Source organism: Coffea arabica, chromosome 1c (assembly GCF_036785885.1).
Source record: "Coffea arabica cultivar ET-39 chromosome 1c, Coffea Arabica ET-39 HiFi, whole genome shotgun sequence".
NCBI classification, from domain to species: Eukaryota; Viridiplantae; Streptophyta; class Magnoliopsida; order Gentianales; family Rubiaceae; genus Coffea; species Coffea arabica.
In genome coordinates, this window is record NC_092310.1 from 55,937,303 (window position 1) to 56,214,066 (window position 276,764).

Sequence of the window (276,764 nt, forward strand, 5' to 3'; positions counted from 1 at the left end):
TCAGTCTCTTCGGTCTGAACCGGTGGATCGTGGTGATTGTTCGGTCTATTCCAACTTTCCATTTATTTCTTTAGGTTCCCTTTCTGCATTTTTTTTTTGTCAGCAAAAATACATTTGCATAACCTACTCTATCCTAATCTAGGGGGAGGGGGAGCCTAAGGAGGCTGTTATAGGGACTAGTGGGTATACAGATTCAACTAGACCAAGGGAGTGCTATGGCACAACCATTAAATTTTTTTCGCTGCTGGTGAGGTTCCCTCCCTGGTGGCCACTGAGCCATTGGGCCAGTGGTTAGGTCCCTTTCTGCATGCTACGCAGGTTAGGTATTTAGGTGCCGAAATACCTAAATTTTAGGATTTGCCATGTACCAGAAACGTATAATTCGAATGGTCTTGTTTGGCATGAGAAAGTACTATTTAGGTACTTAATAAACACGTAATATATCATATATCCAACCCAACCTTTTTTATTTTCTCTTTTTTTTATTTTCCTTTTTTTTTTTTGGCACTTAGAGAGTTTAATCAAAATTAAATAACCATGACTTTGGTATCGTGTCATGTGCGATAGGACGATAAAGGCAACCAGAATGTGGAGATTATTACATGTGAATCGGGATAACTTGTCGCCAGTGCCACTCCCAACCGAAGAAAAGAGCTTTGTCTTTTCTTTATCTGACTTAACAATTTAATCAGAATATTCGAGTATAGGACCTAATAAAAATAAAATAAAATAGAGTGCGTTCTAGTATTGTTTTGTTGGGGAAAAGTTTTGGATGAACAAATTAAGAAAGTTATATGTGGAGGCCAGCTGGTTGATGGCAGAATTGAAGCTGATGGAATTTTAAATTAGTTAATCAGAGTGTCTAAGAATTCGATTAGAGGTGTTTTGTCCCTTTATTATTTGTGGCCAACTAACTACTCCTGTAGTTTATGTTATGTTTTCTGCAATTTTAGTACTAGGACTTTTTTCTCTCCCTCTTTTTTTATTTTTTTTGGGTATTGGGGGGGGGGAGGGGAGGGGAGGAGGAGGTAGGAGGGCAAGTTTGATTTGGACTCGGGGCACGGACGGTTGCAGGTGCAACCGTTCCTGTCAATTTTAGTCATTATCAATTGCGCGTAACTTTCTTTGTACATCGTGTAACTTTTTTTTCACAGGATGTATTTTCACAACAGATAGTGGTGGGCCCCACACTTGGCGCGAAAATCGAGTTACATGGTGTTATCTCAGCCGCACAAAATTTTGAGGGCAAATCTTGGCCCTTAACCGTGCATGATGACCGTCCCTGCCCCAAATCCGTTTGATTTCTTCTCCCCTTTGCAAGGGTCAATGATTGGAGACAGGCGAAACGGGAGAAAATTGAAGACCCCCAAAAAAACCGAGTAAAAAAAAAGACCCGAACCGACTAGCCAAATTAGAAGAAAAGAAAGGAAACCCCCCGGCATAATCGGGAGGGTTGCATGTCTGCGGCGTCAAAACAAGAGTCATTTCTGTTAGATAAAGCCACTTCTCTTTTCTTTGTGAAAATGTTGCAAAATGCGATGTATCCCTTGAACTGAATTGGTAGAGAGAGAAATGAGGTCAGCTGGTTGCGCTGCTTTTACGCTTTAGCTTACGTATTACGCTTTTAATACGTTAGGGACAAGGATCAGATAGCATGCGTGCATCGCACCCTTATCTTATGGAATAATTTCACAAACTTCCCTAAGGTTTAAAACACAAGCATTGACACTTGGTGGGGTTTTAAAAATTTCACTGACCTCCCTGACAGATATTTGGAGCGCTTTGCTTACGCCATGATGGCTGAAATTAACACTTCGTCCTGTGAAGGCGGGGCTCGTTACTAACCTAAATTTAGGGAACAAACGGATCTGAATTAGTTAGTTACATTTAGCTAGAATAACAAAATTGATGAAGAAATTTGGCACCATTTTTTCTGACAGCTATAATTTGATAAGGATGATTGAACACGTTTCTATAAGAGAAGGAAAAAGAAGAAGTGAATGGAGACAAAGTGCAGATTTGTTCTTGTGTTGGGAGTGAAGGTGATTTTGAACCAGAAATCAAGGTACGAGTTCCCCATGTGGTGCTTGAAAGTTTCTGAATTGCATTTCCCCCCCTTCAACTTTACTAATTATTTCGACCTTTTAAGGACTTGCAATCTTCTCTCATCTCACTCTTGGCAATAATATATTAATCTTATTTGGACTGAATTGTTACCAAAATCTCAAAAGCAAAGATGGTCGGTGAAATTTTTAAAAACTCAGAGGGTGATAGGGCAAGTGTTAGAAACCTCAGGGGAGGTTTGTGAAATTATCCCTGCCTTTATTATTACTGTGGCATGAGATATCGATCAAGTTTTGCACCCTTTCTCCTTTCTCCCGCTCGGTTTTATTGAGTATGGAACAAAAAATTAATAGGCTAGCAATTAAATAGAGGGAGGAATGTATTTGATGGTACGAGCGGAGAGAGCGTTATTTAATAAAAAAAAATTAGTAATTAACTTGAGGAGAGTCGGACTGAGTGGTAAGGTGATAAAGATTGTAATTAGAAGATTTTGAATTAAAATCTCCCATTTATTTATTTTTTTTAAAAATGGTTGGCAAGTAACAAAATTTATTCCCCTTTCGGCGTCCTATTCAATCACGGGCATCTTGGTGGAAAGGACCATTCTAATTTCGTTACAAGGGATTTCAACTTAAAAGGTTTTTGATTTTTTTTGGGGGGGGGGGGGGTGGGGGGGAAACAATCGGGTCCACAGCACAGGATAAGGCTCTCCGGGCACCTTGACCCCGTCATTTGGCAAAGGAAAAGTCATGGATTTGAGGGTCAGATTCTGCAAGTACTAAAGAGACAAGACTCCTTTGCTTCACATGGAATAAAGATTTATCCATTCGCCTCAAAAATATATACTACTGCTACTTCGTATTTCGTAGTAGTAGCTCTCCATAAGGATCTCCCACCTCCGAAAGTTTATACTTCATCCGTCCCACTTTGATAGTTCCATTTCTTTTTTCACACAATTTAAGAAAAAGTAATTAACTTTGTTGGAAAAGTAAATTTAGATTGCTATTTTTCTAAAATACCCTCACATTAAATATGGTACAACTTTATGGGAACTTGAATTCATAGTAAAAAAAGAATCAATTCTCATTAAATGGAGTAGGCTTATAGTAACAACAACTTACATTGAATAAGGGTATTTTAGAAAAATTAAAATACAACTATATTTTTCAATTAGAAAGTGGACTAGAATTTGAGACAGACCAAAAAGAAAAACGGAACTGTCAAAGTGAAACGGAGGGAATATTATACACAGAAGAAGATGAGGAGCTGCCCTTTATTGCACGCTCGACAGTCCTTTTCTTTTTATTTAAAATTAATAGTATGACAAATAAGTCTTCGGACCGGTTCTTTTCAAACACACCGAGAGAATTAAATGTGATGAACCAGTTAACGAAAAATATGGGTTTCGCAAACGAATTTGCTGGAATGTGACGTATTGATTAACAGCATGTCATGTCTTCCACAAGTTGCAAAAAAGTAGGGCAACACAGATTTTATAGACTTGAATTATTGTGATAATTATTGAGTCCCACGTATTAATGGAAATTTGTGTTGTCCTTTATCCCCCGAAAGAAATGAATAAAAACTAGGAAAGCAAGAGAGAACGAAAAGACCTTTAGAAAAAGGTGGAACATCATAATTGCTTGAAAGGATCCACCATAAATGCTCAATTTTAGTGGCATGCAAGACCAGCATAATTCTGCAGTCGGTTTGTTCCAGAATTGACAAAGTGGAAACACGGCATGCTCTAACCCCATAAATGGTACGTTATTCATCGTGTTCAAGATAGAATGCTGCTTTGACTCTCTTGCAAAACCCAATATCTCCGATATGCTCGACTCTTTTTATGAAATTAATCTAGCAGTATCAATTTACTTCCTCCGTTCTATTTTGATAGTCCCGTTTCTTTTTTCACACAGTTTAAGAAAAAGTAATTAATTTTGTTAGAAAAGTAAATTTAGATTGTTATTTTTCTAAAATACCCTCACATTAAATATGGTACAACTTTACGAGAACTTGAATTGATGGTAAAAAAAGAATCAACTCTCATTGGAGTAGGTTTATAGTAACAACTACTTACATTGAATAAGGGTATTTTATAAAATTTAAAATACAACTACATTTTTTAATTGGAAAATGAACTACAATTTGGGACAGATGAAAAAGGAATACATGGACGGAGGGAGTATAATGGTTCTCTTGCGTAAATTTGACCGTTAAGAGGCTAAAGCCAGCATTTTGACTTCATCGCATGATCAAACTTGCTGCATCAACATTTATGTTGAAGGTGTTTAAGAATCCTGGATTCTGTCGTAAAGTCTTGCAAACTTTCTGCAAAAGCCTCGACTCTTTCTTTTCGACAGATTTTTAGTTGATACTCCCTCCGTCCAATTTTGATAGTCCTGTATTTCTTTTTCATCTGTTCCAAATTGTAGTTCACTTTTCAATTGAATAATGTAGTTGTATTTTAATTTTTCCACAATACCCTTATTCAATGTAAGTAGTTGCTACTATAAATCTATCCCATTTAATGAGAGTTGATTCTTTTTTTACCATCAATTCAAGTTCCCATAAAGTTGTACCATATTTAATATGAGGATATTATAAAAAAATAGCAATCTAAATTTATTTTTCCAACAAAGTTAACTATTTTTTCTTAAACTGTGTAAAAAAAGAAACAAGACTATCAAACGGATGGAGTAAGATTTATTGACAAGATGCCTGATGATTAACGAGACGGTCGGGAGGCAATCAAGGGAAGCTGCTATCTTTGAGGTGGATTTGCCCAAATCTTAATTTAAAACGAAAGACAGGAAAAGTCAACAGCAACCAGGCTATTCAAGTCTTCAACCACAACCAATGCACCGCCTCATCGTCCTCTCTCTCAAATTTGTCTTCTTCCTCGGAAGTCCACATACTCGTATTAAACAAAAACAACGTGGGTTGCTCCAAGACTTAAAAAAAGAAAAAAAAAAAGAAAAAAAAAGAGAGAGACTGGAACATCTCTTCAGCTGCTATACTATACTTGTTATAAACCAAGGCAGCCAGATTTTATTTTTTACCCAAAAATTAGTGAATTGATGCCCTTTTCTTGGATAAAAGAAAGGTGCTCGTGGCCATTAAATAAATTGTGCTAGTCAGTGAAATCCTGATCAAAAGGAAAATGGAAGTTCCAAATTCATCTCCAAAGAAAAAGGCTGGTTCGGGGGAAGTCGGGTTGGGCACAGTACAAGGAAATAGCGTGCATGTGTCGCTATTGCCTTGGTGGCCCCGGAACTTGGTGCCTGGAGGGGATTGCAGAAACGAACTTCTTTTTTTGACTAAGCTAATCGTCTTCTTCGAGTCTTGATGACGATCATAATGAATGGAACTCTTGCTGGTCGATGTCACTTTCTTTGTTAAGACGTATTCGACCACATTTAGTCAGGGCAGAAAGGTAATTAAATCACAACTTGATACTTGAATCAAGGTCGTCCCGGGTAGAGTTTGCTTGATTTTAATTTGTCAATTAAAGTCAAATCTAACACGAATAGTATTTTGTGTTGGGCAAAATTTCGAACTTTGGCTCAAACTCAGCTTGATCACTGCAATATTTATAGTTTACATGTAAAATATTCAAACTGTTCGAGCTAAATTTGAGTTAAGACTCCATAAAAGTTTGATATAATTTGGCTCAATTGATAAATTCAAACTTATTAAATTAAATAAATAAATTTAAAAACTAGAATATTCGACTCGTTCATACCCTCAGATTTAGCAGGCATGGCGCGTGATAAGAGGAGGACCCTTAAGCCAGGCCAGGGGCATCTCCTGGGGAGCTACTTGATGAGAAAGTGATGTAAAGCCATGAAAATGCTCTCCGTTATTGCCCATCGGTTATACTTTTACCTGAACTAAAAAGTCTTGGCCACTTGTTCAAAGGAACTTCCTGTCCTAGAAGCTGTCAGACTCACAGACCAACATGCATGACAAATGATTTAATATAATGCCATTAAAACTCAAAAAAGGAAGTAATGGTCGCGTTGAACGTATTGAGAAGCCGGTGCAGTTTTAGAATTAAAACCGGCAGGGAAATATCTCCCCAGATGACATGTCAAGCTTACAACAATGAGGGGTTACAAACTTGGATTCACCACTTTTTGCTTTTGGCAAAGAGATGAGCTTCAACTACATATTTGGAATCAAGGCAATTGCTTTCACACGTTCGTTTGATTCATTATTTATGTACATTCCATTGTGCGTGTTGAAGCAGTGAAACTTCATTCTAATTACAACCTCAGACAAAAAGGGAAACTAAGCTCTTGTTGTCTGCCCCTGCCTTCTAACATCACCGGTGACTCTCACAGAACTTGCACCATTTACCGTCCCTGAGGCCTTTTTGGAAACTCGACAGGGATCTTGAAACCCTATGTGTTCCACTGCACCAACAGTCTTTGACAAACGTCTCTTACTGACCTCCTCAACTAAGGACCGATGCAGCAACTGGCTGCGCATATCCACCAGGGATCTGTTCCTTGTCAATTTGCGCAAGTCCACGGTGCATTTACCGCTAGCTGTGGAAGTTACTTGTGAAACTAGCATACCCTTGGACAATGAAGGGCAAATTCTAGCAAGGGATTGCGCCATGCTACAATTCCCTCCAGGACAGAACCTTGAAGAACTGTGGGTACTCGAAGCGGCAGGCAATTTTTGCTGCCTTGGGCTTCTCAGGGAATCATATTCATCAGAGCAGTAGTTCAAGTTGGAATGCTTTTCGGAGTGCAAAGAGCTCTGAGAGCTACCATCATCAAATGTCTCATCTACGAAAAGAGATGCTGTCAACTTCTATCATATCTGTTTCTACTTGAGCATTATTTCTCATCTTATAGAAATCAGAATAAGAAGTAACTGTAAAAGTTGTGATTTGCCCCCGATTTCACATTGGATATTATTTGTTAATCCATTTTATTGTTGTCAAGTCTCAAGCTATATGCCTGGCATTGAATAGCGTGGAACACATGCCAAATCATGAGTATTTTCATTCATGCCTTGAAATAGTGAACATACCTAAGATTGAGACCTGGGATGATGAACAAGATGAGAAATCAACGAAAGGGTGGTTGTGATCCTCATCTTCCTCATAATGAAGTATATGGTAGCGTGGTGGCTGAGATTGCTCCCATTTCTTTGAATATGGTAGCAGACCAGATATCTCTGCATCTATCATATCTGCAATTTCAGATGGAGTCCAGTCTGTAATGTCTAATTCCCTCACCATTTCACGGGCAACACCTATGGGAGTATCACTTGCCATATCAAATGGAAAGAATACATTCCTTGTAGCACCTGTATACAACACCAAATAATCAGTTGATTGAGCTCTGATGGAATAACTGTTGGTTTTTACGTCAGCAAAGCATACAGCCACAAAACAGGTTTCACATAAAAAGAACGAATTTAAGGTTATAGAAATAAAACTCTAGAAACTCCAAACGGATATCTCTAGGACCAAAATCTTGTATTTGGTCTTTTTACTCTCATAATGGAATAGACAGTAATATGCCTTCACTCAATCTACAGGAAAGCACCTATAATCATCAAAGAATAAAAGATCTTTCCTGAACCAACAAGGTTCCCAGCTACCTTCTTTATCAGTAATCTGAACTTTGAGAAAGATGGTGTCATCCTCCGGGTTCAACTTCCCTGTTATGGTCATGTTGGTCTCTGGTATATCCTCATTCAACTGCAGGTCCTCAATTCCAATGTTATCATTGAGAAAAGCTTTTTGACTTCCTATCCTTTTCAAAGGCCCATCTTGAAAATCATCCACCATTAGAAATGGATCAAGCATCAGTTCTTTCGCTGATAACCTCTTTGATGCGGTCTCCAAGCATTTCCCAATGAACCGCTGAGCTTCCAAGTCTTGAACTTTGTAAAAAGCCCTAGGCTTCTTTCCCTGAATAAGGAAATCAAATGTTGATTAGAAGATTATTTATTTTCATTGAAAATGATCCTCCAATTGACCTCGTTTTACCAATGTCACTTTCTTGTAAATTTGAGCTGGATTGTTGCATTCGCTATATGGATACTCAGAAGTAAGCATCTCTAAGATACACATGCCAAAAGAGTAAACATCAACCAGCTCGTTATAGTTTTCCTCATATAGCTCAGGCGCCATAAACTCGGGAGTACCTACCAGCACCGTAAAAGACAACACTATCAGTTATTTAGCATGCACAATATGATACTTCCACAATCAGTTAAAGAGTCCAAGTTTGCAAAGGCAACATTAATGCACACCTTGTCTATTAAAATGTGTTGCTACCTGAATTTTGCCAAAGGTGAACAAATTTATGTACTGGTTATCCTCAAAAGCCACTCTCATAGGTTACAGAGAGTTTCATAACTTGGATATAAAACTAAATGTATGATCCACTATTGATTTTAGGTGACCTACAAGGTGTAACGGACAAACATCTGCCTTTGTTAACATATTACATGCTTCATTAACAGCTAGTAACTCTTGTACTCAAGTCCAATAGGCACGTAATCAGTATACTTTTGAAGCAGACTAACCTATAACGCTGTGTGCTCGTTGAGAACTACGAAGAATTGCTGCCAGCCCTAGGTCACCAATCTTCACTTGTCCAAGATGGCCGTTGACAAATATATTATCACACTTCAGGTCTCTGTGGATAACTGGAGGATCATGGCCATGCAAATAAACAAGGCCTTCAAGAATTTGGCGAGCCCAATTCTTTACTGCTCGAATGTCCACTCTTTTATACTTCTTTTTGTACCTGCAATTTTACCCGATCATGATGACACTTGTTATCATGAAATATAGAAACTCAATAATAACGAAGAAAACACAGTTAATGTGTTATTTGACACTACCCATTTAAGAACCAACTAAACAATAATGAGAAAATAACCTTGCATGAGGAAGACCAAATCGCAGTCTAAGCAAGCCCACAAAAGAAAACAGAGGCCTCTATACAGTAGAAAATTAAGGAATAAAATCAAGTCAATTTGGAAAAATTCTAGCATTAGGTTGGTTAATCTAGACATTTCATGACTCCCGTTCTTAACAATTCAAACAAACTGCAAAATTAACCGGACCTAACATGACCCAATGGATGAAATCGTAGTATTGTAAAGACAGAGACAAAATTCTGCCACCCGCTCAATTAAGGGGCCAATCAGTCAAACAAGTTCATTTCGTCATTCCTCATGTTCTCAACACAAATGTGGAAATTGCAGACAAAGTATGAAGCTAAGATAAACATATTCTTATGCCAAAGAGTTTCAAAACATCTGAAGAAGATCAATTTTTAAACCTTCGTTGTACAGGTGAAACCATAAGTTTATTCAATGAAATAGGGTTGGGGAAAAAGAATTACTGTCGAAGAGTTCCGGAAGTGAACATTTCAGTGATGAAATTGAATGTTCTTCGCTCAACATCAATCCAAGACGTGTAAAACTTCATGATTGACGGGTGATGAAGTGCGCTGAGCAGGTGCACTTCAGAGTAAAGTCGCTCCAAGTCCTCTGCTGATCGGAGCAAGTCAGAGAGTTTAACTTGGCACCAAGCTACTTCCATTCCAAGGACTTCATCAATCGCCTTGTACACTGTTTTCATCGCCCCTTTACCAAGAATTTCATCAAACTGTCAACGCATGCAAAGGGACATGTCAGGATTCTTACCCGCAGAATAATAGATTTGAAACAATTTATAAATCAATCATGAGACCGAAGCTAAAATTCCAGATGGACTAGATGGGTCAACTAACTTTATGGTGGAAATGGACTCGATAAATCATCGCATTTAGTAGAGAAGCATCGAAAGAACCATAGGCCTTAATTTCTACTTTCAGTAAACTAGCTCCTATTAGCCCTCCTCATTATAAAGTAATCCAAGGATCCAGAACTCCATGCTAGTCTCAGGCTGTCGGCAGAGGACCAAACTGCTCACGAAATGGTTATCGGAACTCTAACTTGGGAGTCAGAACCATCACTTCTTGACTCACCAGTGACACAGAAAAAATTATGACAAACAAGTAAATTTCATACACGAAAAGCTAAGCAAATTTTGGAGCACTACAGCGGTATTACTATTAACTAACAAGTGTTCTTCTTTGTTTAAAGGCACTGACGAGTTTTGTAAAGTTACTTATAATTATTGTTTTGACTTTAAAAAGAGTTCTTTCTTTAGATGCTACCCCATTCTAGCATTGCGAAAGCACATGCATGATGCTCCTTTTCAGTTTTTACCAGGCAAACTAATTGATTTTATTATTCGATCAAATCAAGTCAAGGCCAGCAACTGCTTCCCTTAACTCCAATCTGAGATTGTTGGTGTTTGTAACTTTGCATGCGTGTCAGAAGAACAAGAACGGGGAGCAAGAAAACTGAAAACTGGAGGAAAAGAAGAGAAGAAATGAAGAAGAAGCCGAACTTACTCGACCATAACGCCCTGTTGGATCAGTTTCAGCATATCCATGATCGTCCTCTGATTCGTCGGTACTGCCCGTACGGTCTGACAACCTTCCGGCTCTGTACATGTTTTCTAATTTCTACCTGAGTACAGTAGTACTACAAAGTACGATGTCTTAGCTTTTCAAGTATGTTTTAGCTAATGAATAAATTCGAAAAGTTTTGAGGAACTGGAATTTTTCTTTCTTTTTTCAAGTCGAAAAGAGAGTTAGAAAGAGAAGAAGCCTGCCACTAAATTCGAGGCTTTCCTTCATGGTTTTCGTAAGAGAAGACGCCAAAGAGGAGCCAAAAGAGTCTGGAGTAGTCAATGCTAAGCATTATCCAGGCCATCTTCACAACCGCGCGAGAAAAGTCTTCCTTGTTGTGGTAGTAATTCCTAGTAAGCATTTGGTTGATTGAGGAAAAGAAAAAACGTGATGGATTTGACAAGCACAAATCAGAACAAACAAAAGTGGCCTTGGGATGTTACTAATGCCAATCAGCGTGATCGGTACAGGGAAAAAAAAAAAATACTGGGCTTCTTGGAAAATATCAGAAAAGTTTGGCTATGTAATACAATTACTAGTAGGATGATTGGAGTACCACGTTTTGGTTTGAGGTAGATAGTGGCAGAGGAGACCTGAACTTGAAGAATCTGTGGCTGCGCTTAGCCGCTTCCATTTCTGTGGCTGTAACTCTTAAGCCAAAACCAACACGATTAATTCGTTGGGTTTTGAAAGAGAAGGAGAAAAGTAAAACGCCAATAAAGGGAATCTAACACAAAGATCAGAATTTCACAGCGACAGACAAACGTAAGAGCGACTAGATTGAGAAGTGAAGAGAATCGAAAGGAAATTTGTCTTGGAAAAATGGTGGACCACGGGAGCTGGAGGATATGGGCTGGAATATGAAAGACTTCCTGTGGAGGTAGCGGGTGGTGGGGCCTACTTTGGCTGCCCACTTGGCAGGCTCCGTGGGTTGTTGGCAATAATTATAATAATAATCTATACAATATCTAAAGACAGCGGAGGGAGGTTCCGTGGCAACATCCGGCCACTTTTTCAACTTTCATTTTCACCTTATTTGCTTTAACTATCTAAAGCATATTTATAGTTAGTTATCTTGAAAACATGTTTTATTTTAGAGTTAATCTTATATATACTGACAGTGCTATTACGATTGGATGCATGGCACAAATAAAAATTTTAAATTTAAATTATGTATTATACATTTAACGATGAAAATATATATAATGTTAGCGTATAAAAGATTAATCATTTATTCTAATTATGTACTTTTTGACATGATAAACCCTAAGTATTATAACTACCAATACAACCATTATTATTATTATGTGGAAGAAACTTAAGAGATTAAAATTTACCTTAGTAATAAAAATTCATACAAAATTTATTCATTATAAATATTATACATTTTTTTCTATTACACGCACATCGGGCATGTAATAAAGAGCACTAGCAGCAATAATGCCCACTCCAGCCCTATCGCAATGTATGTGTGGTGTCATGTCATTTGAGGTTATGTTTGTTAACGGCGTTAACAGGAGAGGGGAGACCAAGTCTGAATTCTCCTTCCACATTAATATATTAATTTCTTCAAGCTTATAATCGAACGTATTAGAGATAATTTTATAAACCTCCCATGAAATTTCTGACAATTTTACTGAGTTTCTTTGAAATTTTAAAATTTATGCTTATCTTTTTAAATTTGACACTTTTACCAATCAAACCTTAAAATTGGCCAATAATTTAAATGAATATCCTAAAATATCCTCAATTTATAAAGTTTAATTACTTTTCAAAGCAATTGTCAGTACAAATATAAGGAAACTGCGTCAAATTTTTAATACCATATTAATTGTTTGATAAGTAATTACGACAATAGTCGCATATTATACGAGCATGCTAATGAAATTTTACGGGAGGATACATATTCTTTCTAAATTGGGGAAGAAAGTATACATGTCCCAACAAATTATATATGTCCTATCTTAATCTGTTTAGGATGCCTGTTGCCTTGGTAGGTGTTTTGTTGTGTACCCGAGATAAGAAGTTATTTCCTCGAGGGACGCAAACTCAAGACCTTTTTCTTTCATTAAAAAAAATACTACTATTTTTTATGAAGAAAGATTTGATTAACGGAGAGAACAACTTTTGGAGTTTTGTCTATTCAATTGTTTTTTTTTTTAAATTAATCCGGAACATGCCCGAATCCTTAGGACCCGAGCTAACACATCAAATCAGAGAAGTGAGCCATGATCCTGTGCAGCAACTTCGGATGAGTCACGGGAGTTTAACTTCAGGGTAAGATTCGAACCCAAGATCACAAGGGTCCTTAAGAGTCTGTTTACCTGATTCAATTGTTGGTTAAGCGTGAAAATGGCCATAGTTTTTTGTGCAATCTTTTAGTCATTTGACCCATGTAAGATTTACAGACCGGAGCAATATAGACATATATAATTGAATTTGTGCAATTTAATTTAATCTCTCTTAACCAAAGCCCAAAGACTTTTCGGCAATTTAATTTAATCTCACCAACTGACAGTTTTATCAATTTTCTGCAGCAATAATGTGCCTCTTACAATCAGGGAATAAGAAAGAATCAACATCATAACTAGTTGACTCGATAATAATGCTGTTTTTGTGTGTGTGGGTGTGTTTCTTTTTCATGGCTGCATAGACCAATCATCCGCGGTCAATATCTTACTTCACCAATTGGATAAATGTGATACCTGGCCCTTTTATCACGTACAAAATTAGAGAAGCCAAAAAAATAGACCAAATTGAGCTTAACCTTGATCGTGGTGCAATACATGATTAACACATGGACTTAAGAGACCGCCCATGGCCGGCCCCGTCTCTTTGCTCACAAATTTCCCTTATGGTCCACCCCAAAGTTATATATATATATATATATATTCTTCAATCTACAGATATTTGTTCCTGGGTTGGTTAGCCGCACCATAAATGATACTGGTAGTGTTAATCCAATGCATTCCCGCGGAAGGTAAAGTTCAACGACAGAAATGAGAAGACCAGTCTTCAAATTGGGCAGCACCCACATGGAGTAATTGGAACTGATATGGTCTAAAAACGAATTGTCAATGTTCCGCTAACAAAGAAGTGCCTTGTAGCAGTTAGCTAATAGTTGGTGGTTTTGTGGGATTATTTATTTTCCTTCCATCCCTATTCAAATTGTGAGTTACTTGTACTAAAGAATCTGGTGTACCTTGTTTGATCGGCTTTTTATGGAGACTTTTTTCCGGGGATTGTTCCATGGTTTGACATGGGATTCGTGTAAATTAAAGTGCAAACACGGCATCTAAAGAAGACATGCGTCTGGTGTCAGAAAGGATGCATGGATAAATGCATCTTCTACAAAACCATTTTCATTTCTGTTACAGGTATCATTTCCTTTCATGGGTGATGCTCCGCAAATAGAAACAAGTCTTCCCTCTTGTTATTATTCTTCATCCGCAATCCATAGCCCAGAATCCACCTCCTTTATTTCATCAGCTTCCTTCTTCATATGGCATGTATGAAGCGGAGTCAATGGGGATAACGGGACTCTCACTCTCTCCAACGAGATTTCCGACCGGTGATGTTATTGCTACACTTCTTTGGTCTTGATTTGCTGTTTTCAATTTGGAGTTGACCCCTGAGATATAATTCATTATCCTTCTCTACGCGTTTACTTTGCTTTATACCCATAGTTTTATATTCAGGGGAAATCTATCAAGACGTGTTTCACACTTCACTAAATCAATTTTTTCGTCCGGTAAAATAATAAGTTCACATCTCTTGTGAAATCAAGTCTGTAAAACTTAGTCTGAATCTAAGTTTTTGACCACTTTTTACTCTAAATCTATCATGTTTGTAACCCACGCATGATCATTTTTTCAGAACAAAAGTTAATTTTCATTTATAATTAAATAAATAACTTGATCCATAATCATCTTACCCCTAAAAAAATAGAATTTAATCTGAATCATATTCATTTTTTCCTCAAAAAGTAGGATCTGATCCAATTCATATTCATTTTTGTCCCAAAAAAGTAGAATAATTACATGTGGATTACATGATAATTTCAAACTGAAAAATAGTCGGAGGTTGTAGTTTTTCAAAGAAAAATTTTAACCTATTTCCTAATCACATTTTTCAATTACTTTTTAACTTCATTTATATCAAATTGTTACAGTATATTTTTCTATAAAAACTCCAAAAAATGGCAATCCAAATGCAACCTAACTGAATTAAAAAGACGTAATCAAGTATATATTTGTATATTTGAAGCCCTAGTGATACTCTTATAAATTACTACTCCGTGTACTTTTCAATAGTTATAATCAAGTGGAGGCCCTAGAGCGACAGGTTCATTGACGTCCCTAAATCGTGCGACTTGAATGTTTCTCCAGGCAAATTACATCTGTGTTTGCTTGGTGGTGCGGGAAATTTTAATAACACAAAGGCAAAAACAAAAGCAGAACATAATACTGCATAACAAAGAATAATAATATATGACGTCAATATCAAAAGGTAACCTACAACTCGTCTCAAGGTGGAGACACGTTGGCCCAAAACTACTTCACCTTTCACCTAGGCTATAATCCTCGAATCCACCTATAAAAAGCAATTTAAAATATAAAATTTCTAAAATCAAGAAAGTGGACATAATTGTCTTGAGTTAGATAGAAGGAATTGTTCTCTTGAGTTAGATAATGTTAGAGCATAATTATATCTTTTTTTTTCCAAGGACAACAATTTTCATAAGAGAGTCTTACTCAACCTAAGGCGGACCCACAAAACTTACCCATCCAGGCAATTGCTGATTGGAAGGCAAGTCCTGAGGACCTTAAATCTTGCTACTCACTCATGCTAAGCTTCGATGTGGGACTAAACTCACAGGGAGAACTATCCTTTTTTTCATTGAGCATGCTCAAACTAGCCTCGCAATAATGTCTTAATTTTTTCCAACAAACGACAGTACAAGAGGATAATTTAACTATAACTCAATGCACACCAAAAAGAGTCTCACTCAACCTAAAGGGAGACCCACAAGACTTACCCATCCAGGCAATTACTGACTCATCCAGGCAATTACTGACCGGAAGGCAAGCCTGAGGACCTTACTGGAGTTAGGAAATGTTAGGCCATAATTATGTTTTTCTTAAGGACCATGATTTTACCCCAAGCATTCTGAGAGTCAAATACTCTTCACTCCATTACCCAAAAATTTGAAAATAATTATCAGCCATCGAAGATTATTAACCATCACCTAACCCCCAAAGTTTATAAAGAAAAGGAAATTCTTGATTAGAATTTTGGGGCAATAGATCCTGATGCACATAATAATTCTGCTCGGAATATTATTCCATATTCATATAAAAATTTTCATCAAATATAGTACTAGATTCAAACCTTTGCACTTTGTATCCGCATGCAGGATAAGCATTCATCATAATCATCATAATAATTTTGTATAGAGAAACATCAAGAGGTCAAAGTAAGGAGCACATTAAAACAGTAGTAACTACATTTGCTTTTGAAGAACGTTACATATCATCTGCATCTCATATTTGAGTTTCCCGACCTGCCTATGCGGGAGCAGAAAGAGATGCATTTGCGGACATTATCAGATACTATTTTACAACACTGCTTAGACACAACACGGCATGCTGGAAGGTCATTCATGGGATCATCACCATGAAAACCACCACCAAAAGATCTACAAAACACGGATTATTATTTTGTACACTGTACCATCAACAGCAAAACGATTATTTAGCTGGGCTTTAAAAGTCAAAAACATTATTTATATATAAAAAAAAAGGTCTAACTGAGGTCCTGTAGGTTGTTAGCACCTAAGAATTTACCACTCTGTATCTCTGTATACAAGTTTACCTGCCTACGAAAAACCATTCACAGGGACAAAGGAGGAAACTCATCTTCATTCTCAAGGCCAAATAGCTGATCAGCAACCCTGCAAACCCAAAATCACAGGCACAGATTTAGATCAAATGCCAAAAAAAACAAAAACAAAAACTCCCATCAATCTTACTAATGTCCACTACATGAAAATAGCAAAAATCTCAGTATATTCTCCTACCTTGCTTCTTCTTTAGTTAAATCAGGCGTAGCATTCTTCTGGTTATTCGAACTTAAGAGACAAGCATTACAAGGGGCTAATATCACATCATCAGCCAGGTTCCCAAGGGATCCGAATTCAATTCGGCGCATTGAATTGGAGAATCCATTGGCACAAGTATCACCTGCCTTGGAATGGAGAGACTGGCAGGATACACCAGACTTTGTGCGAGGCTGAACAGGACACCAAGCATGCAAGAGCTCACGGCCACCTTTCGGCAAAGAGTTTGTCTCCATGAAAGCAGGAACAAAGCCATTGTCCTGAGTGTGTCTCTCCGACTGAAAAGGAGTCCCTGTTGCCTTAAACCTAGGCCGACCTTGTGAGGGTCTATCCCTGGAAGAACAATTCTGCAAGATTGAAAAAGTAGGATAGATAGGGTACTCAGTAACTTGGATAACTGGATGGCATGCTGAGTAAATCCAGTAATGGGAATGAAATGTAGCAATACCTTAATGGGCAAGTAAGTGCCTGTCCCTCGAGCTTTGTGTTTCTCTTCAGAAGGAAAAGCAGAAACAGGTGGTGCATGACTGCTAGCAGGTGATCCCACAATAGTAGTGCTTGAGTTCATTTGAGAAAATGAGCCCTGCTTAAGAGGCATAGAATGACGGACAGTATCCCAAGGCTTCTTGTTCCCAAAACGGGACCGCAAAACAGAAGGATTGGAAAGCCCGGGTGCTGAAAGAGCAAACCCATTGCAACACTGTCCATATAACAAGCTCCTTATATGACTATCATAGTCCCCACTGAGGTTTGCCAAAGGGTTTAAAGGTTCTGCATCCACTACACTGCCTGAGTCCCTTTCTCTAATATCAGGTAATAAATTCTCTAGAATATTGGTCCTTGGACTTGAGACAGCTGAACTACAAGAACAAAAGCCATCTAAGCTATCTGCACATGACTGAGAGGTGTCGACCAAGTCCAAGTGATTCACTTTCTGTTCCAGCCATTGATCAAGGCCCAGCTCATCTTCTTCACCATCAGATGAGTAAGTCTGGCTGCAGTGGCCATTTTCTGCATATGACTTGGGTAAGTACAATTGTGATAGGTGATGATATTGGCCAAAACCTGAACCGCTATAATTAATATATGGTGAATAATCAGATGTGACATTTGAAGTCCTGAAGTCTAAAGAATTATGCTTTGCAAGGTCACAAGAATCCCCATTGCATAGATATCTTGAAACAGGAGTCCCATCCAGAGAGTAGCCGGGCTCTGACATCGTCTGTAAGGAATCTAAATCACTGGAACATCTATACAGCTGTACAGAATTGTAGTGCCCTTCCATCAAAAGACCATCACTCTCCAAATCGCTAGTTGATGATCTCAGAAGCATGTCATCCTCACTCAAAACTGCAGCAGGAGAAGATGAATACAGTGTACTGGACCCTTCACCAAATAGCAAAGCATAATCTTGAGTATCAGACCCACAATTGCGTCCATGCATCTGCAGAGTGTTACCAAAAAATTTCTGGATCTCATCTGCAATTTCATCTTTGGGTAATGAAAGAATTTGCTCAAGCCTGCGAGCCCCATATTTGAAAGCGCTACGTATTCGGTAAAAGTTACCTGGAGGAAGTAACAAACAGAAAATGAACATACAAAATGAATTTTGATTCCAATATTCTTCAAAGAACAACAAGCTTGCTAATGCAACATGTAAACTCTGTTCGAGAAAGATTGATACTCTTATACAGATTAATTACATTAGCATAGGATATGAAGCGTGAAGGTAGTTTATGGTTTTCTGCATCTTAAGACTAGTTACTCTACAACGGCTGCAAGAAATGCCCAACAGCTTGCTAGATAGCATAAGTTTCCATTTTGGAAAAGGCATTTCTTCTTTGAAAAAAAGAAAAAATGTTTCTAGTATTATACATTTGACTTTTGCAAAGGTATTTTCTTCTTGCTTTTTGAAAATGCTAAGTGTGTCATATTCTTCCAACAGAGAACAACGTCTTCCCAAACTTAGAAATTGACTGGCCAATAAAATATCCAAATATGGGCTCTTAAGAAAGTCATATTACCTCAACAAGCAAGCTTGTTTCTCATTAAGGAGGTTGAGAAGTGAAAGCCTCTACCATGACAGATATCCTCAATAAAAGCCTAAAATTACTATTCAAAACAAGTCCCAGAGAGCAAGAGCGTAGAGCAAGGGAAAGAGGCCTGGGAGGGAGAGGGGAGAGACAGAAAAGAATTAAGTGTCATATTACTTACTTTCTGCATACTGTCCAAAAACCAAACTATGGTTGAAACAGAATATTTTCCTTTGAGGCCATTGATTATTGATCCTCTAGGCTAATCATACGCAATTATTGATCCTCTAGGCTAATCATATGCAAGTTTTGATTACCTCTGTGGACACTACGGCCAAGGTTGTTGTATTCTTTCAGGGGGTCAATTATGTTGAGGTGCTTCGGCAAAAACAGTCGAGAGTTTGTTTCCAGGTCTCTGGATCGAACTGAGAACATTTCCATACAGTTTCTTAAGAATTCATCACTAAGCAACAACTCAGTTCCTTCATTATGTGGTGTCTGAGCTGCAAAGGAGTGAAATAAATAGTTAAAAGAAAATACAGTTTCTTTCCCCTCAAACCTCTAATGGGTACAATACAAAAAAAGAGTTCCTGAACACATATGGAAGATAAGAGCAGGGTATGACAGAGGCAGAAAGCCAAAACATGCTACTTACCTACTATTTCAGGAAGGGATGATTTGCAAACTGGACCATTCAAGCTAATACAATAGTTCTCCCAGTCAAATTTGCTGAAGTAATCCAAAAATCTGTATAGAACCTATATACATGCAATCGAGCATGTTAAGTCAAAGCCCAGGTACATTTCACATCTATGTATGATGTCAGCTTGGAAGAAATTACCGCAAAAGGGCCATGTAAAGAGGAATGGAACAGATGGAATATGTAAAGAACCAGTGTTTCCAAAGCATATGTAGAAATGAGACCATGATGTGCACCAAGGATACGGCTCTCATAGTAGCACCAAGCTTTGATCAGAATAATGCTGCGTTTGAAGAGATGGTCTTTTCCAACAAGCCGATCAACCTGTTGAAATTAAAAAAGAGTACATGAAACAAGAAAAACCAGGGAAAATTTGGGGAGCAACATCAGCATAATGCAAGCCAACACACGTATTCAGAAACTAGAAAAGAAAGTTTAAAAAGAAAATAATCAAACTTTACCTGCTCAAGAAAACAAAGCGTACAAAGACCTCCCAACTGATTGAATGAAATATCTATAACAATGTTCTGAGCGAGGCACTTCACGAGTTTAACCTGCCAGGCATAAACACAAAATTACCATAACAAACTAGAGAGCTGTGTGCATATATACATTCACGCATGAATCCATACAAATATGTTCAATGAGCAAATAATTACGATATGGCATTAGTGATCAATGCACCCCCAAAAGGTACTTGATTGTAGATTACTATATGAATTTTCAATCTACAAGCACAAGATATGAAAGTAAAGGCTTGATACTGAAATTCTATGAATATAATATTTTAGAATTCCACGATGCCCATTGTTCTTCATCAAGCTCTGCAATAAGTAGCATAGATCGGAGTGTTTATAATTGTCTACAGAGAGAAAGTTACCAATAGGTAGCTGCAAATCTGAACATGAGACAGTAGCAGATGACAGAAGCACCTAAGAGAGCTAAAAAACCTGGAAGCACTCAGACTAGGTAGAAAACTTTATGCAACATAACTGAAAACACTATGAAGTACAAAATCTATGACTAGAAAAGCTTCTAAAATTGGCAAACCCTGCTAAAACCTGATAATCTTGAAGGTCTACTGCACATGGATTGTTGTGTGCACAGCCATGGGTATGTGCATCGTAGAATGACTACAAATTTCAATCAGGAAAGCTTCTGACTCAAAACCTTGAAGATTAAAAGTGTCCATGCCATTATCTAACATTGAAGGAGGGATATATGAAAGATGCTTGTCTAGGGAAGTGGAAAATCAGCAGTAAAATTTCAATAAGTTGTAAACGAAATATGCTAAGGTATTGCCAAATGGAAACATTAAGGAATCATCAAAAAGTACCAAAAGATATTCTTGAAAAGGATAGCAAATCAACTGCAATGTCATTCAGCCCTTTAAATAGAATCAACAAATTTATGCAGTTGAGTAAAGCATCAAACATCAAGTTACCTCAGCATCAATGAATTGTGTGTCCTTCACTTCATACTCAGCATTTTCATTCTGCTCTTCTCTTTGCAAAATAGATAGGACATCGCTGGCCCAAAATTCCTCTACATAAGGACTACTGAAGATGGTCAAGTCAATATCTCCATCGGGAAGGTAAGTCTTCAGAGGCACTGAACCATATGGGAAAACCTATTCAATGAGTCGACTGTTAGCAAAACTCTGAATGCACATAAAAAAAAGTGTAAAAGGTTGCAGCATCCAGAAATCATCTAAAGCACAAAAAGTTGCTTATACCGCAACTTCAGAACACAAGAATGCCATTCCAGTAAAGAGACAAGTATTTGCATGTATTGAATGTAGTAAACAGTAAGGTATTTGGCGGGATATATTAAAGAAATCAAACTTTGAGATACATCTCCACATCAACATGAAAGAGAGAGATAAGATGCAGAGCTGCATACGTGCACAACTGGAAAGAGATTCAACTACTGGTAGAAGATGCCAACAGCAATGCAAGTTGCTATTGTTGCTTGACATCAATGAAAATCATGCAAAAAACTGCACTCAGAAGATCCAATCCAATTATTAAATTGGCTAATCCCAGCTTAAACCCCCTCTAAAATTAAAGTCACAGTTCCGATGCATTTCCACAGTAGACTATGAAACACGCGCAACAAATTCCACCAGGCAGGCAGGCTTGGCTAGTTGCAGGGAATAAAAACTCGTAACATCCAACCAATGCCATCCTAATTATCGAAATTTACAGACGCGTAACTTCTCGTCTTACAGTAAACCAACCTTCACAAAAATAATTTATTCGTAATTAAAACAAAACAGCATGCATAACAGAATGGGAAATGAAAGATGAGATTGAACAACACCCCATTCTGAAGTACAATCCATTTAAAGAGCCACATGAAAAAAACATGCACGAGTTTTGAAAAGGGCCCACACAACTCCAGTAACCAAAACAAGAAAAATCTTAAAAAAAAAGGACAAAAAAATCAGACATGCAGGGATTAAAGAGGAGAAAAATGAGACCTCAAATCCAAGAGAATTGCGGATGATTCTCTGGACATAATCGATGACGTCTTTGCGCTTCTCTTCGGAGTCCATGGTAGGATGAATTGCATCAAGTACTTCCAGGGCGGTTTCCTCAGCTACACCCAAATTCTCCTGCTTAATTGAGGAGGGATCAGGATCAGGACCAGGGTGCCGTTGGTGGTGGCTGGTGTTATCATACGTCGAACTTGGACGCTCGTCCCCCATCACCGCCACGCCGTTAGCGTCCCCACCCCGTCCTACGTCACCCATCTAGCTCTAATTCAGTAATCTACCCGGAAAAAAAAAAGAAATAACAAAAATCATCAAAAGAACAGAGGCCACCATGGTTCAATAATGAAACAGAAATAGGTGCGCGGGCGCGGGCGCTGGCGCTGGTGCTGGCATTAATGATTAACCCCAGAGGGGGAAAATTCCAGAGGCGAAATCAGAAGGGGGTTTAGAGAGAAGAATAAGAACAAGTAGAGAATGAGGCATTGGTGTGTGAAATGGGTTCGGGTTTATCTGTGTGTATCACAAATTTGTATGTATCTCTGCGTTTATCTGTGTGTGAAAAAGGCGACGTAAAACTCGGGAGCGAGAATTTAAGAACTGGGGTTGGGGTGGAGGCTACTTTATCTTTCGTCTGGGTATCTGTTGAGTGATGATGGGGAGGACTGGAAGAGGAGGAGGAGAGGATGACTTGTTGTTTTCTTTCTTTCTGTTTCGATCTGAGTTTGTTTCGTTGTGCTCTGTTTCTTGCAGCAGCAGTCACACACAAAAACAAACAAACGGACCTCTTTAAAGCCCCCCTTTCCCTCCTCCTCCTCCTTTTCTTTTTTTTTTAATTATTATTTCTATACGATTTTTATACCCCTGCAGTGCCGAGACAAAATCTATCGGAATTTTGGGTTTTTTTTTTTTTAAAGGGCTGAATAAAGCCAAAAAATAAGAGAAAGTATACGGGGGAAAAGCAAAATCCGTTATGTTTTCGGTCTGCCGTCGTCCTCCGCCGCAGGAAGCAAAATGCGACGCGACGAAAGAAAAGTAAAAAGACGATGAGAAGCGGAGAATGAGATGAGGAAGGCCCCAAAACTGAGTAGCGTGTCAGTAAAGGCCTAATCGGTGCCCGGTGGCCTATTCTATTCTTCTTTATCCATATATTGTCATATACTGTGTACTACACCTTCTTGTTACCTCCAGTCTTACTAGTACTATATATATTAGTGGTACCAAATCCAGCTGGGACTGGGTGACGTCGTTTCGGTTCTGCAAGGGGCCCACTGTACAGTCTGCCGTTACTCCGGGTTAAAATTGTAAACCAGATATTTTTGGCCTTCTGGGACAAATGTACCTCGGTTTTCTGATCAATTAATTAAATGAATACATCTGTTCTATATTAATATTCAGAATATGGTTAGTATTACTTATTACTCCTTGATATGGTATTTATTTGCTATAATTACTTGATTAGATGCAAATAAACATATCAAACTGAATTCACCGCGCAAATCTTATTCCTGTGTAGCTCACATGACATGTCAGTCGTCACCCGCCAAACCAACCATCCCCAGTCTCTTCTGTGGGTCCCTCCTTGCTCGCATTTTTTTCTTCAGAATAATTTCAGAAACTTCTCTTGAGATTTTTGACAATTTCACTTGAATAAAGTATTATTTGAAATAATTATTGCAGCAATTTTTTTTTATAAGATGTATGTAAGATAACAAGACGGATTGAAAAATATGGTTATGATGCAGACAAAATATTATTTGAAAGAAATGAAATATCCAAACAAACCCAATATTACAATTACCTCCCTTGATTCTATAAAATGACCATAATAATCTTCAAATATTAATATTTTTCTTACAATTCAATAATTCGCTCCTAAGCTTTTGTGCATATGAATGCATCACACAATTAAGCCTTTAGTGGAAACAAAAATAATATTCACTTATGGAATAACCAATTATGTTCTAAACAAAATTTAAATATATTCCAAATTAATTTTAGCTTTGCTTGGAGGATTTAAAGATGAATAGAAAGTGATGTAAGATGAAGGTTTAAACAGGATGAGACTGGTGGTAAAACTTCAACATTTAAGGGATATGATGTTACATTCATGCAGTTAGTGAAATTTTTTGAGTTTAGTAGTGCTGATTTTTTTCCCTTTTTAAACTTGGATTGAGATTTTAGAATTTAGAAACTAATGGTGGTAATGACCATGGTGATTATGTTACTATTTTGAGACATGGATATATAAAAGATTTAAAATAGTAGATATGATAATTGAGAATGTATTTAAGATTTTGTGCATGTTTCAATTTTTTTTTAGTATTTTATAAGAAAGGTAAAATGAAATTCATAATCTAATAAGGGCATTTTGCGTTATTCATTCAAAATCTTGACCATTAAATAGTTTTTATTACCAAAACAATAAACTCAAGGAAGGTATGTGTAATTTTGAAACCTCAACAAAACTAGATAAAATTGTTAAAAATCTCAAGAAAAGGTCTTTCAAAATATCCCCTTTTTTGTGCTTTTTTTTTTAAAAAAAAAAGAGGGACTCCCATCCAAAGCAAAAGATAGAATTTTGAGGATTGAATTAAAATTTAACAATCGCTTAATTACTACTGTTTCTACTAATACGAGAAAAAAAATGAATTTTGTGATTTTAGATATACCACTAGTACAATGTGAATTTTGGTTGGGTTGAGCTGGATTGCAAACTGCAAGGTATGGTAATTACTAGGAGGGGAATGTCCGCGCATCGCGTGGATGTTTGATGCCTGTGGTTAAAAAAAGATTTTATGGTAGTTCAAGTGAGTATCAAAAAATTCACGCACATTGAATAACACAATGAAGTAATAAAATATCTAATGTATACTGGGAGATGGAGAAAGAAATCACTCATGCTATCTTGCTCAGTTCATATATTTTGAAACAAACACTTGTATATGAGTTTTTCATTAACAAGACTAAACGAACTTTAAACAGCTACCCAGACGATTCAGATAATAGTAATAAACAAAGTGATTATCCACGTAAAGATGCATCTACACAACATTCTTATTGATGAAAGTAGCCAACTATGATGGAGGTTTTTTTATCATAGTAGCCAACATTCTTTTTGATCAAAGTAGCCAACATTCTTTTTGATCGAAACCTTCCAACAAAACCACACCATTTTAATTATATAGAACAACTAACCTTGTAGGGAAACAATAATATCAACATTAAACTGTGCTAACAGAGTATCCAATTTCGAAATGAAAGCATTTAGCTAACAATAGAAATTGCGATTTTACAAAGCAAATCATACTATTAAAAAAAAGAATGAAACCTCACCTCAAGCTCGACAACCAAGAATAACTTCACCAGAGAACCATATCGAAATTCAGAGTACAACGGCAATACAAATAAGTATTTACCGGAAGACGAAAGGGACATAAAGAAGAATGTGAATGGGCAGACATTTGAAGAATTGAAGTTAAAACTAATGTTCAATTATAAATTCCTTAATAAACTACATTGTCCTTACTTTAATTGAGATGAAAATGACGTTTGAAGTTATAATAGTAAAGTAATAGTAATAATTGATACAAACCAAAATGAATGTCTCTACAAGGACACTTAAGTAATTACACCAATAAAGAAGCTATTATGGGTTGTATCCATTATAGAAAAGATGATCAAATAATCTCACATTCTCAAACTAGCCAAACATTTGAATAAATTATCACTGCATTTTTTACAATACAAGGACATTTCAGTAAACACAATAATACACATGCTATCTAAAGTAATACCCAATATTATAACTACACTCAAAATAACCTCACAATCCCAAAATATCCCTACTCTTGCGGTTAAAATTTAAAATCATTCTTTGACCCAAACATATTTTTATATAGTATAAGGATATTAACGTGGCTATTTTTGTGACATATCACAACACAAGTAGTTAGTAAGAAATAAATAGTTTGTTTCGTTCATGAAAATACACGGTACAGAATAATCGATGGCTCTTTTTTGTGTGGCAGCAAAATATCCTACCTTCGCTTTTGTCCTCTTGTTACAAATACAATCCTTTTGTTTATTTTTCTTTGCTTGTGGGTCAATCACTCCTTAAATTCGATGAGAAATCAAGAGTCCTACGTTGGATGAACATGTCCACATTTGTTTTTCCTATATAAAGAGCAGGTCATCATCGCGGGACTGCTACTACTAGACAGTAGACACTAGCCCCCCCCCCCCCCCTCTCTCTCTCTCTCGCTCTCTCTCTCTCTCTCTCTATATATATATATATATATTCTGATGTGAATGGATGTCATCCGTTCTTTTCCCTTAACTCCTTACGGCTTTTGTTTAAGCATGTCAAAACGACGTAGTGCTAGTAATACTTTCCGGTTGTAATTTTTGGAAAAATTTTCTGCAAAATTTCCAACGAGGTCATGACTCATGATTTATTTGTCTTTCTTACACTAACGAAGTCAATAATATTTCTTAATCACATCCGTTTGAACTTTGAACAAAAGCATCCATCCAATGGTAGATTGCATTTTGTTAAACTTTCACCTTCAACTAAAGAAAAGAAAATCGTTTGGATACTAGTTTGGTTTATTATTGTGCGATGGATTTCGCAGCCGATTAATTATTCAAATCAATACATTAACACACTTGATACTCCACCAAAAATACATCGACACATCCTCCCTCGCTTGGAACTGTACAAAAGTAAATAAAAAATCTACACTCTTTTTTTTTTTTTTATTTATCTATCTTTGTTTTTTGTCATAATAGATATAGACATAAATTCGTTGGACCAATAATTAATTGTTACCATATTTGCTCATTCCACCGTCCTCCTTTCATTCAATTGAAATCCTACCGTTTGAAATTCAGTTTACCATTTTTTTTCTATCCGATCATGACAATTTTATTATATATTTTATATTTATAAATATTAAATTAATATTTATCGTTTCCAACCAGTAATTTACTAGTTGAACTAATGACCCAATCCCTCTGTCAGATTTCTTACCGGACCTGATTTAATAATTATGAAAAAAAAACTATGAAAGAGAGACCATCATCACGAAAGATATGTTGACAACAAAATAGAGGCTTAAAAAAGTTAAGGGGGAAAAAAAGAAAAGAACAAGAAATAGCAAGTATGCAAAGAAATTGATATGAGAATCACACGACAATTCAATTGCAAAGTATTTCATGTATGGAGTATGAACTTTGCACCGTCCGTTTTGTCGTGTTACATGTTTTATCATGTAACACGAACGGAAAAATCGCAACCCGCAATTAATTATTTAGACATAATAGTAATTAATTACTTAGATTTTAGACATATCCTATGGATATTACATAATAGTAATAAATTATTTAGGCACTGACCATGACAAATCTTATGATATACATAGTGGGGAGGGGGGGGATAGATATTTTTGCATATGCATTTTCAGTCCAATGCACAATTAATTACGCCTTCAATTTTTTACACTCCAAAACCCATCAAATTCAGCCACCGGTTCTGCATTCTTTGGCAACCGGAATGGCACTTTAGCCTCGTGACGATAATGATTGAAAGAACCATATAACAAATGAAATAACCCCGGATCAATGCTGATTGAATTGACCAATTTATTAGTTGGATACTCGGACGGATTATTATAATTATGTCGCTGGCTTCAAAATAGCATTTCTTGAAGGCACCGGAGGTCAGGTAACCGGTGAGTCTCTTGGATTTCAGCAGTAAGATGATTTTGCATTTTGGTAATGAATTGGTGGCTGATCGCCTGATTCTGGCAAACAATTCCTACCAAGAATTGTTGAAGGAATTATTTTTTTGATCAAAAGGTGGCTACACAATTACACAGTGTGGGATGGGGATCACGGTGCCCCGTCACTATCAAGAAGAGTGAGTCAGGTCAAAAGATCAGGCTATCCAGTACAACAAGCAATCAATTCGTGAATAACTGTGCTGCGTCGCATTTTCAGTGGAAATTGCCCGCTTTTGCACGCGATAAGTGGCTATAAATGCGTACGGAGAATGCTGAAGTTGGTTTGGTGGTCTGGATAAACATTCGGGGAATTACCCTTTTGAGGATTGCACTTGGTGAAATAGGCGAGTGTGTCCTCGACCCATGAGTCCATGACACGATACTCTGTTGAAATAATTGCACAAGAATGTGACCAACAACCCCACCGCGGCCCGCAGACCAACTTACCCTGCTCGTATTGGTACATTTGTATTGTATGCTGCATTAGTTTGTCAGCGACATGGACGATGATAGGAAATAAATACACCAACTTACACAAAATAAAAAGAAAAAGAAATTCCACCAACTCATTAGCATGTTTGTTTGGTTGCCAGGAAGAGGAAACTTATCGACAAGCACCTAAACTATTAGGATTAATTACGGCCCTGTTTGGAAGCTTGGTTTTTTATCAAGTTTGTATAAAACTAGTTTTTTAACAACTTTTGCTACAGGAACCCCAAAAAACTTATCAAAGTTTTTAACCTACACACTTAAAATATCCAAAACACAAAAAAAAAAAAAATTCCTTCCCCTTTTCTTCTTCTTCCTCCCCCATCACCACCTTCATTGCCGGCTCCGTCACCAATTTCCGGTGCCGGTGTCGGTCTTTTTTTTCCCCTTTTTTTCCCTCTCCCCCTCTTCCTCCCCTACCATCATCCTCTCTTGTCTTTTTTTTTCTCTTTACGTCCGGCGCAGAGGGGGGTGGCACAGAGGAGGGCGGCGAGGGGGGCAGAGGGGGGAAGGGGCGGCGGGGGGAAGGGGGAAGAGGCAGAGGGGGGCGGCGCAGAGGGGGACGGTGGGGAGAGAGGGAAGGCGGGGGGAGGGGGAAGGGGCAGAGGGGGGAGAGGGAGAAGGCGGGGCAGAGGGGGGTGGCGGGAGGTGGAGTTGCTGCTGGGGGTGGTGGAGGTAACGGGGAAGAAGATGAAGAAGAAAAAGAAAAAGAAAAAGAGAGGAAAGAAAAGAAAAAGGAAAGAAAGAAAAAGAAAAAGAAAGGGAAAGGAAAAGAGAAAAAAAAAAGAAAAAAAAGAAAAGAAAAAAAGGAAAAAAAAAAGAAAAAAAAAGTTTTTCACCTTACAAAAACTTCTACAAAATTTTTTCAAAAACTTCTACAGTACACTACAGTAAAGTTTTAGACAAACTCCCAAAAAACTCAGGTTCCAAACAGGCCCTACATTTACCTACCCTGAGGTTTGATCATATTACCAATCAATTCCTGTAATTTATCTAAATAACGATCTCACCCTTTGAATGATCAAACATTTAACAAAAACTCCCTTAATGCCGAAAATGCCTTTTTTGAGGCCATGTTGCATTAAAAAAAGAACATATTTTTATTTTTTTTAATCCTGAAGCAATCCAAAAAAATAGAAAAAAGTTTTTGCTTATTATTTTATAAAAACCATATCTTTGCTTCCATAAATAGTTTTGAATCAATAATTATTTTAAATCTTAAAAATTAGATAAATTGAAAGAAAAATAAAAAAAAAGAAATTATTTTAATTCATGAAGTATGGTTCAAATTGAGGAAAATATGCCTTGTGCTCTCCGCAACATGCCTTGAACCACAAATTCGAACTATACTTGAGGATTTAAAATAATTGATTCTTTTTTATTTTTCTTTCAATTTATCTAATTTTGAATATTCATTTTTAAGATTTAAAATAATTATTGATTCAACGGAAAGTCTAGTTTGCTTAATGACTTATTTGTGACAATTTATAGTTGAAAGGCAATAATAGTTTAGATGCTGTTCGGAAAGTCTCCTCTACATGAAATTAGTGGAATGCAAATATCATTACCCATTAAAAGTTCCTCATCCTGTGATATGTTTAAAGAAGGAAAACGAAATTAGTACACCTAAAAAAATCTATAGCACTCCATCATCCTTCTATTACGCACGAGTGCCGATAACATCTTAAAAAACTTCTCAATTTCAAAAGCTACTTTTTAGGCCTTTTAATCGTGTGATATGTTCGCAGAACTATTTCAAGCCCAAAGCCTACTTAAAAGCAAAGGCTACTTTTGATACATTTGATTCAAAGTCTCATCAAGTTTGAGTCTATTCCAAACTTTATGTTAGTTTGTATCTGCATGTTACTTGTTATTAAATTAGTTTAATACTTGTATTGGTTTCACTAGGGGTGGCAATTCCTGACACGACCCGAAAACACGACACGAAGCTAACACGAAATTAATGGATTTGGGTTGAGGTTTCGGGAGTTCGGGTCAGAATCGGGGTCGAACCCGATGAACCCGAAAAGAAAACGGGTCAATTTCGGGTCTACCCGTAGTGACCTGATATGACCCGTTTACGAATTAAAACTAATTTAATAAACATAAAAATTATTTTATCTAACTGAACTAAATGATTCTTTTTTTTCAAAGGCATTAATTACTTAATCCTAAATGAATTTATTTAACTTGTGTGAAGTTAAAATTATTATATTTGGACAAATAATATATTATGTTATTTTTTACTTTTATGCTGTTTTAATTTATTTTATATTTGGTTTGTGATAAAACACTTTTATGGTGTTTAATTTATTTTAGATTTGGTTTGAAATTATTTATTTAAATTTTTATTATTTGATGATGTAATTAATTTTGTGAAAAATTGATTTTATTAGAAATTATAGTGATAAATTAATAAATTAAAATTAAGTTTCGAGTCATTTCGGGTCGACCCGCCAGCCCGAAATTTTCGAGTTCGTGTCAGGTACCCTGACCCGTTTCCGGTTGGCGGGTCGGGTTCGGGTCAGCAGATTCTTTGTTATACTTAAGACTCAACCCGGCCCGTAAAACCGAACCCGACCCGCCAAACCGAACCCGACCCGCCAAACCGAATCTGACCCGATTGCCACCCCTAGGTTTCACAATAGTGGGTTATATGTAATTTTATTCCAAAAAAAAAAAAAGAAAGAAAGTAATATTAGATTACATTTACCTGGAGACTGCCACATCCATCCGAAACTGATTATCTAAGACTCTGATCAGATTTTGCAAATACTGCACGAAGTTGGCTTGAACTTGGGATTAATTCCTTTTTCCCAAGGAAAAAAAAAATCCACATTAAAAAGCTCGGAAGAAGAGAATAAGACTATAATATATCTTTCAGAATAGCAACCTATACGGAAGGCCTGCACGAAACATGTGCCAATATGATTCAATCCGATCCGGCATATACTTTCAGATATTTTGTATAAAATAAAATAATACAGTGGTTAAATGTTAACTTCGTTTATGAAGATCTTACCAATTTGTCTTACTTACTTGGCAATTAGGTGATTAAGTTTGTATGTGAAAGGATGGTTTAAAAAAAAAAAGGGGTTCTTTAAATCAAATGGTTAAAGAACAGGACATTCCTAGCACGCTACATATTAAAGGGAATTATTAAATTTCATTCAGTGGTTTTAGAGCTTTACGCATCTAAGTTAAAAAAAAATAAAATCTTGAAATGGATTGTCAAAGATTTGGCGTTTTATGTAGCTAACCAAGCCTTTCGTTGTTTGTTTTAAGGACCACTCTACTGAGGAATAAAGTGGTCCAGATAGACAGACCATGTTTTGCTAATGTGGCGGTGTTTGTGAGACGTTTAGAATCGTTTTTCAAACCGACACACATCCCGCAAAATTGACTATGTATGGGAAAAGGAAATTCAGGTGGCGCTGCGTGTGAACCTAACATACAGAAAAATAGGTTCTCATGGAAATTTTTAAAAAAAGTTCAAAAAAATAAAAATAAAAAAGTTCAGTTGATTCTAAGCTGGACCATTGCCTTTTCCTTCCATGCACAATGCAAGCTAACTTGAAAGCCTGCCTTAAGTCGCAGTATCTGCTCCAAAATCCGAAACTTAGTTCCAACGTCGTTTGCACCGGTCCAACCAGCGCTATCGATATTTAATTCCAGCTATGATGCATCAGCAGATTTTCTCCGTGCAGGAGGACACATCAGATGATAAGGAAGAACAGGTATTTACGAGGATTCCATTTCTCTCGCTCGGTTGCAAAAACATCACTTGAACTTCTTTTTCTGGTGCCGGACATTAATTGGAGCCTACTTTTGCTCAAAGCCACAACTAGACTTTTTCCAGTTGCATTTGAATGTAAGACACTGAGAATCCCTCCTCTCTAAGCAACTGAAGAATTCACTGGGCTCCAATACCAATCACCACCCCATATAGGGAAACCCAAGTTGGCACCCAACGCAAGAAAACAAAACTTCAACGGAAGAGGGGCAGAAACGGGTGTCTCACAATTCACGGTCAAGATTTGACAAAAAAAAGTTATGCGATCCAGATTTTATTTTATATTTCAACTTTAACAACATATATGAAACTCACAAAATTTTATTCTACAATTACACGGTATTAAAAATAAATTACGACATGTGCAAACAAAGTTCCACCATGTACAACCGCCCCTGCCCCTCTTCCATTGAAGTTTTGTTTTCTTCCGTTGGGTGCCAACTTGGGCTTCCCTGGTCCAAACTTCAACAGCTTTTCAGCTGGCTAATTGATGCCACAAACCCCGAAAAACCCTCTAGACCACAGTAAGCCCAAACACACCACTTGCATATGTTATATCCAAGAAACAAAACTGACGGATCTAACTGAAATGAAGGTCGGTTACAAATTGGGACGCAAACAAGAAGAAAAGAGCTTTTAATTCAGAATAAATTTTTGTCGATAATGATGAAATTAAACCACACTTGAAATCTCCATTCAGAACTAAGAACCTTTTTGTTTGGATAACAAAATTCGATATGCTAAAATTGAACTCGGATTTAATTCAGCAAACTTAAAAGAGTAACATGAAAGTATCCAGATGGCACAAAGAACGATCCCAAAAAACTACAATTCAGAGCCTAATGATAGAGTATTTTATGAACTAAAGTTTTCATGCACGAGGAGCATTAGGAGCACCACCAGCGCGAGGGGCTTGACCAGGCTTTGGCAAATCATCCTGCATTAGTCATTGAGCATAAGAAAAATGATTCCATAAACCAAAAAATGGAAATGCTGACCCAAAACATATCAAGTTCTGACAAAAAATACTGCAGATTTAATTGTTACAAACAAGCAGCGGGTAGATGGGGGACAAAATGTACATGGCAAACTTGTTACACTAGCACACAACTGCTTATTTAGATAAAAACCAGAAGGCTACAAAACCTTAAGCACACGGGCAATTCTAAAGATTAACTGGTCCTAAATAATCCAAGTGCAGAAATACATGCAAGCCAAACTGAATTAAACCCCCTTGAATGTGTTACTAGTATCAGGACCCACGAGGGCTGAAACAGTCAAGAACTTAAGAAGGTAGTTGTCATTAACAAAAGCAAGTAAAAGACCCACAAATTAACAAGTCCAGACCATTAAAAAAGGTTAGAGAAAGATACCCTTGGGCGTCTGAAGCGCTGTGGAGGCTCACGAATCCTCCTATCAGTACGAGAACGGACCCTCACAACCTTGGAGTGAATTGCACATGAAACGCAATACTGCATCTTCACATAGAGCTTGGGAAGGGTGTACACTTAAGGAGCAAACAAAATGTTAAAAGCTTATATCCACTTGGACATTGAGTCAAGTTAAAGGAAAAAATGCATCTGATTGCAAATATCAATATCAAATGCTTACTTTCAAATGCACAAGCTTCCTGAACATCTCTAACTGCAGCCTGTTCAACAATATTCCTCACAAGAAACCTCTTGATAGCTTTGTCCTAATATAAGTACCCAAAAAAGACATACTATTACCAATTGATCGACATATCACCAAATTAAAGCAACTAACACTTTTACATATTATTCAAATTAAGGCATCATTTAAATCATCATCAACTAAGTCCAATTTACTCCCATTTCATTAACGGGCAGAGAGACCACAGTAATGGACAGAAATTGAGAAACGAGCAGAAACAAACAATTGAAGATTAAATGATTTAGTTATCCAGACATCAAACTAAAGGCAGAAATTCACACTACAAAACTTAAACTGACCAATGTAGTACAATCGCGATTAAATGATAGACTCAAGACAGAATATCTGGATCATGATACAGGACCTAGTAGCACATCCGCATCTATTTCAATTTGAATAAGATTAGCGAGTGAACAAATTGGAATTACGTACATAACGAAGCTACCAGTATCGCTGAAGAAAAGCACTACAACAATATCCACCATAATGAATTACAGAAAATCAACAAAGTACCACCAAAAATCAGATTCTATGCAAAAATCGAGTAAATGAAAATAAGCGTTGCTGGATTCAAGCACGTATACGAGGACTACAACGGGTAAATAAACATTTTGCAAAATTTTTTTTAAAAAAAACAGACGATAAAATACATAGATATATACATATAGCTGAAAAATCTTAAGTAAAAATTCCACATCGAAAGGAGGAAGAGAAGACACTTGACCTTGGGGCAGCATTTCCCACAGTTGGAGCAGCGGATGAATTTGACGTGGCCACGGCCGTGTTTGTTGCGGCCACCGTTCCTTCGCTTGAAAGTCTGCAACCAAATAAAATTTTGTAACAAAAAACTTATATTAGTGAAATTATTGCAGAAATATATGGAAATTGTCAGATAGATCGAGATTTAGGTTACTAGACAGTGATCGTTTTACCATTCGGCTGACTGATGTGGAAGAGGAAAGGGTCTCTACTCCGGAGCTGAACGGCTCTGCTGAGAAAGCTAGGGTTTAGTTTAGTATCCGAAGGTGCGAGAGGCTTATCACCTTGTCACCTTGAGAAGTGTTATATAGTGCGGGAGTTCTGAAGCCCTACAAGCCAAATGATGGATTTGGATTTGGACCATCAGCAAGTAGCTATACATGGGTTTATACTTGAAAAAACATAACGGGCCCGAAGGTGAAACAGGTCTGCATCATATGAGCCAAGGGAGGCCCATTTTGTTTTACCCTTTCTAACCTCCATTCGAGCGTAATCTTGTATGACTTTTGAACCTAAAACAACTTTATATATATATATATATGGTTTTAACACAAATAATAATAAAATGCTTCTATATGCTAGAAGGAGTTGTACAAAAGCAAAGCTAGCTTGTATATAAGGGGGGTTAAAAAACAGAGAAATATATTGTTGGGTGATTTGCAGATAACAATTACAACTAGAGAAATTTGGGGATTATGGTTGATTTGCTTGCGAAACTAATACACAAGGAACGAGGCTATGCAAATAAAATTTCAAAGAAAAAAAAAGCCTTGGTTCAGCAACTTAATTATCGCGCTTGTGGCCTTGCTGTTCAAAACGTCTATTCTCACTATGGCCGTCCAATCAACAAGCACCAGTGGTCTAGTGGTAGAATAGTACCCTGCCACGGTACAGACCCGGGTTCGATTCCCGGCTGGTGCATTTGAGAGCCGTGAAGAAACCATGCGCTGCTCTGGAAGCTAAGGGTCTTTCCACTCGTCTGACCATCGGACGGACGACATTGAGCGCTTCCGAGCTCTCAACATTTCTTTTGGCATTTTTCCTTTTAGCCCCACGTCAAAAGTAAACGCAATTCCACATGATATAAACTACCTCAAAGGTCATTAATGCTCATTTCTCACACAAAAATAACCCTTCCAGAGCAGACTCAACGTGGCATTACAATATATCGATAGTAAAATGTATGGAACTCAGGGCCTGCTCGGACAACCAGCTACCTGACTCAACGTGGTTTCAACTAGAACCCTGTTAAATTCTCTATCAAGTGCAAGCCACTGCAAATGAACGAGACGTTAAAAAAGATGTTTTAGGACTCCTTCATTAGCAGTAGTGCTACTTCAACAAATTGATGAAAAAGACGGTGTAGTTGCATTGGGAAAAAGAAGAATATCGACCGCTAGAAAATGGTACTTCAAGAAAGGACTTGCAACCCATCCAGATCCCTGCGGAGCTGCACCTTCTTCGTTCATATTGTCTATCAGTTGATCCAATGAACCAAAATTGCCTGGCTCAATGAACCCTCAGGAGGCACCCCACCTCCTTCCTGATGACGAAGCAATCAACACCCTACAGCACGAGATCAAAGTTTTTTTTTTTTTCCTTTTATTATTATTTTTTTTGGCTTTTGAACAGAGAGGTTTGTCAAACTTAATTGAAGTTGATTAGAACTTGTATGTATATATGATCACAACTCATTCAAAATGTACACATCCCGGGTAAAACACAGCGAATTACTTCCAATAATTTGTTGAAAATTCTAATTTTACTTTCCTCAATGATATTGGTAGGGTTGTGCGTAAAATTAAATGTGTCATTTTCATAACACCTCATGTAGTCGCTTGGTTTGGCTTGGAAATCTTACTTTCTAGCCAAACGTCTTCCAGTAGGATCGAATAAATAGCTAGCAACTTTCAGTTTTCTCTTTTCAACCCAATCCTAGAAACTAGTATCGCTGTAAGGTCTGCCTTTTTTTTTTTTTTTTTATAATTGTTCATCTTTAGCCATTTTCGAAAAAAAATAATGAGAAATTAAAAAAAGTAATAGAAGGTTATGTATTGGATCAATATAAATAAAAATATAACAAGAAGCACTTTTGGTGTTTGGGGAGAACCATCATAGACCATCCAAAATTGATCCCGCTCAAATAAGCCCCCACGTAAATCAGGGAAAGATTGGGCGGGAGCCCATGTTAGTCATTCTATTTTGTGCCCAACCCGCCCATATTGCCACCATCACCATCTAAATCGTCTCCGCAGAGGCAGAGACAGCGAGGGTGGTGGGGATTAATCCAGGCCCAAGGGAATAGCCTTGATGATGGGTTCATAGACTTGTGGACAATTTGATCACAAAAAATACTAAAAATGGCGAGCGGAGAGGCTCGACGCGGCGGCCATACCAGTACCAGGACCCATAATCAAGCAACACGAAAGGAAAGGATTTTTGAACTTGGAGATTTCAAGTAAGAGCCAAAAGTAACATTGATGTATAACTGGAGATGCAAATGATGATGTTATCGAAGTAGGATTAGCTAAAAATAATATGCAAGTTCCGACGGTAGAATGCTTATGATACCCACCACACCTTGGTGTGCTTCACGACAATAAAGCGATTGCAGAATTGGGGAAAAACCACTGAAGACTCTTTCCTCGACGGAACGGGACCAAGGATACCCCCTAAACTGGCAAAGTTATACTCGACAGGCCACACCTGAATAACAAAACTGCTTATATCTTTTAGCTCAGAGCTACCAGACAGAAGACGCACACCGGTCTATTAAAATGCGCCTAAGCTCATGATATATTCTACAATGTGTAGAATCTTTTGCAGCGACATCTTCATCGCTATAACGGTTATACCCAATACTTTGGAACTGTGGAGGCACGAGTTGATTACCAGGGATGAGTTACTATGCTTGCAGGTCCTTGTTTGAATTCCATCCTGGGGCTTTTGCAGCACCATCAGTTAAGATGCTTGCTCCATTTTCTACACTTATTAGTGGATCAGATTCACTTTCCTTCGCCTTTAAACAAAGAGCAAGAATAAAACAAGGGACAAATTAGTTTCTTTACAAATCGATTGCACCAAAAATTTTGGAAAGCGCATGCAGATTGCCTTCTATTCCAATCTCTTTGAGAGAAAAAACATCCACCACACAAAACTAAACAGCAAATGAACAACCAAATACCTGAGCCAACTGTGCTGCTGCTTCAGAGGCCTTTTGCTGGCTCTCAGTCGTGCAATAATAAGAATACACTACCATCCCAACTACGGCAATCAAGATCCCTAGAATATTTCGCCAGCTGAATGGATCGCGCAGGAGGACATAGCCAAATGCCAAAACAAGACAAGTTTTCAGATGTCCAAGAACCTGATACGTGACAGGGGATGTCTTCCCGATCACCAGAAAGGTACTAAAGTTCACGGAAACTGAAATTAAGCAGGATAGAACAATAAAAGCCTGCAGTTAAAAGGAAAAAGTTAATGTTCCGTGAGTATTCAGCTATTGCAGGCAATAATGCTTTTGAAGCTTACCAGCACTTGAGGGGTATATTTGAAGGCGAACACATTCTGATTTGTCAACAGTCCATCAACAAAAGGTCCTGTAACAAACAGTGTGATTGCCTGATAGGGACAAGATTGATATAAAAGTTGGGTTGAAGACACCTTGAACTTCTTTTGAATCGTGTTTGTCATCTGACAGAAATTAGTTAAGATTTTCATTCAGTAGAATTTTTGTCTATGCAAAAGAAACTTCCAGTTTCTGCAACATTTAGTTTTCTAGCTTGATTTGCTTAAATATATGGAAATGGAGAATGGCAGGAAATCCTTCTTTCCTTCTCTTCGATAAATTAAAGGAGGAGGAAGAAACATAAAAAGTAAATAAAAGCAAGTTCAATGGAGGATACAATTTGAGCGATGCAAGTTGTAACAACTGCAAGCAGTGACAAGACAGAACCAACAAGATTGAGCTGCAGATCAGTCACGGTTGCAATTCCGACACCCAATAGAAGAATGCCCAGTGAGACCTGGATATGCCTACTGCAAATTGTGGTAATGTATATTAATATGCAAACTTGCAAGGAAATGAACATTTTCTACTGAAGAATGTTATATCCCTCAATCAAACCTAACTGGACAGGGTATTAAGTACAAAAGCTTTAGACAAGAGAGCACATGTTTGCAGAGGCAACTGCAAGTGCATGCATTAATAATGGCGAGAACTAAACTGAGCAGTATTAATTGATCAGTTGATAACAGGGCATATAATTTTGCCTCCTCAGACATGCAAAAAAGTAATGAATACTTCACATTATAGAATGACTCTGAGCTATTATTTGCTTTTAAATGCTGATCTTTGTTTTTCAGGGGTAGGTTCTCAATCCATTTACCATAACTTCTTTCAACCACTAAGCCAAGTGCAACAGCAATTGCAATCTCAGCATGAAGAACAATATACTCAAGAAAAGGAACTTTGTGTATGACTAGTCATCAAGAAACGCATGAAACTAGACTTCTAATGCTTTGTAGATTAACTCTCATGTTGCATCTATGATCTAGTTTAAAACAGGAAACATCACAAACAACTTACGATCACTTTGAACAAGTCCAACAATTGACCAGATTAACTAAGTTGGACAAAATTAGACTTTGCACATCATGCAGACCATCTAAAGACTGTCATCAAAGACGTCACAGACATTTCAATTATTAATAATACTTGAACAGCCATTACTTAACCAGAAAAAAATCGGTGCATATCACAAGCTAATTAGTGTGCTAAAACAGGAAGAATTTCAAATAAATAGAACTAGCTTCAGTTGAGAATTTATCATTAATGATCAGCTGAAGTATCATACCAAGAAAGAAACACATTCCGGAAGTCATTGAGGCAGATATTAAAACTTCACCTGAACTTCTTCCGGAAAAACAGCGTCTCCAAAAGAACTGTACAGGGAATGATTGCCAGTTTTGTCATCTACAATGCAATAAAGATGGGGAAACATTTTCAGAAATGACCCAAATACATTGAATCATGTATACAGATGGTACATAAATGAACTTGAGATGGACAAAATTCAGTAAACCAACTCAATTGATTTATGTCAACTTCTAGAATGCTGGAAGGGACATCAGGTGCATTACAGATTAACAAACTAAGTTGATATTCCAATAATGTTCAACAAGAGTATTTCGATACCATCAACCTCTATTAGCAAGGGAGTAATCCTCAGCAACATTCAACAATAAAAGACAACAAAACTAAGTAAACAACATCAGATGAAACTGCTTATTACTACGCTTTTTCTTTCTAACAGGACATAAACATATACCACCGATTATGCCTAGTAATCGAGTACCTCAGTCCTTTGGAAACATGGATCATGAAGGGAAATAGAATCAAGTTGCACAATGTAAATGCATGCAATTAGTGAACAGGAAAAAGAAGAAACAAGAAAACCCTGAAACCAAAAGTTCAGAGCATATTGGAAGAAAAGAACTTAACCTGATAAAAACCAACTGAATTGAAACCCAGGCTAAGATTTAACAATCCAATGGATGATCCATTCAGTATCCCAAAACCCATCACAGCTCTGGGATCAAAAGGCTTGTGCTCAAACAGCTTCAACCATAATGCCACATGAAGAGAACAAAAGGTGACTAGGAGATGCCAACTTGTCAAAGTTGTAGCTGAAAAGCAAGATAAGATTAAATTAGAAAAAATCAATATTTGTAAGAAAATTACAAATTGTGATACTTTCCCATAAGATAATGACAAATGAGGTATTTTGTTTGAAAAAATCATCCAAATCCTTATTATTTCTTTCAAATAAAGAACTACATCTACATGTCCATCTTAGGTAGATAATCAGAAGAAAAGGTGACAAAGAACATAAAAGAGTTCATGATATCTACCACACATTTTTCGTTTCATCAAAAAGTTCCCTATTTAAGGATAGAAATGCAGGGGGTCTAAGATGGTGCACGTCCACCTTCTGACAACTTATTAGGTATCCAAACATACTCATAGTCATTGCTTCAGGACATTAACAGTAAATAACTTTAACATGAATAAATTTTCATCTAGTGGTGAAGTTGAACAGGTCTGAAATGCAAGACTGGATGTCAATATTCCTTTAACTTCATGAAAGACCTTGAAAAGCAAAAGATTTTCAAGTCTAATGAATCCTTTGGACTACTGAATCAAATGCATTTCTTACTAGATTTAAGATAGGCACTGGAAGCTTGCTCAGATATTTGATGCTCATTAAAAAACACCAGTAACTAGGTTTATCATTGAAACTACCAGACAATTCCAAAAGAAGCTGGCTACTGGACGCGACATATAGGCTGCCAGTCACCATGAATTTAACATATGAGCAAGCGAAACATCTTTTCTTGCTTGTCAATCAATGTCAAAATATCGTAAGCAATGTATATCCTTCATAATTGTTATCCCTTAAATGAAAAATCAGAGAGGAGCTTAGACAATCTAATAATTTTTTACTTGCTCAACATCAGTATTAGAGGAAATCAATCAAAATAAGGAAACAGATGCTGCCAGCTAATATCTTGGATATGAAAAGGGCTAATGGGGCATGTTATATTCGATTCTACATCTGCGGCAAAGATTGATTATTAGTCCTTCTCATTCGTGGTTATGACCAAAAAACGGTCACTCAGAATATCAAGTTCTTTTAGCTTCTTGACGTATGCAGTCTTATAAACCAGCTCCTACAATCTGCTTCGTATCCAATAGAATGATCAACTCGGCAGCATAGGCAAGTCTAAAACGAAATCCAGTACAGCATTTGTGAATATTTCAAGGATGTGCAGAAGGTACATCACTACTCCTTACGTTAGCACATAGTAATGAAGAAAATAATCGAACAATTCTTCCAATACAGCAGTAACTAGTTCGCAGCATTCTCATTTGATCGCCTAACAACATAACTCAATAAGATCCGCTTTCTGCAGATTCAAGTTTTCCGGTCCAAAATGCTTGATGTCACTCCACATGAGTAGATTTTACATTCACAAACCGAAACCGTGAATCAAATAAATAACAAACATCACCAGAAGAAAAAAAGGGTAATAAATTTTGAAACTGACCAAAAGTAAAACCAAGCGTGCTGATCAAAGCCTTGTTGCAAATGACAATCGAAACGGATGAAACCACAGATAAACTCAGAGCTCCGATAGTCCCCAGCTGAAACCTCTGGCCCTCGCTCATCTTCCACTCCCCTTCCTTCAATTCTTTTTAACTCGCAATCACCAATCACCAATCACCAATCCCCAAATCCCAATCGCAATATCTGCTCATCACAAAATCACACCTCCATCAAACACTCAACGAAATTCCAGCAATAAACTCAAGTTTTATGGAAACAAAAAAGGAGAAAATACCTCAACTCATAAACTGTCTCCGGAATTTCGGAAAACGAATAAAACAAATCCAGCTCAAACTGCAAAACCACAACAATAAAGAAAGATTCAACAAATATATCACAAACTGAGGGAGGCATAAAAATTCAGCATTGTCGTTGAATATTAAAATCAGCATTGCGTAAAACCCTAGATCTGCTGCCTTTTAATCCATAAACCCTTAGTAAAATTAGAATTGTAATTCAATTCTCCAATTAGCGTGTGTAAATACATATATATATATATATATATATATATAGAGAGAGAGAGAGAGAGAGATAGAGAGAGAGAGGAGGAAGAGCAACCTAAGGAACAACAAGCAAATCAGATCACTGAAATTGATGATGAAGTTTTACACTACGCCAGTACTGTATTATGATTATCATTCCAAATTTTAGGTAGTCAGCAAATTTGGTAAACACAAAAATCCAATTTAACTCTCTACTTTGAACTACTATAATGTGTCTATCAATAATATATTTCTGTATCGGAAATAGTAATGGGGTTTTAACTTTTCACTACTGGGATTATTTAAAGAAAGAAATTTCCCCGGGGAGAGATTTTGAGGAGGGAAAGGGAGAGGGGGGAGGTGGTTAAATTAAATAAAGACCAGGAAAAAGTGCTGAGGAAATTTGACTTTTTTAAGAGTTTCCGGCTGCATCGAGTGACAAGCTGAGGCTCTCTCTCTTTTTTCTTTTTTCTTTTTTCTTTTTTTTTTGGGTGGGGAGTAATAGCCCATACGGGGAGGGGGTTTCATGCAAAAATTATCCGATGAATCTAAAGTGGACGTCACATTCACCCGGGGTCCATTTGCTTCTTGATATTTCATATATATTTGTTTATACTGCTCCTCCTTGCTAATGTTGGTTGCAAAATCACTATTCTAACTTGGCCACTAAGTCAAACTTTTAAATTTTAATACCTGTATCCCCCTTTTCAAAAAAAAAAAAAAAAATACCTGTATCCCCAAAAAAAAAAAATAAAATAAAAAGACCAGAGAGAGAGAGGGAAATCTTTTGCTATTACCAAAAAGTGGGCCTATTCTGAGGAATGGTCTTCTGGGGATAGAAATGAAGACGACAGAGAATTTGTAGCTACGGAAATACAGGCATGGTAAAGTGGTCATTGCCCTTGATTTTGGGCGGTAGGTTGAAACAATTAGGGACCGTTCATGTTGGCTCGAGATTTTGGCCTTGTTTAGCGTATAAGGTTTGTATCAAGTTTGCCTGTTATAAGTTTTTTAAAAATTTTAACTACAATAATCTTTAAAAAAATCTCAAAAAATTTAAATTACACATTTCAAAATATTAAAAAAAATAATTCAAAAAAATTTTAAAAAACTTCTATAATAAGTTACAATAAAATTTTAGACAACATATTTTACGCACTTTGCATAGAATTTGCAGCTTTTGTGTGAGTCTCTATTCTACAACATATTTTAACCCAAAAAAAAAATTAAAAAGATATTTTTCATTGGTGGTTCTTAAGGTAAAAAATGATGGCTTTGTGTTTCATGGGTATGGGTTTTTTTTTTTTTTCTGTTTTGGGTGGGGGGGGGGGAGGTGGAATCCTATTTCAATGTAAGGAGATTATGTGATTTATAATCTTTGCAAATTTAAAATCACCTCACTTCATCCTAAATTTACACTTTATACAGATGCTTTGATAAAGAACATTAATTCTTTACAATGCATCATGATATCTTAGTTTATTTGTAAGCTCAATTAATGTTTGAATGTAATTTTTCATAATAATTAATTTTTCTTGTATTTAAAATATTTTTTCTTTTATACTAGGAAACAAATGTTTTAAGATATTTTATTTTTTGACTTTTGAACAATTTGTGCCATAATTTTTTTTTTGAATCTTATCAAAATTGAAAATAGATTAAAAATAATTTATAATTGTTTGATTTCATGTAATTTATATTTTACATTGGTATTCAAGCATTACAATTCAAGAATGTTGACATCAATCTTCCTTTTTTTGAAGTAAATATATTAAAATTTAATGTAATATAGGGGAATACTATAATAGAACAAATTTAAAAAGTACTAAGAAAAATTACATCCTATAGACTAATTCAAGGCAATTAAGTCTAATTCGTATTTAGTATATTTCATTTAAGTCAAATTTGTATTTGGTATATTCCATTTTGATATCTAAACACTGATTATGTCAAACATTGAAAATCATGCAAACATTCCATTCAGACTTATTTATTAAACCCTAGAATAATAATTTTTTTTTGTTTCTGACCATTCTAGGTGAAAATGTATTTTGGGCAGGTGGTATCAAATGGGGAAGTACAGTATTCTAATGTCCAAGATGGTTAAATTTATTTTAAAATGAACGTGAAAAAGAAAGAAAAAAAAAAGTACTAGTATACGATTGCCATACTCTTCAAGTTCAAGCAATGCAGAATTCATTTAATCGATATAAAACAATTAATTTTCTTCCACGTTCTTAAGTCATATTATAGCAATTTCTCCGGTCTTCTTTTAATCTATATATTATTCGAAGTGGTGGAATTACACAAATTATTGATTTTTTTTTTCTCGTCAAAGGTCAACTTCTCGCAAATTATTGATTATGAGTAATCGAGTATCCAACCAACGCCGTAGTGACATTCTAGATCTGAACTTTTGTACATATTAGTCTCACAAAAACCACCTTTTTAAGGTGTTTGATTAATGATGAACCTTTTACAGCCAACGAAGGATTACGGCTAATCTTAAAAACTGTTCGTTTCTGTATCCCGTTTTGAGTAATTGAGGAGCTTTAACTACCTTACAAACATGCTGTCTCAAGTCTTTAACACCACCGAATCCTTTCAATTCACTTACGGCGAAAATGAAAAATCCTACACGCGTTTATACCATTTTGTTACGAGTAAATTTTATATACACTGATACTGACTGACAGTATATACACTATCATGATTAGATATATAACATATGAGTAAATTTTAAATTTAAATTCAAATGAATTGTCATGTATTCAATAGTAATATTAGCTACGTCTTTTAGAATTTTTAGAAGATTTTACATAAATTTAAAAAAAAAAAAAAACCAATTAGACCTTTTCATCATTCATCTTTTAATTTTGTTATCCGTCTTATTAGTAATATTGTTAGGACTTGCCTTTTCGATCAGTCAACATCCAATGAATTATACATACAGTCTACAGAAGTCGAGGCTTTCGCATCAGAGTGGGTGCTTGGCCAGTTTCTGGTGGTTGTTGAACTAGTGCTGCTACTATAAGGCATAAGCTCGTACTAATAATACTAGCAAGCATGTCACGGTTTCGTTTAAGAGTTGTCTGGCCTGATTCTTTGTTGGGTCGTACATTCTCATACGACAAACCAAGGGGGGGGGGGTCCTGTTAAGAAAAAGACAAAAGGAATAAAATTGAGAGCATAAATAAATGACATGAAGAATCTCCGTAACTAAATTTATATAGTTTATTTATATAGATGTTAACTAGTTGAGAGTAAGGCCGATGCCACTCTTGAGATCCTAAGTTTTTTTTTTTAAGTATAGTCAGAGGTTTCGAATCCAGTACTTTTTACTTACATTTTCTCTTCTGAACATGTTTGGATCATGAGTTTAAATCTCTCTTCTTTTTTTATTTTTAAAATCTCATATTTTCACTACTCAAAAATAGTAATACTAATAATAAACAATTCTGTATTTTGACATATCTAGAATTTTTTTCTGGACAAGAGTAAATTTAGAAATTAGGAGTGACTATCTGTTTGGCAATTCGTTAACCACAGTGAAGTTAGCAAGTGGTAACTGCGTTTGGGTGCATAAGTTGAAGTAAGCCGATATTACCAATTGGTGGAAGGGCACACTGGATTTGGACGATTAATAGCCTGGGAGTTCAACGGCCCAGCACGACGGCACAAGCGAATCCATCAATTTGGATGGAGGCTGAGCCTGGCCCAAAGTATAAAACGATGCCTACCCAATAAAAATTCAGAGTCCATGGGCTCTGCACTATAGATATACCTGGGTCTTTGCTCTTTTGACCCAATCGATTGAGTAACATCACTAATCAAATGCAATTAAAAAAAAAAAAGTAAATCTTATATACACTGACGAGACGACAGTATATACAATATCATCATTGAATTCATTAAAAAATAATATCAAATTAGAACAGTGGAACTCCATTCCTAACCACACTAACGGTATTATTGTAGTCCCCACTCTAGATTGGAAGCAAATAGGTGCATCATTCTTTTAACTATCAGAAGCTGAATTGTCATTTTTTTAATTTTTTAAAATAATTTTTATGAATATTTTCTCATTTATCTTTTTTACCTTACATGTATTAAATCGTTACAATATATCTATATTTGTTTATACAAAAAATTGTATCTGATTTTGGGTCAATGATGTGTTACGATTTGTGGACATGCTCATGAAACGAACAATACCTAGTTTCCCTTTACCAAAAAAAAAAAAAAAAGAAAAAGTTTAGCTATTCACGGTAAAGACATTTGCAAAGCTAGTAGCATTAGAACAATAAAGGCTTGATTACCCGTTTACATAATAGAGACCATAGTGCGGCCCGTTAACATAATTGTAATTCTTCTCAGAATGACAATGCACATACTACGTGGTAAGTAATACAAATAAGGCCAATTGACTCGCGGATTTTGGCCTCATTGTGGACTGTAGAGCGAATTCTCTCACTCACAAAAAAAAAGGAAAAAAAAAACTAAAAAAAAAAGGAAGAGGAAAAGAAGAAACCCCAAGCGGGTGCTGAATAGCAACCTCAGCTTTTACTACCACCGACCATCCATTGCTCCAACCTTGCCCTGGGACTTGTCCCAAAAAATCCATTGCTATTGTGTACCATAGTTTTTTTCTGCTTTACTACTACTAATAAATAATGCGGTGCAGCAACTCCGCGTATGTTAATATTATTAATTATTAAAGGGTGAAATTCTAGAATTGACCGCCTTCAAAGGTCTGACCAAACTGCCAATTAGCAGGGGCCACGTTGTAGCTGGTGACAGTTCTACCGTCACTGGCGGTGACCATAATTGATAGGCTCTGGCCATTGAGGTGAGAGTTGCTCTGCCAATTTTGACCCCAATTTCTGGACATGGTTTGCCACCCGGTTCTCGACCCTTTGATCGAAACCGCATGGATATCTCCTGCACCCGCGACGTTGGTGACCAAAACCAAGTTGAAGAAGGAGTGGCCGTTGACGGTAAACCTGATACCTCCCTTCTTAGCACAGGGCACCCTGTCCGCCAAACCAACACCAGAAGACTGACTGAGTCAAAAAGACAGAACATACCATACTGAATTGAACATTTTTTCTGTAAAAAAGACTGGTAGATGCCAAATGCAAACAGGCCCCCCGCAGGAAAAAAGTTTTGTTGGTACCTTCGGTAAGCGACGGGCACGATCCCGGCACGATATTGAGCAATTTGCAAGAAAGCTGGCTCGGCGAGGTCGAAGTGCTGGCGGGGAGGATTGCACCACCCGCCATTGTCATTGGGCAATGCGAAGTTTGGCGGGCAAAAGTTTGTGGCGGTGACTGTGATGGTGCCACCCAGACACCATTTCGGGTCACCGTCGCATCTCATCTCATAGCAGGCCCCGCAGGTTAAGCCATTGTTGAACAATGCCGTGCTAAGAGCTGCAGTGTTCGTTCCGTACCCTTGACTGTACAGGTTTCCATATCCACATGCACCCCCTGCATTAGTGACCGACCAACATTTATGTTGATTAGTCATCAACTTTTTTGCACATTAATTTTCAGTAAGAGCGGCTACCGGCTAATTTTAAAAGATATTGTACATACCCATAGTCCCGGAAGCGTCGCCACCACCATAGAAGGTGGCATGGGCACCTTGCCAACCTCCATAATCAGCTTTGATCAAACTGAACCGTAGGACGAAGGCAATGATGATACAAAAAAACGCGAGCAAAGAGGAAATTTTGTTTGCCATGATAATTGAGAGAGTGTGATGGTAAACCGTAAACGTGGGGGAGGTGCAATACGCTCGAGTACTACTAGCTAGTGTGTGACTGTGTGTGGTTTGTTTGTTGATTTGTAGTAGTAGTAAACAAGAGAGTAATCAATTAGGAAGCAATTGATGAGGTGTGGAAGTGAAGGGAGCAGCGTATTTTATAAAGAGAACTGGGAAGCGACCAACACAAAAGGGGAGACAATGGATAGGACGACAGCCGGCCAATCTCCAGGACGTGAGGGGAGATTGAATTAACCTTCAGCCTAGCTAGCTAAAACAACAATTATCAAGGGGGCTGGCTACAATTTCAAATCATACTCAGCTAAATTCATCAAAGAAAAATCAACAGCACATGCAGATGTTCTGGTTGGGCTGCCATCATTATCAGGCACCGACCGGCAACTGCTAATATTTGTGGGTCCTGAATCCGACCCAGCCACATGCCGGCTTTTTTCCTTTATTATTATGCTATGCAGCTCCAAGCGTTCTGTTTTCTTTTTCAATTTTCTTTATGAACTACTAATAAATTAACCTGGGCAAATTAAAAAAGCAGATGAAATAGTTGGTAGTTTAGTTAGTGCTACCACTCATTATTATTCTCGTGGAAGGTTCTTTCCTTTTCTTCTCGATCAACATAGCTGCGCGGTTGCAAAGGGAACAGGATAAAAGCGCGCAGCAATTCTGGGTTTATCATAATCCATAGCATGTATCGATCTATCTGTACTAGGAATCTTCCTTCGTTTAAGATGCCAGATTTACCTTTCTTCGAGCTTTTAGTCACAACAGATCATGCTTGCAAATTGCACGAGATTCCATCGTGGCTTTAAGGTCGGTCGGCTATAAAAAAAAGAAAAGAAAAATAGCAATAATAATTTAGTAGCAAGTAATTAATTACGATTATAAAGAGAATCTGGACTAATTAATGGCGTCAGCTTTGAATAAATATAGTAGTATTGCAGTAGTTCTTCATCCGTGCATGATATTCTTGGCGTTAGTAATGGACCATTGTTGAGAGTGACTGTGGAGCGGAGAGTTGCGTTGACTGAAACCTTCTTGTTCAATGTTCATACGTACCATGATTTACTTTTTTCTCGAATGCCGAACCAAAATTATTTCACTCCGGGCGCTTAAATTCGGCGATTATTTTGGTTTCGGAACTGCATGCATGTCTTTTTGTGTTGAACTAAACATTAATTATTGCAGCTTGGAAAATGGCCTTTAATTTGTTTTTTATATTTGAAAGCAGAGAGGCAGGATTTGTCCAGGGTCGGAGCTGCCTTCAATGTCGCATTTACCAAACCACATGTTAACTGTTGAGGAGGAAGTATATGAATGGATGCTGCAGCAAAGCCGAAATATTAGTTTTTTTTTTTTTTTTTTTTGATAAGAAGCCGGAATATTAGTTAAGCCAAGAGCATGCATCATTGGAATAATTACAAGGTTCCAAAATTCTGCACCTACCGGACCATGCACGTAAAAAAAATATATATATATAGGTACGTAAGAGTCATGGACATGAAGGCTGATATGTCAGGTTCTTGTTGGAGGTTTGGGTCACAGTGATAGGCCGGTTTAGATATATTCAATTATAAGCACTAAGCTGGCGGGAGTAATTGTTGAGACTCTTTACAAAATTTGATTCACAAAATTCACGTACTAATTTTCTTTTGGGCAGCTGCTGCTATGAGTTCACAGAATAGAAACCATGCAGTTTGCTTGCGCATATTTATAGCGTCCAACTGCAAAATGGCCTTGCCATACGTACAACGTTGATGGGCAAAACTTGTAACACATGGAGCAATCAGATGGAAAAGGAAAGACACGAAAACGACCAAAAATCCGACCTTTGTATGATTTTGTAAACATTTGGCTACTATCCCAACACCACTTTACCACCTTCAAGAAACAGTTTTCGAATCATGATGACAAAAGAGTCTTGAAATCCTCGAGAGTAGTAATCGATGTGGCAGAAGCATTTTTCCGTTTTCCTTGAGGGAGGAATTTGAGCGGATACGAATCCGATTCGGCATCGCCAACCAATCTAACCAACTGAATCAAACAGTCGGAAATAGACACCCCTTATCTCTACTTGGGCCAGGAGGAGACCCAGCAGCTATGCAACTGTTGTGTGTACAGACAATTACGAATTTATGGCACAAATCAATTAATACCTTAACTCATGGACCACCACCACGTTAGCGGCACATGCCTCGTTCTTCTTGGCCTCAACTTCGAAACAAAATGCATCTATTCTTTTTTTGATACTTCGTATCCTCGGCATGAATGTGACCCTCACGTGGGACAAAATTTAGCAGGCAGGCAGGCATCTCCTGGTCTCCATTCTTTGTTCTGTGTCTACAGTCACCAGCGATGTGATACGTCCTCAAGACATTAGTCTCAGGCAACAAAGACCTCAACAGTGATGGTTTTGTATTAAAGGTGAGGATGACTAGAAGCGAAATGCAAACTGCAAAGGCCAGATACATCATATTCAGTCCGCAAGCAGATCCATATTCATTTCAGCCATTTTGGAAACATCACTTTCGAGTGGTTTCCTGGCTCTCTTCTTGCATCATAAATGTCACATGGTAAACAATCTTGTGAAATTCCGATCTAAACATACGCTTGTCCAAGATAATGCAATTCATGATCTCTATCCATAACAAAAAAATAATGAAATGGTGTTCTTTTGATATTCATCATGGAAAACTCGTATGATACTATATAGCGGGCAGCACCTTCTCAAGATTGTCAGAGTTTCAATTTTTCATGCTGTGAAAAAATGCAAAATTTGACTTTAACCTACAACCATTGCAGCAGTCAAAATGATGGCCTCAGACACCACAACATTATGCATCTGCTGCAGTTTAACACACCAATAAAAATGAAACAGATTAAATCACTATTTATAACACAATAGCACAAGAGAAATTATCAACAACTACAATGTGTTATTACCATGTAGTAGATGATACTCAAGTTTATGTAGGAGATACATCACGCACCTGCAAGGTAAGTCCGAAATCATTTTTGTCCGATTTGCCTCTTACTTTCATATGCAGAGAAAAAAAAAAAATCAAAAAGAGACGACAATCGTACAACCGACTAATTATTTAGTGCTACATTAGATCATTAGTCAAGCTCCAAAATACAATTTAACAACGAATGCTTTGGCACTATGGAGTCAAACAGGAAGAAAATTAGAATAATCTGGCATACAAAAAGAAAGACTAATAAGTTTATTGTAACTGTATTTCAACCATGAACAGTTTACTTTTGAAAAAGTACAAAATGATAAATTAGTATCCATTGTGAATATTAACTAAATAGAACTAACTATTTGTGTTCAAAACTAAAACAAAATGAATCAAAGGAAACAGCTCTGGCCTACTCTAAACACAGTAAGAGGTCCATTTGCTTGCCTCTTTTCTTAAGTTCCAGGCAAAACAAGAAGTTCAGCACATGCTTGGATAGTAAGCAGATAACTTCTTGAAAGTTGCCAGGTCTTCAATGAGCTGCGCAGCTGATAGTTGTGTATTGACATCATTCCAATCAGTGTAGCAGCCCCAAACCCGAACTGCAAGCCTCCGACACTTCGGAGAAGGGTGCCTTAAGTAAGTACGGTACCACTCAATAACATCACCCTTCTGAATGCTTCCAAGTTCCATTGCTTCCTTCTCGGATAAGTCAAACATATACCTGTGGATCAATGGTCCTTGCTGTTAAACTCAATGCAACTCAGAATAGCATCTTCGGCTACTGTATTCTTAACTGCTATTTGGCTCCCTTAAGTAATCTTAATGCCTTTTGGTGATATAGCCCTCCCAATGGTACAAATATAAACAACCTTTTACTCGTGACGAGGTGGTTTCTATGACGTCTCTACATGTGACCATCAGAAATTTTTAGAAAGGTAACAACGCCTTATTTCTGTACGTTTGAAAAAGAAGATTCTGTACTTCAAGACCTACAGGAAACACAACCGACATTGTACCCCCGGCAAAAATGCCAGGCTAAAATAACACAAAGACCACAACAAGATCACCCATTTTACCCCACCCTTAATCCCCTATTGTAAAAAGATAAAAGAGAGGGAAAAAGAAAAAATGGATAGACCGTTAGCTAAAGATGACAATGCATAAAAATATGTTTGTGCATTTGCCTAAAGAGAAAGAGGCCATTTTACATGCATCTAGGTAATTAAATGGAATCCAAAATGTGTAATGTTAAAATTGCACATGCAAAGTTTCTTACGAAACCAATTAAATCACTTTCCCTAAAAAAAGAAAAGATTCTTTACAGCTCCAGGAGACATGTATGAAGCTAGCATACCTTTTATCAACTATTTGACCCCAAAAACGATTTGTTTCATACAAAAGAGATGGATCTTTCTCCAAAAGCTTTCCCATCAGACCACTCTTGTAATTTTCAAAAGATTCATTGTCAAGTCCCTCCTGAAATGCAAAAGAATTTCCAACATACAAATGCTTGTGTCAAAAACCAACAACCAAATGCAGTATTAAAAGAAAAACTTAGACATCTTACAAATCATGCCAAACTGAGCACAGAAGAAAGAATATATCAACAATATTGAAATCATCAGTTAAGATAATGTCCTAATCAAGAAAAACATAGGCAGTGAGGACAAGAATCTGACCATTCTATAATCTAACACCTCATATTTATCCCTTCTTTTTCTTGCTATCCTCATCTTACCTCTTAAATTTTATGATGGAAAAAATCCCACCAACTTACTCACAAGATGTATACAAATCATCAAAGGTGATTAATTCTATCCATTACACCCTACGTAGTTTCATATGTCAAATGCATGCCAGATAAAGAACCATTCCCCAGAAGGGGTCACCAACACAAATCACTCGAGCATGAAAAAATTAAATCTTACCAACATCTCTTCTATGCCATTTATGAAGTTATCGATCCTCCCTTGCAAGTGCACAGGATTATACTCAGAAGATTGAACACGAAAACAAAACCCCATTATGCGGTATGTCACACGTGGGCTACAGTCGACGACATAACCAAGCTGCTCCTTTGTCCTAAGTTGAACACAATTGGAGAAGTAAATTAAGAGAAACAGACAATTAACCTATGGATGAAATTCCTTTGACAAACAAAGAGAAATATGCAAACGTTTTCTTTTTGTTTTTGTTTTTTTTTTGTTTTTTGGGGGTTGGATTGTGCAGGAAGGGAGATAATGACTAAAAGAACATTGCCCTACCACTTCTTCTCATTTATATTCATGTCAAACAGAACCTAAACGCTCCAAAACTACCACCAAGGTATAAATTTCATATACCTAAGCTGATTGAAAAGTGGTTCTTCCACAATTTCATCAAACAGATCTACTAGTGCTTTCAGTTTGGTCAACCCAGACTCCAGTTCCGGTTCAATCTGGTAATATAGCTGAAAGCAAAAGCAAAACCACCACACAACAATAAAATATACGAATTTCAATGCATTGGATCCAATAGAAAATTACCCACAAATAGGTTCATTATGTTATTACCTCAACCACAGAGTTCTTTTCCAGTTTATTTTTCACTCTGATGTCTCTAACCAGATCAGCACCAGAAGGGAGACACATTACACACTCCTTGTGCCTCATCTCAACAGGGAGTGCTGGTACAGAGAAGTTACTTTTGAAAATGTTAGATATTACAACTGCTTCTTCTTCCAATATATTGCCATGGCAAAGGCCCTCAATATAGAGCTGCAAGAAGACAGGTGGCAATCAACACAAAGCCTAGAAAAGCCATGCTAAACTTCAAAAGAGCTGCTTCCTAGCAATGATATAATGCAAACCGCAAAACATCCAGTATAATGGGTCATAACATATCCTTGTTCACTTTCTACAGCACTAGTAATGATGTACTCCCTAACTCCCATAAGAGTTGGGAATAACAAGACGCAAACCAGAATATACACCTCCTTTGATGCCAGAAGTCCGGTAGAACAACAAAGAGGGCTTCATACTTGAAAGAGCAGAACGCCCATAACCAGAAAGTTTTCTGGACCAAAATCTTCTCCGTTCAACTGGTGAAGTCAAGAATTGATATTTGACTCTCCTATGGTTGAGAAGTGGACTGCATTGTCTGTCCCATCAACCTCAAAGCTTATCTTGTTCTCAAATGTAGGAGATGCAATCCCAGACTCTTAATATCCTTACTACAGAGGGATTATAGTACTAAGACATACCCATTTGAAGGTAATAGACACATTATACTCCAAGCTATAGATGTAGTTTAGTAGTTTATTTTCCTATAAAGGGACATCATCAACTTTTTTAACTGACTAAAGAATATCAGCACCATTAAAACCCAAAGGCTGTATCAATCCAAGAATTTCTGTTAACAACTAACGGAAGCCAGGTTTTTTTAGGGCTGGAAGCAAAGGCTGAACAACGATATCTCATTTACATCCACTATGCTGCATACCTTCATTTTTTTAAAATAAGAAAGGGTATGAACTTTGGCTGAACAAACTTCATTCATTTCACATATTTCAAAGTTTCACTAACACATTCAACTTGGGAAAGCATTTTCCAGTCCGTTAAAAGCAACAAATCTTACCAAAACAATTATGGTATAAAGGAAATCAAAGATCATATAGCTATGGAATGTCCGAAGTCATTGAAATACTTCATGGAAACGAAGAATTTTCATATTTAAATACCAGACCTGGGAAAGAAGATCTGGAATGAAAGCCCTTAAGTCAGAAAGGGACAAATCATTCAACAAGCTCAACTTTTCTTCTACATCCCAAAAACTCTGACACAATACTTGCAATCTTAAGTAAGATGAATGGCTCAGAGGCTTCATGTTTGTGTTCTTTAAAGTCCTCTCAATATCTTCTTTAATAACCTGCAGCACAGTCCAAAGCACAATTCAGGAAAGGTTATACAACAAAGTACGCTGTACAAAATGCCACAATAAATTTGAGGTCCAAACCAACAAGAAAATGCCCGATAAGCAGAGCATAAGCTACAAAATTCCAATAAAATGATGAAAGATAAGGTTTATGCTATAATCAGTTCAAGAGTTCCGGTATCAGGTGCCACTCTTACTTCTTTCTGACTCTCTCAAGTGGTTCTGTACCTCTTTGTAATTCAAAAAAGGTCCCACTATTTTTACCAGATTTTCTTCCTCAGAAAAGACCAAAAGAAGAGCTAGTGAAGAACAGAAAAGCAGCACTTTCTTGGGAAAAAAATCCTGCTAGAACTTGCACCATATAGTTACGATATCCAAGAATCCATAGTTTTTGCACTATAACAAGCATAATGCAATGTAATAACACACAAAAAAAAAAAGAAAAGAAAAGAAAGACCCATACATAGAGATATATAATTTTCTGTTTGCATACACAGTAGCACATAATATAGTACGTATGTGAGGAAACCCATCAGTGAATCGTTGGTTGGGGCAGAAAAGTAGGAAGGGTATGACCAAGGATATAACCTTTCTCTGACCTGGGATTGTTTAGAAGAATAATGTAATGAAGATTTTTTCATGCAAGCTGTTATTGTTGTTAGTATGAGATAATGGATCAGTCTGTTGTAGGCTTTTTGACATGAAGTCAGAAAGTTCATTGTCTAAATTCACCTTTGATTTAAATGAAGCAAAGAATTTCAGGATTTTTTTTATGCAACGAAGAATAAATCAATAAGACAGTGGAGAAGGCCATTTGCTAATTACCTTCTTTTGCATGGATGTATAGATATAATTTTCCATGTATCATCTATGGTCTCTACATACAAAATGACACCAGTTTACTTTTTTTGCCTTTTTTTTACACTACCCAGCACCCACAGAGATTGTTCACTCTGATAAATGTTCCCAATAAGGGCAAAGTCAATGATGACTCAATATCTCATTCTCTGATATCAAAGAATCCTACTCAAGATATATGTGTTTGCTCTCCCATACATGATCCTATAAAGTATCAAGATAAACAATTAGTTGAAGAAATGAAGCCCACATTATCTCCTTAAGACATACCATAAAACGATCATCCTTTGGTGAAAATGATTTCGTCATTGTCAAAACCTTGAACAAAAGAACTGGAAGCTTATCATTGAATCCATAGACCTTTAGCTCCAGTTTGTCCCCATACAACGACACAGAAGTTTCTAATTTTGCAACACTTGCCTGCATTAAAAACATCAAAAACAACCAATTACACTACCCAATACACTTATCATGCTCAAAAGTTTGAAAAAATCCAAAAACAAATCTTTTTGCAACTAAAAATTAAGAAAACAACCTGATACACAATCTCATTCAGCTCATCTTTTAGAAGAAGCACAAATAATTCAGTCAACAGAGCATTCTTCAGATTACCGCAACCCCCATTTAATGTGACACGGAAATATGTATTTGCACGAGGAAGCTTAAAAGTCTTATCAAGCTTGTACCAAAACTTGATCAGTGGCTCATCCAGAATACATTTCGGGGTAGACACACCTGCAAGCTCACCAGATGCACTCTCTGCTCGAATGGAAAAATCAACTGGAATAAACTCATTCTTCACAGGAAGATGCAAAGCCATGTCATTTTCTGGAGGGTCCAGCCATAATTCCATCAAAGAAGATGGAATATCTTCCTCAGCATACTTTGAACCGAACCATGGCTCATTTTGGACATCTGTCATCAGAGGAGAGACATTTAATCCAGAACTGAAGCATCCTTTTTCTAATATCTTCCTTTTGATAGAAGATGGCCATTTCAAACTGCTTTTTTCTTCAGAAGGATTTATCTTTTTTTTTTTTTTAATGAATTCTTGTACACTATGAATAAACTTCTTTCACTATGAAGCAACAATTTTCTGGCACTATCCTGACAAGTTCCCCTTCCCCTCGTTCATAACTAGCCTCACATTTTGACAATCCTTTACATCATCAAAGAATCAAGTTTTGCAAATGAAAAATATTTGAAGCATGAAACAAATTTTTCCATAGCACTCTATTTGAAACATGAAAGAAAAACTCACCATGTGATTTGTTAAATGACTTAGTCACTATGTCAACTCTCATATTTTCAGGCCTGAAGAAATCCAACACATGCTTTATCATCTCCTCATCCCATAGTTTGTAAGCATAGTCACCATAAATAACATGATCTGGAGGATAAACAAGCAGATTCTCTGCAGCAACAAATTTTCAAACATGAGACAGGTAATATATAGCTTTTGCAAATAAAGAGATGCAGCAAAATTACATTTGCACTGTTGAACAGTACACACAAAACAAATTGGCAGATAGTAGGGTGAACAGGAAACGCCTTTGAGAACAGCATTTTCCGTGATGTAAAGTAATTCTCTATATTCATACAGATAAAAGTTGAACTTCTGTCCATCTCTCATTTAGTAGACCTTTGAGTGGCTAAAAAGGTCTAACTTTTTGGGAGAGCAAGTCCATCTAGGTCAATAAATGGTTAAGCTATAGAATGGGCAGCCACCACTGGCCTGGTACGCAAGGGAACAGTCCGCAAACAATTCTATTCATTCAAAAATCTACAGATTCTACCTGTAGCTTTTCCATCCAAGATTTGGGTAATATAGGCTAAGAGGATATCTTTGTGAATTAGAAATATATCAGAAGGAGAGATTCTTAATAGCTTTTCCTAAGTTCTAACAATCATCTGATCAAGATTTAACTTTTAACATCTAACCATAACATCAAATTCCAATGAGCTTCTGAACAGTCAACTAATGACTAAAAAGTTAAAGAAATTATTGGGCTTGTCAGCTAATTTTACCATTGACATATTTTCGGTAAGACATAGTAATATCAGGATGTTACTTTCATGCATGTTAGTTTAGTAAAAGCTCAGGAATAAAAGCTCAATAGATGTGAACCGAGTAATGCAGGAAGATCCAAAAGCAAATCTAACTTTGACATCCATCATTACAAAAGAGACAGTAGACTAAGAGGTAAACCAAGTACGTCTATAAAACTAAAACTAAAAAGAACGTTAAAACCAAAAAGTTGACCTGCAAGCTCTGCAGCATACTCATCCTGAGGTTGCTCCTCGGCAAATTGGAAATCCATACTTCCAATGTCTTGGAGTTCCCTAAAAATCCATTCTTGGGGCGAAACTTGACGCAATAACTTGATATATTGATAAATAAAGCCAATAACCTCAAAGATCTGTACCATCAGCATCAAAAACTTAATATCATGAATACTTCACAAAAGAATAAGTATGCACCTCAAACTTGTGGTCCATGGCATAGAATGAAATTAAAACCAGCTTTGCTCTCTTAAGAGAGCCAAATTGACAACAGTATTTCAGCATGGAAAGCTAGCAACTTGGTAGCAGATTTTCAGCAGGGAAAGATGTAAGATGTTGAGCAGAATGTCTCCAGATCATCAGTTTTGCGGTTGGTAAAGGCAAGAGATTACATTTTGGTATATCTGGGGCAGAAAATCAGCTTGCTTAGAAAGTTTACCATCTCTTAATTATTACAGGGAATCGGCATGCTCTGACATCAGAATTCTTAGAAATACAAGCAACAGAGCTTCCTTGGTTCATTTCAGACTAGACATTCAGGATTGCGAAGCGGTGCTTATTAAACAAAGACGTAGAAGGCAAAGGATGAGGGAAATACAGAGATTTATATACACCAATAGTTTTTTGCTAAAAACCTTGACACAAAGGCTAATAGAAGGAGAATTCCCCCGTACAGCAGTGTAGCCCACAGGGACCCCAAGAAGATGACAATTTTGTGTAGACAGCTGTATGTGATTCAATACTGACTATAGATAATTTAGGAAGAGCATACATCCAAATTGGTGCTACAAGAACAAAAGTTAGCATGATCTTGCCAAATAGACTGACTGTTTTTACATCATAAGATGGCTGACAAACTTTTGCAAGGCCCTTTCAACTGAAGTGGTACATAGAGATGATGCTATATATGTCTTTTTGCTTAGTTGAAGGCTATCAGGAAGGTCCCAAGGGAATTAACAATTCTTGGAATACTAAACCCCAGTTTTTGCTGTCAGCCATGTGGGAGGAACCCAACAGAGTGCATTTTGACATAATCAAAACCGTTCTTAGAGAAGCAATAAAACTCTGATGCTCTTAGACATTTTTTAGATTCAAACCCCTACCCTTCCTGTATAAAAATACATGGATGGGTTTGTTTCCTGCAAATTTGCACACTCATCCAATTTTTCAAATGAAATAAAACTACAAATGATTTAGAAGGGAAAAGCATAACGAAATAGTGAAGAGAAACCAAGGAAACCCATGCGTGCACCAATTGTAAAATAGCTAAAATAACATGTATCTAGCTCCTTTACAATTTTCAGACAATGTTTGGGAAAATTGGAGAAGAAGTTCCTCGATTGCATCAAACTACAATAGTACAGGACAAAATACCACTTCATTTTTATAATTTCTAAAGAAAAGAACCCATGCAATAATTGTAAAAACAACTTGGACGGACTTTCTAAGGCAGCTTGGACTCCACTTTTGTATACAAATGCTGTGCTTTGTTTGCAATAAAATGCCTAATCAGAGACCATGCATTAGTTGTAACAAATAACACAAACCAAAATCACCAGCTGCCCATCAACAAGTTCTAGAATTGCAACTAAAAAAATCTGCATGAGCATGATAGGGCATTCCCTGGTAACATAAATTTCTATAGTCCAATATAATTACATGGACCTCTGTCCAGTTAAAAAGAATCATTGTGCATTTTCATAAGCAACCCACCTAACAAGGTCAAGGAGAGACAATCAACTGAAACTTGCATTAAGAATTTTTTTTAAAAAAAAAAGATTTTATATGGAGCAAGCCACATCTTTCCACAAGAAATATCAAAAAGGGGAGAACCTACCTTTTCCAAGCCAGAGTCAGTGAGGTGTATGGACATGCCAAAAATGTAGACCATTGTGTTACGCTGCATTCCTTCATCCCCAACACCAGCAGAAATAGATGTTGCCCAGCCTTTAGCTTTAAGAGAAAAAAGCAAACTACCCCTGCCCTCTGAGCATCACAAGCAACCAGTTAAAAGTGATGTGAAGTAAAGCAAATATACACGTAAACATGACATCTAAGACAAGCAACACTTTGGAAACTTCGAAGATATGTTTGATGAACTCTAAAAGTAAATAACTTTCTAGTAAAATACACGGGTCTATCTGTTCCACCAATAGGCATGCAGTACATAATCACTTCAATCCAGAAACCAAATTCACAATGTGATGTATGATACTTCGTAAGAGGTTAAACAAAGCAGGAGGGAACAAAAGATAGCCTCTTGATTAGCTTCAATCATTAGGCCAAGAAGCCACAATTATCTCCCCTCAATGCTTGGTGTCAAACACTTGTCTGGAGATCAAATTCAATGGCAGACTAGAAAAAGAATGAAATTATGAAGATGAAGTTAATTGCATACAGAATGATTATCTACAAATTTTCCTACGTCAGTACATCTAGCAAGTGTTTCCCTCTCTAATTGAAAAGGCACACAACCGTATATTCTCGAACAAAAAGAGTAGGTGGGTCACAGATGAAGAGCATAAGATGTATACTTAATTTTCCTAACAAAAAAAATGGAAAAAGGTGGAATGGACAATGACTCAGTATCTCATTGTTTCTAATTGAGAAGATCAATAGCTTATGTGCAGACTCCTTACCATGCCCAAGGAGATGAGCCAGGTAATCTTCAGCTTTCTTCAAATACTCATGTCTGAGAGAAGGCAATGTCCATGACAAATCAAGGATATGAACATCTTTAACAGCTTCTAACCAGTAAAGTTTACCAGCTTTCCAGATAGGAAGTTCTGGCACAGACACTTCCTTTGTACGAATACCTTTCTTGATACTGCTAAATAATTCAAGCACCCAACTTTCAAGTACATCAAGACTCTCTGCAGCAAAGAAAATAATATCAGAAAATATTATTTGGAGAATTCAATTTCTACCCTTATAACCCCACGTATCACATACAAGTCTAAAGTACTCATTGCTGAAAAAAATAAAGCAGTTGAGTATTAACAAGAGATTGTAGTAGACTATAAAGTAGTACAAAAATGAGCTGTGAAGACACTCAAACTCACCAAAAACTGGATCGAGTGAAACAGTTTTAAAAATGAAGGAAAAAGAAAACAAAAAAAAATACTGTAAATAAATAAATAGCAGGCAATGTTCATCTAAGTGCCAGATCAATAGCTGCAGTTCAAGGCATCAAAACAGAAAACATTTTTCTTTTCTTTTGACAAAACTAAAAGTCCATCGCAAAAGTTCTCAAACCCTACCGCACTAATTTTTGCAACTGAGTAGTTATTCATGACATTTATTCTACAAAAATTAGAGTCATGTCGAAAATTCACTAGTGCATTCACATTATTTAACAAAACATCACATTAAAATCGGCTTAATATGCAAAATTAAAACCTCATTCAACACAGTATGTATTATGTAACTCAGATAACTTACCTCCCCCTATTACAACTAGTTTCATTGCTCCTGCATAATAATTTTCATTGTATAAATTCAAAATCCGTTCCCGCAAATTGATTCCTTTCTCCATTGCATCAACCAGGCTCTTTTTATTCCCTTCACATTATTACAAACAAAGGTTATAAAGAAGAGAAGTCCACATAAAGTTTGATCAACAAAATTTGGGTAAGAAGATCAAAAGCTTACCCCAAAAAAATCGATTAAATGGATGACCAGGAGTAGATGTATGGCATTGTAGTTGTTGCAAGCGGCAGGAATCACTTTGCAATACCTGATTGAATTCTACATCCAGATCACATGATGCAATAACACTCAGCCTCAGGCCAAAAAGCCAGCAAGAAATTCATTAAGAGAAAGAGAGCTTATGAATTGACAAATTTATATAAGATTAAAATACCTGAATCGACCGCTAGCACCTCCCTCTCCATTGCTTCAGCTTTCACTAAAGGTGAAATGAAAAACTGAGAGAATCTGAAAACAAAGCAACAAAATTGGTAAACTTCCCAATCCATAAAAAGAATATTGCCTTCACGATTTAAAACTTAGTTAAAGGAGAAGTTGATATTATGTTACCTACAATCATCTATGAAAAGAAAAGTGAAGTAAAGGAAAATGGAAATTACTTCTACATTATTCTAACAAGGAAAAAACTTGAAAATGGGCAATGATTGGTGATTTTTGACATATTCTATAACTCACTCATTTCCTACAAAAGTTGGATTCGCAAGACATATAATGCAAAAAGATGCAGAAACATTCTGGAGTGGGAAGTTTCTCCTACAAACTACAAACACACAAAGCTAAATTATCTTTCCCTCCTTTTCGTGAGTCACCTGTGAAGCTAACAGTAAATTTTCTAATTTCCACCAGAGACTGATGCACTTGTAATAATAGTATTTTTCTTAGTTCCAAAGCTTAGGTTGTGTAAACTCTTGCTTTTTTAGCATCATTTGGTAGAAGCACATAATTAGGAACTAAAGTTTGTAGATTATGCCTAGTAAATATTGCTCTATGGACTATAGAGTATAAGAAATCGTCGTTTACCTTCTCAAGGCACCCTTGAGAAACTCTCTATTAACTTCAAAATGGTAGCAGGTATGCTCTGTTTCTGTATATGCATTTGATGATCCCCCGTGCTTTGACAGATAACTATCATACTAACAAAGAGAAAAGTCAAGCTGCAAAGCCAAAGAATTTTCCTAATTCATAGTAAATGAAAATTCAACTCTCGTACAACATGAGGTTAGATCTCTCTCTATTGCAACCAGAACCCTTTATGCCAAGAAAAAGACCAATTCAAATTAATGAACAAACCTCATTTTCATCTGGAAAATCAGTACTTCCCATGAAAAGCATGTGTTCTGCAAGAAACTCACAAAAATAAGTACTGTATACGAACTCCAGCCCGAACCCAAACCTTCCCCTCAAACCCAACAAGAGAATGCCAGAAAAGGCCCTCTCTTCTTCTTAAGTGCCCAAGTTGTATTGATGAACAAGAACGAGTACACAAGATTGGGGAATCCCCAAGCATTTACAGCCTTTTTACTTCTTTAAGAACTAGGCTGGCTATCAAATAACCAGGCACCAACATATGCAGTTTGTTGTGTGGGATAAGATGAATACTAGAGTAAAAATTAGCACTCTTTGGACCAAGCAGCAAAGCTTACTTGGGAAAAATATCATATTTTATGGTTGGTACATAAACCCCCAAAAAAAAAAATTGAAGAGCTACCTGAATAACGTGACCTCTGTTCATGATTAAGAAGCTTTGACGATTAATCTTACACAATAACCTTTTGAGTAACTTCGAAACCAGTATTGTTAATCACATTAGATCTCAAGCTAAAAAAAAAAAAAAAGGAAAGATAGGGGGAAAAAAGAAAAGAGTAATCTTGATAGCCACGTTTGTGCTATTAGACAATCATTTAATGCTAACCCAGCTGAATAACGCATGGCAATATTTAAACTTTGACAAATTGTTGACAGTTAACACAAACCTAGGAAATGTGCTAGACCCTGCGCCTCACAAGGATCCGCAAAACTGCCCATACCAACACACATTGCAGCCGCTGCCTGAATTACCCAAAAAAAAAATCATAATTATGGACTACCGATAACCAATCTCACCAGAGAACATCACAATAACCTATAAATAAATTGGTTAACGTAGCACTGAAACCAAATAAAGCTTACTTTTTTCTGAGAAACACCTTTCTTTTCTTTATCTTGAACAATCTCGTCTTCTTCTTCGTCTTCGTCGTCGTCGTCAACTTCTTCATCATCTTCGTAGTCTTCACTGTCTTCGGCTTCGTCGTCGTCTTCGTCGGCGTCGGATATATGACGGCCTTTGGCACCATCCGGCGCTCCGTCGCCCTCGGAGTAAATCTCAGGATCGTGAACTAGAAGAGCACAGAGGCCATTGGAGAGTTGAATATATCTGTATAATCGCCTATCGTTCGGCGACTTTATCACGATGTGGTCCGATGAGAAAGTACAACTGGCGATTGCCATTCTTTTACTTTATTCGAACTGGGAGAGAGAGCGGCAGGAAAGAAACTTTCAGATGCCTGAATACGATGTCGTGTTGCTGTCTCTTCCTTTCTTTGTAATGGTAAATAGGTAATTAGGTTGAGCTTGAAAAACTGCCGTCCAACGACCTCGGCCGTAGTCCGGTCTGATTTGCTTACTACGCAACTGTAGATGTTTAAGTGACCAATTGGCGTTGCCTCTTAGAGGCGGCGAGCAAATATACACAAGGACTCCCAAGGCCATGAGGGCTCTCTCTTTTTTTTTTTTTTTTTTTTTTTTTTTGTTTAATGTCTTTTTCCATTCATGTCCCCTTTGAAGTTACGATGCCTTTGATAAAAAAATACTTTTAAATATTAAAAATATTTTTAAGGCATTTGATAAATATCATTTGATAAAATTAGGAGTAGAACTTTTACTATTGAAAACACTTTTTGCAAAAACTCAAATTTGATTCTTTTAAAATAACTTTTGTAATTTAAAAAATAAAACATTAATTTTAATCATTTTATCATATATTAGCCACTAAATATAAAAAAATATATTTAAACTTTTTTAAATTATATATTATTCAATAAAATAAATACTTATTGAATTATATTTTCAAATAATATACTTAAAAAGTATTTAAACACATAATAAGTATTTTTATTAAAAATTTTATTTAAAAAATATTTTTTTAATAAGTTACTACGATCCAAATGGGCCTCAGTATTTATGAGTTTATCTAATTTTTGACCTAAATTAGAGCTGGCAATTTGTCCCAAGTCCCAATGGGCTACCCATGCCCAAAGGAACTTTGGGCGGGATGGGTATTATAATTTGGTATTGGGTTTAAGTTGGGACACATCCCAACTATACCCATTAATGAATGGGAAAGGATGGGAAATACTTGGGTACCCATTGGGCTCAAATGGCAAGGGCTCCGTTTGGATTAGCTATTTTTGGTAGGTGTTTTTGAAATATTTTATTGTAGCCGTGTATATGAAAAATTTTTACTATAAAATTTTTTTGAAATATTTGATATACTAATATGGATGGGATGTTTCTTGAGTTATTGTATATTACTGTAACATTGTATTTGAAAAACTTATTTTTTGAAAAAATAGTCAATCCAAACGGAGTCTTAGATTCAAAAATTATCTTTAACAATTTTTATAGTCATACCAGCGAATATAATCTAGTAGTCTTCCTAGTCATTATCCACAAGAATTTCCAGCATTTCAGTTAGTTTAGACCTGTCATCCTTGGACAATGATGAGGATAAATATTCAACATCCTAAGGACCTTGGCCATCTTGATATATGTTGGAATATGGCTGTATATCTATCTTTTCCTTTATTTGTTAATCCAATTTTTGGTGGGAATCTTGAGTATAAAGCACTTGCATGTTTATTTAATAAAACTAAAAGAAATTTAATAAATCAAAAATATTAAAATTATATAAAAAATAAAAAATGAATTAAAGGAAAAAAATATGTAGAAAATGAATTTGGGTATTGGGCGGGATGAATCTAAACCCATCCCAAAATGATCCCGCCCAAGTTAGTCCCAAAACACATATGGGTAAGATTGGACCCAAACCCATATGACTCGGTTCCATCTCAAACCCAAGCAAATCCCGCCCATCCCGCCCATTTTGCCACCTCTAACCTAAATGAACTAAAATCAGGCTTTTGCAATTTTGGCACACGTGCTGTGTTTGTTCTGAAAACAGTACTCAATCCATCTTTTCCCAAAACTGCCAATTTCACCACATACGACATTGCTCATTTACCTTTTTTGTGGTAGGTGTTTTTTTTTTTTATATAGAAATAAAATAATTTTATCAATGAGATTGTTGGTTTTTCTCTAGTACCATTTGCTTGACAGAGTTTCAAGCAAATTTCCGACTAGATTGAAAGTTTTCACAAATTAAGCTAAATTATGTGCAATCTTTCTCTAAAAGTCCAATTTACTTGACAATATGGTTGGTCTGATAAAATAAGACTAACAATAAATGCATGCGCCGCAAGTGTATTAGTATTCAACCATTGGGAGATCTAGGGGATGAATGCATAGTTTTTGGAGAATTTGTGAATGAAATATGGATTACTTAAATTAAAATAATTTATAAATGAATTCTAAGTGATCAAAGCATTCTCATAATAATGTGAATTTTTGTTAAATAAAAAATGCACTTCAAAACATAAAAACGTATATTTAAGTAAGTGTAGCTACATATGTACACATTTAATTTGATATACAGTGCACTTATGCATGCTTAAACATGTACACGCGAGTACTAATTCTTCATAATGGATAATTTTACTTGCAACACAAATTTCTTTTACAAATTTATGATCAGTAACTTATGTCTCATTTATGATTTTTTCAAAATTTATACCATGGATTGTAATTCTTGAATTTTTCATTTTCCCTTTTACAAACACATTTTCAAATACGAGAATCATCTTATGTTTGAGCTTCGTTTTATTTTACAAAGGAATTTTTTTTTTTTAAGTTTGAAGCATAGCTCAAATTTACAACAAAAAAAAAAAAAGAACGAAAAGCTATGTCAAGTTGAACTGCGTGTTGACTCATCTGAGTGAGAATTGATGAAAATTTCTACAAATCACAAAGTAATCATCGTATAAATGATAAAATGGTGAATGGAGTTATTCAAACTTTTACTTTTTTTTCAAATTAGTACAAGTGATGCATAAAGTATCATGATAAAACTAGAAAAATGTAAGAGAGTGATGGATTGAGTAGTATGAAAGAATGGAGTGTAAGTGGAAGGTTACAGGTTTGAAACATCTCACTTAAACTAAAAAAATATTAAACAAATAATTTTTTTTTAAACTAGGGAAATTTTATTTACATAAGGATGCAAATAACATTTTCTCTAAAAATAAAGAAACATTTTTGTTATTAATAGGTAATAAATGCATAGAAAACTTAACGATTCTAAATTTGCAAATTTGGACTTGAAAAAAATCTAGATTGGAGTTTCAAGTATACCCAAATTAATTTAGGGATAAATTGAGGTTTATAAAATTTAGGGATAAAATTTGACAATTTCACTGATCTTCCCTAAAGTTTATAAAATTACACTTACCTCCCTTGGTAGAATTGTGAGCCTAATTACTTACATGGAAAATTACTCATATACCATAAGACAAGACATTATGTCTTATGGAAACTAATATCTAATGATTGAATAATTAGAGCATCGATCAATTATTAATAACTGTTGAGAATTTCTTTAATAGTGAACAGTGACTTGCAATTATAAAACAAGGCCAATTGATTTACTAAATGGCGCTATTTTGTGATTGATATAACTTGAAAATTATTAGAAACCAATTGTACATAGTGTGATAAGAAGGGTTTTGGTATTAAAAAAAAAAACATAGGACAAAAGAAGATTGTTCATGAGAAATTTTTTTTTTGAAACTCTTAAAACTGTAACTGTTGTAAAGTAATTTTGTTGAAGTAAAGGAGAAAAAAGAGAAAATATAATTTAAAAATTCTTTTTTTTTCCAAAATCACAAAATCAAAGTAATGTTAAGAGCGATGACCGGTCTATTTTACCGAATATTGTGATCGTTAGTATAGTTTTATTGCTTATTTGTGTTGTCTAATGTATTGAATGTGAATCTTTTAATTAGTGAAATGCATGTATTAATTGTTTATGATTTTTAATTATTTTTATTTTTTTACTAATACAACTTATATATATGTACAAGGGATAATTATGGGATAAAAGTTTCATTTCTCTCTTTAAAATACTATTTTTAACGTTCTTTTTTTTTTTATTTGGACTAATTTTGTTTCTAAAATGTTAATCTTAGAGGAGGTTTGTGTAATTTTACAAACCTCAAGGGTGTCTAGTGAAATTGTCAGCGAGGTTTCTGAAATTATCCGTTTTAATCATTTCCGTAGTTGTGTCTTCATCCCCTTGTGGAGGTTTGATATCCCACATCGGGGGTTGGGGTTGGGGTTTGTTGGGTTATAAGTCCCTGGGACATGCTCAAGAGTTGCCGGCTTTTGAGTACTGTTCTGGGATTAGGTTTATAATTTCGGTAAAAGTCAATTCAGACTGTCGAAAAAAAAGACATCGGCTTCTGTGGGGGAGTGAGGGTTCGAATAAGTTCGGCTGAAAGAGTCCGTGTCAGCGGGTTCAAAAGAGTCCGAGGGCAGGCTCCCTTGTGGAGGTTTGATATCCCACATCGGGGGTTGGGGTTGGGGTTTGTTGGGTTATAAGTCCCTGGGACATGCTCAAGAGTTGCCGGCTTTTGAGTACTGTTCTGGGATTAGGTTTATAATTTCGGTAAAAGTCAATTCAGACTGTCGAAAAAAAAAAAAAAAAAAAAAAAGTAGTTGTGTCTTCATCCGTTTCGAACAGTGGCTCGAAGGCGAACCAACTATCCTGGCGAACTGGTTATTTCGAACCCATTTGGGCCGGAGGTTGAAGGAGACGTTCCAATCCAGTCAGCTCTGCTAACTTGGTGACATCAACTTCTCTCTCTATCTTTCAAATGTTCAATATATTTTAGGGTTTCAATTTCATACATTCTCGATGGATGTTGACATCGACGTCGACATAGCCCGGTGGATTCTCGAATTCCTCGTCCGGCAACCCCTAGACGACCGCATTGTTAGCTCCCTGATTAGCATTCTTCCTCCCACAAACGAAAATTCAGGTCTCAAAAAGTCCCTCCTTTTACGACGAATCGAATCCGAAATATCTGCCGGTTCGGTCTCCGAGAAGATCCTTGATATCCTCGAGCAAATTGAGGAATTAGACTTCCAGGACAAGATTAAGCAACACTCTGACCTAATCAAGGCCGCCTATTGCTCGGTGGCTGTGGCTTGTACTGCAAAGTTTCTGAATGATAAGGACGTTGATAGTAAATTTAGGTATTTCGATGCGGTCAGGAGGATTTGGAGAGGGAGAGTGTGTAAAATGGAGAACGCGGAGAAGGTGGGTTTGATTTCGGAGGAACTGAAGAGTTGGAAAGATGAGCTCGAGGCTGCCGTGTGGGATGAGAGTATTTGGGATAGTGTGTTGCAGAAGAGTAAAGGCCTTGATGCGGTTGGGGCGGTTAGGCTTTATGTTCGAGAGGAAAAAGATGATATCGGGCCTTCTTTTCTGGAATTAGTAGCTGAGGCATTGAGGGCTGATGATAAATTAAAGGGGATTCTCGGATTCAAAGGGACCCATGGCGGGGCAATTCAAAGTTCGGGTCCTAGAGATGCTAATACAGGTGAGTTTCGTTGCATCTGGTTCATATGTTTAGCTGGGATTAGCAAAAAGTTCAGAAGATGATGATTTTTATGAATGCTGTAGCTTTATTTGTCATTGAACATGCATGATTTATTTTTTCCCTTCGGTTGGGACTGTATTGATTTTATTAGCATGTTTAGGTGGTTGTTTCTCAATTCATGTAGAAGTGCAGAGAGCAAATGTTGTTTCCGGGCGGAAGCATGTTGCTTCTAAACGAATCCGAGGTGCTCCATCTGGGATGTCTAGAGGTGCTAAGATCATAGATGGTGACACTTCTGGAGCTGACATTTCTGGCAAAACGTTTGATCTGCCATCTACTCCTGAAGTGCATGAAGTGCAGGAAGCTCTTAAGTCAAGTTCGTTGGACCTAAAAGCTGTGGTAAAGGATCCCCTTCCTGATGCTTTAAACATTGCTGATACCGTGGTTTCTAGCATTGAAAGAAAAGATGCAGGTAAGCAGCCTGTGGAAGAAAATCATGTTGGAGCAAACCCTTCCATTGCTGAGAGCTCTGGAGCTGTTCAAGCTAATGAAGGGACTCTGGGTAATCATTGCTCTGAGCATCAGAAAGATGCACCAAGACAGAGTTTAATGGCACGAAGCAGCACTGCTCGTACTTTTGAGGTAATGTGTTATTTACAATTCTGAATTACTGTTGGATCTCCTTTATCTAGCGAAGTAGATGGCTATCAAGTTTTTGCCTTCTGAAAAAGGATACACTCCAAAATTTCGTTATCTAGTGGTTTAGATTTTTTTGGGTTCTAGTCTGATATATTTTAGGTTCCAAGTTGTATCTTTCTGGCTATACATTTTGACTTTGTTTCGAGGTTTGTGCAATTTTGTCATAGTTATGACGTATGAGCTTGGTTCTTACTCTTCTAAAGTAATTAGGGGTTTAATAACCTCATGAGACATAATCTAAAGGGATGAAAGATTGGCATTCTGCATTCATTACATGCCTATCAATTTTATAATGATCGTTATAAAACTTAGTTATTTGGGATGCCACTGAACTTGGCATCTTCTTTATGTACTGATAAAACTTAAAATTCCCTTATACGAGAAGTACTACTTGCCTGCATGATCTGTGATTATGCTTCTGGTTTGAAACACCTTACCATTGTTGCTATTTGATTCATTGATATGATTGCAGTTGCTGGCTATATGATTCACTCGCTATAGAATTCTCTGTTGTCCTAGTTCCGTGAATATTTATTACTATTTTATTTCATTTAGTGTGAGACCAAGATCTATTTCATACCTTACGGGATGGATGGAGTCTGCTAATTCTCCTATTCCTATACTAAGGGCTGCACTTGTATGTTCAATAACAATGGAGCTCGGGAATGTTGCCTTTGGAGAAAAATATGGGCATTGCAATCTTTTCTAATGGTAGTTGTGGGAAGCAATGAAAGGCTCTGTTTGAGACGATTAAAGATTGGCTTGGGTTCCTTGAACACTGTAATAGACTGATAGTTAATCAAGGATTGTATTAGTTGTTTTCTTCTCTCCCATGTTAGTTCTTGTCCGTCTACTTTTGCCAATCCAAATGTTTTCTTCCTTTACTTGTTTTATCTCAATCACCTAGTTTGACTGATAGAATCAGTGAGATTAGATATGTATGGGCTTAACATGTTCTAGTTCACATCTGTAATGCATAGATTCATCATTTATGAGCTATGGCGTCGTTTGTTCTTTCTCGATGGATTGAACTAGGAGCGTATATGATAACATGAGCATAGTTTCTGATCAGTCAGCTATTGGATTTAGTAAGATACCTGGTTGACTTAATCACTGCTTTTCACTTATACTGTTCTCCAAGACTCCAACTAGGAAATTTGACAGGTTTCTTTTTTTTTTTTGAGAGTTATGTAACTTACCTTGATTATGCTGCATATTCCAAAAACTTGTTTTTTCCTTTCCCTATTTTTCTGCTAAATGTTGTTGATCTTGGATGTACACAATATTGGTTCCAGGTATGGAACTTTCCTTTGGATGTGGAATTTTATTCTTGTTAAAAAATCTAAATTGTTTTTCAGTGGGACGATTCAGTTGATGCATTGGCTGGAGATTCACCAAATCCTGGAAATGGAGTTCAGTTACCTAGCCCAAAGAGAAGGGTAGTTTCTCCTTTGAAGAAATATGAAATCAATAATATGAAGAAAAGGAGAAAATTTAAGAGATGGAGTACATCAGAAGAAGAGACGTTGAGGATTGGTGTAGAGAAGTACGTAAATTATTGCATTCAGACAAAGCATTACAGTTGATTTCCATAGTCTTACATGGCTTACCATTTTGCTGTGAACATGATTTGTTATTTGGGTACTCAGTGGCGGCGCTTTTCTTCCAATCTTGTTCAATCACATCCTACTTGCGCTAGAGTGATATAGGACACATGGTTATGTCTGACTTGCTCAAGTTCTAAAACAATATATTTGTACTGACCTTGTTGCAGGTATGGAAGAGGAAACTGGAAAGTTATTTTGAATGCATATCGTGATGTATTTGACGAGAGAACTGAGGTAAATGTTCTGCAAAATTAATCTTCTTGGCACTTGGCTTTTAATGTATATTAATTACCACTGATTGTTGTCTCTAGGTTGATTTGAAGGACAAGTGGCGAAACCTAACACGCTAATGCTAGCTTTTGAAGGAACTGATTTGCTGTTTGTTTTAGCCACAGATATGTGCTTTGTATAGCTTTTGTCTTTTCATATCCCTGTTTTCTCCATCTGCTGTTTTGAGACATGGCAAACCAGTTCACTGGCTTCTAGCTCAGCGTAGTACTATTTTGGAGGAGGAGCAATGGATTTTTGTATGCTTTTGTCTTGTAATCAAGTGGGTAGTCTTGTAGTCAGGATTAGGATAGCATAATGATGTAACCAACAATATTACTCGTTCATTTTGAAAAAATGAACATCTAAGTAATGTCTATCAAAATTTTTTACTTCTCTATCTTTTTCCCTTGATTTTTGTGTGATTGTTTGTTATTTAAGCGCCTTTAGCCTTTTCTGCTACTCTTGCCTCAAACCACATGTTTCTTATTGCTCGTCTACACAACTGGACGCTGATATGTTCTCTTTAAACGCATGCTTCTGACCGAGGAGGGATTATTAACTTCCTACTTGCCTGCCTGTCCAACTTTCTGTCTAATAGGAAATGCTGTCGCCTTTAGTTCTTTAGTTCAAAATTACGATGTGGCATTTTTACTGGCGCCTGAATTTTTGCTTGGGATTAAGGGCCTGTTTGGAAGTCAGGTTTTTAAGCAAGTTTTTTACCTACTAATTTTTTAATAACTTTTGCTACAGGGATCCCAAAAAACTTTTCTAAATATTTTACTTACACACTTCAAAATACACAAAACACACAAAAAAAAATGTTCTTCCCTTTTTTTTCTTCTTCCTCCCCCATCCCAACTCACCACCACCTCTGTTGCCGACCACTACCTCCGGCGCCGTTTCCTTTTTTTTTTTTTGCCTTACTACCTCTCCCTGACATCTTCCCCTGCCATCCTTTCCCTTTATTCAGTTTGTATGACCCCTTTTTTTAAAAAAAAATTTACCTTCCCCAGTCCTCCCCCATCACCCTTCCCTTTCCCCTTTGGCCGATCTGGCAGCGAGAGTAGATCGCATCGGGGAGGGGGATTTTTCCACGCACCAAATTGCGAGGAAGGGGAGGAGAGGGGAAGGCTGAAAATTGCAAAAAAAAAAAAAAAAAATTTTGACTGGCTCGTGGATGAGGTGCACGTTGACTGCTGGGCGAGGGAAGAGAAGAGGGATGGGGAAAGGCAGAGGGGAGGAGAAGGGGAAAGGGAGGTGAGGGGTGGCGGGAGGTGGCATTGGAGGAGGTGCTGGTGATGGAGCCGATGATGGTGCTGGAGTTGGAGGAGGTGCAAGTAGTGGTGGTGGTGCTGGTGGTGGCGTTGGAGGAGATGCTAGTGGAGGAGTAGGTGGAGGTGCTGCTGGAGGAGCTGGTGGTGGTGCTGGTGGTGGCGTTGGAGGAGATGCTAGTGGAGGAGTAGGTGGAGGTGCTGCTGGAGGAGCAGGTGGTGGTGCAGGAGGTGGGACTGGTGGTGGAGTTGGGGGTGGAGCAGGCAGGAGAGTAGCAGGAGGGGTTGGTGGAGGCATGGTAGTGGTGTCGGAGGTGGAGCAGGTGGAGGCGTGGGAGGAGGGGCTGGAGGAGGCCTTGGCGGAGGTGCTGGAGGTGGGGCCGGTGACGGAGTAGGGGTGGAGCAGGCTGCGTTGCTGCTGGGAGGCAGAGGTAATGGGGAAGGGAGAGGGGGAAGGAAGAAGAATAAGAAAAAGAGAGGAAAGAAAAGAAAAAGGAAGAAAGAAAAAGAAAGAGAAAGAGAAAAAAAAAGTTTTTCATCTTGCAAAAACTTCTACAAAAAAATTTTTCACCTTACAAAAAATTTCTACAAAATTTTTTCAAAAACTTCTACAGTGCACTACAGTAAAGTTTTAGATAAACTCCCAAAAAACTCAGGTTCCAAACAGACCCTAATTTACTCTGTGCTACTCTAACCACGTATCTTCCTCTGTCCATTCTCGTTATTCACCAGTATATCTCTGCTACTTTCTATCTCCATCGTATCACAACCCCTTTTTCCCACTTTTTAGCATTTTCAGTTTCACCCACGACACAAGGCTTCAAATGCCCATCGCCCTCATCCCCCGGACGGAATCATCTGTCCATTATATATGTCTATTTTTCCAGTCCACTTCCATTATATCTGTCTATTTTTCATGTCTAACGCAAAATTATGTAGTTCTACTAAAAAATGGATAGATATAATGGATAGAGGATCCTGTCTGTTCATCCCCTGCTCGTTAGACAGATATTGAGAAATTTCCTTTTTTCACTTTCAAAGTGAAACTATGTAATTTTATAGAGTTTTATGCCAAAATAACACTTTTTCTAAAAAAATATTCCCAATGTGATTTATTTTCAAATTGTATTCCCAAATCAATATTATTGTTGCCACCTAATATTCCTGATTGCCATGTAGGATAACAATAAAGGAAAGCTTTAATCTAGTTTATAGTTTTCAATAAAAACTAAAAATTTAAACTGTTTTATTATAGAGGCACAAGAAAATTACATAACTTTGATAATTTCGTTATAATTATTTAAAATAAATTTTACCATTATTAACCTTGCTATTATTGCTCTTTGCAATTTTTGTAAATGTATCAAGTTTATTGCATATATTTTTTCAAAAATAAATTTGCAAAATACAAAAATTGCAATGAACATTATAAGCAATAACAAGAAAAAGTTACAAAAACTTCAAGACTATTATATTTGTTTATGTTATGCTTCCTACTACTTGAAAAGAACTTTTACAAAAAGTAATCAAACTATTGCAATTAAGATAATGCTAAAGTTTCTCAAAAGTAACACAAGCCATTAATTGATATTGAGTAAATGTGCAAAAATACTTCAAGTATACGAAATTATTTGATTATGTGATAGAGAGACACTACAAATGAACATACTTATATTGAGCATGAATTTATGTTGTTACGTAGTTTTCCTCTTAGACATTTTATTAAACACACGGTGTGAGAAATCATTTGTTAAAACAATTAGTATTCAAAATTTTTTGAAGGGCGTAGGAATGTTCCAAAAACTGCACAATAGAAAAGACAAGAGAATAATCTTCATTTACTTTGAAATAATCAATTCGAGGAGAATATTTTCATCTACAGATACAATATCAGGAATGATAATGAAGTTTTAGATGTTGTTAATATTAATATTGGCTTTTAACAATTACACTTGACAAGGAAAAATAATGAAAGGATACAAAATAATAAAGGAAAAAAAAGTGGGAAGGTTGAGAGAGAGAATCAGGGAATATATTAATTGGGAAAAAGAGATAGAATGTGCCTCTATCTTTATCCTACCACATATGTAACCTATATGAAAAAAAAAGAATTATAAAAGTAATAAATTTTAAAATTAGGTTACTTTGGGTATATGTTTCAAAAGAAGAGTTATTTTGACAATAAAATCTAATTTTACATTAGACAAGAAAAATAAACAGATATAATGGACAGAGAATTCCGTCTGCTCATCCTTTGCTCACTATACAGGTGTTGAGAAATTTCCTTTTTCCACTTTCAGTTTCATGCATGACACAAGGCTTCAAACACCTACCTCTCTCATCCCCTTCTTATCGGATAGATGTTGAGAAATTAGGCCCTGTAATTCTTCCTTTATAGTCTTCTCCTACAAAAGCCTATTTTAATTACTATTGTTCTGATGAAAAAATTGCTATCAAAGGGGAGATGAAGAAAGCCAATTTTAATTTCAAGTACTATTGCAGTAAAAAGGTGTTCGGCCTTAAAAAGTGGGACGCGGGACTGGAGCGGTTATCAGAACAACCGCTCCGAAAGGTGTAACACCATTTGTACATGATGTAACATCATCTGTACAAAGTGTAACAATAGAACAACAGCGAGTAATACTAGAACAATATTTTTGTGAGTCCCACATGACGTGAAAATCGAATTACAAGACGTGATCTGAGCCGAATAAATTTTTGAGACCTTGTCCAAGCCATGAAATGCCTGGGACGGTTGTCAGAGACGACCGTCCAGGCCCTCGTCCTAAACAATGTGGGTGATCTTCCGTACTCTCTGTTCTGACAAGCCAATACTAGCTTTTGGCTCAAGATTGATTCCTTTCGGAAATCAAGTGATTACTGGAGGCCGTGGAGGGTAAATCGTTTAAAAAAAAAAAAAAAGAGTCGTCTTACGCAAATACATGAAGAGTGAATTAAGTTTGCATGTCAACGGTGAGAGAGTTATCTGAAACTGTTTAGCAGCCTTTGTTTATAAAGTTTAAACAAGACCAGTTACAGAGCCACTCGTTGCGAGGTTTCAACCTCTGAGGCAGCCTAATCGTCGTCCTATTATTCCACTAAGCATGGACCTCCTAGCGTTGCTATGGCCAAAAAAGAAAAAAGAAAAAGAAGCTCCACCACCGTCCTGAACACAGAACGGGCAACGACCTTAAAGCCCACAAAGCTAGCTATCACTGTGCTCAAAGGATGAGCAGGGCTTGACCGTTTGCTGATAATGTCAGCATCATCAAATCTAACACTAACGGCCGAGCACTTCTTGCATGGCTCAAAAGGTAATTGTGTGGATGAGAGATTTGTACAGTGGCTGTAGTTCGCCAGCGGGGGCATCTCTCTGTAATTGCTAGAACAGAGGCTGTGGACTTGCCACGTGCAAATAGGGAGATAACGTGCTGGGCTGGCAATTGTGAAGCAGCGGCTTTTGGTGGGTTGACATTGAAGTAGGAAACTGCAGAGACTCGGATTGGCACACGTGGCAGGGGTCGTCCAATTCCCCTGTGACAGCTTTCAGCCATTGGATTTCCAGCTTGAGTGCTGCATTTTGAGCTGGAGACAACAAATACAGAAGTGTCTTAAGGATCGATATATCACGCATTACTGTAGCAAAGAGAAGCCCTCGAACCGAAAATCACTTGACTAGTCATCGTCCCAGTGAAGCATAAACACAAACTAGATATAATCCAAATTGGTGGGCATGAAGTTGGAGAAACACTCGCGGAAGTTCTTGAGCACGAAATTAAACCATGATCATTTTCTGATGGGAGACAGAAAAAGAAGAAAAGACACCGAGGGCAGTAGTTAAATAGGCAGGTGCATACCATCGATCTGCTCGGTTTGACTCTCCAGGGTCTGCAACTGACATCTTAGTTCTGACTTTTCAGCTACAAGCTCCGTTGTCTCCCTCTGAGAGAGTTGAGATTTTCAAAAGTCAAATGGTTGCACAAAACAAAAGGAGATGCCACTTAATTAGTACATTACATTTCAGCATGGGGAGAAAGTGAGCGTCGTTTAGGTTGATTGCGTGACATGCCCTGCAAAAACATATGAAATGAATCGAAACAAAGTACATGCCTGGGTTGTGGTGAGTCGAGTATTGAGCAAAGCCACCTGCGAATTAAGCGTCTTCACCTTTTCCTCGAGATTTACTATGTATTGAGCCTTCCTCTCTTTCGACCGGGCTGCCGAATGTCGATTTGCCACAATCCTGGAGTCAACCGCTACGTTTTATTAACAACAGACTCAGGTCACTTGCTCTATTTGTGGGCACAGATAGAAACCTAGCTGCTAACTGTTCAGACAAACAAGTTTTTCAATCCCGTAGTTTGATTTGGAGCTCATTTCTCCCGGATTTTCAAAACTTATGTTGGTATATTCAAGACAAAAGGCGAGCTTGGTAATTTTATCTTTTTATCATGTTCACAGGTTGCCAATTGGAACCTAATTCACCTCCCATTACCCTGTAAAAGGAATAGCAAGTTTCTGACTTGCGATCAATTGACACACAACAAAAAGGCTTCATTCCCAGCTAGCTAAACCCTCCAAAATACTCCATGTTCCTATGCCCAGTCATCAATCATAGAAAGTACTGCTAAATTTGACTAAGAAGACCCTAAGCAGAGGAGAAAATAAGAGCAAGAGCATTGAATCCTTGTCTTCAATTTGGATTTTAGATTTAACTGACTTTGGTGATCATTAATTAGTTAACATTTTTTTTTTTGAAAAAAAAAAACTGACGTTGTATGGTAAATGTGTGACGTTGTACGGTTGAACCATGCAACAACGTTAAAATAAAAGGATATGAACCTCTTGGCCCGCTTAGGATCGATTGCCCAAAGCTCCGCCAACTCTTCCGGCGCCATTGCTTTTCTCGGCTCCACAAACCTTTTCTCATCCACCAAACAACCCTTCAGCCCACGCCGTTGCCGTTGTTTCCTCGGCTGAGTTGTGATGATAGCAGTCTTGCTCTTATCCTTCCTCTTTCGCCTCCCTCGACAACGGCCGCCGCCACAGCTCCCGGCAACAAACCCGCCTCCGTTCTGGAGAACGTCGTGATTGTCGAGGCCGACGTTGACGTCGTTCTCCTTCTCTTCCAGCTTTTTTACGTCCATGTAAACTGAGAAAAGATCATCGTCAAAGTCAATGTCGAAATCAACAATGACATTATCATCGTCATTGTCGAATGTTTTTACAGTTAACTCCGGCGTCCATGCACAGTCCAGGGAACCTTTGAAAGGAGAGCTGATCATGTCGGCGTTGGGTGTTTCCAAGAACAGAAGAAATGGCGGAGTATTAGTTGCGGGGTTTGGCTCGTCTGGATTAGTTGAATTCATCAAAGATATTTAAACAAAAATTGAAAATTCTGAAAAAAATAATAATAATAGAATATTCTGATGGAGTAGTTTTGGAAGATTCAACAATAAATTAAATATGGGATTTATTTTGAACAATAAATTAAAAATGATGGGGTTTAGTATTGGAAGATTCAACAATAAATTAAATATGGGGTTTTGTCCCGGTAAAATTAGTGCTCCCTGGGCCTTTATATATACTGAGGAAGAAGAAAAAGATTAAATTTGCATTTCTTGGCCTGAAATTAAATGTGACGACTTAAAGATGGCCACTTGTCGTGGTGAAGTATGGTTTCTAAATTCATGGCTGCTAAAATATAGCTCACCACCCTATATTCCTGTTTAGGTGGAGGTTTTCCTTCGATCAAGGGGCATATTCTTCTTCAAGCTTTTATCTTCTTCCCATCTGGCGTCAAGAATTTCTCTATTTTCCTCGTTATCTGCCACGCCATGCATGTACTTATCCACGAACTTTATTATCAACTCAATCGATCAGGGGATCCAGGCAAGCCATGAACCCGTTTGTCAATTCGCTCCGAATGCCAATAACCATCCATGAGAAGTGAGTGGAATTACAAAGAACACAAGGCATTTGCCTTGCTATAATATAGGAAGACACCCCTATAATAATAATAAAAAAATCTAGGAAAATGTGAAAGGTGTATTTAGCAAGTTTGTATCATACACCAAAAAATAATCAGCCATTTCCATTATATATCCATAACAAACTAATGTAGTTCCACAATAATGTGAAAAATCTAGGAAGCTGCAATTTTTTAACTCCTCGTAGGGCACCAAACGAATCGAGTGGCCCGCGAGCGGCTCGAGTCGAGTTCGATCAATATCGAGCTCGAACTCGAGTTCAAAATATTATGCTCGTTAGCTCGCGAGTCGGGTATATATATAATATTTTTTATTTTTTTATTTTAAGTATATATATTTTTTATTTTCTTATGTTAATAATAAAATTACATATATATCCTTAATATTTTATTATTTATTAAGAAAAAAATATTATTTTATTTATTTTTTAAAAAATAAAATATTTATTTATTTTTTTTCGAGTTTGAGCTCGAATCAAATTGATTCGAGTCGAGGTCGAGCTTTAAATTGCCGGTTCATCAAGCTCAACCTCGAGTTCGAGTTTGGTAAAATTTAGTCGAGACTCGACTCGATTTAATTAACTCAAAATTCGACTTGACTCGACTCATTTGCAGTACTACTTCGTCGCACCTTTTCTTGTTACAGTCGTTTGCTCTCAAGTTCACGTCCCTGTATAAAATGGTCCAATACCGGGACTGAAGAGTGGAGCGAATAATTTGAATATAAACAATCCAAAGGTGAAAGAGAAGGCACGAAGCCTCACTGACTCAAAAGTGTACAACAGCAAAATGTGTTAGCCCAGTAGGCTGCATGGAGAATACACAAACTCCACCAAATTTACTACGATCAATAATACTCTCAGTTATTTCAAAATTGGAACTAACCCGCAACCCAATTTTTTCTTTATTTAAAAAAAAGAAAATAAAAATCAAGTCCATGGTTATCTAACGGTCAGCATTTGGAGAAAGAAAAAGAATTTTTGAGGGACAAGGGAATGATGCAAAGCCGCACTAGCAAGTCAAGATTTGGACCATTTGATCTTGGTGGATGTAATGGTGAATCGCCAACCTCAACTGTTTTTATTTTAAGTAATTATCTTCAAGATATGACAAATTAGTTGGCAGACTAAAATCACATCAACTTTAAATTAAATAAGGGAAGAAAAACTTCACTATTACCTGTCTTGCCAGAAAATATCTACTTTGTCGTGTTGCTTGCATTCTTAGCCAATGACACCATCGGAGAAACTAGATATTTCCCCCCCCCCCCCCCCCCCCGCTTCTCATGCCGCAAAACCGTGCATGACTGATATTGACAATTCTATAGTCCAAGGATTATTAGGAAAACAACATCCACCATTCCATCAAATTGCGTCATGATGTATGCTAATACAGGAAGTAAGATGTAGTTGATCTGTTGTCACAATTAATAATGTTCTTCAGTGGATGATTCCTCAGATACTTCTGTGCAAATTTGCAGTGCTACAAAGTAGTGGTTTTAGTATAAACTCCTCCAAGTTATTGTTGAGTTTAAGGTAAAGAAGCAGTGGTTCCTTTCTCTCCCTACCGAGTATCTAATTCCTAGTCCCAAAATTCAATTCGACCATAGCTATGCTGGACCAATATTGATCGAGTCCCCTGGTCCCGATTTTCAATCACAGCAGCAAGAACCCTTTCACTTTCAGTAATTGATTCTCTCCTTTCCTTTGCTTCCTTATCCATTTGATCCACTGGATGCTTTTCCAAAGCTTCTATCTTGTTGGAATCCTTCCAACACTTCCTCGTTTTCGCCTAAGCACGCCGTCTCTTCCTTGGCAATGCGTCTAATCATGCATCCCGGTCACTTGAACCCCAGCTGGCTACTCGCTACTTTGCTTCCTATCAGCTCACCACCACATCTTCTTCTTCATCTAATTTCCCCCTCATCCGTCGGATCTACACATTCCGACTTTTGTATGTAAAATACCTTCACCCAGCCAGCTTCACGGTTTTCTTGCATTTCAAAAAAAGCAAAAAAAAAAAATTCACCCTTTCGGATTCAATTCATCTAGTCACTAGCTATATCAGGCATTTTTGCCAGCATTGAACTAGCAACGACCCATATTTATTAGTTACGCCAATTAATGGGAAATCAACAGAATCGATATCACCTGCCTCGGCACCTCCTCAACGGATCCGATGTTGCAACAATGGCTTTAATCAACGAGACAAGAAGCAACCCGACTAGTAACGACGCGAATTTCGACAGCAACATGGTGATAATATTGGCAGCTTTGCTATGTGCATTAATATGTGCGCTTGGCCTAAATTCAATTGTGCGCTGTGCATTAAGGTGCAGCCGGAGATTTGCCTTGGAAACTCCCGAGGGTGTAGCCTCACGTTTGGCCTCATCGGGTCTAACCAAGGACGCGTTACGTAAAATCCCGGTGGCTGTTTACAAGTCGGGAATCAATATCGCAGCCACGGATTGTCCCATATGCCTGGGAGAATTTAGTGAAGGAGAGAAAGTACGGATTTTGCCCAGATGCAATCATGGTTTCCATGTCAAGTGCGTGGATACGTGGCTACTGTCGCATTCATCCTGTCCAACTTGTCGGCAGCTGTTGTTTGGACATCCTACTCCGGCGAATACTTGATTAATGCAAGGTAATTAATGACTGCTGATGAGGTTTTGTGGTTTGTAGATTTTGCTGCAGAGTAATTGTTGTTATCTGGCAATAGATGAGGAGGGTACGTAATCCGTAACTGTTGTTATGCTCGTAACTATAGCAGGTTAATTGGTCTCTGTCATGAGTAGCAGCGGGAGGTAATGTCGTTGTTTTGAGAATCCAAGAGTATGTCAGTTTACTCTTTAGTTTCGAGTGGCTATGTATTAAGTTCACATGTATGTATGCATGCGCAGAAATTTACCAACAACAACTGTAAAAAAAAAAAAGAAAAGAATAGATGAAGAGACTAACTGGAGCAGTTAGTTATCTGGTGTTGCTACGTTCTTGCAATTATAGACTGCTTAATTTGTCTAGTCCGCAAATGCCACACTTCCCTCCGAAAAAAACTCAGAGAAATACCATTCCACGTAAGAGGTGAGGTACCTGCAATTATGTATGCGGTGCATCACCAATATGGTAATAGGACCGCAAAAATACGAGAAGAATCTTGGAAGAGTCTCTCAATCTGAGGGGAGTAGGGGACCAAATGAATGAATGAACAGTGAAGGTCGGATATCAAAAGACCAAATGGCAGCCTGCAGTTATGAGTTATGGGGCAGGGAATTGGCTGGGGAAAAAAATGCACGTCAAATAAACTGCTACTGCTACAAAAGACTGGAAAATAGAGTACTAGTACTAGAATTGACTGAAAAACATGAGGGCTTCCTTTAGTTAGTTGTCCGGTTGGCTTCGAGTGGCGGTGAACTAATGTAACTGCTCTTTCACAGGCTTCACATAAATATTCCAGTTAGGTGAGCCATAGACTTTTGCCGCCGGGGAGGGGTGGGGGGTGGGGATCTTGGAAGATATTTAATGTTTTTTATTTTTGGATTTTCCTTCACTCTTCTTCGATTTCTGGTGTGAAATGATTGATGATTAAGACGAGAGTTGTTAGGACCACAACTGCTCCAATTAAACAGGCAGAGAGAGAGAGAGAGAGAGAGAGGTAAATAAAACATCTTACCATTCTGGTGATTGGAAATTTGATGCAATATCCATTAGTACCATGAATCGCACCACATTCTGGTGATTGGAAATTTGAAGTCACTTGGAGCAAATTGATGCGTCATCCATGTTAGTTGAACTGCTAGGAGTAGTATAAAGACACAAGAGGTGCCACTGCTCCTTAATTTGTTCTACGTACGTAGGTGAGTACTTTAGTTATTGCATGTGTGGGCGTACGTGGGACCATGAGTATGTATATGGACAGTAGTAAACTCTATTACCGCCAGATTAATGAGGGCTTTTTAACTAATGTCACTGATACTGATACGAGTGGATCATAGTCATTCATGCATCAATTTTTCTAGTGCATGACGCTGTCAATTCATTTGTTCGTAATGAACAAGCACTTAACTCTTTAGTACTATAAATTAAGTTTCACGTTACTCGTATCGTATCTAAATGTTTGTTCATCTATATATGTGTGTCTTTTCCTTTCCCTAGGAAAGGGATCTAGAAACGAGAAGTTGTTGCGCTCTTAAATACAAAAGAAAGTGATGATGTATTTGGCAAAATGAAAATCAAAGAACAAAACAATAATATAAGTGGTAGTTAATTGAGTTGGCACATGGACAAAGCAAAGCAAACAACAACGGCGGATGCAGGCTAAAACTTGTTGAGTTTTGCCTTGATACTAATTGATATGGTGGCGTCTAGAAAGGCAATGGGTGGTTAGTAGGTGAATAATAAGGCGAATAAGGGGAGCCCATCACAAATGAAGACTGGGCATTGCCGACGAAAGAGGCGGGATTATTATTATTGCTGCCGGCATGATGGTTATTACGGCCTCGATTGGGAGTTCTTGGAGCTGGACTTCTTGGTGTAGACACCATCCCACTCCGACTATATCGATTCTCTCCGCTTCCCCTCGGCCCTTTCTCCGCCCACTTTAGCTCTTGTTGTTTAACCAGGCTTGGATATCCCATGCAACATCCCATTTGTCCTGCTCTCTCAATGTACCTGTGTCGATATAATTGATAAACAAAGACGAAATATTATTCTGCTCTTCTCTGAGTACTGAAAAATTTTGTAATCTTGAGCTAGTTTTGACGTTCTCAGGGCATTTGGGGCTCTTTTTTTGTCGACCGGCTGATTAATTACTGTATCAGGCGGCAAAGGATAAATTAATAAGTAGGGACAATTGAGCATTGCCTTCATACTGTTTATTATAAAGCAAATCAAACGGTTCCTTCTACAAATTATCAAGGAAAAAAGCAAAACATTATCTGTCGTTTAACTAGTACATGCTACATTATTTTATGTAACTTCGTGTTCTGTTGAAGCTTCCAACAAACCTCATCCATTAATCTTATTATATTCATATGAATTAACTGCGACTTAGTCCACATTCCTAATCATCATGCATAAAAATATCTTAGATTTTTTATTTTATGTTTTGTTTCCACTATCACGACTGAGTCAAAAGTATGGAGCTTGAGGCATGCAGTTAGGGATAATTTGATCATACACTGCCGCCTCACTTTAGTGCAGCATTTTCTGAGTCCCATTGATTCTGCAGGGGTCATCTCAAGCAAATTCTATGTATAGTACCGACGTTATAGCTCGTGAGTAAGAGTTGCTGTTGAGAGAGTGATACCTACAAATTCGATTTGAATTATAGTAGTTTAGGTCTGTACTGTCAGGAAATTACTACCCTTTAACCTAAGGTTTAGGTCTACACTGTGCTACCATCTTTTCTTTCTTGTTATTTTCTCAAAAAGACCTGGTTGGTCAGTATTCGATGTCAGTTATAGTCGACCCATCGATCCATATAAGTAGAAAATTTTGAAGTGTGTACCGGTGACCGAATCTTCGTCCCAAGCACTCGATGCACTTTCGGCCTTCTGTCATTTCTCCCATGCCAATAACCACGCACTGCCGGCAATAGACTCTCCCGCATACCTGAGTGGAGAATTTTACAATAACTCATGCATGTCCACGAAAAAATTGGGAGTAGAAACAGAAGCATCTAAAAAGACCAAAGATTGAAATAACGCGACGTAATGCATGTGCAGGCTGATTAGCTTTAATTCCTCCATTAAAACAAAGATATCAGGAAACTTGAACCTTATGAATATGCCATGTGATCAAAAAATCATGTTCATTCATCTATTATTTCTCTCACTTCAAACCTAAGCTTTTATCTTTGTCACTTTGACTCAATTTCGATGGACCAAAGCAAATATTCACCAAGTTTGGATAAAGAAATTACATCAAGGAATTAATAACATTCCTAGGCGACAAAGTTAATAAACATAACCTAAAGGCGACCGATCTATCTGGCCAAGTATTTACATGCTTATTCAAATTTAGAGCAGCCGATAATGTACCATACGTGTATTCTAAGTTTTGACGAACGTTGTCAGAATGTGTAAATCTGTGCATGACAAATTGATGATATTTATGTTCAAAACAAATTGATAATTGTGCCTAATGCTCTGAAATAATAGTATAACAGTGATAGAGCAAAAAAGCAATATGTCAGAGGGACAAAAAAAAAAAAAAAAAAGGAGGCTAGAGTAAAAGATGGTTGATTTACCAGGCAACGATGACGGAAAACATAGATGTAGGTAGTGCAAACGGTGCAGATATTGGAGTGAGGGATTCCAGGTCTCCGCCTTCCTCCTATCTCCGGGTATCCACTCATTGAAGCCATGCTGATGCCACTCATCTGGCTCATGTCATCATACCCCATGTTGTTGTGCATCCCGCGTGTACTATGACTATAAGGGCGGGCATGATGATAATGATGAGGAGGAGGTGTAGTCTGTCCATGAACATAATGGTGGCTTCGATGACCATTTGCACCCTGATGATCACCAACCCCAGAATTGTGCAAATGATTAGTAGTCATTGGTGAATTGTATGTGTCTCGACTCTTTGAAAGATGATGGATATGGGGAAGGTGGTGGGATTGATAATGAATTTGATGATCGCAGCTGGCGGAAGCCTCTAGGCCTCGGCTAAAATCCAAACTCGGTATTTTTTTGAGAGGGGCTACTTCTTCTTTTCTTGGGCTGGCTTCAATGATGGAATCCAAAGTGGGTGGTGCGTTATTCTTGTCTATTGAAGGGAGACCATTTTGTTGCCTCACTTCAGCTAGGTCTTGAAAGGTGAGGTTAACTGAATCATCAGGGATCCCTGAATATAACTCCTCCAGCTCTCTTTTTGCTTTTGCGAGCTTTGTCAAGTCTCCCATTGTTTTCTTTTTGGAGAGGAAAAGAGTGTAGGGTTAGGAGGTATGCGTTTTAGGTGTAGGGATTTTTCCAATGCAGGGGAAACGGTACTTATATGTATAATGCAAGTGCAGACGGCAGGAAAAAGCCAGGATACCTGGCCGGTCGAGAATTGCACTACCGGACAAGGGATGACGAAGAGATTTTTGAGAGTACAGGAAAGATATATATATATGCATTTTTTTTTTCCTTCTATCAGTCATGTGCTGTTCTTTTTAGTTGGACTAATTGCCTCATTTGGGCTTTCGTCTTAAAAATCAATTGACGGTAAGTATAGATCTTGATTAATTCTTTTTTAGTTGGTTTTGGCTTAACTGATGTGAGATAGATTAGGTTGTTTAACAATGATAAAGCATCATAAAAGAAACGTTGAATTCCAGAGTAAAGGGGATTTTTGAGAGTAGAGGGACTATATAGTGCGTGCATTGTTATCATTTTACACTAGCTAGTACTGTATAAGGATTGCTTAAACATCGATGATCGTTGCTATTAGCAACCATAAAAATGTTTCGCAACCCTCTTTCCTCCATCCCAATGCATCCTTCTGTCGGTAATTAACCATTTTAGACGATACTCGGTTGGGAATCAGGTGGGAGCCACTTGACTGGTTAAGTAGTAAATCTGCTTAATTACATAATAGTAATAATAAGGGATAGTCATTTAGCGAGTTAATGGTTCGGGATAACATATGGCCGTCCCTTAGGATCCTTACAGGATGATGATGGTGATGATGAATATTTTCAATCTAGGCCGACTCTGACAGTTTTTTTTTTTTTTTGGTGATTATTTTAAGGTATTAACAGAGAAAACTAGAAAAGCTGTGTGTTAGCCGAGCGTGCGCAGAGTTGAACTTCTCAACTCAACAATGATAGAAATAATGAAATCATCATGTTAAGATTGGATGACCGGCAGGAAAAGACAAAGGGCTGGCCGGACTATGAGAGGGCAACAAATTCTTGCTGTCTTTGATTGGGAGAAGAGAAGGTATGGGTGGTTTATGGAAATGGCATAAACGCGTTCGTTCAACCTAATAAGGTATAGTGATCAACGATGTAGGGCAACAACTAATAATATATAGTTTTAAGCATATGAGCTCATGCTTGCAATCCTCAGGACGTCAATTCAACATTTCACTTCTCCTGAGTCTATTGGTCGGATTCTTTCCATTCAGCCTTTTGGCAAATCCTACCAAGATTAGCTTGTGCAATGTATCTTATTAGTACCAAATAATCCGGAATGAAATATCTTTGCGCGTCTGCCTTCTTTTTTCTTTTTTTTTTTTGAGCCTTCCTTCCCCAGAGTCACAATTAACCCGAGTTTTGGACTTCAGATTCTGTTTTATTGTCAATTGGCATCTGACTTCGGGTAGCATTCCTTTTGTTTCTTCCCCAGGGAAACGAAACTTCTACCCAGCTAATTCTCATTCGTTGTTTGTCAGCAGATTAGCAATCGCCAGCAAATTGTTCGACTCACGTGAACATTTTTTTATTAAAAACAAAAAAAAAAAAAAAAAAAAAGGGGAGAAGAAGAAACGGGAAGGTCCAAAAAACTCACTACTGTATTCTTTGACGGTAATGCTGTGTATATAAAACCTAACAAAAGGGTTATGAGATGTGCTACTGGCTACTGCTATATCATTACAACCAAAATCCAAAACTTATAAATATCAAGATATATAGCTCAGATCTTTCAAAAAAAAAGAAGAAGAAGATATATAGCTCAGCAATTACTCATCTTTTACCCTTTTTCTATCAGAAACTACTCCTCTTTGCCCTTTTTCTCGGGCCCCATATTGGCTGATGCGCTGCACCCTTCTTCAGGTAAGGACCCTTCACCGTCACCGGGAGCATGCGATGGTAGCAAGTGATGGCTCAAGCTTGCAACCCCATCCTGCCTCATATACACGTCCAAGGGAATGCTCGCTGCGTCTATGAGGGTGGCCAAGTTGATTCCAGCTGCTGCCTCAGCTAGCATGTCTTCTTCCCTACTGGGGTGGCAGTTTAGGTCTAATTGTCCCTTATTGCTCTCTCCTGCCTCCATCAAGCTCCCATTCTGGCTTCTTTCAGCATCTGAATGATTTGTCAGCAGCAATGCCTGCTCAGCTGCCCCTTCCATTTCTGACATATCTAGAGGAGGAGTTTCTTGATCCTTTCCCTGGAGAAGTTCAGCTTCTCGGTCTGACTGGCGCTTTTTCTTTCGCATCATGAGTGTTTTGAAGCGCCTTTTCACAGTCAGGCAAACATTACACTTGCACGAAGGTGGGTGTTTGCCCTTTCCACTTGGGGGCTGAATGCAGACAATGCAACTGCATCCAGGACGATGGCGAGGATGTTTGGTAGTGGCTCCAACTGACATCTCAGTCAAATCCCCCATGTTGTCCCCTAAAACAGCAGCAGTAGCCAATGCATCTAAGCCAGAAGGCTCATAGTCTTCAGCTACCTTGGCTTCTACTATTCTTCTCCTCTTAAAATCTGTCAGCAAACATGAAAGACAGAAAAATTCCCAGAAGTTAACTCTGATTTATGGGGATAGACATTTAGCATTTGATATCATTATTCAGAAACAAATTCTATCATCCAAAGAAAAACGCAGAATAAGAGCAAAGCGACTACAACAGAAGGGAAATTTTCAATTCTTTCATTCACACTGTTAATGGACGTGGAAATTTCTGTAAATCCTGGTCAAATGATAATATGTTCTTTTTCCATGGACGAATATCAGAATATAGAGGAAGGTTGATGAAGTAGTTAAGTGCCACCTTGTTTCTACTCCAGAACATTCCCCGATTTCTATGAGCACAAGTACCCGATGTGAAGCAGCAGATGGAGCAGAAAATCAGGGTGAAAAATGTGCACGGATCTACTGTTTAGTATGACTCACAAAATGTAAGAGGAGTGTATATAAACCCACCACTCATGTGTCAAACTCTTGAGATCATTCAAAGCACCATCTAAGATGGAATTCCTATCTAGATATTCAATCCGTTTTATCAAACCAAGACACGTACTATGCAGAAGAAAATTGAAATTCCTACTCTAATTGAACCAGATATATCCAAAAAAGTACGCAACTTATACACATTTTAGACTGCTGGCATACATTAATATAAGGAATACTACTAGGAACCAAATAAATGTAGTAGATTACCATCTCTGCGGCGGTATGTTAGTGGTGGTGGTGGTGGTTGTAGAGAGAGAATTATTGAGAGCAAAGATGACGAGGAGAAGTAGAGGTAGGAGTTTGAGGGGAAAAATAAAATAGTTGCACAAGAACTTAAGAGGCAGAAGGAAACAGAGAAAGAAGTTTATAGAATGCATACATTCATACTGTGTTTCTAGTAATAAGTTCAATTGTTTTATACTACAGCCATGAGAGGATATTGAATATTGTAAGTAAAAACTCAATTTGGTATACCAAAAGAGTATCTCACTAGCATACAAATCTCATAAAAGTTTTCATAAACCTAGAAGTATATTACATTATGATTGATTTTCACAACTTATTAAAAAAAAAAGGAAAATTTGTAATGGATTCATACCCTTGCTGGCTATATTGAGAGCTTCCAGTTCCCTTGGATTGATATCATCAGGAGCAGAACATGTGCTTCAGGAAGAAATTCAAAGACATGCAGGTTAGAACTTTTATCATTCCCTTCAAATAGAAACAAAGGAACTTAATGCCTAAACTCCCCAGAATAGTAGCATTATTGGGGCTGTGGAAGTGGGTATGTGTGAGGTGATCGGGTAGTAAATCTCTACTTACCGAGTAAAAAGTAAATGGATTAACCTTAGCAGCAACAGTTGCAGATATTTTGCTTTGTGTGGAAGAATGAACTCTTTAGCAAAATATTTATAGTGTTTTTATCAAAAAACAAACCACAAACTTACCTGTTTAAGACCCAAGCATTGTCTGGACATGTCCATCTTGCAGGAACAAGAACATGCATGGGCAGCCTGCGCCATTTTGAGCAATTGTCACATTGAGCCCACTGTTCCTGCTGCCTGAATAATCATTTTCCGCATTTCAGGAATAGATGCATTGCAATATAAATAAAATAATAACGCCATACAGAAAATCAGAACGATATTGGATTCTGTGATGCTTAGTGAAAACAGTCTCAGTGCTGTGATCAGAGGAAAAACTGAAAAAAGCTCGTTGAATTACCAGCTTCAGTAGAGGCTTTAACTTTTAGAAATCAAAGTAACTAATTTAATGTGGTCAACATGCTTTTTGACATCTTGAAAAGACATTTTTGCTGTCCAAATTCCTTGTATATTGGCCAAGAACTTAAAAGTATACAAGAATGATGGAGCCGATATGTGCTTAACAAATTGCCTTACCCTAGCAAAGATTAAAAATACCACCTTTTCAGAAGTTTGCATGGAAGAGAGAAGAGTAATAATTAGGAACTCAATCCAATAAATTGTAAGCGATTCCAAATATAGAGCTAGGTAGAGAAGGCATCCAACAAGTCTTGAATACATCTAGATCATAATTTCTATCAGACTTCTAGAATCAGAGAAGCTTTCTTGGCTAAGAGTTTCTATCAAGAGAAATACATCTAAAATTTGTAAAACCATTAAGCAGTGCATGTCATAACCCAAAAAGCAACACTATAGTGCAAAATATAGCTGTATACCAAAACATTTTGTACAGATAAAAAGACATCCTTACCCAGATGGTTGAACAGTAAATATAGTCCTCTTCCCAAATATCGGTGGTTCCTGCTAAAGTGAAAACATTGGAAGTATGTTGATGAAATGCAGGAGGATTGAAGTTTAAATGCCTTGATACGTCCAAGGCAGTTAAGAAAGAGAAGCACAATGAATAATATTACAGAATAGAGAATTTTAAAAGTGAACTTAAATCATCTGGCCTAAATAAATAAGTACATGAATGAAGAATACTCACATCATATTCCTCAAATTCACAGTCCTCAATCTTGATAATTGTTGGGCTGTTTGTAGGTGGCCGTAGAAGCTCTTGCGCTTCTTCCCACGTAACTCTAAGTTCCATGGCATCGTCACTGTGCATGAGAAGCCTCTTGTTCTTTAACCCAATATTTCGTGCCTTCTTTTTTTCTGGGATCAAGATATTCCGTTGTGAGGAATCTTCATGTATCTGACCTCCATTGTTGCCATTTTCAGAAATCTAAAATAGCCATGTTAATAAAATAACTGATATGGTCAGAAATCACAAGAAAGTGAGCAAGCAGAATTCTGAACTAATGCAAACAAGAAAAGGGTAAGGACTTACAGCAAGCATGTTATCACTAGCACCTAAATACGAAGTTTCACCAGGAGAACCGCCATTAGGAAGGCCAGATGGCTGTGGATCCTGTGTCTACAGAAGTACATGTTACTTGTAAAACTGAAAAGCAAAATTTAAAAGAGGTTTCAAACAGAGAAGAGCCTATAAAGCTTGACCTGCGTCTCAACATTGGTTGTTGACTTCCGGAAACCCATGACAAGTTGTCCACCAGGGTCTATACGGCTAAATGTCACTATGAGTAAAACCAAAAGGGAATAGTCATGACCTTACATGAACTAACAAAGTTAGTACATAGTTGGCAGTTGACATAATAATTAATTGAGCATTTATTTCATTCCTTGTCATCAAATGCATATTGGCTGACAATGACATGAATACACACCCTTCGACTGGGAAAATGGTCAAATAGTAATACTAAGTTGATTCATTACCATATTATCAATGTTTTAAGTCCTGAAAGACTAAATATTCCAGAGACCATTTCCAGCCCAGAGATAAGAACTCATATAGTGGACTCGCACAAGATTCTAGAAATTGGAATGCAAAAAGTGGTTGCCCACATGCATTGAGATATTAAACTAGCTTCAAAGGACAAGAGGACTAGCTTCAAAGGACAAGAGGACCCAAATTTAGATTTAATAAATAGTAAGCCCTCAAATAAATGAAAAAGAAAATATATAAAATTCCAAATCTGAAGCATATACTAGTCTTGTGAATACCAGTATCGCCAGCTTGCAGTTGCATGTTCTGTATGCAAGGAGTAACCCCCTCCAAGACATACATTCTGCTGTTATTATTGGGCCAAAATCTGAACTGGAATGTCCACTCTTTACCCTTCACATCCTGTATCCTTATCGGCAGACCTTCTGATTGATTAATAGGAGGGAAGTATGCCTGATTTCAATATGCAATAGCTTCATGACTAAAGGGCCAGAGAAGAAAATTGGATAAATGGAAGTCATAAGGTAAAACGCTCTATGCTTAAAGGTCTCAACTGAATCAACAGCTCACCTCAGCACATGCCTTGGGAAGAACCAGACGACCAATCCGGCCAGCATCACTAGCACTGAGAACTTTCTCAAACAACGGTACAACAGTGGATTTCAAACTTCAACAGAAGAGTTAAAGTAAAACTACATGTCGCATGCATAATAGCAAGATAATAAGGAAGCTATCATCATTTTTACTTTCACTTCATAGAGGTGCTAATCGATTTCGGAGAGGAAAAACAGTGCATTAAATTAAAAGAAAAAGGATACTCCCCAGATATCTGCTGCAATTCTTGGTCTGTGATCCTGGGCCAATAGCGAGGAAGCAACTGACTGCGACCTCGCCCTTCAGCAGGAGGCCTGGCAATGCGTGTTTGAGAACCCATTCCTTTAGTGTTCTCAGAGCCTACACTGGAGCCAGGTTTGGGGGGTTTGGGCAGAATCTGGCGTGCCCTTTGTCCTTGCTGGGCAGTAGAAACTCTGTTCTGTTCGCTTCCTTCCACAATCCCTTCAGAAATGGGCAGGGCTGAGCCTGAAGCACTTAGAGCGTTGCTCAATGAGAAATTTACAGATGGCTGAGCTAGAGATTCAGCCATGTCTTTAAACCCTTGATTTTGTCTACTGATCTCTGGTTTGACAAACATGGATGATCCAACAGATTGGGGGGTGAAATTGGGGGAGCTTGTGTTGACTTGCTCAAAAGGAAGCGCGGTTCCTTCACCTTTCTTCTGCCCAAGAGATGCATTAGTTCCAACTTTATGAGGCTTAAACATTTTTTTGGAACCATTTACATCCACATTATTGCAGAGTTGGAGCAGACTGTCAAAACTTCTATGACCTATTGTACCATTGGGAATTTCATCTCCGAGGATCTATAAAACAAACAGTAGAAGCATCCACAAGTCAAAACATAAATAAGAAAAACTTTCGCCTGCTTTCTCACTAAACTTTCTCATAGAAAGACTTTAAATGTATAGACAATAAAAGCTCACAGAGAGTATCCAAGCATCCAATGTCAGAAAAATTTATGCAAAAGAACAAAATTAAAATGAGACAAATCCACCTGAGGGAGAGAAAGATCAGCAATCTTTTTTAAGAGATTAAAAACATTGGGTCTACCTTGTCCTCACATATAATCATGCATGTTCAAATAAAATAAAAATCGCAACTCACCTATCATGATGGTTCAAAAAATGCCATTTTTGTAAGTCAAAATGGAGAAGCTTGTTCGAAAAATGCATGTTCAAACAAAATCACGCATGTTGATGCATGGAGAAGCTTAACTAACTGATACTTCTGATAACTTAGTACAACTGTTTTAGTCTCCTATGTTTTAGTGACCACAACTAGATAAGGATGAATTAAAAGACGTTTTTTGCATCTTGTCATGGTTGCTACGTAGAAATGCTAAATACATTGCAAATCATTGGAAGGATGATAACTATCCAATTGTCATCAGGTTTTGCAAGTGAGTGAAAGAGTGAAAACTTGAAGATGGCTTGTATTAAGCTTGCCTTTATCATGAAGGCATTCCAGAATAACTCAAAGTACAACAGAAGCAATTACTCTACCCAGGTTGTTTTCAGCAGATTCATCAGATGATGAATTACCTTAACCGTTCTCAATGAAGGAGTATCCATTTGCTTGACACACGTTATACAACCCACACCTCCGAAATCCAAGAACTCATGCAACATTTTTGAAGCGACACACCCACAATGGATTCGCTGCACATTACTGTCTTCTTAGCTAACAGTACTCAAGAAAAAGCGAAGAAGAAGACGAAATAAGGGCAATAGACAGTTGTATCACCTTTCTGCATATTTTGCATTCCCTCCAACCATCCTCATCCAGGTGGAATTTCTCACAGAAAACTAGATTTTCATAAGCAGTTCTGCAGAGCGTGTGTCAGGCAAGCCACCACCACAACAACAACGACAACAACAACGTCGTTATTAGTCCTCAATCAATAATATAAGACAACACATAACAATCTAGATGGATCAAACAAGTCGTGGACAAAATACCAAAGAAACTGAAAATTCTAATTTTTACTTAAGATTGGAAGTATACGAGTTTTAGCAAAGACACCACAGAGCCAAGAAGCAATCCCTTTTGCTCTCATTTCTTCTGCGTAAGATTGTATACTTTTTATTTCATGAAAGACAAAATTAATGCCGAATTAATAACCAAGATAATGGACAGTCATCGCATTAATCTCATTCGGACTTTGTATTCTTTGACCAATGCCAACTGAAAAAACCTAGTACCAGCTAGTGTAATTCGGCCCTCAGAACAAAAAACACGGGTGATTTAATTGGAGAAAAAAAGGCTTATTGGACGCCCAACTTTTACGTGTATGCATGCAAGAACTCTATGCCAATTATTAACCCCTGTACGGAAAAATCGTTTTTTTGACATGAGCACGGCTGCATGAATGCCAATCTCACCAACACTCTTTATACAAATGGCAGTTGTAATTTTTGCATAATAAACCTCCCAAGCCACATTGACAACATTTTGAAAAATAAAATTTAAAAAGAAGTAATTAATGAGAATTTCGGATGTGTATCCCGGAAAAAATTGGAATGCGGAAAAATTGGCGTATAATAGGAAATCGAAGATATAGGGGAAAACATATCTAAAATGCCATCAAAACAGAGAATTAAGCGGCGGGGAGTTATTTTAGGGATCCCATAATCAGCATCCCCAAACTGCCCCTAAGAGAACAATATGAAATCAAAAAAATTTTGAGAGATACAGGCGAAAATTGAAATCAAGAATTTACCAAGAAAAGGGATAGAATTGGGAATCAAGAAAAGTTTTTTTTTTTTTTACCCGCAGCTGGAGCAGAGCGTGGCGAATCCACCCGATTTCAATCCCCAACCTTGCTTCCACTCAGGCGACGTCGTTAAACGGCACACCTCGTTCATGCAAATCTTGGACCCCATCTTTTTCTCTCCGCCCAAATGCTACGAATCAAAAATCCTACATCCCATGTACGAGGAACCAAAATCCTCGTCAAAAACAGAATTCAGACAGTCCAACAAAACCTAAAAAACACATGAGGAAAACATTTTGACCCAGATCAAACGCACGCAAAAGAAATCAACGACCAAAACAACCAAAACCAATACACCTCACCTAGTTTAAATAAATAAAATGCCACGTCCACATGTGACACTCGAAATTGAGCAGCTGAAAAACAACCCCAAGCAATTCGACCCAAAAAATCATGAACTAAATCTGAAATAAGAAAAGAAGGAAACTGGGTTGCGAGTCAAACAGGGGTGGGATGAAAGAGGTGGAATGAGATGGGCAACGGCGGATGCAGCGGTGGAGATGGATTGTTTGGATGAGGTAGCTAAGGGGGAATTCTACGAAATCAACAATAATATTATGTATGTTGGCATAGCAGCAGAGATACACATGAGAGAGAGAGAGAGAGCGAGAGGGACAGAGAAGGGGGTGGGCGGGGTAGAGAGAAGAGAGAGAAAGCGTGTATGCATGCAAATGCAAAGGAAAACAGATGCACAAAATGCATGCACGACACTTGAAGCCACCGCGACCTCCTCTCTCTCTCTCTCTATCTCTAGTCTCTTTCTTGTATGTATCTATAACACCTTAGCCAAATAGCACCTCACAGCCCCCAACCATTTTTTCTTAAATTTTGGCCCTAACTAAAGTTTGGACTTTGGGACTAGTAGTAGAACGTGTCTTTGCTAGTCATGGGTATCTTCCCTTTTTTTTTTTTTTTTTTAAAAATTTAATCCTTTTTCTATCTTGCTTGCGGGTTTAGTTTGTTTATTAGGACAGTAAAACAATCTGACCTTTTTAAGTCAGCGGAGGCTGGAAACGAAGAAATGAATGAGAAAACTACCAGTAGTACAGTAAAAAAGCAGCAGCAGCAGTAGTTTTTTGGCGTAGGTTTTATTTAGCTACTAGCTAGAAATAGGAATCCCATGAGGAGGATGAGGGGAATTTGGAGTTTGAGGAATTTAAAGTTAAAAACTCCGTCGTCGTGGGTCATGTGAGAGAGGAGATGTCAAATTAGCGCCACCCCAGGTACGTGCTACAAATACCACAACTAGTAGTTGTTGTAGTACTAAATAAATAGTCGTCCAAACAAAGCACAAGAATTGTAGTGGAAGCGGTTAGCGTTGTTAGAGCAGTCCTAGATTTCATTTCACAGTTCACGGCTGCTGCACTTGTTTACTGTACACTTACACAAGTCAAAGCTTTTATCCACTGCTGTTACTATTATGGTGCTCTTCTCAGAACAGTTCTTTAGCTTATCACACGTTACATTTTTCTTAAACAACATGCATGCGTACAAATTTACGTCTTAGAGTATGGCATAAAGGATATCAAAATTTACGTCTAAAGCAGCGGCAGCGCATGTCGTATATCAATGGTGATATATATATATATATACACACACACACACAGTGCCATATATATGCTCCTCACCGCAAAGTTGCCAAATTTATTGTGCCTTTAACTGACTGACTCCCAAAAAATTAATGGAAAATATTTGTCTCCAAGTCCTGTCCAGGGAGGATCCTAACCAGCTACCCAGTCAATGCATTAAATACAAAAAAGATGGTCATAGCTAGCAATCCTACATATGCCACGTACTTTATCTTTATGAAAATTATTGCACCAAACGTGACATCATATCATGCATTTCCTCCCTACCAAAAACAAAAAAAAAAAAAGGACCTCATCTGCATCTTCATACTCGCTTACCGACAACCGTATAATTTCAGAATTGTATAATTTCTTATTATTACATAAAAATTAGGTCATAGAATATACTTTTAAACGTCGAAAAAAGCAGAAGAGGAACAACGTCAACATGGACTTATAACCCGTTTTAATAAATTCAAAATCCGGGCATCATTAATTAGTTCGTGTTGCTATTTGTTAAGTCAACCTTATTGACTCGAAAATAAACGATCAAAAAAGTATATATAATTTTCTGGGTCTTTTTTCCCTTGTTTTCTTTTCTGGTGAGATGCTGAAATTAATATGAGTGTGTGCTGCCCGAAATCAAGCTTACACCCTTCCCATGTGGACAGGTGGATCGATGTGTGTGTGTGTGTGTATGTATACATCCACCTGTTCACACGCATATATATATATATATATATATATATATATATATATATATATAATTTTGCAATAATTTTGAACTTTTGGGACAAAGACGATAAAGTAAATAAGCCTACAACTGTTGTAGCGGGTTGCTTGCAGTTGTCACTTGGGATCCTCGGTGACATGTTTTCTATGCCAATCCAATGCCACCTATAGAATTGCGCCAAGTGTCCTATTATTATTTACACTTGTGTTAAACCAAACTAAGTTGAATTATTAAAAAATTAAAGTGTAAATAATAACAGGACACTTGGTGCAATACTATAGGTGGCATTGGGTTGGCATAGAAAACATGTCACCGAGGATCTCAAGTGTGCAGTTGCAGGCATATTTTAGTTTTTACGTTAAATTAACCAGCAGTGATAATTTAGAAGCCTGCGTTTTGCACGAACGACGCCTTTCAACCGAATCTTAGCCGGCCCCAAGCCCCGAGGATTTGGCTTCAAAATACGTACGAATAAAAAGGGAAGCATACAACAGTCAATACTGGACTCTAATGGACGAAACCCGTGGTCCTCCATTTCTGGGCCTTCATCGACTTGAGCATATATCTGTAGAAGAAACCATATCAACGGGGGCAACTCGTATTTGGGAAGAACGTCGCGGATTGATAACCATAGAGAAATTAAAGCTCCATGCATATAATAGGTCATCTTGAGTGAGTAGATAATTAGTCAGATTGTGCTGCTTTTCCCGTGTATGCCTCTAATGATGTGACAGATAAAATTTATTAGTGCTTGGCAAATATGTGTCAATGCAACATATCATATGACCGCTCTGGCTCGCCGCTGCTTATAAGCTTGAACATGGCTGATGAGCCTCCAGATTCTGCGACGTTCATTTGGTTTCTCTTTCATTACTAATGGATATGACCAGGAGGACTAGCTAGCGTGTAAAATATAAGCAACAAACTATCCCTGTCTGCGTATCTCTTTCAACTCCTAATATGTTGTTAATTACCTCAATACAAACCAAAGGCAGAAGACCACCTTATTAGAAAGACTGTTTGTCCTGGAAGAAGAGACTACTATTTTCATTAGATCTAACCCTGTTCACAAACCAAATGAGCAATTATAAAATGCTAAGTTTTTTTTTTTTTTTCAGACAAAACGAGTCAGATTCCCACATCCAGCAAAAAAAAAAAGGTAATTGCGTGACAAGTCAGAATAGCAATATTTATGAATTAAGCATAACTTTGGAGTAAAATTAGGGTATACGTGTATTAGCTTTTTAGTTCACATTGTGATGTGTAAAAATCGAACACAAAAAGGTTCTCGATGAACTGTCGTCCCCAATCAAGCGAATACAAACTGACTGACAAGATGTAATAAATAATCAACGTCTTCTGAGGTGTGCGTGCCTGTTTCAAGAACTGTATTATGTACATAGTCTCCTACATAAAGCGTAAACAATTAAATATAAGGTTTACAAGTCATATATACTTTCATTATGAGCACTGAGATCTGTATTAAAATCTTTCGGGTACCTTCTCCTCAAGATATACATGCATGCGTTTAAATCTTCTTTTTTCAATTCTATTTTTTAAATTTCATTCCTCTCATGCTAAAAAAAAAGATACATGCATGCCAATTTTTTTATACATAAACACATCTGATCAAAGCATGTATCCCAAAATTTCATTTTCTAAAGTTTTGCGATATAACTAAGGTGGCAGAATTTAAGTAACTCTTTGATCAAGTTAATTGAATTGGCTGGACAACATACTAATAGTATAATCCCTTTTTTTTTTAAATATTGTAAGCTAATTATTATATACTTCAAATCATATTTATTAAACCCGGCTCGGAGGGGAACCCGGCGAAAGAGGTGGGTGAACGGATTACTGGTTCAACCAATGGATGAGTGGTTCAACCGGTAGGTCATTAAATATATTTAAATGTTATGTTTCATAATTGTTGATATAGTTAAAACTATAATAAATTATGTTATAGTAAATGCTCAATTAGTCTAATTTATTATAGAATCATTAATTATTATAAGAATTAACAAAACCTAAATTCAATTAGTAATCCATCAAATTTCAAGTATACAATTTTATCTAAGTATAATTATCTAGTTTATTTATGAATTTTAAATGCCAAAGATTATTAGGAACGATATTTGCCTTTAGAAAGAATTGTGTGATATATTATTTTTTAAATTCATTTCATAATTTATAGAGTTTGGGGAGTAATAAAATTTATTAAAAGATTTCAAATAAATTTTGTTTTTAAAAAATATAATAAGAATAAAAGTCTAATATATAAATAAAAAAAGACTCAATAATCAACAAATGAGTTGTTAGTGTAGCAGTTGTTGCGTTTCGAAGTGTTCGAAGTGTCTTCGGACCGGTTCATCGGATTGACCTGTCGAATATACAAGAGGTCGCGGGTTCGAAGTGTCTTCGGACCGGTTCATTGGATTGACCTGTCGAATCGCCGGATCGGACTGAGTTTAATAACTATGCTTCAGATACAAAATTTAAAGTTATATATATATATATTAAATGTGCACCTAGATTTCCCTTTTCTTTTTTTTTTTTCCAATTTCTCTTCGGTTAAACATGTAGATCGGGGCCGGGCTGCGGAATGGAATGATAGACCAAGATTTGATGGAGGCTTTTGCGGAAAGATAATGCATCAAAAGATTCTGGGCTCTGACTGGCGATACGTTTTCTAATTTCCTATGGACCAGCAAATTAGACAGGGAACGCCAAGTTCGCCAGCCTCTATATGCCCCCCATCCCTTCTTTATCGACTGCCCTTCTTTCAGCAGCCGCCCTTATGATTATGGGGCAGGCATCTTGCTCGGTGACTTACAGGTCAACGATTAGATAGACGAGTGCCTGCCTGCCTGGTTAATTGTTTAAGCGTTTTGCAATTGTTAAATATTTTCTGCAGAAAGTTAAAAAGGATTCCTTTTTCCTTCAATTCTTTATCGAATGAATGTCTTCTAAGGTTCATTCAGATTATTGTTGCCCAATTTGTGAAACTTCTTTGAAGTCCGGCAAAGAAATTTTAAGTCCCAATTTGTAAAACCTGACAAGTACCAATTCAATGCACTTGAGATTGGGGGCATTTGCTTTTCCGGCGTGGTGAAGATAGGGGCGCCTGCAATTTTAAAACAAATAGGGTTAACAACAAATTGTCCACTAGAAAATTACTACATGTTCTTACTTTGCTCTCTTCTTGTCGAATTAAATCAATTTGCTCTATGAAAATTTGAGTTCCTTTTTTTCCTTCGATTCTATTAAATCAAGAGGATTTCGTAATGTAATATGTTTATGTTGTAGGAAAAGGACAAATATTCGATTAATTAATCAATGAGACTAGTTGCTCGTGTGGACAAATACACCTTAAACTTCACGTGTGTGTTTGTGTGCATATATATATAATTATATATGTTTTTGTCCTAGTTCACAATTTGTTGTGAGTGTATTTGGTCTTTCTAGCCCCGCGTGAATGGTCCAGCAGCAGCGCCTCTCACCAGTGAATCTTGAGATCATAAATTCGAGTCTCCGCTCCGCTGGATTCCTCCGCGCACTTAACGTGTTCGGGTCGGGTTGGGACGCCGGACCCGGGCCGCAGGAGATTAGTCGGGCCCCGTAAGGATTGACCCGGATACTCCTGTGTCGACAAAAAAAAAAAAAAGTATTTGGTCTTTCTACATGTGCGAAAAACACTTGTTTGCCCAATTGATTGAGCTCGTTGAAATTCCAAAGTGCACTTGACTTTTGTTCGTAACATATCATGCATCACGAGACACAATGATGCTATATTAGATTTGATGTTGCATTTGTGGATTTCTTCCCATTTAACAATGAGGTAAGGATGTTAGATGTTGTTTGAGAGTACATTTTCAAATTAACCATACAATTACCCTCAGCATGTCAAGTCGCACGCAATTTTGAATCGACGAAAATTTTGGTTGGTTTCATAGACACGATGACATGAAAAAAAAAAAAAAACAGCGAAAGAGCATCAATTTTGCAAGCAAAGATAAAATTCAGCAGTAAAACAGCTAGATTTCTGAATAGATAATTGCCTCAGTAAACCAGGTGTTGCTGCATTTTATTGATTGCAGCAAGAACATATCACATACTATTGAGTTTGTGAACTAAAGAGTAAAAGCTCTCTTTACTCTTTAGCACAATTTCCATGTCAACCGTCCTAAAGAACTTCACAAGTTGTAGTATCATCTGTTGGAAATAAAAGGCGTTACATTCTGGAAATGTTCGCTTCCACTAAAATAGCAGGGCTTGTTAAACGCTGATATGGATGGATGCACATTAAAGATTACCCACCGAAGAAAAACATGCACATGATATTGGTAGTATAATATATCAACATTTTGCGAATGCGAGTTATATGCAACCCTTGAAATGTCAATTTCTTGTTCATTTAGAGGCTAAGCCGCTTCATGCAGATTGAAGATATAGTAATAAATATATGCAGGGTTTCTAACAATCCAAAAACCGCTGATATAATATTATTGTTGGTTTTCTGCTAGTATTACTTTTTTTTTTTTTTTTGGCCAGCAAAAATACATTGTATAACCTACTCTATCCTAATCTAGGAGGAGAGGAAGGCTAAGGAGACTTGTGTTAGGAGTTAGTAGATGTACGGATCCAACTAAATCAAGAGAATGCTATGACACTATTATCCTTAGATTTTTTTTTTTACTGTAGGTAAGATTTGAACCAACACCTACCGCGCTTTCCTGGTGAAGACTGAGCTAAGCTCGGTGGTTTTTCTGCTAGTATTACGGTTTATTGAATTTTGTTTTTCTTTTGGAACTCTGGGCTGACGTACACTATGGATTAAGCAGTTGTTCGAATGTTGACTTGCCACTGTACAAATTTTAGTAGTGCATGTTTCCTTGTTTACAGCTAGCATCTGATGCATTATCCATCATTCAATAATGTGAAGTGTGAAAAGTCAGACTACCATTTACAGTTTTTAGTCACCTTCTTTACTCGTTCTGTACATATAGATGCGCACGCTAATTGTTGTATTCGCAGTATCAATAAGGCTGTGACGCAGGTATTAGTTTGCACCCATAATCTCACGTGCCACAATTCCGTCTCCTCTGTTATCATCGATTGCAAGAGCGATTTCAATATACAAATTTTAATGAAAAAAATACACGAAGAATTATTACATACAATCGGATATATATACATACATATATATATATATATAAATATGTGTGTGTGTAAAACGAAGATCCATGTATCACAATGGATTGACAGACTCAAATTATTTTTTTTTATTTTAAAATTTTACAAATAACAACTCCTATACTATACTTTTAAGGGACAGCTGAGTTATGTTATGATGGGAATTGGAAAAAAAGGCTTTGATTGACCCAAAAAGTTGGTTAGTGACCCAAAAAATCATACATGCATACCATCTTGTTTCATATCTACTCAAAATCAACGCGAAAAATTCACATCTCGTTTCAGACTTTTCCTTGCTGCAGGGCTGGTCAGATTCGTACAATCAAACAAAATTTGCACAAGCAGATTCTCTAATTGCTCTTTCTAACATAAGCATTAGGAAACTTCTAACTTTCTCCCCCTATTCTGAAAATTACGATGCCGTATTAGGCACATATTCCGACCTGAATTGATGGTTCAGATCTCTTCCATAGTCAACTTGGATTCCTCATTCTCCCATATCTCTGTATCGTTCTCATTCTCCCACATGGTGACATCTTTTTTCTGCCAAATCAATGATATTCAAGCAAGGAAAGTAGAATTATCATCTACCGCGTTTGTTCTGAAGGTCAAGAAGATGAATTCGACGGGATGCGAATTTAATCCCTTTTTTGGGTTCTTTTTGCTTAACAAAAGTTAATAAAAGAAAGAAACCAACAAATTCTGTTGATTTTGTTTGTTCACGTAATAGTCAGGAAGATAAGCAGTGGTACTAAAGTTGACGGGCTTTTTAACGCTGGCTTAGAGGGTAATAAAAGAATGGAAGAATAGAATACAGTAACAGAATCAAGCCACGCATGGGCCATGGGGCATGGCATGATGGAGTAGCCTTTTGCCAAACTGAGACAAATTCGTCCTTAATCCTCCACTCCCGCGTGAAATGTGAATGGAAGGGTGTGCAGTGCATCTCGAGAACAAAATAGGCAGGAATCAGTACTGAGCTGGAAGGATCTCTGTCTAAAGATGAAGAGGATATAATGGAAGAGGAAGATATATTACTGCTACCACGTAGGATAGGAATTAGGGAGGGAGGAAATACTCTCTCTACTAAAAAGACTTGAAAGAGGGAACCGAAAAAGGAAGACTGATGCATTTTCTCTTTGTTTTTCCTCTCTCTCTCTCCTCTGTTGCCATGTCTGCAACCTTGTCCCAGAAACCCAAAAAGATCACGTAATATCTGTGACTTGATTTTATCACGATTCCACAAGTTTTTCCCCTCTCCCTACAGATGCATTTGCGTATCGAAAGTAGATTTAGTACCCACATTATTGTCTTAATAATAAGGGGATCCTCTCCTTTCCAGTTTCCCCTATAAGTATTAGTGGCAATTGCCATTCCCCTTCCCAAGCACCCCCCCCCCCCACCGTAAGTTAAAATCCTCTGCTCGTCAGTTGGTCGTTTAGCGTTCAGAAGAAGACATTATAATTAATGAGTGTCTTGGTCCTCTCACGAGAGCCTTTGTCGGTTGCTTTTTGTTGGGTTCTATAGCTAGCAGCTATGGCATCTTCTTCAAGAGGTCGAGAATCGGATGAGAGACCCCATGTTTTAGCAGTGGACGATAGTTTAGTAGATCGCAGACTCATTGAGAAGCTCTTCACCAGCTCTGCATGCAAAGGTAATGAACCATTCATTGTTCATTCCTTCCCTTTTTTTTTTTTTCACAGGTTCTCAGGCTTCTTCTTGCTCTCTCTCTCTGTACAATTCACTCGCTCAAGCAGTCAAGCCACTACTCTTTTGAAAAAAAAAAAAAAAAGAAGATGTTTGGCAAGTGGCAACGAAGCCTAAAAATCTCTTCAAACCTCACAAGTCAAGTCAGTATAGAAACGAGGATGGACAATGGATCGTGGGCGACGCTGTCAGAGTAGTGTTTGTGGTTATCCTTTACTCACCACCCGACCGCGACCCCGACCCCAACCCCAACCCCAACCCCATCCCCAACCCCACCAGTTACGCCGCTTAAATGATGCCATAGCTTCGGGAAGATTAGTCCGGGTGGCAGTAGTACGGCATATCTATCGCTTTTAATAACATCACGCCTTGTGCATGTTTCTAATCTGGCAGAAAATTGTGGGCTTGATTGAGGTGACGGCTTGCGTTTCTTTAACCAACCATTTTTGACAAATTGACATCAGTCCTTCCTAATACTCTGCTTTGTTATTTACTGCTTGACGTGTCACATGTAGTAGTAGTAATTCATTGTTGGCTCATTTTACTGTAATAGTAGATAGTAGTAGTGTATGTCGAATGTGACGGGGTGTGATGCTTCCCAACCCCAGTTTCTGGAAAGAACAATGTAATGGGTTTTGTTTTGGTTCACTGAAAAATCCTCCTCAACAAGATCTTCAAGATTCATGCCAACTAATCCTGAAAATCACAACTGATGCAGTTTTATCACATCATCGCCTTCAAATTTGCTGCTGCTACCACTTTTTTTTCAAGGGCTGAAAGTGGTTTATTGTTGGACATCAAATGAGGAGGGCAAGAAGCGAGCTTAAAAAATTTCTTGTAGACAAAAAAAATATACACTTCTATTTCAAATGCCAATTTCGCACCATGTAGATCCTTTATTATCGTACAATAATTCTGCGCTGAATTGGTCCCCGGTATTTTGTGTGGTAGTTACGACTGCAGAGAACGGGCAAAGGGCTCTCGAGGTCTTAGGCTTGGGAGATGGACAACACGCCAGCAACTGTGTAAGTAGAAAACTCCTATAACCTTGCTTTTAAGTTGATAAATAGGTGAATGAAATCTGCAGCTCTTAATAGGCAAGTTATGCGCTTCAATCTTTTCGTCAATGCTACAATTTTTTTTTTTGGTTGATATAGACTATTACTTTATATTTTTCTGGCTCATTTTTTTCTGATGATGACTGCAGTTGATTGATACATTTTGCAGGTGTCAGAGATAAACTTGATAATTACCGATTACTGCATGCCAGGGATGACAGGGTATGAGCTATTGAAGAAGGTCAAGGTGAGCCATATTTCACTTTATGCATTTTCAAAGCAAGCAACCAGATAATTGGTTGCTCTCGTTTTTATAGATTGAAAATTCATGGCGAATGTCTTAACATGTTTCGTTACTGAACAGGAATCATCCAGACTGAGAGAGATACCAGTTGTCATAGTATCGTCTGAGAACGTCCCAACCCGGATTAAGGAGTAATAATCAGGCTGCAAATTCTACTAATTTTAATCTAAGTGGCACATGAGGCAAATTTAATAGCGTTAAAAGTTTATGCTTAGAAAGAAACCCAGAAATATACGTGAAATCAACTCTGACATGCCTCAATTCTTGTTAACTCAAACTAGGTGCTTGGAAGAAGGAGCTCAAGAATTCATGCTAAAGCCTCTCAATCAATCAGATGTAATGAAATTGAGATGTTATATGATGAAATTAAGCCACCCATCCAAAGGACAGCTCTGCATTGGGAGATAAAAGTTAGCAACTCTGAAATGATGGATTTGATAGAAAGAAAGGTATTAGGTAGGCAGAGATTTGTATCAACATCAAACTTGTTATCAGTTGAACAATCCTCTTTTGTATGTTCATATTTTGTTCCATTAATATCTAAAGAAATTTTAATTTAAGAAAATGTTCCAAAGCAATCTCATGAGGCCCCCCAAAAAAAAAGGAAAAAGAAATAAATTCTGCTTGCGGGCCCATTCCTTTTCCATTCACTTCACACTAATCAAAGAACTGCCAGTCAAGCAAGAGAGTATTGTGGACAAAGCAAAGTCATGCCAAATAATCTGAGGTCTAATTGCTCGTAAATATCCCTTGACAAACTTTTCGCAGAAGAAAAAGTTGTAGGGGCAATGTAGGACAAGCCAAGGAATTCAATATGCTCAAAGCTTCAAGCCTTCTTCCCCGCTACCTTAGCAGATGCTTCCTTCAGTACCTGAATGCAAAGAAGTTGCAGGACACAGCTATCAAGCGTCATCACCTGGCATGTTGACTCAATCCCACTTTTCTCCTCACTTCCTGTCCTTTCTTCATGCCCAAATCCTTCTTCCAGATTTGCTAGTTGGGAAGAACAAAAGACAGCTGATTAGCAGTCTTTGCAGATTCGACTCTTACCAATAACACAACATACAATAAAAAGTCAGTTCAAAGATAAAAAAAAAAAAAAAGTAGTAGATTTTACTTACCTCCGGATCCAGTTTGATGCAAAAAAGAGCTCTGAGCATTAAGCTGACATCTAACCACAATGAAGAATTAATTAGGCTAATTTAACGTTCTCTTTTTCCTGCGAAAGAACAAGATTCTGAAGGTACAAAACAGATTTTATGCTATTCACGTACTTAGCATCTACATGGGACGAATTGCCATCAATACTTGAAGTAGCCCCAGATGGTGATGCATCTTCATCTTGGAGACAATCCGTTTCTTTCACATTCTCTCCGGCTTTTGAAGTCCCATTAGTGAATTCCTTGCAATTATTAGACTTGTCTTCCTCATCAGGCGTACAAGTACACTTCCGACATCCTGAGGATAATTTTGAAGCCTCAGTAGTGGATTCCTTGCAGTCACTAGACTTGTCTTCCACATCAGCTACATAGATAAACTTCCCACATCCTGAGAATAAGCTTTTTCTGCAGCGGGAACGCTCTCTCCAATGCTCCAGTTTTCCATGTTCAGATACAGGGAGATCAGTATGTTCATCTTCCTCCCTGGTAATGCTTTGCAGTTCTGATTCTGGAAAACTGTGACCATGCATTGACTTCTGAGGTTTATACCCCCTATTGCAGTGCTCAGAAAAATTTAGCATGCTTGACACTGGCGTAACTTTTTCCAACTTACGTTGGTGGGAATCATGTTCTTCTGATGTCAGGTTGCAACAAGGTGAGCAATCAGCATGCACATTGGTACCTCCGGATGTGCCAAAGAGATCTTCAATCCAAAGTCTGGAGCTTGGATTTGTATCATATGTCCTGGGATAAGGATTATGACGTGAAATTGTCTTGCCAGGATCATATGCTCCCTCAAACAATCGGCCATTCTCTGATTTCAACCTCTTCTCAGAAGTCATTTTTGAGTTATCAGCTGGTTGCGATCTTGATGAATTTGAAATCCTTGTAAGCTTTCCTTGCTCATTTGTGTTGTCCCCTTGCTGGTTAATCTCCAACTTATTGCAGGTTTTTACTCTGCCATACATAATGTTTTCACCACAGATGTTCTCTGAGCAACCAAAATCAGCACTTTTCGGTGTCTGTTTCTCAGTTGAGTTCAATGTGCCTTTCTTCGATACACCCCCCACTGAAAAGAGAATCAAAAGGTATGTATTGTGTATTTTGTAGGGTGATAATTAAGCCAAATATCTACTGCACCACTAAATATGACCTGCGCTTGACGAGCATGACTCCTCACTGTCAAGAAATTAATCGAGATGTAATTAGTTTATAGAGAAACAGAGGCATATATGACATTTCCAGACAAGAACAGCCAGGTATAATGACCTCAGCAAACTCAAATTGTCTCTTGTATCTTCAGTTTTGAAGCATGACCATGTGGGTTGGTAATCAATATCACCAACATCATGGTCTCTGTGAACTGGAGATCTCCTGCCAATATAAAAGTTATGGAGTTTAGTAGAAACGAGCATGCTGGTGGAGATGGGCTATGTTATTGAACTTTCTTACCATGTCATCTCCGGAATTGTGGAATCATGAAAGTTCTCTGAGTTCTGGCGCTTCACATATAGCTCAGGTGAATCTGAAAAAGAATAAATAAATAAAGAGAGTAATAAAGAAAAGAATAAAAAAGGACATCAAACATGGAGCGGCGATCACTAACTGATAAACATGCAAGTTTCCGGTATGATCTAAACAGTAGAGGAAATGAAGACAACAGAACAACAGACTCCAAAATCACTGAAGGAAGACTGAGAACAAAAATTAGACAAACTTGAGAATGAACTCCATAGCTGAGAATAATAAAGCACCTAATAAAGAAAAGCAGCCAGCAGCTGAGGAAGTGCAGAATAGCTAAATCAGAATTAACAAATACAATAAAGGCAACCAAAGAATGGGACTGAAAAGCACCTCTATGTCCGAGTCTCTTTGATTTTCTCATTGTAGTCCTACACAAACGCAGTAAGATGATTAATCTATATCAGATGGTACTATATGCTTTAGTCAAATATAGGTCAATTCCTGTATGTAAAACCTGCTCTTCTGTCGATAAGAGCCTTGGAAAGTAAATTCTTCACTCCTGGAGTCCATGGTATAATAATCATCAGAAGCATCTTCTTGATCCATCCAAATGTTGCAAGATGAACCAAAAGCACTCTCGTCAAGAATTTTGCCAGTTACAGGCCTACAGGTTGCTGGATGACATTAAATAAATAGTAAATTAAAATTTATTACATTAGAAGAGCCTGAACATGAAGCAAATGGGGATGCCAAACAAACAATGAAGCGCATGGTACAGCATGTTCAATAAATATTTAGACCACAAACCCAATTTTTTTACTTCTGTATATAGGTGTTTCAAAACTCTAATCAAGACTAGCTAATACATCTCCCATCTCCCCCAAAAAAACAGTTTGCATTAAGAATGACAATGCTTCTTCAAACTGATGTTAATAGCTCCCAAACTAAAGATTGACCTTAAAGTCCTTCCAAAAAAAGATGCAGAAAAATGCATTACCATCCCAACTGTGCCTATTTCTCTCTGTTTTGTGGAAGAATGGTTCATCATTCTGAAAAAGATCAGTAAAACCATTATCATTGTCATCAAATATTGAGAATTCTCTGGTGTCCAACAAATCTTGCTTTTGCTTGCTGAAAGAACCCAATATGTCCTTTGAACAGAAAGAGTACTCCACAGAACTTTTACATAAGGGCACATCAACTTCCTGCATCATAGCATCCTGCATTACATCAATCAAAATACTTACTCCATGATATCAATAATTACAAAGAATGCTGGAGTCAATAACAAACGAAACATCAAGAGCCATACATGTGGAGGCAGAATGCTGAAAAAAGTGTAACTCCTTTTAGCAACAATTTTCAGAGCTACCATAATGTCATATCAAGGCACATATATATAGCTCTTTGTTTTAAAATCAACAGGTATTAAATCACAAAGACCAACACAGATAGAAGTCAGCAACAAAGATCAAATGCAATAAAAGATGTTTATAAGTTTTTCTCTATTGTGATACTAGGCACAGATAGCACCCGTTAGTTTCACAGATAAGCAAGAGTACAACATCATAAGATGCTCCTTTTAGTTTCCTTACTGTAAAAGCATGATCATATGTAAAATTGAATAAAAGAAATCCCGTCCAGGCACTCTAATTGAGAATTGGTAAGAAAAGCTCCAGTAAAGAAATTTAAAACTGTTGATAAGATTTAGATTATATATTCACAGATAAATTTAAATTTCAGACGAACATCACTGCTAAATTTAAGTTTCAGATGAACATCAAGAAAGAATAGAACATTAGAAACCTTTGCGAGGGATTAATGACTAGAACTTGACACTTCAAGAGGGAATTTGACATGAAAATGAAGCATTGACTCTTTTGACAACGAGATACCGAGTTACTGAATATAGATTTCAATACATAGTTGACGAAGCAACCTTTTGACAGTAGAAATTAGGCATCAGCATTTGCCTTACCAATTCAAATTCAAGGTTAACCAGCTCGCTGTTAAGGTTGAATGAGTCAGCAGGCCTCATAGCTTTTGATGGTGGAGAGCAACCATGCAAGAAGTTTCTGCAGTCAAACAGCACAAACTCACTCTTCACACAATGCTTCAACTGTGGCTCTTGAGAGATTAACTATAAAAATGAGAATAAGCCTATAACTCAATGATGCTTATGAAGAGGAAGTTCTGAATGCAGAGGCGGAAACTGAAGTATTTATGACAGCAAATGGTGAAACAGGAAGGGTTTTTCTAATGATGGATTTTGATAAGCAAGAATATATTTGATGGCATGACAATGGCATCCTCTACTAAAGAAACTATTAAGAATGCAATTCCATTAACCATCGATAAGGGCTTGTGGATGCCTAAGCAAAGAGAAAGCATACAAAAGATAAACATCAAAGCAATACATTGATTTAAAATATCAAAGCATACATTAGTTGAAATCCTTAAGCAATGCTAGTTATATGAAAGCTACAGGAGTTAAGTTCTGCCCCCTTTCTTTTCTTCTCTCTCCTCATTCACCACACTTTTTCAGAGTCTTCCCATCCCCTCCTCCAGTGCACCTCCCCCCTCTCCTATCCATCTTTCCTCTATTTGCTGCTATCATGTTTGACGGTCACTGATCAAGATGACCTCTGCATTGATGGGTTATTTGCCAGTGTTTACTGGGACTTGGCAGACAAGATAATGAAAAAGAAAATGAAGTATCGGAAGGAAAAGGTGGTCACATTGATGTGTTGTGTTAGCGTATATTCTACCAAGACTCTATATCATTTTTCTGATGATGAAATATTATCCTTAAAAATGAAGTAGATAAAAATAAGATTCTCCAAAAGCAAGATTATAGGAAGATGCTGTAAACCATTGCATCACTTAACATAATTTGACCACATGACAAAACGAGGAATTTTAATACCTCAGGTATGTACTAGGGCCACATAAATACATTGGCTTAGTATTAAGAGTTGACTCAGAAGTTCTCCACTTTAAGCTAAAGTATTTGATCTAATGATTGAGCTCCAACAAGCCACTAAGTTAGTACAATATCCAGGTTGTCAGAATTTGGCATAATATGTGGGAAGATATTCAACTGAATTAATGCCAAAAGTTTGTCAGACTTTGTTTGCATGGGATTTAGATCTAACACCACCACTACAACTCAGATTAGTTTGTCACTGGGCCCAAATTTAGTCTGCACCAATTTTAGTCACTTCTCAAAAGATTGTTCTCTGTATCACACTAAAGATATCTTACCTGCCATGCACCTCTGGTGCACGAACTGGCGTATGAACTGGAGTCTCCATTTCCACTCTACCAACACCTGATAACCAAGTGCACATTCAGTTACATTGGTGCATCATGCATCATGTATGTTCATAGGGATCATAAATGCTCAATATGTGGATAAATCTATTGAACTAAGTAACGAGAGTGACACTGATCTCAAGTGACAGTGGGTAGTAAAAGATTAAAGCAAGCATTAATCCTTTCCAATTCTGAACTATCATTAATTTTAGCCAAAACACGCCTGTTTGCTGAGAAAATTTTCTTTTACTTCTAATCACATGCTTCTGCAAATACTCAACTAAGCCAGACACGTATAGAACTCAAAAGAAAATTTGACAAGCAGCACAAACTGGAAGCTTACAATCTTGGTACTGAAAAATGTAGTTTCTGTTTCCTTGTTGAACAATTAAACTTATTAGGGAATTGCATTTTCACAAATAAGGATAAGAGAAAAGTAGAATTATCTGATCAGCCTGGTACATTGTACCTTCAATTGAAAATGCAGCATGAGCTTCACGTTCTAAACTTGAACCAGTATGGAGATTTGGTTCATCATCTCCAAGTATGTCCATCATACCTAGTTCTGTAAACAGTTCAGGAAAGGAAATTACATAATTAATGCAAAGATACGAGATCCATATAGCTCTTTACTTGAATACAAGGATTGGATGGTTTTGACTCCAAATTTTGCTTCTGGCATCCCTTCTTTCTTTTTTGACATTCAGTATACCAGTGCAGATTGTAAATGCAACTTCATAAAATGATATATATTCAACCAAACTTTTGTTACCTTGATACTCTGGGACCATTTTTATCTGATTCATCTTGTCATCATCTGAGTTGAAAGTTCTTGCATCTTTACCAGAAGTGCTAACCAACATCCTGATAGCATTGCAGGTGTTAATTATGCTCAAGACTTTCCAAAAAAAAAATCAGCAAGCATGAAGATCAATTCTGCTTAAACTTGGCAGTCCAGAGTGGAGAACAAGTTTATCAATGACTACTCAATAGCCAGCCAAGATTATTTTGTGATGCTGAATAATCACTTCAGAATACTACCAGTTGAAAGAATACTTGTGAATGTGAATTTTAAGATATAATTGACTATTTGTAGTTTTAATTACTAATCATTATTTTGTGAATATACTTACGTCTTTGCATATGAACTGCCTGGTTGATAGCTTGATGAAAGTCCTATAACAACACAAATTTGGGTACTATTATCTCCAGCCCTCAGATTAGCAGACAAGCAGAGAAACTTGATCAAAAGAAAAAAAATTCAATTAATTTGAGCAGCATACTTGCTTCCTCAGCTTCAGAGGGGCCGGAAGGTGTGAATTTGTTAGCTTGAAAGCATTGTATTGATTGTGGACACTTGAGTGCTTGATAGTTCAGAGCATGCTGCTCTGTTTCATTGTTTCCTTGCATGGTCAAGAAAGGACTCAGGAAGCATACACAGACATGTCAATTTCATCAAGGCATTAGGCAACTTAAGCATGAGACGTCCAGATCAGACACATAGGATGGCCACAGCACCCAACAAGCAATAATGAAGTAGAGCACTCCTGAGGTTTTCAAGTCTAACAACTTTATATTCAATGATAGTAATTAACAGGTTCTAGATATAATGATGCAAATGATTTGCTGCTCTAGTAGATTCACTACCAACTGATGGACTTCAGTCATGCTATGTCTCATCAGCAGAATTAAGTACAGGTTTAAGCACCCAAAGGGATAGAAGTCATTAGCTATACTCATTTAAAGTCACTAACCCAACTACTTCTCACAGTAGCACAAAAATTGTAGTTTACTAGCAGAAAGTATTTTATATTTAAGGAGGAAAAGTAAAAAAATAAAAAGATCTGTTGAAGTTTAACCGAATCTGACAGTTGACCAGGATCTCCAATCCCGGGAAATGGAACTGTTAGGTAAAAGAAATAAAAATGCAAGCATGCCCCATCATTGTTTCCCATAAAGTAGCTCGAAGGGAGAAAAAAAAAGGCAGCCCGTAACCCTTTAAGAGTTGGACTAGGAAAAAAAACAAACAAACCTAAAGGGTAATTTGACTTATTCTGTTGCACAACAGTTGATAAGTTCTGAAAACTTAGAATATCCAGAGATCTACTATTTTCAGCATGCTGCCCATGGATATTGTGCTCCTCAGAATCTTTCCTCCCTCCGGTCGCTTGCTGTTGCCGCCTTTTCTGCTCAAAGTAGTGTTTTTGCCTGTAATATTAAAGAATATGTAGCCTATATTACTAATCACCCAATAAAATCCTTCAAAGTTCTTGACAAGCCATGACATGAGCAGAATGTACATTTGACAAGGGCTTAAAACTGTTTAAAAACAGTAAGAACCATAATTTCTACTTACCTTTTCTGCGTTGACATTCTTGTCTGAAATTTCAGCACGCCCCGGAATCAGAAAGTTTTATTCACCCATATATGAAATGGAGAGGAGGGAAAAAAGATTAACATGTTGAACTGCACATAAAAAAGCTCAAAGATGTTCCACCTTGTCAATCTATATAAGTGATGTTATAGTACAATCATATAGGACTTTCAATATCTTAGATGCAAGCAATTGTTTCAAAAACTTTTCATCTTTTTAAATTTTTTGTTATTAAAAGTGCAAAGTTGTGGAATGGTTAACAAATTTTAAACGCAATCTGACTTGTTGAATGCAACTTCACTCGAAAGTGCAATATTTTTCAAGCAATACAGCTTCATGATCTTGTTTTACATGTTTGTGCTCATGCATGTCTCACCCTTTTTACTTTCTAGAAACAAAACTGAAATGATTTCCTAATCGAGAATTTTTAACAGGAAACAGTGGCAGAAATTTTGACCGTTTTTCAAGATTAATCTAACGTTTACAATTCGAAAAAATAAAGAAAAGAAATTTTCACTAAGAATTAACAAAATAAAATCTAATACGACATCAGACTTACGGAAGTCACTTTCCGCCGAGATCCGCCCATCCATTGCAACATTTTTGAATATTCAAATATCTTTCTAAAGCCACAACCTATACAAACACCCAAAAGCTGGAAAAAATAAGTAAACCAAGAAATAACTTAATACCAGCAACTCTGGCAATAGCACCATATATAATTAAGTTCTGAGTTCAAATTCAAACACAAAACTTGCCAAAATGTGAAATTAGTAATTAAAAAAATTAGTCAGCTACACTAGCTTATGAACGAAAATAACAGATAGGCATCATTTCTACTTCTTGTGTTCACGAATCGAAATTCTGTATCAATGCAAGCAGTTGAAATCAAACGGGAACTAGTATACAGTAAATTTACTTGGGTCCTTGATTGTCACAATAACAAACTTGGTGATGTAAAATCAGGATATTCTCTAAAACCTAACGAGACACTGGTTAGCTATTTCGCTTTTAGGAACTTAATTACTTCAATTCCATAGGTATCGATCACAGTCCGGAAGCAATCACGTAGACGCGAGTATGTAGCGGGGAAGGTCTCGGTAGTAGTTAAACAGAATTTGAGGGAGGTTTCCGGAGTCGTAAATTACCTAGGCGGTGATTTCACCGCCAAATAGAAACCGAAATGCAGGACAGCAGGAGATCGACCGGAGAGATTATGCCGCTTTCTATCAAAATGCCGGCGGAGAGAAGCATCAGTTTGTACTCCTTGTTTAAGTGAGAGGGGACGCGGGAGTTATTTCGTGCCGAACGTTTCCAATTACTATGACACGTATAGAAGTGTTTTATTCCTTTAAGTAGCTACCGCTCGACGTATTGTTTGCAACAAAAATAATAAAGCTTCTAACAATTTCATTGATTAAAAAAAAAACTTTTTCCCCTTAATTTGTACATCCATAGGGTGTGCTTTTTCCATTAATATAAATTAAAGTTTGTTAACTAATCACTTTACTTTAGCACAACTAAGTTATGATTATATTTTGTTTGATTTGTTAGTGAATTTTAAGGAGACAACCTTGGCTTAAGTATTGAGTAACTTGGCATATATTTCAATTCCGTAGGTCAAGGATAAACAAGTCTTACAAATTCTATGATGTTTTTTGTTTTTTGGAGAATAATTCTATGAAGTTCATTGTGTATGTCGATAGAGTTTCCATGAACCTTTTTTTGCCACATTTACCCATAAAATGGTCAAGCTATTCACGAACAATGTAACATTTTGTGACCAAATTGTAATTCATTATTAACTACTTGTATAGTTCCGTAACAATAATTGAGTATCATTTATGGTATTCACATGAACAGTAATCGAATTCACACTACTATTGTGAAGTTGTGCAAATAAATAATAATGAATAATGAACTATAACTTGATTCATAAATAGTTGTATTCTGCCATTTTTTCCAATTATACATGTTATGAGATTATTTTTCTTGGTAACAATTAGGATTGTTAATGAGGTCGGGTTGGCTTATACTAGTTTGTTTTTTCACCACAAAATCCAATAAAGAGTTAAGCACGGGCCTTAAAATGTTCAAATTCAAATGGATCAAACCCGATAGTGCTATTTCTTTTTTGTTTTTTTTTTTTTTTGGTTTTGGGGGGGGGGGGGGGGGGGTTGTTGCGGGTGGAGGTAGTGCTATTCAATTTTGGATACATATTCGTCTTTATTATTCTAAAGGGGGGGGGGGGTGGCGAAAATTATTTTGGATACATATTTGCTTTATCCTAGTTGAGAAAATTATGCTGGGGAAAGATAAAAGCACTAAATTTTGTCAGCCTACCGCTGTGACTTTTATAAATCTTTTGTTGGGGAAAACGAACTTGTACAAGTCGACAATGATATTTCGGCACCACTGATTGAATATGGACAAGGGCTTTGCTGTGTGGAAATTGACGTGGTTCATCAAAATCTTCACCGCACAATGAGAAGAATTTTCGTCCCCGAATGCATGATCTTGAAAGTATCCTTCGTTGCCATCAACGAGTTTGACACAAATTTCCAAAAGTAAAGGAACGAGTTTCGCATTTTGTATATGGCGATTGCCGGATTGGACTTTTGTTTGTGGGGCGGGTGACCGATGCAGCATGGCCCATATACGATGTGCACTCCGCAAAAGTTCTTCGAGGTCATTAAACTCTCACCCACGATCATAAATAACACACACATACACTAGTCTTGAGAAACTCACAATCCAACTCAAAAAAACATGCTGACTTTCAAGCTACACTGAAAACCTTAAATAGTACTCCCTCCCTTTTTTTATAACTGACGTTTAAGGTTTTGCACGCCAATTAAAAAAAGTTTTTCATTGTTTAAATTTATACACTACTTTCCTTTTGTACCCTCATTAATTGTCCAATTCACTCATATTTTCTCTCACTAGAGTATTAAATGGTGCTGTTTTACTAGGCCAAAAGCAATGAGAGAAGTAATAATTACTAGGAGTAGTAATTAAGAGCCCTGTATTGGTAAAGAGAGATAAAAAGGTAAAATTGTGAAAAAATAATTAATGCTGCATGAGAATAATACAACGACAGATAAAAGTACTTAAGAGCAAATTTCTTAAACGTCAGTTATAAAAAAAGGGAGGGAGTACACACACACCACTCACATCGAGGGAAAGGGGGAGGGGGAAGGTCATTAAGCTCTCAATGTAGTCAAAGTTAATAAATTCGACTCAGATCAATAGGTCACTCATTAGATCAGTGAATCACTGATTGAACCGGCGGTGAGTGAGTAGTAGTTTAATATTTGTAAATATAAAATAATAATTTTAATATATATAAAAATATTTAATGAAATGCTTTTAAATACTAATTATTGTACTTAAAAAGATATATAATGAACATATAAATATTAATAGAAAAATTTATTTCATTTCATCATACTTTTACATAAATAAATAATATAGTCAAATATAAAACAAAATTGTGTCACTTGTTCCCAAAGATATAGCATCATTTTTTATTATTTTATTTTTATTTAAAATAAAATAAATTTTCACTACTCAAATATTGTCAGTTTTAAAGTTAAAATGATTAATTATATAATAAAAAAGTAAACAGTTTTATTTAAAAAAATGTTATTATCAAATAAAAATTAAGCAAGTGGTAAAATCTTATGCATATTTAGATGAAGATACAATATACAAATACTATCAAAAGCGTATATATATATATATATATATAATATTTCAAAAACAAAGACCAAAAATTTTTTTTTAAGAAAACACCGAGTAAACTAGAAAATTGGCCGAATTTCTGATTGAACCCATTATCCGATCAACCTAGAGATTGGGCCCGACTTGAGATCCGGACCACCTGGCCAATCGGTTCCATTGTCGTACCGGGCTGGTCAATATACGATGTATGCGCCGATTTGCACTTGCCGTATTGAACCGTAATACCCACATTCGATGCATCTGGTCCCGGCAGCAGGGTCCTATATAACTCGCAGATTGCACAAATATACTAATATAGCATTATAGCCAGTGAAATTTGGCAAAATGGAAGAGAGTAGTGTGATTCTGCTAGATTTATGGGTTAGCATTTACGCGACGAGGGCAAGAATTGCATTGGCCGAGAAGGGGATCAAGTACCAAGCTCAGGAAGAAGACTTCGTTTATAAGCAGAAAAGTAGCCTGCTTCTAGAGATGAATCCGCTTCACAAAACCGTCCCGGTTCTGATTCACAACGGCAAGCCCATTTGTGAATCCCTGAACATTGTTGAGTACATTGATGAAGTGTGGAATCACAAATCTCCATTGCTCCCCGCCGATCCTTACCAAAGATCCCAAGCCAGATTCTGGGCTGATTACATTGATAAGAAGGTTACTATTACATCCTCTCAACTTTTTGTTCTTTTTAATTGCTGTTCCCTTGTTCTAGTCAGGTTATATCCCAATCTATATTATGCTAGTCTCAGGCTCTTAGCTGCCTATATGGGTTCTCCGGTGGCCTCCTGTTTACATATCCCTGTGTTTGGACGGCTCAAAAAATCTAGGAATGAACAAGCACTGTTAATTGCTCTTAGCTTTTCTCCTAAGTAATTTCGTAATATAATTTTCGAGAATCGCCTGAACTCCTGGTAAACTTTAGAACAAATATATTGACTATAATTCTGGGGCGTGGAATGCAGGTATCTTCAAGGAATATATGGGGGAACAAGGGGGAGGAGCGGGAGAAAGCGAAGAAGGAATTTATAGAAGCTTTGAAGATTTTGCAGGGAGTGCTGGGAGACAAGACTTACTTCGGTGGTGATTCATTCGGCTTTGTGGATATAGCTCTTTTACCCTTTTCTATCTGGTTTTATACCTTGGAGAATGTTGCCAACTTCAGCGTGGAGGCTGAGACTCCACAGCTTGTCGAATGGGTCAAGAGATGCAGGGAAAGGGAAAGTGTCTCCAGCTCTCTCCCTGACCCTAAAAAGGTCTATGACTTCATCTTGCCAATGATGCACAAAATGGGTCTAGCATAGCCGGATTGGATGGATACTTTACGAGGATTGAGGAATAAAAGGGAGGCTAATGCAGCTGATGCAATTTCCATTTCAAATGCAATGTAACTTTTTTTCTTTTTTCTTTTTTCTTTTTTGGGGGTTACTGTTGAAGGATGTAATATGGTGGCAATAAAAATATGATTTGGCCTTGGAGATTGCTTTAAGCCGTGATTAATATAAATTGAACGTGCTTTTTAGTTTAGAAGACTCACCTCAGCAGAGGATATGATTACTCTTTTTATCTTCCTTATCATTTGATTATGGGTTGGATGGATTAGAAATGCAGCATTACTCTAAAATAGGCTGGATTTATGGATGAAGAAGAGCACGAAAAGTACTTGGCTCTCTGCCTTCCCCTGTTAGAGAAACTTTTTGGATCAACGATCCATCACTCGAATTTGGGGCAGGAACTGTTGCAACAGCAATGATTCTTGAAAAATTTACTACCTTGATTGGCCTATATATATATATATAGCTCAAATTATGAGATGCGCTTCAATTTTAACATGCATGGGACTAACCCAAAAACAAAACCAAGTTTGCGTTATATTAAAACTGATTTACCTCTTGGACAAAATGAATGATTACATTTTATTGAAATGCACAAAATCATTTTACTCTGCCCCGCTCTCCACTGCTAATAATTTTGATGCTCTTCTAGCTTCATGGGCTTCGTCAGTCTATATTGGACTTCAACTTAGAACTTGGACCCGCTCTGAAGTTATAGCTTCGACATTGGTCGCAATTTTTTTTTAAGGCGCATGGGTCCATTTGGTAGAATAGAAACCAGGATGATTGTGTTATTCTTGGTACTAAATAGGGGCGGTTTGGTAAATAAGCGTAACCCTAGCATTCTGCTCCAAATCTTGGCTATAAATAATTCGGGCTGGAGGTAAAAGACGGGTGGTGGGCAGCTGCGAATTTCTTCAAGTGGTCTTCCACTGTTGTTAGCTTCAATCTTTTCAAGTGGCGCTTCAATTTCTTGTTCTGCTGAAATTTTTCTGGACAACGGGAACTACAGTTTCCTTTAATTTTCTATTCTTTTTTTTTTTTTTGAATTATTGGTTGGAAATCTTTGTGCTTGTACTATGAACGTGAATTTTGACCATTTTCTAAAAAAGATTTAGAACTGATTAGACGGGATCCGATCTGTGTACAATAAGCCGATGCTCTGGATAAAATAGAATGAAGGAAGCATGGTAGTGTGCACAGAGAATGAAAGGGTCGTCATGTCTGCTCTCTCTGATGCTTAAATGATTTGGGGGCCTGGATTAGACCCACATCTTCAATTCTGTGACTTTGTTCAGTTCCCATCTTATGTTGATGTTTTTGAAGAGGAAAAGAAAATTGAATCAAGTTCTACACCTGTGCTCTTTTTTTTTTTGTTTTAAAATTTTTTTGGGTTTGTACATTTTGTAAAATGAGCAGCTTTTTATCTTGTTACAGAATTCTTTACCAACTACAACTACCTTTGGAGTAGTTGGGGGAACGCCTTTCAAGGAAGGCCCTCTGGTGGTGGTGCAGATTAAGGGATCGAATCACTTGATTTGTATTTCACTAGCACCCATTTGATCCACCAGTAGATTGTCCCTTCGGTTTTCTCTTGGTTCACTCTCTTTCTTTTTAGTATAGAAGAATAGGAGTGGATATAAAATAGAAATTATTGTGTCCCAGAAAAAGAAGATTAACGGGGTTTTAAATGCATCATTAGTCAGGTTTTGGGGCATATCAGTTGATATTGATCTAATAACGATGCACTCTTTCCAATTTGGAATGTTAGATTATTGATGATCCATCAGCTCAACTGATAAATCGTATGAATGATAAATCATTACCATATAATACTCGGAATTGAACAAGTTGTTTGCACCGTACCCGGAATGATTAAAGCTTGCTGAACATGTTGTGCGCGTGCGGGATGAGGACTGGCGGGTGGTTTGATCAAAATTGGACACTTGAATACTGAGTCCAAGTCGCAGAAAAAGACTGGGCAGCTCTAAAGCTGTTGGTATTGCTTGCACGGTGAAGTCGAGCAAATCTGAGATTCGAAGTGTTGATTGAGCCAGTGGGTAGCGGATGACTACACAACTACCACATTGGTAGATGGCAGATGGTGACAATAATAGCCCTTTTTACTGCCGAAGGAGAAAGTGTGGCAGGAGAGAACTCGTTGATAGATCATGTGATTCCCTTACAAACTTGGAAGAGATCCCTAGTTGGTGTCATGAGTCGAGAGTTTGGTACTGAGAATGATTTAGTACCGTCCCACAAGGACACAATTATGTTCAATGATATTGACGCGTGAAATGATATGTCGGACCCAAAGGACGAAGGAGAAAAGAAAGAAAAAAAAAAAAAACCCCATAGAACGACCAATACTTAAATCCTAGACATGATCTCGCTGCATCTTCATCTTCTTCCTTTTTAAATTTTTATTTTCATTTTTTTTTTGGGGTGACAGTTGGGCTGGGGGCTGGGTGGTGGACAGCAAATCTTTAGTCATTTGGTGGATGCAGTACACGAAAGGGTAAAAAGTTCAGAAAGTTAAACCGTAATGGGCTGTAGGCATGCCGTTCTTTGACTTCGGTAATGCTTATATCAGATCCTGATTGAACGACAGATTTATGGTAAAAACGTCTTTGCGAATACATAGATTGTGAACGAATGTCTACACATTAAAAGAGTTTCAAAATCACACACTGACAATTTTAATGCAATTTGCAATATACCGATTTCATCACACAATTACAATCACGTCTAGAGGGATCTTGGCTTCAAGACAATGGTGGAATGCTTCAAAATGTGCAGACTGAATTGTCCACCTTTTTCTGCGGTATCAATCTTGGATTGCCCTGGAGGAGGCAACAGCTCAAAATTCTGCACCAAGCGTCCCAAAGTGATACCAAGAATTGGCAATGCAAGGATGATTCCAGGGCAGCTTCTCCTACCAACACCGAATGGAAGATACCGGAAGTCGTTGCCATTGGCATCAACCTTAGACTCCTCTTCCAAAAACCTCTCTGGTCTGAACTCCTCTGGCTTCCTCCAGTTCTCTGGGTTGTTTGCGAGCCACCAAGCGTTGACCAAAATCTTGCTCTCGGCAGGAATATCATACCCGCCCAGCTTGGCTTCATTGAGGTTCATGTGAGGCACCAAAAGAGGAATTGCCATTCGAAGTCGGAGGGTCTCCTTGACCACAGCCTGAAGGTATGGTAGTTTGAGGGTGTCGGGTTCAGTGACTTGCACACCAGGTCCAAGCACGGTATCAATCTCTTGTCGTAGTTTCCTCTGGACTTGTGGGTGGTTTACCAATTCCGCAATGCCCCATTCAATTGACCACAACGTTGTCTCAATAGCTGTTCATGAAAATTTATTTAGTACTTTTTAAAGTCGTTGCAGAGTTTCAAGTTTGGGAAAGTAAAAATCTCAAGAGTGTCGTCTGGTCTTTTTTCAATCATGCTTAGATGTTCTACTGCTTTCATCAAATTTCATTTCAGGCAAAAGGAAATCATATTGTGGGCATAAAGATGAGCAGAATTCTTTATAGATTGTAAAGCACTCCCAGTAAAGTAGTGATTCCAGTCCAAGGTTGCACCATTCAAGGCATGAATCAAAGTAATTATTGAAGAAGGTAGGTTACACTAACTAATAACAAAGTACATTAAATAAAGGTATTTAGAGAAGTTAAAAATTAAATATATTCTTCAATTAAAAAGTGTACTATAATTTAAAATGAATAAAAAAAATAAAACAAGACTATAAGAGTGAGAAACAGACAGAGAAGTATAATTCTACAGCTTCTCTAGTGTTGATGATGCACAACAAACTTGGCCAGACAATTTTAATTGATGAGGGAATCGATGAAAACAGAGGCCGAATCACAGCATCAGAAATGAATATTGCAGTAGATGAGAAGTATCTGCAAATGACATCCAGATCTTCCAAATTTAAGAAACTTTTACTTCCGAGTAAAAGGTGCATGTTAGCCTTCTACTTCTGAGTAAGAAACTCTTTTTTTTTTGCTTTTTTTTCAGAAAAGGTAAATGTTGGCATAAAAATGTGGCAGGATTGCTTCATGTACATGATGATCTTTATTTCAGTTTCATTTGACAATCATATAGTAATCCACTACTACATTCTTTTACAGGCGGAAACACAGAAAAGGTATACCAAACCTTAGTTACTTATCCAGCAATTCGTCAACTCCAGCCGAAAAGGTTTAAATGAAAGGTGGTTCATAATCATTGGATTTCATTTACTTGCACGTTTGGTGGTTGGTGGCTGAGTTGGATGCTTCTATTAGTGCGCTACTGCTAATAAACTAATGGCCATCTAATCTAAGATGAAAGGGCTCTTATCCAAAGGAAACAGTTCATAAAAAGATCCAAAGTGGGGCTGGGTAACATCGATGAAAAAGTTAATGAAGTGAGAAGTTAACCTACCGGCAACATTGATGTTTTCCACAATGTAAAGGACATTGTCCTCGTTAATCTCTCCCTTCTGCTGTGCTTCAAGAATATGATCAATGGCACATTTTAGGCTGTGGCTATCCATGCTTGTTGTGCTTGCAAGCTTCCTGCAACCCAAAAATACAAAGTAAGAAGCCAAGCTATTAAGACTGTGACTATTCATTTGATTCCAGTTTGTGCTGCAAAACAAGCAAGGCTGAAAGAAAAAAAAATGGAAAACTAATAATCATGCTTCATTTCTGTTTGTTGAAAAAAATAATAATACAAATCATTTCCAAGTCCTAGGAAAACATTCCCACAAGCTATCCATGCTTCATATTACAGCAAGAAGTACCGATTTTGTTTTTCTAGTTAAATAAACAAGCAACGCTTATCTTTTCTTTGTTCGTGAGAGGTTGTCACGGTCAAACGCATAAACGAAATATCGCTAGAAAGTTCGAACAGGAATCAGCCGACCCGACGTCAAAAGGACAACAAATGCATAAGACAAAAAGATTCACCGAGCCAAAAAAAAAAAAAAAAAATTTTTTCTTGGATCAAACTAGACATCCCAACTCCTAAGATGCTTTTACAGGTCAGAATCCAGAAACTCCTAAACTTTTCTTTATTAGCACATCTCCAGAAAAGGGTTTTCCCTAAATACTCTATCAATCATAATATATACTCTATCCAAATAATACTCTACAGTAATTATTCCAAATAATAATAATATATCCTTAGTTAATCTAGGAGACTTTTTAAAAAAGAAAAAGAAAAAAAAAGTGCTACTTATGTTAATCGAACTACATTAGATCAATGGAGTTCCAGATAAGTAATGTATGAAGAGAAAAGTTCAGAAACTAAAACTTACTTCCTTTCGTCAACGAAGTGATCCTTGAACAGCTGCAGCCTCCTCTCCTTAACCTCCTTACAGATCTTCAAGTAACCCCTCAAGAAAGGCCTCAAGATGGGAATGAAATCACCGTAATTATATTCGAAGCTCTGAGCCAGCCTACTCCTCTCTCCGTTCAAAGCCTTAAGCTTGTTAAACAGAGGATCATCCTCGCTCTCAAATCGGTAATCAAACATGATTCGGTACATATTATTGTACATCATGAGCTGCAACCTCCTCCTCAAGACAATCCCATTGGTGGAGGATTCAGGGTTCTTCTTAACATCCTCCACGACACGGGCAACCTCTGCCTCCCAACCGTGCCTGTACTGCTGAACAACTTTGTTAGTGAAAAAGGGGACAGTCATAATCCTTCTCATCTTCCTCCAATGCTCGCCGTAGACGGTGAAGACCATATCCTGGCCTTTGCCGGTGAATATATCAAACACCACATTTCTGGTGCGGGAGCCGAACTCCACCCCCTGGGTGTGCAAGACGTCTTTGGCAAGTTCAGGGGACGATACCACCACAAGATTGCGCTGGCCCATTCTCAGAAGGAAGATTTCTCCAAATTTCTTGGCGTAGTCAGTGAGGTTGCGGTGGTTCAAATCATCACCAACTTGTAACCAGTTTCCGAAAATGGGAACTGGGATTGGGCCTGGAGGCAGCTTGAATTTCTTGCCCCGTAATTTAGAAACAACGATGGCAACTATGATGGCTGCAAACAGTCCCAAGAGGGTCTTCTCTAGCAGGAGAAGATCCATGACGGTGTGGAGGAGTGGGAGGTTTGGTTTGGTTGAGTGGTTTGGGTGATGGAGTGGGATTGGTGCCGGAGTGACTATAATTTATAGCAGGGGGGGGGCAGCTGTCTAGTTGTCTTTTTTTTTTTTTTTTTTGTGGTTTCTGTTTTTCATTGGAGGGGGTAGGTGGCCGATGGAGTGGTAGTAGTAAGTAGGAAGTGGGGTCGGTGAAGGTGGGTGGCCCTTTGACGGCGTCAGAATTTTTTGACGTCGAGAAAGGAAGATAGAGGCGAGGGGCGAGAATGGTGGGGGGATCGATAAGGGAGTTGAAACTTGCAAAGGGGAGTAGGTGGGCGGGTTTGGTGAGCGGGAAATTTGCCAATATATAAGTTGAAATTGATTAACTTATTTTGTCACCATGGTTTGTGCGAGGTGTGGGGAACGATGATGTCAAATTATTAGGTGCTGCAATCAAAAGTTGCCGTACTTTTGATTCTAATCCTCATGGCTCATCAGCAGGCACGACACTTTTTTTGTTTAGATTGTAAATTTTTAACCAAAAAAATGTTTACATTTTTCATAGGTACATTTTTATCAAACATATATTAAATTATTACATTACATGTTTTTTTTATAAAATTTTCAAAAAATGACGACCCAAACACAAGATCTAAAACTTTAGAGCGGAAAATTTATTTATTTGGATTAGAGTAGTGTTACTTCTCGTATATTGATTATTATACAAGCCGAATGAACTCTACTCATTTTTTAGTGCTCGGTGACAAATGTTTCAGTTTTTTAAGCTAAAAATGCTGGAACGTGGCAGAATCAACGACAAGTGTTGTTACAATTAGTTTGCCAAATTAATTGCGCAAGTGTCGTGGCACAAATGCGGAAACGCGGCAAAATCAGACGGAAGTGACGAGGGCTTACAAGCCTTTAGCAGGGAAGGAAAAAGGAACATTGGCGTCGAGACAAGGACCCACCGCTTCGTTGTAAAGTAAAGGGTTGTGCATTCAAATCTTGTGGCTGGTACGGGCATTTTATTCATATAAACGAACTCTAAAAACTCTTATAAGTGACTTTAATTTGAAAGGCATGATTTGACACGTAATAATAATAGGAGTCGGACTCGCTTGAATTTTTTCCCTACCAAATGATGCACCATCTAATTGTCTACGAAAAGCTTTTTCAACAACAAATAAATGAAGCAAAGTAATGCACTTTTTTTTTTCGGCAACTTCACCATTTTGTGTGAATGATAAGGAAGCACTTAAAATCAAATTTTGAGTTATTGTATCGTTTGACATAATTCTAGGACATAACTTTTATCTAACTACGTACACATCACATCATGGTGGGCAAATTTATTTCATCATCATATGTAACACATCCTAAATAAGTACTGCCCTGCTATTTGTATAAGAGGTTTCTGTTAAACCAAAACAGGTTAATCCTACGTTTCTACTCATCAGGAATCGAATATCCGTAACTTTTAATTCACAATCTACCGGTAGATTTCCTGCTATTTTACCGCAGGCACGTGTCAGACATATCTTGATAGCATAAAAAGGACGAGGGGCCTGGACGGTTGTCAGAGACAATCGTTCCAGGCAGTTCACGGTCAGGATGAAGCTTCAAAAATTTGTGCGGTTCAAATCACATCTTGTAACTCGATTTTCACGCCGTGTGGGGCCTACAAAAATGTTGTTCTATTTTACTCGCTGTTGTTCAATTGTTACACCTTGTACAAATGATGTTACACCATGTACAAATGGTGTTACACCTTCCGGAGCGCTCCAGCCCCGCGTCTGCATAAAAAGGATGTGGCAGACATATCTTCTCGTGGAAATAAATTTTGTTGTTTAAATGTTACGTAGATACAAGTGCATCTACACTGATTTACATTCTCTTTAAAGTTTAATACACATATCAAGTCGGCATTTTATTTTCTCTTCTTTTATTATATTTTCATTCACAATAGATTATACTCCATAATGTATAATAGCATGGGTCCACAATTAAATCACATATTTATTTTAATAATGCATAACTCATATTACATAAATTAATAAAGTAATTTTTAAAAATAATTTTGTTATTTTTTAAAAATAAAGTATTAACTTTCATTAGATTTTTAACCTTTTGAATTTTTTATTTTCTAAAAATAATATTATTAATTTTTAAGTTTGAACAATATATCTTTTGCTATCTCTAAAAAATAATATATTGTTATTTTTTGAAAAATAATTATGCAAACAAATTATGATACTTGTTGCAAACTAATTATTATGCAAATTAAAACAAATTATTATATAATTTTTTATTTTCTAAAAATAATTATGCAAATTTAGTGTACCGTTGAAAAAAATTAACGTGGAAACCATCAACGTTTGCTAGACAAAATTTGAAGGAGTCCGATATTTTTTAGTGGGTGGCCCATCCATTACACGTATCATCAAGATGATGCGTGTAATGGGTATTACACACCCATTACACGATTACAATGGATGGGCGTGTAACCAACCCATCATTACACCTCTCGTGCAACTCCGTTGGAGTTGCTCTGAGTCTACGACCGTCTAACAAGTTTGTCGTACACTCTTCGTAATTTAATATAAACTCACCTAAGTTTGGTGTATATGAAGTACGATCATGTAACTTTTGTTGTACGTCATAAAATAATTTATGTGTATACAACAAATTATAGAGCAAAATAAAATAATCATATAAATTGTACCTAAAACCAATTGTATCTGCTCCAAACCTATACATACATACGCACGCGGGCTGCAATCTCCTTATAATCTCAGACCAAAAAAAAAAAGTCACTAAGGACGTGTAATTACGGTGTAAACATGTTTAAAAAATACTAAATTGTCACCACAGAAAGACCAATTCTAATGTTTTGAGTCTTGAAATTCCAGAAGCACAAATGCCATGAATCTCCACGTAAGACGGCAGCATTTGTCTAGATCCAAAAGTTAACTGGCAAGAATATGCCGGCCATAGTCAAAAGCTTTTTCCCGCATCTACACAATGGAAGATTCAAAGGTACTGAAAATATTTTCGTCTGCGGTTTGAAGAAAATGGAATACTCGTCATTCATAGCACGTGAGATAATATATGTTTAACCTACCAATTAAATTTATTTGTGTTTCTCTAATTCTAATTAACAAAAAAAAAAGAAAAAGAAAATTTGTGTTCCCGGCTTATCCTTTAACCAGAATTAGGTTAGAACTTAAAAAAGTATACGCATTGGTATGGCGGAGGGCCATAAATATAATACTAATACGTATTGAAACAGAATTTAAAAGCTAATCAAACGTCTCTCCACTTGCATATAAGTGGATACCGGCCTCCACCACCACAGCAGAGTTGAAAGCTACACGCTCTCCTCCATCACAAAACTCTCTAATTCAGCTGACACATGGCATCAACTGTTATTTTCGTAATTGTCTACGTTTGTTTCAACCAAACACCGGGAGTGTTTGGATACCTCAATTATTTCAAATAATATTTTACTTGCATTACAAACTCATTTTTCAACCTATCTTTTTATATTCCCAATCACCTTTTTATCTCACATACATCATATCACAAAAAGTGTTACAGTAATTATTCCAAATAATATTTCAAATAATACCCTATCCAAACAAACCCGGCCATTTCCCATCCGTCGCGGGAAAAGAGGCAGCATTCTTCCTCGCGTTAAATTACAAAATTGTAAAATTTTTATTTAGCTTGCTTTCACGTCCACAAAAAAAGTCGTGCAGGGTTTCAAATGCCGTGCAAGCGTAGAGCAGGACAGGACTCGTGTTTTCAGCAGCTAGAAAATCATTTCAGAAGGTGACATGAATAATTATATGTATATGTGGAAGCAGCCGAATGATGAAAAGTTGAAAGGGGCCCTGCGGCTATGCTATTTCAAAAGCGGAACTCAAAACCAAATTTGCTAGAGCTGTTCTTTGCTTTAATCTGTCGTCTTTGTTAACATATACAACTGCACTTGAACGCTGTGAAAGAGAGATGTAAGGTCCAACCGAAAGTGGGGGTTTTTTTTGTTTTTTGAAAGTGGAAGTTATCGGAATTGACTCGAAAAAAAAAAAATAAAAATTTCATGCCTTAAGGATTTGTATAGCGTGTATTGTTAAAGTTCTGTAGATGTCAAAAGAGTTTAAAAAATTTTATTGGTTTGTTTTGCAGTCGTTCATATGTGCAGTGCCGTTGGACTCGATCCGTTCATTACATCACCCAGAAAATACGTTCTACCTAATTTTAGCGGTTTAGAGGAAAATTTTAACACAACTTTTCATGAGAGAGTTCAAATTTACATTTAAAATCACTAATGAATATGAACAAAATTTAAATCTTTTCATTTTCAACGTATTGTGAAACATTTATCTTACACTCGGATCAAATATGTCTTCCAATCTATACATACAAAATGACACAATTGGTTGAGAAGGAGAAGAGGGACTAGATCCCTGTCCATGAAAAGAAAAGAAAATGTTCATATAGTATTGAAGAAAAAGCGGAAACGTAGAACATGTTGCATGGAGAAGTGACATAAAAAAGAAAAGAAAACTGTCAAATTTTAATGCCATGTCAAATTTAGTGTTAATTACCAAAATCTCCCTCACAATACAATGATTGGTCCTTTGCCCGAAGCTGACCTTGGAGGGTAATATACGAAAATTGGATGTGGTATTGGGGTATTATTGAGAAGTTCTGATGCGACATTTAGATAGTGAAATCAATTATCCTTTTCAATTCAAAAGAGGTTTCAACTGGCCATTATTTGTAAAAATTAGTATTTATTTGTATCACAAATATATTTTTAAATTTTTTGAACTATAATAAAAAATTTTAAAAATATTTCAAAATATATTCTAAAAACTCTTGTACTCTTAAATATTCCAAAATATTTTCTAAAAATATTCTAAAATATACTCTAAAAACTCTGCTACAACAAAGTTTTTTAAAAACACCCCAAAAAACACGGCTAATCCAAACGGTTATATCATTTTTGAACACACTCGGTCGCCATGACTTAACATTTTATTTTTCTCTTTTTGGTTTCTGAAACTGTGCCCCTTTTTCCTCCAAAAATTGCACTTATTTCTCGGTTAAATTGCAAACTATCTGATTGTCTACCCAAGTTCTTGTCAATCTGTTTGTTCAGTTTTCGTTGAAAATTGGTTAAGACCTTTTGAAAACTCTTTCCCATTTATTCATAAATTAATTAACGACGGCCCTCCCGCCTGAGCAATTAATTAACGACAGAAGAAGGTTAAAAAAAAAAAAAATGAGGCAGCAAAGGAGACAGAGAAAGTCAAACTCCGCAGCCGCCCCAAGAAATGAATAATAGCGACACAGTTGAATTTGGATTTTGGGCATAGCTACTCTCATTCTAAATATTTTTTTGTTTGGAGAATTGTCTTGTACTAGTGCTATTTATTATATTGCCCATGTTTATTTATTTATTAAGTGTATGACTCAATTCTGTTCATTCAAAATCTCGTTGTGAGTGCAATATCATTCTCACATTCAGTTTTTTTTTTTAAAATAAAATATCATAATTTCCCATGCAGCTTTTTAAACTAGTAAATTTTCACATTTTAATCTTGCGAGCTTCTATTCACAATAAGCAATGGTCATTGTAGAATTTTCACGAGCTCATACTGCATTCCTCCACATTTTCCTTCCTGGAAATAGAAATAGAAGAAGACAAATAACAGTAGCAGCAGCATTAGGTCATTAAACAGAAGCTCGCCACTAAATTTCTCCACATTTTTCTTTCTTCCTTCTGGTCAAATACATATGGTTCACGAGTAACTCTGGAAATTACATTCAAGTGTAGAATGCTCAATCATTAGCTGGCGTAACATGTTTCACACGCCTGTTTTCGTACTACAACTTAGTCTGGCTCCTTATCGTATTCAGATCTGAACATTTTAGATACCTTCTTTGATCATCTAATTAGTGAAAAACCGGACGCTTTGGTTCCTATACTTTCAAAATTAATGAAAATCACGGATTCGGATCGTTAAAGAAAAATAAATGTGTCTCTATTGAAGCAGGTAATAACTATACTCACGGCAGAACTCACAGTACCGTATTTCGCCAAAACAAGTACAAGTGTTTGCCCTGTCAATGTTTTGCCTCGACCGCTAAACAAACTCATAAAGTAATTGCATTGCTTATTTTTCCCGTTGTACTTATAAAAAGATTAAAAAAGAACAAAAATAGTTGTTCAATCCAATCTTGTTAATATGGCATTCTTTTGTGATCCAATGGAAAAAAAAAAAAAAAAAAACTAGTAGTTATCCTTCTTTCAAGTAGTAGTATGCCAAGTTATTACATTACCTGATAACGAGGCGTTATATAGTTGTTAAGATATTTCACGTGTAATTGATAGGTTATGTTATGGATTCGAGTATCAATAAATAAGTGGGAAATTACTGTTGATACTTATGAAAAGAAGAGAAATTGTTATTTGCGTGATTTGGATCGATGAGTATATCTTTATAATAATGAATCTTACTTATCCAAAACCTTTATTTCATTGTTCGTTCACAAATTGTAAATTGGGGCCTTGGCGTTTCAAGCTTACGTTCAAGCATCAGCTATGAACGAACTACCGAAGATAGGCATAGAACGTGGATTTGTGGCTAGTTTGGAAGTGTAGGATGGAAAGATGTCTGCTGAGAATTGTTTGTCGTTAAAACTTTGCTATTTGGCTTTCTGGAAGGTCAGTTGTGCACTTTGCTATTTGTGTTATTTCTCTCTGCTTTCAGAAACAGGAAATTTTCTTTTAACTTAAAATCATCCCAAATGATTCGATTTCTCTTTTTTATTTTTGTTGGCTTTCTTCATTAATCTCCAGAGCGTAAGAAATTTCTTATTAGAGAAGTTGATTATCAAGTGAATCTTAAAATTCTAATTGAGTGTTGGTCAAGGGATCAAATCCATCCCTTTACCTACATTTTAAATTCAAAATTTTTTGAAAATAATTTGCCAAATGAATGCGTATGCACCCGTCTGGATCAACGATAATTCAATCCCCCCATTTTTCTCTCGACTTCTTTGGATCGCCCCTCCCCCTAATATGCAGTAGAAGTTTTATAGCTTAAAATTTATTGCGTCTAGCAAAAAAAAAAAAGGGGGGGTAAGTATTTCTACACTCCTTTTTATTTTTTTTTTTCCTCTCTCTCTCCTATGCTTTCAAACGGGCTGCAAGGCTTGTTAATTAAATTGTAAAATAAAAAAGCTTTCAACCGCCGGTACGTCATGAACATGCCAAATGTACCGTCGAACTAATTGTGTACCCCAGTACGTATTGATCCAGACATCCAGCGTCGTCGCTTCCTCGTTGCCGAGATGCTTTGTTCTATTGATATGATATTAACGTTATAGTTTTTGACAGGGTCTTTGACCCCACCCACTCCGCGCCCCAAAAAAAAAAAAGAAAGAGGATATTTTCTTTCTACTAATTCGCCACCAGCAGCACAACTCAAATTGTCATCTCAAAGCGTGAGTTACTTTCACTCAAATTCTCTTGGAGCAGTAATAGCGATTTTTTCTCGTTCAATTATGGCACTTTGACAACATTCAATATTTGATTCTCATGTGCATCTCAATGCACCCAATAAATGGCGTTAAATGATGTCTTTTACTGCATTTTCCATGTAGAATTTATTCATACAACAGTAACGACTAACTCTACACACAAGTTAATTAGTGCCAGGGCTTGCCAAGTTTAAGATTTGAATTCTATTGCTAAGGGTGAGAAGGGTGTGAAGAGTGTTGAGAGAATAGGAAAAAAAAGTGTCAAACTGTCAAGTCTATCGTACATGTGGAAATACTCATATATTGGTAGCGAAATCATTCCAAAAGCGGTAAGGTCGCCGGTTCAAATATAAGTCATAACCAAATACAAAAAGAAAAATTGTTCTCTATTATTTATTTTTATGGCATACGTAATGTTATAGCTATATATTTAAATCAATTATTCCATTTATTCTATTGAAAATATCATATTTTCCTTTTTAATATGTCCAAATATATTTGTCACTTACCTCAAATAAGCTACAAACTTTTATTCCTGTCCTAAACTTACCCTTGCATTAAAAACGTGCATAACAGTCAAACTAGTGGGGCGGCTATGTTGACAATTGTTCACATGCATGTGCCTGAGTTATGCCAAGCTTTGCTACTGGAGCATGCATTTAAGCACCAACAAAAATTCTTTGACAGGAGGTTAATTGAAATATTTATTCGAAATAATTATGGTAGCACTTTTTGTGATATGATAAATGTGAAATAAAAAGATAGTTGAAATTTGTGTCTTTTATATGAGTAGAAGAAAATTTGATTTTTTTTTTTTTGGCAAATCTTGACAACCAAACACACTCGATTGAGTCGTTAATTTTGAAAGTGCGTAAATTCAAGCACTTTGGGCAACCCATTAGGATTGCTATTTTTTGAAATACTTATACAAAAATGTATTATAATAATTTGATATATGTAAGATGAAAAATGATTGATTGAAAATATGTTCATAAAAAATGAAAAAAAAAATTTAGAAAAAAAAATGGCAATTCAAACATTTGTTTTCTAGGCAGGATGGGCAGTTAGTCAGTGACAATCTAGGCAGTTCAAACACTTGATTTGTGTCCAAGACTACTGTTGATAAAAATACGTGGTCAATCACGTCTACCTTTCTTATGCTTTAGCCAAATTGCATGAAGAGCTTTCGAAGTTTGAAAAATAACAGTCACCCTCCTTTAACTTCAAATGGGTATCTTACTATATAATAACACACAAGTAGGGGTTTGGTATTGGTACCAAAAAGTGTTAACATTTACCTTTTCAAAAATACATTTTCAATAGTTACTATTATCTATCCACATCTTATTTGGAAAATGTTTCATTCCTATATAACCATCACTGTATAACTATCACTACACTCCCCTGTTAATTGATTAACTAATTCACTAATAAACATTGCATCACTTCCCAAAAGTCTCTTTAACTAATTTTTTATTCTATATATTTGTTATTATTTGTTTTTTCTAAAATATGTACACATAGTGTGTGCCCCACCTAGTAATAATAAATAACCCCTTCTTGTTAGTTTAAAGGTGATAGAGATGCATCAAGTAGTGCTATGATTGATCTCAAAACTTAAATGGGATAATTGCAGAAACCTTTCTTGAGATTTTTGACATTTGCACTTACCTCCCCTCTAGGTTTAGAAATTGCATTCACCTCCCCTGAACAGTAACAATTCGTTGCAGAAACCTTCTTGACAGCTTTTGTAGAAGTGAGATAAGAATTTTCTTCCATTTTTGCCCTTATTTGCTTGACAATTATTATTTGCTTGACAATTGCTTAACTAATTATCTAATTAGTTAATAGTTAAACTAATTAACTATTAACTAATTATCTAATTAACTATTAACTAATTATCTAATTAACTATTAACTAATTATCTAATTAACTATTAACTAATTATCTAATTAACTAATTATCTAATTAACTAACTAACTAAAGCTGTTGTCTGTCCGAAACTAACAAACTATTTGCATGTTAAACTAATTAACTAATTAATTGCTTAACTAATTAACTAACTAACTAATTAACTAACTATTTGCATGTTAAACTATATGCAGTATGCATTACCTATTTAAAGTATCGACTCTTTATAGGTATTTTACTTTCAAACATTTAATTTATGATAAAAACGTCAATGTTTGTATGTAAAATTCAAAAAGTATTACAGTAAACATTGCATCACTTCCCAAAAGTCTCTTTAACTAATTTTTTATTCTATATATTTTTTATTATTTGTTTTTTCTAAAATATGTACACATAGCGTGTGCCCCACCTAGTAATAATAAATAACCCCTTCTTGTTAGTTTATTAACGCTTGTTTATCCTAATCAAACCAAAACATACGTAAAAGTAAAAAATTATCCCTTCATGTCTTACAAAGAAAGGAAGGAAAAATAAAATTTGATATAGAAAAAGAAAAAGTATAGCGAAGAAAAACAAATGCCTTTACTTCTCTATTCATTGTCGTTCTTGTTCCAGAAACCACCACTAACTCCGCCAGTGCATTCCCAATTTGCTTAATATAAGAAAAAACAAACCCAAATCTTCTTCTCTGGCCACCAACAACCTCCATTAAGCCTAGGTCTTGAGTCCCATGAGCATCCACACTTCCTACACAGATCTAAAATGGGCATCAACAAATGAGGCAATTCCAATATATTGGGGAAAAGAGATTATAAAATGCTCATTTGAGTGGTTAAAGGTGATAGAGATGCATCGATGAGTGCTATGATTGATCTCAAAACTTAAATTGCAGATGAAATGGCATAACAAATAGGTGAGGACTCTAGAGTTCAAGGGCGCAAAAATTGTTACCAAAGTAGAGGGAAGAGGTGAGCATAAGTGGATGAGTTTTTGGGCATGAAAAACAAATATGGATGGTTTCATGGTTCAATAAAAGAATCAATACGGTTTCTAGAAACGTTTTTTTTTTTTTTTTTTCAAACGATAAGAGATTCTAGAAACGTTTTTGTTGATCATTAGTTCCTTTGCTCAGAATGCACTCAGACTTGACTTAAAAAAAAAATTTTCTAGAATCATGTTATCATCTTTACAACAATAATCAATGTTCAACGGCTTGAGTGTCTTTAGTAAAATTTGTTGGAGTCAAGATTTGGGACTTTGGATATTATTGATGGTTTGGACGAGTACCGGGGAAGAGGATGAAAAAAGACGATGACGGTGGATTCGTTTTGGAGGAAGAGTCTTTTTGTTTACACATACTAGTGTGTATTTCAACACCGTTTAGCAAATGTTAGGTCAAAGGGGGTGGCAGTTGTTTTTCAAACTTCAAGAGATTTACTCGTAGTTTGGTTAAAGCACGGGGAGGTAGATATAATTAACCAAAAAATTTTATATTCTTGGAATGTTTGAAATATGTCTAATTGATCTTCAAAAAGAAAAATTGTAGTAGAGCCAAAAATTTTGGCGGAGTCTAAGAAAAGCGAGATAAAAAGGCAATTCAAAAATTTGTTCACACAAAATAAATGGTAAAATTTGTTTCTTATAAAATAGCAAATTACATGGCCGAAATTGTTTTACAGGCTTTTCATCGCATAGAGTAGACGGAAAGATTGGACACGTGGTTCATACTGTGCCACGTGAAATTAAGGCCATTCTTCCGGGAGTCAGTGAAGTTAATCTCCTGCTGCACTCCGCTCCATGGTCCAGATCGTGACTTTGAGGCAGTGATATGATGGGCCTACGTTTTCACGATTGACAGGCAGTAATGGACCATTCCGGACCAGACGCCTCGCCGGTGTAAATAAATTCAACCTCAATGGGTCCTCTTTTCTTATCATTCTTCCAATAACAAAAAAAAAAAAAAAAAAAAAAAAACCGGAGAGTCCACGTCTAGCAATTCAGCTTCAGGACGGAGGAAAATATTTATTTAACTAGGTGTGAACGACGTTTTAAATAATTTTCTTTTTTAAATACCTTACTTACATATATAAGAATTTTAAGCAGGAAAAGCAACAATTTGCCTAGAATATGAAAAGTGACATTTACACTTTTAAATTAGTCTCTTGCATTCTTGGAGGCATATTATGTAGCGAGTATATTGGAATGCAAGAGGTTAAAATGAGAGTGCGAATATCAGTTCCTCAAACTATATGGTAAATGTTTGCTTGCTATTGCTATTCGAACATTTAATTCATGCTTTCTGTCTTTGATTCATAACCTTGTCTGTCTCAAGGATTTGAGAGTTGAACTCCCAACTCCTAGTTTAGTTAGGAAGATGCTTTATCTGTAGTTAGTTAATAGGTCACATATTCGATTCATCACAAGGATAAATAGAAAATCATTTGTTAATCCTGCGTAGAAAAAAACATAAATGTCTATGGAGAAAACATGTACACCTTAAGTAGGTTCTACCCTTGAGGACCAATTCTCATCGCGTATATTCTGCAAGGATTTTTTTTAGGGGCTATACATAATGAATTTGTTTGAAGAATATATATATTTTTTGGAATAACCAAATATTCACAGGGAAGGTCTAACTTTAGAATTTTTTTTTTGGGAAAATCACAATAAAAAAAAATTGTAAACAAGCACATTTGACATTTTTTCAACACTATTTAATTGTTGAAACTTTTACCAATATTTACTTGAATATTAAGTGAAAATCACAATCCCAAAAATGAATTTTTTGAATAATATGATGGCCTTCTTCTAATAAAAAAGGGAATTAGGTGAGTTCAATTTTGATCATCACCATGAGCTAGCACTCCTTGCGCAACAAATCTACTTTAAAGTTGATTTATTGGCTCATCCAGATAGGGGGATGTGTACGGCTCCTTTGTGGAGGTTGATTATCCCACATCGGGGTTGGGTTTGGGTTTGGGTTAGGTTATAAGTCCTTGGGACACCCTCAAGAGTTGCCGGCTTTTGAGCACTGTTCTGGGATTAGATTTATAATTTGACAAAAAAAGATAGGGGATGTGTACGTGACAGCATAAGGGCCCAAATCTCAATGTCATCTTGGTCCAAAACTTCATTTTTGAGATGCAAGGAAAGATTGTCAAGACACGCTGTTCAGGATCATAAATATTTTACAGAGTTCTGTAAATAAAACTCCTCAGCCTCATCCAGGCCTAACAGGTACAAAAGCCCAAATTTCTTTCTCGGTTAAGTGAAAACCCCAAATTTTGTAATGTGCAAAACTCGGAGCGTCCATCAATCCTTTGTCACAACTTCCTTCAAAAAAAAAAAAAAAAAAATTCCTTCGTCACAACTCACCGATAAAAGCGCAATTTTCAAATAAAAAAATTCTGCCCTTCATAACAGCGCCTCCTCAACTCGTCTAATTGTTCCAGAAGCATTTCTGTTCAGCGCATTGTTTTTTTGGCAAGGATCTTATACCCTGGAAGTAAACCATCCGAGCGAACGATGTCGTATGTGCCTCCTCACCTGAGAAACTCAAACACTGATACCGCCGCCACCGCCGCCACCACTGTCACCACTCTAGACACCAATCACTTCCATTCTTACTCCAACCTCAGCTCCGAGACGAACAACAGCAGCAATAACTATCTCAATTCAGCTCGCCGGAGCACCGTCAATTACACCTCTCCGAGGACTGTTTCGGCTCCCGACATTGTCTTCCCCAATTGGAAACCTTCGGAACGCGTTCTCCGTCTTACACCCGAGCAGGTACCTTGCACGGGCGTCAGTTTCTTTGGTAGTTCCTCACTTTCTCTAGATTAGGTTGTTGAATTCTGCAACTTGATTATGCTTTGGCTTATTTTTTAGCTGTTGTAATCTTCCTTAGTTCGTGTCCATTCTTTTTACTACAATTAGTCCCTTCATTTCCGTGTAAGAATTACGGAAGATTTGTGCATTTTTGTTGGTGGTATTCAAGTCAACCCTTGCATATCAAACTGAAAAGCAACCAGGAGATTAAATTATGGCTATCTCTTGTCGCATAATGTTTTCAGGCTAGAGTCAAGGAAGAAATGTCTGCTTGAGTCATGCTTCAAATAAATAAGCTCAAATTTTCTGATAGCTTTAACGTGAGAATGCAGTTAGAACTGTCTTACACTTTACATTGGATTTTTGAGGATTATTTCGTCGCATTTCAACTTTTTCTTAAAACTGACTTTTGACACGGTGCATATTGATCTACAGATAGATGAGGTTCGTTTAAGACTTAATCTTGATGTTATAGTAGCCCCAGACTCGCCTCCTGCGCCAGCGCCTATTGAATCATTTACTGACATGGTAACTCGATCGACCCATGAGAATTGGGTTTATTGTAATGGGATAAAAGTTTTCACTTGGTCTGACTTGGTGTGGAATCTGTTGGTGTGCAGTGTTTGCATTCTAGCATTATGAAGGATATATCTTTTCATGGATACACAACTCCAACACCCATCCAGGCTCAGGCCATGCCAGTTGCTCTCAGTGGAAGGGATCTTTTAGGTTGTGCAGAAACTGGCAGTGGCAAAACTGCTGCATTCTCGATACCTATGATACAGGTTTTACTCTTTTTTGATGTTTATTACTTGGCAATTTGTTGGAACAGATACTAAAATCTATTCAGTTTATGGAATTTGGCGGGGTAGTTTTTATTTTACCCTTGAGAGCGGCGGTTATTATTATTTTTACCTCCCCTTGATTGCAGCATTGCTTGGCTCAGCCTCCAGTCAGACGTGGTGATGGACCTTTGGCGTTGGTACTGGCTCCTACAAGAGAGCTAGCTCAACAAATAGAGAAAGAGGTAGGCAAGTCATTTTCAAGTTCTTCGATTGGCAATGATACTAAGTCATTAAGATGTTGTTATGGTGTCTTTCAACTATAAAAGGATTTTAACTACTCATTTTCTTAAAATCTAAACATAACACCACATGCTTAGTAATATTCCAGGTTAAGGCTTTCAGTAAATCATTGGATTCTTTTAGAACTGCAATTGTGGTGGGCGGAACAAATATTGGTGATCAGGTATGGGATCATTCTCTTGTTTTTGTAATTGATATAGTAGCTTGTGTGTTATCAAAATCCTGTTTTCCCGGCTGTTGAAATTCTTGAATGAATAGGTATTGAACTGAATTGGTGCTCCTGGAGTTTTTTTAAATCAATAATGTGTGTCCTAACCTCCATCTTTGTCCTTTTCCTTTGGAAAAAGTTTCAAAATTGGTTTCATGATTGTTTGTAACTTATGCTACTGGTACTTTGACAGAGATCTGAGCTACGCCTAGGGGTGGATGTAGTGGTTGCAACTCCTGGAAGATTTATTGATCATTTGCAGCAAGGAAATACTTCCCTCTCCAGGATCTCATTTATTGTTCTGGATGAGGCTGATAGAATGCTGGATATGGGATTTGAACCACAGATGAGAGAGGTAAGTTCTTTGTCTATAATGTTGCAATTGTTAGCAGATTCACAATTTCAGAATTTGTTGTTTGCTGCATGGAAGGTTGAGGTCCTTGTCTATCTATGTTCATCCATGCACATGCAAACAATATTTCTCATTTCATTTTATATATGCAAAAAGAACTCCCACTGTATTTTCCATATTTTTGCACAATTTCTGAATTGGTCATTGCCCTGAGATCTCAGTATTCTAGTTCCATAGTTGTATTCCCGACTACTGTGATACCATTAGAAATAGCTGTTTTCTAACTAACTTTTTACTACTTGATAAAAGTTTGCTTTGGTGCTTTTATCATCACCATCGGAGTACCCTATTCCTTCAAACAGTAGCTGTTTCTGTGGGACAAGCCATAGCAACACCCGAAGACTTATTAATAGGCAACAAAAATGCAACTAAAACAGACTGATAATAAGAAGAATTTGCTGTATAAATAATTTTAACCTTGCTGTTTCCATGCTGAGTATGGGAAGAAATTTGCAGTAAAATACTTAGATGCAAAGGGAAGAAATATAACTGAAAGCAAACATTTGCATGTCATTTGCTTTTGTTACAGGTGATGCAGAATCTTCCTCAAAAACATCAAACTTTATTGTTTAGTGCAACCATGCCAGTGGAGATTGAAATGCTAGCACAGGTAAGAATCAGGTTATATTTTCAATTTACCCTGTAGTTTGCTGCTTAACACTTGAATGATGTGCTGTGTCTACTTAAATAACCTTTGTAGGTTTGATGCTTGGGCCTCAAACTGGTTCTGCTCTTTATGCCACTCGATGATTTTGAAATGAGATTAGTATTTCACTGAAGAGTATCTTAAGATGTTAATTCGGATTCATAGTGCATGTACATTGTGTCTGAGCCTTTTTGAGAGTTCTTGCTACTTGTAGAGCCAAAACTGGACTGGCTTTACAGTCCATCACGATATAGTTGCAGAAGCCTTATTCCTTGGCTTGTCCTTTGTGGAGTCCTGGTTCACGCTTGATTGTGTCTTTTTTGCTTCATCTTCTTAGTACTGGTTGAAGTATGCTCAAATTGCTAATTTCTGAGAAGGTTCATGTACCGAAGTTTATCTACTACATCAACTTCTTGCTATCAGAAACCTGATATTTGAGTTGGCTTGTTACATATGCTTTCTATCTTCAACATATTCTTTTTGTCATTGTACTAAGTAATCTAGGTTTGTCAACTAAGTGCTTTTTTTATTTTTTAAAAAAATTATCCATAAATTAATTTTTTTTTTTGTTTTCTGTAGGAGTATTTGACGAATCCAGTGCAAGTAAAGGTAGGCAAAGTGAGTTGCCCAACTGCAAATGTATTGCAGAGTTTGGAAAAGGTGCCTGAAAATGAGAAGGTATACTTTCTCTCTTTTTTTTTTTTTAAAAAAAAAAACTAGATAAACTCTTTGTGAGCTTGATTTTGGCATAAGTAATTCATAGTTTAACAAATACATTATTGGATCATTGCTATGGTGGATGCCCTCTTTATTCTTGATGGAATGCTGGCGTTTTATGAGCTTCCTGTCAATTATCAAGATGCTTAGTTAAGTTGAAAAGAATGCTGGCATTTTATGCTTCCTGTCAATTATCAAGATGCTTAGTTAAGTTGAACTGTATCATTTGCACCTGAAGCAGCTATTATTTAAAAAGTTTGTCCATGGGTATAGCAACAGAATTTAAGACAATCTAATCTTGCACATGCAGTTGCCATAGCATTTGCAAAAGCATGTTTTCATTACTCTTAATGTTTAACCCATGTCACGAGATATTTAGGGTCCTTTCCTTATAGGTATGGATATCTATAATTAATTCTCATCCTATGTGCTCTTAAAAATGCGTGAGTTTTATGTGTTTATAGATAGATCGGCTTTTAGGAATGCTCGTGGAGGAAGCTGCTAGGGCTGAAAGATTTGGCCATCCCTTTCCTTTGACAATTGTCTTTGTGGAACGTAAGGTAGAGCTATTAAACTTGTTTAAGTTCATTTTCTCTCTCTTTTATCCTTCTTTTGTCATTCCATTTCTATAATGCTATCACAGTTTTTTCTTACAGATGTATGATATCAATTGATAAAAGCATCACCTTTGGCATTGGAATAATTGGGATTCTCCTGGGTGTTAAAACTTGGCCATCTCAGTGGATATATTGTTGCTTGAGTTGCCATAAAGCATAATGCTCTTTCAATTGGGAGTTTCCTTGAGAAGATTTTATAATTAATTTTGATGTGCATGGTTTTAGAACTTGCTTAATGGATTATGTGATATGAAAGTGTTGCTCTTCTGATACTCCTAGAAAACAATTTCAGTGCGGGCTTTTGCCGTATGAGAGCTTAACTTGTTTATTCTAATAAATTAAGAAGCCTCTCTCTAAAATCAATTCGATGTGGGGTTTCACTGTTTATGTTTGGAAGTCATGATAATACATTCTAAAGCTGGCTTGGTAATTTGAGGTTGTTGGATCTTGATGTTTCTCTGAAAAATATTCAGTTTTCAGAGTTAATTACAACTTTAAGCTGATTTATAGAGTGTTTTAGTGTAGCTTGTTAAAGGTAAAAGAGAGAGAGAATTTGAACAGTCAATTCTCCCTTTCTGTCACATATATTACCTTAAGGTATTATTTATCATCACATTGGACAGGAAACATGAGAGTTAGAAATCCCCAAACCCATGATTGTTATGACTCAGCAATTGTTTCTTGTCGTGCTTTACAGTTTTGAGAAATGTTGAATATCAGATTTATATATTCATTCTTCTTGTTTTAGATGTCAAGCTTACCCCAGTTGAATAATCAACTCTCAATCTGATCTTTTTGGCAGTTGTATAAGATGCGTCTCTGCATTTGTATACATTGCTTGCAAATTTAGTATATCTTGACACCATTGAAGGGGAAAAGATGGAAGGGCTGGTTTTTGTGGGGTGGGGGGGGGTACTTTATGCTGTTTCCTTTGGTGCCTTATTGATGGCTAGGTGTTTGCTGCTATTGTTATCTTGCACATGTGACACCGTGATATCAGCTCTCAAACTTTTAAGTGCTTTGAATATTCAACTGCATGCAGACTAGGTGTGATGAAGTTGCAGAAGCATTGATAGCTCAAGGTTTAAAAGCGGTTGTTCTACATGGTGGTCGCAGTCAAAGCGAAAGAGAATTGTCCCTTCATGATTTTAGGCACAGTACTACTAATATCTTGGTATGTTAGAGACTAAGGAATTTGTCAGGCTATACTTTACACCAAGCTTCATTGCCATGATATCACATCAAATTTGTTCCTTGTATCTTTTTCTCATTGTAGTTATGCATCATTGTAGCCAAATTCTTGTGTTATATTGAAGTCTTGTAGTATTATCCTACACATAACCCCAACCAAAAGCAAAGAAAGCCATATACTGACACATGGTTGAATGGGAATTATGCTTATGTAATATCCTAATTAGTCACACATTTTTGCTATTGTTGAGTTGGTTGTGAACATATTGGATACTTATTTGGATGTGTTATGAGAGGGAGCAACCTTACATGGTTTGATGTACATGAAGTTGGGTTATTAGCCGTGTATGGTAAGAGACATTTTTCATACTTATGGATCATTTTCTTTTTGTTAATGAAGTACTGGATATTTATCTTTAGATGAGTCGCCTTCTAGCTCGTCCAATGTCTTGATTTGACGTTCGGTATGTCATGTGCAGGTTGCTACTGATGTTGCATCTCGTGGATTAGATGTCAGTGGAGTGGCTCATGTAGTGAATCTAGATCTTCCAAAGGTAATATGGTTTCAGCGGAAGTATTCTCCTCTGTGACAACTGAAATGCAATTGCAGGTTCTAGAAGCTAACATCAGATGCTATTTTTCTAGTAATGTGTCAAGTATTGTTATACCAATTGACACCATACTTTAGACTCTGTATGAATAATAATTACTAAAAATAAATAAACTTATGGTTTGTTTCAGAATAAAGGGATAACTATTTCGTTATATAACCAGCAGTATAATCTTCCATTAATTTACCTGTGATAAAAATGCCTGTATAATTGATCCCTACACTTCTATCTTGCCTACATCTATTGTGAATGTAGTTCTGGAACTTCTGATCTGGTTTTCTGATTTCAGACCATGGAAGATTATGTACACCGAATAGGAAGGACAGGTCGTGCTGGATCATCAGGCAGGGCAACATCATTCTATACTGACCGAGACATGGTGCTCCTTTACTTCTCTATTTACTCGCTTCTATCATGTCATTTTCTTTAGGGGTTAAGAGATTTTTTTTGGTAATGCAAATACATGCTGAGCATAGTTATATGCTGCAGTATCTGGTTGCACAAATAAAGAAAGCAATTGTAGATGTTGAATCTGGCAATACAGTCAGTTATGCTACTGGGAAGGTATGGCTTTCCTCTTGTTGCTTCTTCATTGTAAATATTAACGAGCACATCCTTTTATTTTCCCGCTCTTTTCTGTTCGTTATGAATGCCTGTCTCAGTTGTTCTCTTTTTCCTTTGGGACCTGTTTTATGCTTTTGTGCATGGTCTTTTATCTTTTTTATTTTTCTTTTGGAGTAATTGTTAGAGAAAAATGCATAGATAGTGGTTCACTGGATCTGTCTTTTGCTTGCATTAGCCACTACTAGTTCATTTCTTTCTATTCCCACGTTGCCTATGGTTTATTGTCAGGTTGCTCGGAGGATGGAGAAGGAAGCTGCAGCTGCTCATAAGGAAGCGAGGATTGCACTCTCCAAGGTCTCCTTGCTGGGCACTGCACCTTTGAACGTGGAGGATAAGTACAAGCACATGATCTTCCCTGCAATGGCAAGAAAAGAGGGTGCAGCAGACGATGCTTGGGACGATTAATAGTTCGAAGTTGCGTTTCAATATATGGGGAACCAAATATGTTCACCAATTAATTCATCTTTTATTACTTCAAAAACACAAGAAAAATAAAAAAAAAAGACTAATCATGCTCTTCATTTTCTTTCTGTAGTAGCATACTGGCTCGCGGCCACTAGTCTTGTATCAGCCATCTGTAAATATTTGTCTGATTAATCGTGTACATGTGAAAAGAAGAGGTTTTTTTTTTTTTTTTTTTGGGTTTTGACCGCCCAATCCAAATCCCCCCTATGAAAAGAAGACTTACTGTTCCCTTGATGACATCGCCGGTTATGTGTTAGGATTGGAGCATAAAGATTCGGGTTTGTTTGGACAACTTTGATTTCAAATAAAAAAATTTACTCCACAAATTTTAATCATCTTTTTATCTCACATACATCACATCACAAAAAGTGCTACAGTAATTATTTCAAATAAATCATCCAAATAAACTCTTATCCAAACAAATTCAGAACTGTTTCACAAGTGCAAAGCATTGAGAGAATTTTAGTTTCAACATCTGATACATGAACAGCTTTTGTTGATTCAGCAAATTGACTATACGTGGTTACTCGGATGGATGGTTAAACGTGCTCCAAATTTAAATCTGCCCTGATGCGGCAGATATGCACTCATCCCTCCGTCCCTGCCCCCAACACAACAGTCGTGGCAGCAAGCTCTCAAGCAGCCAACAAATGCAAAAGGAGTACAAAAAACTCGTATCATCAAAAGTACAAATGGTAGGGCACTGAGCGGCAGATAAATTTTACAGCAGCAATGGCATAGAGTCAGAAGAACCAGAAGGACCGGGACATAACCAAGATAATAATCCCAAGTAGCATCACATGCAAAACAAAACAGATCATTGCATTTTACAGGGACAGAGGAAGAGGAGGAATGACGGTGTCCGTTGCTGTCAATTACTTTAGGATGCCATCACTGGAAGCCGCTTGTGCCCTATGACAGCCTGCCGTAGCATATGGTAGCCGTTCCTATAATGCTCAAGTGAGAAGCATAGCTGCCTTATAGCCTCTCTTTTCTCTTCTGCTCCTTCCAAAATTAATTCTCGCTGCCTCCCCACCTCTCTCTCCAGTTCTTTAATTCTTAATTGCAGCTCTTCCGCCTGTTTACGCGCTACATCAGCTCGAGCAATCAACTCAACATGCTGCACATGCAATTGGTGCAAATGCTTGCTCATTTCATCAAAGCGGATGTCTTTGGAACTAATTTCTGCAACATACATAACAATTTTTGCAACAAGTGCATCCTTCTCTGCCCTCAATGTTTCATGGTTCAACTTAAATGTATCAAGACTTCTATTCAGTTCTTCAATGTGACTGCTCTTCTCGAGAATGCCTACCCTCAATTCGTCGATTTCAGCCCCAAGCATAGCTTCCATCTCTGCTTTCCCCACCTTGATCCGTCTGACATCCTCTTCCAAAGATTGGCAGCGTAAATCCATTTCTTTCAGATTATCCTCCAGATACGTCTTTTCCTTCACCATTCGAGTAATTTCAGTTCGAAGCTGAGAGTTCTCCTCTGATAAGCTCTCGTTAGCATTGGAAATTGTTTCCCTTAATCTCCTGATTTCTTGATCACGATCTGATATATTGGATTTATACCTCACAATTCGGTCCTGCAGCTTCAAGACCTCCCTTCTCTCTTTTTCAAGTTTGGTTTTCCAAGTAGAAATATCTTTTTGTGATGATCCTAGCTGATCCTGCAAGCCATGGATAGCTGACCCATTATTCTGAAGTTCCAAGCTCAAGCGTGCAACTTCCTTCTCGGAATCAAGAAGCTTCTCTTTCGTAATTTTTAACTCTTTCTTGAGGTTGTGGATTTTGTCTTCTGAGTGCACTGTTTCCGAATCACCATTGGGTTCTTGAAGGTCTGTCAGCTCTTGTTTGTGCACCTTGGAACCGTCTTCCACAACCACTGCATCTTCTAGCACAGAGACATCCTTACCATGCACACTGTTGGTGAATTCCATCGTCTTGTACTTTTGGAGCTCATCTTTCAACATGTTAATCTGTTCCTCAGATAGTCTAATCTTCTCCCTTGCTTTCCTCAACTCTTCCTCATATCCTGCTAGTCTAGCCAGCAAAATTTCAGAGTTTTCATTTTTGGTTCCTCGGTGGGAGCCTTCAGAAATCTCCTCCTGTAGCATTAAAAACCTTTCTTTTGCATCACGGAGCTCTACCTCCAATTCAATAATCCTCTTACGCAAACCTTGGTCATCATCACTGCTGTGTGTTGCTGTGTAATTGTTTACAGAAGAATCATCTGATTCTGAATCAGAATCCAGGGTTGATGATTCATCTCCTTCTTTGTTGGACATGTCTGTGCCATTTCCACCAGCCCCAAGAAAAAACTCAAATCCAGCAGCACGAGTACCAGATTTTCGTCGGCTGGGCCGTCGATCAGGAGATGGCAAAGTGGAAGGTGGTTCAGAACTTATATCTGAGATGCCGGAGCCCTGCGATTGGAGATCCGAGGGAATGCTTTTCCGAAGCTCTCCAGTAACATGATCATAACGCTCTGCCAATGACCTGTACATTCGGTAGAACTCCTCAACGAGATTAATAAGTTCTGGCCTCTTCTGGTAATACATTTCGGCCTTTTTAGCAAACGAATCCGCATCATGTTCAATGAGTTTCAGCATCCGTTTGATATTCTGATCCATCTCTGACATCAATGATCTTTTTGTCAGTTTTTGGTTCGACATCTTGAATGGCTTAGCTTACCATCACATGCAATCAAATTGAACTGTGGTTGAAGTTACAGACATATGGCGTACATCATCGTCCCAGAGCCCATATGATAGAATGACCGCCACCGACTTTTGACCCTTTTTAAGAAAGCGACTGAATTTTATTAATAAATTAATACAATCTTTGGTGCCTTCTGCGTATCAATCACTCGTATATTCCAGTTAGTGGAATATTTCAGGTAAGATAAAAAAGTTTTAACTTCCTCATTTTATATATTAAAAAAAAAAACTGAAAATATTCTAAAACCAGTGGCCACAGCAAATTTTTAGATTCCGACTTTTGTGGGTTTGGAAGGAGTGCTCGATAACCCCGCTCTCAAAGCCAAGGGAGCTTTTCTTGTATACAGAGAGAAAAAGAAACCATTTTTTCAAGCAATAATCTAATGACTATTTTCCTCTTCAGTATTAAGCATCTACTTAATTCTTTGATGACTAACCAGGAAAAAAAAAAGTTTTGTTTTGTGCTTCTAATTAGACTCAAAAACATTTAGTATGAGAACCCATAAAGAAAATAGTGGATAAGCATGATAAAAATGAACTGCAATAACCATTAGAAATTTAGATGACATTTGATATAAACAAAAAGCTGATTTATATTTCCTTTCGTTTTATTATTTTTCACTTTTTTTATAGGGATATTTTTTTGTGTGTCCCCCCGGGGGGAGAGGGGTGGGGGACAGTTCCCAATAAAGAAAGTAAAGCATATAGCAGTTGAAAAAATGAAAGTAATAAAAGAAAAAGAAAAGAAAAGAAAGGTTCAACCTATACTCTAACCTTCGAGATTTTCTTGAAGCCACCTAGAGTTTTTAGGACTGACGTGGCTATCCCACCACCAGGAATGTGGTTTTTTTGACATAGTCTTCTTCAACTTATTCTGCTTGACCTGAAATAAGGAACAAAATAACAACATGTCATCTTAAGCTCCCACCCGATTTTGGTTTCAAAGCTAAATGCTTTAAATTTCTCAGACCATGCAGGCTGCGCCTAGTGCATACAAAAAATCCTTTGCATGAACAGCCGAGATTGGTGGCCTTATTGACTTTCCTTACTTCCACACCAAAATGCACGAAGAAAGGGGTACCAAACGATCAAACAATCATCTGTATTCTTTATTAACAAGTAGAAGAGGTACACTGCATATGAAGATTAACTACTCACCAACGTGGCTGCCATTGTGCTGATTGAGCAGAACACCTTGGTCTGAACAATGCCTGCAATTTAGCTCAGCATAAATAATGGCTACGAGATACTGCATAAAATTCGTCTTCATCCCTTGTACATGGAATGCGAATTTGCAATATTGATCTCATCACTGAAGGATATAATTTTTAACCTAGACAATCAATACCATCCTTTGGAAATTACGGAGAAACAGTAATCAAGCTTAAACCATCAAGTCCAGCGAAAGCACAATCCAAACATCAGCCCATCTGAGCTTTTATTGCCACCATTCAGTTTCATTTCCAAACCACAACTCTGTGCTTCAGTGGTAACAAGACAAACATTTCAATTTTACTATTTGCTGAGTTCCGATTACTAAATATTTGCACCAAAAGAACTAGGTACAAAATTAGGACGAAGACGAGAGCCCGAAGAATCTGATGCAAGCCGGCCCAAAGCATCATTATGTGAAACGGACCGATCCAACAACAACAAGACAACAGAGGAAAGTGGCTTTGGGCCTAGAAAGAAGCTTCCAACGTTCATATTTCGTCCATGAAACTGAGGTGAGAGTGTGACTAATTGGATATTTTTACTTTTAACATAAACCAATAGGGCCCACAATGATTGGACTAAATTATGGGCGACACATGGCAAGGACCAAGCACGTTCCCGGTTCACATAAGTGCGGCGTGGCACCACGCGCATGTAGAGCGCGGGAACTTCAGAGTAATTGATAAATAGTCCGCATAAATAAACAAAGGCACAAAAAAAAATTCTATATGACGAGGTCGTGGCCTCAGCACTCATGGGGGCTTTGACACAACTGTACAGAACACCATCTCCAGCTATATCCACGCGGTCGTGTTATGTTTGCTGATTCATGAATCCAACCCCCACCCGCCCTTCTCTCATTTTTCCCTTCTCTCCTCCCAAAAAAAAAAAAAAAAAAAAAAAAAACAGCTTAACAGCCCACCCATCATAAAACCAAAAAAAAAAAAAAAAGGAAAAGACTAATAAATGGGAGGAGTTAAGAGTGAAACAAAAAAATGATAAGAGTAGCAATCTCCTCGAGAAATATTTATAGTTTTTTTTTTTATAGATTCTTTTATTTACTGCTATTATTGACAAATGAGTTTTTTTTTTTTTTTTTCCTTCTTGATACTATAACCATGAACCAACAACATATTTTAAAGGGTTCAGAAATTTTAATGACATTTGACAAATGTGGTGTCGAATGTCAAAATAGTCTCTACCGGTGATTTGATTCCAACTCCTATCAAAGTTCTTACCAGCAAAGGGACCAACTTTCAACATACTGGAAGAACTGCCAGCAATTAGGTGAAACGAAAGATTAGCGTACCTTTTGGACAACGTTTTACGAGGAGCAAGAAAAGGAAATGAAGCATTGTCCAGAATTTTAAGTCCAACTTTAAACCCCCAAAATGGTAAAAAAAAAAATTAATTTAAGAAAAAGGGAACCCAACTTTTCAGTGGACCAAACGAATTTTTTATTATTATTAATTTTAACTTGCAGGGTTAGAATAAAAAGATTCATTTTGTATGCATATGAATGCATATTAAACTGAGGAAATTGCAGTGACACAGAAACAGAGAAGTGGATTCATACTTCTTACCTCAGATCAGGGGACGACTAATCAACAGAGATGGATTTCAAGTTTCAAGCTTGTGGGGCACCTCTGGAAGAAGAAAAAGATGAAATTTAATATAAACTTCTCTAAAAACATACGAAAAGGAGATACGGATTGAAAAAGGCAGAGAATGTTAAATAAGAAGTTATGTGCTGAACCAAAAAAAAAAAGTGAAGCCTCGCATTATCAGATGGAGGAAGAAATTGATTGGAAAGACAAGAGGGAAAAACATACTATTATGAGCTAGGGAAGAAGAGGAAATAATAAATATAGGAGATATATATATTCGCTTCTCACCCTTTCTCCTTGAATCTTCCACTTCCAAACAAAGGTAGAGATATAGGGAGTCCAAGAAAACTTAATAATGATTTGACGAAGGGGAAAAATTTTACAAGTCTGAATCTCCTCCGGCAAGAGAGAGAGAGAGAGGGTTGGAGGGGTGCAAGGAAGGAAGAGAGTGAAGTGAGAGAAGTGGAGAGTTTACAATATATATGGTTGGAAGCATTTGATGGTATCAGCTGAAGGAGAAAGGGGACAGCGGCAAAACACTACAGCCTGACTTTTTGGTAATCCCATTCCCACCGGCCACCACCACTTGTTTCTCTATCCTTTTGGAGTGTTTCTCAACATGGGCTGGGGGTGATTGATGGGCCGGGGATTCTTCAACATTTTGGGGGAATTCAGATAAAAGTTTAGGGGTTTAATTTAACTACTGTCTGTTTGATTCGGAGTTGGGACGTGCAATTTTGACCAGGTGAGGTGCGGGTTCATAGTGTATGAAATTGAAAATACTCCACCAAATACTAGTCCAAACGTGAAAATTGTGTGACTTTTTCCTTTATCCCCTTTTGCCTTTCGGCTGGGACTTAGAGAATCCAGAGGGGTATCCATTGTTGTTTATCCAGGCAATGGGATTCTTTTTTGTCTCCTGAGTGACGGAAAAATCTACAGGGGCAAACAAAATTGACTGGAAAATAGTTGATTCTTTCTGGAATTTTGATCTCTGATTGGAGTAACACAATTCCCTATGGATATGGGTAGGTAAAATAATGGGCATTATTTTCCCTATAAGTTGATACATGAATTTTCCCTTTTCTGTTTTTACTGTAATAAGAAGATGCAATACGTTGGTATTTACTACTACCTCTTGGCCTTGGGCATTATTAGTCTTTCAAGATCCCGACCAAAAGGTACTGAGAATGAGAATTCAGACCCACATCACACAATTGTTTAGTTTAAGGTTTAGTAGCATTCTTACAGCAACACCTGTATAGCATTTTTGCTACATAAAAGTGACTTCCAAGTTCCATCCAGCCAGGTTTTTTGACTGCTCGGCTGTTGCAGAATTTTCGGTGAAAAGATTAGTATTAGAGAATGAGCTGATTTGAGTAAAGAATGGTTAGGTGTTGTTGCAACCTTTTCGTAAATATGCGTTTTGGAGCTGGACGGAATCTTCTTATGTAATGGGTCATTTACATCATTTTCAGGGGTCGACAAGATTTCTTAGAAAAGACAATTGCAGAGCTATAAAGATAAAAAAGTTTGGGAAATAGAAACCCTTCAGGATAAAGGGCTGAGGTTTTTTGTGCCCAGCGTTCCTTCCAATCTTAAAGCACCCCATAATAGGGCACATATTCCTTTGACAGTAATCCAATCCAATGAATGAAGTATGTTGTGCACGTTTCATTTCATCAACCATTTTTCTTTCCCAGATGAAATTCTTTATAATGTGTCTGGAAGAACCCTAAATCTGAAACAAAAAAAATCCCCTTAAATTCTTTATGTTCCTTTATTTTTGTTTTTTTTGTGCAATAAGAGGACAACTACTACATCTACGTGTTTAATTCATGGGGAAAAGAAAAGAAAAGAAAAAGATAAGGAGAACGAGTATCGCACGGTTTCATCAAACAATGCAGAAGGATGGGCTTTTCTTTCTTTTTAATGGTCAAATCATCAAATTGAAGAAAAGGATAGAAACCAAAAGTAGAATAAGAGATGGTAGTATCCCACTTAGCAGCAGGTCCCCCCTATAGGTACATTTGTCCCACATCGGGGTTGGGGTTGGGTTTGGGTTGGGATATAAGTCCCTGGGATTGCCTCAAGAGTTGCCGGCTTTTGAGGTTAATTCTGGGATTAGGTTTATAAAACAACAAAAGTCTAATTCAGGCTGTTGAAAAAAGATGGACTCAACACCTTTCGATTGGTGGAGATGAAATCAACAGAGACAGACGTGACATGCTCTTATTTCATGCCACGCCCAAATTTCCCTTCCACCATATTATTAATTAAATTAATTATCTGCCTCTTGCTGAGGTTACACATCTCTTCAGATCTTTGCTGCGTCTTCCATTATTATAGTGTTGTAGCAGTTTCTTTAATCTAAATCGACAGCTTCCCTCTCTCTTTTTTTTTTTTTATCACTTATCATCATCTACATCCACATCTACTCCTAATCCTAATATAGCCTATACTAGGGGAGGGACCCAACAGGGTCACGGGAAATCGATGTGGACTAAACTACCATCGGGCCATACGGGTGCACAGCACCCACATGGATCTTAAGTAAAGCCACATTAAGTAGCAACTTTTGATGGGAGCAAGGGTTGAACCCTTGACCTCCCACCCCACACTAAAGGTGGTGGCCAACTCCACTAAAGGGGGTTGGTTAATCGACAGCTTCCCTCATCACCAGAGATCACGTAGCATCTGGAATCTACCCCAAAAGACAATACAGTCTGATTTGATTTGAAGGAGAATCAGTTCAAATATTAGCCCATTGGCTCCGTTTGAATTAGTTTATTTTGGGGATGTTTTTGAAAAATTTTACTGCAGCAGAGTTTTTAGAGTATATTTTGGGATATTTTTAAAAAATATTTTAGAATATTTAAGAGTAGTAGAGTTTTTAAAATATATTTTGAGATATTTTTTAAACAATAAAAAAATTTGATATTACTTTTTAGAGTGCTTTTTAAAAATTTTTATAGTATTTAAAAAACTAGTTTTTGAAAAACTAATTTATTCAAAAGTTAGGAGTTTTTCCTCATGCTGCGTCACCAATATCTTTCTCATAATTTAGAAGGCCCGATTGGTATTTTTACAAGACGGCCAGCTGAGCAAATTACTGATCACACGCTTTTCCCCCGCTCAAGGGACTCAATAATGTCTAACAGTCCAAATGTCTCTTTCTTTAGTTAAGAACAACCTATCATTTGGGGTTCTTCTTTTTCTTTCTTTTTTTTTGTTTGGGCTTAATTAATTTCAAAAGTTTGACTTTTGTATTAATCAAACTTCGAGAAATCAACTCCCAGTGGAGTTCTTCTTTCTTTAATCCTTTCTTCTGTCGATTATTTGGTTAAACAAATTTTCGAGCGTCTTGAATTCCGCTACATTGCTATCCGACTGTACGTATGTATATATACAAGTGGATTGACAAATAGGAGTGGTAAAAGCCGTTGGTGAGCCTTTGGCAATAGTTTTGGTGGTGTTTTCCCTCCTTCTTTCCCTATATCCCACATCGATTGTGAGAGTGATGTGTGTGCGTACTACTTAAAGTTCTCAGTGTAGTCTGAAAGTCAACATGCCTTATGGATTGGGCTGTGGGTTTCCCTTAAATAGTATGTGTGTGTGTTATTTGCGGTTGTTGGTGGATTGACAAATAGGATTTTTTTTTTTTTTTGAGAATGACAAAGAGAAATTCCTATTCCAGTTTTGCTTTATGGAGAAACTTGTTTTCGAGTTTTGATTGCTTTTTGTGCCCTTTTGGGTCCTAGAGCATCCATTCATGGTGGCGGGCAGACCTTGATGTCAGGCTTTTACGTTCCCAGATCTTTGCATGGGCGGCGGGCAGACCATTTCGCAAGCCCAAACTGAAGAACGAGACGAGGTTGGAGATTAGGGGGCTGGAGGGGTTTCTTCAAAATAAATAAACACTCCTAACTAGATTATATAAGGGGCAAAATTTTCTCATTGTGCTGTGGCTGTAGTTTTGTTGTAGCAAGCAATTTTTTGCATCCTTAAAAGATGGCGTCGCATACAGAATAATCAATATGAGCTGATTTGTCAACATGTCGGGTCTGTTGCCTAGACTTGGCATCCTTCACTTCTTTTTGGGCACCCTTTTAATGTTTTGTTGCAAAAATGCGGCAAGTAACCTCTTTTTTCTTTTGTTTTTTTAATGTCAGGATTATATATCAGCTAGCGCCGCGGAATATAAAAGCAATACGAGGAGCCAACCGCTGCTTTTCGATTTTCATATACAGAAGACTCTTTCATTCTATAATAATCAAGAAAACGAACAAAGCTTAGATGTGGATTATCCTCAACTGACCGATGTTCCTCCCTGATTATTAAGAAGCAAAAGCCCAGCGGCTGTTAGCATGCAGGGAGTGATCTGAACTTTCAACTTAAATGCAGTTTGCATAGCATATTAAAGTCGCACACTGTATATATATATATTTAACAATAACATTTCTTCTCAAAAAGCAAGATTCAAATGTTCGTAACATGAATTTACTCAAACAAGATTACTAGACAGACTTCAAAATTTTCAGAAAAGCCTTCCAGCCGAACATTAACAAGCCAACTCAAGTTCCAGCTTTCCGGCGACCAACACGAGCAACAAATCCTGCTTTAATTGGAGCAACTGACCTTCCAGAACCACACTGCAATGAAAAAACAGACGAGTAATTTCAGAAAGATATTCACAAGGCAATAGTAAAGAAGATAAAACACGAAAATAGGATAAACAAATCCATCCGGAGCTGTTCCTTAATTTTCACGAGTAACCAAAAGTTCATTGGGACTGCAATTCTGCAACCAAAAGTTGTGTCACTAATCTTAGACAAAAGTACTCGCATCTTCCACAAGGCCTCAGAACAGTCATATTCATCTAATCATAAAAAATGTATCAGACAATGTAGGCTCTTCGGAATACATCATTGGCCTTGTGTGACAAAAGCTGTCAGGATGATTTAAGTTTTCCAAAGAGCAGATGAGAACACAGACGATTTAAGAAACTCAAAAATCAATGACGTTCTCGACGCCCTACCACACACAGGCCCTCTTCTCCTCTACAATCACTCTACTCCACCTGCCCCTTGGGTGTTTGTTGGGGGGGGGGGGTTGTGGTGGTTTTGGGGGAGGAGAGAGAAAGTAAAGCTTCCAAAGTTTTGGATAAAAACAAGTTGCAGAGGCCTCAGAGCAAAATGCTCTTCAGGAAACACGATCAGACAATGCAGGCAAACACAAATCGTCACACACCCCAGCCCCAATTGGCAAACAGAAATGATAAGAAGTAACATGAATAATTAATATTCCAACTACAAGGAAAAGGACAAGTTATCAAAAGTAAAAGGTCTTGAAAGAGAAAATGCTTGGAAATTTCACAATTTAGAGTAGAACCCTATACCTACAAAAAGAGAGGGCGGCCAGGGGGAAACAATATCATACCTTTTCACATCTAAGGAAGAAGAGCCTGTTCTCCTTTGAAAGGATTGTATCGGGACTTTTGCACCCATTGCAAATGACATATTCATCTGTATATAAAATATATCGTCAGCAAAATCTCTGCAAATATTACAAAACTTGAACTAATATCCACTTGTTACAGAATATTAGGTGACCTTACAACCAGACCAATGTGACAGATTGCTTTAATTACTTTCCAGGATTGAATATCAGTAGGAGGTATCCACTTCTAAATTACAAATTGAACAATTTAATCTCACAATTGACTAGGCATGCCAGGTGGCAATGACAAGAACTTACTGACATATCGCCGCAAGATGCCCTCAAAATTTTTAGGCGCAAATCTTCCTTTAACAACAAGCCTTTGCTGTCCATCAAGTGACCCACTTGTACCCATTTCAGCCAGCAAGAAAGTCATGACATGCTCTGGTTGCCTATGCATCCTGTTCATAGATATCAACAAAACAAAGGCAACATTACTGACATATTGCACATTGACAGGTTCACTAGATATAAAGAGAGAACAAAAGAGACACCAAAGGAAATTTAAAAAGAAATAACATGGTGTTTCAGCTGATTCATAATAAATCAAACCTTCTACTGAAAAATAAAGCACAAAGCTCACAAATGAGAATTCATTACAAGCTAACTGTAATACATTTTGCAGCAAAAATTACTAGGACTACCATTTTGAGGCTACACAATAGGTTGATTAAGCAACTAATGAGTTCCCATTAAAAAAATGAATAGACAAGTGTGCAAGCGCTGCAGAATGACACAAGCAACTGAAGCACTATAAGGCAAGCATCCCCAATAAAAGAAGGGGGGGGGAGTACACAAGCGTTTTGTATGATGACATGTAATTTGGACAGATATAACGTACGTTTTGCAGAGGTCCATGAAATTCACGAAAACAGTTTTCTTGGTGCCTTCACGAAGAACCTGAGGAGGCCGCATTACTGTCCTCCGCCTGTCTCCAGCAAGCTCAGGATTATTCTCACGAAGAATGTTGAAAACTCTTCCCAGAAGCTGCAAAGTTTTAAATGAAATTACAGTAATGACAAAGAAAAGCATAGGAAAGCACAGTTAGATCTTAACATTAACATGAGCACTTGACCAAGATATTCCTTCAAAAAAAAAAGGGATTAGATCCCTTTTTCTATGTTCGATAATTATAAGAACATGAATGGCTGCAAATTGTGACTTAAAAAAAAAGAATCACCTCTTCATATTCATAATCTCGATCACTTCCCTCCCATGGATAGTGTTGCAGAACAATTCCTTCAGCTTCTTCATCCTCTCCGATTTGATCTACAAAAACACAGAAATGTTAACCGGTGGAACATGTACAAAAACTCGGACGGCTAGGACCCAACAGAATCTGAATTCTCTCCCACGTAGCAGTTTCAGAGAACAAGCATTTACCATCCAACTCATCTCCTGTGTTTTCCTTGTCATCATTCAATAGATCTGTATGTGCCTGCACCAATAATTTAAAGATGTCATGGTAGCTCGAGATACAATGTAATGTATATTAAATTGTTCAGATAAACATGGACAGCAGCATACTTACAGGTTTCTTCTTCTTTTTTTTCAAACCCGCAAATGTAGTTTCAAGGCCATCAGAAACTGCACGCATATGTCAACATTAGGGGAATAACAAAAAAAAAACCAGTGCACGGGTACCCTCCGAATGTGGAATAGTTTACCTGATAGGCTTTCAGTTTTTTCAGCCAACTCACTCACAGGATCATCAGCAGGATCTTGAATTACAACTTTCTTCTTTTTCTTCTTCTTTGTGGGATCAAAGGGGGCAATCTGCAAAAAAAGAGCTCAAGGATTTAATGAATTCACCTAAAAATCAATGGGAATCGAAAAGAGAAGCATCTTCCTTTACAGAGCTACTGATTTCAGCATAGAAACTAAGTACAATATTTCTTTCCGTTCCTCCGCAGCAAATAGTCACATACCAAGACGCGAACGCCAAAACCCTAATTGTCAGAGAGTGAAATCCCAACTTTGAAAATTATCTCACCTTTCAATTCGATAATATAACATAAAAAGAAACAAGCATTCAATTCGCCCGAGACATATATCTAAACAAACCCATGGAGCGAGAAAGACTTACATCCCCAGCCTCATCCTTGACTTCCTCCTGGGCGGTTGCCTCCTCCTGCACCGCCTCCTTATGATTTTCTTCCTCAGCCATATCGATTCTTTTTTTAAAACCTAAACAATCCAAAGAACGCAAAGGGCCGCAAGCGATTGCCCCCCAAAAAAAAATATTCCTTAATATAAAAGGATTCGCAGCGGGCTCAAACATTTCAGCATAAAATGAGCAGAAAAAAGAGCATAATATTCTCTTAATTTGGAATGAAATAGTGATGAAGCGCTGGAAAAGCCGAAGCGACGTTACCTGGCGATGGGGTTGAAGACTGTAGGTGTCGGGGAATGAATGTCCGGTTTGGGAGTCTTTGCGGCTGATTGCTGATTATCTCTTTCCTTTCGCGTTTCGGCTGTCGACTGCCTCCGAAGAACAGGGGGCCTTTTGTGCTTTGTAGGCGATTCTCTTTAGGGCTCCTACTATAGGGCCAACATACATGGGCCGTAAAAGTTGTTTTTCGTGGGCCTTGAAGGCTTGAACCAAAGACTGAAAGTTTTTCTTGGTATTTTCTCCATCGCAATTTCCTTTCATCTATTTGTAAAATTTGGCGTCGAGTATTTTGAGTTCAAATTAGGACTAAACCAAAAGATATCCAAGTCATTTGCGGTTCTTCAATTGCACAGCGATCTACCGCTTTTAAACGTTGAATTATTTTATTTGCCACCCCTGATAGAAGAAAACCAGCAGATCATCTGAACTTCAAATTCCTTTTTAAGTAATACTGTATATTTTACTATATAAAAAAAAAAAAAAAACAAGTACTCCATTATTATTATTTTTTATTTAATTTAAATGATTGGGTGCGGATTGTTTTTCTTTTTCCCCCACAGACCGGCGGACAAGATATTCTTCAGATGTTCGTCGTCACCAATACATCCTCCGGTCCGGACCATAGTGGCTCTCAGGAGTGGAGAGGGCTAACGTGACAGCGAAAGCAACCACATTCTTATCCATTATTAAAAAAAAAATGAAAAACGAAAAAATTAACACACCACTTCTTCCAAATTAGAAGGAAGCAATTAGTAGTGTTTGTTGCCACATTTTTGGAATCAAACAAAGCAATTAGTGTTAATGGGAGACCATTGACCCAAGGAATGCTTCTAAAAAAAAAAAAAAAAAAAATCTCCAAATCTGTCATAATCTACTGTTCATCTTCATCACCATAAATGAAATGGAGGGTGGTGAGTAGTTTATAATTTGATGAAGCAGACATCGCTGTGGGCTCCAAATCCAACATTTCTGCTCCCGAAAATTTAGGATAATCTGGTTTTGTTTTTCTCGTGGAGGATATACAACATGAGCTAAAAATGTTGGAATGGATTTTCATTGTCAAATCAAATCAAACGGTTCACCATTTTCGGGTCACGGACGTTACAGTACTCTAATTCTATATCTAGCGGGGGCGAATTTTGCCAGGAAGGGATACAGGATAACCCCAAGGGGTCACAGGATTGTTCTGCAGTAACTCCGTGAACATGGGACGAAACAAATAATCCTCGTAAATAATCCACCATTTCACAAATATTTTTCGTCTAGTGTTAATTAATGCTCGTAAAAGTAATTCTCACATTTTGCATCCGCCACTAATCACCAATATTTTAAAACAGGAAACAGAAAAGCAGAGCACGTACGTACAAATGAAACCATGAAGAGCAGCTCATAGTAATATTTATTAACTACCATCTTTGTTTGATTCACTCGTTCGTTAGGATCGATCATTTTTACTCATAATAAAATTACATAACGAAAGATATCTACACATATTTACATACGTAAAAAAAAAAAAAAGAGAATAAAACGGACGATGAAATCTATAGATTTTTCACTCGGTGAAGATTCTAACAAAATACAAAGCCTGGGAGGCCTTTTTGTTTTCGAGTGCATAATCTGGAATCGGTAATAACGAGACCCGGATTACATTATTACTCCCTCCCTCTTTTTATGACTGACGTTTAAGAAATTTGCTTTAATGTACTTTTTTCTGTCGTTTTATTATCGCTATACAGTATTAATTATTTTTTCACAATTTTACCCTTTTATCTCTCCTTTCCAATACAGGATTCTTAATTACTACTCCTAGTAATTATTGCTCCTATCTTTGTAACAACCCTAGTAATTAATGAGGGTACAAAAGGAAAGTAGCGTACAGATTTAAGTAATGAAAAACTTTTCTTAATTGATGTGCAAAATCTTAAACGTCAGTTATAAAAAAAAGGGAGGAAGTATTAAAGAAATGAAGAAAAATGAATTGATCTCCTTTATCAATAAAAGCACGAGTTTGATTGGGTGCAATCCTAATCGGCAATTTCGCTTAAACACCTTTATTTCTTTTTTTAAAATTTTTTACCATGATGGATTAATTAAGGTCCCCTCATAGGTCGTATCTCCAAAAAGATTCAACGAACATTATTGATTTTTTTTTTTTTCGGGTGGTTCTTGCAGTGAAAGGCGGCTTGAGAAGAATTCATGATTGGCTTGGCAATAAACGTATCCTCTATTTGTCGGCTTTATAATTACTACTACTAGTTAAAAGTCATTTGTGGCTATGGACCTACGGTGACTGTCGTTTTTTTTGGTTGGTTGACCTACATTAGGTGGTGGGACCCACCAAAAGCCGGAGCACATGTGGCTATTTCTGTCAATTAATATCAACCCGATTACATTCGGAACTGTTTAAAACCATTGATTGGTGACCACAGCCGCCGGTAGCCTGTTGAGTAGCATCAGCAAAGCTTTTGAGCCGGTCCACTGAATTTTGTCTATTTCCGCTGTTTCCCACTCAACTTACGATTTAAGTCTCACATTCCAGCAAACTGAGCTTTCTCCTCAAGTTTTGTTATGGACGTCCTTCTACTGAATTACTACCATATATGTTTTATTCACCTCGCGCAAGTATGACTTTTCCCAGCTTCAATATCAAGAAGAATTTTATTCACCTCACCCCTCTGTTTATGCTCACACCTTTGCAATCTATTTTATGTTTAATCTAGCATTTATCCCCTGCATTAGCCTGGAAAAATATTTATTGTAATTAGTTATAAATTGATGTGAGGCATAAATAATTCATCGACAATACTTATGTATATCATTTATATTTACACCAAAAAATTATTGTATTCCAAACATTTGATTTGCCATATTAGTTTTTAGAAACTGTTAAGTACAATGTAATAATAATCATTAAATAGTATAATTAAAAACATGTATTTTTTGAGATAGCATTTAAATTTTCTCATCAGTGTGATTATACACCTAGTCATATTCATTTTCAATTCAAGGCAACAAACAATAATAATAAAGCAATCTATATTTACATGAATGATTGACAACTTTGCATCAAAGTTAATAAATTTACCATTTTAATAGTTAAATCCACAGTTTAAAAAAAAAGTCACCACATGCATGTGGACAAAAAATAACTCAAGTTAATTAAAAGGGATAGAAGTTGTTATGAGAGAGAAAAATTATGAGTAAAATTGGTTGGAGGAGACTTATATGCAAAAATAAGTAAAACCCAAATATACATTGACTCATTAATGCACTTCAACTAGACATGTTATTTTGGAGAGAAAAATTAATTAATTGAATTCAGAACTTTCATTGGTTAGACGAAGTTGGCAAGCGACGACTTGTAATGTAAAGAAAGTCAAAATTTACTTTCTCTTTCTAGTATTATCTTTGACCAAGGATGGATTCAATTGCATTGATTTTCCTCGTGTTCCCAATGTCTTTGTGGGCATGAATACGAAGATTTACTGTTACTCCCTCCCTCCGTCCCACTTTGATAGTTTTATATTCCTTTTTTATCTATCCCAAATTGTAGTTCACTTTCCAATTGAAGAATGTAGTTATATTTTAATTTTTCTAAAATACCCTTATTCAATGTAAATAGTTGTTATTATAAACCTACCCTATTTAATGAGAGGTGATTCTTTTTTTACCATCAATTCAAGTTCCCATAAACTTGTATCATATTTAATGTGAGGATATTTTAGAAAAATAGCAATCTAAATTTACTTTTCCAACAAAGTTAACTACTTTTTCTTAAACTGTGTGAAAAAAAATAGGATTATCAAAGTGGGACGGAGGGAGTAGTATTAGTTTACGGCTACTTTTAGAATCCAAATTCATAGGAGCAAGGAGATAAATATAGCACATTAATACACACACACACACACATATATATATGGATGGACAATTGTACACAGAAGGATTGTGGGAGAAGAGAAACAAAATCAATGATTTTTATATGTAATTTTAGTTAAAAATGAGTACAACAAGACTCATCAACCCATGATGGTTTGGCACTTCAATAAAACTTTTAGTATGACAAGACTCTTGCAATATATCCCATTTAAATGTGTCAATTCCACTCGATTGCTATTTAAGACAGCTTGCATATCATGGAGTTATACTTCTCCATTTCTTCTGGTTTACCTTAATAGCTAGTTTGGATGTTTAGGTTAGACAAGAAAAGATGGGAAATGTTAAGTTATGAAAGAAAAGAAAAGAATAAAAGAAAGAGGAGATTTCAATGTTATTTGGAAGTTTTAGAAGGAAGTAAAGTGATTTTGGATATATATATATATGTGTGTCAATAAAATTTCATTCAATAAATTTGTGAGAATAAAATGGGTAATTTTTAAAAATTTTGTAAGCTTCCATCAGTTTTCCTTTGCTTTCCGCTCGTGTTTTGTCCAAACAAAAATTTTTTTTGGTGCGGTGCGGTAGCAGCACTTGACATACTTAAAAGTCCCAAACGTAATAAAATCCACCTTTCTCTCATTTCTTTTCAATTCCGTTGAAATCTCGACCCCCAGACCAGGTACAAGAGAATAGGATGAGTGTCCTGAAAGAAGCATGCAACAACACTGCAGCAGCTGTCAACAAGATGAGGCTAATTGCTTAGAATATATGTAAAAAAAATATAAAATCGCACAAATGTATCTCTGACACACACCAATTCTCATTTTATATCTGCCGTGCTGATTAGGCACGGTTGCAGAACTAATTGTCAGAAACTCTGCAAAAATGTCAATAGGTCAGTGGCCCACGATTTTTTTTTTTAATTAGCCTGTCCCCAGCCATACTGACTGGGCACGGCTGGGGACAGGCGGCCAAAAAAAAAAAAAAAAGGGCCAGCAAATGAGATATATTTGGGAACATGAATTTTGTAGCAAAAGTGAAACGAAAGGCCATACAAATTCACTGCACTAGCTGCCCTCTTTCTTACTTTCACTATTTTCTTTGCTATTTATTTCTTGGAAGAGATATCTAAACGATTTTATTGCACTAATCCTAATCAAAGATTTTGGTTTTATAAATTAAAGATTTTGCTGTGGAGTCTTATAACACTTAAGTTAGGAAGATCAAAATTTCAAAGTGGAAATGGAAGATTATTATATTTTTCAAACTGCAAATTAGTATAATTCTATGTACAATGAAAATTCAATGCTTGCTCAAATTTTTTGACGAACAACATGTGTAAGCTAATATATGAATATTTATATGTAAATTAAATGCAGTTTATACGCGACAAAATTCGTGAATAAGAATCCATATATGTAAAATTAATATACATTTTTTAATTTTTGCTAGTAATTAGATACATTTGTGACTAATTGGCATTCAAAGCTAAATTTTAATCACTGATTTTAATTTCTACAAGATGAAGATGGGTTTTAATTTCTTGGCATCCAAGCCACCTATAATTGTATCCATTACCTATTTAATAGGGTCATAAAACACACGAAAATTTTTTTAAAAAAAGTATCTACAGATATCATCAACGTTATTGTCACTTTTAAAGAGATATGGGGCATCAGTGCAGATGATTTACGGGAGTGCAATTAAAAGTCCAGTTCAGTTGCCACTGTCACTCATAACAAGTACTGGTACTCAACCACCTCTGAGCTTTGGTTTAGTACCCACGAAAAAGGACTACTATCCAGGTTCGAGTTTCATCCGTAGTGCAAAAATAAAAAATTTAAAATGGGTATCAGAACATTCCTTTAATTTTAGTTTTTACAGAATTTTTAGGTTCATTCTCCTATAAAATATGATAGATTAAGTTATATAAATATTAACGGTATCAGACAAAAAAAATACTAATACTCTAGACTCCCATTGTCACGAGTAAATATTGAAAAATTTTTTTTTTTTGGGGTGTCAACAAGTCTGAACGAGAATTTCGTCGCAGTTTAGACAGAGTCACACAATCAAGAAAAGCGGATGAAGATTTTCAAACTCTCGACACAAACAATGCAAAGATGGAAATGAGGCGCATTGGCGGGGAAGGATGGGTGCGGAAGTATATTAGTAGTATATTTTGTGTGGCAAAGATGAGCACTAGTCGCAAAAGGGCGGGCGGCAATATGGAAAAGCCGTTGCAGCAGCCTTGGGCGGTGGGTCCCTGACGGAGGATGGCACAACCATTCCTGGAGAATGGAGAAAGTTGGCGTTGGGAGGAAGATGGGCTCCGCTCCAACAGTGGTGGAAGTTTGTGGTCTGTTCTTTTTTGTTTTTTTTTTAGCTGTAAAGTGCGGTGTGTTTTAGTCAATGGGGAAATCACTCATCAGCAAGTAGAGTTCCATTTCGAAATCGTTCAAAAGGGGAGATTTATTTCAGAAAATTCAAAGTATGTAGAAGTTAGTTTTGCTGTCAAATCTGATGGTACTAGTTTTATGTTCTGGAGCAGGTGCAACTCCTAAGCTATTCATTCGGCTTTGAACATATCAGTAGTGTATCATGAAAAAGGAAATAGTAGGTAATTAGCAATGAACAGCAAAAAAATTTTACTCCCATGTAGCCGCCCGTGGAGCCGAATTTGTAACCGAGCATTGTCACGGCACGACCGCTCTCAAACGTGGCATTCTGACGCGTGAGGAGTTCCAGTAAACCCAGCAAGCAAATGCAATATACGGTTTCCTTATTTGTTTGTCAAACACGTGCCGGTGACCAAGTCACCATTCACCAATCAAATCCTACCTTTGCTCCCACAGCCACAACAGTGCCACCACCATCATCACCAACGGCAGTCCTCTCTCCCTCTGTTCCACAGCCAAGGAAGAGGATTCATCCAACAATTGATATAACCACTTTTTTTTTTTTTTTTTTTTAGGGTTTGTTTTTTTACTCCTAATAAGGAGTGTAGTACATGTATGTATTTGAACCCTCTCTTCACCTTCCTCGTAAAACTATAGCAGCACATTTGATTCTTTGATTAAACAAAATACAAAAATACATTTGATTGATTCTGCAAACTTTAGACCAGCCAGCCCGGAATGCCATTTGATTGATTTTCATTCGAGAGATACACATGATGATGATGATGATCTTTTGTCAAAATGAAAACAGCTGTCCCTGTCCCTACTGGCAAAAATTACTCCTGATTAGCTTTGCAACGCTAGGCGTGACATCCAAGAAGTCATCATCCATACTCTTGCAATTCTCAATCCTTTGAGGACAGAAGGATACGGCATACACAACACTTCTTCTTCGATTGATAGATATAGCACCTCTACTTCATCATTCATGTGATCTATCTATTATAAAATATACCAAAATGAGTATCAAAAAAAATATATATATACTAACAAAAAATCACACAGTAAAAGATAAACGACACCACAAACATCTCTGACATGGGACAAAAAACTTATAAATACTTTATAAACACCTCTAACAAAATTGCCGTCCGTCTTTCAAGGCTGGTGGATGACTCTCACACAGACACGTACTACGCTTTCTCACGCGACTATGAAGTATAAACGCTCCGTGTTCCCGCCAATATATATATATATATATATATATATGCCAACTTAACAATGACCCAACGAAAATTTTTTTTTTTTTGAAAAAAAAACCTCTAATTTGCATCTAATTACACAATTAGGCACCACATTCTTTTTTTCTCTTTTACATGACCAAACAGTCCACCAGAGAGCGCACTAAAGTTTGGATAATGAATATCTTATCTGACTTCAACCAGGAAATCATCGAAGTCAAACTCGCCGAATTCCTCGGCGTAATTTTTCCCTGACGGTTCCATCGGCGGCCAACTTAACGGGAAGTCAGCGCCCAAGCCCAGGTCGTCAAACTCCGGGAAGGGGAAATTACCAAACGGCGTCAAGCCGTCGCAGCAACGGAGAACCGAAGTGGCTGATGAAACGGCGTCGCTAGTTCCAATTCCAACCGAAACCTCTGTCTCCGTTTGACTAGTCGCATCATCATAACGGAGCACTGACGTGGGCGACAAAGCGACATATTCTGACGTGGCGCTTTCACTACTTTTGTCGCCCTGACACGTCCCACCGACCGTTTCCTTTATGGATTCTACGGGAAAGTTGGTCACAGCGTCAGGGCCTTTCAGCTTAACGGCGGCTCTATCATAAACGGAAGCCGCTTCTTCTGGAGTATCGTAAGTCCCAAGCCATACCCGTTTCCTCTTCGTCGGATCCCGGATCTCAGCCGCCCAACGACCCCACGGCCTTTGACGCACGCCCCTGAACTTCTTCCGGCTGCTGACGTCAGGTTCCGCCGGCGGAGTCAAACTCTGATGACTTCTCTTCCCATTCCTCGGCTGCTCGATTTTTGTTGTTTTAGGAGGTGGGCCAAAGTTAATTTCCTCCACGTGTCTCTTTACTCTCCGCACGTTCCTAGTTTCCTCTTCGTCATCGGAGGAGTCGGTGGCGTCGGCGTCGGTGTATATGATTCTCACAACTTTTTGCCGGACGACGGTCAAAGACTGGCCGGAGGGGGTGAGTGATCTCCGGTCGTCTATGGGCTTGTTTGTGGTAACAACATGTTCTGAAAACTTGACTCTTTGTCGAGAATACATTGGAGATTGAGGGCTGATGCCTATTTCCATGAACTATGCAGGGAAATCTTCTTCCCGAGCATCAAGAAGAAAAGGGATTGGTTGGTTTTGCTATCAAAAGAATATAAGAAAGCAGGAGAGCAAAACCACTGGGAGGAAAGGAGGGTGGTTTTATAGAGGGGTTTATGAGTGAGTGAGGAGTGAACAGACTTTGGAAAAGGGGCAAAGGAAGTAAATAGGAGTTCTCAGTAAGAGGAGGTGGTGAAAGAAATCGACACAGCGATATTTAGCAAATGGCGGTTTGGTGACAGTAAAGGACAGGGAGAGAAAAAGGGGACCTGAGTGCTGGCTGGCCGCAGCTTAGCAGTTGGCTTATGTTGTTTTTGGAGGGAAACAAAATAAGTAACACAGACAGACACAGAGTATCAGTATTGTACTCTGCGGTTTTACAACTCTTTGCTCAAAGATTCCCATACCCCTTTTTATCTCTCTCTCTCTCTTGTTTGTTTTCCCTTGTTCCTACCCCTTTGATGTCGCAGCTCCGAACGGGATGCATCGGCTCAGTTTTTAAAGGGGCAGGAGAGAGAGAGAGAGAGAGAAGAGCAAGGAAAACCAAGAGCAGTGGACTGCGGCCCAGTGTGTCTGTATATTATAGTCCACGGGTCTCAACTATGGAGACTTGTGTGCAATGAAGTCTTGTGTCCAAAAGGACTTTGTTTGGATTGTGTTTTATTTGGAATATTTTTACTATAACACTTTTTGTGATGTGATGTGTGTGAGATAAAAAGGTAATTGGAAAGATAAAAAAGTGTATTGAAAATTGTAATGATGATGTAAGCAGATAAAATTGGGGAAATAAAACACAATCCAAACAAACCCAATTAATTTATTGAAAATACATAAACTACAATTTAGAAATTCTCTAATCGAGGATTGTTCTCAAATGATTGATTTTTTTAACACTTGTAATGTTTACACTTGTTTTTCAAAACTGAAAAAAAAAACCTTAAAAATCAAAAGTAACAAATTACGTGTTTCTGAATTCTAATTATGGCATTAAATGACCAGAAGCAATAAAAGAGTAAACTTATACTCCCTCCGTTCCACTTTGATAGTCCTAATTTTTTCACACAGTTTTAAAAAAAAAGTTAACTTTGTTGGAATAATCAATTTAGGTAGCTATTTTTCTAAAATATTCTCACATTAATTAGAGTACAACTTTATAAAAATTTGAATTAATAGGAAAAAAAGAATCAACTCTTGGGCTGGTGGCCACCACCAAGCCCTTAAGGCTTTGGTGGGGTGGGAGGTAAGGATTCAAATCCGGTGGTGGTTCTATCCCTCGTAGGTTCAGTTGAACCTCCCCCCGAGTTAGAGTAGGAGCAGGGATGACAATTAACAAAAAAAAAAAAAAAAAATTAGACTACTAACTTTCAGGGTGGATTTCGGTTTAACCCTTCAACGTATATCAAAATATCAATTTAACTTGAATCGTTTTTAGCTCATTCTAATCATATTTGGAAGATTGAAAATAGCAACAACAAAATCCTTTTTTTTTTTCAGATTAGAAGAGCGATACTTTATCCTTTACAGCTCATCTAGGCGAGAAGTTAATTGTTTTAAAGTCTCTGAAAAAATAGACTAGAGGTTTCAATTTATCACTAAAGTTTAGTCAAATATTATTGACCAAATATTAAATGAGAGGAGTTCTTATTCGGAACAAAATTTTCACTTCGAAAAGCTTAATTGATACTTAATCACATTCAAGAGTTGAATGAACCATTCGATCGACTTTGAAAGGACAAATCAAAATTCACCCGAATTTTTATTACACACTCAGATTCTTTCTCTTTCACTAATGGGGAGTCAGCAAAGGAAGTCGACTAATAACGGACTAATCTAATACTAGTGGTTCTAGCCTTCTAGGACAGTGGTAACGTCGGACGTAAGGTGGTGGAATTTCGCGGGAGGAGACTACAGCTGGCATTTTGTTGACGTGTCAAAGGATTCCTCTGATTCAAGGAAAATCTAACCAAATTCCTAGATTTCGCCCTGGCTTTTACCAAAGAAGCAGTAAGGTTTCGTTTGGGTTCTGTTGACTTTAAATAAAAATAATAATTGGAAGGAAATATCCTAGAAGGCGGCTGCCGCTTCCCACTGCCACCACGTCTTTGAAGTTTGAACCGATGGTGTATTATGCCACGGGGTGGGCCCGGCCCCGGTAGGGGGCGCAAATGCGTGGTCTGGCAGTGCACGCTAGATTCCCTCAGCTTCCCGCTAAATATTTATTCATGTTTACTACTACTGGTGCTTTGCTTCAGGCCCTATACTGGATTGTTTCCAGAGTTAGATATCAACCCTTGTCATCTTCCACGGAAGATAACGAAATGTGTGTTTTGACGGCCAGTTCATTTTATAGCTCGTACTAAACCTTGCAATTTAAAAATTTCTGATGCACTAAAAACAAAAATGTGTAAGGGAAAATTTTTTTTTTTTTTAAAAAAAAGGGGGAAATTGGGCCTTGTTTGGAAAGGAATTTTCTACAAAAAAAAAAGAAAAAATCTCTATATTTTTCACAAACATATTTTTCAATTAATTTTTTATCTCATATATATTAAATCGTTATAATAAATTTTTTTTACCAAAAAAAAAAACTCCATAAAATTGGAATTCAAACACGAGTTCTTGCCACAGTCTCGTGGACCACGACTCGTGTCCTTGACCAAATTTGCTTTTGCTTGGCAGACCGGAACGTTAGAAAGGTAAGTACACAGAAGTTTCCATGGGCTGGCGTTTCCCATAATTCAAAGGATATCTCTATTAGACAAGAGGACCAGTTTTTCCTGGACTTCATAAATCCTTCCCCAAAAGTCTTCATTTGTACGCTCACTCCTACCATCATCGGAGTAAACAATAGAAGAGTCTCATCGAAGAATTAGTGCACAATAGAGTCTCATCACTTAATTTGGGACGGTAGGATAGAATTATCTACCCTAGATTTAATTTTATCATCCAAGATTATTTTCTTTATCTAGCTAACTCGCATTCCAAATTATAGGCTGCATGTACACAAATTTTCATCTTTCGTGCACCCATCCTAAAAGAGAAAGCATAATTGCATTATTCGGCTTGGGATGTCGAGCATGCAAGAGGACCTCCTGCAACCGGTGACTTGGGGGAGCTGTTTCAATAAATTTACTTTAAAAAATCAGGAAGGAAAAAAAAACTGTAGAGAAGAATATCACTCACGGGAAGGACTTTAATTGAGCGAAAAGGCCACTCGAGAAGTTGGTCTTTTTCTTCTAGCTTGAAGAATAAGCAAAGGAAGAAGACCCCATTTGGGTACATGGGACGGCACATGATACATTGGCGTTAGCAATTATGCATCATGTTGTAAGTAAGTAAGATATAGACTCATTGCTTGTCAACCAAGCTATAATTATTTTCGGCTGCCGCCTGAGATATTGCTGCCATCTACTACTTAATTCTGCTCTACGGTCTTCTCGGACCAAAAAGTATGAAGGAAAAAGATGAAGTAAACCACACATTCAACTACTCCAGCACAAATTCGAGGCAGGAGCAGGAGGAATCGACACGTGTTTTGGTTGTGGATTCTGTGACAATTTAGGCACCAGAATTCAACTCTTATCACCACCAAATTGCAAGCACCACCATCCGGCAAATGAGGCCCTTCCCTTCCCTTCCTCTAATAATGGATTGCATTTACGGGTCGGGTCACGATCGGCCTTCAAATCACCTAACCCTTGCACAAAACGCTCAGCTCACATGATCGAGCCGTCATCATCAGACGAAATTATCATGCTTGATCAAGAATTGCTGCTGCTTAACGCCAGGCATATGTTCGTTAGTCTAACAAATACACTTACTATGTTTAAGGCACTAATCTTCAAGAGGATTAGTATGAGATTAGTAGTGCCATTTTCCCTAATGTTTAAACGTTACTGTCATTCTAGGGCTACATCCCCATCCCCATCCCCGCCACCAACAAATCCCCCAAATAATGTGATACGTTCAATCTGTTCCTTTCCTTCGATGTAGACGGCACCAAAGATACTACTGTCCCAGATGATTAAAATGAGCTCTCAAGGATGCACAGGCGGAGCCAAAGCTTTAGAGTTGGATGAGCAAGACTATAAAAAGATGTACGTACGCGAGAGGTGATATCTTCTTCATTTTTTTTTTTTTTTATAAAAAAAGAGTAGATAATAAACGAAGTACAACTGAAATTAAAAGGAATAATCAGTCAAGTACAACTAACTCATCAGTTACAAAAGATGAAATCCAGGAGTAGAAGTCAAAATGGGCGATCATAATCAAATAATAGTTATAATTGGGTCAATTCATTTCTGCTGATTTAATAAATTGACCAATTCATAATAGATACGAGCATATCTAATTATCTATGATTTTTTATTTACCGATTACCTATTTAGTAATAACCATTATCATGCGTAGCAGGTCTTACAAGATTTTGTTCTATATTTATAAGTTTAAAATGAGTCACACCCTGAACAAATGATGAGATTACATCCTATGTAAAATCGGCTCATACAATTTTTTGACAACCATTTGGGCCCCTGGTCCAACTGGCCAGAGCCATCAAGTGTTCAACTTCCGCCGATCCCCTCCAAAATATAGGTGGTGGCTGCCAACAAATCAATTTATATGAACTTTGATGGGAGGTTTGACAGACTTTTGGGCCTAGAGAGGAGAATTCGAAAGCAGGACAAAAAGCTGCCAAATGCGGAGAATGAGAGGATTTTTGTCAGGTTCAGAGACGCCGCTTTTACGATGCATTTCCCTTGTCCCAAAGGAAACACAATTCACATGATTGAACTCAGTGGCGAATGCAGTGAGGACAGGACATCACCACTCTCTCTCTCTCTCTCTCTCTCTCTCGTCATTGGCTTGGGATAAACGCTTCCGTTTACACTCACGAGTCAAGTAGAGACAACATGTGCAGCACGTGGTAGGATTATATGTTCGTAGCCTTTAATCCACGTTTACCCACTAAAAGTAAAGGATTTTAGCCTGGCAACAAATTCTCTCTACTCACCACATCCATATCCTGCCTGGCTAATTTGTATCGTTCTTCACATCTCTATCAAAATGATAGACAGCACTTTATGAAGCAAAGGCCAGCAAAACCCAAGTACCACCACCACCATCCCCCCCCCCCCCCCCCCCCCAAAAAAAAGAAAAAAAAGAAGAGCTGTCGTACATTGTATCTTGCAGAATTTTTGTAGTGATCGTCCAACATTAGATTGTACTAGTAATCTACGACTAGGATTGACAAGGGTAATCACTTGACTTGTTTGGTCCTCAGGATGTTTCCCTCTGATTTTTCGCAGACGAGTTTTTTGGTCCTCCGGAAGTATCCCTCTGATTTCGCACGTCCAGTTCGTCTCCTTGGTCATCCCCAAGATTTTTTCGCTCTCTTTATCCTCCTGTCAAAAATTGGGTGCAGAATGAGCCCCAAGTCAAGGCTCAAATCATCTCCTCCACTCAACTAAAAGTCAGTCATGGGGAACAATCCGCCATGATCGCCTAGATAGTGAAGATCCTATACTTCATATGATCGCAGGACGGTTGACCCAACATAATACCTGCAAAAGTTTAGCATCTCAAAGCTTTCATCACAGTGTAAGAATTCATCCTAAAGAAAGCACAATGCAAGATGCCCACATAGCTTATGCAGGCTATCAGGATCTTATAGACCGAACCTGAACCAAACCAAACATGTAACAGCAACTGCCACGAAAGGGAAACGGAACAAATCAGACTGCCATATTATCCACTTGACAACAAGAAGGGAATATCATTACATTACAATTTCTTCCATTTCTAATATAGCCTCCAAATCAATATTCACATTACAGAAAATTACGTTGCTTGCCAACCTCATTTAAGGATGAATTAATTCAGTTTCTTGACATCAATTTTATTTTTCAACCAAGCACAATGAAAAACACTTGAAAGGTTACAAAGTTTTTCAGGCATGCCAGGTCCTGCTTCAACACTATCCCATGGCATACTTCTGAGTCCAGCTGCGAGCAGTGGCCTCGTACTTAGCCCTGTCAGTCTTGTACATGTGAGCAATCTCGGGCACCAAGGGGTCATCAGGGTTTGGATCCGTCAACAAGGAACAGATGGAAAGTAGGACCTGCCACGAAATTTCCAAATAGGTCAAAAAAGATGCAATTTCAGGCTAGTTAAAACCAAATCTACATCTTAAAAGGAAGCCACGCTGTTGCAGATCCTATGATATATGCCAAAGAAACTACTATTTGAGTTTCAAACATGAAGAAACTTGGTATGAATTCATGGCATAACCTTGAAAAGAATTTGCAAAACTACGTTACATGCACAAGAAATCAAGCATGATGTGTTAATAAGTCATTCAGCCAAGAACTAATGCGCTTTTAAAATTTACTGTAAGAACAATATCATTGAGTTGCTGGTGCTTCTACGACAAAGCCTACATATTGGTGGATACCTAAATTAGACTAAATTAAACCTGCTCTGACAACAGCCTCTCATGTTTCTCAGAAGTTCAGCCTCCTGAGTTTGTCAGAAGTTTATCTGAATTGTGATTGACAACAGCCTCTTAGAATCAGATTGACGATAATAGACCAAATTATATAAAAACATCTAATTTCAGATGAAAACAACTCACTTAATTACAGACACCCAAAAAGAGAAAGTTTGAAGTCCAGTATAAGGTGGCTGCATCCTACCTTGTTATATACAAACATATATACTTCAAAAACTTTTCAATTACTTCCAAGCATGTTGCAAGAGTTTATGTAGAGTTAAATGGTAAATGCAAGCTTCCATCCAAAGAAAACCAGATCTTAATTCCCAACTCTTTTAAACTGACGCACTGTTAGCCTTTCTTATTTGTTTCCACTCTCTGTGCTCAGCTAATTTCACAAGGTAAGACATGTTACATGAGAACCGAGGTTCAAAAAAACAGCTGTACACAGTCCATGGATATGCACATAAACCATATAAATTAGTACAGAAACGTGAAATGAAAACAACAGCAGACAAAAAAAGACATAATTCAAACCTTTGATATGGTTAGTGCCGGACTCCACTGCTCTTTAAGAATGTCCAGACATATACTTCCATTGCTGTTAATATTTGGGTGGAAAACCTTAGTCCTAAATGCAACCTGTAGTGCACAAAGTTTGTAAGGTCACACAGCAGTGCAAAAGCATGCAAAGAAATTTGAAACGCAAGAAATTCTTGTAGTTAGAAAAGAATGCACATGCTATTCTACCAATGCACATACGGCACACAACTGCTGTCCGTAACTGTGATCATGGAGTGAAAACTTAACAAACCACCAACCTTGACTAAAAATAAGGCCCATGAACAAGCAATAAACAATTTTCAATCACTGAAAATATCAGCCCACTACAAGGTCGGTCATTGATGAAAGCTAGTGAGACATGTCTCTAAGCACCCTATACATTTCAAGTAGGGGAAGAAAAATAAATTCCCTAAAGTTATGCAGTTATGAAACATCCCCACCTCCCTAATATCTAAAAAGAAAAGAAAGACATTTCGGTATAGGACGGTGACAGTTCCATCTCTCATAAAAGCTTATGATTTGACATCAGTGATGTTTGACAGGCAGTCCTACTTGGCTGTTCCACTCACATCAGACACCGCCAAGATCCCCAAAGTGATGAATTCTGAATCATTATTTTCCCTTTGTTTCTTTTTAATTTGGGCAGGGGACCAATTGTGCATTCAGCAGTGAATACTTCTTCCAAATACACTTAAATCAGTAAGTGCTCTATATCATAAGATATCAGTGGAATATAATAAAGGACCAATCATCATACCTTTGGGGGCTTAAATGGGTAATCCGGGGGAAAGTGAATAGAAACTAGAAAAACACCTCCTGCGTAAGGACTATCAGCAGGTCCCATAATAGTTGCTTGCCAATGGAACATATCTTCAGCCACTGGACCTGCATTAGTGCAGCACCAATAGTGAGATTAATAGTTTGGCTCAATAAAATGAAAAACACACGTCAATAGTGATGACAATTAAAAATATTCCAAATCTTGATAGAAACATTTGTTAACTCTGACCACCCTACCCTATAATTTTGATGACACATGCCAGCAAATGCATCATCCGTAGAAACGATAAGTGATAACATACAAATGATGCATCGGAACAAAATCATAGTGGATCTATAAATCAAAACAAGAAATGTCCAACAAGGGCAAAAGAGGCAAACAAGTACTAATACTTTGGAGCCAGAGTTCAGAGTTCAAAAGAGCCAGAGTTCAGATAATTTCATGAGAAATTATAATTTAACACGAGACAGCTTTGGCCACATAAACATAAATAACAGTCTGAAAAAAGCTTAAAAACCATTCCTTTACAGATGAGAGTATGCCAATGTCAAAAATTCCTCCTCTTTGACATGAAATTTAGTATAAATAAAATCAGAAACATAATTGGAATGGTTTGAATATATTCAACAACTTGTCCAAAAGGAAAGTACATCAAATAGTCACACACGCATCAGGGGCATCATCACACCACTCAAATTCGGGCATGTCATAACTTAAAAGAGTCTATACAATGCACACAAAGACTAAACTTTGCCGGGAGTATTGATTGAATTGATCAGACAGTAAATCAAATTTTGAAGACTATTTTATCTTCCAACAGTCTAATTAGCTATCATTTAGATGATTGCACTCTGTGGTCATTATGTAAGACCCCATCAACTGTAAGACCCCATCAACAAATTTAACCGGCCATACTACTGAAAAAAACCTCAAGGAACGCTCTAATCAGATAAGTACGAAAGAAGCTAGGCAGGATCTGAAGCACACTTTGAAGACCAAGCAGAGCAAAACAAACAAACATCTTTAACCAAGGCAAAGCTCCCAAATCAGCTATATGAGGTAGCATTCAGCTGGTCAGAGCCAAAGCCCCCAAATCAGCCATATGAGGTAGCATTCAGATAGTTTTATTTATTCGAGTGTCGAAACTCGTACATATCAACTGCCAACAAAATTACAAAATCAGAAAAGGTAATAAGTAGATAAAAATAGATACTTGATCCATCTAACAGGTAAACTACTAAGAGAACAAAGAGGAAGAGACAAAAGGATAAAACGTACCAGCACTACACGATGTGGGAGGATCCTTCTGCAAATCCTTGAGCTCCTTCAATATCCGTTTTGATGCCATCACTTAAATCTTAACTTCCAACTTCAGATCAGAACCTATGCCAGCAAAAATAAAAGTTCATTAAGCACAACAAAGACCCAAAATAAATAAATCGATAAATAAAACTCTTTCAAGGCTTAAAAAAAAATATATATATATACACACACACACAAAGGCCATTCAAAACAAAGACCCCATCAGAAAACAGAAAAGGACAGTCAACCCCGGACGACCGTCGAGGCAAATGAATGAACAAATTGCGAGATCTAAACACATCCCTCGCAACATAAAAATCTAAAACATGGGTTCTTAAACAAAAGATTGAAGGAACAAAGGAAACCTGAGGAAGGAGAAGCGTGCGGCGGGGAGGGTGGGGGGAAGAACTTGGACACACGGAGAATGCAGAGACGAATAAAGAAGAAGCAGAGGAAGAGCAGAAGAAAGAGGATATATTGAATGAATTATTGATGATTGAGGGAAAGGGTTAGAATATATTCTCAACGGTGTCGAAAGATATAAAATTTTAGCTAATCACAGTAGCGTCACTCCTAAAAGATAGATAAATATAAAACAAAAAGTAAATAAATAAATGTGGAATTAGCAGTAGAAAAAGGAGGGCAGGGCTGCCCGGAAGGGAAGAGGGGGTCCAATTTGATATTCTAGAATTTTGGAGGTGCAGTCGTAATTGGCGTACAATCAACGGCACCCCTCTCTCTACCTTTATACGTTACCACTAATCCCCGAAAGACAACAACTAACAACTGCTACTAATTGAGACTAGGGGCCGCCCCCCAGTCCCATCCCCTGCAATTGGTTTGTAGAATTCTTTCTTCTCACCGCTTTAGGAGTGCCGGAGACTCGCTGCGGCGACTTTTACCCTTCCGCAGTCGGCTGGTTTCGAGGTTTTACTGCTGCAATAACACATTTTATCATTATTGTCCGGATTCTGGTTCTTCTCCTCTTCTTTTATTAAAACTGTAAGGGTAAAAAACAAAAAAAAACTCGGTGATAAATCTAATACACAGAAAAGTTCCTTACGATTTTAAAATATACAATACGACATCTCATATTTTGAACTAAATTATAAAGGTGACGGAATTCGTTAAGTTTAACGGAAATGACTTATTGAAATCTAAAAAAAAAAAATTTATACCTAATTTTTATCAAATATACCCATTCTACCCCTTAACCCTCAATTCTCTCTATTTAGAGAATAAAACAAATAATTTTTTTGAATTGTCTTTTGCTTAATTATATCAAGACATTTTGGTCATTTCATTCATTTCCATTAAGTTTAACAGGTTCAGTCACATTTACAATTTAGTTCAAAATATGAGGGATCGTGTTGTATATTTTGAAATTACGGAAGACTTCTCTGTGTATTAGGTTTACCACAAGGGTTTTTTTTATTTTTTAGCCAAAATGTAATTGTCCGAGTCAAAATAGTAAAAGGACAAATTGAACCGAGTAACAACTAACAACAGAACAGAGATGTTGCCCATAATGTCTAGCTCCTCGTATTAGGGGATTCTTAACAGAATATTTCTCTATTATTGGATTTCTTAAGCTAGATTCTTGAATATGTGCACAGGCGTATTACCTCAGCTCCTCGTCCCCATTCTCCGATACAAAATAATCCCCTTGTATTTAGTGTACTATTGTTCATTCGTTTGATAAGTAGAGTTCAACGAGTAATTGTTTTATTTGTAATGCGATCCGTACTCGATAATCAGTAGATCAGTATTAAGTACACATACAGGTGTTTGATAAGTTTCACTAGGGCGTAAATTTGAGGGGGGTTTTATTCTTTTTTAATATAGAAAAAGGCAGATTTGATTTTTGCATTGGGGGAAGTTCTGCCAATGATATAGAGGAATAGGGTGCAAACGAATCGACTAGTTCGCGAACATGCTCGGTCAAAACTCGGTTTCGAGCTCGCCTTGACCGAGTTCGAGCAACTCGAGTTACTTAACGAGTGGAGTTCGAACTTAATATGTGAAGTTCGAAAGTTCATTGAACTTAATCGAGCTTCAATAAATATGTTTTTTTTTAAATTTTTTTATTTATTAGTATGATAAATCTATTTTGTCCTTTGTTTAAAATTATATTAAATATAAATTGATACTTCTTAATCTCGATTAGACTCGATTGGACTCAATTGAACTCGATAAACATGAGCTCGAGTTCGAAGTCAAGTAATACAAAATAAAATCGAGCTCGAGCTTAACTTTTAAGAGATCGACGAGTTTGAACTCGAATTTGAGTCTAAGTTTTTAAACTCTAGTCAAGATCAGGATTAGACAGTACAATTGTTAAAATTTTTCCTTTTATCCTTGTAAATTTGACGAGCTCAAATCGATTCGATTACACCCGAGAGAGAGAGGAGACAGAGAGGACCCTAGTCAAAATGAATATAAAGAGTTGAAGATGTTAGTGTAGCGGACAAACTGGGCCGCGACTAATGAATACGCTGGAGCTGATTGGCAAAAGCTGTAACTGATTCAAACTGAGCTGTGATTGAATCTGTCAAAGGTTAACCCCAATTTGGACCGTGATAGAAACGAGAAGAAAATAGCAAAGACAGTTGCAAACAGAATTGTACTATCTGAGAATAACACGGAGAGAAGAATAAATTTGGTAACTTTGTTGTAATCCACGTGTGATGAAATATATGATGAATGGTGTTGATTTTTGAAAACTAGTTTTTAAATTAATTTTATTGGAACGTAACACAGAGGAATTCTTCCAACATAACGGAGCCTAGTTCTTTTGTATTTGGCTATTAACTCCTTTATTGCACGGAGTTTTTTTTTTTTTTTTTTTTTTTTGGGGGGGGGGGGGGTTTCGTATTACAATTTGTTTTAGCCTCATCATGCTACCTAATTGCTAATATAACATTTGATTACCAAAACTAGAGAGAAAGAACAAAATTTGCAGAGCAGAGGAAGAAAAACTAGGAGAATTTTCTTGTTATACATTCGATCTGCCTCCATAAAAAATATCCAAAGAAAAGAAGACTATGCCCGGCGACAGCTCAGAGAGGAAAGAAGGGAGCAGGGCTGCCTACAAGCGTTACTCAAGAAAAGATAATCCAACCCTTCCTGGAATATATTATTAATCATCTAAACAAACATTCAACACAGCCAATGCCTCACCAATTCTTGCATCTTTTGCCTTCGCAAAGGATCAAGTCATCATCATCATCAACTGCGCAAATTGGAGAAAATAAGTCCATGAGCTCCAAAATGGACGAAAAGATACAAGCTCTAATGAGTTACCTGACGGGGGTCATTTTGACCTGACATTTGGGCACTTCTCCACTGTCGAGTAACCCCTGATAGATGTCCTCGCAGAGGACTTTGAAAGGGAAGCCCGGCATCTTATGTCCATTAATGACATAATGTACAACACCTCCAACGATCACGTTCATAAGAATTTGGTGATTTTGGGATTTCTGTTTCAGGTCCTTAGCATCAGCCTCTGTGACGGGTTCCTTTTGAAGCTGAGCATGCAACTTCAACCGTGCGGAATTCTGAGGTTTCTGTTCCATATCTGGAAGATGCACCTTGCCTAAGTCGATGTCCTGAGAGGACAAATCAGCAGTCAACGAGGTATAAAACACCGGCATTATCCCATTCTTGTTGGTGGCGTTCAGGTCTACTTGGATATCCGTGGTTAAGAATGTAGTATCAGAACTTTTGGTCGTGGAAATATCAAGCCTGTTAATCTGGAGCCTCTGGAAATGGAATTCTGGCATGTTGGATTGGAAGAAGGAGAAGAATATGGCTCCAACAATGAGAAACATCACGACCAATATGCCTACGATGAGGGAAGCCCATGCGCAGCAGATGTTGCAGCCGGAGTTGCGGGGTGGCGTATTGTTTCTCTGACCTTCGACGTCGATCACAAAAGATCGAGGGGATTCAGATTGCTTGAGAGTCGACTCGTTAAATGAAACGCGGCGAGACAGGTTCCTTTGAGGGCGTTGGTTGCCCGATGGCTGGGATTGACCACCTCTGGAATTATTAGCAGCCAAACCCGCCATTGCGAAACAAGCTCCAAGACTACTCCCTTCGCGGAGGGAGAAATTCAGCATTCATAGTTTTACCAGAGATATTGGATCGGGATTATGTCTGCAGCAACAGAGTTCCTTTTTCTCTCCTAACGTATAGGAACACCGCACAGCTATTTTAAGTAAATTAAAGGTTTGAGAAGAAGAATAATTGAACAAAAGTAACAAACCAATCTCGGAAGAAAAAGACCACGAATCTGCTTAAAATCATAAATCAGCTTTATGAGTCGGATAAAGAATCCTTACAACAAATCATGAAATGGGAAAAGGTACAATCTTTTAAAAAACTAATAATGGACTACATCCCTAAGTCGAAATGAAGCAATCAGATTAATTCACACTCTAAGGAGCTATACGCGCGGGCAAGGTCACAGTTAGGAATGGAGTACTGAAACAGGCACGCGTGAATTGAATCAAATATTGAATCCCCTTTCAAAATACAAATGGGAAACCGCAAAAAAGATAAACAAGGAGAGCCTCCAAGGAGTCAGGGGGTCTGCACAGTTGAGTCCTTGGATTTGTTCTCCTCTGAAGATGGCCGATTCTCCGAGTCAGATTGCCGGACCTCTTCAATCATCCTAACTACTTCATCCATGTTTGGTCGCATGTCTGGCACCTTGGCAACACATGCCATGGCTATTTGCAGCATCTGCACCATTTCTTCTTCAATATTTTGGAACCTCATCAACTCGACATCAAAAACTTCGGCTGTCCATTCCTCCCTGACAACTGATTGCACCCACCTTGGGAGATCAACCATGTCATCCCGTCCTGGAGACTGAATTGGTTGTTTTCCAGTTAGCATCTCCAGTAGCAAGACGCCGAAGCTGTAAACATCTGATTTATGAGTGTGCTTTCTGGTTTCCATAACCTCTGGTGCACGATATCCTGCCTGCCGAGATCTAGTGGCTGGAAAGTTCATGAGTGGGGCCAAGCCAAGATCAGAGACACAGCCATCAAGATCTTGATTGAGGAGGACATTGGAAGATTTAACATTTCCATGAGTAAATTTTGGGCCTCCCACAGAATGGATATGGGCAATGCCTCTAGCAGCTCCAAGGGATATCTTAACTCTCGTCTCCCAATCTAGTGGTGCTCTCCCAGAGGACCTGTTTCCTGTTATCAGATAAATATTAAGAATCCACCAAGACATATCGGCTAAAGTCAATAGGAGTGCATTATTGCTCTTGATACTTAATCTAGATAAAAAAGGAAGAGAGAGTGCACAACAAGAAAAAAGAGGAAGATGCACTTCAAATCCAGCTCACACCTGAACTATGAGACACTTCTACTGATCCCCAATGTCCAGGTACCTTCAGTTAGAGTTGGCAGTGGTAAAGTTCCACTTTGGAAGGGAATTCCAGATTTTGTTGCATTCAAATACATAATCAACTTAAGCACAGCACAAAAACAAAGGAAACTATATCACCCAGTTATGTGGTCAAGTATTAAGAGGAAGCTTGTTTTCAAGCACCAGGTAAGACCATATGCCTTTTAGCTCTGATCAGTTGTTCTACTTGCCTCAAGCAAATGTTTCATTCCAAGCCAACAGGCAGCCCTGTTTTGTGACTTGGTTGGATGCTATTCTGATTATTATACTTTATGCAAGTAAATTATTTGGTTTAAAACCCAAGTAATTGGGGTCACTAAATGAGCAGCTGAAACAAGAGAGTGGAGCAACAGAGCTACATACCATGTAACAAAGCTGACAAGCTGCTATTTGAGAAGTAATCATAGACCAAAAGCTTTTCATCCTTGGAATAGTAATAAGCACGTAGAGGTACTACATTTGGATGCTGTCCGACTCTCCCAATAATTTCCATCTGCTGTTCGAAGTCCTTTTTCCCCACAATTACTTCTTTCAACCTTTTAACAACCACAGTCGTAGACTCCTCCAAGACAGCTTTATATGCAGTCCCAAAACTACCTTTTCCCAGCACTTCAGCCGAGGCCCTCAATAAATCCTCCAGATCAAAGTTATAAGAGCATCCCTCAAAGAAAACCAGCTTGTTCTTTTCAGGTTCTTGGACTCCACTACCAAACTCCTCTCTAGGTTTCTCACTCCTTCCACCGCTGGAGGATTTTCCTTTTAGTACACTGCCACCATCAGTTTGCCTTTTCTTAAGGCAACACAAAAGGAATATTACCACTATAAGAAAGAGGATTAGAGCACCACCAACTGCAATAGCAATAATAGCTCCTAGAGGGAGTTTCTTTTTGGAGCTTTGTTTTCCTTTTGGGGGAGGTGGAGAAAAATTGGGGGTAGGAGAAGGTGGAGGAACAAGAGGAAGACAGGGACTCAGAGGCGCCCCACATAAGAAAGGGTTCCCTAAAAATGATGAATTGGGGAAAATTTGCAGGGCATGTGGTATGGAACCATTAAGGTGGTTGTAACTAAGATTCAAATGTTTGAGCCTCGGAAGGGTGATATTAGGAATGGTACCAGAAAGCGAGTTATTCTGCAGATTCAATCCAGTGAGTCGAGTCAAATTCTGAAATGTTAGCGGGATTTTCCCAGTAAAGGAATTAAATGATAGATCCAAAACATTGAGTTGCGAAGAGAAAGAAGTTGGAATATCGCCGGAGAGATTATTATGTTGAAGGAAGAGGTGCTGAAGCGAAGGGTGGGAAGAAATATCAGAGGGTAGATTACCACTGAGGAGATTGGATCTGAGGCTGAGAATCCTCAGTGCATCCAATTTTCCCAGTGTGTTGCTAGGGATAGGACCTTTGAGTCCAACCCCAGGAAGCCGAAGAGCAAACACACGATTGCCATCTGGATAACATTTGATTCCAACCCAAGATGTGCAGATAGGCCTATTAAGAGTCCAATTTAGCCTCCGACGGTGGGGAACTCTATCTGCAAAATCCAGCAAGGCTTGTTCATCACCTTTCAAATCACCAAGTGCCAGAGGCAGAAGAATGACATTGACAACGAGCAAAAAATGCAGATAGGTGTTGCAGAGTTTCATCAGGTGATTGCTAGATTTATGGGAGAGAAGATGGCACAGGTATTGCTGGCCTGTCAACATCACAGGAAACATTGAAACATCAGTAACTCTCTGCAAAATATAAGTGGACCAGAAACCAGCACTTAAGACACTTCCAAATGATAATGGCATACTATGAAAACAACCAGAGTACTCATAAGAACATAAAAACGTCCTCCATGCCTCACTGCAGCAAGTCAGCTGGTCAGTGGAAAGCAAGACTACTTTAAATCCAGCAAAAAAAAAAAAATTTTGTTTAAAGGACTTTAAGCTTATGGTATGGTTTAATAGCACATATAACTTACTAGGTAGATGATTTGAAAGGGAAAAGGTAATAGTAGTGTCAACAATAGTTCGAGTTAAAAAATTGCAAGGACCTTTCTTGCTGTGAAAAAAGCCAGTTTTATAAACCTCGGCATATTATATGAAAGAAGTGCACAATGAAGCCAGATGACAAACTAAGCACTTTAAGTTTTTTGACTACCAAATAGAAGTTTTGCCGGATGGAATTTGGGTACCAAATGTTGGAAATGGAACAAACCCTGCATCATTTCCATAGTTTTTGCCAAAACTCCATTCAACAATCTTCATATAGCAGGCAGACAACTATCCACAAGCAAAGAGCACATAATATATCTTCATTATAACCAAAATTACAACCAATCAACATATAGTTGGCATGAAGGACTCGATTGTTAATTTATGAGGATCAATTAGGAAGCCTTCATATTCGGAGATATCACCAGAAGCATAACTTTCATATGAGCTAACCACTAATTATAATGGAGTTCTAGAGTGGCCTTCCTGGGAAGGCAGAAAGGACTGTGAAATAGATAGATAAACTAAAACACAAGCACTTAAAAATTCCACATACAAACACACAAAGTAAATGTTACACCTAGGGTTCTTTAATCCATACATCCAAAAAGAAAAGCATTCCCAAGCATGTAAAAGTAGCAAAAGAATTGAGAAAAGACACATTCAGAAAGCAAGAAGTTAGAAAAAGGCATCCAAGCAAAGGAAAAAGCAGAGCCCGTATGCTTTTTCTTATCATCTATTATGCCACACAAGTGATTTAATAGGCTCAGTTTACAAGGAAGTGGATGTACTGAGATATTGAAAGAGTCACACGAACTTTTTTCATCTTCTTTTTTCGCCAAAAAGTAGCAAATGAATTCCTAAGGAGAAACAAATTCACTCGTTGCATTAGGTCGATCATTCATATAAGAATTTACTAATCTAAACATTTTCACTATTATAGCAAATGAAATTATTACGTCTCATTTAACAAAAAATTAAAGGCTGTATTGAATTGCTAGCACCAACAAAATGCTATAACATTTAACAAATCAACAAAAATTCTAGGAAAACGGCAGAAAGAGAGATTTCAGCAAATTACTACCTACAACAGCAGTTCTCTTTGAGCTGAGGATTAGTTGGGCCTAATAAACAACCCCCCAAGTCACAATTTTGTCAAAAAAAAAAAAGAAGCTCATTTTGTCAAAATTAGTATGACAATCTTAGAAAACTTCACATAGTTGACAAGCATTAATTGTTTAAACCCATAACCACAACCCTTTAGCTTTTCCAATTTAATCACTTGGCAGAATTTGACCCAGTAAACATTGTGAATGAAACATCATAAACGCCAGAAAACTGCCCCTTTTATTCACTTAGATCTGCTTCTCTGTAAATTACACGCACTAACTCAAAAGGTTAAGAAATGACAAAACTCTGGGCTCCGAGCCTCCGCAAAACAAGTTTCACAAGGCAAATAAAAAGGTAAAAAATCTCTTCAAAGAAATTACCTTAAAGGATACCCGGTGAATTTCAAGACTGCTTGGCTTGAAAGTGGAAAGTGCAGCTGCATTGAAACTTCAAAGCCAAAATGCAGAAAAGGATTGTTGTCCGAGGACTCAAACTAGTATGATACAGCAACCACATTGAGGTTAAAAAAAAAAAACAAATGTTGAAGATCCAGAAGCAGAACGGTGAGGACCCTCTGGAGCAGTTGAGCTAAATTGTCAGGTAAAGATGAGGTTTCGAGAGTGAGTAATAGATCTGTAGCATGGTCATACAAGAAAGAGAAAAGAAAGGGGAAGAAGTAGAAGAGGTTTGGTTGAGTGAAGAGGAAAGGAAACTGAACAAAACTGGGAAAGGTGGAATTTTTTTTTGGAGTGAAGAGGATTATGAGAGTGAGGTGTCACCTGTGGACTTTGCTTTCCCTCACTCATTCACTCGCCCTCAACTCAACCACTCCAGTGTGGGCATTCATTAGTGTGTGACTGTGTGTGGGAAGAGAGAGAGGAGAGAGAGGGGCGAGAGCGAGACTGCGAAGGGGCGGATGATGCGGGGGTAGTTCTTGTTCTTTCTCTTGTTGTTTTAGACAGACAGAAGAGCGCTTTTTTTTTTTTTTCTTTTTCTTTTTTTGAGAGAGAGAAAGGAGTGGCGGGGGGTTTTGGCTTGTGTGGAGGGAGGAAGGAGGAATCTTTATACAGATACAGTCATACAGATACAGTAGACTGAATCTCTATCTGCAATTTTTTTTTGCTTGAAAGGAACTCCTTTTGTTTTTCAATAATCGAGAGAAGATTTCTACTACAAGAATTGTGAGAAATGAACCGGCTCTTTAAAAACAATAATATAATTAATATAGCCCATCAATCACTACGATTCTCAACAGAAGCTACCATTGTGGGTGAGGTTTTGAGTTGAATAGAATGTACAATTTTCTCCTTTTTTTTTTTTTCCCTTGCCAAAAACTAATGGGAAAAGGCAGCGCAAAAAAGGTTTTGAAGTTTGAAAGTCCAGTTTTGTGTTTTGAATTTCCCCAAAATGATGAATGGAAATAGGATGCGAAGAAAGGAGAAAGCAAACATGTCATTATTTGACTTAAAGAAAAGTTAAAAAACCATGCGGTACAACTACGAACATGAATGAAACAATTATTATTATCTTCTTTCCTTTGATTTGATTAAAGGGACGATGAACAGGAGGAGTGTCGATGAACTTGACCCAATGACGCCTCCCATCAAATCTTTTTCGGCAATTTGGATCTTTAGAGGTCAAACGGACCCTTATTCTCTTCGTCCATTGTCGTCTCTCGGACGCTTTTCTTCTTCATTATTACTACTACTGACAGACGATAATCGGGACAACCACACATTAATCGTGGAAATAAAATTTGACCAACGCATTAAACTACTTGCTGTAATAATTACTATATAATACTTTTTGTGAAGTTACGGATATCAGATAAAAATATATCTGTCATACAAGCAAATAATAAACGCCTTTCCAAACACAATCTTTATTTAAAATATTATTTTATTTACGTCGTCATAAAGACGGTAAAAAGGTCAAACTCCTAGCAAAAATCTCACCCTGGTCAGATCAATGGCCCGTATGGAACTGAGAATTTTGATAGTATGAAACAATTAAGTTGTTGGGCAAAACAGAGTGCAGGTTAGCAATTGCATTTACTCTTTGCGGAAGTGGTTGGCATTCATTTCTTTCACATGAAGAGGATCAAATACTCCGCTGCTACAACACTTGTACTAGTATTCTTCATCTCGCTATATTCTTCTTGCGTTGTTTATGTGAAAAGACGAGGAAAGTATTGATGACCTCTGAGTTAAATCAACAGTAGTATTGAAGGGTACTACTAGTCAATAAGGTATTTGAGTGGTTTGGTTTCTATACAAGACCAGAGGTACTTGAACTGTGCAAAGTATAGTTTGAGTCCCATGGAAATTTAGTCGAATGCAGATAAGGGGCAGGGACCTGAACAGTCAACGGCCAAATTTTGGTCAAAAAAATGTGCAGTCTAGATTACAAGTTGTACATCAATTTTCACAACGTGTGTGGAGCCCGTAAATTTTTGTACTAAAGTTACACGTTGTGCAAACAAAGTTACGCCGTGTGCAATCAAAGTTACGCGCCGTGTAAAATGATCAAAATGCCCACTGTCCGTCGAATGCATAGCATCAAATTATTTTGACACATGTTGAATGAATAGAAATATATGAGAAAAATTGAGCATTAAAGCAATTAAATTTGACAAATATTATTTGAATTCTCATTTTTGTTAATCATACTTTCGTTATTATTTTTATCGTATAATTTTTGTTTATTGTAGGAACACAATTAACACAATATGGAGTACAAATAAAATTTCTTTCAAAATTTGTTGTGAAAAAAAATTCCATCTATGAAGTCAACCTCTCTATTTATTGTGATTTGAATAAAGATTTTTGAACCACTATGATGATGATACCCAAAAAGGAGAGAAATTTAATACATTATAAGTGCATTGGTGTATTAATAGTAGTATAGTTTTAGTTAAAACTAAATCAAAAGCAGTCGTAATACTTTTAGTACTTTAATAATGAGAAAACGTTTAGAAAACTACTAAAACATAGCACAATCTTCAACATCAATATAACTTACTATAAACTTTCATATTTTTCTTTCTTTTGATAGAAGAATCCAGTTTATCTATTTAAATTCTACTTAAAGGTGATAACATTATCCTGCAGCTCCTGAATATAAATAGCAAAGTTAGATAAAAATATGAATTGCCATGTTTTCTGGTCTACATATACAAATTAGAATTGAACTATTTTTTTATTGCAAAAACATCTTCATAATCAAAATTGAAATTTCTAACAATTTTTTTTCAAGTCACACTCTAAGCTGAAAGCCTCAATTATGACTTCCACCACCGACTGCAATCCTTGTATACCAACCCAATTCATACTACAACACTTGAGTAATTAAAAAACAAACAAAACTTAACTTTAGTTTAAATATATACAAAATCTTATTGGATCCTTCAATTAAATTTAATAGGCCATAAAGTAATTGCAACAAGAAAGAAATGGAGAAAAACGGAGGTACAAGAATGCCTAACTAGATTTTTCTTGGTGAAAACATCACATGATATATTTTTCTTCTAAACAAATACACAAAATTGTAGATAATTACAAAATGTAACCAGAAAATAAAGAAAAGGAAACAAAATGTGAAGTAAGAAATCAAAATGTGAAGTAAGAAATCAAATCATAGGAGAAGAAAATAAAAGAATGAATTTTTGTTCTATTATTCATAGAAAATGATCATTGATATAAAATGAATTCTAAATTTTTTTTTACATATTTTAAAATTTCACCTTTTATCCATGAAGAACTACCAAATAAAACACCATCCTATAAATTTAACAAACAAATGCTAGTTGGCTATAACATTATGATTAAAAAAAATAGAGCAAACATGCGAGATTAGAGATGAAGAAAAAAGGAAGAAAAGAAAATGTAAAATGGGATAAAAAAATAATAAAGAATTCTTTTTGCTAAGTAGTTATCATCTTGACAAAAAAAAAAAAAAAAGAACATGGCAACAATCTTAGTTAGATTAGTTTAAAAAAAATAAAAAATAAAAAAGGTGAGGGATGACAGTAGTTACTGCAAAAAGAAAAAGAAGAGATGGAATTGATTTTTTCTAGGAGAAAAAATATTTTAATCCTTTAGCCCAATTGAATCAAAAAAGGGAAGGAAAAATTCTGGTAAAATAATCAAAGGTCCACTTGTCAAAAATATATACAATACATGTGTAAAAAAAATGGTTAGCTACAGTAACTTGGCTTTCTTTTTATATACTAGGTAGATGTAAAGAGAATCAAACTTAAGAAGGTTGAGATAACTAAAATCAAGTCTCCTGTCAACCTCATATAAGAAGTCAAAATTTTAATAAGAAGTCGGGTCTAATCAAGTATTGTCCCAACTTCTCCAACGGGGATCAATGTTTTAAAAATCGGACCGTTAATCGAACCGGTGAAGTGAAAGGGTCGAGGTTCAATCGGTCGGACCGGTTCAACCTCGGTTCAATAAATTTTTTAAAAAATAATTTATATAAATATATATGTGCACAAAATAAGACATGTAATGGATAATTTAATACTTTATATGATGAAAAGTTTACTATTTTTGAATAACTTGGATTTTTAAAAATAAAATTTTTAAATTATAAGTTAAAACAAATAAATTTTATCTCAATTTCAATTACATCTACCAAAAAAATCTTAAATATAATCCAAAAATATCACAATATTTGAAATTATACAAAATTCACGTCTATGAGAATTTAGACATTGTGAACTTAAATTTTAATTTACATTTTGGAATTTAAATTTACAATTTAAAAAAGGAAGTTTGGAGTTCTAAGAAAATCAAGAGAATTGAAAATAGAAATGCAAATTTGATAAGAAACAAAAAATGAGATAAAAGTGAGTGGTTGTGGTATTAAATAAATTGGGTTAAAGAAAAATAATTCTTTTTTAACTTTTTTAAATTTAATGGACAAAAACAAAATTAAAATATGGAAGAAAACATCAATAAATTAAAAATAAAGAGATTTGATTAAAAATAAGTGGCAAAAGAAAAGATGATAGAGAGAGAGTGTGTGTGTGTGTGTGTGTGTGTTGATGATTAAAAAAAAAGAGTCATGAAAGGATGATATTTTGTAAAAAAAATGGAACAAAAGAAATATGAGTGTTTGTTTTATATAAATAAGTTATCAAAAAAAACTAACAAGATGTGATAGTACAACGGTTACTACATTGGTCTTCTATTACAAAGGTCTTGAGTTCGAATCTTGGTAACTACATTTTGCAAAAAAAAAAAAAAAAAAAAAAGTGGAAAACTCAAAAACCGGAAATAGCCGGTTCAGCGGTTTCGCGGTCCAACCGGTTTTTGACCGGTTTCTTGACAAAGTCAAACCTGGCATTGAACCGGACCGGAGCCATGGCCGGTTCGCGGTCCAACCGGTCGAACCGGCCGGTCCGATCCGGTTTTCAAAACACTGACGGGGATTGAAAGCTTTTTTTTTTTTAATCATTATTTATCTACTTTATATTTACTCCTACTTTCAGTTTACAATCGGATCAAACGAATGCACTACGCACCCGTATAAATTTAGAGAAAGCCATTTAAAATGACAAACCGCGTACAGAGAGATAAGTGATGAAAAGTAAGGTTTGAACCCTTAAAAGATTTTGGTGGTGGGCAACCGCCATTAGGTTCCAACTTTCTCCACTTGATAAGCAAATTCTGGGATCATATGGGACTCCTTTTGTTCATAAATTTCTTTTGAGATTTGTCCCTTCACTTTTTTTTTCCCCAAAATTTTTTAAAAAAAAAGAGTAAAATACATAGAAAGCAAAGCATGTCAACATGGAGTAACATCCCTGAACTTCACATGCATATATGTTGCTTTCTACGTCAGCAAGAACATCACTCTGCTTGCTACCTACTCCTTCGTCACATTTGCAATCCATCAAATGTATAATGTACTATCAAACAGATTTAGGCACGATTCATATTCCACGAACAAGTAGTAACAACTCCCGTCATCACCGAATCTAATCTGAGTTTTTTTTTTTTTGGAGGAAATGGTTTTGGTACCTAATATGCATGCATGCAGGGCTAGTGAAAGTGTGTATGAAAGTGGTAAAAAAAAAATTTGTTTTACAGAAATTCAAAACGGTCGCGCTGTGTATGTGTATGGTATAAAAATCTTTGACAAAGAACAAAAAATAATTAAAGCAAATGGGGCACTTAAAAAAGAGTCGTCGAGGAAAGAAGAATCTGCTGCCTTTAATCTCCCCACTTCCTGCAGGTATCCAAGAAAACAAAAGCAAAAGGTCTCATGTAGAAGATGGGATGTATATATTATGTATGTGGTGAACCGTAACATAATTGACGCTTGTAGCATTTTTAACATTAAATGTTGCAGTGTGGCATGGGATAAATATATATATATGTGTGTGGTGTTAAATGAAATGAAGAAAAGCTGCTCGGGGAAGACTCACTATTATAATAAGCTGCTCTTGCTGCTCTGCCCTTCCGGTTCTAGGCTTCTGGCAGCTTGCTCAAGTCCAAAGCGAGAGTGTCAGTAAGGAGACGGAACAGGATGTGCCCAGACAATAATTGCTGGGGCCATGGGACTCTTTTTATCTTGAGCCATCGCCAAGATTTAGTGCATGAAATATTCCGTATGACACATTAAGGTACGCACATTAGCTAAAAGAGTAGAGCATTAATAAATAATAATAATAAAAAAAAAAAAACAGTTAATGGAATGAGAGAAAAGGGATGAAGAATACTACTATTGAAGAGCGCTAGAAATTGATGCCCATATATATATATATATATAGACCGTGCGTGATCAATCGGGAAGAGGCATAATTTATGTTGTCAACACTTAACAACAACAACCACCACCGACAAAGGTGACCTCCTTTCTCAGGCAATCATTCTTCGGCCACGACTATAATAATTGCTTGTTCTATCCAAATCTTCCACGCCCCAAAGTACTCTTTGTTTAAGGTTCCCGACAGCAACAAGTAACATTAGCAAACCTTGTCCATCGTTGGTGCTTCTTTTTTTTTTTTTTCATTTGAAATCCGAATTGCTTTTGCGGAAACGACTTTAACTTTACTTTACGCTTTTATTATACTGGACCTGGACCCGGTTTCCTACTCCAGCCAGCAGACTAGCGTGTGTTCTGACTTGTGATCTTTGGCTTCTAGTTGCCGGACTGGAATATTATCCTTTTTTCTAAGAAGAATTCTATACCCTCTGCTCTGCGCTGGAGAAAACCTAACTTTTGATGTTTCTAATTATTCTCTATAATCACTTTGCATAATAAATTTTAAAAACTCTAAAGCAAATTAGAACAAGACCTAAGAGGTCATGTGATATCTAATCGTAAGATGAGGAAATAGCTCAAAAGTGAAAAAGATTAACACCTGCAATTTCCTTTCTGTTGGACTTAATCCAATTCTACAATCTTGTATTTTTATCAATTTGTGGGCACCATCCTTGTGCAGGGGCCACGCTAATCTTCGTTTTGTTGGACTAAATCCAATTCGACAATCTTATAATTTCAATTCCATTCCGATTCGACGAAACCGGACGGATAGGTTTAGTCCTCCTCTTCATAATTTACATCACAACCGCTACCCATCCCAGGAAGAGAGCCACACGACCTATAGACACACAACAAGCAAGCTTCATATAATGATGGGAATATGAAACAATAGGAGCGTCCTTGGGGAAAAAAATAAAATTTAGAAGAACTCGTTAAAAGCTTCAATTTTTATCTTCATCATCTAGAAAGTTAAGAACAAAACATCATCCCAACTTTAGATCGCCTTACAGGAGAGCTACACGAAAACAACAATTGAACAGAATATATTCTGAGAACCCTAAGAGACATTTTGCCAATTCTCAACAGGAGGCGGAATTATTTATAAAATTCAAAGTCAGTGTCGGGCTTCTTCACATTGGCTCTATACCCCTTCTCAAAATCCTTGGGAAGTATAACGTATCGGTTCTTGCGAACTGCATGCATTCCTGCTTCTTGGCAAATAGCTGCAATCTGCATAAAAGAAGTGTAGTTGAAACTACTGCAACTTAAATAAACCATTTCCTTGTTTTATTCCATGACTTGCCCATCGCAAGGAGTAAGAGAGAGCCACTTCTTCAGCTCAATGGTGACACAGCAAATTTCCAAAGAATACGGAATGAAATTTACATTTAATCATTAAAAAAAAAAAAAACTAACCTCAGCAGCACTTATTTTATCTGGTCGTGAAACATAATCCTCTAAATCAACCTCATCACTCAAATTCATTTTAGCAGTGCAAACCTGCAGCACACCCCGTAATTGAAACATTAGCATGAGGCAGGCATTTTAAGCATACAAACAAAACCATTCTCCACGTCTTTGCAAGCCACCAACATGCAGGGAGTGTGAGGAAAATTACTAATAGAAACATAAAGAAGAAAAATGCCTCCAATACCCACCTGGAAGACGAGCCTTTTTTGACGTCTATCAGGCAAAGGAAACTCAATCTTCCGGTCAAGCCTTCCAGGACGAAGAAGTGCAGGGTCCAAAGTATCAGCACGATTAGTTGCCATTATAACCTTCACATTCACTGTCTGATCAAACCCATCCATCTGCATAACACGCCAATAATCTCAATATAAATACAATATGGCAAAAATATTCAACCAACAAACCATTCGAATGTCAAAGTCAAAGGTTTTCATAATTAGAAAAGCCTTAACATACTGAATATTTTTTCCTTCACAAAATCAAGGCAGCTTCTGTAACGTTGTTAGATCTATTCAGATGTTTTTAGGTTACTTTGACGAGCAAATGCAGCAGAAGAATTTTCTTACCTGATTAAGCAATTCCATAAGTATGCGCTGAACTTCTCTATCAGCTCCAGTCTGGGCATCAAACCTTGCAGTAGCAATTGCATCCACCTCATCAATAAATATAATGGCCGGAGCATTTTCTTTGGCCAGACGAAATACATCACGAACCATCCGTGGCCCCTGCAAAAATCATAGAAGATGTACATATCAGCAAAACTCAAGCAATAAAAAAGAAGAAAGGATTTAGTTGGCAAAACCAGTTAAAAGAACATCAAAGATGAAAAGCAACCAAGTAAGATCTTCAATTTGGTCATGTTAAGTTAGAGAGGCAACTTGCTGTACAATACAATCCTGATTATAAAATTAAAAAAAAATTCGAGGAGGGGAGATGAAAAGCACGATCTTCAATTTGGTCATGTTAAGTTAGAGTGGCAACTTGCAGTACAACACAAGCCTGACAAGAAAACTTCTAATTCAGGGAGAAGAGTTTAGACTTAAATGGTTCAGGCACCAAAATGAAGTGAAAAAAAAAGAGAGGCAAATGGAGGTCAACCTGCCTAAATCGAAACCTGATTGGTCATGTTCGGATAAAATCTTATCTTTGTCTAGCATAGAATATTAGATATTCTCCAAAACTTGACCTAATTCTAGTCCTATCTATTGTAGTCTGATTTCTTCTCTTAACAAAGAGACCCGTTCAGGAAGAAAGTAACTAGGTGGTGTTTTTGTTAACAGAGAGACAAACTACAGATGACTTCATCTTTATTTCGTTTAACTGCTACCACATTGGAGCGTAATATTCTTCTGGTGAATTGTTGTTAAGAATATAGTAATAAAAGTTTACAATCATTGAAAATCTGAAATGCGAGAGAAGGTACGCTTTGTTTGCATCCAGGGAACTTCTTATACACTACAGGAAAAGACAAAATCTACAAACAGAGGATGGAAGGAAACTAAGCAAAGCTCTTTCTTTTTGCTCGTATAACCGGAATGGCTAAGACTCATCTAGATAATGTGATGTAGCCAACCAGACAGCTCCAGACTTAGATGTCTCTCATCTTAAGTTCATTTATACTTGTAATAATGCAGGCAATCAACTAAAGATATTAGATTTAAGAGCATTTGATCCATACCTCACCCAAGTACTTCTGAACAAATTCCGAGCCAACAACTCTAATGAAGGCTGCAGTCGTGTGATGAGCAACTGCCTTAGCAAGCATTGTTTTCCCAGTTCCCGGAGGGCCATAGAGCAACACACCACGGGGAGGATCTATACCAATCTGCTTGTACAGCTCATGGTGAGTCAAAGGTAACTCAACTGCTTCACGGATTTCCTGCTTCTGGATATCACACCCTCCAATGTCCTGACAAACACCAGCAAATGGATTGAAACAAATTAATTTCTGGAATTGTATTCCAAAAAAGTATAACCAAACAATGCAAAACAAACACCACATGACTTATTATTCCCGGTGACTTATTATTCACACCAGACTGAATGATGAAGGAATCACACAGTGGGATAAAAAAGTTAGAAGAATTATATACCATGAATAGGCATCTCGCTGTCAAGGAAAAAGCTACTTGCACATATTGCACAATAAAAATAGTCAGTTATAGAAAAACCAACCCAGCAGAACAGGGATGATATAAAGTTCTAATCTTTATACATTGGCCCACTAAAATAGCAAGTGAAGAAAAAAGATTGATTGTCACACACCATACCCGGAAGATGGTTAAAGAAAATGTATTAACTCAAATTACGCTATACAGACCTGTAGAGGCAGAGATAGATCTAAAATGCATTTCCACCATCCTACACAGCTATTTCACTACTTTATCAGAGAAAGGACCAGGGAGTGGGTTTTTTTAAGTTTCAATTCAATGTACAATTTTCTTATACAAACATCACTCTTTTAAAAGAAGCTGATGCTGCATTTGTTGCATACAAAGAGGGGCAACATTCAGGTTAATATAGGTAGCTGGATGCTGTTAAGCAACAGGAAGTAACTAACAGAATGAAAACCAAACCTAAGTCTCAGTTAATCTATTTACAGAATATGACTAAGTTTATCAGGTCTCTTATTGCATACATGAAAATACACTAAAGGGCAGAAAAAGCCACATACTCAGCACAGCTTTCAGTCAAGCCCAAATTAGACTTATAACAAATAGATTGTGCTGATCAACATAGATTGTGCTGATCAACAAGGCCGAGCCAGCTATTGAAGTTACTCAATGGCTCTATGCATTACACTATAGCAGCTCCATGCACATATGCTAAATAATTAGTACACAAAGTTTACTTTTGCTATAGACTAATCTCTCAAATCTGGATGTAATTCTATAATTAAGTAAAACTACACAGTAGACAGCATTAAATGCATAAATCTAACACATAAACAAACATCAACTAACACTGCAGTATGATTTTTAATTGAATATAAGACACTACAGAGAAATGCATCTTTCTACATTTTAAATAAACAACTGATGCAGGGACTCAACAACAATTTTTTACAGTGAAATGTTCCCCACATGCCACATGACAGGTCTTTTGGATTAACAATCAAGAGAAACCATCATCATTCATCCTTCTTAACTAGTAAAAAGTAGTTTTCTTCAGCAAAAGAATAGCCCAAGAACTTCATAACTTCAAGTGACCAACCCACTATAACCTCCCTAGTTAATAAGCGCTAAAGCATCACATGTTCTGTCTAAATGCTGAGTACAAAAACGAAATATCTCCACTAATGTGATTGCCTCAAAAACTGCAGCAGTAAATCAGATACTAGTACTCAACAAAAAATTCAATGACTAAAAAAATACTTTTGACGGAGTAAACAAATTGGTCTAAACAATAAATACATGCACTAGAAGCTCAAAACTTTGCCATATACCAGAATACATCCAACTCTGCAGCTCAAAATCAAACTTCAATTCCAAATTTCAGGAGGGAAAAAATAGAGACCGTAGTTTTCAAATTCCCACAACGCACATAACTATAAAACCACTTAATCAAACCAAACATCCATAAAACTCACATTATAAGTGACGTCAGGCTTCTCCGACTGGCTGAGAAGCGATATACTAGAGTCGGCTTCTGGGGGCAATACATCCACTAGGGCATTGGAGTGGCGGTGAAGCGCGACGGAGGCGGAGGGTTTAAGAAGCTCCCGGTTGATAGTACTAAGGATTCTGACATAATAATTAGACCCAGTAGTAGAGCCCACGATACCATTATTCTGATCAATCATCTCCATGAATTGCCCGATAACCAGCGGGACCGATTGGATCCGCTTGACCTCCTCTTGTGCCCGTAAGTGCTCCCGGCGCAGGTTTTTGAGCTCGTCCTTGACATATTCTTCTTGAATTTCGATGAATTCGAGCTGCCGCTGTAGGGATTTGAGGCGAGTGTAGAGGTCTTCCTCGTTATCCGCCGTGGTAGAGGAGGACGGATCTATGGTAGAGGGGTCCGATCGTGTTGCCAGAGAATCTAATGTTAGTTTTGGATCGAGAACCATTGGGGCAGCCATTGGTGGAGATGGTGGAATTTGCCGGAAAGATTTGGGAGATTTTGAGAGAAGAGAAGCCGATTGTGAATGGAGTAGGAAACAAGAAAAGTATTGATGTGTTAAAGGGTTTTATGGGGGATTGTCGTATGGTGGAGGAAACCAATTTAACGACGTCGTTTTGGACTAACCCCCTCAAAATCGTTTTCTTTTTCTTCTCGGATTATGATTAAATAGCAAAAATCCTTAACGGCTGCTAAATTATTGATCAGATTATATTTTGACCATCAAATTATTTTTCATCAATAATTAGTCACTAAATAATTTAATCAATAAATTTGTGATTATTTAGTTAATAATTGTTCTTAATATGAGAAATTAACAGTGCACGTGACAAAAGTGCCGAGTAATTTTTAGTGGATTAGACAGTAAAGCAAGATGATGGGAGGTTTTAAGTGGCCGCCATTTTGATTGCTTTGCTTGGGCTATGATGAGGAAGGACTTCCGCACCAGAAAAATTTTGGAAGATTTGCTGCTGCAACATGTCTGCCGAGCCAAGGATGATATGGCCCCATTTTCAGATTCGGACTTGGCTCAGAAGCTTTACCAGTGCCTGCAGTCGAAGAGATTCTTGATTGTTTTGGATGATGTCTGCTTTACCGATGCTTGGGAGTGCCTCCGCATTGCACTTTTGTCTCGAGAACCAAACGCCAGCAGAGTGCTGCTCACCACTCGGGATGACCGAGTTGCAGACCAGATTGCTTCTTCATCAGCCGACGACAAAGGATTCGTTCACCGGATGAGGTTTCTTAACCCAGACGAAGGCTGGGAGCTTCTCCGCAAGATGGCTTTCAGAGCTCGCTCTTCTTCTGGTAAAGGCAACATTTCTAGAAAAAATCTTACCTCTCCTAGGCAGACCACCTATCTTCTTGCTGGGTTTCAATTTGTCCATGAGGTCTTCATCGTTGCTGTTAATTTGCAGAAGCATCTAGGTTTAGCAGAGCGCCTCGACATTCTTGTCTTCTTCTTCGGCTTCTTGGATTTGTGGCTGAAGATTTGGGGCTCCCAATTCAGCTCCTATTTTTTCCTCATAATTTTTCATTCGGTGATTGTTTGAGAAAAGAAATTAAAAGGAGAATACGTCGCACAGTTGGACAGCTGGTTATTTTTCCAAATATATTTGCTTACATCGTCATTATAATTTTCAATACATCTTTTTATCTTTCCAATTATTTTTTTATCTTACATACGTCACATTACAAAAAGTACTACAGTAAAAATATCTCAAATAACTTACAATCCAAACAAATAATTATCCTTGTATTTTGCCACGTGTACTGTTAATTTTTCAGATTAAGAGCAATTATCAACCAAATTGTTACGAATTTACTAATTAAGTTGTTTAGTGATTAATTATTGATAAAAAATAGTTTGATTGTCAAAACATGATCTGATCAATAATTTAATAGCCGCTGAGATTTTTTATCAATGATTAAATTATCTTGATAAATGGACTACCATAGAAGCCCTTTCTTATCCTGGCTAGGTTGTGCTATCGCTTATCTTTTGAGCCTATTTTGGGTGCTTATTAAAAGTATACAAGAGGATTTTCAAAATACACAGATGAGGTATGGATTAAATAGTTTGATCTTTCTTATGGGTGCCAATTGAACATTCGTCAAAAGTACACAAGCTAATTTTCAAAATAAATCAATGAGGTATGGTTTAAATAATTGGATCTATCTAATGTGTGTCAATTAGATATTCATTAAGATGTACTATCAGATATTAGATTTTAATTAACATGTATTAAGATGTACTTCAAATATTAGATTTTTTGAAAGGTAATATTAATTATAGAATATGTATAAATGTAAGAGCATGTAGTAATTGTTAATATGTATATATACATAATAGATTAAGTAAAATTCAAGTGTATTAACAAGTGTCTAATTAATACCTGCTAGAAAAACTCAAAATAATTAGTACCATCTAATCAAAGCCTCAAAAAAAATTTAATAAGCGGACTTGTTTTTTTTTAAATACGAGGCTCCAAACCTTACAAGGGGCAATGGGGAAAAGGACTCAAAGAAACTTTTTAATTAGTGGACCATTTTTTTTAAGTCCAATAAAAGACTCCAAACCGTACAGCGGACGAAGGAGAAATTATGGTGAAGCCATGTTTAGCTAAAGGGTACAATTGCATTCTCTCAACTTTGTAGGGACTGTAGAATATATATTTTTTAATTACTACTACCCCACTCTTGTCCCCTCGAATTTTGATAGAATTCCCTCTGACCCCACAATTGTCCTTCAAAAGGGTTGAAATTTTTTACAATTACCCTCGCCATTTTCATAAATGAAACCGTGAACAAAAATATACTTTTTTTCCCTTCCTAATAAACTTATTTACTCATATCCAACTTTTCTTTGATCATACGATTTACAATAAATACTTGATAGTGCATAAATTATTCCCCTACTATATATATATATATATATATATATATATATATATATATATATATATATATGAATTTAAATCCTGTATTCATATGCATCATTTTAATTAATACATAATTTTATACCATTAGATATATGACAAATAATAAATCACAAGTTTTATGCAATTTTTGTCAAAACTTTTGTAATATTGATCATTGAATAAATTGGTGTCCTTTTATGACAATTTTTTACATGCCTTCTATAACAAATATTCAGCTGTTTCAAGAATTTATGAACCAACATGTCATACATTTAAGCAAATATTATTGCACCCCATGAATACTTCGCCATTGGTTTGAGAGTCGAATCAAAACCTCATGGTCAACTAATATATTTACCAGTTAAGTTGGCTTTTGAGACAACTAGTCACCATTTTTGTTAATCATAAAACTATTAAATATTAAGTAATTCTGATATTACATTAAAATTTAAAATTTCACACTTATAAGGTCAAGTTGAAGCATTTTAAACGTTTACGAACACAAAAACCTTTTTGCAGTTTGATTTATGAACAAATTATCTTCCAACGAGTTAGAGTGGTTTGAATGTTAAGTGGATTCAATTTGCTGTCCTAATCCTACTTTTGAAGGGACAAAGTAGTTTAAAGCTTAAGCCACAAAGTCTGAAACCCCCTTTTTTTTTTTAAATGGTGGGCCAACAAAAGTCGAAAAAGTTTACTTTGAATATTGATTTAATCCATGTCCTCGAACTTCTTGGATATTCATTGTTGCAATTTTTACCGTAAATGACTTACTCCCTGTTTAATAATCCAATTTATCACTTAAATTTAATGAATTCAGATTTTAACATATTCAAATCATTTAATAACTAAAAAATTGAACATATAAATTAATTAAGTAACCCTAAATTTTCTAGGTAAAATTTACTCCAAAAATTGAGTGATAAACTATTCACTTATCACTGAATGTGATATGCATTCAAATGTATTAGATTTAATATTTAACAATTTAATAATTTAATGGATTCAGAATTTATATTTCGGACTTTAGGTTTCAGATTTCAATTTTATCAAATACACCTATAGAGAGCGTTTGATAAAACTCAAGTCTAAAAATTAAAATTTGAAATATGAAGTATGAACCTATTAAGTTATTGAATTGTTAAAAACTAAATTTGATACATTTGAATGCATGCATATCATATTAAATGATAAGTGAATAACTTATCACTTATTTTTTTAGAACAAATTTTGTCTAAAAAATTTAATGCTATATAATTAATTCATACATTAAATTTTTTATTATCAAACGTGTTTAAACATGATAAAATCTAAATCTATTAAATTTAAGTGTTGAATTGAACTATCAAACATGAACTTAGGTGGCAATTGATGGTTTGAGGAGTCTAGAATTGAATCAGCTGCAACGTTTTCTCAAATTCGTGTTTGTCCCATCATTAATATTGGTTGCTTTTACATTTTATCCACTTAATTGGAAAGAGAAAGCTCAACAGGTGGATTGACTATGTTTTAATTATGTGGAAAGAGAAAGGTCAGCGTTATCCACCATGCTATTATTTTACCTTTCAGAATTATGTGCCTTGTTATAACTAGTGGACTACTAGTTATCTCAATTAAAACTTAGAAATATTAATGCTAAAAATATGTTAGTATAAATTTTATGAATTACTTTTTTCTACACTACTGACAGTGTATAAATTTTACACTATCAGCGCTGTATAAATTTTATGTCCGGTGCGCCCTCCTCCTAAACTAAAGTATAACCAACCTGGCTGAACGTTAGACAAGGAAACAAATTACTCAAGTTCAAAACTAGAGACTCAAATATATAATATCAATCTCCTAAGTTGTTTTAGAACTTCATTTAAAAAAAAAAAAAAAGAAGTTAAAGTGTGCCATATACTCGGTCATGGTCAATGACACACAAATGTTTGGGGACAGAAACAAACTGAAATATTTCACAAACCCAACGACAAGTTCTTCACCCAAAACACCAATCCTAATGCACAAATTCATCACAAGACAGAAACGTAAAAATTTAATCCCTGATCAATGGAGAGAATCGATCTAGGAAATAGAGAACCTTCTCCTCCTAGGCTTGGAAATATCTACCAGAGCATCATCTAGATTAGAAGTATCTTTTGATCCGTGCTTGAACGGGTTCAGTTTCCCCAGTGTCTTGGACATAGAGGAGAAGAATGTTGGCCTTCGGGAACTTGCCGCAGTTGCTTTGGTAGATGGCCCCTGTGTCTTCTGCAAATCTGCTATGTACATTTTCATCTTTAGCAATTCCGTTCGCAATTCTTCGTTTTCTCTAGCCAGTGATGTATCAGCCTGCAATTGGCGTCTCGTAGTAATTGCATTTGGCATCTTTTGATCTTCAGTTCCACTTCTTAATTTCAGCTGATCGTAGTATAGTGCATGAAGAACGATTTGTACTGGCAAGCGCTTGTTCTGTGAAGCATGGACCCTTGCCTCGTAGGATAGCTTGAGTGGATCCATCACACTGCACACTTTCTCCCGCTCGATCTCATCTAGATTCGGATGAGCCTGCCAGAACCAAAAAGAAACGGATTGGGATTATACTCTGTTAATCACTTGCGGTATTAAATCTTAGCCAGTTATGGAAAAAGGAGGCTAGTTTTCCCCTGATGGCTCACCTTTAGGTAGATATCAACAGCCCGGTAAACATCATCATCAACCTTTCTGGCTGCCTTTGGAACCAAAATAGCAATCCCGTTAAACTTAGATATGCTAAGCTCTGAAAAAGTCGCTATTTCACCAAGGTAGGCATCAACAGTTTTGGCAGCCCTGAGCATGGCAGTTGAACTCACTTCCCTGAAATCCCCTGCATTAAAGACTGCAACGCTCTTTTCTTTTTCCATGAAACCGGATATAATCCTCCTCACGCTCTCGAGATCAAAAAGCCTCTCCCCATCGTAAGTAAAAGATACCACCAAAAGATCATCCACTGTCACATGTTCTAGTATTGCTGATATTCTTTTCTCCAACTCAATCTTGCAAGCACTCGCTGCTCCCAAGAAAATAGCTGCTCTGAGGAGACAGCAGAGGAAGTTAATGGGAAAAGAGGACTTCTCTGGCGGTAATAGAGCCACGATGGATTCGAGAAGCTCCCGTTGCCGGGTTCTGAGGTCAGAGTCATCTGAAACAGCTGTCCTGGCACCATTTCCTGAATGGTCGCGTACAAGATCCCGGAGGGACTTCTCAGAATATGTTATTAAAGCACTAGCTATAGTGAAGGCCTTGGCACCCCGCGACTTCATTGAAGTGATCACTTTACCGAAGAATTTTACGTCCAAGATTGACAGCTCTTCCGTCCACCAATTTGGTGGCGAACGGCTTGGAAAATTTGCTTCAACGCAAGCCTATGAATAACAAATCGAAGGAGATCATGCATCCAATATCCAAGAATTATTATTCACAATATTGATCAACGTATGAAAATTCTCACAGTCAGCACAGAGGAGTTAGTTACGTAGCTATTTGCTCTTTTAAATAGATATACATATATATATACACACAGCAAGAAACGACATGCACTACTTCATCATAGCAGCAAATATTCAATCATGGTACCTTGGAGCTAACAACATCAACACATCTTTGAACGATTCTTAGATCTTCAGCCAGAGGGAGAAGATCTTCACATGATTTAAGAACAACCACGGCACCAGAGAGGCTAGGCAGGGCAACTTGAGAAAGGAAATCCTCGGTCCGGCCGGCGAGGTTATTGTCACAATATTTATCAGTCATTTGGAGATACTCAGCAGCACAACGCAGAGCTGCTACGTTGTGGACCGTGATCTCAAAGTTCACTCCATAACAGAACTTAGCTGCCTTTTCGAAGATCTCAGGGCCTCCAGGGATGTCCGAGAGATCTATCCTTGTTAGATCAGCTTCCTTGGATTCAAGAATTAGTTTTCTTATGCAATTGCTCTTTGCTACAAGCATGAACTGCCATAAGCATGAATTAAATAATATCATGAGTTGATGCCAAAACTCGAAGCAAAATTAGAAGGGTTCGTTATGAGAAAACACAACATGGCGATATAATGAATCTGCATACCTTATGAAGAGAAAAGGTTGCCTTCCCTACTTCAACTAGAACATCTGTTGGAATTTCTTGGGAAAAAACCCTGCCAAAATTGAAGAAGAAATTGGTAAGTATAAGAAGCTCGCTTTCATGGACTGTAGAGCAGGAAATCGATGATCTTTTTTTTTTCTATCCTTTCTTTTCATTTTGGTATTTTTGGTGATTACCATTGGCCAGTCCTCTCCATGGCAAGAGAGAGCCTACTACTGTTATTCACAAGGGGACTAGCCATGTTTTGGAAGACGACTTCAGGGAAATGGGATCTTCGCATGAGAAATGGAACGTGTTTAACCCTATATAGAGACTTCAACGTGATCTTGCTGACTCTTTTAAATCTTTTTTAGGGCTTTTTCACTTTTTATCCCAGTTATTATCACTACTACGGACTTGTTCCATCATCAATAATGCATATTTTGGCTTTTAGTTGGACAGCAAGTTGAAATTTGTCTGCCCGTTAAAAGCATCGCATGCATCATGCAGGCCTATTCACCTTTTTCAGTTTTTCCAACTTAGTTTTCACTTTCCATTGTCTATTTTGCCTTACCAACATATTCCTAGTTCCACATTCTCAGCTTTAGTCTTCGAATGCAACATTTTTTCATGAATATAGAATTTTATACAGATGCACACAAATGCGAGCTAACTTAACGAAGAGGTAACGAGCGGTTTGTAAGTCCATTTCTTTTGCCAAAGAGAGTTTCACATCGCAATATTGAATTGACCTCCAAAGTAAATGTTCTAAATTCAGATTAGCTAGGTGGGTTAGAAATTTCAAGTGATATGGCAAGCCAAACAGTTTAAGTACTTTTTTTTTTTTTTTTCCTTTCCTTGCCATCAAATCGTCCTCTTGGACCGTGTAGTAAATTATAAATATTTGTTTTTAGATCACTTTACACTTATAACAAGTGAGATGCTTGCAGGTTATATCATTTCTTTTTCAGGCAACAAAAACCAAATTCGTATAGTAGTAAATAATTTGCTTTTCATGGCATGTTATTGCAGTTAAATATACAACAAGAAGTCTGTTTAAATATGGTATTATTTGAAATAATTACTATAGCAGTTTTTGTGACACTTACTCCGTTCAATTTATTTAGTCATGTTTGGAAAATCTAATTTTTTAAGAATAGTAGTGTGATTATGATGTTTGTGCTTCTCTTTTCAATTTTACTCTCACAAATTTAAAATTTAAATTTGAATGTTAACATGAGTATGATTAGAAAGAAGGGCTATATTGGAAAGAGAGATTAAAAGGTATTTTGACTTTTTTAATAGTATGACGATTGTTTTGGGACATTCTAAAATGGAAAGTATTAGGCCCCGTTTGGACAACCATTTTTCGTCAGAAAATTACGTCGTTTTCCGTGATCACATTTTTCTATTGCCTTTTTTTCCTTACATACATCAAATTGCTAAAGTAATTTTTCAATAAAAAAATTCAAAAAAAAAAGCAACACTTTCAATAAAACGGAGAGAATATAATATATGTGAAATGAAAAAATAATTAAAAAAAATATGTGTATAATGCAAATAAAATATTATTAAAAAAATTTGCCATGCAAATTCAATTTTGTAGCCTGAGAACTCAGAACTAGCTGGGAGAGTCAGAAGCACACTCTTCCCCGAAACTCAACGACATTATCTTGCTCGTTATGAAACGTCGGACGGGACAGCAATTAGGGTTTAAAATGACAGACAACGGCCGTGGGGTGTCTTAAAAGTCCAGACTCATAAAAGTCCCCCAGCTCCATAGATCGGATGTTTCTCCACCACTCGAACAAGTGGCTACCGCGAGCCCATCAACCAAACCCCCAAAATCCTGGTAGCCTGACTGCCACATCATCCAACATCGAATTTTTCCATGTCAGCAGGGGGTCCCCCCTGCTTTCCAGCTTTTGACGCATTCAACCCGGGCCGGGAACATGCAGGATAATCCACATGTGGGCCGTCACGGTATCTAAATCCACCAAATCAAATCCCAACACGTTGCAACGCATTTGATTTCCTCCATTCCCGTGACAGCATCAGATATCCACCCTATTAAATACTTGTACAACTATTTTATGATGTGTTTTCTTTTTTCCTTTTTTATTATTAGTTGTATTTCCTGAGAGCTGATGATACGTAGAGGCAACGGGGATTGGCAATGGAGGTCGTTGCCATGGAGGGGACCGTACGAGCGATTGGCTTATCATAATCTGTAGATTTTAGTATAAGACATTCTCTAATCCCCTCTGTCAAGTTGTTATCTATGGTGCCCACCTGTGAAGACTTGGAAACAAGAACATCTGAATCTTGGCTATAAATGCTGGCACTAGTCGATCTCTTGGATGCAAAATGAGTTCTTGACCACATACATGTATATTCGTCTGCTAAAAAACAAAGGGTTGTTTTTTCGAGCGATGTATTGCAAATAGATTTATAAGGGGTTATATGTTTATTGCTACAAATTATTTTGTACAAATTGTTTAAAATAAATCTTACATATACTGGCAGTATATATATTATCACGGTTAGATGCATGACATATTGCAAAATATGAGTTTCAAATTCAAATTCGAATTATGTGCCAAACATCTAATGATAAAAGTGTATATACTGTCAGTGTATAAAAGATTAATCTGATTTTTTATAGTGAAAATAATTTTTTAGCTCTACAAGTAACATGCAAATTGAAGTAAACTATGTAGAGAGTGTGTCTCTCTTCTGAAAGTTAAATTTTGGGCAAGATTTTAACGTTGGCCACTTATTCCTTGTTCAAACTTTTTCTAAATTCCAAGTTCTTCAAGTTAGCTAACAAGACATGATGACCTTGTTCTCATCTGCTTTAATTTTTACACAATTTGATCATAAAATATTATTGTAGAGAATTAGATTCAACAAATTTTACTTTTTGATGGATCATAATTTTTTTTTTTACTACTTAAAAATCTATAATCTAAATACAAGAGCAAACAAGAACGTCAAAAAAATTAATTATCCAAAATCAAAATTCATAATGAGCTAAAAGAATCAACTGAAAACAAGGCTTAAATTCATCCTGTAAGACCTCCCTTTCTCTCTTTTTACCTTTTGCAGCTCGAGTTCTCTTGTATCAATGAGAGAGGGAGAAGTAAAAAAGAAGATATACTGAAGCCTACGTGGAGAAATCAATGAAAGAAATTGAGACATGCATATGCTTAGATGCACCATATTGTCGGGGAAAAATGTTTGAAGTAGGTTTTAGATGCTAGCCTTTTCCTAGAAAACTTGAGAATAAAAGCCTAGTTCACTCCACACACCCAAAAAAAAAAAAAAAAGGTAATTTACTGTTCATTTTAAAAGACACTTACCAAAGCCGCCCAGGCTTCTCTTGTCCGTCCTTGCAGCCTTGTGTAGTAACTAAGGTCGTTATCTGGGGATTTTCAGATTTAAACTAAATTCCAAATTCTTGCAGCCTAGTTCGCGGTGGCATACGTTGAATTTTGTATTCATTTCCAGGATAAGAAATGGGCCATGTCGTTGTCCCTGCTGGTCTACGATGAGAAGCAAGCAATACTCTCTTCTTGTGGATTACTGAAAGGAACCTAGGAAATAAAAAAAGATTAAACTGGATAGGAATGATAGAGACGGGTGACCTGGATTTTGGTATGTGGGGCGGGTCTTATGATGTGGCTTCGCTGTCACGGGTCCCGTGGTCCTTCTTGGGTTGTGGATGTTATTCGATCCCAATCTTGGAGAGTAACGAACAGAGCCCGGAAATCACGTACGTGGGCTCCATGGACCGTACGCATTAAATAGGGGCAAAGGCCCTACGCTGCCCAACAAAGAGATCAAACCTAATTTGGGCCCCTAATTCAGCAACTTGTGGTCTGGGCTTTTCCAGTGAACAATCAAACCTAATTAGGATGGGACTGTTTGATGACAGATTCATTCCAGTTTTAACATTTCACTCCAATTCAATGGAGCGAGAGACGACAAATTCAATGGTGATTGATCACTAGCCGTTTTCAAATGTTCACGATTGGTTCTCAAGTTGGTCCTAACTTTGGAGGGTAAATTATTTGAAATAAAATTTTTTCTAAAATCACTGCAGTACCTTTTTAATGTGACGTACGTGATATAAAAAAAATGATCGTAAAACATGTTAATGATGTTTTTACAAATAATTCACTGTCCAAACGAATGCGTGCTAGTTCACAAAACGATTCACGGTCTAATTGTCATATACATTGCTCAGAATATAGCATGCGTCCGTCCATTAATTTAAACCCGAGAGCTCACTAGAATAATTGACGTACATTGCAGTTGTGGCACAGGAAATTCTCAGCCTCATTCTACGTCTGGGGAACTAGTGCTTGGATTGTCCCTCTTGTTAGTAAATCCCAATCGGAACTCCAGCCCACCAAGCCCACCAAGCCCGGTGGTGCCAAAGGCCTATCGGCTATAAGCCATTCTGGGTAAAATTTGGTTTGACTCTATTTAAAGACCTTGTGGCGGATTCGATTATGCGCGGAAAACAAAAATGAGAAAAATCACCACCGTGTTTCTTGTTCGTGCCAACTTTGGTTTCCTTCCTTGAAAATTTTTACTTCCGGAGCTGCAGCGATAAAAAGAAGAGAGTAGTATTTGGTGAAAAATGAAAAGTCTGTGGAGAAGAAAAATGAAAAGTCTTTTCTGTCTTACAAACTAACGTTTCACCTAATCTTAAAAAGTCCAAAGAAGAAACCTCAAGCATTAGTGAAACTTATCAAAGCCTGAAGTTTTACTAATTCCATGACACGATCCGACTGACGAATTCGGTGGAAAAGAGAAATCAAGAAACCAGTTGAAAAATATCATCCTATTATATTAGTAGGTGTAAATGCGCAACCACTTTGAAGGAATCCTAGACATGTATGTATCATCCACATCTCGACTCCGATCTTCGCTGTCAAACAAAGACAAAACTAGGAGACTTGCGAGTCTTTGAATATTCCAATGGAGACGATCATCATGGGCGTCGAAATATCTCCAAGTGGGCCAACCCCAGACGATGCGAAAGAGATGCGCAATTAATAAATCCACGAGTCTGGTCAGCTTAGCATTTGAAGGCAATTAATAAATTAACGAGTTTTAATCATTTTTCCTGGGCAATTAATAAATTAACGAGTTTTAATCATTTTTCCCGGGCAAAGTGGGAGTCTGGTCAGCTTAGCATTTGAAGGAGGAGCAGAAAATAGTAAAATAGAATAGATCAACGAAGCGGCAGGAGCGATGGTATATAATTTTAGACCTCAAGTACACGTAACCAAATTAGGCGTCGTGGCTTACTCAAAAGCAGGCGTTAAGTTTCAAGTTCCAAGTACAAATAGCAAGAAGCTTTATCCAACCGGAGCATGCCGATTCAGACTATTAGATTATTTTGTTAGAAGTCAACGCTGTGAAAATTGATAATCTCCTCCTCAATATCTAACCGTAGCGCGCGTTGATTGTTATTTTTTCGAAATTTTTATTAAAAAAAAATAAATACTGTATCTATTTAAAGGTAAAAAATTGATTAAAAAATGAATTCAAAAAAAATATAAGAATTTTTTGATAAAAAATTACAATCCAAACACCACATATTCTAACACAGATAGCTTCAATCTCTCTCTTTTTTTTTTTAAGAGAAAAAATTTTAAGCGACTATGATCATCACTACGAATTGAATAAAGAAAGGTATATATATATATCCTGTAACTACACTTCTCGTATAGAAATACTTACACAAATCACACAATTTTGTTTTGTTTATAAGAAAGTAATCAACCACATACGATATTTAAAGCCTGACAAATCTGTCCCATCCTCCCGCTATCTATTCATAAGAGAAGATAACCTCTCATGGCATATTTTTAATTTCGCTCTTACCCACCTCAATATATCTCGAACAGTAGTATGCTCTTGCCCTTGTAAATGATTTGACAAAACGGCTCCGCACAACTTAATCAATACTGTGGCGGTGATAATGACTGATGGTCTAATTCATTATTATTATCATCAATGCTGTAGCCGATCATGGTTACCCCATTGGATAAGGGAGCCATTTTTTGTCGAAAAATTATATCATTTTTCGTGATTATATTTTTTTATTATTTTTTTCTTCGCATAATTTAGGACAAGTACAACTCGAGAGAAAGGGGAAAAAAATTGTACTCTACATGACCAAATGGATCGGGAAAGAAAAAAAAAAACCATACTTTGACCTGTACTTGTCAATTTCTCGAGAAAGGAAAAAAATATTTATTCTATATAATCAAATGGATCCAAAAAGGAAAAAAAAAAAAAAAACGTAATCCATATGACCAGTCTAGCACCTTTACATTTTTGTAAAACCAACAAAGGATATTCTGCTGTATGTTTTTTGTCTTCCAGTAATGGCTGGCTGGTAATGACCGTCCAATCCAAAAGCACATTGCCTAAAACGCGTTTGTTCATCCACGCTACCATGTGATTGAACCCTTAATCATGATAAACCAAATGGGCTGGGCCATTATGATTAGTTTCTCCATTCTTGTTGGGACAAATTGCATGCTTTAGGCTAATTAGCATTTCCTTTTTTTTTTTTTGTTTTTGGGTCACAAGTAGGGGTGCAAACGAATCGACCCGCTCGCGAGCGGCTCGATTCGAGCTCGAGTCGAGCTCGATCAATATCGAGCTCGAGTCGAGCTCGAGCTGCTCGAGCCAGAGTCGAGCTCGAGCTCGAGCTCAAAACATTAAGCTCGAGTATATATATATTTATTTTTTTATTTTTATTTTTAATAGTAAAATTACATAAATATCCTTAATATTTTATTATTTATTAAGAAAAAATATTATTTTATTAATTTTTTTAAAAATAAAATAATTATTTTTTATTTTTTTCGAGCTCGAACTCGAGCTCGAGCTCGGCTCGAATCGAGTCGAGCTCGAGCTCGAGCTTGAAAATTACCAGCTCGTCGAGCTCGAGCTCGAGTTCGAGTTCGATGAAATTAAGTTAAGTCTCGACTCGATAAGGCTAAAACTCGACTCGGCTCGGCTCGTTTGCACCCCTAGTCACAAGGCATCACATTACATTATTGACGTTGCATCTCAAAATTAACGGTAAATTATCGGTATTGGCATTTTAACTTTTAACCGTAACCACAACAGTCAAAGTTGTGGCGGTAAGGGTCCTTTGTCTTTAGCGGCACGGCATGATTAAGCTACAGCAACTCAGATGGGCGTTCGATTGACTCGGAGGCTCGACGGCAGGAAATGCCACAAGGGTCAAAACCATCATAAGATAAAAATAAAAGCGGCAGTTGATTGTTCAGCTTCAGCAACAACTACCCCCTGCCATAAAAGTCAAAGTGGCGTCGCCATTAACATTAAAATCATAAAACAAAGAAAGAAACAAGGAAGAAAATGGGGTGAACTCAACTAAGTAGTTGTTCTCACTCAAGTACTAGTAGCAATATTATATAATGCAGTTGAAGTTTGACAAAAAAAAAAAAGTACTAGTAGCAATAATTATATATAATACACAAAAAACACCCGAAAGAAAAAGATGGCTGCTGCTCTCATCAGCAACGCATTCATCAATCTACTCACCTCCAATGCCGACCCAGTCAATTCATTTCCATGTTTAATTTTCTCCTCCTCTTCTTCTTCTACGTCTACCATCAGGTGCACCAAAATCCTAACATCATCACAGTCACTCGCGTTCCCAACTTCTTACCATAACTCCTACCTTCCAGCATGTAAGTTTTCCCATTGCTTGACCTCAAAACTATCCCCATATAGGCATCTGAATCAAACATTCTTTTTCGGGTGACCATTTCTTCTTCTCTTTTCTTGCTTGTTTCTTAATTCCTATGTTCTTTTCCTGGCTTTGGGTATTTTCTGTCGATTTTATGGGAATATCTTGCTTCTTCTGAGTCTTTTGTTCTCAGTTATTTGATGGTTCCGGTATTCATATGCACGAACTGGTTATTGTGACTTGAAAAAAGGGAAAAAAAAGTTTGATTTTTTTTTGGGGGTTAGATATATTATAAACTTCTGCTTGAATATGAATTTGGTTTGTTTTCTCTTGGTTGGCATTACCAGGTGGGGAGCTTAATTTGTATCTTTTAAGTGTAAGAGATGTTGGGTAACTGCAGAAAGTTTGGTCTTTTTGGGATGCCACAATCAAGAATTTCGTTGTTTGGACTGAGTTTGATCGTGTGGTTGTGCTGGTCTTTGCTGCTAATTAGCGCGGATAGCCAAATTACCCATCCTGATGAAGGTGAAGATGATCAGTTTTCAGTCTCTGCAATCAGCCTGTATATTCTTTTAAAATTTCTTGATGAAAGTGTGTATGGTTTTCATTCATAATATCGAATGACAGTCTGCAGTTCCACGATGAAGCGTTTGAATTTAGTGTTTTTTTTTTTCTTAAAAACTCCTTTAATAACGAACTCCAGTGCACTGCATTCCCTAGTATCGTAAAGAAGTTCCTCAGTTTTATGGCTTAGAACAGGTCAATTCGGTGTTGTTAATGGCTTCTGAAATGAAAATAGTCAAGAAAATAAAAAAAATGATATGCATGCTCATTTGGCTACATATTGAACCTGCTGTGGACTTTTTGGCTGTCGTCAGCTAGTTACTTTTAGTCCTTGAAATGGGTATGAGCTAGTTATTTTTAGAGTGTATGCAACAGATGTAGATCTGAGCTTTGTTTTGCACCTTTTGCCCGGCGTATCAGGAAGTGTTCTTGCTTAATTCCTTGTGATACTTAGAATCAAGGTAGTTCACTTTACTGTAGTGGACTCTGGATGTGTAGCCACACACACAAGGCAAACTTTATTATGCCATTTTGTGGTGCCGTAACTCCTTGATACACAGTGAAGAAACAAAAGAGAGTAGATTCAAGGATTTTTTATTCAACATGGGAGAGATATCCTTCTATATTTCACTTTTCCCTCCCTAATTTGGAAGTTCAAGATGATCTTAATTATTTTGTGAACTGATATGGACACTCTAGAACATAGGTAAGTAAAAGTTTTAGTTTAGTTACGGGATTGTACAGTGTTACCATCTTTTTGACCTGCAGTTAGAGCATTGCGGTCAATCAGGAAAGAATTGATCGATCCAAATGGAAATCTCAGTAACTGGAGGACCGGTGATCCATGCACTTCAAATTGGACTGGGGTTTTGTGCTTCAATCAAACAATGGACGATGGCCATCTTCATGTCGTAGAATTGTATGATTTAATTCTTCCTGCATTTCTTCATTTTTCTATTATTGCTTAATAATATTTAACTGGCACAAATACTAAAAATTGCTTATGTAAAAGCAAGTTCTTCTCAGCTGACAGAAATTCAAGAAAGCATATTACTTAGGAATGTGTATAACTGCATAGGTGAAGGATCCTGTGACTTTACCTCTATAAGGTTCTTAAAGGACATAGGAGGTGTTGGATCAACTAGAGTAAGGGCCTCATCTAGAGCCTTGCTGACATATCTTTTGGATATCAGTTTTAACACTTGTGTATAGATACTTTGCAAATGCTTGAAGATGATAGTTACGTTGAAGAAAACTACATTGGAACAAACCAAACAATTTCAATTACCTGTGTCGCTGTGCTTGTTTAAGTCCCTACATTATATTGGCGACTTACTGGTTTGTCAACTTTTTAACAGGCAACTACTTGGTATGAAACTCTTCGGAAGATTATCGCCAGAGCTAGGCCGTTTATCTTATATGCAAATCTTGTGAGTGGCATTATCTGTATAGTTGTTTTTTTCATTTATTGGGCATGATCAAAATGATTCTTTTTTTTCAGCATTATACTGGGAGTATATAGCTGTTTTGGACATTGGCTTCTTTTACCTTGTTAATTTTAAAATTGAAAAACACTTTTCATAGGGACTGACTCTTTAAGTGTATTTCTCCTGAAGGGATGTTATGTGGAACAACATCAGTGGGAGTATACCCAAGGAGATAGGCAACCTTACATCTTTACAATTGTTGTAAGTTGCTGGAGATCTTTGCTTAATCTCTCTATTCACACTCCTGCTCTTCCATTACTGTTCCTAATCTCTCTAGTTTTCTCTGGACTGTTTAGGGGTTGACTATATAAAATAATTTGTAAATTTAATGTCATGTCCAAGATCTTTGTTTTCTGGGTAACATTCTTCTGAATTTTCTTGTGGATATGAATTGCCATTTATGCAAATATACCACTTTGATCTCTTTTGTACCAGGTGTACACCCTGTGTCTTGCCCATATGATGTTTGCTTATTTTCTGTTTGTAGGCTTCTCAATGGAAATCAACTGACAGGATCACTACCTGAAGAGCTTGGTAATCTTTATAACTTGGACAGGATACAAATAGACCAGAATCAGATATCTGGACCGATACCTAACTCATTTGCGAACTTGAGCAAAACAAAGCACTTGTAAGAATTGGCTTCCACTTGTAATATAGCACTTCTGTTGCTTCCTCCATTGAGGGTTTATACATACTTCAGTATAAAATGTTAGTATCTATGCATATGCAAATAATAGACATGCTCTCTTGCTGTGATGCCTTGAACTGATTGCTGATTGTGGTTCTTACATTTTCATTTTATGATAGTCACATGAATAACAATTCAATCAGTGGGCAAATCCCTTCTGAGCTGTCTAAGCTTCCAAATCTTGTTCACTTGTAAGTGAAAACCTAATTCATGCTGCTACATTTGCTGCATGTTGAACATCTTTGTTAATGATATTCAGTAATCCAGGTTACTTGATAATAACAACTTATCAGGCTCTCTTCCTCCAGAGCTCTCTGAAATGCCAAGTCTACTTATACTGTAAGTTAACTCATATCCTTGTGTTTTTATCTCTCGTATCTTATTCCTTTATATGATGAAGAGCATGATTTGTTTGAAAATGTAGTTTATAATGGGGACTGCCAAACCTAGTTGCTGAGTTTGTTTTTCTGGTTGCTTGGGTAAATACAAATAGCCTTTCTTTTCTGTATCATGAACATACATGTTTCAGGTGAAATTTGATCCAGCGCAGAGTTATGGAAGTTTAATCTCTTCAAGAGCACAAAAAACAGATAAGAAGATTTTTCGTTAAGTTAAAGAATGATAGTAACAGAAGAAACTCTAGGAAATGATGGAAAGGAATTTTGGGTTGAGGCATCAGAAAAACTGGTTCTTTCCTATACAGATCTACTTAATTAAATCAGCAAAGGAGAAAAGGTCATTGAGAGAGAGGGGTGAATAACGATTCTGCAACATGTGGAAATTTGGACTTTTTATGTCTTTACGTTCTTACAACATCGACATCAGTTCTCTGATGTACTCATTTAACGAAGTGTGCCTACTTGTAACAGGAGATTAGTGTTTCTTCCTTATACGTGCTTTTATTGATATTATTATTTTTTTGATGATGTCTACAAAATATATGCAGGAATTGCAACAATTCCAGCTAGGTTAGAAGGTACTTGTAATGGGCTCAATTAAAATGAACTGTACCAAGGCATACAAATCTTAGCTCTACTGCACTGATAAAGAAGAGCACAACATATTCATGATTTATATTCGAAATTTAACTTTATGAAATGCTTTTTTTTTGAGGTTTTATGTCATTATTAAGAAAAGTAGTTGGAGAGGATAATTTGTACTACTGAAATAGTTCCTTGTGGAAATGTTCTTTCTCATGTCTAAATTATTTCTGGTGGGAGAGCTATCAAATAAGTGTCTTTCAGTTGAAGAACATTGACTGTATCATATACGTTTTTATAGTCTTACTGATATTTTTTCTTTTCTTTGTTGCCTCTGGTCTGCAGCCAATTGGACAACAACAATTTTGGTGGGAGTGTGATTCCTTCTTCCTATGGAAACATGTACCATTTGTTAAAATTGTAAGTGCTGCAATTTCCAGATTCTTACTCTAATATAGGCGTTTTTGTCTGCATGTAGAATCACTGGTCAATTTTTTAAAAACATTATCGTGAAGTTTTTGTGTTCCTGGAAGTTTTTATAATTCTAGACTAGGATGAAGATATGTACCATGGCCTAGAACAGTTTACAGAAATCTTTAAAGTTGCTGACCGTTTAGTTTCATTATCTGTATCAGGAGTCTCAGAAACTGCAGCTTGCAAGGGGGAATCCCAAACTTGAGCAACATGCATAACCTTTCATACGTGTAAGTCACTTGCCTAGATGTTATTTTAGTTTTAATTGCTCTCTGACTACACTTGGTTTTTCATATATCAAGTCACCTATTTTTCTTCAAAAGTCTGGAGTTTCCCCACTGAAAATGACTTTGACCAAGGAAAATTCTACTGGAATTTCTTCTTTTAAGTGACAATACTGTGATGCAGAGACCTGAGCCACAACCAGCTAAGCGGAGCAATACCTTCAAATACGCTCTCTCAGAATATGACTACCTTGTAAGCACTCAAATTTACCTACCTTTTAAGTTAAATTATTAGTGATGATACTTTTTTGATGTCTGCTGACAAGAGTGATATGTGAAAATCTACCAATTTTTAGTACAAATGAACTTTGATTTCTAACGACGAAGTTGTTGACAATGTGCAGTGATCTTTCATATAACAATCTTACTGGAACGGTTCCTACCAACTTTGCTGGCCTCCCTCTTTTGCAGAAATTGTGAGCACTCTTCCTTTATACTTCATCGATATTGTGCTATATATAAATATATTTGTTCTTTAGCAGGTTATCCTTCATTTCACTTCCTTTGTATTCAGATTGATTATGAGTGCCTGGGATTTGCGAAGAAATTAATGATTTTAAAATTTTGTCGCACCTGTTACAGATCACTGGCAAACAATTTGTTGAATGGTTCTATTCCATCCATCATTTGGCAAAATAGGAGTTCAAATGCGACTCAAAGACTCGTACTGTAAGTCCTTTTTTGGGCAATTTGATGTCTGCAAAAGTTTTCTTATTCATCCCAAAGCAAGTTGGGAGTTAGAATTTTGTATTTCCTTGCCAACCTGAATTTTCTTTTCTCACTACTATTACGCAAAAATTAAGCTTAAAAAATTCACTTTTCATACACTTGGTAGTTGATGCTACAGGGATTTGCAGAACAATAAGCTCTCAAACATCTCTGGAAGTTCTTTTCTCCCTGCAAATGTCACCGTTAGGTTTGTCTATTTCCATATTTTCTTCAGCTACAGAAAATGATTTCATTGATATGGAGGAATTCTTCAAACAATTATCTAGATTGTTTGGAGTGGTTATAAAGATTATTTCTGGCTGGCCAGTATGTTATGGTATTCTTGTTCTAATCCTTTGCATAAACAATGATTCAGGCTTCAGGGAAATCCTTTATGCTCAAATTCCAACCTAGTGCAGTTCTGCGGATCTCAGAGTCAAGTTGTTGCTCGTATTTTGATCTCATCAAATGCTACCCAATGTCCCCCTCAAGCATGCCCCAGTGGTTATGAATATGTCCCCCCATCATTTCCAGTACCTTGCTTTTGTGCTGCTCCTCTGCTTGTTGGATATCGGTTAAAGAGCCCTGGGTTCTTTGATTTCAGGCCATATTTTGATCAATTTGTATGGTACCTATCCTCTGGTCTAGGCCTTTATCCTTATCAGCTTGATGCTGATTCATATGCATGGGAACCAGGCCCTCGACTGGGGATGTATTTGAGGATTTTTCCAGTGTACATTGATAATACTTCTTCTCATATGTTCAACAACAGTGAAGTTTTCAGAATTCGCAGCATGTTTACTGGATGGAAGATTGGTGATAGTAGCGTATTTGGACCATATGAACTTCTTAACTTCACACTGCTTGATCCTTACCAACATGGTTTGTCTCATTATCCTTTCTGCTGGTTTCAAGGGAATTGATATGAATAGAAGCAACCAAAGAAACTACTTATTCTTCTCCCAGATGGGACAGCCTATACCCTCTTATGTTGGATAACTAGGTTGATTAATCTTCTTAAAATGATGATCTGAAGTCAATGTAACATTTAGAAAATGATTCTGTAAATGCACCATTAGGCAACCTGCTACTTAAGAACATAGTGAAGCTTGCCTAAGAAGTACTTACGTAATTCATGGGCAATGCATATGGTTGAACATGTAGTAATTCCCTGTGCCATGACAGCCTGCTGTGTGTCCTAAAATGCCACACTCACTGTCATTCACAAGCGGGTCTGTTATTGTAGCTAGCAGAAATGGATATCCCACATCACAAGTATGATTGCACTATTAGACCATTCTTGATATCCTGCTGTCCCAAAAGTGAACAACTTGGGGTCTCACTACACTGCCCCTAACTACATGATGTTGTCATATGAGCTTATCATAGGAACGGTCACACTTAAAGTTAGAGCACATCTGATGCTCCTGTACCATCTTTTCAAGGACCCCTGCCTATTTCTATCACTTGCACCACTGCAACCATAAACCAAACTTGATTTGAGAATCATCCTAATTAAACCAACTTTGATTGTTATAAGTGTTTATATGTGCTTAGGCTGACATCTATAATCCACACCACATGATATTGTTGTTCTGATAGAAGACAATTTCAAATCCTCTATCTCACTTGATAAAATTCATTAAGTGCATTTGTTATTTTTCTTTGGGAATCCATAAATTTAGAGAGTATTATCTAAACAATAGTTTATAAAGCTTTTATCTTGTATTGATTGACAACTCTGTCAAAATGATCTCAATGCTTTGGTTCTGTTGGAACTTGCAGTAGTGTTTCCTTCTTCCTCATCTGGTGTAAGCAAGGGGGCAATAGCTGGCATTGTGCTGGGGGCTACAGCTGGTGCAGTTACACTGTCTGCATTAGTTACTCTCCTTATATTGAGATTGCATATGAAGAAGAAGCAGGCAGTTTCAAGAAGGCGTCATTGTAAGTTTCTCATTATCACTGATACGGGGTAATGGTCAGTTTTTTGTTGTTTGAATAAACTAGAACAAACTTGGTTTCATCACTTCTAATCCTAAAATACGTTCAACTATATGAAATATGTTCTCCAGTCAGATTTGGAAGTTAATTCTTTTTAATTATAATAAACGTCAGATATAGTTCATGGATAAATTTGCTTAAAAAATTGAATTGAATTAAATGAAGCTATATTGGTAAGCTATTATGTCAAAGTTTCAGTCATAAGCTCTTAGACTCTAATGGAAGTTTTTTGTTCTCCTATATCATAGAGAATAACAGAAACAGATGATAGGGAGGCAATGCCCCCACAGAATTAGTCCCTTTAATTGCTTGTGGACCGCTGACCTGTGCTACAGTGTTCTTAGCTATCCTTGTTCTTCAACTAGAAGCAGGACTGATGTAAGGCAACACCATGAGCACAATATCCTTCTCCGCCTCAAAGTTTAGGTTTTCTTGTTCTTCAACCCAAACAGATGGTTAAGAAGAAAGAATAACATTGATTATTACAGATCTTTTATGGTTTTGATGGTTTACTATTTAATGCAGCTTCAAAGACCTCCATCAAAATCGATGGTGTGAAGGAATTCACTTACGAAGAAATGGTATCAGCAACTAAAAATTTTGATAGCTCTTGTGTGGTTGGACAAGGTGGTTATGGAAAAGTTTACAAAGGTATTCTAGCTGATGAGACAGTTGTGGCTATAAAACGTGCTCAGGAGGGATCCCTCCAAGGTGAAAAGGAGTTCCTCACTGAAATAGAACTACTGTCAAGGTTACATCACAGAAATCTGGTTTCTTTGGTTGGGTACTGTGATGAAGAAGGTGAACAGGTATCTTTATGATTCAAATTCTCGACTTGTTTGCAAGTTTCTGCATTCTACTTAATGGTCCATGAGGGAGTTACTATCTGGGATCTCTTCTCCAGTTAAAGAGTTGAATGTATGGCAATTGAATGTGCCCTCTGGGGGTTATTCTTAAGTGCTAATTAGCTTAAATAAATGTTAGAAAAATTCTCACTGAGAAATGGAAGGGAGGCTTCACTGTGTGGAAACCAAATAACTTGGATTTAACATTATGGAAATCATGTTACTACATCATCATAACCTGCGAGATGAAAACTTCAGAAGAAGAAAATTCTGAGAGGAGGCTCTTAAAAATTAAGCGTTGTCTCCCAAAGTTAGTGAGAGTAGGTAAATATGATAGCTTTTTAAATTGCTTTAACTCACGGTGCTCAGACATGGACATGAACTTCCAGGGTATTGAATCATCCTCTGTTTTAATGAGTATATATTTTGTTTTTTGAAAAAGAAGTTCCTCTACACTAGTACTGCTTTGTTTTTTCAAAAAGTTTCTCATGACTAATGGTTCATTTTTATTTTTGATGCAGATGTTGATTTATGAATTCATGTCTAATGGTACCTTGAGAGATAACATATCTGGTATTTCTATTAACTTCCTCTTAAAGTTTATTTCTCTGTTGATTCCAAATATGGGTCTTAGGGCCATTCTATTCTAGATTATTGACTTCACTAATGTTGATGATGAGCTGACTCCCCCCCCCCTTCCCACCCCTGGCCTCTGCAGCACAAAATCACTCATGCATGCACAAAACATTTAGTTAAGATGATCACACAGCCACTCAATTGCAGCAGATAATTAATGCTTGAAGTGTTGCAGGGAAGTCAAAGGAGCCTCGAACATTTGCTATGAGGTTGAGAATTGCTTTGGGATCAGCTAAGGGCATCCTCTACCTACATACGGAAGCTAATCCTCCCATATTCCACCGGGACATTAAGGCAAGCAACATACTGTTGGACTCTAAACTTACTGCAAAGGTTGCAGATTTTGGACTTTCAAGGCTTGCTCCTGTTCCTGATGTTGAAGGAATGCTGCCTGCTCATGTATCTACTGTTGTTAAGGGAACTCCGGTAAGTATGATGCATGTATAAGTTACTGCCATGGTCTTTTGTAATATGTTTGGGATTTCAAATGCAATTTTATAGCTCTTTCTGGATACTTTTCAATCTTTTGAAAGGCTTCATCGGATTTTTAAAATACTGGTGAGAGCCATTAGCACGTTTACCCATCTGGGGCTCAGTGTAGCAGAATCTACTTGAATAAGGCCACTAGCTTAATTATACATACATTTGCTTGTCCGTTCTACTCATGAATACGTGTCCTCTGCAGGGATATCTTGACCCAGAATATTTCCTTACACATAAGCTTACTGACAAGAGTGATGTTTATAGCCTTGGTGTTGTGTTTTTGGAGCTATTGACTGGGATGCACCCAATATCGCATGGCAAAAACATTGTCAGAGAGGTATTTGTCTCACCATTTCTTGTCTTTAAGCTAAAAACAGTATAGTATTCTGGCAAGCGCATGCACATTACTGTGGTGCTTCATAGTTCTGTCAGATTTCACCTTGATTCGTTCACATCTTTCCAGTCAACTCCCAATCCCCAAGCTTGGGTGCTCTTCAAATATGCATGGTTTATGTAGGTTCCACTTTAAACCAAGCCTAGAAGTTTCTATTCATTCATTCATTTATTTATTTAATAGCCTTGTTGGAGTCTTGTTTTCAGTAGTTTTCCTATTCAATAATTTGTTTTTTATGTGATAATTTCTAATAAGTTTGGCAGGTAAGGTTACAAATATGGTATTAATTGAAATATTTTCTAAAGAGAGTTGAGATGGTCCAAAAGAGTCCTAACGTAGACTTTTATTGCGTCTTTCTTCCATCATTTTGAGGTATCAATAGTATTGTGAATGATTCATTTTCTAAATCTTTGTAATTGTTTCATCCCTTCAATCTATAACCCTGCATGCTAGCTTTATTATTAGAACTATTATACAGTTTAGTTAAGATAGTCGTCAATCTGTTTCAGGTAAATATAGCATACCGTTCTGGTATGATATTCTCAGTCATTGATGATAGCATGGGATCGTATCCATCTGAATGCGTGGAAAAGTTCATCAACCTGGCTCTAAAATGTTGCCGAGAGGAGCCTGACGCCCGGCCTTCGATGGCTGAAGTGGTTCGAGAACTTGAGAGTATATGGCTCATGATGCCAGAGTCTGATACTATACTGGTTGACTCGTTGGTTACTGACCCTGGAAAGGTTGAAACCACAACAACTCCATCTTCATCTTCCACGATGAGAAATCCTTTTCTTTCATCAGATGTCTCTGGTAGTGACCTTGTTAGCGGAGTTGTTCCCACCATTACACCTAGATAAAAATAGACCTTTCTTCCTGTAATTATCATTTTGCAGCGGTAGGTGGGAGGAGTCATTTTATGTATAGATTATGTGATTACATCTTATTTGCAACATTCGCAGCTTAATGGTTTAGCTATAGAAAATGCAAAATCCTTACCTTTCTGCTTGATCTTTTGCATTTTGCATGCTTTCTGAAAATTTAATGCGTCAAAACGGTATGCCAAACGCAAATTTAATTCATGTGCCACTAGGGCCTGTCGTATCAGATATCGTGGCTGTACTTTCATCTTTCTTTCCAGTCCTTGATACACTTTCTCATTCCTTGCTATCCATGCCCAATGAACCACTTGTTGAATCAACATTGGCCAGTATACCTCGTTCTGCTTCCCAATCATTCTTTGGTTCACATTCCAGTCCATCCACCATGTTATGCTGCTGGATTTGAACTCTCTCCATTTTGAGCGATGTACCAGCTGCGTCCATATTCTGCCAATCCATTCACAATCCCTTACTGCGTGTATTGCTGCGTCTCTCTTGCTGCCACATAACTGACATTTCCCATCTATATGGAGATGCCTTCTGTGTTTCTCTACATTAGTTAACAGTCGACCGTGTCTTGCTATCCACAGGAGAAATTGCCGTCTACCTGGACCTTTTAGTTTCCATATCTCCTCTCCCAGTTGGGGTCTGCTTCTGGAAGTTCTTCTGACTGCCAATCCAGCTCATATGCTGATGCAGATGAGAAATTTCCACTATACTAGGAAGCAGGCGGTTGATCCCAACGATGAAATTGCGCAAGTGTCATTCTAAGAAACAGCCATTCAGGACAGTATGCCCACACAAATCTTAGAAAGTTATCAGATCAACAGAACATTGCATGATCTGAAGGTAAACCAAGAATGTCCAGTAGTATGGCTATGTTCGTTCATAGGTCCTACATGGAGAATTAGTTACTAGTGTAGTAGTACCGTGTTTGCCTGTTTGGAACGCTGCATGCTTTTTCAGTTAGTGCTCACCGCCATTCCGTAATTCAAAAAAATCTCCAACTCCAAGGGACACAACCGTATGTGGCCGCTTATAGAGAGATTGGTTTTGAACTTAAGTTGTGGTGCAGGTGCAGGCAATCTGGTTAACACTTAGGAATTTAGCAGGTCGTATGATTACGGGTTCTGTAGTTAAGGGTTAATTGCAATTTATCCCCCCAAGGCACATTCTAATTTTTATTTTACCGTCTAACTTTTATTTTGTATCACTTAGCTTTTTAAGATACGAAAATATCTCTCTACTACGTTCAGATTTTATTTTTTTCCAATGAATTTTAACATGGATCAATTTTGACTCTTGTAAATGATAGTGATAAAGTTTCACATGTGAGGAGTAGATATATTAGGAAATGGACTAACATTTGATTTTTTTTTTAAAGGTCAAAAAAGACCCCAATAAGCAAAAGTTTATTAAAGAAAAGAGGACAAAAAAAGGGTCCAAATAACCGACATGTGAATGTGTAATTGTAAAAATCGTTAATTGATTTTGAATCATCTACTTATAATGAAATAGAATACAATTTTTTTTAAAATTTCTTAATTGGATAATAGATAAAATTGATTTTTTAATTAACTAATAGATGGGAAAATATATGGCTTCTTTAATTTTATAATTAGAGAATGGACATCCCAAAATTTTAGTTAAACAAATTTTTTATTTGCTCAAAATAAAATTTTGAAAGAAAACTAATTTGGAATTGGAAAAGATAATAGAGAAGAAAAATTTAAAAAAAAATCAGCATAACAAGAGGGTAGTTTTGTCTTAAAGGGGGTTAAGTGACACAAAAAAAGGGGTAAAGTGAAAATCTAGATTTATGTTAAAGGGATAAATTGTAATTGTGGATAATAAGTGGGTCAAATTGACCATGTAAATAAATGACAAAAAATTGAATTGAATATGCAAATCGGAAGCTCAGCACACCTGGGTACCCAAATCCTTAGCCCAATTCTGGAAGCTTCTCTCACAATCCCAGTCGATGATGCTCAGACAATTGGGCTAAAACTTTTCAGACAAACCCTACCCAGTAGCATTAAGTCGGTCCGTCTAGATTAATAATCGCCCATGACGTAAGCCCACACGTAAGCCCACACGGCCCAAGTCAATATCTTCTTTTACCCTGCGCCTCCTGAATCCATATTTAAGCAGCATTTCAGCCCCAGAGCTAGGGCTTTTTCATAGTAATTGTCTGTCCTTCGAAGCCGCAGCTCTCAACCTCTCAAGAAGACCTGCGCCATGGGGAGAAGTAAGCTCTCTTTGATCCTTCTATAGATGATTGTAGACCTTTTCTGAAACATGATTTCATGTGCTAAAGAACATCGTTTTGGTTTTAATTTCATGTCTAGCTTAGAAGTCGTGGTTATTTGGGAAATCATGATGTTTTGGATCTTCAAATTACGTCTAGGATTTCTGATTTTTTTGCTCCTTTCCTTGTACTTCTGATATTGATTGATGATTATGTGAGTTTTTTTTATGTGTGTTAATTAAAATGATGGAAGGTTAGATCCTTATCTCGTTGAAAGCAATTATGGTTTGGTGGAAATGGGATGTTTTTCTTGGTTTTTTGAGCGATTTATTTGTGATTTTACCGGATGTCCGAAGTTGTACGGTTGCTGATATTCTTATGGTTCTTTTTTGTAATTTATTAAATGTTGAGGCTGTTGTATAGCTTAGATTTTTTCATGTCTTTATTGATTGCTCAATTTATGAATCTGTAGTTGCGTTACCCCTGGTTTCATGATTTATGAACCTGTAATATTTGACGGATTTATTTCAATTTTGTATAAAATATGGAATGTGGTTGATATATCGTCTGTTGCTAATCTTTTGATGCCGTGCTAGTTGTTTTTTTCAATCTGTTCCATTACACATCTTTATTGAATGTTAGTATGGTTAGGTACATTCTAGTGCTATTCATTCCAAATCCATTAGATGTAATATCCCTACCTTGTGGTTGGTTTTCGGTGTGGTGTATTTTGAACTTGTTGTAAAGCTTAGTGTTATTTGGAAATGAATATAGTGATCTATTAATATCACTGTGATGGTTTTAAGATGGTTTTTATTCCAACTGAGCAGGACCTGCGAGGTGTTACCGTCAGATAAAAAACAAACCCTATCCAAAGTCAAGGTACTGCCGTGGTGTTCCAGATCCAAAGATCAGGATCTATGATGTTGGCATGAAGAAGAAGGGAGTTGATGAGTTCCCATTCTGTGTCCATTTGGTTAGTTGGGAAAAGGAGAATGTCTCCAGTGAAGCACTTGAGGCTGCTCGTATTGCTTGCAACAAGTACATGACTAAGTATGCTGGGAAGGACGCATTCCATTTGAGGGTCAGAGTTCATCCTTTCCATGTCCTGCGTATTAACAAGATGTTGTCATGTGCTGGAGCTGATAGGCTTCAAACTGGTATGAGGGGTGCTTTTGGGAAGCCACAAGGAACATGTGCTCGTGTTGCTATTGGTCAGGTACTTCTCTCTGTACGCTGCAAGGATGCTAACAGCCACCATGCTCAAGAGGCTTTGCGCCGTGCCAAGTTCAAGTTTCCTGGTCGCCAAAAGATCATTGTTAGCAGGAAGTGGTATGTTTCACCAACTTTTACTGGCTTTTATTGCTAAAACAGTGCATAGGTATCTTTTACTGGTGGTTCATTGCATATCTTAGCGTGCACACCTAATAGTCTCTGCTTCTTGTCAACATACTCATTAAAAGTGCTTTCCTCTCTGTTTATATTAAAACAGTACTCTAGAATTCCTTCTTAGAGTCCATCTTGTAGGTTTATTTTCCATAATTTGGTTTTGATCTTTTAAGAAATTCATCTATCATACGAACTGCACATTTAGGGAGGAGAAACTTTATGCTCTTTAAGTTATTTCAAAATTCACACATACTTTGTTTAATCATTGTGTACTCCATTGCTCTTTACATGAAGTTTTGTTTGCTTTTGGTCTTCTCACATTTTTTTTGGCCTGAATTTCAGGGGATTCACCAAGTTCAGCCGCACAGACTATGTCAAATGGAAGCAAGAGAATCGTATTGTCCCAGATGGTGTTAATGCCAAGGTTTGTTGCTGCTATCTTTGTTTGATTTGGAGCTGTTTTTGCTTGTATTGCTGTTCTTTGATTGTACTCGACTTTTGGTTGTAAGGCTAGTGCTAACTTGGTTTTGTTCAAATCTTGCAGCTTCTTGGTTGCCATGGACCTTTGGCGAACCGTCAACCTGGAAGAGCGTTTTTAGAAGCAACTTCTTAGTTTACTTCATTAGCATTTTGTCTCTAGTACTGTTGGATGATGTACCCAGATTTTGGGTTTTTTTTTTATAATTTTGTCGCTTTGCTTGAAACTGTTATTTAGAGCGTGTCTTAAAACCCTTGGTTTGAATTTGTCGTACACTTCAATGTCAGCTTTCTTTCTGGTTAAATTTTGAGTTTTAAATCTTATTTATGCTGTCTAATTCAGCATTCCCAAAATCAAGAATTGCTGTGAATGGGTACGAGGTTCTGCTTAATTTCCATTTTGATTTGTTTACTTTCGGTTCTGAAGTATGGCACAAAAGCATGCTGTGGAGGTGGGAGAGTTGCTTACAACTTTAACCTACAAGTTTAATGTGGAAACAACAAACAGATCATCGGATACAAAGTCACGAGGAAATAAATATGGAGTCAAAGTTTCAGATAAATTTGTAGTCCATTCCAGATAGACCATCAAGAAGCTGAGTTATCACGTTCCAAATCGGACCATAAGAGTATACCTGTAGTAGTCAGGCAGAATACATCCCTGTAATACGGCAAGGTGGGAATTTCATGGTGAGTGATGTCTTAATCTGAAACAACAATAATAATTGACTCTAGGAAAAAGTTGCATGATAAGTGCAGCAAACCTTCAAATAAGATAAAGAGATAAAAAAGGATGGGGATATGTGAAAAACGGGAAGTAATTACTGGTTTCGTATACAGGAGAGATGGAAATCTTGGCAGCCAAACCTGTTCTGTGCATACCCTTTGGCTGCCATCATAAAGAGTTAAGGGTTAATGTCAATTTATCCCCTTAAGATATTACCCTAACTATTATTTTTTGTCACTTAGCCCCTTAAGAGAAAAATACCTCTCTGTTATGCTAAGTTTTTATTTTCAAATTTTCTACTTTAATCGTTGAGCTTTAGCTTGTGATTTGATTTTGACCACTCTAAATTGATGGTGGTAAACTTTCGTACGAAATGATTACTAACAATTGATTATTTTTTAAAAAAGGACAAAAACAGATCCTAATAAACAAAAACTCATTATAAGATGAACCACAAAAAAAGTTTAGTGCGGATATGTGAATGATCGTAAGAATGCCTAATTGATTGTGGATAGTGTAATTCTAAGGAAATAGAATAATTTTTTAAATTAGAGAATGGACATCCTAAATTTTTTGTTAGAGAAATTTATTATTTTCTTAGAAATAAAAATTTGGTAAAAGAAAGCTAATTTGGAATAACAAAGAGAAGAGAGGAAAAAAAAATTACATAATAGAGGGGTATTTTTATCTCTTAGGGAGTTAAGTGACATAAAATAAAGGTTAGGGAATAAAGTAAAAATCAGGGTTTACCTTCAGGGGGTAAATTGCAATTAACCCGATAGTTAATCACCAATTCTGCAGAACAGTAAGTCATCGTAGATTTGTGGTTAACAAATGAAGTGACCAAATACACTATTCCCCACTTGATTGCAGCCAAAAAAATGGCGCCGAAGCAAATATCAACAAGAAACCCATCCGTCACTCACAATCCTATACGAGGAATTGGAAATACATAAGTAAGAGTTCACATCGTTTTCGATTTGTACGTCTTACCCTCAACAAAAACAAAGCTTTGCCATACTTGTGAGCTGAAATCACTTTAATTTGCTGCTGCTACTCCATCCTAAAGCCTTCAACAAGGAATACCTTCTTCAGACAAAGAAACTAAGCTTTGACATACTTGAAATCTGAAATCACTTTAGTCTGCTACTCCGCCTCCGACCTGAAGCCTTTGAGGAAGCATCTTCTTCTGGCCGTATTGAATCTTTTGATCGAGTGTTGTCTTTCTTTCTCTGCTTCGTCTTCTCTTTTGGTCTTTCTCCAGCATCACTTCCTCCTTCCTCTTGCGTAGAGCAGCTGACTGCTCTGACTATGTAAACCTGCAGGAAATTGTACCAATGATTCATAATCACTTTCCCAGAAAGAATTGGCATTCCAACTACCATTAGGAACCAAGCAAAAGCACCATATTTGAAGCTACTGCATTCCAGCGAATAGATGATTGTTTGGACTTCAGGGCGTGTGTTTTACTAGAGATAGGAACGAGATGAACTCTTCCCAAATTGGAAGCTTGAACATTCGATTTAAAGAACAACCATGCTAACTTTAAGTTTACTTCCATATTCTTATGATAATAAATTGCAACATATAACAAATGTAGTAATTCCACCAACCTTGAATCTCGTTGGCTCAATCAACTCAAATACTAAAGCATCACCATCATCCAGTTTATGTTCCAGAGCAAATGCTCTCCATCCACCACTAAGCCCACTTCTCTTGCTAATGTAGACAGCCTCAAACTCCAAGCCATCCTCATCCTCTAAAACCATATCTACAGTAGACTTGGGCAAATGGTCCTCACAAAATGAACTTGGAAGCCCCTGATCATTGCATCGAATAGAAGTGTTAAGAGGGATTTGTGCATGTTAACCATGATATTCTGCAACTCTTCTCTTCTCCCCATCCCACGCATGCTGTTTTAACATTGGCAATGTACAGCTACTTACCAACCAGAAACAACTATAAACATGAGACCGAACCATTGACTTGATAAAGGATGGATTCTCTAACTGTAAGTTGCTTTGGAGAATCTCAGCAGACAGCCGTGCGCGAGATCTTTCTTCATATGACGCGGCTCTAACTTCTTCCATTGGTCTAGCCAGATAACTGCCAGTCCAGGATTAGTATTAGCAGAAATTTGACCAAACCACATGGCAATAATAAATAGAGAGAGTATTATATTACCTTGCCCATGAAGAACTCCACTTTGGTCTCTTCCGCATACGTGGAAGGTCTACATCTACCTGTTGTTAAGGAGCAACTTATTAGGTGATTTATCAAAACTAAATGCTGGAGAACAGACCTATGCTTTTGCTTCTAAAAAACTTAGTAAGCATCAATGAACGATTAACAGGAGATAATAGGATGAAATGATCTAAATGAAATAACACTCCGAATATGTTGATCACTGTCTCAGAGTCAGGACATTGGCAGGAAAGAAACAGTCATATAATAATTGACCTTTTGCTTTGCATTTTTAGTTGTGATTTAAAATATGGGGGCCCTCTGAGTTTATCATGAACAGGAATAAGAAACTATGAATTTCTTCAATCATAGATCTATCTGATTGGAAGCATGAAACCAGAACTCAGGCACAGGTGAGCAAATATGTCAGGAGCATGAGTCTTTGTTCTAAACTCGAGGGTGGGAAGATCAAAACTTAGTTACTTACATCATCGCGGTATGAAGTAACCTGAGTGCGCGCACGTGATGACCGTCTTGGCTCCACCATGTAAACATCGTTTGGTTTTGGCCTACTAAGGCTTCGCTGCTTCGCATAATGAGGGCAGAAAAAAGTGATTAGAGAACCTAAAGACTCGTAAAACTGAAAATTTTAGTAAAGGAAAAGGAATAGTTTTACCTTTGACTTCTTCTCAGATTTTGATACGTCAGAAAGGCTCTTGGAGATGCTCAAAATCCCCAGATCCTTTCGCACAGTGGATAAAAAAAAATGAATGAATGATAGAGACAAATTGAACTCTATTTTTTTGTGGCAGTTAATTTGTAGTCCCACAGCAGCAACATACAAATGTGGACTACTGTTATTAATGTGGCAACAGAAGTTCCATGTCCCTGATTTTGTGATAATAAAGAAATGCTTGATTTCATCTCATTTCTTAATTTGAAAACATGTTGACTTCTCTTGAAAAAATATTCTTCGTAGAAAATTGTAAATATATGCATAGGAGGATGGCTCGTTGGAGACAGGGAAAGAAGCGAACTAATGTACCAACACATTGAGGACAGAGTGATAGAAGTAGATAGCTACCTCGAATCTTTTCTTGTTGTCCAAAACCCTTTGCTTACGAGCTTCTTCGTAAGTGTTGGCGTTGTTGTCTTTTGCCATTTGTTGCCAACTATCCTTCAAGAACTTAGATGGCCAATGGGCTAAAACTTGTGATATAGAATCTCCTGAACGATTAACGTCCGCCCAATCGTTGGTTATGCATAGCAAAGTAATTAACAGAGTCCCAGATTGAGTAATCTAAAAAATAATTAATCCTCATTTTTTTCCCCTTTTTCTTTTTTGACATCACAATCATGATCATTCTCCCATTTGCAAAAAATAATAAATAAGTAAAACCCAAACTAATCAATTATTATCTACGGAAACGCCTTGGTTCGTTTTTTTTTACCTTCAAAAAAAAAAAAAAAAAAAAGAGGCGACAAGCATAAACCAGCATCTAAAATTATGAAAATTAAGAAATATAAGACACATGAAGAAAGAATCCGACTGATAGAGATTACCACAACCCCGTTGTAATGCAGCTGTCTTTTCTTACTGAAAATAACAAAGAACAAAAAAGAAGAAAGAAATATAGCTGTAGTACGATCAAAATAAGAAAAGATTGGAACTTACCAAGAAAACATTTTATTAACCCCACAGCTGAATTCTGAGGGAGAAGACGAAAAGGTTAGCAACTGAGTTGAGTTGTGGAATGCATACTGTCAATACTCAACATAGTGAAACAGAGACGAGATGACCGGCGGGCCCGGCAGGCAAAAAGGCAAGAAAATACCGGTACGTTTGATAAGGAAAAAAAAAAAAAGAAAGGCCTTCATTTGAAATTTGAAAAGGCTTGTTTACCCGCGCGATTCACACCTACTCCGGTGTTTTAATTTGGATTATTATCACTTTACCCCTTCAAACTATATCATTATTATCAATTTACTCTATAACGTTATTTTTCGGCTACTTCATCCTCATAGGTAATTCAACTCATGTTAACAAATTTTGAACAAAAATATTTTTTTATTTTATAGCATTACTACATTGTTATTATTGCTTTATCCGTTTAAATTATAGTGTTACAATCGCTTTATCCCATAACATTATTTTTTAGGCATTTTTTTTCCATTGTTTACCTGACCAATGTGTTCGAAAATTTTTTAATGCATTTACCCTTTTTATGTATAATTAAAATAAAAAAAGTAGGAATTTTATTCTTCTCTTTTTTTTTCACTCTAAGAATTCCAAAAACATGACAATAAAAGGATTTTCTTAAATTTCTTTGTTATGCTTATCAATACTAACAAGGAAAAAGAGATAGGAGAGAAGGAGACATAAAATTAGATTTTGCAAAGAAGAAAATAAGAATGAATCTAATATTATCTAATTACTTTAACGTCGTCGAAATTAGGATTAGAATTAGGTGGCCAATAGAAAAGTAAAGTAATTTTCAACTAATAAAAATATTGAATTATTTTTCAAATAATAAAAATAGTAAATTCATTCTTATTTGTATTAAAAAAAAAAGAATTAAGCTCTCTCTTCTACCCTAAATTTCTATTTTTTTCCAATATTAATAAGATTACCAAGAAGCAAGAAATTAATGTTCTGACTTTTTTCTTTATACTAAAATAGAGAAGAGCCACTCTAATTTTTCTGCTATTTTTATTATACAAAAAAAGAGGGTACTTTATTCTAAAGTATGTTAATTTGATAAGTTGATTTAATGGTAGAGTAAATTGTCTAAAAAATAACACTATAAGTAAATAGATGGATAAAGTGATAATAATTTTAAGGGCGAAACATGTCTTTTTGCTTGAATTAACAAATTTCATTAGGTTTGCTGATTAATTTTGAAAGTAAAGTGACTAAAAATTAACGTTAAGAGGGAAATTTGTAATTACACCAAAAGTTAAGGGGGTAAAGTGATAATAACCCTTTTAATTTTAAGTGTAGCTGACGTCGAATAAAGGTCACGATGTCTTCACAACGACAGCGTCTTGCTCTACGTTGGCCTTTGGGCATCGGTTTTGAATTTTTATTTTTATGTTTTTTTCCAAGATCAGATGTTTGCACCGATTTGGTTTAGTAGTTTTCTTTTGATCTCTATCTCTCTTATGCCCCCACTTTCATCGTAATTATGAATTTGATCCCCCAAATGGAACTTTTATTCTAATCTTCCTTTCCTTAATGTTTGTATCCAAGTATTTTGTGACCTCTTACTATCTGGAAAAGGTTCGATATTCCAGTCAAAATTCGTGAAGCATATCAATGAAAGTAATTAATCCTTCCTTGATATATTTAATTATCTTCATGGCACTGCTATGTCTAATTTCTTGCAGACTAATTGCTGTATCTTTTGTTTTAGTTGGTAGCAAGAAGCTATTTAATTAAAGCAACTATTTGATTTATAGAGAAACTGTATGGGCTATTGAATAGATATCCAAAATACGTTTAAGGACTAAATTGTAGAAATAAAAATGTTTGAAATAAGTAGGATTTCTAGTAAAAGAACAAGACTTTGCAGGTAATTCATCCTTATGAATTGTTCAGCAAAATTAAAAGTACTTTATTTAATTCTTTCATTTTTTTAATCATGCGCTGTTGAATATAACTTCAAAATCATAATGAAGTCTGTTATCCCAAATAAAAACTTTAAAAATTTGGATTGAAAATCATTTTTCAAATTTTTTTTAGACTGTATGATGAATATGTTTTTTAATCATCTTTTTATCTTCTCAACTTATATTTTTATATCACATACATCAAATAAAAAATAATTACACTATTATTCTCAAAAAAGAAAAATCCAAATAATCTTCAATCCAACCTGATATACACATAGTTTTCACACATTAAAACTCCTATAATTAAAGGTGAAAGAAGTATGTTTATTAATATTGTTAATTAAGTTTCCTTGAAATTTCATTGCACAAATTTTTCTCAGATATATTTCTTGTTGTCATACTCATTGACAACAAGTCTTTGTTTTCATCTGTATAAGGTATACGAGATACATGACGCTCTATATCGATCTAACGGTTACAATTAATATTCATCACAGTACAATTATTGTAGCCTTTAACGATAATTAGCATATGTATAAAAGAGGGAATGCCATGCCTCAAGAGTGTGTATTATATTGGTGATGTGGCAAAATATGATTGGGTGGATGTTCGTCCAAAATTTTTTAATCCCATGGTTTTGTTTATCATCATCATCATCATCATCATCACGTGTTCTGCAGGTGACTTCTTTTAAACCACAGATTCGATTGATTTGATTGGGCAATTAGGTTACTTGCTCCCGACTTTTTCAGTGAGAGGTTACGTGTTTCCGGCTATTTCAGTGACAATCACAGTGGGAATGGGCTCGAGATACTTGTGACAGACGTCAAAAAATTTTCTCCTCTTTCTGCAACATTTCTTCCAGACTTCTACGCTTCCATCTCCCCGAGTCCTTCTACCTCTCCTTCCCTGCCAGTCTCATCATCTCATTCTCGGGTAAATTGGGTTACCCACTATCATAAAAGGAAAAAAATGAAGATTGCTTCTCCTTTTAAACTCCATGTACACCCCTTCTCAGAAATTCTCGGCATCATCATCATCGGTGAGTTTTTTTTTTTAAATTACTTGATTGTACTTCTCAAAACCCCATCTACTTATATAAACCCTCCTATTCTCTCCGGCCTTTTCTCCTTCATTTCTCTCATCAAAGCTGATATTACCATCTCTCTCCCTATCTCTCTGCCATTTCAAAATTTTTGTGCTTTTTTTTTAATATGTTTCCCAAATTATAACGTTCAAATTGGGCCCAATTTTATTTTTTTTCCAAGATTTTTAGAGTTTTCTTTGAACAAGTTCTTGTTTTCCACAAATTATTTGTGTAGCATTTGTTTCCAGAAGAGGAGATAGGGATTGGGTGTGTGTTTCTGTGTGTGAAAATGGCGGTGAAAGAAAGACGCAAATTCAGGGCTTTGGATTTGTACATATGCCAATTGAAGATTCAGGTAAACTAAAGCTATTCGTTTCACTAATTTTTTGTTTTCCTTATTGAAATTCAATTCATTCTTTCTAATAAATATTTCATCAGAAATACTTGATACATGGTTGTTCTTGAATGTTTTATACAGATTTTTGGGGTTTTTACTGTATTCAGATGGGGGATCAGCTGTGCGTTTCGGCCTCTCAAAAGTGCAGCAAAAGGAAGGCGTAAATTAATGGAAATGTTAGTTGAACATTCAGGTGAATGATATCTACTGATATCTTTAATTCTTTTATTTTTCTTTTCTAAATGGTCTTTGAATTTTATCAATTTATTTTCTCAGTATTGCTAATCTTTTCTGACTAAATGATCTTTTTTCTTGCTTTTTTCCAAAGCTGAAATGGGTAACTTTTTGATTTGTTTTGTTACAGATTTATGGACTTCAGAATTTTGGGAGATGGGAATTTAGTTTATTGGCATAGAATTTTTTTAGAGTAAATTTGAATTTATGAAAATTTGGGTTTAAGATTTCTATATTATAGAAAGTGATTCAGGGTTAAATCTCGATTATGGTGTTCCAGGATCTGTAACTTTGCTTGGCAGATTAGGTTTTTCGGCATAAATCTTGATTAGGTTTCCTAGGATATGTAACTTTACTTGGTGGATCAGGGTTTTAGGATTTTTATGATTTTCAGTAGCTTCAAATCCGAGATTTTTAATGTGCCCCTGATCACTTGATTTGTTTGATAATTTCGAAAACAGATGATATAGAAGGGGAAGTTATGTGCAAAATCTTTTGTTTTTAATTTTTTTATTTTTATGGTTTGTCAGTTTTGGTCATGTACTATTACATTGGAGGAGTTAGTTTTAGATTTTGACACTTTTTAGTAGCTACTGTTGTAGTGATATCTCACTTTTGCATGATTTATTAGTAAAATGAATACTTTAAGTTGCTTGCTGTTTGTGCTCATAGTTTGAGAGTGACTAGACATTAAGCTATGCTATTTAATGACTTTAGTAGATTGTGAATTTGTGATGCTTGTGCTTTTTACATTGGCGCAATAGATCAAGTGAAGAATTTGAGGCTGCTTTTCTTTTGTGGTCATCGTTGGAGAGTGATTTTATCTTTCAAACTTCTGCTATTTAATCATCTGGGATGACTTGTAACTTTGCAGGGGTACTGTCTTTTTACTTGATTGTGATCTCTTAACCATGTTGATTATTGATCAATCACTGTCAAGAATGTTTTAGATTGCTCGCTTGTTGTGGTCATAGATTGGAAGCATCTCTGCTTTGCATCAACGTTTTTCTTGCATCATGTCCTTTTCTATTGCTATATGGCTGTTTTCTTTTCATAGCCCTTATTTAAGTCTGATGGTTCTTGGCTATTCATTCATATTGTTCCAGAGTCCTAGATGGTAGTTGTGGTTGATATAAAACGCAATTCTGTTCCATTTGTAATTTGATAAATTGGAATTTAGTTTTCCGGATAAGTTGACTTATACTCTCATGTTAGTTTAATTGTGCCACATAATAATGTCCGGAGCAGTATTTCAGTTCTCTATATGCATGAGTCATTGTTGGATTTAGTATCCTGATTTTAGTTAATAGATGAATGCTGAGTAGCTTTGCTGTGTACTCGTGAATTATTGTTAGATGTATACGCTTCAAGGAAGATGGATTCTTCCTTGTCTAACTTCTATTACATCCATCTACTTTTTTAAGTTAAACTCTGTTTTTATTAAATGTCTAATTATACGCCTTTTTGTATTTGGTTGTAGTTTTTGTGAAGACTTGTGCTTTTAATTTTCGCTAACTAATGCCTATCAGTGTACATAGTTAAGGGTGTTGACTATCGTGCTTTCTGGGGCCCATTAATTGGCTGGTTTATTTGTCTCAAGTGATTAGCAATCTAGCATCCGAGGACTAACTGATTGTGATTTTGAAAATGTATACACTGTTGCAGTTTTGTCAATTCTTTCAAATTGCTTGCGTTTGTTTAGGTCTCAATTTGAGAGTGCTTCTTGCTTTGAGTTTTTTTCATGGGGATACTTGTTATTTTTGTCATCTTGTTTATGTCTCATGGGCTATAGTCATTTTGTTTTCACAATTCTAGAATTAACAGTGGTTCTAAAAATGCAGAGCTGTTTGTTTTTCATGTGAAAAGCTCTGGTTGGGTTTTATTGGTGATTAAATTGGGATGCTTTTAGATACAACTCTTCTATCAGTAGTTTTTCAAATTTATACTTGTGCCAATGTCTTAGGACAGTTTTGGCCTGTCATGTAGAAGAAGAAGTTATTATTGAAAAGTTTACTGACTTTAGGTACTAAGTATAGAACAGAATAGACAGATGGACAAACACACTCCAGCCAATAACGATTGGCCACATCAGCAAAACAATCATCCCTTTTGAGCCATGGCATTTGTCCTTGTATATATATGTTAAAGAAATTGAAGAGAGAAAAAGCTTCTGAAATTGAAGAGAGAAAAAGTGCAGTTTTCTTTGTGAGGATGAGGAAGAAGACGAGAAGAAAGATAAAGTAAAGGGTTAGAGAGAGAGAGTCGGATGGTTAATGAAAGGAGTGGAGAAAAGGGAACCCGCTACCATCACTGAAAAGTTGGGAGCAGGTAACCTTCTCCCATCAATCACATCTGCATTTGTTTGTTTGAAAAAGAAGGTGGAAGGTTGTATGTTTCTCTAATGCTTCTCAAAGATGACTCCGGATCAGAGTGAGTGTTTTCCATGATTTTCCCCATCTTTGAGGCTCTTAATTCTTTTTCTCACCTGCCTTTGCATTTTTTATTTGTTTAACTCATGATCCCAATTTCCTTTTTATCTGTTTAATTTTGTCTTGTGTTTTTTTCTGTCTGAAACATATTTGTTTTTGTACGTCTTTCTGAAACTTTTTTTTAGGGGAAAAGAAGTAGTAAAAAGACTTGTTTGTGTGTTAGGGGGTTAAAAAGTAAATAAACTTTTGAAGTAAAATAAAAATCATAGGTAATTTGTTAAATTGATTGGTGTAGAACGCGACAAAATAAACTTCCGAAATTGATTGGTGCACTTTTTTATTTGTATATATTTTTTATTCTACGATGAGTGGTCAACTGACGAACTAATTTTTTATCTTTGATTTCTCAATTTATTCCAATTCCAATTTGCTGAGAGCCTAATCATAGCATTATTCTGGATAAGTTCTATGTGAAGAATTGTTTAAATTCACAGCTTGTTTCTTTTCGATTTTTGTCAATCTGATGTCTTTAAATGATTTTTTCCCTCGATTCTGTTGTCTAATGTATAATTTTTTGATATTGCAGGTCCAAAATTTGGAAATTTTCTTCTGTCCTTTCCAAGAACTACTCCAGAATATAACAGCACGACTCAATACCGTATCCAGCCTACTTTGTGTAAAATTAGTGAGTAGTTTGATTGTACCTTCTTCTGTTCATGTGTATTTTATTGCAGTTTGTACTCTAAATGTTATACCCCTTTTCCTTTGCTCTTTGCAGAAGAGGTTACATAGGACTTTATCACTTGTTGCTTTTCCATTATTACAGGTTTTTTGCTTTCCTTTTTACCATAATTTCAATTGTTATTCCTTTAGTTGTTCATTTGTGGTGACTAAAGTTAAGAGTTTCAGTGAGGAGAGTGCTACTTGTTTTCCTGAAATTATGGAATTTGAAAAAAATTTAATATTTTTACGTACTGTATTTATAGTCTATAGTCATCGAGACAAATCGTATTTACTCATTAGTGGTATTGGTATCTTATTGATTTTCAATATGAGTGAATATAGTGTAGTTTGATGATTTCTTGACAATGAATACTGAATTTTTTTCAGCTCCTGTTCAATTGTTTGAGCTCCTATTTTGTTCCCTTTATGTTTCAGTTAGTTCTGAAATGATCAACCCTCTTGATTCTTGATCTAGCTTTCACTTGTTAAGCTATTGCGTGATCCATTTTTTTTTTCAACCTTTTTGATCATTCTTCCCATGTGATGGCTTTTAAAGCACTTACGAGTGACGCAGTTTTTCTCACAGAAAAAAAAACGGATATGACTAAGTTGTGCATGTTAGCAATTCTACCCCGCATTGTCATGTAGTTGTTTGATCAAATGTATTCAAGGGATCCACATGTTATTAACCTTCATAACTGATATGTAAAAGTTAGTACTAGAAATTTGGAATTTATACTCCTTTATTTCCTTACTAAACAATTAATAATAGTAAGTTTTCTAGCATGTATCATATAACTTGTGCTTGGTGGGTTTTCTTGCTGAGTTGTATTGCTGTGACTGTTTAATTCTAAATATGTTATCAAGTTAGACAAAAAACGTAGAATGGAACTTAATTGGCCAATAGAGTGAGATGAATCTTAACATAGAAAAGAACATGCATATAAGGCATGTTGATGATTGCAAATTGATAGAGCAACTTTGTATCTTCAACTAGATGTCACCAAAGGTACATTTAATTTGGTAATATAACATTGTATTTTCCTAGCATTTGTCTGGTTTGTAAGACTTATTTTGGCTTTCTTGGTTCTCATTGTAGGATCCAAGTAACTAACTCTACATCAATTCTTTGGAAGTTAATGCTAAGGTATAATTTGTTTATTACCTTTCATTTACCAATCACCAAATCGCTTGAGACATTGGACCTTTCCAATCAGTCAATGTAAACATGGCAGGTCTTGGGGTCTTTGAGTTATTCGCTTTTTCTTATTTTAAATGGCTTTATTCCATATTGGTGTAAAACCTTTCTGGTAGTGAAAATATATGAAATTATAAGGTTGCTTGCACAAAAGACAAAAAGTTTTGGGAATGAATATTGATTTATTTCAAGGAAGGCAGCTTGTCAAAATTTTATGCCTCTACTCATCTTCAAAGAAATGGTTGGCCTTGCTTTAGCTGAAAAAGAGATTGTCCGTTATAATTTTGTTGCAAGATCACAAACTAAAATATTCTTCAAAAAAGATGTTTTTATAGTGATGTTGGATTGCATAAGCCCTTGCAAAAAATGGAAAAGTTAAGAAGGTTATTTTAAAGATGATGTTACTATTATTTGGGACATTTGAGAGGATTGGTCATCCTTTGAGAGAAATTTTATTGCTATGTTCTGGTCTTTAGCAACATTTTTCTCTCTGTACTATGAAAACACTTCCATCTCATTCACTTATATTTTCATGGAAGATTGATGTCATTCTTGACCTTTTGAGGACAGAAAAGGATGAAAGATGTTTAATCATGTCTTTCTATATAAGAAAGGTTTATTCTTCTAATTACCATGTTTCTTTTTATTATTATTTTATGGTGATGTATTTTTTCAAATGAAATCCACTTTTCTCCCCTATTGTGTACTTGACTCGGCAAAAAAAAAAAAAAGAAATCAAATTCTGATTTAATTTGCACTATATGCCATGCAAAGCTTCTTTGCTTGCTATCCTTACAGTCAGAAACAATATTGCATGTCACAGAAGAGCTATTTCTATTCCCAAGGAGGTTGCTATGTCTGCTGTGCATTTTATTTTTCATTTTTCTACTATGAACAGAAACAAGTTATATGTTTCAAACTGATTTTGGCTTTTCATACTTGATTTATGTTTTCCAAAAGTCGGTAGTAATTATCATATTTATGTTATATACAACACAATTATGGGTATAATTATAATTAACTTTCAACTAATTATCTTATGAATGCTTAGATACACTTATTCATACAGCACCCCAACGGAAAAGGAAAAAAAAAGGCTTTGTGCAAGATATTTTATTTCACTGTCTCATAGGTCTTGTTTATTAATTTTTTAAAAAGTGCCCCCTCTAAGGTCATCTTAAAAACTGTCTCAATGGTTCTTATTCTTGGAACCTTGAACCCTGATTTTAAAAGGGTTGTTGATGATGATTGATCATATATATAACTAGATGATTTTTTTTTATTTTAACAAACTTTCATGATGACGAAGCAAAACGAAAAACATAGGCGTTCTGTGTATCCCTAACCATCAATGTTCATGTATGAACCATATTGTAGCTTTAATTGAAACTATAAGTTCTATGCTAAATGCAATAGCTATGGCTAAAGAACTCTATTTTAACCATAATGGTTCAGCGTTGGAGAAGCTTCTGGTTTACATCTATTACTTATTTCTTGTATAATATTTTTAAGTGGTGAATGATTAGTAAAGTTTTCTTGTTAATTGTGCAGGCATGTGTAGACTTCGTGGCAAAAGTAGTTGGAGTAACTTCGGGACCAAAAGGAAGAATTTTGGTGTTGCACATTAAATTGCATCCCAAGATTGTTAAAGATACTGAAAGTGTTTTAAACAGGTAACAAGTCTTACATGGTATATCAGTGTATTTGATATGTGCAAGCAATATTAGTGCTGAAATTGTTAACAAGTTTATTGTTTTTTTACTAAGAAACAATCATAGCGTTTGCATCAGTTCAAGCAATCTACTTATTTCACTTTGAGGTGACCTTATGGTAGATTCCACAACATGATGTCTTAAAAATTTTCTTCTTCTTATATTTGGCTATGTCAGTTATTCTCATACTTTTAATGGAAGAAGGTGCTATTTGCTTCTTGTTTTCTTCTAAATCTTTTAGATTTATTTACTATCATTAAGTATACTACATTTGGAAAGCCATCAAATAATGATTAAGAGAAGGGGGAATAATGGATAAAAAATGCTCCAGGTATTAGAAATAATTTTGATAAATAATTTGGAGCTTTTTAATGAAGATTTGAGCCTAAAGTCCAACATCTGTATCTGTACTTTCTGTCATTCTACATTAGAGTGCATATTTTCGTATGTGGTGTAGTTTTTTGGGGCTTAAGAGAGCCTGCTAATTTGCAATCTATCATCTCAAAGAAAAGCAAAATGTTTATAGGAATATTATCTTATTCTTAGTTTAGTTATTATTTGCACTTCATGTAATTTACTTGCGCAGAACAGATTGATTGGAGGATGCTTTGGAGTATGTAGGAGTTAAATTAGTGAGGCAGGACGGTGCAAATGTTGCTGAATTTGTTCTCATCTTAGCTCCAATTTATTTTTGTCTGATCTCTAATTTGACCTATTTTTTATTGTTGTCTACATTGCTCTCTTTAATTAAAGTTATCAAAGTTAAAGGTGACTTTGCTACCGCTATCAATTGCTTTTGAAATTGCCATTATTGTGTCAAAGCAATTTAAAATGTTCCATTTTCACTTTTCATTGTGTTTTTTTTCCAGGATGAAACATATTCAGCTTTCATATGGGATTTGATAAAACTACCAAAACATGATGCATGTAGAGATGGAAGACTACGTAGATGAGATTCTGGTTCGCGCGAGTCAATAGGAACGGGGGAGCGAAGCAGCTCGACTGAAAGGAGAGGAGCGAAAAGAGGAAGGTGCCTGACTTAACGTTGAATGGTATTAGCTTGACTGAATAAAGAGATATGTGGATCACGCAATGCAAGAAAGAACTCTCTTCTATGTCGCTTCACTTCAACAGTCTATTTCTTGCCAGATGGTGTAGGTAACGTAGCCAGCTTGTAGAGGCATAATGCTTGTTTCAGAACTCAAATTGGCATCAGGGAGGTAATTTGCCATCTTTGTACTATTGCAAGAAGAAAAATCATTTTAAGTTTTAAATTTCTGATGATTGTAGGTTTGCCGCTCATGATTTTGCAAATATTGCTATTGTTAGTACAGGAAATGATTATGCAGTAGGAAACAGGACTTCTGACTTTTTTCAAAAGTAGGAAGAGAATTAAGAAGAAGTGAGACATGGAGCTATGGTAAAAATATCCTGCACATTGTAGAGGGGATGGAATTTGATCGCGGATATTTTTCTCCTTAACATGATTGGAGTTTTGGATCTCATATTTCTATCTGTTGGTGTATGGTATTTAAGAGGGGAAACTTTTGTATTCGCAATTGCTTTTGGTTGCCTAAAACATCGCATGGTTCAAGGATATTTTGAAACGATACTACGAAGTCTCCAATCGTGATAGTTGCATACAACATTGAAGAGGAAGATCAGGCTCCGTCGTTAATAGGTAGTTGCTATTAGAGGCCTTGCCTTCACTGAGTGCTACTGTCTCTTGATAGGAAATAATGAGACAAGAATGCTTGAATATGGAATTTATCACATTCTTTCATTTCGAAGGCATTTTTTTTATTGCAATTTCAATTAGTTAAATCTACCAAAGGGCAGATTATGGGGGAAAAAAGATAGATTACAATCTTGAATTTCCATTCTAGCACCAATTCTTCTTGGATTTCGAATTGTATTTCCAGTTTAAGAATTTGTCTTCTTTAATCGTAGTTATCTAATTCCAAAATGCTGTACATTATATCACTTATAAAAATTTTCCTAATATATAAACAATCAAGATAAATGTAATAAGTTATAGAACATTGTTATTGATATTGAAGTAGGCATGTATCTGCTACCTGCTTTAATATCATATTATTTAGCTTTCTCTTAGTGTTTTCCTTCTTTTATTTTGTACTAGAATAAGCTCATTCGATGGGGCATGGCAATCTCACATAACCTCACCGCGCGTCGCGCGGTGTTTACCCTCCTAGTAATGAACGACATGAGAAGTGAACTGTAACAGAATATGACTAAAGTTTTAAAGTTTTCCTTTTTTCACAAGGACATAGAAGTGGAACTCCAACACAACTTTACCTAGCTTTCCGTATCCGAATCGAAATAGGACTATAGGAATTAGGAGGAGGGCTGCTCTACGCGGATTTCACTATAGTCTATGTATGATACGTATGTCCTGCACTCCCTTATGGGGCTTTTTCTTTCATTCATTCAGCATCGTTGCCGTTTCTTAGTTAGATTTTCAAATTACTGTCAACCTTTTCCCCAGAGGGTTCTCCTTCTGATCAATCCTTCTTCTCTAGTTCTTTAATTACTAGGGTTTTCTTTTGTTTAATTTCACGCATTAATTAGTTGGTGTGATATATATTGAGTTCACTAATGCATGGCTACCTTAAAGAGGCCCCGATCGTCTGAAAGTTGGGAGCATCATTATAATTCAAGCTGTTACGGCACTAATTTCTTTCATGAAAGAAAAGGTCATAACTCTCCTGTTAGCATGAATCCATACACAATGAGAAATTATTGGGTTCCAGCAGAACCATCGGATAACAGGCAATGGGCTCCAATGGAAGCATCCGATTACAGGCGCTTTGCTCCCACAGTGTTAGCAGTAGCAGTAAAAGATATCTTGCCCGTTGAGCTTAACCCTTGGCAACGGGTTTCGACGGGAGCATCCGACTTCCGGCGATCGATTCCAACAGCTGCATCAGATTTCTTGCCCGTTGAGCTTAATTCTAAGAAGAGCACTGCTACTCCGTCAGTAGGTCTGAAGATGGTTGCGGGGTCCGCTTATCTGCCCAAAGATAACCCTGAAAAGCCCGAAGGCGACGATGCTCACTTCGTAAGCTTAGAGGCGCAGACAATTGGAGTCGCGGATGGTGTTGGTGGCTGGTGCAAGCAAGGTATAGACGCAGGAAAATACGCAAGGGATCTCATGAAGAATTCGAGGGTTGCTGCCGAATCTGAGCCTAATGGAGCAGTGAATCCGAAGAGGGTTATGCAAGAAGCCTATTCCAATACTAAGGCTCCAGGATCATCCACCGCCTGCATCATTACACTTTCGGGTAACGCATTGCGGGCCGCGAACGTCGGTGACAGTGGTTTTATAGTCGTACGAGATGGGAAAGTCGTGTATCAGTCACCCGTGCAGCAACATCACTTCAACTGTCCGTATCAGTTAGGAAATTCCAAGGATGATCCCAGCTTGGCACAGGAATTACAAATTGAGGTTCAAAAAGGCGACATTGTTGTTGCTGGGACTGATGGTGTTTTTGATAATCTGCATGGATTTGAGATCGAAGAAGTTATCAAGTCAAGCAGCAATAAAGGCGACAAACCAGACTACATGGCTTGTACTATAGCAAATCTTGCACTCTATAATTCGTTTGATAGGTATGCTGCAGATACACCCTTTGCAAGAAAATCAAGAGAAGCAGGCCACAGTCACCACAAAGGAGGAAAAGTTGACGATATTACTGTAATAGTTGCTTGGATCCAATGATCAGATTAAGTACTAGGATCAATTTGTAAATCTTATAGACGAGCTAGCTAGTTAATTCGGTTCTAACGATATGTACAACTACTACAACCAAAACATTTGAATGTATTTGTACACCTACTAGAAGCAACACCTTCGAATGTATTCGTGTTTGCTCAATCAATGCAATTGTTTTTTTTTTTTTTTTAATCAATCCCAGGAAGGCCTTATTACCAATCACTCCACATAAATTGTTAATCCAAAAAGCTGTTTATCTACTTTAACTCGATTGATTACTCAGCATTTTGGCACTAGCTACGTGATTTGGATACGTAGCCATGCAGTCCACAAAATAAATGACTATATGTTTATCATGCAGTTTGTTTACTTTCTCTTCAGATGCTTTAATTTAGTTTTATCAATTTACCAAAAAAATTAATACTAATAACAAACCAATTCACTCCTTCATGCTTATTCAATTTTCCATTTCCGACTGAAATAGGTTGAATAGAAGCATCTCAATTAGCGACTATTCGCTAGCTATTTGATTTGAAACTGCTTTCTCAGGCACATATTACCTAAGAAATCCAAGATTTGTATGTTACTTGGTTACAAATTTTTCACCTCTGACTGAATGGAAAGCAGGAGAGGATATCCATGGTACAGTATATAGTAAATTAGGCTCCAATATATCAATCAATACGTCCAAATCCCGCTGGAGAAGTGCCGCTTATACCTTCTTCACATTCAGATCAACTCCATGTTCAGGCTCTATAACCAGGTTTAAAGTCGGGGAATGAATATAAGTAGGGGAGAGGGTAAAACTGAAATTTGACAAAATGAGAGACAACAAAATCTTGAGTTCCGCCGATGCCAAGTGCTGTCCAAGGCACACCCTTGGGCCAACTCCAAATGGCATATATAAGTGCGGAAGCTTGCAAGCCCCATTTGCAAACCTGTCTGGATTGAACTGGTAGGAATCTGCTCCCCAGACTTCAGGATCTGTGTGTAAAGTCAAGACGAGTGCCCAAATATTCACGCCTTTTGGCACGTGAACGCCCCCAAATTTCATTTCCTCGAAAACCTCTATAGACATGATCGCAACTGGAGGATAGAGGCGTAAGGACTCATTAATCGCCACACTTAGCTGCGACAATTAGTACCGCTCAGCAAAATAACCAGTATACTTCATTTAATTTCAAGCAACTAAAAACCAAGAAAGCAGGACTAATAATATGAGTATTTTCTTGTGTACCAGCTTCATTTTCCTAATCGTGTCGTTGTCAGGAGCTTGGCCATCACAAACGCCAAGGACCTCACCACGAACGCGTTCTTGCCATTCTGGATTAGCTGCTAACAGCATCAAACAACATGTGGCTGCCAGGGCAGTGGTTTCAAAGCCAGCCAAGTATATGTTTTTGCAGTTGTCGACTATGAAGCTGTCGGTTGCATCTGGGCACTGTTCACTGCTCCTTCCAGAGAACCGTTTGCAGCAGGTCCTTCTCGTAACCACTTCATTCCTTTCCTTCACAACTTTCAAAATCAATGTTCTCAAATCCTTCTCCGGTGCCCATGCTTCCCTGTTGCTCTTTGTGGGAAGGCACCTGTTAATTTAGCTACCTTAAATTCACTCTCCTTTTTATTTTTTGTTCTACACTGACAGAGAGCGCTTCAAAAGATTGACAGCTAAACAGAAGCAGCAACTAATGAAACCATTTATATCGAGGAATTCTTTGCCATTTGCGTATGCACTAAAAATCAAAAGCAAAAACCAACATAATTGGAGCTAAATTAGGAGGATCACGTTTGGCAAATTAAACTAAATATGTAAACAGGGTGGTAAATTATAACTTTCATCTGAACGTGGGCTGTGTGCATGAATAGATTATCTGCTCAAGCACGCATTTTATCTGAATAACCTCAAAGACGACGCCTTTGGGCCGGCTTCTCGTGATTCAGTTGGAAACCCAAATAGAATTCAGAACGTTTGTTTGTCGAACATTCATGAATAAATTAATTCTTTGTTTGGAGAGGGCATAGAAGAAAGTATACTTCATGAATGGAATGCCAAAGCTGAAACCCTTCTTGGAAGCACATTCCAGAAGAGCTCTGAGTTTGACGAAGATCTCTCCTCCTTTTGAATAATCGCTCCCGAAGCATGCTTTCGATATTACATCGCCTGAGAAGCTCCTCATATGCTGGTCAATCTTTATATCAGCTGCACCACCTTTGGCCTCAATCATGTTGTTCCACACGTCTATTAAAGTCATGGCAGACTCTCGAATCAGCTTTATCATTCCCTACAAGGGTTTAAACTTACAAGGTCAGATAAAAATGCAAGAAGTAGACAGTCGAATAGAACAAGTACTTTTAATCGCCACCATGTTTGGTTGGGTCACATGTAATATTGGAATGACTCCAATAGAAAACACAAAGACATGACCTGCAGTATGCGGATTAATACAACGTAACGTCTATATGCTGCTATCAAACCAAACGTCACAGCCAACTCTAACAACTGAACTTATAAAAATGAGAAATTGGAGAATGACAGTGTTCAACCATACGTCCTCTGTTGGCCGGAAAAACAATGGGAATGCTCAATTATATATAGTAGATATTAGTCAATAGGTTGTCTCAAACTCTACTAACTCCATGTTAAACTAGTAGTTTTATTTATTTTTCTAGAGAAGGGTTAAGAACTTAATGATCCTTTTTTATTACACTTAGAATTGCATAGGTTTTCTTGAGGGTGGTCAAGGTACTTTCATCACTTTAATCTTTGATGATTCTCTCCTCTCATGTTTTACGATTAATTCCTTACTTAAAGTCTGTAAACTCGGCCTACTGATAGACCACCATTCCACAGGTAATGTACACGGGTTCATATCAGGACAAAATTAATTAATCAGCTCAAAAACGCTTTAACGTCAAACTACTGACACAAATTAACCGCAGATACTACCAAAGAGTCGATCGAAACATGTAAAAACGCCTCCGGCCCACGTTTAGCATCAAAGCAAACTGTCCAAGGCATTACCACCACCTTCCCTACCCTATTCAGCTACGATGGATTGAAGTTTCCTGATGATTCCCACCTCCACCGGATACGCTAGAACTGGGATATTCTAATAGTAGGACTGCTAGTATATATATATATATATATATATATATATATGAAAACTACTTGTATACTGATGAGTTGTTGAAAAGCTGAATGCCGTGATGAAATCAAGGAAAGGAAATATTGGGACTTAATGCATTAGTAGTATTTGCTTAAATTTACCATATTTGTTGAGCATCAGCACAGTTGTGGTGGGTTGGGGCACCAGTAGGAGTGGGAGGAGGCTTGGCGGTTCGAGCCTTCTTGATCTCCAGTACGGTTCCAAGCAAAAGAGTGGGCGGTGGTCCGCCTATCCCTTGTTTCCGCAGGGCCGACCTAACCCTCTCTGTATTGTCCACTAGTTCTCTATATAGACGGAAAGCCAAGCCCAGGATGCCAACCAAAATAATGGACACCACCGCTTTCACTAAAATTTGAACTTCCATATCTAATTTCACTTGACACTACGTGTTTGGATTAGGAAGATTTGAAATGAAAAAATTTACTTCACAAATTTCAATCACCTTTTTATCTCACATATATCACATCACAAAAAAATACTACAGTAATTATCTCAAATAAATCATTCAAATAAACTCCTATCCAAACAAACTTGCAAATGGAGACTTGTAAGTACGTATAATGTTTTTCCTGTCTAGACTTGTATTATATGCTACTCCAATGTTTTTCCTTCTTTTTATTTTTTTTCCTTTTGTACTTTTTTCTTGGCCTCTCATGCCCCTCTTTGTCTTTTTATTTTTTTAAGCCCCGAAAAGAAGAAGAAGAAGAAGAAAAGAATGGGACTTTGCCCATAAAATCCGATAATCCTGAATGCAGTCGTCAGTCGTTGATACCTTAACAAGTAGTAGCAGTATTAATTGATTGGGCGTCCTGGCAAGGAAAGTAATTAACGACAGCAAGATTGTAGCCTATACGGACCACCGGCTGACTAAGCCTACCGTGGGAAGTACGGGCAGAAATCGACATGCGTTATGTTAACATGGACTGGAATAATTTTTATCTTTGATGGTTTTTTAAATGTTATTATGCAAAACACACTATTGAAATGGTGGATGTAATTAGATGGTGTTAAGAATTAATTTAGAAATAAGAAAGCTAAACAGATTACAATTACTTTACTAGTGGTAAAATTACAAATAAGTTTCCAATAAAAGATTATCCAAGTCTTAAATTTGGTAAATGTAAATAATGGTGTTACGGTATCATACAAGAAAAAAAGTGTATACTTTACTGGTTCCAATTCGCTAAATGCGTGATTGAGCATTTTACATCATTGATATGGATAGATTAATGCAAATAAGAAAGAGAGAGGAAGAATTAAAATAAATAACCACGACATGAACTATGATAGCAATATAACATAATTGCATTTATGGTATTGCAATTTTTTGGGTTATTTGATTTTGCTTTTGAGTCCCACAAAGCCAGGCACGTTGTGCATATAAGAAGGAAGGGAAGTTTAGCGTGCGCATGATAAAACTAGAATTTGAAAATTGAAATTTAAAATGTAAAATTTAAATTCATTAAATTGTTGAAATGTTCAGTACTAAATTTGATATATTTAAATGTATATTGCATTAAGTGATAGTGCATTGTTTATCATTTATTTTTTAGAGCAAATTTTATTTAAAAAATTCAATATCATTTAATGAATTTATACACTCTATTTTTTTTTTGTTATTAAACACTTTTGAATATATTAACATCTGAATCCATTAAATTTGATTATTGATTTGAATTATCAAACAAGACTTTAATTTTTCACCTCCCTTTTAGCCACGTGCCTTCCTAATAGTTTGACAAGTGACATAATTCTAATATTCTTTCTTGCACGCGATCTGTGTTGCCTCTTGCAGATCAATTTTTTTTTTCTTTTTTAGCCCTTTCTTCACGCTAAACCAAGCAAGTTTGGCCCTTATATTCTCCTTCTCAGCCCAATGGGATTTTTTAACCTTAATTATTTGATTAAGTGGATGTGCTATCTAATTCACCATCATTAAATTAGTCTTATTACACTAATACTACATTACAGCCCTTGGATCAATTTTCATTCAGTTGTAATTGTAATTCAACAATGCAAATAGGAGCTGATTGATGGGACCTTAGCTTCGCCGCCTTATTCAGCCATTGTACCGGTTCCTCCACCAACTTGACTGCCCCGGCATCATCTAGAGCTTTATGGCTTCTTTTCTTCTCCACCAATGCCCATACTGCAGTAAAGGAATCATCGCTTTCGGAAGCTACCACCCCCATTCCTACACTTCTAAGAACATAATAATAATCTTTCTCTGTTGTCATTACTAATCTTTCTTTGTTTTCCTTTGCCATCCATTTTGCTTGCCTTTCTGCAATATTTCCAACCGTACCAACTATCACATTCATTGCGTACAGTCCAGGCTCTGTTCACTATATTGGTAAAGCACATTCCCTCTTCATTTAGCTGATCTCGATTTCTATCCTTTCACAGGGCATATAGGATATCTGCTATCAACGTTGTATGGTCAATTCCTTCCTGTCTGTATTTAGCCCGCATCACCACTTCCCACGATTTTCAGAAATTTCCTTTGCAATATTGTATCCTTTTCTTGACAGCATCTCCTTTTCTTTTCCACTGCCCTGGGTTTTTTCCCCCTTTTGTGTGTGTGTGTGTGGGGGGGGGGGGGGGGGGAGGGAGGGGGATGGGTGGGTTGGGATTGTTGAGCGGATAACGTGGAGTTGAGAGATAATAAGTCAGCTTGGAACACGAAAATGGGAGAAACAACTCCTCAATCAGGTTTAACAATAAATATTTTGAACAGAAATGATTCACGTCACCAAGCAGCAGACGCTAAATACCATGACTGATATTGGCTATGAACAGGCAAACACAACTGCGTAACCAACTGCATCTGCAGCAAACCTCACAACATTAAGCTTATTTGCAAGAAAACAAAAACAGACATTCCTCTTCCACGATTAATCACTTCAATATCTGTGTGCCAGCTTCTCCTCCTCCTTGTAGTGTTGGGCATACCTGCATTTTTAATCATTCGGGAAAGTAGGTTTTAGAGTTTCATTTAATCTGATACCAAACATATGGCAATTTTATAGAACACATATCCATTGCCAAAGTCCATAAATCAATCCACCAAGAATAAGATGAAATTTTTGCATGGATCAGTCACAAACAACAAAAAAGCTTAAATCGTGCTCCCAACATTCTCAATGACCGGAGAACAATTCATAAGTCATAACTTACAGCTTCTCATCTTGTCATATACATCTGAAAAAATTTCCCAACAGGCATACATAGAAAAGAAAGTAGCATCACCAATACCCCTATAACAGGCTCCATGCCAAAGGCTCATTTAGCAGGAGGGACAACCATAGAAAAATCTGTCTTTGTTATCTTTGAACAGTGTTAAATTTTATCTGACAAAATGGATTGGAACATCAGGAAGGGGGAAAAAAAACTCTTGCACTTTGCCAATATAGAAATTATTCTTATGGCACTTAACATATGGACGATATATTGTGTGATTATCATGTGGAAACAAGTGGAACAGGGTCAAACTGAATCACATAAGAGAGCCACGAATGCCCCAATTCCGAGACTTCACATCCTTGCCTAGACTGTATTACCCAATCCTAGTAAGAAGACCCACATTGAAGAGCACATGTAAAATCTGTTAGCTGCATATCCCCATACACCAAAAAGCAACTTCTGATATCATATGTGCAATCAGTACCACACAAAAGCCAAATCTGTAAAAGCATCCACAACCTTACATTCTGTCATTAAAATCACAAATTGTTGAAGCCCCAATGGGAAGAAGGATTATTTACTTCCCTTAATGTATCAGAGTTGCTCCAATCAAAGGAAGGTTGTCTATTAGAAAATTTGATTCACATTCTACAGATGGAATACAATCTGAAAGCAGGCAAATATAATTATTCTCTTCCTACTGATACTTATCTTTATCTTTATGATTCAACAGTTAAAATTCAATTATCAAATAAACTCATGAAAGAACAACATTTTAACACCCCAATTTTTTATTTTTTGGGGTCATACATGGAATTGGTAATAACACAAAAGGAGCACTTAGGCCCCCCCCAACCCCCAGTAGACCCCTCAGATTCTCACATCATCAATCATATGGATGATTCTTCTCACATTGCAGGTACATTGTTAAAAAATTAAAGCAAATGCTTCAAAATCCAAACCATATAAAACCTTAACTGATCTAAGATACTCTCTCTAGATTATCCACTGATAAAAAAAAAGTGAACTGAACTCTTATCCCCACCAAACTCATTAAAAGCTTGTGTGGAATATGCATCTAAAACTATAGTAAGCAAACAAAAAAAGCACTCATGGATTTGCAAGAATGTCGGAGCCACTCAACTTTGCAGAAATTAAAGAACATGAATAAGAGCTTTAGTAACAGTTTAAGGTTTTCTAACAACTACTCTCGTTCCCCAAAATTTGGATAATAGCCTTCTCCCTTGACATTGCTCCCTACAGTTGGAAAAATGCCCATCTCCCCTCCCATTGCCCCCTAAACAATTAACTTCTTTCAGTAAAATCGTTAGGTGCTATTAAAACACAACATTGATACATGAATAAGAAATAACTTTAGATCTTGGTGCAAACTTCTCTCTACAAAATAATGACATCAATTTAGTAGTACACTACACCATCCACTGGCACTAGGTCTTGGCTCAGCCACTAAGTGGCAATAGCTTATGTGAAATCCAGGACTCATACCACATTATAGTCCTATTCCTATACCAACAACAGATTTGTGTCCCAGCAATTCCTTCAGAAAGAGCAATAATATAGCAAACAAATTCGAAAAAAGAGAGTAATGTAGCAATACTCATTAAACATCACAAAGCGTAATGCTTTCAGTACTACTTGTGCACTAATCGGGTCAGAAGTCCAATATGCAAGACGAAGGCTTAAGCCAATACATAGAAATGCGCAGTATCACCGAGCAAAAGGTTCAGCCCAGTCAAAATCATCATACACAGCAACAAATAATACACAAGTGACAAGGCCCATCGTTGCGCTTCCCTATTTCATTAACTACGACAAAACACACTAGCTATTTAGCCAATCAAGGAAGCAAGCACAAAGAAACTCTGACCCCCAATCATTTCCAAGACCACAATTTTATATCAAAATATAAAGTATAAGAACCGAAATCAAGGAGAATAGAACCAACCTATATCTACTGAAAGATTGAGAATAAACTAATAACAAACATGGATTTGTGTATAGAAAAAGTACGCTTACGAGTAGGTGCCAATGACAGGGCCGAGTAAGAGGGTGGCGCTGATCCAGTTTTCGGAGACCTTGTGGTGGATCTTGGTGGTGATGTCCTTCCAGAGGCCAGGCATAATCTTCTGCTGAAACGGCGAGAGCGCGTACACCACCGCCTTCAGCTTCACCGGCTGTTTCCCCATCTTTTTCTTTGGCTTTTCCAATTCAGTTATCCAATCCTATTCTAGGGTTTCGAATGCACTAATTAATTGGGAATCACGAATTTGGTGGGTGTTTTTTGCTTCCTATTCTAGGCAGAGATTATCTAGGGTGGACTTTGAAATTTTCTCGCCTGTTTTGGATTACTGGGCTGGGCTTTTGTCCATCGTCTATTGCCTTTTTATGAGCCCATTTACTTTAAGTGACACTTTACTTTTCTTATTTTTGTGGGGCTTAAGATAAGAATCAATTTGTTCACCAAAATGCAACCGTTGCTTGGCAAATAAGAGCCCAGAGACTGTTAAGGCGCCGTTTGGATTGAGAGAACCACTGGGGCTAAATAAAAAAAAAGGAATTGAAGGAACATGATTTGTTTTCGGGTTAATATCATAAACCTCCCTTGAGGTTTCTTCTAATCACACCTAGCACCCCTCATGTTTTCAAAATCACACTTGGGATCCCTAGAATGACAACTTTGGTATCATTGTCAACCCCTCATTATTTTTGTTCCACTTTTACCCTCCTTGTGAACTCTATTAGTCTATTTATGTAGAGTTAATTTCGGAAACCTCCCTTGAGGTTTTCCCTAAATTATGTAAAACTATTCTGTAATTATTAATATTTGTTATACAAAGTGTAACTCTAATTGAACTATTTGTAAAACTTATCAACACAAATACAATTATTACATATTGGACCCATATGTACACTAACAATTTATCACATTTCTATAGTAACGATGTACAAGAAGTTTACATAAAATTACAAAATGTTCAAAAAATGTCACACTATTTAGGGATGGTTGATCTAACAACTGTTCCTATCCCACTCCCTAATATTAAATAGTCATGGAGTTTCCAGTGATGTTAACTTTTTGCATTTCCTAAGTGAATAATAACACAATCTAAAAGTAATTCAAGGATGATGGGAATTTATGAGTATATAGCATTAGCAAGCCATTTTTATTTGACAATAGGGTATCGCAATATTAATAACTTACAAACTCCATTCAACTAGGATGCACAAAAAGCTATTTATACTACCTCATTTTCACAAAAATGGAAGAGTAAGTTTATTTACAACTACAACCACATATTGAAACTATTGTCGCCATTATGAGAATCCATATTCACATTTTTTTTATCTCCGTTCAGATCAATGTAACATTTTTTAAACAATGCGTAACTCTATGTGAATTATTTGTAAAACTTAATAACAGAAACACAATCTATTATAAAGATGTATAAGAAGCTTGCATAAAATTACAAAATGTTCAAAACATGTTACACTGTTTAGACACGATTTTGTAGTGTTACCAAAGTTGGTGGGATGTGAGTTACATAAATAGAGTTCACAAGGAGGGTAAAAGTGGAACAAAAATAATGAGGGATTGACAATGATACCAAAGTTGTCATTCCAGGGGTGCTAAGTGTGATTTCGAAAACATGAAAGGTGCTAGGTGTGATTAGAAGAAACCTCAAGGGAGGTTTCTGATATTAACCCTTTTTTTTTTCTTGTTTAGATTGATTTTTGACGAGGGAAGAAAAGGAAAGAAAATCATCTAGTTATTTTGTAGATACTTGATTTTTCATCCAAAAGTGAACAGAAATGGAAGGACAGAGAACAAATTTTAAAAGGAATAATTTAATTGTTCTTAAAAGTCATTTTTATGCACATCCTTTTGCGTTAACTAACACTTGATCTTTCCTTTTCTTTTTTAATCCAAATAAAATTTCACCATTTCCTTCTTTTTCTCCCATAGTCAATCTAAACAAAATGAATGAAAACTTCTTCTCTCTATTCTCTTTTTCATTGTTTTCCTTTCCTTTAATCTAAAAGATGCATCTTTCTGGGGAAAAAAAGTTATTTGACATCTGGTTGAATAGTAGATGTATTAGATGCATGTCTGGGAATGGTTTCTATCAAGGTGTATATTTTAAGCGACAATAATAGGAATTTTTTAATTCTAAGATAAATAATTTTACCTTAATTAAAGTAGGGTATTAATAGAGGATGCTAGTATCAATTTCATAATGTAAATGAGCCTATAGAAAATCTTTTGACATAATAGTCAACTTATCCTAAATATTATTTCGCTTACATCATAAACACATTTTTCAACCCATCTTTTTATATTCTCAATCACCTTTTTATTTCACATACATCACATCATAAAAAATGTTACAATAATTATTTCAAATAATATTCCAAATAATATCCTATCCAAACACTCCAACTGTTTCGTAAAATAGTAGTACTAGGCTTGAAAATCAACCAAGTATAGATATCCAAACTCTTTTTTTTTTTTTTTTTGAAAAAAAGAAAGAAAGAAAGAAAGAAGAAAAGCACACTACCAATTTAGTAAATTATTGTTTACATTCTTCTAGGTTAGAGTTACGGGAATCAATAATGTTTTATTACCAGTCTATCACGTTAGCAGAATTTGGGTTTATTAAAGTCTCACACGTGAAAAGAACAAATAATGTGCCTGCACATTTGTTGTCCAAAATGTCTTGTCTCTCGAGGGAAGCAGAGTTTGTTTTGTAAACTTCCCAAGGACGTTATCAACGCTGCTATTGCTGATCTTTTTTTCTTTTTTCTTTTTTTTCGATACGGTAGCTTTCTATATTATATTATGGGAAAGGAAAGGGTCTGAAGAGATCCTGAGATAATTCGGAGGGAACTGAACCATCACCGGACCAGACAGGTACACTACACACCCGCTTAAATTTTTTAAGTAAGATCACATTTAATTTTGATAAATTGGTGGGAGGCACCAAGCCTTAATGCATAAGTTGAATGAAATGCATGGTTCTTCTTTCCAAAAATAATGAAGCCCTGCCTGTTTGATTTTTCTGGGAGAAATTCTTACGTCAAAGACTAGTAAAGCCATTAACAGGCGTAAATAGGGACAACTGATTACTTTCTTTGCATATCATCAAGAAGTACAAATCTTGTGATGACCAGTCGAAAATATCAACTCTGTCATGAGCTTTGCCATTAAGTCTGCGTAATGGACTTGTGAATCAAAAACCTTACCATATAGATTATTTGTACCCGTCAAAAGAAAGCCATGGAATTCTACACAGCCATAAATTGTCCACAAATAAAATTCGCCTTTGCACCCCGGAAAGAATTTTCTACATATACAAATGAGTTAACAACAAATAAATTCAATGCAATGCTACAATAAACGTCAGAAGAAAGCCTAATATTACAGTCAAGAAAAAAAAAAAAAAGAACATTTTCTGGTGGCTCCTCCACTTCAGACCTCACAGGCATATTGTGAGAGGCCAAGTTTGGGGCTAGACAGACCTGATGATCTTCGATGCAGTATGGCATTCGATGTGGATTGAGGGGTTACATGCTTCAGGAAATCTTTGGGAGGACCGTCCAGGAAATTGTGAAACCATTACCAACCTGTTTTAGCACGTTTCATTCCACTGGAACTGAATGGAGATAGACTGCCTCTTGGCTGAGGGCTCTCTTCTCTGAAACTGTTGTTCAGCATGGCTAGTTCTCTGAGCTGTTGCCTCTTGTACAAATCTTGTGACTCTTCCTGCAATGCAAAATGAAAATAAGGCAAAGGTTACTGACAATCAATCAGTAAGTTTGCATGAGAAGGTACTGTAGACTTTCTATTGCACACATGCATTTGCAAGGGAGAGAATTAGATTGCTTCGTCGATCTGCAGCAAGTATCATCCGACAGCCCCAAACTATATACCATTATGAGCTGATCTTAGCATTCTCTGTATAATAGTCGGATGAAACTAGGATGGCTTTGGGCAGAATCCAATTTGATTTATTTTTGCGGAATCACATGATTTAAGGATAACTGAGCAGACAATTTCAAATGGCATACATCAAACCAGGGATTCTCAATGTTGTAAAGGGGAAAAGGTTGGTCCTCGTAGAGTTCTAGTAGTAGTATCTCGTACCTATTATGGAACACAGGTCTAACTTCTTTTAAAGTAAGAATGATGGATGCTTATCCAATAGGCAGAGACGAGTAAATCATTCATTCACAATGGAGTGCTATAGATTCCTATGAAGACATTTAATGTTCGAATAAATGATAATATATACTACAATGTTTTTAAGTGCAAATGACATTGAGGTAAAAAAGATGAAAAAATTACCACCGGCTTTAGCAATTCTTCTATAATTCCCCTCGCTTGATTCATCCGTACATCAATGATATTGGCAGGTAATTCAGCCTCAATCAAAACGTGCAGTGGATCATTGAGGTGCTCATAACCTTGTCTTCCCCGTAAGCTCTCCTCCTTCAATCAAGGGTAGACAATAAGCTTAACAGGAAGAAGCATATTCAGTAGACTAGCGGGTTCGCCACAAGAAGTGCAGGTATAGTATCAGAGGGAGTTTGCCCAAGATTTTTAGCAAACTTTGAATGATGTCCTGATAGAAACAGGAAATACAATCTTAATCTATTCTCACATCTCCACCGCTAAACATAATAATACCTTGTCAGGGTCTTTGATTGAACCTTTTCCTCTAATAAATACGCGGCATCCTGTGGAAGCTTCCACTCTCTTCAGTGAATTACCTCGAGGACCTAATAGCCTGCCAACAAAATTGAACTATCTCCACAAAAACGTAATAAGCCTAAGCACTTGCAGATGCTTTTAATGATAAGAAATTGTACCTTAAATATGTTCTAGAACTGTAAATTGATGAAGACTAGACACAAAATAACTTCAACGAGCTTACGTTTGGATATCTGTCAACAGGTATGTCCAAGCGCAATACCCTCTTTGCAACATATGAACTTGGATTTCCTCCCGCTGATTGCCAGTCAATGGTCATTTCATCTGGTCCACCTAACAACTGTTGCAAAGATGCATGGAATTATTATCAATAACTGGGATGTAAATGTAATACATGGGGAAGAAAAAAGGAAGCCTGATGGTCCAAAACAAGGTAGCCTTGAAAGGCTATTCAAACACCAAACGAACTTAAATTTGTCTGCCAATTTTCTGAAGGCATGTATGTGCTCACCTCAGGGTGAGGGCTGTTTGGAAAGAATCCTAGACCTTTTGCTCCGACATTTGGAATGATGTCTAGAGAGGCCACATGACTTGGGCTTCCACGTAGTAGTCTGTCATATTCATCTATTCTTGGGTCGGAGATCATTCCTGAAACCCTCAGTATCTCTGTCAAAAGAAGTCAATTTTAGCAAGAATCCCTCTATGGCAAAGCATATATGTTTCCATAAACAGAAACAACTGTGTGGAGACTGTCTCACAATGTTGCTATAAATGACCACAAAAAGTAATTCAAGAATCGAAAATTAGATTAAAAGTGATGACTACGCTTGTAGAAATGGCAAACAGATGAAGAACTAAAGCAGATGCGAGACCTTTCAAAAGTAAAAATCATTTCCAAAAAACCAGATTATTCGTCTTTATACTAATTGACAACAGATATCAAATTAGATTAAAATCTGTTGGCACAAAAACACACACATAGTGGAAGCTATTTTAAACACAATAAAAATATGTGGGAAGGGGAAGAGAATAAACACACAAACAAATATCAAATTATTTATTAACTCAAAACTCAACAATAATAATATCAAGTCATAGTCTTTCGCTCACGTAGACTCACAAATCTCAACTGTGATGCTTGTCCTCAAACCTACTTTTCACGACTAAATCTAACAGAAAACTGGTAAGTGCAGTACAGTTCTGAATTTTGTGAACTTGAAGAATCCAACGTGTTCCTCTATCCCATTTTCTATGGTGAGAAACTGCTGTTAAAAGTTCTTCTTTGCCTGTTTTTATCAATTAAAATGCGCACGCTGCAGAGAGCTCGCACATCTGAATGTCTGTGGTATTTTTTTCCCCCTAATAGACTGAGAGGTTATCAAACACACAGTGTGGCATATGGTGATGCAATAGGTTATATCATTATACAGAAGGAAAAGGACATTTACTTCCTTGTTTCCTAGGGATTTTTCCATTAACAAGTTAAATGGGAACAACATCGAATTGGTGAAGCAATCGATCAGTGGAAGGCCTATCAAGCGTTTACGGAAACCCTCTGCAAAATAGCAGATGCTATGAAACTATAATGATCTCAGTATAGTCTCGAATCAAATTTAATTCGGAACACCTTATGCTTCAAAAAGGTTAGTTCTTTTGCATTAAACTGTGTGGATAGATAGTACATGCAATAAACAGAGCTTTTGAAATGCAAACATCTCTGATAAGCCAAAACAGAAGCAGAAAAATTTATAAAACAATTATAAATTGGATAGGAGATATGAACCTTGATTCAGCAATCGGGTGCATATTGGAAGGACCTGCATGAAAGGTACAAGCTTCTGTCTTTCTGCTAACAGCTCTGTCAAGTATTGACTACAGGAACATAAAGAACACCATCAACAACAAATATACTTAACAAATTAAAATAGTTGATTAAACAAACCAAAGCTAACATAAATTTCATGGTTAGAAAGTATTCAGAAAAGGCAAACCTTTCAACATCTGAATTGGTCCTTACAATTGGAGAGGCCGCTCTTGCTGGTGAAAAGTTCAAATTCTGTGTGTATAAGCTAGACATAACTTGCATGCTACGAGGGTCTGAAATTTTGCTTGGAAAAAGTTAACCTAAACAAGAAAAAGATCACAAAAGAAGAATCCAAAGCCAAGAAGTTTATGGGAAAGAAGAGAAATACTAATTAAAAGGGGACAAAACATGAAGAGTCTGGTCAGAGGAGAAATTGGAAGAAATCAATAAATACTACTACTAGTGGTACTAGTTGTCTGGAAATTGTGAATGTGGAATTGAAGGGCTAGTAGTAGTATATTTTTCTTGGTGAGTTGCAGTGAATTGGAGGCTTAAATAGGTGTGGGGTACATATCAGAACACGTTTCTGCCATCTGGGGTTGGAGGCCAAGATTCACACTCTTTGTTTAAAACTGTCAACCAAAGCTGTTGTTTTCGTTTTTACGGTTGCAGCGTCTCCTGATTGATTCTGTTGTGTTAGATTTTTTTTTTTTTTCCATTTACCTGTAATTTAGATTGCCGCAGTAGATTTTTTTTTTTTTTGTTTTGTTTTGTGGTATTTCGGGGCAAATCTTATTCGTAGTAGTATTAGATGAGATTTTCGTAGGTTGGTCCCTGCTGCATGCTCCAAGGCCAGCTGCACAGGTAGGTATCACCAGAAACCACGCCAACAGTGTTGTTGCCATGCTATTTACTTGGGGAGCAGTTTCATATTTTTCTTTCTCTTTTTCGGTCGAGCAAAAAAGAAAAACGGACCGTATTTCCATTAAAATACATTTATTTTAGAAGATATTTTCTTCTTTGTTGGAGTCACTCGTTTCGAAACGTCGAGAAGTTACTAATTAGACATTGGGATGTTCGTTACTTAAAGTTAGTCATTTAAACATAAAGTCCTTTTCCTCACTGGATACAGGGCTATAAATCCAACCAAATAATTTGGTACTCAGATGTGAATTCGGCTCAAACCAAACTTGTACAAATTTATTTGTTTAGGTATCAATTTAAATCCAAACATAATTTTAAACTCAAAAATATTAACAAATCAATCAAGATCTTCATGTTGTCCGACTCGATATGTTCAGAAATATATACGGCAAGTAAATTTCATAAAAATATATCTAAAGTTTCCTACCTTAACTCCACTTCTTTCCCCCCCGGTATATTGCTTATCTTATAAAATAATAAGCATATGATACTCTTGTCTCTTAAATAGGTATAATTGATTTTAATTACATCCGTAATTCTTCGTAATAGATTTCTTGAATATCAAAAGGCAAAAATTAAGGGAAAAAGCAACAAACTAAGATGAAAATCTCGACCTAATACAACCTGAAATTTCAAACCAAGCCAAGCAAATCTTTGATTGTATGTGTTTGAACTCGATACTAAAACAAGTCAATCCAAACATTTAGTAAACATACATCAGAAATTTCAAACCAAATTAGATCAATTTCTTTAAAAAAAATTATCGAACACAAGCCAAGTTTAAACATTTATTTTAATCGTCAAACCAATTCTGAACATACATCTATCTATCCGGTTCGTTGAGCCTTTTTTTTCAGCCCTAACTAGATAGGGATAATTTCATAAACCTCCCCTAGGATTTTCTATAATTTCACTTATCATCCTTGATATTTTAAAAATTACAACTACCTCCCTTATCCATTTAAAATGACAATACTGGTTTTGACATTCTAATGAAACTCCTTCTTCTATTATTTATCTATGCTTATACAAAAGATGGGTTTTTTGCATTTTTTTTCCTTTTCCCTTGTTATTCATTGCTCTTATATTTTGTCAGTAATATCATAGTATTATGAATCCCTAACCTTCATCGTGATCAAATGTCAAACTAGTAACATTTTTTTTGGATAACTTTGAATATCATACATTTTTTAGCTCTTTATTTATTTATTTTTCTAGTATCAAATCAATAATAACTAAAAAGTAAATGGCTTGCATAACTATTAAATTATGATAGTTCCACCACTTCACTATTCTACAAAAATTATCCATGACACTTTCTTCTCCATCTTAAAAGAATTTATATCTCTAATAAAGTACTATTAAAAGCAGCCTATCATAATGAGTTTTATTATCGTAGTTAATTATTAAATGACAAATATGAGCGTAAAAAACTTGACACACATTCTTTTATAATTGTGCTAAATTACTTTATAATTCTTTAGAAGAATAAATCAAACTTTATTAGAAGCGGACAATATAAGTTTTTCATTAAATTTTTGACCCTATTTTAAGGTTTAGTTACTAAAAGTGTGAAATCAAATGAGACAAGTGTAAATTTCAAATCCTTGAGAGAGCTTAGTGAAATTGAGAGAAAGCTCATGGGAGGTTTATAAAATTATCCCCAGTAAATAAAAGTAAAATTTTACAAGTCCTCCGCTTATTAACTTACAAAAAGATGTTTTTCAGATGGTACCAATTAATTAGATATATATAAAAAATAATGTTGTATTTAGTTAAGTTGCAAAAAAGTTTTATGTGAAAAAAAAAATTAACAAACACTTTATTTAGTCGTTTGAGGTGCAGAAAATGATTGCTTCCCTGAGACCCAACATAACTGATGAGAATATTAGTCAGATGAGCTTGAAGTCTTGATTTGATTATCAAATTTTACGTTTTCCTTCTTTGAATCTTTCCCCTTGTATAACTTGAAAGCACTCTTTAAAAAAAAAAAAAATTAAAGGAAATACTTACTTGGGGGTTGAGGAAATTTTGTGCTTCCATGCTTTTGTTGTTTACTCATGTCAATAATTGATTTCATTTAAATCCTTTTCAAATGTCCAAATCAGATAGTAATGAGTCCTTATTTTAAGTCGTCATGTTAATTGATGTGTTCCTTTGTATATTTCTTTAAAAATAGCCAACGCAGAACGGTCGCTGGAGTCCGAATATTCGCATCGTGGCGGATTGCGCTCTATGTACAGTCGCGGAGCTTATGAACTTATATATTATTAGTATGCTACACAAAACGACATAAAAACTATTTATTATAATTCTAGATTTTTTCTAATCCTCTCCTTTTATGGTCAATTTGCCTCAAGCATTCAAATGTCAAGACCCTATTTACCACTACCACTGTTCATTAGTCCATCCATCCTACTTCCATAGTTTTTTTTTTTTTTTTTCATCTTTTGGGCTTCCATTTTTGTGTCTATCTCAGGGGGCAAAAGAAAGCAAAATTACAGAGAAGCAGATTTTGCCTTTTTTTTTTTTGGTGGTGGTGGTGGGGGTGGTGGTGGGGGGGGGGGGCTCAATAAGTACCCGTAGATTCAAGTTTATTCAGGGTTACAAGATAACGACGAGAAATATGATGGTTTGCCAAAAATCAACCACATGTTTCACTCAAACAAAATTGTACAGGGTCGACTTTTTTCTCCACTTAAATGTGTTAGGTGGTAGAATACGACTTGAATATATCCAAACAGCCAATTAAGCAGACTAATCTGGACCGCACCACTAATCCTGATGCCTGCATGTGTAGGACTAGTAGATTAAGGGTGGGTTAGATATCCAGCTAGCAGCTGTTATCAGAAGAAGGAAGACCAGCAGCAAACGATGCAGACGACAAGTATGTGAAGAAACAGAAACAGAAGCAGCAGAAAGCAGCAGCAGCCTCATCTGCCCACAACATAGAACGTCTTAGATTCGATACTGCGACAACAATTCTACATCATGAGTTCTACATGACAAAACCTTAATAGTTGTCACGAGCAATGGTTACAGCCTTAAATTAAATAGGTGCTACTAGCACTTGCTCCTTTACAGTCTACACCCCATCTGCAAACCTTAATAAATAGTGCTATGGTTTTTCCTAAATATATAGCAGTATACAGCACCCACTCCAATCTCCTGAAAACTGTCAACCCCACCCGAAGCGAAAACTGCCACAGCTATCCTAATCAGGGGGATGCTAATTAAGTCATGATTTAATATACTGTAGTAGTAGTATTAAATTAAACCAACCAACCACTAGTCTGCGTGCAAACTGTTGAAAAATTGTCTGATTCTGTCCGCAATCGATATATTCCCCTTCACAAACTTGGAGAATTAATTAAGAGGGATGATCAGGTGTGTTATGGTAAAGGGCCACAAGGGGGGAAGCATTGGATTCCTTTAAAGATTGCCTGGAAAGTACTACATGGCAGTGCACGTTGGGCCGGAGACAACAATGCGTGGATTGCAGTTCGTTGATCTGTGGGAATTTCTTGGTCCTAGTCTAAATTAGTCCTCTACTCTCATCCTCTACCCCACAATTCGTTGTCGATATATATATATATATATATATATTAGATGCAAACCATCCATCCTAGCCAGCCAGTGTGGTGACTGGCGACGGCCGACGGTAGTGGTACTACGAATACTACTAACCAAAATCATATCTCCATCATGTATGTATCCTTGTTGTCTTTTTATGTACGTGAAGGTTTAACTGCATCGACACAATTTGGACCTTGTCTAGTAGAACAGGGTGCATTAGAAACTTGATATTGCATTATGAGTGGGTGTTGGAATCGATTTACTGCCTATTGCACATCGAAAATATTTGATCATCGAGAAGGGGCAAAGACTGTAAAAACTCTTTTAAGTGTTTGTATTGAATTTTAACCTGTTACAAAGGCTGTCTAAAAATTTCCAAACCTATAGAAGATACCTAGACCGATCAGTTATTTCGTTCTCATTAACCAATATATCTACCTGCACATATGATTATCCAGAGCGTCCCCGAGTTCTGACGCGGTAAAAGAAAAAGACAGCGTATTATGGATCATCATTGACATTGCCACTGCTAGTTCTGGAGTCTGGAGCCCCAGTTACCTGTGGGAGTATTTTAGTTTCTGTTTTTCTTCCCTCTTTTCTCTGTTCCAGAAAGAAAATCACCAGTGGGGTATAGAAAAACAAGACACATTTGGTAATAGGCAAGTCCTGTCCTAGTTGCGTTTTCTGTCTTCAATTCATGAAAGCTGTATTGGGACCTCAACTGGCAGCTGCCCAGCTTGGCGAATCCATCCATCTAAAACGCTCTCTGGAATGAGGCAAAATTTAATGCAGCAGTGGATTGAAAGGTTTGACTAGTAAAACGTAGGCCTTGTTTGGCAGGCAAGTTTTTTGTCAAATTTGTCTGCTACAAATTTTTTAAAAAATTTCAACTATAATAACTTCAAAAAACTTTTTAAAATTTTTAAACTATACACTTCAAAATATTCAAAAAAATTTTTAAAAACTTCTACAGTAAGTTATAATAAAATTTCAGACAAATACCCAAAAAAACTCACTTATCAAACGGAGCCATAAATTAGTTGAGAACTTGAAATTTGAGTGATCTAAGATTGCGGTCATCAAGTAGTCATTCTTCAACTTGGCCTTTGACATACTGTACTACCACCAACAACGTCGTACTCCTATTATTTTTGTCGTCAAGGGTCAAGGGCCAAGGCTGGAATTTCCAGGACTTAGTTCAGAAGTTCGATTCCTGCTCTTTTATACTTCAAACAATGCACATAGCTCAGACGTCTCCGGAGAAGCCGCAAACCAACCAGGATGTTTCTTTTACAATGAAAATGGAAAAAGAAAAGGGATTGGTCAGATTCGCACCCTTGATGCATAAATGACTTGTATTGTTAACATTAATACTAACTTGCACCGTGTAAGTGTAGATTTAAGATGAAGGCGTGTGGATTTAACTTCATGCGGGGTATTACCCATTGACTCTTCCATTTTGAGTTGCATTCCGTAATTGGGCTGAATGGTGCAAGCTGAGCTTTGATGGAGTCAACACTGACCGGCATGAGATGATCTATTACTTTTGTAACAGATTAACCAGTGCCATATGTATCTTCTGTTGCGTATTTCTCAACTAAAAAAAGGGGATACTTTAGCGGGGTTTTTTCCGACAATGACATGGGAGAGCAGAAAATCTCTTTGCCCAGCTTATTAGACAATCAGCACAGTAAAAGTAAAAGCGCGTTCCCTATATCCTTCGTCCTTGGCTTTGGGTTCGTTTCTTTTGGACTTCGGCTTGTATGGTTGATTTGCGCACTTCCATGGAAAGGAAAACAACACCGGCAGAAAGAGATTGAAGATCAATTTCGCAAAAGTTGGATCTTCTCAGATGCTGGTTGCACTTGAAGAAGGACTAAAGTCAGAGAGACAATGACTTGATCCGCCCCTCGTTTTGTCCTTTTCCAGGTGTGAATCGATTAACAAGTAGTAGCGTATAACAAAGCAGCCAACGTGTGCTGCTGCTGCTGCTTTCTTTATTGACTACTAATCTAAATATACCTTACCTCAACATCTTGTGTCACGATTTTAGCAGTGACAACTAATATTTCAGCAACCAAGAACCATGACCATGAGTTGGAATTGAGAACTTTTGAGCAATGTCCCTTTTTTTTTTTTTTTCTTTTCCCTTGTACTAGATTGTCCAGCTCAACGTTTGGACTATGTGACAGAATGATGAGTTCACATGCGGCCATAAGCACCAATCGGACATGGTGGAAAGGTATTTGCACAAGGAGACATTAGAGGACTGCAGAATGCAGAAAGCAGATGACAGAATATGGTGGACTGTGCAGCATGTGTTGAGATCAGTAGGAATCCTAAATGTCTAAATCTTAACTGGTAGTGCTAGGATGCGCAAATTCATGGTAAGACGACAATTGCTTTACATTGCTAAAACGGATTAGTAATATATACACTTTCTTGTTCGTAGTTCCTAGTTCACTGTTACTTTTGCAGGATCGAATAATTGCAGTAATGAAGAACTTCAGATGCTTCACTAAACTTTTATGTGCAACTCTGCATTTACCTTTTAGGCTTTTATGCGGAATTGTTGTATCGGCACTTGCCTTTACTTCGATCTTCAAGAACCACATCGACCGGATAGATATGGATCTGAGGGGGCTGAGGTCCAATACTAGCAGTAGAGACTCAGAAAGAAATCGAATAGGGAGTGCAGCTATAATATTGCCTTTGATCAAAATCAAGAAAAATCACATCTTTGAAAAAAGAATTGTGTTAAATCAATAATGTCACGAATTGAAGTTTTACTTTTACCAGAAACGTATTGTCAAGCAAGAACCAAATACTAGGGCACGTAATCATCTTCCAATGATGGTCTAGTTCGAGTCTCCAATGCCACTGGCGCCTTCGTAAATCCAACATTTGCCATTAGCAAGGGCTCCCCTCTCTCTGCTGCTTCCTCCATTCTTTGTATGTTTCTTCGCCGTCTATACTTCCTCAGACAAGCAAGAAGAATACATAGAAGCAGCAGCAGCAGCACTCCCCCAACCACAGACCCAACGATTATCCAGACTTTGTGATTGTTCTTCTCACCGCCGCCTCCCTGTCTGCTGGTACCTCCACCAGGAGCTGGAGCCAAAGCCGGAGCCGGGGCTGTGAACTCAACCACTATAGAGAAATGGCCTTGTTTTGCAGCAGAACAGGCACTCCGGTTAATTACATTGTCAAATTGAAAAGAGCCATCTAAACCAAAAGAAATACATTTTGGCGACAATCCTTTAGGCACCAGTTGGACGTTCGGAAGGTGGATAGTTATGGGATCTTTGGAAGCTCGGATGTCCAATTCCTGTAGATTTGTGGCTGACAAATTGACTGCATCATAAGCCAAGAGACCCACAATTGGTGCCAAATATGTGTAACCAGGTAAAGGGTAATACAAGGAAGACCAATTTGCCAAGTTGTGATAGACCAACACAAGCCTCTCAACATAAGGTTGCTCCAAAACACCAATTGGAATATGAAATTCTTTATAGCTGTTAACCCCTCTTCTTCTCAAGCTCCCACTTCTCAGCCTCAATGCTGCAACCTTAATCCCTGTCAAGTTGGATGGCACGTTGCCATCGTAGACAATGCCCGTTCTGGGCCGAACAACCAACGCCCTGAAAGCATAGTCTTGAAGTAGTGAATCTAGTGAGCGTGCAGATAATTCGGCAGCTGATTGAGCTCTAAGCACCGGAACAATCCAGAGAATGATGTAAAAATACGCAACAAGAAGCATCAGAATGCGAATAATCTAACGAATCCCCTGAAAGTAACCGCATCCAAAACGCAAGCATTCACGACCACATCTGAAAGCTGCTTTGTCCGATTCAACCACAATGGCCATGCTTTTGTTTCATCAAACCTAGAGGAGGCAAATTAGTGTGGAAATATGTAGAGATTCACTAAAAGCCAAAGGGCTGAAGTATCTCAGACTAACTTACAAAAGAACAGAAGTAATCTTGAACTTGAATGCACGCGTATAAAATCTCTGACAAATAGGTAGAGATATGAGGGAGAGAAATGACACGAATCCTCTTACCGATGCCGGCAGAAAATAGCAGGACAAAAATTTGGGCAAGAAAATGGTAGTGAAGGGCCGGAGGCATTAAGTGTGGCAAGACATTAATGGAAATAAAAAGCAAGTGGAGGGCAACTAACCACACACTAATACAGTCATACGCACACAAAACAGAAACACAGCTGTGTCGAGACAGAGAAGAGAGAGTTGCGGTGTTCAGCGTCCACCCCTACCGCTTGTGGAGTATTTACTCATCTCCTACCCACTTAAATTCGGACATGTCAGCCAAGGATTAGACCATGAAAGCTGAGTAGGTAGGGACCATTGCCGCCTTCCTTTACGAGTGTGGAGTTTCCTTTATTCGTTCTTTTCTTCTTTTTATTGTGGTGAGAACTTGGAAGTGGAACCCCAGCACCAATAATCCATGAACAACAGGGGCAGATGGAGAGGGAGATAGGGTTGAGAGATGTTTAGAGTGGTTTGGGGAGAAGAGCCGAGCTAGCAACCACCTAATGTTACGCTAAATTGGCATAATGCATATGGCCAATCAATTTACAAATGATAAAGAGACAATAAAATGAGAAAAATAAATAGTTAGGCAGGACCACTTGGACCTGCTTGATGGAAGAAAAATACTACTGAAAGCCATCGTTCAGGGTGTCTGGCTCAGCCTCGTGGTGGTCCTTGTGAATTTCTTTTTGCTACCATTTTGTGGAAGGATCTCATGTGTCTAAAATGTGACTACATTGCGATTATACCCTTAAACAATATAAAGGGAGGAAAAACATGGAATACTGCTCTAAGTTAGACGCTTAGTGGTGACCTCTTGATTGCTCGCAGATAAAGCATTTCTTCTGTATCTTTCACGGGCAGCTAGATTTCCATTCTGCATTTGGCCTTTTTCCTTTCTACGTCAGTCTTCGCTGTTCTTTCACGAGTGCGCCTCACCTTAGAAGAATGGGCAGCCTTCTGTTTAGCGGGGTTCTAAATTCTCAGCAACCGCATGCTAGGTCTAGCTGTTAACCTTCTGCTTCATCAGCTTCGCAAAGTTCAAGAGCCAAACCACCCTTATGGTCATAATGCTGAAGTAGCAGCGTGTACACATTACGACAACACCGAATAGGGGTATACTACTATCCCAGTGCAACAGAAAGTTAAACATGCAACTGAATACAAAAGTTCAAATTGATGCAGTAACCCCTGAAGGTCGTGCTGCCACATTGATCGGAGCTATATAAAAATTTCAAAGATGCAGGAAACGGGAATCTCTCTTGTAAGGTCATGCACAGCCTGCTTAAGACAAAATGATCAACTCAACACACTGCAAATGCAAATAAAAAATCAATAGTAAACACTATAAGCCAAGCCAATTGCAAGGACAATGACCAACCACCTGCAGCTTCACGGTATACACGAACTGAGTGAGTGAGAAATTTCATACAGACAATTACAAGCTTACTTCTAAAACCAGTTACAAGCTTGAGGCCCACCCCTTTCCCTAGGTTTTCTAATATTTGACAACAGACGAAGCACAAAATGCTGTCAACTAAATACTGCAATTGCCAATCATGGAGATACAATGCCCAAAAAAATGCAAGTAGGAAAAGAATCAATTAATATTATGCCGATACAAACCTCTGTTGAAGGAGAAAAATCAGACAAAGTCCATCCAAGCAAATAAATTAGTGTCTCCCCAGATCTTCATTTGGCATAGGGATATAGGAACTAAGTGGGGTGACAGATTGGAAGACATCTTTGGGCTCCGAGGATGGAACTGGATGCACCGCAATATCGCGAGTCACTAATGGAGTTGCATCATGAGAAGCAAATGGAGATGCCAGAGGCAGTGGTAATGAAGGTGGCGTTGTTCCAAGCGATTGGAGATTAGAGGTCGAAGGCACCTTAACAGGGTAAACTTCAGTGACCTCTTCAGTCCCTTCATCAAGGTACACAACATCCTGCATGGTAAGCTGGTGGTATTCGACAATCTCCCTCAGAAAACGGTTCTCCCGTGCAAAAACAGAATTCTCTTGAGCCAGGCGAGCTTTCTCAGCTAAAAGTGTCTCAAGTTGAAGCCGTATCTGTTGTCAAATGTTACTATTAGAGCTAATAAAATGTTGAAACAATCGATTCAAATAATGTTTTCTATTTGTTTTTGTTTACAGATGCAGCAAAAACTATTACTATTAATTAACATAATAAATAGAAAGGAAACTCCTCCTCCCCCGGAACCAACCAAACAACATCTGCAAAAGACTTTGAGGGTGGCATTTAAATTCTTCTTTCCTTTTATGTCGGTGGAAGGAGGGGAGAGAGAACTTTGATTTCTGGGACATCAGATAACCTAATTGCCATAAAAAAACTAAATGTGATGTACCGAGGCAAAAGACTTGCTAACTCCATGATGCTCTGCCAGCCTCTTTCCTATGAGTAAAATGAAGGTAGCATTAATGACAAAGATCTCTGGGGAAACCACTACAAAAAGATTGAACATATGGGAGGATCCGAATGAATTCTGCTTTCATTTCCCCCGTATCGAGCACTGGCAGGCTGCACTCTAGGCAGCTAGGATGGCTCGCTAGACCAGCAGCCAGACCAAGAATGAATGTGTAATGAAGGTATGATGTGCAAAAGTATAGTACTTTGTCTGAAAAAATCCCTATTTTTTGGACTTTAGAGGCAAAAAAAAATGCAATATATAGAAATGAAAGTTGAAACATTTCCTTTATTATTATTATTTTTTTTTGGTTGGGGGGGGGGGGAGGGGGGGTTTGATCGGGCTGGTGTAGAGACACAGCATGAGAGTGTACCAAATCATCATCTTCTGGGTTGTCTCCTTTTTCACGACTTTCTCTGAGAATTCTATTTTCTTCTTCCAGCTGAGCACAGCGCTCTTTAGCAAAAGCTAGGTCTGCTTTGACAGTCTTCAGTTCCCGTAAAAGAAGTTTTGCCTTTGCAGCCATTGCCATTGCGACCTGTGTTTTGACGCAATGAGAATGTAATGCACCTTGCAACTGTTAACAACAACTTAGAATTGAAATTAGAAAATTTCACCTAAATATACAAGAATTTTTTTATAAATGAGCTATTATCGAATCACCTTTCTTTCTTGTTTAGATTCCTAGTTTTATTTTTTTGGGAACATGTAAGCTTCATTAAAAAGACAAATATGTTACAAAACAGGAGGAAGATCCTGAGGGATGTCCAGAAAAGCCTGAAGATCAATGGAGAAAGGAGATAATTAAAGCAAATTCTTACTCTTATTCAAGTCTTAGCAGTATTAAACATAAGGAAGGTCAAGGCAAACGAGCAGAAAAACAGATTATTCTAAAGCTCAAGGACCAATTGGGCATGAGAAAATTGAAAGTAAATGAACGATTACAAGTACCATAAAAGAACTGAAAAACAAGAAAGAAAACTGAACGTAAAGGATAAAGGGGCCATAAAGAACCAAAAACCAAGAAAATGCTCAATTTGCTTCTAGATATCAGAATTTAGTGTGTCAAGGGTGATAAAACCTAGTTTAGACAAGCAATAGAAGAAAATTGAGTTTAGATCAATCTATGGCATCCATGATTTTTGAAACTATCATCTAGAAAATAGGGATCTAAGCATTTACAATTTTATAAGCAAAAACCTTCTCATGATCCGTTTAGCTTCCACAATACCTCATAAAGAAGAGGAAAGCCATATCATAGAACATAAAGTTGAATTAACTCCTAATCCTTTCCACATTATTTTAGTATTCCCCCACCCCCAAAAAAAAAATTCATGTGGTTGATTTTAGAAACCAACCAGAACAGATGTTGAACTAGGTTTTGGGCCGCGGGCGGGCCGGGGGGGGGGGGGGGAAGGGAACAATTATACCTTGGCTAATAGAGCCAAAAAACCCACCGTCAAATGCTAGAATCTTCTCAGAAGACCAACTTATACCATATGAAAGAAGCAATCAAAAAGGAAGGTGAGCAGAAAAACTGCTAGACAAGATATGATAATTTATTTTTACAAATTCATGAAATTTTTAAATGCACTATGACAGAGACACATAGAACAACTTCAAAGTAACAAACAAGTCTAAATAACAATAGACATCCCCCCTTGATACAATAATTAAAGCTTATACAACCAGCGTCACAGAGTTGGCACCTTACGTCGCGAGATGCCTTCAATTGGATTTCCAATTCTGCATGTGTCTGGGGTTGCAGATGGGTCTGGCCCAATGGTTGTTGCCGAAAACTACCAGTATTTGAAGTCTGGTTCTCAGGGATAGAACCACTTCCTTTTTTCCTTATTTGCAGCTTGCGTGTTTCTTGAATGATGTCTGCAGTGCGATTCTCCACAACTGCAAGACCCTCCTGCAAAAGAAGGGGATTTAGTTGTGGAACACAACAAAGAATGAACATAGAATGTAGACAAACATTGCGTGCAGGTCTAGGATGACTACCAAAACAGTTGTCCCCTGGAAGCTATTTGCACACGGCTTTTCAAAATTGTAGAGGTGCTAGATCAAACTATACAGAGTAAAACATCTGATCTTCAAATTTTTTTTTAAGGATCAACAAAAGGTCTTACTTGTTACATTACACTTTAGAAGGATCGATGCACATAAGCCCTCATCAAATGCCATATTAGTATTGAAATGATGTTCACATACAGAACCTTCAGCAGTTTTTTAAAGAAAAATCAAAGAATACACAGAAGCAAAACTATGAAAGCAACTCATATTATGCAACATCATAGCATGGTCAGGTCAAGACTTTTAGGCAGCCTCCTGATGCTGCTTATAAGGAGATAGAACTACATAAACAATTGTCCAAACTCTTAACATTAAAGTCATCCCCGAATTGGCATGAGGAATCACACTGCATACAGAAGAACTACAATTGTTCAAAACCAAAGCATTTGTGCAGAAAAATAGAGAAACCTACTTCTAATGCATTTCCAATCGTCCCGCCAATGTAATTAAGCGAAGAAGCCAGTGCACCTAGTCCCTTTTGTAAAGTAGGGCTGTCTTTCTTCGGACGGCTTTCAGATGACGAGTATGTCCCATCATACTGCAAACAGGTGAAGGGACAACATAAAATAACAGAACAGTAAGGGCTACCCTAAAGGTTCTTTACAAAGAAAAAAGCAAATGATATGCTATGTAAAGACAGTTCATATGAAAAATTTTGGAATATTATGGCAAAACGTGTTAACAGCATATAAAAGGAGAATCATAAGGGTTGTTCCCAAATGAGTGTAAATGGCTTTTAAAATTCTTGACCAGTTCAGACACAGTGATCATTTTTGAAGTTCACCTGGCCCCTAGTTGCTCTACCAGACATCTGCGGTGTTGTCCTTCCTGGTGTTTCATGCTGTTGGGATGCATTATCATCATCTATAATGGCTTTAGCTTTTCTAGCAAGTACACCCCACAATCCTTGTTTAGGTTCATTCAAGCTTTTCATTGATGTATACTCATAGCTGGAAAAACCCTACATGTAACCAGTAAACATTAAGTGGAGTAAAAAGCACACAACAGGAATTAAGAGCTAAAAAATAGATAATACTCCACTACGGAAAAGAAATAATAGGAAGCTTCCTACATGCTAGGATGCTTTAAAAAAATAATAAAAATAATGCACTACCAAAAAAAAACAAAGGAAAAATGAAACTCATTCAGTTTCAATTGTGCTGATGAAGTAATTTATCAGAAGGTGAGTGTCTTCCTGAAAATCTCATGAGTCACATGATAATGCCAAAACTCAAAAATGTCCTTGTTTAAACCAAAGATACGTTTACTAACATAAGTTGTCCCAAGGGCCTTCTCCGTCGAATATTCTGCAAACTGTTCCAATGCATAAAGCAGAAGTATTCACTAACATATTAATTCATTTATTAAACTACAGAAATTTCCTATCCACAAAGTGATCCAAATGATTCCAAAACCTCGTATACTGGTATTGGGGTCTTTTCCAGAAGCACACATGTAAGAATCCATCAACTAACTTCTTGTCCATTTGGCATGCCCCAGGAAGAGGCATGCATGTATTTTTCAGCGATTGACTTACTTCTTTTTTAGTTGGATGCACAACTACTTAAATGCTTTTAGTTTGGAAACATTACACCTTTGATCCCTCATCTTTGCACTTTTAACAGGCAACCCCAGCCAACAACGTGTCTTTAAAAGAAGGCAGCTCAAACTTTGGAGATGGATAAGACATCATGCCTGCAACCGCATCTGATAGAGCATCATGCACTCTTACCGCTTCATGTCTAAAACATCCAATTGAGGACTAATTTATAATTCACATGCACGAAATACCATCACTCAGTCCCTTCAGGCTTCCCAGAGGGTGATAATCCCCAGCTTACAACTCGCTCACATTCCCTCTTCTAAGTTAGAATGATAAAATTCCCCTGAAGCTTTTCAGACAGAAATGTACCCGTGGCAGTTTCATCTCCTTTTACACATTTAAGAAACGAGATTATTACAACCCATCCAATATGCTTAGTCCTGTCACATCACAAGAATCCACACTTACGTGCTAGTAGGGGAGGAACCGAGTTGCACTTTATAAACATATTTCTGATTCAAGTCCAGCATTTCTCAGAAATGGTTCCAAATTGTCACCTTTCTAACCTTTTCTTAAAGAACCCACTCCTATTCAGCTATGACAACATATTTCTGATTCAAGTCCAACATTTCTAAGAAAGAGTTCCAAATTGTCAAACTTTTCTAAAACAAAACCCATTCCTATTCAACTGTGACGGCTCAATTCGACGGAAATCTACGAAAGCTCAGGAGAAAAAACTTCAAATCTGAAAACAGCTATGCTGAAATCAAGTCAATAGAGCATATAAGTACTTAGATATATAAAGGATAAGATAACTGGAAAAGCTGGAACCTTGGGCGAGGAAGAGGAAGAGGACGAGGATCGAAGGGGATTGGAGTCGCGAGGAGAGGACTGGCCATAAGCGGACGAGAGAGACGAGTCGCGATGAGCAGAAGAGGCTCTGATTGCTTTAGCAGCGAGAGAGGATGCGGAAGGCGATGAAGTGCCGCCGTCGCCGTCAACATCGTCCGGTAGCTGCAGCGGAGGAGGAGGCGCTGGATTATACGGACTCCCAATTTCTTCTTTGAAAGTGGAAGCCTTACCTAATTGCTGCCTCCTCCTATACGCCATCAATTATTTTGGACTTCTCCTCAGAACTCCAGAACCGCCACCGCTAATCCTTGATCCAGCTAAACTTTTCTAGTCAATCGGAATTGAATGCCGGGAGAGAATGGAATTCGAAATCCTTTTCCCCCTTTAAAATTACCTAACAACCTCGCCTTGTTTGCTTCTTCCTCTTTTAGCTGGTACAAAGAGGGGGCCGAAAAAAAAAAAAAAAAGAAGGAGAGATAGAGAAAGAGAAAAAAGCGCCAAGGGGAAACCACCTGCTGCACTGTTTAACTGAACCTCGGCATCGGCTGATTCCGCACCAGCCCAGATCCGATTCCTTCAATTATGAAATGGGCATGCTTCTCCCATTCCCCACTTTTTTTTTTTTTTTTTTTTTTTTTGCGGGGTGGCAAAAATTAACTTTGCGTCCGCTAATTTTAATACTAATCTCAACGGAGTCTCTTTTGTTGCAGATACCATTTATCTGCCCACTTCTATTTTGAGTTTCAACCCATATTCTTAGAAGGAATGTAAGTTTAAACGAGTCGAATCAAGTTGGACATTATTGCATGAAACTCGATTTGATTTTTTTAGTCTATTTGAATCAAACTTCTATTGAGCCAAATTTTTTATACTTTAATGTATTCGTTTTTACGATGCTTTGTACATATGAAGCCTGATTATTAACACAAAATTCCATTCGACTTTTACTTGAACGCTTAATGAATTAATCTGTAATGAGTTCTATTAAGCTAAGCACGATTGAATGAGTTCTATTCAACGTTTAATTATCTCTTGTTCTGTAGATTTTAATTATTTTTTTCGTTCATTTCATCTCTGCTTTCTTTGGATTAATATGGAATTGTTGTTTTCACTTCTGTATTGAGGAAGAAAGTTGAATAGAAACTAACATTGCTACATTTGCAATAAACTCAAAACACGATGTTCTATGGAAGCATGGCTTCCCACTATGGATGGATTACACAGTAGTTAGGACAAGCTTCTAAAATTAAGCCTTGATTTGATGCAAAGTTTATATTCACAGTTAATAGAAATGATATTTTGACCAAAGGGTAAGGACGGGGGGAAAGTAGGCAGACGATGATATAACAAATTTGCTAGTTATTGAGAGCGTCAAATTGGAGAGCCAAGGAATCACATTGGAACATGTTGCAAAAGGACTAGAATAAAATTACTCCAAAACATGAGCGAGAGCAAAGCATGCAATTTTGTGATTTTGTGCTCTGTCAAAAGTATCGGCGGAGTTTCTTGAAGATCTTGGGCCTCCATTGTCAGACATGTGGGCCATTTGTTGGATTGCGATCAGGCACAATGATTTTATGGGTTTTGCGTGGTCCACGCCTTCTTTTAAGCAGGCCTTCTTTTAGAATTCTATTGGGATTCCCACTTGGTCCATATGCAACTCAATTTTGGTTTATTTTCTTAATAGAAGCTTATACACATATTAATTTTGGTTTAACTAAGAATACGGCTGAAAGATGCAACCAAGTTACTTGATATTCGAATTAAATTTGAATTGATAAGAGTTCGTTCGAACTTGATTCTCCAATAACGGTCGAAAACAGTTTGTTCCAGATCAGTTTGGCAAATAAAAATACCAAACTCGAACAAAATTTCAAACTCATTAGAAGAATCAAACAAAGTTGAACACTAAAATGTTCAGTTTAATTAGATTCATTTACACCCTTTACCAAGAAGAGCAGCAACTAAATTTGTTTACACCCCTAGCCAAGATCAACACTGATATTTCAGTAACGCGGATATAATTATCATGATTATGGAAACAATAACTCTCGTCTAAAATAGTAAATTGCGGAATGAACTACTTTCTTTCATCGTCCTTGAAAGGATGGAGTTTTTAAGCCATCGTTGGGAAAGGGAGTATGGAAATGTAAACAAATTGCAACGGACGAGTACTGGATGAAAATTGACTACGATACAAACATATTATTCAATCACTGTTACCTCAACATAGCTGGTGTGTGGTGATACAAACATCAGGACTTCAAATCGAACCTAAAATTACTTTTTGGTCCGATAATGACATTTAAATTTATGTGTGTCTCAAAGCTTCAAGCAACTTATTCAAAGCTTCAAGTAACTTATTACAGTAACCATTAAGACTGTATCTTACAAAAGATAGATGGTATCTGGTACCCTTTTTCAAAGGCTGCGGTTGTTTACTTGTCTCTCGGGATAGGGATTGTGCTACTCTCGAATTACTTGAAACTATGGCAAAAACATGTAACAGCCATTACAGACTGTCCTCCTTATTAATCAACTATTTTTACCGAATTCTGGTGTGTGCCCACAAGTGTTTTAAGGTTCTTATTTCGAATCTCGTTTGACAGTTGATCGTCTATCACTCGCGGATT

At 36.9% G+C, this 276,764-nt stretch overlaps 33 protein-coding genes, 1 long non-coding RNA gene and 4 other non-coding genes across 70 annotated transcripts; 12 read left to right on the forward strand and 26 right to left on the reverse strand.

Annotated features, from left to right (window-relative positions):
- Window positions 1–6,062: 6,062 nt before the first annotated feature.
- On the reverse strand, window positions 6,063–11,399 carry LOC113731324 (probable serine/threonine-protein kinase WNK4). Its single transcript, XM_027256525.2, has 7 exons — window positions 10,506–11,399; window positions 9,447–9,712; window positions 8,620–8,843; window positions 8,078–8,235; window positions 7,687–7,999; window positions 7,111–7,389; window positions 6,063–6,863 (listed from the first exon to the last, which is right to left on the reverse strand). Exons 1-7 carry the CDS (start codon window positions 10,605–10,607, stop codon window positions 6,358–6,360), a joined length of 1,848 nt encoding a protein of 615 aa, XP_027112326.1. The 5' UTR covers window positions 10,608–11,399; the 3' UTR covers window positions 6,063–6,357.
- Window positions 11,400–15,989: 4,590 nt separating this feature from the next.
- LOC113731334 (uncharacterized) lies at window positions 15,990–22,320 on the reverse strand. Its single transcript, XM_027256554.2, has 10 exons — window positions 21,899–22,320; window positions 20,861–21,046; window positions 19,878–19,970; window positions 19,558–19,740; window positions 19,372–19,474; window positions 19,034–19,219; window positions 17,132–18,249; window positions 16,645–17,030; window positions 16,440–16,518; window positions 15,990–16,263 (listed from the first exon to the last, which is right to left on the reverse strand). Exons 1-9 carry the CDS (start codon window positions 22,169–22,171, stop codon window positions 16,458–16,460), a joined length of 2,589 nt encoding a protein of 862 aa, XP_027112355.1. The 5' UTR covers window positions 22,172–22,320; the 3' UTR covers window positions 15,990–16,263; window positions 16,440–16,457.
- A 10,393-nt stretch (window positions 22,321–32,713) lies between these two features.
- Window positions 32,714–34,720, reverse strand: LOC113731348 (small ribosomal subunit protein eS26x-like). The gene is made up of 5 exons (XM_027256566.2): window positions 34,582–34,720; window positions 34,374–34,466; window positions 33,587–33,671; window positions 33,349–33,482; window positions 32,714–32,912 (listed from the first exon to the last, which is right to left on the reverse strand). Exons 1-5 carry the CDS (start codon window positions 34,582–34,584, stop codon window positions 32,847–32,849), a joined length of 381 nt encoding a protein of 126 aa, XP_027112367.1. The 5' UTR covers window positions 34,585–34,720; the 3' UTR covers window positions 32,714–32,846.
- Window positions 34,721–35,258: 538 nt separating this feature from the next.
- Window positions 35,259–35,329, forward strand: TRNAG-GCC (transfer RNA glycine (anticodon GCC)). Its single transcript has one exon. It is a non-coding gene; the product is annotated as a tRNA-Gly (tRNA).
- Window positions 35,330–35,334: 5 nt separating this feature from the next.
- Window positions 35,335–35,426, forward strand: LOC113687278 (small nucleolar RNA snoR114). The gene has a single exon (XR_003447732.1). It is a non-coding gene; the product is annotated as a small nucleolar RNA snoR114 (small nucleolar RNA).
- A 1,434-nt stretch (window positions 35,427–36,860) lies between these two features.
- LOC113731356 (UDP-xylose transporter 3) lies at window positions 36,861–42,276 on the reverse strand. Of its 4 annotated transcripts, none has more exons than XM_027256597.2 (9): window positions 42,136–42,276; window positions 41,819–41,871; window positions 41,519–41,721; window positions 39,912–40,096; window positions 39,316–39,383; window positions 38,314–38,446; window positions 37,940–38,101; window positions 37,593–37,865; window positions 36,861–37,427 (listed from the first exon to the last, which is right to left on the reverse strand). In XM_027256597.2, the coding sequence occupies exons 3-9, from the start codon at window positions 41,637–41,639 to the stop codon at window positions 37,314–37,316; spliced, it is 1,056 nt and encodes a 351-aa protein (XP_027112398.2). In that variant the 5' UTR covers window positions 41,640–41,721; window positions 41,819–41,871; window positions 42,136–42,276; the 3' UTR covers window positions 36,861–37,313. The 4 variants fall into 4 exon arrangements, with proteins under 4 accessions (XP_027112398.2, XP_027112378.2, XP_027112388.2 ...); XM_027256577.2 differs by having other exon boundaries at window positions 41,813–41,871; XM_027256587.2 differs by lacking the exon at window positions 42,136–42,276 and having other exon boundaries at window positions 41,813–41,952.
- Window positions 42,277–46,336: 4,060 nt separating this feature from the next.
- LOC113731386 (expansin-A2) lies at window positions 46,337–47,958 on the reverse strand. Its single transcript, XM_027256642.2, has 3 exons — window positions 47,657–47,958; window positions 47,236–47,548; window positions 46,337–47,092 (listed from the first exon to the last, which is right to left on the reverse strand). Exons 1-3 carry the CDS (start codon window positions 47,802–47,804, stop codon window positions 46,789–46,791), a joined length of 765 nt encoding a protein of 254 aa, XP_027112443.1. The 5' UTR covers window positions 47,805–47,958; the 3' UTR covers window positions 46,337–46,788.
- Window positions 47,959–51,043: 3,085 nt separating this feature from the next.
- LOC113731377 (nardilysin-like) lies at window positions 51,044–63,965 on the reverse strand. Its single transcript, XM_027256619.2, has 19 exons — window positions 63,515–63,965; window positions 63,319–63,394; window positions 62,636–62,682; window positions 62,366–62,478; window positions 61,719–61,792; window positions 61,508–61,603; window positions 61,298–61,417; window positions 60,496–60,729; window positions 59,694–59,842; window positions 57,837–57,993; window positions 56,835–56,987; window positions 56,109–56,488; window positions 55,844–55,993; window positions 54,527–54,709; window positions 53,356–53,559; window positions 53,146–53,252; window positions 52,732–52,885; window positions 52,158–52,279; window positions 51,044–51,524 (listed from the first exon to the last, which is right to left on the reverse strand). The coding sequence occupies exons 1-19, from the start codon at window positions 63,830–63,832 to the stop codon at window positions 51,281–51,283; spliced, it is 3,081 nt and encodes a 1,026-aa protein (XP_027112420.1). The 5' UTR covers window positions 63,833–63,965; the 3' UTR covers window positions 51,044–51,280.
- A 4,088-nt stretch (window positions 63,966–68,053) lies between these two features.
- LOC113731391 (uncharacterized) lies at window positions 68,054–72,070 on the forward strand. Of its 2 annotated transcripts, none has more exons than XM_027256652.2 (5): window positions 68,054–69,099; window positions 69,260–69,741; window positions 71,157–71,344; window positions 71,573–71,639; window positions 71,717–72,070. In XM_027256652.2, the coding sequence occupies exons 1-5, from the start codon at window positions 68,412–68,414 to the stop codon at window positions 71,753–71,755; spliced, it is 1,464 nt and encodes a 487-aa protein (XP_027112453.2). In that variant the 5' UTR covers window positions 68,054–68,411; the 3' UTR covers window positions 71,756–72,070. The 2 variants fall into 2 exon arrangements, with proteins under 2 accessions (XP_027112453.2, XP_027112461.2); XM_027256660.2 differs by having other exon boundaries at window positions 68,265–69,099; window positions 69,284–69,741.
- A 3,858-nt stretch (window positions 72,071–75,928) lies between these two features.
- On the reverse strand, window positions 75,929–78,413 carry LOC113729403 (uncharacterized). Its single transcript, XM_072080211.1, has 3 exons — window positions 77,789–78,413; window positions 76,804–77,189; window positions 75,929–76,531 (listed from the first exon to the last, which is right to left on the reverse strand). The coding sequence occupies exons 1-2, from the start codon at window positions 78,313–78,315 to the stop codon at window positions 76,994–76,996; spliced, it is 723 nt and encodes a 240-aa protein (XP_071936312.1). The 5' UTR covers window positions 78,316–78,413; the 3' UTR covers window positions 75,929–76,531; window positions 76,804–76,993.
- A 2,645-nt stretch (window positions 78,414–81,058) lies between these two features.
- On the forward strand, window positions 81,059–81,571 carry LOC113743047 (RING-H2 finger protein ATL74-like). Its single transcript, XM_027271115.1, has one exon. The coding sequence runs from the start codon at window positions 81,059–81,061 to the stop codon at window positions 81,569–81,571; it is 513 nt and encodes a 170-aa protein (XP_027126916.1).
- Window positions 81,572–83,128: 1,557 nt separating this feature from the next.
- Window positions 83,129–85,914, reverse strand: LOC113729493 (uncharacterized). Its single transcript, XM_027253811.2, has 3 exons — window positions 85,185–85,914; window positions 84,444–84,547; window positions 83,129–83,605 (listed from the first exon to the last, which is right to left on the reverse strand). The coding sequence occupies exons 1-3, from the start codon at window positions 85,842–85,844 to the stop codon at window positions 83,299–83,301; spliced, it is 1,071 nt and encodes a 356-aa protein (XP_027109612.2). The 5' UTR covers window positions 85,845–85,914; the 3' UTR covers window positions 83,129–83,298.
- Window positions 85,915–87,419: 1,505 nt separating this feature from the next.
- On the reverse strand, window positions 87,420–95,723 carry LOC113731409 (B3 domain-containing transcription repressor VAL1). 4 transcript variants are annotated; one of them, XM_027256685.2, is made up of 14 exons: window positions 95,286–95,723; window positions 94,980–95,194; window positions 93,954–94,035; window positions 93,752–93,868; window positions 92,412–93,013; window positions 92,164–92,260; window positions 91,872–92,046; window positions 91,308–91,384; window positions 91,138–91,218; window positions 90,793–91,032; window positions 90,556–90,608; window positions 89,769–89,882; window positions 89,420–89,484; window positions 87,420–88,352 (listed from the first exon to the last, which is right to left on the reverse strand). In XM_027256685.2, the coding sequence occupies exons 2-14, from the start codon at window positions 95,090–95,092 to the stop codon at window positions 87,640–87,642; spliced, it is 2,529 nt and encodes an 842-aa protein (XP_027112486.1). In that variant the 5' UTR covers window positions 95,093–95,194; window positions 95,286–95,723; the 3' UTR covers window positions 87,420–87,639. The 4 variants fall into 4 exon arrangements, with proteins under 4 accessions (XP_027112486.1, XP_071936328.1, XP_027112477.1 ...); XM_072080227.1 differs by having other exon boundaries at window positions 91,138–91,224; window positions 95,286–95,722; XM_027256676.2 differs by having other exon boundaries at window positions 90,556–90,605; window positions 91,138–91,224; window positions 94,980–95,129; window positions 95,286–95,721.
- A 7,717-nt stretch (window positions 95,724–103,440) lies between these two features.
- LOC113731453 (two-component response regulator ARR17-like) lies at window positions 103,441–106,067 on the forward strand. Its single transcript, XM_027256743.2, has 5 exons — window positions 103,441–104,131; window positions 105,136–105,209; window positions 105,412–105,489; window positions 105,607–105,677; window positions 105,828–106,067. Exons 1-5 carry the CDS (start codon window positions 104,014–104,016, stop codon window positions 105,952–105,954), a joined length of 468 nt encoding a protein of 155 aa, XP_027112544.1. The 5' UTR covers window positions 103,441–104,013; the 3' UTR covers window positions 105,955–106,067.
- Window positions 106,068–106,069: 2 nt separating this feature from the next.
- LOC113731426 (uncharacterized) lies at window positions 106,070–115,204 on the reverse strand. Of its 4 annotated transcripts, none has more exons than XM_072080245.1 (19): window positions 115,008–115,204; window positions 114,419–114,495; window positions 113,842–113,864; window positions 113,518–113,693; window positions 112,769–112,888; window positions 112,619–112,661; window positions 112,258–112,349; window positions 111,955–112,050; window positions 111,435–111,501; window positions 110,149–110,245; window positions 109,168–109,375; window positions 108,685–108,844; window positions 108,561–108,598; window positions 108,159–108,231; window positions 107,976–108,080; window positions 107,860–107,885; window positions 106,821–107,775; window positions 106,668–106,717; window positions 106,070–106,539 (listed from the first exon to the last, which is right to left on the reverse strand). In XM_072080245.1, the coding sequence occupies exons 2-19, from the start codon at window positions 114,458–114,460 to the stop codon at window positions 106,373–106,375; spliced, it is 2,538 nt and encodes an 845-aa protein (XP_071936346.1). In that variant the 5' UTR covers window positions 114,461–114,495; window positions 115,008–115,204; the 3' UTR covers window positions 106,070–106,372. The 4 variants fall into 4 exon arrangements, with proteins under 4 accessions (XP_071936346.1, XP_027112498.2, XP_071936354.1 ...); XM_027256697.2 differs by having other exon boundaries at window positions 109,168–109,390; window positions 115,008–115,203; XM_072080253.1 differs by having other exon boundaries at window positions 109,168–109,390; window positions 113,593–113,693; window positions 115,008–115,202.
- Window positions 115,205–117,876: 2,672 nt separating this feature from the next.
- On the forward strand, window positions 117,877–119,124 carry LOC113731444 (probable glutathione S-transferase parA). The gene is made up of 2 exons (XM_027256731.2): window positions 117,877–118,251; window positions 118,560–119,124. The coding sequence occupies exons 1-2, from the start codon at window positions 117,928–117,930 to the stop codon at window positions 118,896–118,898; spliced, it is 663 nt and encodes a 220-aa protein (XP_027112532.1). The 5' UTR covers window positions 117,877–117,927; the 3' UTR covers window positions 118,899–119,124.
- A 978-nt stretch (window positions 119,125–120,102) lies between these two features.
- LOC113687268 (small nucleolar RNA snoR100) lies at window positions 120,103–120,204 on the forward strand. Its single transcript, XR_003447730.1, has one exon. It is a non-coding gene; the product is annotated as a small nucleolar RNA snoR100 (small nucleolar RNA).
- A 1,336-nt stretch (window positions 120,205–121,540) lies between these two features.
- LOC113731437 (trans-cinnamate 4-monooxygenase) lies at window positions 121,541–125,105 on the reverse strand. Its single transcript, XM_027256719.2, has 3 exons — window positions 124,239–125,105; window positions 123,362–123,495; window positions 121,541–122,275 (listed from the first exon to the last, which is right to left on the reverse strand). The coding sequence occupies exons 1-3, from the start codon at window positions 125,021–125,023 to the stop codon at window positions 121,677–121,679; spliced, it is 1,518 nt and encodes a 505-aa protein (XP_027112520.1). The 5' UTR covers window positions 125,024–125,105; the 3' UTR covers window positions 121,541–121,676.
- A 12,660-nt stretch (window positions 125,106–137,765) lies between these two features.
- LOC113731488 (DEAD-box ATP-dependent RNA helicase 20-like) lies at window positions 137,766–145,056 on the forward strand. 2 transcript variants are annotated; one of them, XM_027256789.2, is made up of 14 exons: window positions 137,766–138,271; window positions 138,746–138,838; window positions 138,931–139,095; window positions 139,242–139,337; window positions 139,484–139,558; window positions 139,797–139,958; window positions 140,545–140,625; window positions 141,241–141,339; window positions 141,843–141,938; window positions 143,038–143,169; window positions 143,666–143,740; window positions 144,087–144,176; window positions 144,287–144,361; window positions 144,650–145,056. In XM_027256789.2, exons 1-14 carry the CDS (start codon window positions 138,008–138,010, stop codon window positions 144,824–144,826), a joined length of 1,680 nt encoding a protein of 559 aa, XP_027112590.2. In that variant the 5' UTR covers window positions 137,766–138,007; the 3' UTR covers window positions 144,827–145,056. The 2 variants fall into 2 exon arrangements, with proteins under 2 accessions (XP_027112590.2, XP_071936397.1); XM_072080296.1 differs by lacking the exon at window positions 139,484–139,558.
- A 189-nt stretch (window positions 145,057–145,245) lies between these two features.
- On the reverse strand, window positions 145,246–151,239 carry LOC113731469 (protein NETWORKED 4A-like). Of its 10 annotated transcripts, none has more exons than XM_072080280.1 (6): window positions 150,722–151,239; window positions 150,410–150,472; window positions 148,770–148,822; window positions 148,582–148,659; window positions 148,386–148,494; window positions 145,246–147,526 (listed from the first exon to the last, which is right to left on the reverse strand). In XM_072080280.1, the coding sequence occupies exons 4-6, from the start codon at window positions 148,582–148,584 to the stop codon at window positions 145,767–145,769; spliced, it is 1,872 nt and encodes a 623-aa protein (XP_071936381.1). In that variant the 5' UTR covers window positions 148,585–148,659; window positions 148,770–148,822; window positions 150,410–150,472; window positions 150,722–151,239; the 3' UTR covers window positions 145,246–145,766. The 10 variants fall into 10 exon arrangements, with proteins under 10 accessions (XP_071936381.1, XP_071936383.1, XP_027112563.2 ...); XM_072080282.1 differs by lacking the exon at window positions 150,722–151,239 and adding an exon at window positions 150,659–150,678; XM_027256762.2 differs by lacking the exon at window positions 148,582–148,659.
- Window positions 151,240–154,815: 3,576 nt separating this feature from the next.
- LOC113731497 (eukaryotic translation initiation factor 2 subunit beta-like) lies at window positions 154,816–158,590 on the reverse strand. The gene is made up of 10 exons (XM_027256802.2): window positions 158,307–158,590; window positions 158,019–158,119; window positions 157,600–157,708; window positions 157,464–157,519; window positions 157,316–157,370; window positions 157,113–157,201; window positions 156,774–156,919; window positions 156,191–156,333; window positions 155,873–155,958; window positions 154,816–155,085 (listed from the first exon to the last, which is right to left on the reverse strand). Exons 2-10 carry the CDS (start codon window positions 158,097–158,099, stop codon window positions 155,008–155,010), a joined length of 843 nt encoding a protein of 280 aa, XP_027112603.1. The 5' UTR covers window positions 158,100–158,119; window positions 158,307–158,590; the 3' UTR covers window positions 154,816–155,007.
- Window positions 155,287–155,370, reverse strand: LOC113687250 (small nucleolar RNA SNORD34). The gene has a single exon (XR_003447727.1). It is a non-coding gene; the product is annotated as a small nucleolar RNA SNORD34 (small nucleolar RNA).
- Window positions 158,591–166,071: 7,481 nt separating the features above from the next.
- LOC113731506 (pathogenesis-related genes transcriptional activator PTI6) lies at window positions 166,072–167,530 on the reverse strand. Its single transcript, XM_027256813.2, is given in 2 exon segments — window positions 166,072–166,373; window positions 166,375–167,530. Coding segments are annotated over 2 exon segments (741 nt in total). The 5' UTR covers window positions 166,924–167,530; the 3' UTR covers window positions 166,072–166,181.
- Window positions 167,531–172,691: 5,161 nt separating this feature from the next.
- LOC113731515 (ubiquitin-conjugating enzyme E2-17 kDa) lies at window positions 172,692–176,824 on the reverse strand. The gene is made up of 5 exons (XM_027256825.2): window positions 176,441–176,824; window positions 176,052–176,156; window positions 174,750–174,877; window positions 173,966–174,070; window positions 172,692–173,056 (listed from the first exon to the last, which is right to left on the reverse strand). The coding sequence occupies exons 2-5, from the start codon at window positions 176,119–176,121 to the stop codon at window positions 172,913–172,915; spliced, it is 447 nt and encodes a 148-aa protein (XP_027112626.1). The 5' UTR covers window positions 176,122–176,156; window positions 176,441–176,824; the 3' UTR covers window positions 172,692–172,912.
- A 2,120-nt stretch (window positions 176,825–178,944) lies between these two features.
- Window positions 178,945–180,269, reverse strand: LOC113743056 (uncharacterized). The gene is made up of 2 exons (XM_027271126.2): window positions 179,379–180,269; window positions 178,945–179,307 (listed from the first exon to the last, which is right to left on the reverse strand). The coding sequence occupies exons 1-2, from the start codon at window positions 180,194–180,196 to the stop codon at window positions 179,304–179,306; spliced, it is 822 nt and encodes a 273-aa protein (XP_027126927.2). The 5' UTR covers window positions 180,197–180,269; the 3' UTR covers window positions 178,945–179,303.
- Window positions 180,270–180,370: 101 nt separating this feature from the next.
- Window positions 180,371–185,608, reverse strand: LOC113731524 (probable inactive receptor kinase At5g58300). The gene is made up of 3 exons (XM_027256837.2): window positions 184,971–185,608; window positions 181,866–183,194; window positions 180,371–181,288 (listed from the first exon to the last, which is right to left on the reverse strand). Exons 2-3 carry the CDS (start codon window positions 183,142–183,144, stop codon window positions 180,660–180,662), a joined length of 1,908 nt encoding a protein of 635 aa, XP_027112638.1. The 5' UTR covers window positions 183,145–183,194; window positions 184,971–185,608; the 3' UTR covers window positions 180,371–180,659.
- A 6,694-nt stretch (window positions 185,609–192,302) lies between these two features.
- LOC113731531 (26S proteasome regulatory subunit 6B homolog) lies at window positions 192,303–197,104 on the reverse strand. Its single transcript, XM_027256850.2, has 6 exons — window positions 196,430–197,104; window positions 194,519–194,749; window positions 193,407–193,565; window positions 193,029–193,181; window positions 192,787–192,870; window positions 192,303–192,600 (listed from the first exon to the last, which is right to left on the reverse strand). The coding sequence occupies exons 1-6, from the start codon at window positions 196,919–196,921 to the stop codon at window positions 192,466–192,468; spliced, it is 1,254 nt and encodes a 417-aa protein (XP_027112651.1). The 5' UTR covers window positions 196,922–197,104; the 3' UTR covers window positions 192,303–192,465.
- Window positions 197,105–201,211: 4,107 nt separating this feature from the next.
- Window positions 201,212–203,803, reverse strand: LOC113731539 (root phototropism protein 2). The gene is made up of 5 exons (XM_027256862.2): window positions 203,664–203,803; window positions 203,470–203,539; window positions 202,980–203,357; window positions 202,043–202,768; window positions 201,212–201,932 (listed from the first exon to the last, which is right to left on the reverse strand). The coding sequence occupies exons 1-5, from the start codon at window positions 203,765–203,767 to the stop codon at window positions 201,450–201,452; spliced, it is 1,761 nt and encodes a 586-aa protein (XP_027112663.2). The 5' UTR covers window positions 203,768–203,803; the 3' UTR covers window positions 201,212–201,449.
- Window positions 203,804–211,024: 7,221 nt separating this feature from the next.
- On the forward strand, window positions 211,025–221,767 carry LOC113731548 (probable LRR receptor-like serine/threonine-protein kinase At1g06840). Of its 3 annotated transcripts, none has more exons than XM_027256874.2 (21): window positions 211,025–211,217; window positions 211,564–211,741; window positions 212,549–212,699; window positions 213,139–213,210; window positions 213,397–213,468; window positions 213,755–213,898; window positions 214,078–214,149; window positions 214,226–214,297; window positions 215,284–215,358; window positions 215,574–215,642; window positions 215,821–215,889; window positions 216,041–216,112; window positions 216,279–216,365; window positions 216,544–216,612; window positions 216,781–217,286; window positions 218,190–218,348; window positions 218,931–219,214; window positions 219,772–219,823; window positions 220,062–220,312; window positions 220,572–220,706; window positions 221,273–221,767. In XM_027256874.2, the coding sequence occupies exons 2-21, from the start codon at window positions 211,600–211,602 to the stop codon at window positions 221,621–221,623; spliced, it is 2,904 nt and encodes a 967-aa protein (XP_027112675.1). In that variant the 5' UTR covers window positions 211,025–211,217; window positions 211,564–211,599; the 3' UTR covers window positions 221,624–221,767. The 3 variants fall into 3 exon arrangements, with proteins under 3 accessions (XP_027112675.1, XP_027112680.1, XP_027112688.1); XM_027256879.2 differs by having other exon boundaries at window positions 211,149–211,287; XM_027256887.2 differs by lacking the exon at window positions 211,025–211,217 and having other exon boundaries at window positions 211,601–211,741; window positions 212,604–212,699.
- Window positions 221,768–223,754: 1,987 nt separating this feature from the next.
- On the forward strand, window positions 223,755–226,063 carry LOC113731566 (large ribosomal subunit protein uL16-like). Its single transcript, XM_027256906.2, has 4 exons — window positions 223,755–223,892; window positions 224,723–225,224; window positions 225,624–225,705; window positions 225,826–226,063. Exons 1-4 carry the CDS (start codon window positions 223,883–223,885, stop codon window positions 225,892–225,894), a joined length of 663 nt encoding a protein of 220 aa, XP_027112707.1. The 5' UTR covers window positions 223,755–223,882; the 3' UTR covers window positions 225,895–226,063.
- A 1,150-nt stretch (window positions 226,064–227,213) lies between these two features.
- On the reverse strand, window positions 227,214–230,469 carry LOC113731571 (putative B3 domain-containing protein At5g58280). 3 transcript variants are annotated; one of them, XM_027256928.2, is made up of 8 exons: window positions 230,345–230,469; window positions 229,754–229,896; window positions 229,346–229,411; window positions 229,157–229,252; window positions 228,670–228,728; window positions 228,432–228,591; window positions 228,099–228,305; window positions 227,214–227,804 (listed from the first exon to the last, which is right to left on the reverse strand). In XM_027256928.2, the coding sequence occupies exons 2-8, from the start codon at window positions 229,829–229,831 to the stop codon at window positions 227,619–227,621; spliced, it is 852 nt and encodes a 283-aa protein (XP_027112729.1). In that variant the 5' UTR covers window positions 229,832–229,896; window positions 230,345–230,469; the 3' UTR covers window positions 227,214–227,618. The 3 variants fall into 3 exon arrangements, with proteins under 3 accessions (XP_027112729.1, XP_027112722.1, XP_071936467.1); XM_027256921.2 differs by having other exon boundaries at window positions 229,157–229,255; XM_072080366.1 differs by lacking the exon at window positions 229,346–229,411.
- A 2,484-nt stretch (window positions 230,470–232,953) lies between these two features.
- LOC113731583 (probable protein phosphatase 2C 80) lies at window positions 232,954–243,957 on the forward strand. Of its 5 annotated transcripts, XM_072080379.1 has the most exons (9): window positions 232,954–233,323; window positions 233,604–233,723; window positions 233,847–233,958; window positions 234,130–236,429; window positions 237,015–237,113; window positions 237,207–237,254; window positions 239,901–240,022; window positions 240,931–241,281; window positions 241,391–243,957. In XM_072080379.1, the coding sequence occupies exon 9, from the start codon at window positions 242,682–242,684 to the stop codon at window positions 243,798–243,800; it is 1,119 nt and encodes a 372-aa protein (XP_071936480.1). In that variant the 5' UTR covers window positions 232,954–233,323; window positions 233,604–233,723; window positions 233,847–233,958; window positions 234,130–236,429; window positions 237,015–237,113; window positions 237,207–237,254; window positions 239,901–240,022; window positions 240,931–241,281; window positions 241,391–242,681; the 3' UTR covers window positions 243,801–243,957. The 5 variants fall into 5 exon arrangements, with proteins under 5 accessions (XP_071936480.1, XP_071936488.1, XP_071936498.1 ...); XM_072080387.1 differs by lacking the exon at window positions 234,130–236,429 and having other exon boundaries at window positions 241,396–243,957; XM_072080397.1 differs by lacking the exons at window positions 234,130–236,429; window positions 239,901–240,022; window positions 240,931–241,281; window positions 241,391–243,957 and adding an exon at window positions 238,251–238,387 and having other exon boundaries at window positions 233,617–233,723.
- Window positions 243,958–244,279: 322 nt separating this feature from the next.
- Window positions 244,280–247,217, reverse strand: LOC113743082 (cytochrome P450 714C2-like). Its single transcript, XM_072049110.1, has 4 exons — window positions 247,063–247,217; window positions 245,829–246,076; window positions 245,032–245,380; window positions 244,280–244,923 (listed from the first exon to the last, which is right to left on the reverse strand). Exons 1-4 carry the CDS (start codon window positions 247,063–247,065, stop codon window positions 244,507–244,509), a joined length of 1,017 nt encoding a protein of 338 aa, XP_071905211.1. The 5' UTR covers window positions 247,066–247,217; the 3' UTR covers window positions 244,280–244,506.
- Window positions 247,218–249,649: 2,432 nt separating this feature from the next.
- LOC113731598 (cytochrome b-c1 complex subunit 8) lies at window positions 249,650–252,469 on the reverse strand. Its single transcript, XM_027256958.2, has 2 exons — window positions 252,182–252,469; window positions 249,650–249,913 (listed from the first exon to the last, which is right to left on the reverse strand). The coding sequence occupies exons 1-2, from the start codon at window positions 252,349–252,351 to the stop codon at window positions 249,865–249,867; spliced, it is 219 nt and encodes a 72-aa protein (XP_027112759.1). The 5' UTR covers window positions 252,352–252,469; the 3' UTR covers window positions 249,650–249,864.
- A 2,994-nt stretch (window positions 252,470–255,463) lies between these two features.
- On the reverse strand, window positions 255,464–259,339 carry LOC113731603 (KH domain-containing protein At3g08620-like). The gene is made up of 7 exons (XM_027256972.2): window positions 258,866–259,339; window positions 258,658–258,746; window positions 257,386–257,540; window positions 257,098–257,214; window positions 256,851–256,967; window positions 256,509–256,652; window positions 255,464–255,926 (listed from the first exon to the last, which is right to left on the reverse strand). Exons 1-7 carry the CDS (start codon window positions 258,958–258,960, stop codon window positions 255,780–255,782), a joined length of 864 nt encoding a protein of 287 aa, XP_027112773.1. The 5' UTR covers window positions 258,961–259,339; the 3' UTR covers window positions 255,464–255,779.
- Window positions 259,340–264,745: 5,406 nt separating this feature from the next.
- LOC140036997 (uncharacterized) lies at window positions 264,746–265,629 on the forward strand. Its single transcript, XR_011840753.1, has 2 exons — window positions 264,746–265,107; window positions 265,371–265,629. It is a non-coding gene; the product is annotated as an uncharacterized lncRNA (long non-coding RNA).
- A 226-nt stretch (window positions 265,630–265,855) lies between these two features.
- Window positions 265,856–268,987, reverse strand: LOC113731639 (uncharacterized). 4 transcript variants are annotated; one of them, XM_072080437.1, is made up of 2 exons: window positions 268,856–268,987; window positions 265,856–267,064 (listed from the first exon to the last, which is right to left on the reverse strand). In XM_072080437.1, the coding sequence occupies exon 2, from the start codon at window positions 266,936–266,938 to the stop codon at window positions 266,006–266,008; it is 933 nt and encodes a 310-aa protein (XP_071936538.1). In that variant the 5' UTR covers window positions 266,939–267,064; window positions 268,856–268,987; the 3' UTR covers window positions 265,856–266,005. The 4 variants fall into 4 exon arrangements, with proteins under 4 accessions (XP_071936538.1, XP_027112823.1, XP_071936533.1 ...); XM_027257022.2 differs by lacking the exon at window positions 268,856–268,987 and adding an exon at window positions 267,361–267,566; XM_072080432.1 differs by lacking the exon at window positions 268,856–268,987 and adding an exon at window positions 267,242–267,566.
- On the reverse strand, window positions 267,720–274,897 carry LOC113731611 (uncharacterized). Of its 2 annotated transcripts, XM_027256980.2 has the most exons (7): window positions 274,111–274,893; window positions 272,521–272,697; window positions 272,149–272,274; window positions 271,372–271,575; window positions 270,031–270,195; window positions 268,856–269,301; window positions 267,720–268,510 (listed from the first exon to the last, which is right to left on the reverse strand). In XM_027256980.2, exons 1-6 carry the CDS (start codon window positions 274,387–274,389, stop codon window positions 268,903–268,905), a joined length of 1,350 nt encoding a protein of 449 aa, XP_027112781.2. In that variant the 5' UTR covers window positions 274,390–274,893; the 3' UTR covers window positions 267,720–268,510; window positions 268,856–268,902. The 2 variants fall into 2 exon arrangements, with proteins under 2 accessions (XP_027112781.2, XP_071936517.1); XM_072080416.1 differs by lacking the exon at window positions 267,720–268,510 and having other exon boundaries at window positions 268,591–269,301; window positions 270,031–270,234; window positions 274,111–274,897.
- Between the last annotated feature and the right edge of the window lie 1,867 nt (window positions 274,898–276,764).

Excerpts from the sequence above, each read along its gene's own strand:
- LOC113731548 (XM_027256874.2), top strand. The coding sequence starts at position 211,600 with ATGTTGGGTAACTGCAGAAAGTTTGGTCTTTTTGGGATGCCACAATCA. Across the intron at positions 214,298-215,283 it reads ATGCCAAGTCTACTTATACT|CCAATTGGACAACAACAATT; the intron begins GTAAGTTAACTC and ends TCTGGTCTGCAG. Across the intron at positions 219,215-219,771 it reads GTGATGAAGAAGGTGAACAG|ATGTTGATTTATGAATTCAT; the intron begins GTATCTTTATGA and ends TTTTTGATGCAG.
- LOC113731488 (XM_027256789.2), top strand. The coding sequence starts at position 138,008 with ATGTCGTATGTGCCTCCTCACCTGAGAAACTCAAACACTGATACCGCC. Across the intron at positions 140,626-141,240 it reads AGATTGAAATGCTAGCACAG|GAGTATTTGACGAATCCAGT; the intron begins GTAAGAATCAGG and ends TGTTTTCTGTAG. Across the intron at positions 143,170-143,665 it reads ACAGTACTACTAATATCTTG|GTTGCTACTGATGTTGCATC; the intron begins GTATGTTAGAGA and ends TGTCATGTGCAG.
- LOC113731539 (XM_027256862.2), bottom strand. The coding sequence starts at position 203,767 with ATGCGAAGATCCCATTTCCCTGAAGTCGTCTTCCAAAACATGGCTAGT. Across the intron at positions 203,540-203,663 it reads ATGGAGAGGACTGGCCAATG|GGTTTTTTCCCAAGAAATTC; the intron begins GTAATCACCAAA and ends CAATTTTGGCAG. Across the intron at positions 203,358-203,469 it reads CAACCTTTTCTCTTCATAAG|TTCATGCTTGTAGCAAAGAG; the intron begins GTATGCAGATTC and ends TGCTTATGGCAG.
- LOC113731469 (XM_027256762.2), bottom strand. Across the intron at positions 147,527-148,385 it reads GCTTCAAGAAAATCTCGAAG|AGATGGATCAGAATATCAAA; the intron begins GTTAGAGTATAG and ends CATTGATGTCAG.
- LOC113729403 (XM_072080211.1), bottom strand. The coding sequence starts at position 78,315 with ATGAATTCAACTAATCCAGACGAGCCAAACCCCGCAACTAATACTCCG. Across the intron at positions 77,190-77,788 it reads GATCCTAAGCGGGCCAAGAG|GATTGTGGCAAATCGACATT; the intron begins GTTCATATCCTT and ends GGTTGACTCCAG.
- LOC113731437 (XM_027256719.2), bottom strand. The coding sequence starts at position 125,023 with ATGGATCTTCTCCTGCTAGAGAAGACCCTCTTGGGACTGTTTGCAGCC. Across the intron at positions 123,496-124,238 it reads CACTTCGTTGACGAAAGGAA|GAAGCTTGCAAGCACAACAA; the intron begins GTAAGTTTTAGT and ends TTTGGGTTGCAG. Across the intron at positions 122,276-123,361 it reads GGAAAACATCAATGTTGCCG|CTATTGAGACAACGTTGTGG; the intron begins GTAGGTTAACTT and ends TTTCATGAACAG.
- LOC113731391 (XM_027256652.2), top strand. The coding sequence starts at position 68,412 with ATGGATGTTGACATCGACGTCGACATAGCCCGGTGGATTCTCGAATTC. Across the intron at positions 71,345-71,572 it reads TTGAGGATTGGTGTAGAGAA|GTATGGAAGAGGAAACTGGA; the intron begins GTACGTAAATTA and ends ACCTTGTTGCAG. Across the intron at positions 71,640-71,716 it reads TATTTGACGAGAGAACTGAG|GTTGATTTGAAGGACAAGTG; the intron begins GTAAATGTTCTG and ends TGTTGTCTCTAG.
- LOC113731444 (XM_027256731.2), top strand. The coding sequence starts at position 117,928 with ATGGAAGAGAGTAGTGTGATTCTGCTAGATTTATGGGTTAGCATTTAC. Across the intron at positions 118,252-118,559 it reads CTGATTACATTGATAAGAAG|GTATCTTCAAGGAATATATG; the intron begins GTTACTATTACA and ends CGTGGAATGCAG.
- LOC113731453 (XM_027256743.2), top strand. The coding sequence starts at position 104,014 with ATGGCATCTTCTTCAAGAGGTCGAGAATCGGATGAGAGACCCCATGTT. Across the intron at positions 104,132-105,135 it reads CACCAGCTCTGCATGCAAAG|TTACGACTGCAGAGAACGGG; the intron begins GTAATGAACCAT and ends TTTGTGTGGTAG. Across the intron at positions 105,210-105,411 it reads GACAACACGCCAGCAACTGT|GTGTCAGAGATAAACTTGAT; the intron begins GTAAGTAGAAAA and ends TACATTTTGCAG.
- LOC113731348 (XM_027256566.2), bottom strand. Across the intron at positions 33,672-34,373 it reads GTGGGAAATGCTGCCCCAAG|GACAAAGCTATCAAGAGGTT; the intron begins GTCAAGTGTCTT and ends TACTTATATTAG. Across the intron at positions 33,483-33,586 it reads GGAAGCTTGTGCATTTGAAA|TGTACACCCTTCCCAAGCTC; the intron begins GTAAGCATTTGA and ends TTGCTCCTTAAG.
- LOC113731639 (XM_072080437.1), bottom strand. The coding sequence starts at position 266,938 with ATGCTTCTTGTTGCGTATTTTTACATCATTCTCTGGATTGTTCCGGTG.
- LOC113731409 (XM_072080227.1), bottom strand. The coding sequence starts at position 95,092 with ATGGGGTCCAAGATTTGCATGAACGAGGTGTGCCGTTTAACGACGTCG. Across the intron at positions 94,036-94,979 it reads ACGCTCTGCTCCAGCTGCGG|AACTGCTTATGAAAATCTAG; the intron begins GTAAAAAAAAAA and ends CACGCTCTGCAG. Across the intron at positions 91,225-91,307 it reads CAACCAATGTTGAGACGCAG|ACACAGGATCCACAGCCATC; the intron begins GTCAAGCTTTAT and ends GTACTTCTGTAG.
- LOC113731524 (XM_027256837.2), bottom strand. The coding sequence starts at position 183,144 with ATGAAACTCTGCAACACCTATCTGCATTTTTTGCTCGTTGTCAATGTC. Across the intron at positions 181,289-181,865 it reads CTTGTCAGCTTTGTTACATG|GAAACAGGTCCTCTGGGAGA; the intron begins GTATGTAGCTCT and ends ATCTGATAACAG.
- LOC113731426 (XM_027256697.2), bottom strand. The coding sequence starts at position 114,460 with ATGTTGCAATGGATGGGCGGATCTCGGCGGAAAGTGACTTCC. Across the intron at positions 112,662-112,768 it reads CTCTGAAGCTGAGGAAGCAA|GACTTTCATCAAGCTATCAA; the intron begins GTATGCTGCTCA and ends GTGTTGTTATAG. Across the intron at positions 108,232-108,560 it reads AAAGAGACTCGGACATAGAG|ATTCACCTGAGCTATATGTG; the intron begins GTGCTTTTCAGT and ends ATTCTTTTTCAG.
- LOC113731598 (XM_027256958.2), bottom strand. The coding sequence starts at position 252,351 with ATGGGGAAACAGCCGGTGAAGCTGAAGGCGGTGGTGTACGCGCTCTCG. Across the intron at positions 249,914-252,181 it reads CCTGTCATTGGCACCTACTC|GTATGCCCAACACTACAAGG; the intron begins GTAAGCGTACTT and ends TTAAAAATGCAG.
- LOC113729493 (XM_027253811.2), bottom strand. The coding sequence starts at position 85,844 with ATGGGAGACTTGACAAAGCTCGCAAAAGCAAAAAGAGAGCTGGAGGAG. Across the intron at positions 84,548-85,184 it reads TTTTCCGTCATCGTTGCCTG|GTATGCGGGAGAGTCTATTG; the intron begins GTAAATCAACCA and ends TTCTCCACTCAG. Across the intron at positions 83,606-84,443 it reads GGACGAAGATTCGGTCACCG|GTACATTGAGAGAGCAGGAC; the intron begins GTACACACTTCA and ends ATATCGACACAG.
- LOC113731515 (XM_027256825.2), bottom strand. The coding sequence starts at position 176,121 with ATGGCATCAAAACGGATATTGAAGGAGCTCAAGGATTTGCAGAAGGAT. Across the intron at positions 174,878-176,051 it reads TCCCACATCGTGTAGTGCTG|GTCCAGTGGCTGAAGATATG; the intron begins GTACGTTTTATC and ends GCACTAATGCAG. Across the intron at positions 174,071-174,749 it reads ACCCATTTAAGCCCCCAAAG|GTTGCATTTAGGACTAAGGT; the intron begins GTATGATGATTG and ends TGTGCACTACAG.
- LOC113731566 (XM_027256906.2), top strand. Across the intron at positions 225,225-225,623 it reads ATCATTGTTAGCAGGAAGTG|GGGATTCACCAAGTTCAGCC; the intron begins GTATGTTTCACC and ends CCTGAATTTCAG. Across the intron at positions 225,706-225,825 it reads CAGATGGTGTTAATGCCAAG|CTTCTTGGTTGCCATGGACC; the intron begins GTTTGTTGCTGC and ends CAAATCTTGCAG.
- LOC113743047 (XM_027271115.1), top strand. The coding sequence starts at position 81,059 with ATGGGAAATCAACAGAATCGATATCACCTGCCTCGGCACCTCCTCAAC.
- LOC113731324 (XM_027256525.2), bottom strand. The coding sequence starts at position 10,607 with ATGTACAGAGCCGGAAGGTTGTCAGACCGTACGGGCAGTACCGACGAA. Across the intron at positions 9,713-10,505 it reads CAACAGGGCGTTATGGTCGA|TTTGATGAAATTCTTGGTAA; the intron begins GTAAGTTCGGCT and ends ATGCGTTGACAG. Across the intron at positions 6,864-7,110 it reads ATCCCAGGTCTCAATCTTAG|ATGAGACATTTGATGATGGT; the intron begins GTATGTTCACTA and ends CTCTTTTCGTAG.
- LOC113743082 (XM_072049110.1), bottom strand. Across the intron at positions 245,381-245,828 it reads TTTGGCATTCCATTCATGAA|GTGCCTTCCCACAAAGAGCA; the intron begins GTATACTTTCTT and ends CTAAATTAACAG. Across the intron at positions 244,924-245,031 it reads CGATTAGGAAAATGAAGCTG|CTAAGTGTGGCGATTAATGA; the intron begins GTACACAAGAAA and ends TAATTGTCGCAG.
- LOC113731377 (XM_027256619.2), bottom strand. The coding sequence starts at position 63,832 with ATGGCAATCGCCAGTTGTACTTTCTCATCGGACCACATCGTGATAAAG. Across the intron at positions 52,886-53,145 it reads CCACTTTTCAATCAGCTTAG|GACAAAGGAGCAGCTTGGTT; the intron begins GTATATGAAATT and ends TGTTCAACTTAG. Across the intron at positions 52,280-52,731 it reads ATGGCATAGAAGAGATGTTG|GAGGGACTTGACAATGAATC; the intron begins GTAAGATTTAAT and ends TTTGCATTTCAG.
- LOC113731583 (XM_072080379.1), top strand. The coding sequence starts at position 242,682 with ATGGCTACCTTAAAGAGGCCCCGATCGTCTGAAAGTTGGGAGCATCAT.
- LOC113731571 (XM_027256921.2), bottom strand. The coding sequence starts at position 229,831 with ATGGCAAAAGACAACAACGCCAACACTTACGAAGAAGCTCGTAAGCAA. Across the intron at positions 229,412-229,753 it reads ACAACAAGAAAAGATTCGAG|GATCTGGGGATTTTGAGCAT; the intron begins GTAGCTATCTAC and ends ACTGTGCGAAAG. Across the intron at positions 227,805-228,098 it reads TTGAGCCAACGAGATTCAAG|GTTTACATAGTCAGAGCAGT; the intron begins GTTGGTGGAATT and ends AATTTCCTGCAG.
- LOC113731356 (XM_027256597.2), bottom strand. The coding sequence starts at position 41,639 with ATGAGCGAGGGCCAGAGGTTTCAGCTGGGGACTATCGGAGCTCTGAGT. Across the intron at positions 39,384-39,911 it reads ATTCAGTTGGTTTTTATCAG|ATGACAAAACTGGCAATCAT; the intron begins GTTAAGTTCTTT and ends ATTGCATTGTAG. Across the intron at positions 38,102-38,313 it reads CAACTTGCATCGCTCAAATT|ATGACAAACACGATTCAAAA; the intron begins GTATCCTCCATT and ends AATTTCTGTCAG.
- LOC113731497 (XM_027256802.2), bottom strand. The coding sequence starts at position 158,099 with ATGGCTGAGGAAGAAAATCATAAGGAGGCGGTGCAGGAGGAGGCAACC. Across the intron at positions 157,202-157,315 it reads CACAGGAGATGAGTTGGATG|ATCAAATCGGAGAGGATGAA; the intron begins GTAAATGCTTGT and ends GTGTTTTTGTAG. Across the intron at positions 156,920-157,112 it reads GAGATTATGAATATGAAGAG|CTTCTGGGAAGAGTTTTCAA; the intron begins GTGATTCTTTTT and ends AAAACTTTGCAG.
- LOC113731386 (XM_027256642.2), bottom strand. The coding sequence starts at position 47,804 with ATGGCAAACAAAATTTCCTCTTTGCTCGCGTTTTTTTGTATCATCATT. Across the intron at positions 47,549-47,656 it reads CGACGCTTCCGGGACTATGG|GGGGTGCATGTGGATATGGA; the intron begins GTATGTACAATA and ends TCACTAATGCAG. Across the intron at positions 47,093-47,235 it reads GTGCCCGTCGCTTACCGAAG|GGTGCCCTGTGCTAAGAAGG; the intron begins GTACCAACAAAA and ends TTTGGCGGACAG.
- LOC113731611 (XM_072080416.1), bottom strand. The coding sequence starts at position 274,389 with ATGGCGTATAGGAGGAGGCAGCAATTAGGTAAGGCTTCCACTTTCAAA. Across the intron at positions 272,275-272,520 it reads GTAGAGCAACTAGGGGCCAG|TATGATGGGACATACTCGTC; the intron begins GTGAACTTCAAA and ends ACCTGTTTGCAG. Across the intron at positions 269,302-270,030 it reads ACCCAGAAGATGATGATTTG|ATACGGCTTCAACTTGAGAC; the intron begins GTACACTCTCAT and ends ATTTGACAACAG.
- LOC113731334 (XM_027256554.2), bottom strand. The coding sequence starts at position 22,171 with ATGGGTGACGTAGGACGGGGTGGGGACGCTAACGGCGTGGCGGTGATG. Across the intron at positions 18,250-19,033 it reads TGGCCGTAGTGTCCACAGAG|GTAACTTTTACCGAATACGT; the intron begins GTAATCAAAACT and ends TACTTCCTCCAG. Across the intron at positions 16,519-16,644 it reads TTAACTAAAGAAGAAGCAAG|GGTTGCTGATCAGCTATTTG; the intron begins GTAGGAGAATAT and ends TTGGGTTTGCAG.
- LOC113743056 (XM_027271126.2), bottom strand. The coding sequence starts at position 180,196 with ATGCTGAATTTCTCCCTCCGCGAAGGGAGTAGTCTTGGAGCTTGTTTC.
- LOC113731531 (XM_027256850.2), bottom strand. The coding sequence starts at position 196,921 with ATGGCTGCCCCAATGGTTCTCGATCCAAAACTAACATTAGATTCTCTG. Across the intron at positions 194,750-196,429 it reads AGCCTGACGTCACTTATAAT|GACATTGGAGGGTGTGATAT; the intron begins GTGAGTTTTATG and ends GGTGTTTGTCAG. Across the intron at positions 193,182-193,406 it reads TTATGGAATTGCTTAATCAG|ATGGATGGGTTTGATCAGAC; the intron begins GTAAGAAAATTC and ends CGTGTTATGCAG.
- LOC113731603 (XM_027256972.2), bottom strand. The coding sequence starts at position 258,960 with ATGCAAGTTATGTCTAGCTTATACACACAGAATTTGAACTTTTCACCA. Across the intron at positions 257,541-258,657 it reads CACCCGATTGCTGAATCAAG|AGATACTGAGGGTTTCAGGA; the intron begins GTTCATATCTCC and ends TTCTTTTGACAG. Across the intron at positions 255,927-256,508 it reads AAGAATTGCTAAAGCCGGTG|GAAGAGTCACAAGATTTGTA; the intron begins GTAATTTTTTCA and ends TTTGCATTGCAG.